This window comes from Podarcis tiliguerta, assembly GCF_965153285.1.
Source record: "Podarcis tiliguerta genome assembly, chromosome: 10".
Lineage (NCBI taxonomy): Eukaryota > Metazoa > Chordata > Lepidosauria > Squamata > Lacertidae > Podarcis > Podarcis tiliguerta.
The window spans coordinates 60,842,344-61,129,885 of record NC_139543.1 but is presented as its reverse complement, the minus strand read 5'-3'; the positions used below and the strand labels follow the sequence as shown (position 1 = coordinate 61,129,885).

Genomic DNA, 287,542 nt, shown 5'->3' with positions numbered 1-287,542 from the left:
GATGTCACGCTGGCCACGTGACCCGGAAGTGTCTCCAGACAGCGCTGGCCCCCGGCCTCTTGAGTGAGATGGGCGCACAACCCTAGAGTCTGTCAAGACTGGCCCAAACGGGCAGGGGTACCTTTACCTTTACCTTTAACCCCCTTGCCAACTGCCCAATGAGAATGCAAATGTCTGGCCTGCACCATGTCAGGGTCTAACACTGGCAACTCTCATGACATGTTGTACAGTCATATCTCGGGTTGAATGCGCTTCAGGTTGAGCGCTTTCGGTTGCGCTCTGCAGCAACCTGGAATTAAAGGAGCGTGTTACTTCCAGGTTTTGCCGCTCATGCATGCACATATGCTCAAAATGACGTCATGCGCATGCGCAGAAGCGGCAAAACGTGACCCGCACACGCACAGACACGCCGTCACGTCTTACGTTTTATTCAGCATGCGAACGGGGCTACGGAATGGATCCCCTTCGCATCCCGAGGTACCACTGTAATGTAGATTAGATCCTTGCCTTATCACTGTGCTAAAGGTGTGGCTGATTTTCAACGGACAGCTGTCCATTCTGTGTTCTCATTCCTGCCACACCCACGAGACACAATCGGCAACTGCCTTGCAGTGGTCCTTCATTTATTTATTTTTGAAGGTGTTTTTTAAAAGTTTTGAATTTGTTTATTTATTTAAGAAAGGACACACACTTCACAAACATATGGAAAGGGAGGAAAGGAAAGAAGATAATACAACTGATTTAAAATACACACAAAATACAAATTTTGGTTGTTGCAATCACAGTCCGTGGAAAGAATTATTCTTGGCACTGGGAGTAAGAGTAGTGACTCCCCCCCCCTTTCCTAAATTTTATTTTATGTTATTACATATAACAATACAAATTTTTAAGAGATACAGAAATGAACAATGTTTGGCATCAAACAGTCCACAACTTTATGAGAATGATGCTGAGGGGATAAATGGTTTCGATTTGTGTTTGTGTTATTCTTTTCAATAATAATACCAATAAAGTTTTTTTTTTAAAAAAATCTTCTTTTATGAAAAACAAACAAACCACCCCTTAAGATGGACAGCGCATTCACCGGCCCCAGTCTGGCTAAGTACAACGCCAGTTCCCACCGAACAGAGACCTGCTGGTTTTCAGCAGTTGCGAGCCAGGGGCTTGAATACAGGGTCAACCACTTCCTACCTGGGTGAGCCTCGTTTTGTACATTTGCCATGCAAGGAGGGGAGAAAATTGAGATCAGCGCTCACAGTGTGCAACACACGGCCTTCTCGACTCTTTCCCCCATGAGCTACTTTCCCTAGCTCTCACTCAGCGCATGCCGGCATCATCCGAAGAGCAGGTGAAAGAGCTTCAGAGCGGGACAATTTACAACAGCAGGTGAAGATTGTAACGTCTCTGATCAAAGCAAGGTAGGCACTGCCTATCCCAGCAGCCTCTGCAGGTAGCTATCTATATTTATTAGGTCGTCGGGTGTTTGACACTGTGGGGAATGTTACGAGAATTACCTGCCTTGTTTATGCATGCTTGTCTTACAAAAGCCACACACGTACTTTGCAGGTTCTCTTGCTGAATTTTCAACGCGCCGCAACTGCATTTCTAAGTGCTGGTACCTTGTGGCCGCCTACAAAGGCAATTTGTTTCCTGACTGATTCTTTGCAGGGCCCCTTTTGCTGTCTCCCACTGGAGGTTGGTCCATTCAGGCAAAGGGGGCACTGTCCTGCCAATTTTAGTCTGCCCCCAACCAACCCCCACCTGTTTGCCTTCTTATCTATAGGCAGTCCAAGGGGTAGAACTGTTGCTCGTCAGGAATGCAGCAGCAGCAAGAAGGATGGGGACCAAAGTAGTCTTGGTTGGCACTGCCTGCCATTGGCTCTGGCGCCACCTACTGTTGGCTCCCAGCACTCCGCCCTACCAGTGACAACGGGCATCTGCCACCACTGCCCTTTCCACCTGCTTATATCTTATATCTTAATTACAGGCAACTCCCCATTTACACACACTGTATTTGTGTGTGCAATTCTAGTTTTTATCTGAGCCCTGCCAGGGAAAAAGACTGAGTGTAAATAAATAAAATAACAACAACTACAACAGCAATGCACATTTTTGCAAAGCAATTTCCCCCTATTTATTTAAGGATTTAATATACAGTGGTACCTCGGGTTAAGTACTTAATTCGTTCCGGAGGTCTGTTCTTAACCTGGAACTGTTCTTAATCTGAAGCACCACTTTAGCTAATGGGGCCTCCTGCTGCTGCCACACCGCCGGAGCACGATTTCTGTTCTCATCCTGGAACAAAGTTCTTATCCTGAAGCACTATTTCTGGGTTAGTGGAGTCTGTAACCTGAAGCGTCTGTAACCTGAAGTGTCTGTAACCCGAGGTACCACTGTACCACTTAATACTAAAACAGTCTCTAAGCAGTTTGCCATGTATTGCACTTTGTATGCTATTTTGCACTAATACGTGCATTTCTGTCCATACTTTACCCTAGTATATGTGCTCTATTATAAACATTACTTGGTTGGAGAGCTGCACTGAAAAATGAGTGGCAATTTCAAAGGCTGGCTGTGTTTGGCTCACTGATTGATTCAAAAGGTGCTTATAAGTGCTACCTGGGTTGAATTTCTCCCCCATCCATAGATTGCATTGCTTTTTTATTTTATTTTTAAATCTGTTTGTGCATTGTCCTGTAATTAAAAGAAAAATATAAATACATTCTGTAGACAAGGGCAGCTTGGACAAAAAATTCCTGCATTGGACTATGTAATGGTTCTAGGGGTTGCTCATGCGTAAGCTTGTCCCAACGCCTGGCTGGGTTGCCTGAGTGAACCTTTCCTGTCCGGGCAGCCACTCGCCCGTGACCATCTCAATCGCTGGCAGAATCCGTCAGTGGGCGTTTCTTAAACTTCTTCCAGCAAAGAAGTTCTTTGACGCCCAGTCTTCGCCTACTTTCCCTGCACGGAAGCCTTCTGCGCAAGGAGGGCGTGGGCAGCGGAGGACCCCTTCTCTCCCCGCTGGTCCCCGGCAAGGAGTCATGGGATCGCCTCGCCGATTCTCCCATCTCCTCCCCTTCTCCACTGGAGCTACGCTGATTCTCTCCCCCAGAAGATGGGCTGCCCCTCCCACTCCCGGGACGCTCTCTGGGATCCCTTCGGAGCTTGCTCTCTCCCTCGGACACTGATGGCAGTTCCCTGACAGACTAGATGACCCTCGTGGTCCCACCCAACTCTAGAATTCAATTATTCTAAATATTAATGAGATCCAGTCTGGTTTCTTACATAATGGTGTGTGTTTTTTAACCTGCTTGTCAGTTACTCACTTGACTCCAGTGGCAAGCCAAAGGGATGAAACTGTAGTCCATTTTCTTAATACAACTAAGGTTGTTTCAATTGAATTCCATGGAATTCAATGGAATTCAATTCCAACGGTCACACAACATTTCTAGGTTCAATATCACTGCGAATATTCTGAAGGTTCTCCGACCTTTTCATCAATGAAACAAAGTGAATCGCATGAGAACTGGGTCACTGGGTCAGAGAAAAGTGGAACTCTTACCTTTGCTAGCTCTGTTTCGTTCTGCCTTTGGAAAACACATGTGCACAGCACACCTTGGCTCAATATACATTCTAAATTTAAACAATATCTTCTCCAGGAAAGATAGCAGACCCAACGGAACACCTGGGAGCTTTTGAACTGGTTTAATTCTTCAGTGATTATACACTGGAGTCTCATCAGATTTTATCTCTGTCAGAGTACCTGGCTTCAGAATGGGATTTCCTCCCCCAACTCTACATCGCTCACTCATTTCATCCGCCCCGTAGCAATTACGGGTGGCACCATTTTTCTCCCCTTATCACCGCCTAGAGGCAAAAGATGCCATTACCCCTTGCGGAGAACCGTACTTAGAAAGAGGCAGTGACACAAATCAGTCGAAAGCAGCCAGGGTGCTGAGAAAGACACAAATGGAAGTTGGTTAGCAGGAAAAAAATATCCAAATCGGTGCCATGGCATTAAACTCTCTTTCACAGGTCCTCAGATTCGCATAGGACCCCTGCAGATATCATTTTTCGTCTATGTGCATTCATGATGATTTGTGGTCATGAAAGTATCCAGGCACAAGCCCACTTTTCCTACCGTTTGTGTCTACAAATGTTCTGGGGTGGACATACTGCTTTATTTCTAATCAGTGCATGTCCTTTGGCTTCCTGCTGAAATCCAGCCTCTTTTCATGCCAGAAATGTTCCCTTGTTGTCCTGCTTTTGTTGTGCTGCAAGAGTGCCCTTCAAGACAGCGATAACTTTGAGGAAACATCTCACAACAACTCAGAGCGGCATGCTGTGTGGACGCTCCAGGATAAACCCATCACTACTTAACTTTTATCGCTGCAATGGCAGGCACCAGAGACACGGAACAGAATCCAACCCATCCCTTGGAGCAAGTAGGTACCAGGCATAAAAAAGGTAAAGGATCCCCGGATGGTTAAGTCCAGTCAAAGGCAACTATGGGCTTGCGATGCTCATCTCGCTTTCAGGCCATGGGAGTCGCCGTTTGTCCACAGACAGCTTTCCGGGTCATGTGGCCAGCATGACTAAATCGCTTCTGGCACAACAGAACACTGTGACGAACCCAGAGCGCATGGAAACACCGTTTACCTTCCCGCCGCAGCGGTACCTATTTATCTACTTACACTGGTGTGCTTTTGAACTGCTAGATTGGCAGGAGCTGGGACAGAGCAACGGGAGCTCACTCCGCCGCAGGGATTCGAACTGCCAACCTTCCAATTGGCAAGCCCAAGAGGCTCAGAGGTTTAGACCACAGCGCCACCCACGTCCCAGGTACCAAGCATGGCAGGGCTAGGGCTGGAGCTGACTGATGACCAACTGCACATTTATGATAGGTGAGTTCTGAGTTGCCCCACATCTCCCAGATTCCCTCACCACGTGTACCCATAGCAAACCCTCCGGTGCCCACTGTCCTGATACGCAAGAAGCTTTTCCTCGAAAGAAGCTGGCAGATCATGAGCCTCTTAATCTCACGGTCACGGGTGACATGAAGGCTGGCAACATCAACTCCGCCATGTGGGAAGCCCTTGCAGACGACTGCAGTGCCTGGAGACAGACAGTCAGGTCATGTATCTGCTGCAGTGAGCAGAGGAGGAATGGCCGCTGGGAGGAGTGCAGAGAGAAGTCATGCCCTGGTGCAGCTGCAGCAGCACAACCGGACGCCTTCCTCTGCCCCAGCTTCAACAAAACATGTCTCTCCCGTATCTGTCTCTATAGCCACAGCAGGCGCTGCAAATCTCCAACAGTCTGTCTTCACCCCCAAAGGTGCATTCCTCTATTGTTTCCCAAAACAGACAGATACCAACACCTACCTCCGTTCCTCAAAGCAGCATGCCTCTGAATATCAGTTGTTGGCAATCACAGATGAACAGAGTGCTGTTTCTCTCAGGTTCCTGATTGCAGGCTTCGCAGAGGCATCTCTCTGTGAGAACAGGATGCTGGACTAGGTGGGTGATTGGCGTGATCCAACAGCTTCCTCTTATGTTCTTATTTTTATTTTCTTTCCTGAAAGAGACATATCACCATTAGCAGCTGCACATGAAGCAGCATGCTGGCCTTGCATTGGGTTTGGGAGCGGGGAAAACAGAATTTGGGGGAGGCGGCGTGCAGCAGCAATCAGACGTAGCCCACTGTCAATTCAGTCTCCCCATTGGCCTCTGCACGCTGAGATTGTCATGAGGCTAGACACAAATTAGTCCCATTGACGTGAATCCGATTGGTTGTGGATCAGGCAGTTTTACGGGCCATGAAAAGGAAATCTGAACTTTTGATGTGCCTATTATATTATGTCACACTTATCCCTCTTCACAACCCATTATCCATTAATAAATTCTATAGCATGGTTAGTTTCGCTCCTGACATCAAACTGAAAGTGTCAACTATTTTAACAAGTCCCTTTTATCTATTTGAACATCAAAAACATGCACATATTTTTCCTGATGTCTGAGCTGACAAGTAAATCTGTATCTTCAAGGAAAAATAGCATCTGACATAACATCTAGGGATTCCAACAGCAGTTTTTAACTTGATCCAAGCATGTGTCCAGAGTAGCACACATCACTGCTCTGCTGTCTCTCACTGTTCCGCTACTAATTTCGATGCATTCCCTATTCATATGCAACAGCTTCTGCCTGGAACTGGAAGCTTGGCTTTTGTTACCCTCTAAAATAACATTACACTTCCGCAATTGCACACAAGGGTCCGTATTACCGTAGCCAAATAGAATCGGAGATTTGTAGAGTTGGAAGGGGCCCCATGGGTCATCCAGTCCAAACTCCTGCAATGCAGTAATCTTTTGCCCAATGTGTGACTCGAACGCAGAACCCTGAAATGAAGAGTCTCGTGATCTACCGACTGAGTTATGCCAGACTTGAACTTTTTAAAAGCTCATTATGGCATTCTTTTCCTCAGCACCATCCAAGACCGCCCTTCCATTAGGCAATGAAGACTTGTCCGGTAGGGTAAATGGTTTCCTTGTCCCACTAACCTCAGTTTGTTCTCAGTCTCTCACTGCCTGCCTGCCTGCCTTGTTACTTACAAGCAGTCCAGGGGGCGGTCTTCTCTGTCAGCTTTTTCTTCCTCCTTGATCCAAGTTGCCTTTTGTAGAAGTCTGCAGGCAGGACAAAACTAGAATTTGTTGACTCTGTTTCTCATTGGCTCTGGCGCCACCTACTGTTGGCCTCCTTACCATCCACCCTACCCATCCCAAGCTCTTGGCTTGGGTCCTATCCTCTGGAACAGGAGAAAACACGCTTGCCTCATATTCCATGGAGATCCATCATATCATCTCATTCTCCTCTTTTCCAAGCTAAACATATCCAACTCCCTCAACCATTCTTCACAAGGCTTGGTTTTTGGACCAGATCATCTTAGTTGTGCTCCTCTGCATACGTTCAAACTTGTCAACAATCTTCTTAAATTGTGCTGCCCAGAATTGGACAAAGTGCTCCAGCTGTGGTCTGAACAAGGCAGCATAGAGCAGTACTATTACGTCCCTTGATCTGGACATTATACTTCTGTTGATGCAGCTTAGAATAGCATTAGCTTGCTTTTCTTTCTGCTACTACGCCACACGGTTGACTCGTGTTAAGCTTTTGGTTCCCCAAGACTGCCTAGATCATTTTCACATGTACTGCTGGCAAGCCAGGTGTCCCCCATTTTATATTTGTGCAACTGGTTCCTTTTGCCTAAGTGTCGAATCTGATATTTGACCCTATTGAAATTCATTCTGTTTGTTGGAACCTAGTTCCCCAATCTGTTAAGGTGACAAGAGTGAGACACTGTCAGCATAGAAGTCCTCTGCTCAGAGATTTGTTGTTGTTGTTGTTTAGTCATTTAGTCATGTCCGACTCTTTGTGACCCCATGGACCAGAGCACGCCAGGCACTTCTGTCTTCCACTGCCACCCACAGTTTGGTCAAACCCATGCTGGTAGCTTCGAGAACACTGTCCAACCATCTTGTCCTCTGTTGTCCCCTTCTCCTTGTGCCCTCAATCTTTCCCAACATCAGGGTCTTTTCCAGGGAGTCTTCTCTTCTCATGAGGTGGCCAAAGTATTGGAGCCTCAGCTTCAGGATCTGTCCTTCCAGTGAGCACTCAGGGCTGATTTTCTTCAGAATGGATAGGTTTGATCTTCTTGCAGTCCATGGGACTCTCAAGAGTCTCCTCCAGCACCATAATTCAAAAGCATCAATTCTTCGGCGATCAGCCTTCTTTATGGTCCAGCTCTCACTTCCATACATCACTACTGGGAAAACCATAGCTTTCACTATACGGGCCTTTGTTGGCAAGGTGATGTCTCTGCTTTTTAAGATGCTGTCTAGGTTTGTCATTGCTTTTCTCCCAAGAAGCAGGCGTCTTTTAATTTCGTGACTGCCATCACCATCTGCAATGACAGAGATTTGTAGTGGTTGCTGATTTGTTACCAGATCAAGTATTGTTATATAGAGCCCTTAACCAGTCCCCTTGTGGGATCGCCTTGTCTTATCTGTGACACCCAATTACTTCAGTCTGCAGAACTGGTACTGTTACAGGTGCTACATAATACTTGTTCCTCATGCCAAAAGATATTGGGCTTTTAGTGTGGCAGCACCTACACTTCAGAACTCCCTGCCCAGCGATATCAGGTAAATGCCTTCACTGTTCACCTTTCAACGCCTACTGAAAACATTTTTGTTTCGGCAAACCTATCCAAACACCTAGGTGCTGGTCTGCTTTAATCTATTTTTAGTCTACCGTTAGTTTTAATTACCCTTTAATGTTTTCACTACTTGTTTTTAACTGGTTTTTATTGACGATTTTAATATTTCTTGTAAACCACTTGGAGGTTTTATTACACTCAACCGTTACATAAATTTCAGTTAGATAAAATAAATAAATACCTAAGACCATCCTCCCTGCCCTCACCTGCAACTCAAACACTCAAAAACATCCTTGGCACCTTCAAGGAAAGAAGGAAGGCATGTTATCCCTCCCCAGGATAAGATGAAGCAAACCAGTCTTGCATTCAGATATTCTTTGCTGGAATTAAAAGAGTTGCAAATAGTAATTTTCTATGAAAATATCAACGGAGGTCTGGCCATTTGTCATGTGAGCTAAATTCCTTGATCCAAGAGGAAACAGAAAACGGTCTTGTCTGAGTCGGGTCGATTGTGTTCATTTTACAATGTACAAAGGTAACTCGATACAGAGGATGACCTTTCCTAACAGTGTGGGTGGGGAGTCTTCAATACCTGACATTCATTAACAGCAGGTAGCCTGGTGCTGTTTCTTAAGGCCGGCGGCAGTCCTATTGATGCACCTGCTAGCTTAAAATGCTGAATTTTCACTCTCGAGCTTCTGGGCTTAATGCTGCCCAGTGAAAAGGTAGCAGCTTCCCAAGCAACATTTAGCTTCATCTCTTGCATCAATGCCCTGCAAAGTTCCTTTTGCAGGATTGTGCCCATGCTCTGGCATGGAGCTGCCACCTTCACACAGGGGTTGCTGCAGCTTACCTGGGCAGGGTGGTGGCAAAGTCTGGGCCGTGTGGGAGCAACGGGAGCATGAAATCGGCTTCACCGGTGTGGCCAACAGCTCTGACTGCACTGCTCGGGACCCATGGGAGTTGTAGTCCAAAACATCAGGAGAGAGCACCAGGTTGAGGAAACTGTCCATGCAGTACTCTTGTGTCCATTTGATTGCAACAGACTTAAACCAGTGTTTTTCAAAGGGTTTGTAAACTTGATTCTCCTTCTACACTTATTGTGTAGTCCAAGATCTTAGGCAAGATGAGACCTCCTGATGCTGCTGAACTACAATTCATCAGCCCTAGTGGTCTTAGCCAGGGGTCGGCAAACTAAGGCCCACGGGCTGGATCAGGCCCAATTGCCTTCAGGATTTGGCCCGCAGACTGTCTGTGGATCGGTGTGGGGATTCTGTTCGTTCGGGCTGCGCCATATTTTCCTCTGAACCATTCCAATTTCCCCTCCCTCCTCCTGGCTTCTTCCCACCCAGCCTAGAGGAGGAAGGGAGCTGGCTGAGCGCCATTTTAAGCAGCCCCTCTCTGGAGCCCTTTTGCACCGCTTATCTTCCCTCTGCCGCTACCGCCACCCTGATGCTCCTGGAGTGGGCAAGCTCGCTCTGCCTACCCACGAGAAGCAAGTCCAACAATGCAATATCAATATAAACTCTTTATATAATCTATACGGAACATAGAACAATATGACCACTGCTCCTTAGTTATTGTTGTTATACATTTCCATTCACCATATAGATGGGTTTATGAAGCATTTCCGTATCCTGTGCTGAAGAAGAATTCTACAAAACAGTGGATATATCCGGAATCACTGTTCAATACGTCTGTTTTCGGACCACTTTGGCAGCATTGGACGTCATAAAACAAAGCTTTATGGCTTGTTTTCACCAGATAAGAATCTGACCTATTGCTTCTTTCAGAGACTTGCATAGTCTACAAAGACTTTCAGAGACTTACAGTGGTACCTCGGGTTACATACGCTTCAGGTTATATACGCTTCAGGTTACATATGCTTCAGGTTACAGACTCCACTAACCCAGAAATAGTACTTCAGGTTAAAAACTTTGCTTCAGGATGAGAACAGAAATTGTGCTCCGTCGGCGTGGCGGCAGCAGGAGGCCCCATTAGCTAAAGTGGTGCTTCAGGTTAAGAACACTTTCAGGTTAAAAACAGACCTCTGGAACGAATTAAGTACTTAACCCGAGGTACCACTGTATAAGACTTATGTTTATTTGGTTCTACGTTTTCAACAGAATCCATCAAGAATACATATTTTGTGACTTTCGGAGATTTATAAGATTTCTGTTTATTTTGTTTTGCAGAGAGTACATATTTCATATATTTCATATTGTTCTATGTTCCGTATAGATTATATAAAGAATTTATATTAATATTGATATTGCATTGTTGGACTTGGTCATCGTGTTGCCTTGGATATTGCTGATATTTGTTTGCAACACAGGGGTTTAATTGTTTGCTTACCCATGAGAAGCAGCAGCAGCGGTGGTGGTGGTGGCAGCCCCTGGGAAGGTAAGCGCAGCGGCTGGGGGGTGTGGGGTGTGGAGGAGGACTACTTGCCCCCCTCACCTTTTCTTCCAGCTCCCCCCCCCCCCACGGCTGCTTCTCTGGCCCACCACAAGGTGTGAGGGACAGTGCACTGGCCCACAGCTAATATTTTTTGCCAACCCCTGGTCTTAGCCAGTGGTGATGGGTGGATGGTGACATTTATTAACTCATGCTTCCCCAGCTGGTTTACAATCTAAAATGCAGAACTGAAAAATTAGGAGTTTGTTGTGGCACTATGGGTTAAACCACAGAGCCTAGGAGAGCCAGTGTGGTGTAGTGGTTAAGAGCGGTGGACTCGTAATCTGGTGAACCAGGTTTGCATCTCCACTCCTCCACATGCAGCTGCTGGGTGACCTTAGGCTAGTCACACTTCTTTGAAGTCTCTCAGCCCCACTCACCTCACAAAGTGTTTGTTGTGGGGGAGGAAGGGAAAGGAGAATGTTAGCAGCTTTGAGACTCCTTCGGGCAGTGATAAAGCAGGATATCAAATCCAAACTCCTCTTCTTCTTCTTCTTCTTCTTCTTCTAGGACTTGTCGATCAGAAGGTCGGCGGTTCGAATCCCCACGAGGGGGTGAGCTCCCATTGCTCTGTCCCAGCTCCTGCCAACCTAGCAGCTCAAAAGCACGTCAAAGTGCAAGTAGATAAATAGGTACCGCTCCAGCGGGAAGGTAAACGGTATTTCCGTGCGCTGCTCTGGTTCACCAGAAGTGGCTTAGTCATGCTGGCCACATGACCCGGAAGCTGTACGCAGGCTCCCTCGGCCAATAAAGCTCAGCCCTAAATTTATGTAGGTTGCAGGATGTTTGTGTGTTGGAGTGAGAGATCAGAAGAAAAAAGGATAGCAGGGAGAGTTTGAGGAAGGGTAAAGAGAGAGAAGGAAAAGGGGTGTGATGCCTATTCTTGCTCTAGCCATGCCAACCACTGGTTCTGGCTCCACCCTGTGCCAGCATGCGGCCCCTGATAGATTGTTACTGGGGGAATGTGGCCCTCGGAAGGAAAAAAGGTTCCACACCCATGATATACAGGTATCTTTGCTGAAGAAAAATGCTCAGAATAAAGTCAAAGGACCATTTCTTTGATCACTTTTCAAAGCTCAATTTTGACAGCTATCTATGAAAAGGTCCTTTACTTTGTATGTCTTCAATTACACACACACACACACACACACACACACACACACACACCTTTTGAACCTTACTGAAGAATGGAGGATCAATACTTGGGAGTGAGGTCTGGAGTTTTCCCAGTTTATGATTTAAACCTTAATGCTACCATAGCCTGTTGATTGCAACTCTCTTTAAACGATCCCATTTTACAAGATTGCAAATCCATTTCTTTCCCCTACTTGTTCCTTTAAGGTTAACTGTGCGCTTTGTTTGAGGACAGTCGCCACAAGTTTCCCGTCGGAGTGGATTTCCAATTCATATTCTCCAGACAGACTTCCCCTTCCTCCCCCTGAAGCTTTTAAAAACAACCCCATATTGATCCAATTCTTCCTTTGTTAAGAGACATTCGGCTGGGACTGTCAATATCAATGTGGGTTATATTGTCTGCCTCTCGCAAAAGCCCGATGCTTCCTTTGATTTTTGGCTAATGGCCAAGGTGCTTGTTCAGTGTCAATTATGTTAAAGTTAAATTTGTGAAGTCTGTCCTTGCCAGAATTGTCAATGCGCATTTTCCCCCTGAGGGGTGAGAACCGTCTATGTGACATTGTAGGATTTTAGCCTGGAGTTATTCCATGGTAGTTTGTCTGATTTAGTCTGTGCAGCCTTGTAGTAATCATCTGCAGGTACAGCCTCAATGAATATGTGAAGCAAAGGGTCAAGGCAACTGGGTCACCATGGCAGGGAAAACTGGGAGTGATCTCCAGAACTAGTGTCTTCATCCCATCTGAATGCCAGCTCTGCAAACTAGTGTCATGAGTTTGGAGGTGCCAGACTCCCCTAAATTCCTGGATCCCTTAAGTGTTAGAAACACGCTCTACATGAGGCTACCTTTGAAGGTGACTCGGAAACTACAATTAATCCGGAATGCGGCAGCTAGACTGGGGACTGGGAGTGGCCGCCGAGACCACATAACACCGGTCTTGAAAGACCCACATTAGCTCCCAGTACATTTCCGAGCACAATTCATAGTGTTGGTGCTGACCTTTAAAGCCCTAAATGGCCTCGGCCCAGTATACTTGAAGGAGCGTCTCCACCCCCATCGTCCAGCCCGGACGCTGAGATGCAGCACCAAGGGTTTCTGGCAGTTTCCTCGCTGCGAGAAGCAAAGTTACAGGGAAGAAGGCAGAGGGCCTTCTCCGTAGTGGCTCCCGCCCTGTGGAACGCCCTTCCATCAGATGTCAAAGGAATAAACAACTATCTGATGTTTAGAAGACATCTGAAGAAAGCCCTGTTAAGGGAAGTTTTTTAATGACTGATGTTTTAATGTATTTTTAATCTCCTGTTGGAAGCTGCCCAGAGTGGCTGGGGAGACCCAGCCAGATGGGCAGGGTTCAAGTAATAAATTGTTGTTGTTGTTTAGTCGTTTAGTCATGTCCGATTCTTCGTGACCCAGTGGACCAGAGCACGCCAGGCACTCCTGTCTTCCACTGCCTCCTGAAGTTTGGTCAAACTCATGCTGGTAGCTTCAAGAACTATTATTATTATTATTATTATTTCTTCAAGCCTCCTGAATCCCTGGATCCAGCAAGGGTTAAAAGCTAAGCCAGGCTAGCTTCCTCAGAAGGGTAATCACTTGGGAGATGAGCCATTAAGAAAACAAAGGAAAGGTAGTAAGCCAAGGAGAGGGGACTCTGTGCCAGACGACAGATGAATGGGGCCCCTCCTCTAGCTCTGAGATTGTTAGAAGAACAAAAGCCAGAGCTTAGAGTTTTACAATTTGCTGTAATGTGACTTGCAGATAAAAGGTTGCAGGCTGTTAAAGGCAGCAAGCTTGGAAGAGGGGGCAGAGCATGATATTTGAATCCAAGGCTGCAGCGATGAGAGAAACATGACCCTCCATCATAGGCTGAAGTTGTCTATATGATTCTACCAAGCATAATTTCAACCTGCATAATTTCAACCCTACATGAAGGCAGCCCAGTTGAAATTGTGCAAGTCAAATCCAAGCAAGCTTAAAAGGTGTTGCAGGCGCTGGACTCTCTTGGGTTACCCAGCTTGTAAAGAGCTTTAAAGCCCTCTGCCTTGATGGGGTGGGGGCAGGTTTGCTCAGAGCGCCATCCAGAGGTGGAAGGAAGAGACAGCCTCAACCAGAGAAGAATGGCAAACCAAGTTGATGGACTGTGCCAAAATGGCAAAACTATAAATAAGTGAGTAAGCAGTGAAAGATGGGAAGAACTTGCTGACTTAATTAACAAATTGGAATACAAAAAGGGAGGTGGGAGGAGGTCGAGGAAATAAGTTATCGAAGGAAGGAATTTTGAAAAATGGAAGTGTTTTCTTTTTTAAATGTTTTTGTTTTTTGCTTTTTTCTCTTGTTGGTGGGGTGGAGGGGTGGTGGTTTTATGTATTGTTAATTTTTGTTTTTGTTTTTCTTCTTATTTTATTGTATACTGTCTCTTTCAATTTTTTTGTATTTTTGAAAATTGGAATAAATATTATTTGGGGGAAAAAACAAAATGGCAAAACTAACTGGGAAGCTCCGAAATCAAGAAGACAAGAAATTTTTAAAAGAATGGGAAATGTTTATAATGTATATACAAAATCATTGTAAACAGGTCAAAACATTAGCTGGATTTTAAATACACAGAAAGTATAGATAACTTAGGAAGATGGAAAATTGGAGTATTACTGATATGCAGTTGAAAAATAGAATCAAAGGGACCCATGGAAGGGATGAAGCAAAGTTCTTAACCTGAGGTACTAATTCTGGGTTAGCAGAGTCTGTAACCTGAAGAGTCTGTAACCCGAGGTATCACTGTATTTGGCTTTTGTACTGTTTTATGTTGTATGTTTATATTTTTGAAAATCAATAGAAAAAGATTCTTTAAAAACAAAAGCAGAGTGCCAGCTCTGGGCCGCTCGAGCAAGATCTCATGTGGCTATCCAAGTTTCCATAAGATCTCATGTCAGCATTCCTAGCCTCCCAGAGCTCATGAGTCAAGCGGGCCTTGCAAGTAAGACATGAAGCTGTAAAGTGTTTTCTGTGCCAGGTCCACTTGGGTTAAGTAAAGGTAAAGGTACCCCTGCCCGTACGGGCCAGTCTTGACAGACTCTAGGGTTGTGCGCTCATCTCACTCTAGAGGCCGGGAGCCAGCGCTGTCCGCAGACACTTCCGGGTCACGTGGCCAGCGTGACAAGCTGCATCTGGAGAGCCAGCGCAGCACACGGAACACCGTTTACCTTCCCGCTGGTAAGCGGTCCCTATTTATCTACTTGCACCCGAAGGTGCTTTCGAACTGCTAGGTTGGCAGGCGCTGGGACCGAACGACGGGAGCGCACCCCGCCATGGGGATTCGAACCGCCGACCTTTCGATCGGCAAGTCCTAGGTGCTGAGGCTTTAACCCACAGCGCCACCCGCGTCCCTCCACTTGGGTTACCCAGCACAAAAAGAGCTTTTAAGCTCTCCGTCTGGGAGTGCAGGGGGTTCTCTCTCTTTCCACCACCTCACCAACTAGACATAGAGTGGCTCCGAGGGTTTGAGTATACATGGTTTTTGTGTATGCGGGGAACCCTTCAAACTGAACCCCATGTAAGATGATAGAGTTGGAAGGCACCACAAGGGAGAGGACGTTACAAAACAAATCGACCCCCGCCTGTTAACAAGAAATAGTATTTCTCCGAGGTCAATGAAGTACTCCCTAAACAGCAGAATGAAATGGGAAGATTACATTTTGGCCCACAGAATGAGACCCTTGCTATGTCGACAACTGACGCCCACACAAAGCTTTAAATAAATTTATTTTCTGGTGGTACACTCAGTGCCAGTTGAATGGGTCTCCATAGCCTCAGTTTTGACATTGTAGAACTCAGCAGGGAGAAGAGGGAAAGCCATCGCTCGGTGGTAGAGCACCTGCTTCGCATGCAGAAGGCCCCAAATTTAACCTCCAGGTAGTGCTGAGAAAGAACCTTGCCTAAAATCCTGGAGATCCACTCGACAATACTGAGTTAGATGGGCCAATGACCTGACTCAGTGTAAGGTACCTTCCTATGTTCCTAGAATGGAACCTAGACTTAGCTGGCTCTGCCTGTCATTGGCTCTAGCGCCACCTACTGTTGGTCCTCCTGCCTTCTGCCCAGGCAGTCCCAATAGGCACCATCTGCTATGGCACACAGACACCATGTTCACCTCTCAAGGAAGCTCTGTCTGTGAAGAGCTGTTTCAGACAAGCACCTACGTGATAACTGCAGCCCTTACAATGATAAACTTGCCTACGTGAGTCCATTCTTCCCCCACTGCTGTCCTAATACTCTTCAATGGGAGACAAATTGTTTAAATCCAAATGCTTATTATTACCCAGTATATGGATAGGGATGCTTGTAATGTTATTTGTTCAAGAACTTTTATTGCACAGCATTTCGATTGCACCTGTCAGTGCAATTTTTATTTTATTTTATTTTTTTGCAAGCACTTCCCACTAACAACAACATCAGCTTTTATTGGCTTAAATGAGTAATTTTTCAGCTGTTGAGTTAAAATCAAGAGGAGAATCAATATGGGCATCTCTGTAATTGAAAACCAGTGGGTGATAATTCGGTGCTGAAAACAAGATAATAAGAACAGAGATGAAACACCATCAGGGGAAAGGGAGAAAAGATTATGAATACAATCTCAATTAAATATCAATTATTAGCAATGCTTGATAAAGAAATGTGCATGTTTCATTTTTCCAGTCGCATGTATTTCCTCCCTTTCCAGTTCTGTTCTGCCAGATGTTACCCAATGAAAAAACCACCGATGTCACTGATGTAACAGATGGAGACAAAATCAAATCTGGATTGATACTAATGCTGAAGGCTGAAGTAGGAATTCCCTGTTCCTTGACTTTTTAGGGCATATTTACCTTCCTTTCCCTCAGTGGAGAACATAACAGTTGGGTTTTTACTGTGAAAACAGTGCAGGTGATAGGGTTAACTACATACACCAGGGGTACCTCTAGACTACAACTCCTATAATCCCTAACCATCAGCCATGCTTGCTGGGGCTGATGGGAGTTGGAGTCCAACAACATCTGGATTGCATCCCTCCTAAATACACACACACAGAGAGAGAAGAGAGAGAGAGAGAGAGAGAGAGAGAGAGAGAGAGAGAGAGAGAGAGAGAGAGAGAGAAATGCCCGACAGGACTATTAGGATCAGTTCAAGACATTTTGTAGCCTGAGGCAAAGGATAGCATGACAAACACAAACATTCCATGAACACTGAATGGCATTTAGGGACATAGGAAGCTGTCTTACACTGAATCAGACCATTGGTCCATCTAACCCTGTTCCTGATGTACATCTTTAGTCACCCCTTCTTCTCTGGTGGCGAGGAGGGTGCTATTTTGTGGTTCACCTCAGGTGTATTGTGCTCGCCCTGCCACTACTGACGCCACAACTCATTCACCACCTGAAGCACCTGCTTCACTTTGCCTCATGGTAGGGCTGTCCCTGGAGACTTTTAAACTCATTTTTTTTAAAAAAGCAGGAATTCTGAACATGAGATCCCCAATGTTAGTTGGGGGACCCTTACAGAGGCAGACCACAGCCAGTTTAAGGCCACAGACTGCATCATTTGATTTTGTGTTCCATTACATAATGGGAAAGAGCTTAACACCTGACATTTGACTCCTAACACAGAGATAAGAAAGCACCTTGTTTCTCCTCTGGGGACCAGCTTGCCACGCTCTCTGCTGTTGCCACAGAAGTCGCAGGTCATACAGGCACTTCAGGAAAACATCTGTGCAGCTCAGTTAGGGAGTGAGGTGTTAGAATCCCTGCTCCATGATTGCAGTCATGGGATTTTTGTCTTTCACATGACGGTATGTGTTTTGACTCCACAGAGTGGGAAGTGACGGAGACAGGATGTTTGCGTTTCTGTGTTCCGTGAAGTGGGACTATTGTCCTTTGTTCTTTTTCTCTCTGCTGTCTGATGCTAGAGAGAGAGGGAGCCATGTTGCAGTGCTCCGTGTGTGTTTATATGTAAATAAAGTAGATTAGCCAAAATGCTGAGTTGCTGAGGTCTGTTACGCATGATGCGCAAACTCTGTGGATCCCTCAGTGTGCCGGTGTCGGTTGGCATTGGTCGCTGTGATGTACGGGAAGAAAGCTTTTGAAGCTCCTGAACGATTGACCAGGAGGGAGAGAACATGCCAGTCGGGCATGTGTCTCTGCCAGAGTCCTACTCGAGTGTAGGCTGAGCTCCTGACATGAGGTGGGCTTTAGTCCAAATCTAGTACCCATCACTGGTGCAGTTTTTTATCAGCAGTGCCTCCTATTCACTGAGAGGCCACTGTAGAGGCAGCGGCGGAGCAAGCCGATCGGGCGCCTGGCGCGGTGCACATGACCTGCAATGCACCCAGGGGCAGGGCCAGCCACCCATGGGGTGGGGTGGGGCCAGCCGGGGCAGGACGCTCCGCAGGGCCTCCTTCCACTCAGCCGCCCTACAGCTGAGGGGGAGGCGGCGGGCGGACCGTTAGGGGCAGCGTGGAGCCTGCGGGTGCCCAAGCCGCCATGTCACTCCCAGGAGAGATGCATGGCTCGTTGTGCTGCAGGCCCTGCAATGAGTGCCGCCAGGCATTTTGTCACCCCCTCAGTGGTAACACCTGGGGTGGACTGCCCCCCCCCTTTCCTCCATCCCTATGTAGAGGCAGAACTGGATGGGCTGCTGAGGAAGAGGCAGTTCCAGATTCCAAGGAACGATGCTACTGAAAACAGTATCAAAGCATCACTGATTTGGGTGCAGGCAAAATCCTGCCCCCTTCCAGAGCCCAGCCCCATCTGCTGCCCTAGCAAGCATTCTGCTGCTGGATGGGTTTAGCAATCCAGGTCTCTACAATAAACAAAAAAAAATTGTGGGAAATGTGGCATTGATAAAATAATAAAAAAGGACCATTAACGCTTACTTTAAGACCCACTTCTTAATTGGCAGGTTTTAAAACCAATTTTGCTATTATTTAAATACTCAATTTTCATCATTCTGTCTGTGTGGTTCTTAATAAGCCTACACTATTTACTTATTTTTTTCACATGATGACATGCAAAGTCCCCATAAGGTGACTTTATGAAGCTCATTCTGAAGTGTTCCATTCTCTTGGAGGATATTTACATAGATGTTTATCATTGGGCTACTTTAAAATAAAAAAAGTCTGTCTAATTATAAGCAGACAAAAGTTTTTATTACGGGTTTAATTCTGAAATGCAAATGGACCATTGTGAAAGTGCATGTTGAAATTTTAATTTGCGCTTTTTATTTGTGTCGGTGGATTAGCAAACTGTCCTGCGTCGAAATTAATTATAGGGAGAGAGACATAAAACTGGCTGCAAGATAACAGTGCTTTAAGCATGCCCGCATGCCGGAATCGCTCAGAGGTCTCCACCGAAAGTTTACATTTGACCTACACATCGCAGTGGTTGTAAATAAATGCTTCCCTACTGCATCGAGATCTACAACGAATGTCTTCTGCAGATGATACATATCCTATTTAATGTTGCCTACTGTTACCAGGGCTGTGATAGCCTTAATATTGTATGCTCACAGCAAGGTGGCAATTAGTGTTTGGATTTAGAGGAAGGAGGGGATAATATGATTTCATGCAGGAACATCTCTTCTTTAATACTGTTGCTGGGCATAAAACGACAGGCAGTTCTCCATCCAACAAGATATATGAACCATCACATTTTGTGGTTTCAAAATCAGAATCCCACCAGGACCAAGGGGGCTCCCAAAGGTCTTCTACAGTTTTTGTGCCGAATTCTGTAAAAAAAATAATAAAACCTCAAAAAAGAGAGATGTTCAGATTGCAGAAATTGTTCATGTAAGAAACTTCCTTACATCAGTCCACCTCCATATACCGTATATATTCCAAGTCCGGCTTAGGGCTTGCCAATCAGAAGCTCGGCGGTTCAAATCCCCACGACGGGGTGAGCTCCCGTTGCTCGGTCCCTTCTCCTGCCAACCTAGCAGTTCAAAAGCACGTCAAAGTGCAAGTAGATAAATAGGTACCGCTTCGGCGGGAAGGTAAACGGTGTTTCCGTGCGCTGCTCTGGTTCGCCAGAAGCGGCTTAGTCATGCTGGCCACATGACCCGGAAGCTGTAAGCCGGCTCCCTCGGCCAGTAAAGCGAGATGAGCGCCGCAACCCCCAAGTTGTCCGCAACTGGACCTAATGGTAAGGGGTTCCTTTACCTTTACCTACTCTTGAATTATGGGGTGAGACTTTCACATTCTCAGTTTGGCTTGTGCTTTTAACAAAACACCCGCTGCCGCCCAATCAGTGCCAGATTTACGTATAAGCTAATCAAGCTATAGTTTAGGGCCCCACTCTCTTGGGGGACCCAAAAAAATTTAAAGCAAAAAAACCTGGATGTACAGTTCCAAAATATAAGATAAAAAAACAAATAAAATAAAACCTACATACAGCAACAGTGTTTTGTGTTGTGTAGGCTCCTATGATGTAAGCAATGGGCCCCGCCTGCTAGCCTGCTCCCTAAAATATCACCGGTTTGCTCATTTCTATATATAGGGTGCCTACATTCTGCATGGACTGGTTGCATGGCAACATGAGCAAATGGCTTTACATACCTATTAGGGCCATAAATTACCACATACAGTAGCATATATTCAACACAAAAAACAGCGACCATTTGTTGTTGACAAAGGACAGCTGGACATATAAAGGGCCCCATTACCTTCAGTAGCTCAGGGCATCATCAAACCTAAATCCGGCCCTGTCCCCAAGGAATGTGCTGGATTCAGGCACCAGGCCCGTTTGGCAGACCAACTCTGCGTTACAAAGATGTCTGCAAACGTGACACGAAGGCCGGCAACATCAAGGAATCCCTTGCAGATGACCGCACTGCCTGGCAGTGGACAGGTTGTGTATTCATAGCAGTGACCAGCGGCAGAAGGACCACTGGGAGGAGTGTTGAGCGAGGAAACACCATCGTACACCTGCAGCAGCACAACCAGACACTTTCGTCTGTGGAGAACCCAATGGATTTTTGCTCTGATTCAGGGCAGAAGAGTGGGTTTCCCCTGGGGAAACCGCAGGACAAGCAGAAGTCTGGATGAGCCCTTCATTGCAAAGCAGTGGGGCATGGCTATTAGGACTCAAAATGGAGGCCCAGGCTCAGGAGAAATTCAGCAAAGCTATGCTGGGACCCACTGGCAAACAGAAGGGGAAGAAATGGAGGCAGTGAGATATTTTACTTTCTTGGGCTCCATGATCACTGCAGATGGTGACAGCAGCCATGAAATTAAAAGACCCCTGCTTCTTGGGAGAAAAGCAATGACAAACCTAGACAGCATCTTTAAAAGTAGAGATATCACCTTGCCAACAAAGGTCCGTATAGAAAAGCTATGGTTTTCCCAGTAGTGATGTGAGAGCTGGACCATAAAGAAGGCTGATTGCCAAATAATTGATGCTTTTGAATTCTGGTGCTGGAGGAGACTCCATGCTGGAGAAGACTCCCATGGACTGCAAGAAGATCAAACCTATCCATTCTTAAGAAACTCAGCCCTGAGTGCTCACTGGAAGGACAGATCCTGAAGCTGAGGCTCCAAGACTTTGGCCACCTCATGAGAAGAGAAGACTTCCTGGAAAAGACCCTGATGTTGGGAAAGATGGAGGGCACAAGGAGAAGGGGACAACAGAGGACCAGACGGTTGGATAGTGTTCTCGAAGCTACCAGCATGAGTTTGAACAAACTGCGGGAGGCAATGGAATACAGAAGTGCCTGGCGTGTTCTGGTCCATGGGGTCACGAAGAGTCGGACACGACTAAACAACAACAACAACAACACCAATGCTGGGACGCCAGCAGGAAACCTAGAAATATGAACAGAGGAAGTAAGAACCGCTTGGAGGTTTTACTTACAATTAAGCAGTGTACAAACTCCATTGGATAAATAAAATAAAAACGTCCCGTGGGCTTTCCCTTGAGGCATTTGGCTGGCTTTTGTGAGAATGAGATACTGGACTATGGTGGGCCTTCTGATCTTCTTGCGTTCTCAACAAATATATTTTATTTTCTCGCTAATAGCTGCAGGCTGTCACTTAGGGAAAGCAATTCATAGTACCAGTTTGTCATTTATCATCATCATCATCATCATATTTTATGTATAAAGCGTCTGGAATTACTAGGTGATGCACAATACATTTGAAAAAGACAATTCCCCCTACCCGGAGGCCACAGTCTAAAATCAACTGATGTACTAGGTAGGATACGGGGAAAGAATAGGGGAAGGAGAGGGACCATTTCCCACCTTGATTGGTGTTGAATTAACTGCTGCCTTTTGATAAAACAGAAGAGAGTGCATGTGCCATTTCCCATTGTTTTCTTGAATGCCTTTTCTACATCTCCTGTTATTTGTGCTCCTCTGAATAGATCCATGTCCTTTCATTTCACTCGTCATTCACTTCATTCTTTCTCGAAATATTTTCAGCCGCCTTTGTCTGGCCTCTTCCTTAGTTGTCCTTGAGATGGCATCATCTAAACCTCAAAATAATGTTTCACTGGTGAGCCATCACCCATAGAATCCCAAAATCAATGAACTGCAGAGTTGAAAGGACTCCAAAGGACATCTAGCCCATCCCCCACAATGCAGGAACCACAGTTAAAGAATCCTCATCAGGTGGCCATCAAACTCAGATATTTGAAAATGGCAGATGGTGACAGCAGTCACGAAATTAAAAGATGCCTGCTTCTTGGGTGAAAAGCAATGACAAACCTAGACAGCATCTTAAAAAGCAGAGACATCACCTTGCCAACAAAGGTCCGTATAGTTAAAGCTATGGTGGTGGTGTATGGAAGTGAGAGCTGGACCATAAAGAAGGCTGATCGCTGAAGAATTGATGTTTTTGAATTCTGGTGCTGGAGGAGACTCTTGAGAGTCCCATGGACTGAAAGAAGATTAAACCTATCCATTCTGAAGGAAATCAAGCCCTGAGTGCTCACTGGAAGGACAGATCCTGGAGCTGAGACTCTAATACTTTGGCCACCTCATGAGAAGAGAAGACTCCCTAGAAAAGACCCTGATGTTGGGAAAGATTGAAGGCACAAGAAGAAGGGGACGACAGAGGATGAGATAGTTGGACAGTGTTCTCGAAGCGACCAGCATGAGTTTGACCAAACTGCAGGAGGCAGTGGAAGACAGGAGTGCCTGGCGTGCTCTGGTCCATGGGGTCACAAAGAGTCGGACACGACTAAACAACAACAAATCATATCACCTCTCAGTCTCCTCTTCTCCAGGTTAAACTCACCCAGCTCCCTCAACCATTGCTCATAAGGCTTGGTTTCCAGACCCTTTATCACATTGATCAGCCTCCTCTACATTCGTACAACTGAACTAATAAACTTAAAGTTAAATAGAAAGAAATATCTGCAGAAGGAGGAAGTCAGATTGGCTTTGAACTCTTAAGGAGTAAATATGTATTGCATTAAGAGTCATCTGGCTGGCATGACCATCACATGATGGCTTTGATGGGGACAGGATCAGAATCTGTTGGATTGAAAAGGGACCCTTTGATCCTGCACCTAAACAAAAGGAGGTGCTTGACTAGCTCAGGGCAAAAAATGAGGAATGAACACCCTGAGTTTCATGGTCTTGTTAATGGATTTAAGGCGAGACATTTCAGTTGCTGTAGAGAGGAAGCCAGCTTTTGGAAAGATATACATACATGGCAACCAGCTAAGCTTTTCAGCAAAGCACATGTGCTCTGTTTAGCTTTGGTGTTGCTGTGAATTCACACAAATTCCAAACCTTCCTTTTAGAGGGGGACACAGATGTTTTCGCAATACTCAGTACCTGTATTTGACATTGAATGACAGCCACACAAAGCAAAGGTAGCCATGTTGGCTCCTAAAAGCAAACATTTGGCCATTTGTGAGGGTTGACAAGTAATGGTATTTAGCATTCGACAGTGTTTGAGGGATGACATGCAATGGCAATTAGCATGCAACAGCTGGAGGGGTGCTTTTTTAAAAAAGCAAAAATTTCATCAATTGGTTATTCAGGATGGGAGCAGGCAGCTTCATTCAGCATCCCCACTCCTTCTCTGCCAGGCAGCTGATATGGGATTTCAGCTTTTTTTAAAAAAAAAAGCTATGTTGGATCAGAGCCCAGAGCTTCATGTTGCAAAACAGAAATAACAGATTTTTAAAGATGCACACTTGTTTAAAATGAAAGGGGAAAAGCAATCCATAAGCTGAATTGGACACTGATTGATCATATTCCCAGATTTCTGCCAGAAAGTGTCCTAAACTAATCTACTCCTTAAGTCCCTTATCATAGCATCATAGTAAAATGTCCCTCCAGCTTCATATCTAAGCCAGAAAATCTGGACCTAATGCTAAACTCAACAAAACTTGATATTTTAACTGTGCTATTTTAACACACACAAAAACATAGACTGGGAATAAATAGAGATCTCCTATTTGGGACTTGGGATTTTATCACAATAGTGAATATTTATCAAGAAAGATTTATGATTTCCAAAAGAAACATTATTTCCCCCCCTTGACCCCTAGAGCATCTCTGAACTTGCATTCAGTTACATGCATACAAAATATCAAGTCTACAAAAATGAGAGGCTAAAGCACCATTTGGAATGCCTGCTGAGCAATATTTGCTTTTTAACACAGTTGACATATGAAAAGTTGCTGAATGGGATTTTGTCTGCTTGGTAATGTCAGACCTTAAGGAAGCTATCAAAAGTTGCATATATAGGATTTTTTTTTCAAAAGGATGGAAAAATGCTCAAGCATGTAAGCTCATGCAGAGGACCCTTTTGTTGGGAGTAGTTGGAGACAAGACACAAAGAAAGCCCCTCTCATTCTTTGGGTGCACGGTGTGTGCCTGTCTTATCTAGGGCAATCTTATCATAGGAAGTGAATGGCCAGTTTTCCGGTTTTTAATCTACGGTGCAAAATGGATGAGGATTGCAACACTTTCAGAAGACAGTCTTTAAAAAAAAGGGAGTGAAAGCAAAGTGATCTCAGTGAATAAGTGAACCAGTGATAAGATTGCCTGTGTAAATATTCCTTAGTGGGGCAAATACTCATGGAACAGGTGGCTTTCATTTGGAAGTGTACAGAGAAATAGTTTGAGCGTGACAGTCTTCACTAGGCTGACTCTTCCCCGGCTCTTGGCTCCCCTCCTCTCCAGCTTCTACTTCTGCCCCCGATTCTGGACTGCTCTCTGCCACAGCCTCTTCTTGCTCACCAAACCCTGTTGCCTCTTCCTCTTCTGGCAGCTCCTCCTCCCAGTCTTCTCCCTCTGACCACACATCATTGCCCCACCACCAATCCTCTGTCTCTAAACCTTCTTCCCTTGAGGGTTCCCCAGCTGATGCCTTGCCCTACTCCTCTGCATCCAGCCAGTCCATGATATCGGGTTTGAAACAGTCTGAAACTCTGCTAGTCATGTCAGCATCGCCCTTGAGCCAGTGCCACCAACTGGACTCATCCACTTCAGCCCCGACTGGGCTAGGCGAGCTGGGTTGCACTTCCAGAAGACCACCTTCCTCACAGGAACAGGTCTAAGTGCTGTGGACTCACAACTCAGAGCTGTGAGCACCGCAAATCACTCCAACAAGAAGACAGTCGTTGTACAGCAGAGTATAGCAGAGCATAAATCACTTGGACGACAGTGCTGAAGAATATCTTCTTTTATTCACTAACAGCTACTGTACTATACAAACTATATACAAATGGAGATGCTAGAGTGCACTGAGCGTTACAGCTGCTTTCTGCAGCGACCTTATCTACACAGAGATAACACTCAGTCTTTTTCTCTCCCTGACTGACTCACTCACTGACTGACTCACTGACTCTCTCACTGACTGACTCACTCACTGACCGACTCACTCTCTCTTTGATGTGGTGCTGGAGCAGAATATGTAGATATCAGAACACGCCTCCTCCTCTCTGCAGAATCAGCAGACTGCTCAGGAGATTCTTGGGTATGGGAGGGGTGAAATCTCCTCAAGTCAGCCCTTCCCAGTACATTATCGGCTTACATAGATGTCAATGTCTCTCACCTCACCAGTAATTTATTGTTAAGGAATGTCTTTTGGTGAGCATAGGGTTGCCATATTTCAAGAGGTAAAAGCCCGGACACAAAAAGTTGTTGAGCTTCTTTTAGGGCAATTGCCCAATTGCCCGTCCACCACCGCCCACACCAGAGCCCAGGCTACCCAGGCTGAAATATACTTGGAGTCGAGTGTGGATTTCATGCTCTTTATTCAGCTCATGGTAACAATGAATGGAACTTTCCCCCAAAACGTCTATATATACATTATTTACACAATGGGCCCTGCGTGATTGGCTAATTCCGGGCTTCTCCTGTAGGCCAATCAGGTTGCAGATTCACTTCCTCCAGAAGCCTGACTGGCTGCTCCTGTAGGCCAATCAGGTTGTGGATTCACTTCCTCCAGAAGCCTGATTGGCTGTTCCTGCAGGCCAATCAGGTCGCTGATTCACTTCCACCTGGAGCTGGATTGGGTGGCTCCTGTGGATCAATCAGACTGCTGCATTCTGGATCCTATTGTTCTAGGATTCAGCTCAGTACATAACACAGGTCAACGCCAGAATCAGAGCCAACCGCACACAAAAAGTTAAAAACACACACACAAAAACCAAAATCTAGGACATTTGCTTTAAAATGTGAAATCCGCCCCCGCTCCAAATGGGCATATAGGACCCTCAAAATTCCTGGACATATAGCAACCCTAGGTGGGCAACAAATCCAGGATTGTCTCTTTATTTCCTTGGTGTGGGGGGTCTTTTGTTTTCATGTGGACCACGTTTCAAAAACATTCCACTCTGTGGGCCGCCATTGCTGTGGGGAACGAGTAAAAGGTTGCCCCTTCGCAGCATCAGAAGGAGCGCTTTGTGTTCCTCCTCTACTGCTGCCTGTTCAAAAGGGGACGGTAATGAACGCGACGCACAGAACAAGACACAAAAACAAGTTCGTCCGGTTTGATCTCCTCGTCTACAACGGTGGTCAGCGGCAGACATGTTGGAAGAGATGGGAATGATACGCTTAATTGTCTTCTGCTTTTGAGAGAGAAAACTTTCCCTCCTGACCCTGCTCAACGCGTATGCCCTGCCCTGAAGCGCGATGGCAGCTTCTGCGCTTTATACCGTCGGTGTCCTTGGCGATTGTCACCGCAGGTGGAGCTTTGTTCTTTTGTTTTTGCAGGTTTGTCCCCACCTCACAGAAACGTTTAATCCTTTTATTTTCAACTTGCCAAACAATTTGCCTCCGTGGTGTCTCGCAGCGGCATGGCAAGTTCTCGGCTATGTTAATTGTTCCCGTTCCCTGCAATCTGAGCAGAGCGGGGAAGATTTAAGCGAACAAAAAATATTGAAAGGGGAGGGAGGTTTGTGAAAGAAAGAAAACTTAATGGCTGGGACAAAGTTGGGGGGGTAGCATCCAGTCAAAAGAAGCATTTACGTGTATTGCTTTTGATGGGAAAGAAGGCCCAAAGCTCAGTGGAAGAACATTCGCTTTGCCCGCAAAAGTTTCCAGGTTCAATTCCCTAGGTAGGGCTGGGAATTGAATTGAATTTTATTATTACGGTCAGAGACCATTTCCGGCTCACTTACAATATCAGGAAAATCATAAAACACAACAGGAATACATTGATAGGGGTGGGAAATGTCTGTGTCTCAAATCTTGGAGAGCTGCTGCTAGACAGACCAATGGTCTGACTCCATAAAAGGCACCTTCCTATGTTCCTGGAGTAAGGATAGAACCAGCGAACGCAGGAGGGGAACCCAAGGAACATCTAGTCCACCCCCTGCAGTGCAGGAAGCACAGCTCAGGTATGGATGAGGCATAAGTACAGCCACGGAACTATTTCTCAGTTCCATTAGTGTGAAGAGGAAAACCCTGCACTTTGCTCTCTAATAACAGTAAGGGTAAAGGAACCCCTGACCATTAGGTCCAGTCAAGGCTGACTCTGGGGTTGCGGCGCTCATCTCACTTTATTGGCCGAGGGAGCCGGCGTACAGCTTCTGGGTCATGGGGCCAGCATGACTAAGCCGCTTCTGGCAAACCAGAGCAGCACACGGAAACGCCGTTTACCTTCCCGCCGGAGCGGTACCTATTTATCTACTTGCACTTTGAGGTGCTTTCGAACTGCTAGGTTGGCAGGAGCAGGGACCGAGCAATGGGAGCACACCCCGTCGCGGGGATTTGAACCGCCAACCTTCTGATCGGCAAATCCTAGGCTCTGTGGTTTAACCCACAGCACCACCCGCGTCCCCTCTAATAACAGTAGTAAAGGTAAAAAGGTAAAGGACCCCTGGACAGTTAAGTCCAGTCAAAGGCGACTATGGGGTTGTGGCGCTCATCTCGCTTTTCAGGCTGAGGGAGCCAGCATTTGTCCACAGCGACATGTGACCAAATGTGCAGGCAATAATCTTAAACCAACTGCACTTTTTAAAAGTTTTTTAAAAAAGGAAACAAACTCTCTGCAACGAACACAAAAGTGTGATCTACCAACTTGCTTTAACTGAGATTCCTGCATTTCAATGGGTTGCACTAGATGACCCTAGGAACCCCTTCATAAGTCTATTACATTGAGCAGGGAAAAGTAGATTGAATCTTCCTGGCCTCTGTGTAAATTAGCCCTGGCTATTTATTTCCCCTTTAATTTGCCAGCTTTAAAATTTAAACCCTGTTTCCTCCCCCAGCCGTGCGCACACTTCCCTCCTCCAACCCCCCCTTTTTTGCTGTTAAAGAATAATATCAATCGTTTAGGGGCAACTTAAGAAACTGCACATCTTTCAAATGGTCTTTGAAAGGGAACATCTAAGACATTCCAAAGGGAAAGGGTTAATGAGTATCTGACACCTCCATTTTTCTAGTCTGCTTTCAAAAGCCTTGTCATCACCAGACTCTGTCTGTCTGTCTGTCTGTCTGTCTGTCTCTCTCTCTCTCTCTCTCTCTCACACACACACACACACACACACACTCCTGAGTAATGGCTGAGGGTTTCTTGAGCATACAAGACCAAACAATGCTGTGGAACCTATTAAAAAAAAACAGCATTGCAACATAACCACGAAAGCTGCTTTAAGGTTCTTTCCATTGAATTAGGAATAATATCTATTTTTTTTTTTTTTAAGTTTTAGCACAGATTCCCATTATTCAAAGAGCCTCTTGCTCTAAATCCCAGAGGTTATCTTCTTTTGGCATACGAACAACTCACAAGCACATTAAAGCCAGCAGCTTAGAAGTGACATAAACAGGGCTCCCTTCCCTCCGAAACACCCCACACAAGATAAAAGGCTAAGCTTTAAAGAACTTTATATTTATAGATAAATGTTTCCACAGAAATCATTACAGTGGAAGTTGCTGGCGTCAGCAATCCTTTTGGATCTGGGGAAGAAAAGAACAGAAAGAGGCTTATATTCAAATGAGCAGGAATCAGAGATTCAGCCTGCTACCTGCAAAGTGAAGAAGGGAAAGACCTCAGTCTCAAGAATCATTGAATTGTAGTAGAGTTGGAAGAGACCCTCAGATTCATCCAGTCCAACCCTTCAATGCAGAAATCGTTGGCCCAACGTGGGGCTCAAACCTAAAACCCTGAGATTAAGAGCCTCAAAACTGACTCTCAAAACGAGAGGGAGACATGATTCATGGTCCCCCTGTCACTTACCTATAACGTCCCCCACCCAGTGGCGTAGCGTGGGGGTGCAGGGGTGGCCGGCCACACCGGGCGCAACATCTGGGGGGGGCGCTCGCACTCGCAGCTCTCTGCCCCTACCTGGCTCACTCACTCTCTCTCACTGCAGTGATGGCTGTGCGAATCCGATCCAAGCCGCCGGGTCGCCGCCCGCTGTGGAGGGGAGGGTGCCAGGCGTGCGGTGCGATGCGAAGAGAGAGCGAGGGACTATCTGGGGGAGGGACAGTGCAGCGGGGGGGGGGGCAAATTACTTGCCTTGCCCCGGGTGCTGACAACCCACGCTACGCCGCTGCCCCCACCTACAACTTTTCTCCATCAATTCACTGAGGGAAAATTAAGGGGTATTCCCTGAGGTGCATTCATGTATGAAGTCCACCTGCTGATTTGTGGTGCATTTTGTACTTGTTTTACGAATCCAAATTTATCAGCAGGGCCTATAAGACAGAGCTATTCCGCCTGGCTTTCAATTTGAACTTAGCCTGATCTTTTATTCCTCTTGCTTCCCTCCCCTTTTTATGATTACCCGCTCTGGAATCCCACAGCTAATTCTCCCCTGGTCTCCTCGCTGGCCCAAATAAGACTAATTTAGCCAGCTAGCCTTGGTGATCATCTAATGTTTATTGGATGGATTTCCCCCCTAAATTGATTTTAGAATTCTGAATTTATTGTTACGCACATTTTATACTGTATTTTATGCTTTTTTTTTGTTGCATCAATTAAGTGTTTTAAATTTGTTGTCAGCCGCTCTGAGCCCGGTTTTCTGAACCGGGAAGGGCGGGGTATAAATAAAATTATCATTATCATCATTATCATTATCATTATCATCATTATTATCATTATTATTTATTGTTGATTTTCTGCTGTTCGCCACCATGACCTTTCCTTTTCTGTTTTACGAAACTCCGAAGGGTCATCACACGAAGCAAGCTTGTTTTCTCCTTGCTCCAGAGGGTAGGATGCAAACCAACAGATCCAAATGGGAGCAAAGGAGATTCTGGCTAAACTTTAGTGAAAGCTTTCTGGCGGTAAGAGCTTTTCCACAGCGGAACTACCAGAAGCTGCTATGTTAACATCACAAATAACTTTATGATGCATCACAAATGACGCCATCGTCTGAAACAGTATCCCTCTGAATGGCAGTTGCTGGGAATCGCAAGCAGAAAGACTGCTGTTGCACTCAGCTCCTGGTGTGAGGACAAGATGTTACTCTAGTTACAACAGGGCCTTTTCTGTGGCAGTCCCTAAGCTGTGGAAGTACCACCCCAAGGACACGGTCTAGCAGCTTCATCATACAGCTTCTGGTGAATGCTGAAGATGCATCTTTTTACCCTGACTTTTCACACTTCAGCTGTATATATTTAGAACCCACCTTATTTCTGTAACTATAAGGTGCTTAAAGCTGATTTTAATACAGTATGCCCACAACTTACGGGGGTTAAGTTTCGGGAATCTCACCTATAACCAAAATTGCTAACAGTCAAAAGACATAGGGCTCAATTAGGGCTTTTTTTTCAACCAGAACTCAGTTCTGGCACCTCTCATGTGGGAGCCATTGCCATGCTAAGGTGAGTTCCAGCCCCTCTTTTTCTAGAAAAATAGCACTGTCCCTTTTCCTACCTCTTTTTATTTTTATTTTCTTGCCAAGTGCCTAAAGCCAAATGCACACAAGTTAAATGCCTGTAAGTTGTGGGCTTGCTGTTGTTATATGAAAACTAAGAATGGCCCAGACAGGTAAGGATAATGCAGTCAGCAAGCATTATAAGGTATCTTGGCAAACAGGCGACAAGCCACTCTCTCAAATTTCTGTTGTAGACCGCCTCTTTCTGTGACGCATGTTTGATGCTTTTGGGCGGTCTTTGGTTAAGGGGTTGGGCAATTCCTAAAGACTTTAAAAGCTGTTGCACACCTTTGTTCTGGGTCCCCACCACCTTGCAGCAAAAAATAAAGGTCTGCCTTACTTTCCTACTGCTGGTTCCTGTCTCCACTCCATTCTTCTCTGACCAATATTGGGGAACACCAAATCCCTTGATGGGGAGTTGGACTGTAAAAGTCAACCCCAAATTTTCATATAACACCGTATTGTGTTGTAATGTTGTGTTTTTGTTGTGTACTGAAGTTCTCACCCTGGGCCAGCAGGGGGATACTGTAAATAGTTTTCACTCAGGTCCACATATGCAAATAAGGGATTGAAAGTGACATTCAGTGATTGGATAGTTACAGAAAGTGGTTACTGTTGAGTTCTAGTGGAGCTCTATATAAGCAGGCTGGCTGAACCCTTCAGTTCAGTTCTGTTCTGGCCTGTGAATAAACAAGAGCTGTTTGAAGAATCGATGTGTCATCTGATATGTTCACCCACATCTTAACAGTTTTAATGTTTCAACTTGCCCTGGGACCTTAGGGTGAAGGGAACGTCATCAACTGAATCATCTTCATTAGAAACTCCCCTCAGTTTCAAAAGCCAAGATTGCAGGTTCAATCCCCGAATGGGACAGCTGAATATTCCTGCATTGAGGGGGGTTGGACTAGATGATCCTCAGGGCTATGAAAATCAGTCTGCCCTGTGGTGTAAGCAAGTGGTCTGTGAACCCAAGGCCAAAGCCCCCACCAGGCTTGGAGATTTTAATGCGATGCTGTTGTTTTGCTTCCTAGCTGAGATGCTCTTCAAAAGCAAGGGGTGGGGAGGAGATGGCAGACCGTGTGCTATTATAGTCCTGGCCTAAGGAAGCCATGACAAATAGCTACGTACGATGAATATTCACATCTCAGCGGTAATTTCTCTTTCCCTTATAAAAACAAAAGCCTTTTTTTCTGAAGCGAAATGGGCCACGTTTCCACCGATATACAAATGTTTCCATTATAACCAGTCACTGTCAGCACCTCTTTTCAAAAGAGAAAGCCCCGCTTGTTTCTTTTGGCGCGGGCCATTTTTACACTCGCAAAAGACGGCTCTGAGGGGAAGCTGAATAGCCAATTTAACTCTGTGTGTGTGTGTGTATTTTTAAACGAGCGCTTTGGAAAGGCATCGCCAGTTGTCTGGCCGCTACACAAGCTACTGAAGTCTGACACTTTCGCTGGACGGAGCGGAGGCTCCAATAAATAATGAAACTCCCCCCTTTTTGGCACGGGGAGATGTTTGTGTTAACACCTAGCCGAGCAGAGGGGAACTGGATGGGCAAAGGTGGCGTTTTGGACTTCAAAGAGGTTGCCCCTGGCAGGGACTGAACACTGGGAGAGGGCTTGGCAGGCGCTTCTGGAACAATGGAGGCCATTGGCTGCATCCCGGCTCCCTGGAATGTTGTTAGGAGTGCGTGGGATTTGCTGCGGTTCAGAGGTGTTGCCATGGCACGTTAACGGCTATGTTAAACAGTCAGGGATGCAGAGGAACACAGAGGCCATTCTGATTCGCTTGTGCATTCATACAGGTGAGGACAGTGCTGTTAACATCGCTTCTGAGTTGGGTGAGGAGAAAAAGTCTCTGTGCAGAGTGTTCTTTGCCATGGGGGGCGGGACACACGTCTGAAATTCCACAGCGTCAGAAGGGTCAGTTTCCAAAGAAAGCAGGCGGCTCGACAGAACAGAGGAAACTGCCGTATACCAAGGCAGCCCATTCGTGCAACCAGCTCAGTATTGTCCAGTCTGACTGTTGCAGGAGTGTTCTGGCCAGTAATCACATGGTTCAAAGATGGAGTTAAGACTATTAGCAAAAACATGACCTCCACAGACTCCACAAACGGCCCAGTATACCTGAAGGAGCGTCCCACCCCCATCACTGAGGTCCAGTTCCGAGGGCCTTCTGGAGGTTCCCTCACTGCGAGAAGTGAGGTTACAGGGAACCAGGCAGAGGGCCTTCTCAGTGGTGGCGCCTGCCCTGTGGAACTCCTTCCTGTCAGGTGTCAAGGAAATAAACAACTATCTGACTTTTAGAAGACATCTGAAGGCAGCCCTGCTGAGGGAAGTTTTTAATGTTTGATGTTTTATTGTGTTTTTAATATCCTGCTGGAAGCCCAGAGTGACTGGGGAGGCCCAACCACATGGGTGGGGTATAAGTAATAAATTATTATTATTAGTTGAATGTCAGGCCTAATGAGCAGAACACCTCATTCCCGGTGGTCTTCCTCCATGAAAATCAGTTGCTGAGACAGAAAGTCCCTGCCTCCTCACCAGGGCTTTTTCCTAGCAATCAGAGACAGCACAGGTGTGCCAGCCAACCTCTCCCCTGTCCCTTTCATGCCTCTTCTGGTTCTGTGAGACAAGCAGGGAGAGGATTTTGTCACAGCAGAAGGGGGCAACACCTGTGCCTCTTCATCAGCCTGACTCATCTCTTCCTCTTGGGCTCCCGCTTCAGCTTCTGCCTCCGATTCTGCATTTCTCTCTGCCACAGACTCTTGTAGCTCACTAAGCCCTGTTACCTACTGAAATGTCCCTATAGATCCACCATTTGCTTTGTAAAGGAGTTTTCAATGAAGATGGGGAAGAAATTGGTTTCAGTTTGCATTTAAAGGTGAGCATACCAAATTCACATTTTGCAAAACAATATGTGAACCGAACGTCAGCCTCCCTCAAAATTTGCACTGCTCTGACTTTTGCAATTCAGTTCTATAGTCAAGTGATGGACACAAGCATGGATATACTGGAGCCAAATGTCCAGAAAAATGCATATATTTCCAAAAATTGTATACAGTAATGCATTATATTGGGGAAGATTGCTTTGCAGAAATGTGAATATTAGGCAAAAATTATTCAAAAATGCTGGTGAATTTTCACTTTTTTCATTTTTAAAAATTGTCTAATTGTTGTGGAAACGCGGAGATCTGAATAAAAGACTGGGGTGCGAAATGAAGACAACCAAAATTTACATATTCCCTTCCTTAAAGCGGGGTTCGCTTTCTCTGGATTGTGCCCCCCAAAAAGCCTTTTCAAGTATTTTTATTTTACTAAAGCAGCTAATGTTCATCAAAAGTGAAGTTAAGTGAAAACGCACACACACACATTTATGGGAGGCGTAAAGTGGACTGTGTCACCTACCCCGAAATTTACCCACATGTGTAAATATCAAGAGCCAGCTAATTCCTTCCTTTCCCTCTGGCACCTCTTTCTCCCACGCAGTTTAATCTGAGTCAGCTGCAATGACCAGTGCCAGCTTGTCAACTCACTGGCACCGTTTCCCTTCTGGCACTCCCAGGCAAGCGAAGCAGATGCATTGTTTATCATCGGTGTGCTGTCCATTCCAGGAGAAGCTGCCCAGAGGCCTCCTCTCTTTCTGCAAACAGGAGTTGTCACTGAAAAAGTCACACACACACACACACACACACACACACACCTCTGCTGCATTGAGGCAAGTCCTGGAGGCTTTAATAGACTTTGTCATCTCGATTCCCTCCCCTACGCACACATCAGTGCATTGCTTTTGAGAGTTTCGTAATTAGGAATGACACTCCATACAGTGTGAAATCCGCATGCCCTTCTCTCCATCATATTCCTTGGACACAGCAGCAATGTGACCATCCACCCAGTGGCGTAGCGTGGGGGGTGCAGGGGGGGCCGGCCGCACCGGGCGCAACATCTGGGGGTTAGGGTTAGGGGGCGCAAATCCACGGGTTAGGGGGCGCAAATTACTTGCCTTGCCCCGGGTGCTGACAACCCACGCTACGCCACTGCATCCACCCACGGTTAGGAGCAGTGTTGCAAGGTTTTGGCATTTCTCCATGAAAGTAGGAAAGGAAGAGGGATGCCTGAAGGTGCTAAGGAACAATTGGTGCCCGCGATGAAAAATAGGTGCTCTAATTGAAAAATAGATGCACGAGGATCTTGCAATGCTGTTGAGCAAAGGCGCCCGTGATCACGGAAACCGTAGCAAAGAGAAATCCATTTCACATTTAGGGATTTTTCTACTCCTCTCACAAACAAACCTACCGTGCAATGAGATGCCTATCTAATGCCAGTTTCAGCATTATGCTTATTTATGACACTGGAGTCGATGATAAGTAGCAGATCTCAGCCATGAAAATAGATGGGGCTAAACTGAGAATGGTTTTATGTGGCGATCTTCCAGCAGGTGATCAGGGTTGAGGAATCAAGAAAAACAAATGGGAGGACACCAGTCCCAGGGAAGAGATCTCCAGGTACATAGGAAAAACTTTTACCCCTCTTCAAAGGCACTTTTGAATATATTTCTCACTAGGGAAATGTGTGGTGTTTTACTATGTTTTATATATGCTGTAAGCTGCCCAGAGTGGCTGAAAAACCCAGCCAGATGGGTGGAGTATAAATAATAAAATTATTATTATAGGAATAAGGGAGAAATCCAACAGCGTTCACAGCAGAGTTCTATCTGAAATATTCACTGATTTCCTTATATATGGGTTTTCATAGGAATGGGGCTGAAATTTGATTCAGTTTGCATTTAAAGGTGAGCCCGCCTAATTTGCAATTTCCAAAACAATGCAAGAACCAAAATATAGCCGTCCTACAAATTTTCCACTTCTCTGAATTTTGCAATGCAGCTATCTAGCTAACTAATGCGTCCATAAATGTATACGCATTGTCATTACGTGTGCATGAAAATGCCTGTATTAGTGAAGATAATATACAAAACTGTTATAGTATGAGAAATTGCATTGCAAAACTGTGTATGTTGGGCAAAATTGCATTTTAAAAAAAGCATTGAAAGGCAAATGAAAGCAAACAAGAGGGTGTTGGTTCTTTTTATCAGAGGGAGATTCTGGAGCACTGGCTCTGGCTGGTAGTTCTACAAAGTTAAAACATAGTTTACTAAGTTAACTAATATAGGTAGCACTATTTTTGGAAGCTGAACGTCCGACAGGGCTTCCACGACTTCTGACTCGCTGCAGGAGCTTCCTGAAGCCAATCAGAAGCCGCAATTTGGTTTTCGAACGTTTTGGAAGTTGAACGGACTTCCAGAATGGATTCCGTTCGACTTCCAAGGTGCAATTGTATACCATTGGACGATCTGCCCAAGTTTTTCCTGCATCACCCTTTGAAGGAAGTATATCTGAACCACCTAGAACGTCAGTTTTTTCCTTTTCTTCTTTTTCCTCCACAGAGCCTTAAAACTACCCCCATTGTCAAAACTAAATTGGTTGATTTCTGATGGAATGTAGTTGTTCCATAAGCTGTATATGCTTTAATATTCTGGACGTGATGTGTACATTTGAAGAAAGCACACTGAGCTTGTCCCTCACTCCTCCCCACCCCCCTTTTAGAAGTGCTTTGGGATACAAAGAGCTACAGAGAACAGCCCAGTAGCTCTGAAAGGGTCCATTGTCTCCCATCTTGTTTGGATAGGAAATGGTTGCTTTTTAGGTCTCCAAGTGGGAATACAAAACTATGCTCACCTCATCAAAGGTGCCCATTCGCATGAAAAGATTCAGATTCCATAATTCACATGGGAGAGCTGGGGGAGAGAATTCTCCAACAAATGAATCATTTTAAAGACTCCATAAATATTGTACCTTAGGCCAGTGTTCCCCAAACTTCAGACAGCTAAGGTATGCTTTTCCCCTCCAACCCTTTCCAGAGTTAAAACTGGAGGCATGCTTCACCATTGTGTCCCCCAAAAAAGGGTTTACTTGTAGAGCACGTAAGAATGTGTGTTGTACATCTTCGAGAGAGTGCATCATCTGCCTTCCTGTATGAATCCCTGAGCTGCAAGGAGGCAAGGCCAGAATGGTAACTCATGGAGAGAAGCAGCAAGCTGCCTCTTCTGAATGGAGATGCTATAACTTGTATGATTTGTATGCTGTTTTGTGCTTTTTTATTTATTTAATAAATTTTATTGAGGTTTATGGGGGGGGGGAATCAAAACTTATTATCTCCCCCCCCCCTTTTAAATCCAAACTAAGACTTTGTTCTAAATACAATAAAAACATAAAAAGTGGCGACGGGGGGGGGGATAGAAAAAGAATTTAAAAAAATTATTATATAATAATAATAATAATAATAATAATAATAATAATAATAATAATTTATACCCCGCGCAGCCAGATGGGCAACTCCCAACAGAATATTAAAAATACGTTAAAACATCAAACAATAAAAGATTCCCCAAACAGGGCTGCCTTCAGATTTCTTTTAGAAGATAGTCGAATACAATCATACTTCAGGCTACAGATGCTTCAGGTTGTGTTTTTTCAGGTTACGGACCTGCCGAAACCCGGAAGTACTGGAATGGGTTACTTCTGGTGCTTGTGCATGCGCAGAAGCACTAAATCACGCTTTGCGAATGCGCAGAAGCGCCGGATCGCAACCCGTGTGTGCGCAGACGCGCTGCTGCGGGTTGTGAACGCTGCGGGTTGCGAACGTGCATCCTGCACAGATCACGTTCGCAACCCGAACGTCCATTGTAGTTATTTATTTCCTTGACATCTGATAGGAGGGCGTTCCACAGGGTGGGTACCACTACCGAGAAGGCCCTCTGCTTGGTTCCCTGTAATCACACTTCTCGCAGTGAGAAAGACAGAGAGAGCCATGTGATATCTCTGCTTGAATCCAAAGCGGTGGCTATGGGAAAAACGAGACCCTTTCGGGATCTTAATGCTGTGAACCCCTCTACTGTAGGCTCAGGTTCCATATAACTGTAAAGAAACCATATATCCTAAAGACACCACAGTCTCCTCTGTGCCTCATTCCAAAAAGAAACTCAAAGCTTGGGCACGTGCCTGAACCCCTGGAATTTCACACCGCTTGGAGATTGGAGTGGCGTCCAACAATGCCTTAGTCAAGTTACCTTGAAAAAGTTCAACCACCACTTGAGAACAAAAGAGCACAAAATGAGTACAGTGGAAAAATAAGAATGCCTCCACTTGCCCCTTGAAAACGCGTCACAATCGTTCTTCAGAAGAAGGAGCAAAAGGAAACCTTTCTCCGTTTGACAACAATGGAAACAGAAGATAGATTTATGCTTCGTGCTGGCTAGAACAATGAGCGTCCTTGCAACAGAACCAATTAGCAGAGTCACTTTCTTGAAGTGAGAGCCATCCAAGATAACAACCGGAGCAATAATATTATCATCATCATTATTATAATTTCTTATACTGCTCTACATCTGCAGGTCTCTGAACGGTTCACAACATAAAAGCAAAAAAATAAAAACACAAAATACATAATAAAAACAAAAATAAAGACAAGAACCACCCAATAATCCCCTCCCAGCTCATTTTAAAAGGGCACAGCATGTCAGTCAGCCCAAGGCCTGGTTAAAGAGGAACATTTTTGCCTGGCGCCTAAAGGTGTATAAAGAAGGAGTCAGCCAAACCTCCCTGGGGAGAGCATGTCACCAATGGGGAGCCACTGCAGAAAAGGCCCTGTTCTCGTGTTGCCAACCTCCGGACCTCTCATGGAAGAGGCTCACAAAGAAGGGCATCAGAAGATGATCTCAGGGTCTGGGTAGGCTCATGTGAGGTATTGAGCTCCTGAGTCGTTTAAGGCTTTATAGATCAAAAACAACACTTTGAGCAAGCAACAAACTGTCTCTACATACTTGTTGTCACGGTCTGGTTCACGGGCGATTGAAGGCACGGCTGGGGACATCGGGACCGGGGTGGGAGCAGGAACGGGAGTCCAGAAGCCAGGAGTCAGAAAGCCAAGAGTCCAAGGGTCAGAGAGCCAGGAGTCCAGAAGCCAAGGGTCCGAGGATCAGGAAGCAAGAAGTCAAACACAGCAAGGCAGGGAACGTGTTGCTGTGGCAAAGAGCCAAAGGGAAAATTCTGATCTTATATCCCTTCCTGGCTCTTGCCACCAGGTGCTGTGAGTTACCAATCGGCCTCACCTGTGAGGCCGCGCCTTGCCTCTTCAGAAAAAAAACTTAGGAAGGCCCCACTCCTGCGAAGCCCTACCGGTCACAGGGCCTGGCTCCTACACGCACACTTGACAAGGCCCTCTCTGCCTGGTTCTCTGTAACTTCGCTTCTTGCAGTGAGGGAACCGCCAAAAGGCCCTCAGAGTTGGACCTCAGTGTCCGGGCTAAACAATTGGGGTGAAAACAGTCCTTCAGGTATACTGGGCTGAGGCCGTTTAGGACTTTAAAGGTCAGCACCAACACTTTGAACTGTGCACAAACTATTTAGTGTGTCAGATGTCAAGGGGATAAATAACTATACAACTTTTAGAAGACATCTGAAGGCAGCCCTGCATAGGGAAGTTTGATGTTTTATTATGTTTTTATCATTTGTTGGAAGCCGCCCAGAGTGCCTGACTGGGCAGCCCAGTCAGATGGGTAGGGTACAAATAATAAAATTATTATTATTTAATAATAATACACTTGTTTATGAAACATTACACTTGTTTATGAAAATACTATCTAAGTCTCTACAACATCTAGCTGCTGCAGATGTAACAGGGACAAGGCTTCTTTAAAACATATGTTCGTACAATGTCTTACACTTGTAACTTTTTGGCAGAGGGTAATAGAGACGATCAATGTAAGTGTACGGGAAAATCATAAATTTGCAGAGGAAAATATCCTTTTGAATTATATACCCAATACATGGAACCTGACAAAGGGACAATATGAATGGACTCTCTGCACCCAATCTACGCCAAAAGATAGGTATTGATGAACTGGAAAAATAAAAATGCAGTTCCCTTCAATGAACAGATAAAAGAAATGTATAAACTCACAAAACAGTCATGCACAAACATAGACTTGTAATGGACAAATTTAGCAATATTTGGAATTCATTTTTTTAAACGCTGAATTGGGTTAAGTTTAGATTAACTACAATAACCTGGAATGTTTATAAGGTGTGTTGTTGTTTTTTAACATGGGTGTTTTCTCCCCCTCCCCCATTTTATTTTACCTTGTGCACCAATACTTTTGATTTTTAAACATAGGAAAAAAGTAGTAGTAGTAGTAGTTAGTAATAACATTGAAACAGCACAGTACTGTTGAGAGCCAGTGTGGTGTAGTGGTTAAGAGCAGTAGTCTCGTAATCTGGGGAACCGGGTTCGTGTCTCCGCTCCTCCACATGCAGCTGCTGGGTGACCTTGGGCTAGTCACGCTTCTCTGAAGTCTCTCAGCCCCACTCACCTCACAGAGTGTTTGTTGTGGGGGAGGAAGGGAAAGGAGAATGTTAGCCACTTTGAGACTCCTGAAGGGGAGTGAAAGGCGGGATATCAAATCCAAACTCTACTGTTGCTCTGCACTACTATGGAAGCGGCTACACATTTAAGGTAGCATGAAATTTCAAGGTGAGCGTGGATGTCTTTGCTTAGATATAACATTTGAGGGGTCTTGAATAAAGTTTCCTATAACTGTGACATTTCTTAGCAGGGCAGTTGGAGGGTATGCAATGTTACCTTTAATATTCTGTGTGATGCTGCTGCAGCAGCTTAACTCATCCTAGAACAGCTCGGTGACATTGGAAATCTAAGGCATGGCTGTGGGAGATCTCCAGCACTCCAGCTCCCATCAGCCCTAGCCAGAATGGCCAATGGTCAGGGATGATGGGAGTTGTAGTCCGGCAGCATCACCCGGCTCTGAAGAATAATCCAGTGAAGGGCTGCAAAACGTTCACCCACAGAGAGTGACCATCTTGATCAGGCAATGGCTTTTTTGGGGGGGAAACACATTAGTATCCTGCTCGAACGCTTCAAGGTTAAACCTTGGCTTTGAAAACAAATTCCACAGCAGAATCTTGGCTCAAATTAAAGCCCTGAAAATGGCCCAAGGCCTCTCTCCAAACTGCATGATGCTTAAAAAAATAAAATACAGTCTAGGCCGTAGATGAAGCTTCTTTAATGGTTCCACTGTATACAATTATCTAGTCTCCAGCAGCATCCCTAAAGCAGATGTAATTAGGGATCTTCGGAGCCAAGCTGTGCATGGTCTTAATTACAGAACCAACATGGGATACTTATTTGTTCCAACAGTTTAAAAGAGAAGAGAAGAGAAGAGAAAATAATCTTTGGGGACACATCTAATTGAACAGAAAAGTTATTTTTACACGCGGCTTGACTCGAGAAGCACGCAGCTGGTGGGGCTGCCTCGAAACGCAATGTTGGGCCTGCCGTTTGGGCGGCAGCTTCAGGGTTTGTTTCCCAAAACAAAGAGGGAGGTCTGACGCGAACCAACCTGAGGGACATGTAGGGACGTCTGGCAAAGAGTTGCGGCATCGAGTGCTCCTGCTCACAGGGCCAGTTCTGGGCTCCACCTTTTAAGAAGGATGTTGACAAGGTGGAATGTTGGCAGAGGAGGGCAACCAAGATGATCAAGGGTCTGGAAACTAAGCTTTATGAGGAACAGTTGAAGGAGCTGGTATGTTTAGCCTAGAGAAAAGGAGACTGGGAGGAGATATGATAGCCATCTTCAAATATCTTCAGGGCTGTCACACGGAAGATGGAGCAAGCTTGTTTTTTCTCCTCTTCTGGAGGGTAGGACACGAACCAATGGCTTCAAGTCACAAGAAACTTATTGGCACTTACTGTTTGACTGTGGAACAGTCTCCCTCGGGAGGTTGTGGACTCTCCTTCCTTGGGGGGGTTTGTGCTGGGCCCGGGGGTAACCCTTGAAACCCAGGCCAGGATCAGTCCAGAATTTGGAGGTTCTGCTAAGAGTCAGTCCGACAGGGCCAAGGCAGGAAACCAGGCATGGCAAGGACAGGTGCAGTATCTAGCATACAGCAATATTGCTCCCGCAACCTGGCGTGGGGTCCGTCAGCCTTTTACCTTTGTCGGGGGTAACAGCCGGTCCTGATCCCCCGGCGACTCACCTCCCCATTTCGCCCAAAGGTGAGCACTCCTCCTGCGAGTACTCAGGTCTCTCCTTCTCTCAGACCTTAGTTTCTGCAGCTTGGGAGATGTCGGTAGGTTACTAGACCCAGGGGCTGCCTCAGCCTCCCATGATCCAACTGGTGGTGGGGCAGCTGTAAGTGATGGCCCAGCTGAAGGCAACGAGGTAATCCCCGCATCTGGAGCCAGGGCAGGCTCAGGCCCCTGACTCGGCCCAGCTGGTGTTTGTTGCAAGGGCACCTGTGCAGACCAGGAATCTTCAGGATCAAGCCCCAGACTTGGTTCAGATGATGCCGGAGGCAAAGGATCCGGTGCAGATTGAGACACCTCTGGTTCCGAGTCTGAACCCAAGTCGCAGGCCATCACATTTTTAAGCAGAGGTTGGATGGCCATCTGTCATGGATGCTTTAGTTGAAATTCCTGCTTTGCAAGGACTAGATGTCCTTTGAAGTCCCTTCCAACTCTATGATACTACGGTTCTAATTTAACCAAAATACCTTTTGAATTCCCAAGTCATGTTATGATTTTTAAAGCACTCCCCATTTGGGGAATTTGAAAGTTGAAAAGTTCAACGCAAGCAGTGATGCTTCTGGATATCAGTTCCTCAAGAGGGGAGAATGGTCTTGAGCTTGAATCCAGTTTACAGGCTTCCCATAGGCATCTGGTTGGCCAAGGTGGGAGCAGAACACTGGACTAGATGGGCCATTGGCCTGATCCAGCAAAACTCTTCTAATGTTCTTATATTCTTGACGTAGTCATTTTGTATATCCGCCACAATAGTCATTGAGAGGTCCCTCCGTGAATTTGACGCGCAGCGTAAATTAACAATGCAGAGTTTTTAAGTGAAAGAATAAGAGCTTTACTGAGTTAAAATAAACTTCTTCATAAACAACATGGTTCCAGACAGTTTGACTGAGATTACATACTGACTCTGCTCACAACTGAGGCAGACTGAAAGCTTACCGAGAACACAGAGAAAATGGCTGCTACTTATAAGGAGAATGAGTCACATGTCAGAGTGACTCAACAGTTAGTAGTTAGGCCTGAATAACTTTAGTAGGCCCAAATGATTGTGCAGTCCCAGCATTTGCTTTGCTGCTTCTGCTCTCATGTGTCTTTGTCACATGACAGAATTAAGGGGGCAGTTCACAGTTCACGCGGGTGGCGCTGTGGGTTAAAGCCTCAGTGCCTAGGGCTTGCTGATCAAGAGGTCGGCGGTTCGAATCCCCGCGGCCGGGTGCGCTCCCGTTGTTCGGTCCCAGCGCCTGCCAACCTAGCAGTTCGAAAGCACTCTCGGGTGCAAGTAGATAAATAGGGACCGCTTACTAGCAGGAAGGTAAACGGCATTTCTGTGTGTGGCTCTGGCTCGCCAGAGCAGCGATGCCACGCTGGCCACGTGACCTGGAAGTGTCTTCGGACAGCGCTGGCCCCCGGCCTCTTTGAGTGAGATGGGCGCACAACCCTAGAGTCTGTCAAGACTGGCCCGTACGGGCAGGGGTACCTTTACCTTTACCATTCACAGTTCATTCACTGTGCCCATATTCAGACTGAGAGATTAGGGGCTGAAATAGAGCTTGAAAGACCTTTGTGCGTACACAGACCACAACCCTTGAAACTTAATTTGGTCAATTGGTTCCCTTGCTCCAGAAATTAAATGAAGGGCAGGATCCAAAGATTTGGACATCCAAGCTCTCTATGCGCCCACAGGGGCATTGCGCTAGTTCTCAAATAGCACAACAACCTGCTTTTGAAACCCAGGATGCTTGCCAAACCATTTTGTGATATGGCATGGTGGAATATATAGTGTTACCCAAGTTGTGTGCCACCCCAACTCTCTGCAAGATCCCAGGAGGTTCCAGGCACTCACCCAGGGTCTGTGTTCCTTTGGAGAATTGAAACACACACGGAGACTGTCGTAGCCTTAAGAAAAATGGTTTATTCACCTATTTACACTTTCAGTCTGCATGGAGGGAATCCAGATCTTACAGCATGGTCATTTCAATAGGAGCTCGTTCACCACAGCAGTGTAGCCAGCCTTCAGCCAACCTGCCTAAAATGGATCCCAAACTTCTTCTCACCTCTTCTTCTTCCCAGAACCCCTTGCTAAAAACCAACAACTTTATTTTCCTGTCAGTTCAAACACCCCCCCCCCCATTCCCTTGGCAACATCTGTCTTCCCAGGCCAAAGGAGTCCTCTCAGGTGGACCATCGACTCCTTTTGTCATGTAAACAGATCTGCTCTTCACTAAGGCAGCCAGGCTGGTTTGCATAAGGCAGCCAGGCTGGTTTGCATAAGCCAGCCCTGAGATTCCTTGTTTGGCACAATTCTGCAACTTGTTGTTTAGTCGTGTCCGACTCTTTGTGACCCCATGGACCAGAGCACGCCAGGCACTCCTGTCTTCCACTGCCTCCCACAGTTTGGTCAAACTCATGTTGATAGCTTCGAGAACACTGTCCAACCATCTCGTCCTCTGTCCTCCCCTTCTCCTTGTGCCCCCAATCTTTCCCAATATCAGGGTCTTTTCCAGGGAGTCTTCTCTTCTCAGGAGGTGGCCAAAGTATTGGAGTCTCAGCTTTAGGATCTGTCCTTCCAGTGAGCACTCAGGGCTAATTTCCTTCAGAATGGAGAGGTTTGATCTACTTTCACCCATATCCCAATTAATCAAAAGCCTACCATTTATTAATTTCTAGGGTTCAGGGGGTCCTCCCAATCTACAACGACCACAACAAAACTTTTTGGGGGGAAATTGTCCAAAGTTGTTACATTTTTTTGGGGGGGGGGAGGAGATTGCCCACAGTTAAGGTTTTTGGGGGAGAGATTGCCCAGAGTTATTGAGCTTCTTTCTTTTTTGGGAGGGGGGGTCACCGGTGCCAATCGCTCTACAGCCTGCACGCCAATGCAAATCACATGCAAATCTGCAGCCACCAATCATCTGCAGGCTCGCCGCATAAACCACACCTGCACACTCGACGCAAGCACAGCCGATTGCACACAAACCTTGCCACTGCCGTAAATAGACAGCCCAATTGCCGCAGCTGCAGCCAATCGTCAGCAGGCCTGGCTGCAGCAACCAATCACACGCCCAGTCACCGCTGCCAATCTCCTGCTGGCTGCTGCCTTCAATCGCCTGTCCCCCCTCTGCTATCCGTGGATAAGACGGCCCACAATTTCCCCCTATTACTTCTAAGGAAAAATATCATCTTATACATGGGGAAGTATGGTATATGTATGGAAGACGCTGTTGAGACATGGTGAAAGGATCCGTCTACATACCAGCTTCTATATATCAATTTTTGTTCCCTGTCCCATAATAATATGTATGTGTAATTAACTGAGATGATATTTGCAAAGTGTTTTGAATGCTTTCAAGTACTCCAGAAATGCTAAACAGCATTGTTATTTAGTGGCTTGGGTGTGATGGACCTGCTGCACGGAATTCAATATTTCTTCTTGTTTGCTTGGAAGTGCAGATGTTTTAAGTCTTCCTCGAGTACAGAGATGGCTAGTTAGGCTGGCCAAGCCAAGAGGCCTTCGGTCAATTTGCAGCGTACATTATGGGAAATCTATTTACCGGTGCAATCATCTTCAGAGGAACCTTTCCAAAGGCACCCAGAGAAACGAGCCCCGTCGCAGTGCAATGCAACCGCCGTCACCATTCCAGGAGTTCCCTTGGATCCCATCACGCTCCGAAGTTAAATAACAACAGCAATTACATAGCACTTTCCGTTCTCAAAGTCCTGTACAAACAGTAATTAAGCGCTGCAGCTGCATTTTAACAAGGCCTGGATAATTTCGTGACAGATAGCGGGGATTGGAAAGGCTGCAACGTGGGAGTTTCCTCACGCTGCTGGGTGAACCGCTGCAATGAGCTCTTGAATCAGACTCCTCTTTCCCTTCAGAGAAACGGGGGCTTTTCCAGCAATAGGCCAGATCAGAAGCCACAGGGAAGTGAAGGAGCAAATTTCAACGGGAACCGAGAGTGTTTAGCTATGTGTCCAGACTGTTGTTGCTCCCTTGCTCGGCTGTTTCGTACATGCCTATGTGCCCTTCCCTACTTCCCCAAGAGGCGAGGAGTCTTCAGTCACATTTCCGCACCACAATTTATTTATTTTTAAGTCCTTGTGAAAATTCACTTGCATTTCCCCTAGCAGATGTACATTTCCTACATGGTTTAGCAAAGAAATTTCCCCATCTCTAATGTATAAGAAGAATCTATTGGATCATTCCGACGGCCCAGCACCCTGTTCGTAGAAGTTCGTGGAAGAACTCGGTTACATTCATAGAATTGTAGAGTTGGAAGGGACCGCAAGGGTCATCTAGTCCAACCTCCCTTTTGCCCAACATGGGTCTCGAACCCAGGACCTTGAGATTAAGAGTCTCATCTCTACCGACTGAGCTATCCTGAGTTCTCACAGATGTCTCTGGGCCTGAGCACAAGAGCACTCTCATCTCCTATGGATTCTAGCAGCTAGTACCAAGAAGCATTACTGATTTCGGCTATGGAGGCAGAACATAATATCCATGGCTGATAGGCATCGATAGCCCCCTCCTCCATGAATTTGTCTAATCGTCTTTCGAAGCTGGTGGTCATCATTGCCTCCCTTGGGAGCGAGTTCCCTAGTTTAAACAATGCATTGAATGAAGAAGTCCTTTTAAAAATCTGAACCAAAGTTTCCAAACTGGTGCACGAAGCAATGTAGATGCACAAGGTTTTGCTCCCGGGTAAAACGTCGGCTTTGCTCCGCTCTCCTAGCCAGCACACAGAGCTGGAGAATCTGCTCTGAATTTCTGACAAAGAGTTCTTTATTGACAAGGAATCCTCACTGGCCTACTGTGTACGAGGCTCTGAAGATTGCTGGTGGAAATATTTTGTGTTTACCTTTCGACAGCCTATATATGGAGCAAAAGGGCTTGACTAAAAGCCCTCTCTTCTTCCCCGTATAATGGCATTTTTTGTGCCTGCTGTTCTGAATGCCTAGTGTGTGTGAGATTTCATAGAGAGCTTATGCCCTACCGTATTCTCAGAGTGTAAGCACGGCTGTCTTAGAGCAACACCTTCTGGAGGTGGAATGGTACTAAAAACAGCTGCACCGAGGTACTTAGCAGGGGTAGCACTGGCTCCGTCTCAGAGAAAAGGAGGGGGAACTTGGGGCCAAATTTACCCCACATTCCAGACTGCAACATTATGTTGTAGATCCCATTTCGTCAGACAGGTTCCGCGAAATGGGTCCTTCGCTTCCGACATCACTTCCCATTTCTCTCTTTCTGTGTGTGTGTCTAAATAACATTTGCATTTAAAGAGGTTCAAAGATCTGGAGTTTGATCCATCAGGAAGGCCACTTGAGGCGTTCCGAAAGCCACAGAAGGGCTCCTGACAGCTTCTCAGTTCAACGCTCGGGCACTTAACCACCCGGAGAAGGGGGTGGTAGGCCAGGCAACAGCAGCTGTGGCCCTGCTCCCTGCACGCGTGTCATTTCTAAAGGAAACAAATTGTGGTTGAAAAGTTCATTTCCACGGCATAAGCTTAAGTCATGTAGCGATAAGCTTTACATAGTGGCATCCCTTTTCACAGTGCCAAGAGGTATCTCTGCACATCTTTAGTCATAGCCATGGCCTTCCATAGGGACGCGGGTGGCGCTGTGGGTTAAACCACAGAGCTGAGGACTTGCCGATCAGAAGGTCGGCGGTTCGAATCCCTGCGACGGGGTGAGCTCCCATTGCTTGGTCCCTGCTCCTGCCAACCTAGCAGTTCGAAAGCATGTCAAAGTGCAAGTAGATAAATAGGTACCGCTCCGGTGGGAAGGTAAACAATGTTTCCATGCACTGCTCTGGTTCGCCAGAAATAGCTTATAAAGCGAGATGAGCGCCGCAACCTCAGAGTTGGCCATGACTGGACCTAATAGTCAGGGTGTTCCTTTACCTTTATGGCCTTCCATAAACATATATGTGCATATGAAATTGCCACCTATATTGGAACAATTCCCATATAAGGAAAGGTTAGAACATTTGGGACTTCTTAGTTCCTAGAAATGGCTGCTCAGGGAGGGATGGCACGACAGGCATGTATAAAAATTATACCTAGTGTGAAGAAAGCAGATTGAGAAAAACTTTTCTCCCCCTCTTGCAGTACTCGAACGGGGGTCAAGTGAGGGGTGTAGCAGACAAAACGAAGCACTTAGGCACACAGCGCACAGCTAAACTTTGGGATTCATTCTCCTGTGAGGTGTAAAACCCTAATTAAATGTTAGCTCTGCCCCCCAATTGCTTTGGGGCTGGATTTGGGGCTGTGCATAGCTCTACCTATTACTGTCTCCAAGCAGTGGGTCTCCATCATGACAACTTCATCTCGGTAGCGTTACAGCCCTAATAAATTTAGGGTTAGCAACCGGGAGAGGGCACTCTTTGTGGTACCCCAAGATACACAATCCCCCCCCCCGAAAGGTGTGCCTGGCACCTTCATTTCACAACTTTTGACACATGCCAAAGGCGTGCCAATTTGCCCTGGCATATGACACCTGACATGTAAGACTCCCAATTCTTAGAGTAGCTTAACCATCAGTCAGAGGCAGTTTTAGGGTAGTGTGACCAGTTTGGCTTCACTGGGTGCCATGCTGCGGCGGGCGCAAATGGCGAGGGATGCCAAATTTTAGTACAGTGGTACCTTGGTTTACAGGGACACGGGTGGCGCTGTGGGTTAAACCACAGAGCCTAGGACTTGCTGATCAGAAGGTCGGCGGTTCGAATCCCTGCAACGGCGTGAGCTCCCGTTGCTCGGTCCCTGGCTCCTGCCAACCTAGCAGTTCGAAAGCATGTCAAAGTGCAAGTAGATAAATAGGTACTGCTCTGGCGGGAAGGTAAACTGCGTTTCTGTATGCTGCTCTGGTTCGCCAGAAGCGGCTTAGTCATGCTGGCCACATGACCCGGAAGCTGTATGCCGGCTCCCTCAGCCAATAAAGCGAGATGAGCGCCGCAACCCCAGAGTTGGCCACGACTGGACCTAATGGTCAGGGGTCCCTTTACCTTTACCTTGGTTTACAACCATAATCTGTTCCGGAGGTCCATTTGTAAACCGAAACAGGTTGAAACCCAAGGCGCGCTTTCGCCAATGGGGCCTCCCAAAAAAATTTGTTCATATTAATAATAAAGATTGTAATCAAAAAAAAAAAAGTTGCAAACCGGGACACGCACTTCCGGGTTTGACGTGTTTGTAATCCAAAACGTATGCAAACCAAGACGTATGCAAACCAAGGTACCACTGTATTTGGTTCTTGCTTTTTTCCTTTCTTTTTGCTTGCCCAGAGACCATCTAAAGTTGCCACTGCAGCCGTTTTTGAACAACAGTTTGTAATACCCAGACTCCGTTTTCCGGGGCTGGCTTTTGCTTTTAAAAGACTCACCGTGTGTTTCTACAGCAAACTCCTCCAGCTGGTTGAAATGACTTGCTTTTACTGAGGCTCTCCCTTGATCAGCCCTCCTCTATTGCTGGACCAACAAGAAACCCGTATTTATTGGCCCCCACATAATAATAATAATCCCAATGACCTGCTAGCAGTGGAAACGTGGGAGCTAAGCGCCATCTACTGTTTCGTTACTGAAACAGCTGCCAGTGGTTTGTGATCGTAACAGGGAGCTATTCACCCTCCCAGGCTAAGACTGGCCATGCAGGTTGGGGCTGATGGGAGTTGTAGTTCAATGCACCTCACTAACTCAATGGGACTTACTTCTGGATATATGTGCATGCTGAAAGGAAAAGACAGAGTCAGTGGAAATCAAGTGAGGCTTACCTTGTGTTGACGGGAGACTAGGATTTGTTGTCATTGCAGTGCAGTTAGTATCTAAGACTCTCAACAACTTGGGATCGGTTTACCCATGATGAGCGAAAGATCCCTGCATTGCAGGGGATTGGATGAGATGATCCTTGTGGTCCTTTGCAACTCCATGATTCTATGATTCTACCTAAGAGATCACCTTCCCCCGTACACACCAACTCAACCACTTCAAACTGCAGAACCGGTACTGTTACAGGTGCCACACAATAGCTGCTCCACCTCAATCTTTCAGTATGGCAGCACTATGCAACTCCCTGCCTATTGATTTCAGGCAGGCTCATTCACTGTACTCTTTTTGGCACCTGTGGCAAGCATCTTTGTTTAGACAAGCCTGCTCAGATGTTTAGAACTCTAATGCAAGTTGTCATCTGTGTTTAGTTTCTTTGGAGTGGAATGAGGGCGTGGGCCAGACCCCCTGTGCTAAAACTATTGTTTTAACAGGGGGTTGAGTTTTAACTCAGGTGGGTGTTGTCTCGGGGGGAGGGGGGAGGTTGTTTAAAATTGTTTTTAATTGTTATATGTTAATTTGGATTTTTGTATTTGTGGGCTGGGGGATGGGTTATGAGCTTTTGTTGGAGAGTGCATTTTTTCTTAGTTCATATTGTTAATTTTTTAAACTATTTTTATTATGTATTTTGTGCTTTCATATTGTGTCTTTGTGTTGTGAACTGTCCTGAGACTTATGGGTATAGGACGGTATGCAAATTTAATAATACTAATACCTTATGGTTGATTTTGATATATATTTTTTGAACATTTTAAATTACCACGGGGCAGGTAAGAGTAGAAGCTTAAAGCTCCCATTGTTCCTTAAATCTAGCAAGGTACATCTTCCCAGGGATATCTGGGAATTATAGTTCCATGAGGGGAATAGGGCTGTCAAGGGTCCGAAAGCATAAATCAAATATTTGACCTTAGCACTGTGGAACTAGCAAAAGACTCATGGGCAAGCAATGCAGCTAAGAGCTCTTTTCTAGGAGCCCACATACAACGGTACCTCAGAAGTAGAACGTAATCCGTCCTGGAAGGACGTTTGACTTCCAAAACTTTTGATTTCCAAGGCGCGGCTTCTGATTGGCTCTTGCAATTGGAAAAGCAATCAGAAGCTGCTTGTCTCCAGCGCCGGATGTTCGGCTTCTGAAAAGCTTTCGAAAACCGGAACACTTACTTCGTTCGGGAGCCAAAACCTTTGGCAACGGAGACAATAGAAAACCGAGTTTTGACTGTATTCACACATTTGCAGTGTCAAAGTTTGGATTTGTGTAATATGAAAACCAGGCCAATATGTCACTTGAAAGGGAAAGGGAAAATTTGCCAGGGCGAGTTTATATCTGTGGTAAAGAGCCACAAGTCATTGTGCCCACGGATATCTGTGTGGCTGCCATCTGATTGCTGTGGACAAGGCAGGCTTACAGTACGAGCAAGATGGTTCAAGATCAGGAACTTTGGTATTTCTTCTGCAGCTCAAGTACAGGAAGTCATATTAACCTACAGAAACTGGAACAAGCACAGGCTACAAAGCTGAGTATAATGTGCCCTGATTGGACAAAGTTTTGGGGAGAAATCCCTTAGGAAGGGGGATTACAAAATGGGAACAAATTATTCAAGTCCCTCTTTGACTCCTTTCCCCCCATCAGTTAAACTATATTTTTCTTTCTCGGTGTTTTTAGTTCTTAATTTGACTGTGTCTCATTTTGTTGCTGCTCTTAGTTTAGCTATTGCAATGTTTTCAATGTGTTTTATTGTAGTTTTTTATTTTTAAAAAATCTCCATGGGGGAGGAAATCATCTCACATTACAGCTCTTAATTCTTCTTTAATGGACACAACCCAGCAAATAGTAGCAACTAAAGGTGAAACGGAATGCAACGTGGAAACGCCATGATTTGCTAACAGGAACTGAGAGGATTTAAGTCAGGGAAGCAGAAAGATGGACAGAGTTAAGCCCAGATTTTAAACAAAGAAAAAGATAGCACTTTGGCCTCATCCAAATGAAATCAATGGAATGGGTCTTAATTCCATCATTTTCAACAGCATGTGCAGCCCATTCCTATGCATTTTTACCCGTAAGAAAATGTTGCTGTGCTCAGTGGTGCTCACTACCAAGCAGGTGAGCATAATCCTTGACTCTGACTTTTTTTTTAAAAAAAGCCGGCCTTTCAATTTACAATGAGACCCCCCATTTCCTATCAATTTACCCTTCCTCCAATTCAAAGATGAAGAGAAGTTAAAGTGTAACCCTATTTAAAGGTAAAGGGACCCCTGACCATTAGGTCCAGTTGTGACCAGAGCAGTGCATGGAAACGCCGTTTACCTTCCCGCTGGAGTGGTACCTATTTATCTACTTGCACTTTGACGTGCTTTTGAACTGCTATGTTGGCAGGAGCTGGGACTGAGCAACGGGAGCTCACCCCATCGCGGGGATTCGAACCGCAACCTTCTGATCAGCTAGGCTCTGGTTTAATCCACAGCGCCACTCACGTCCTGACAGGTACCCTATTTAGCTAGGTACAATAAGTTCACAATATGTTCTTGGCACTACAGCTCCCATCATCCTTGAGTCCAGCAACATCCGGAGTGTCACAGGCTCCCCATCACTGTTATAAGATAGCGGTCCACACCTTTTTAGTGCAAGCTGTTCCCTGGGACCTGTCCAAGGTTCTGAAGGGTCTCTTTTGGGTTGCTCTCACTTTCCAAACTTGGATACTTGTAAGAACCTATGAAGAATCCTGCTGGCTGAGAGCAAAGGCCCCGCCTAGTTAAGCATCCTGTTCTCACAGTGGTCGACCAGATGATTACGAGAAGCCCACAAGGACATCCTTCCTTCTATGGTGGAAGCAGAACATAACCGTTGTTGCTGTCAACCATTGATGGCCCTCTTGTCCATGAAGGTATCTAATCCTTTTTTAAAGCTATTCAGGTTGGAGGCCATCACTACCTTTTGTGGAATTCCATACCTTTCCTTTCTCCATCCTGAACCTTCCAACATTCAGCTTCAGTAGATGACCCTACATTCTAGTATCATGAGAGAGGACTTTTCTCTAGACACCCACCACAATGCAACTTATTCATCTTTTCTCTGAACTACTGCTTGGAGGAACTGAAGTAAGTGTTGTCCTGAGGCCACGTGGGGAATTAACATGGCAGCTCCAATGGGAAGTTTGGGAAGCTTTTAAATGGTGACATAATTTAAAAATAATAATTATATTATTTTTACATAATAATAAAATACATAATAAAAAATAATAATTATATTATTTTTACATCACCCATCTGGCTGGGCTGCCCCAGCCACTCAGGGCAGCTTCCATACAACACTGGTCCTGAAACACCTACATTGGCTCCCAGTACGTTTCTGAGAACAATTCAAAGTGTTGGTGCTGACCTTTAAAGCCCTAAACGGCCTCGACCCAGTATACCTGAAGGAGCGTCTCCACCCCCATTATTCAGATCGAACACTGAGGTCCAGCTCCAAGGGCCTTCTGGCAGTTCCCTCACTGTGAGATGTGAGGTTACAGGGAACCAGGAGGAGGGCCTTCTCGGTGGTGGCACCTGCCCTGTGAAACGCCTTCCCATCAGATGTCAAGGAAATAAACAACTATCTGATTTTTGGAAGACATCTGAAGGCAGCCCTGTTTAGGGACGTTTTTAATGTTTGATGTTTTATTGTGTTTTTAATATTCTGTTGGGAGCCACCCAGTGGCTGGGGAAACCCAGCTAGATGGACAGGGAATGAATGAATGAATGAATGAATGAATAAATAAATAAATAAATAAATAAAATTATCATTATTATGCTGACCTTTAAAGCCCTAAACGGCCTCGGTCCAGTATACCTGAAGGAGCGTCTCCACCCCCATCGTTCTGCCCGGACACTGAGGTCCAGCTCCGAGGGCCTTCTGGCGGTTCCCTCACTGCGAGAGGCCAAGTTACAGGGAACCAGGCAGAGGGCCTTCTCGGTAGTGGCACCCGCCCTGTGGAACGCCCTCCCATCAGATGTCAAAGCGATAAACAACTACCTGACATTCAGAAGACATCTGAAGGCAGCCCTGTTCAGGGAAGTTTTTAATATGTGACATTTTAGTGTATTTTTCATCTTTGTTGGAAGCCGCCCAGAGTGGCTGGGGAAACCCAGCCAGATGGGCGGGGTACAAATAAATTATTATTATTGTTATTATTATTATTATTATTATTCCAACACAAAAGTGCCTGCTACCGGTACTCATGGGAGAGGGGGCACATATAGGTCTGGCTCACTGGACATCCCATTGCTGAGGGCTCACTCAACCCTGGAGCCACCTCCGCTAGCACTTAATTCTCTTGCATAAATTGGGAACATAGGAAGCTGCCTTACATCACTGATCCATCTAGCTCTGTATCATCTCTCCAGGGTCCCAGACAGGAGACATTCCCAGTTCTATCTGGAGATGCAGGGAATGGAACTTGGCATCTTCTGTACAGTATATACCTTCTGTATATGCAAAGCAGCTGATCTGCGGCCTTCCCCTTGCTGGGCCTTGGTGTAGGGTTTCATATGCTGAAAAGTGCTTTTAGAAAGTATTAATATCCTACAATAATACACCGTAAATAACAAGCACATATTCTGCAATATTAAGGTCACGCCAAGCCACAAAACAGGTGTCCGTTAAACTGCTTTATTGGAGAGAGAACAACGCTGCATAATTACAGATATTATTTGGAAAGTGCAAGCAGCACTGTGTGTTTCTGTTGCCAGCGAAACACAATTATTACAGCTTTTTTAGACGTACAAATATAAAAGGGTTTCTCTCCGTGCCAGATGGTTTGTGCGCAACGACCCTGTTAGGAATATTTAATTGTACTTCTCCAAAACTTTTAAAAAGAAGAATGAGGTAGAGTTTCCTTTCCTTTACCCAACCATTTCTCTCAACCATCTGCTTCTTTATGGTTCTTATAGGTTTCGTTTCTTTGTAAAAACACTCCGTTAACTTAAACATTTATAAAAGCAGGGACCTTTCTAAAGAGCTGGGTTCCTCTGTCGGCTTTTCTTCTTCGGGATGCCAAGAATGTCTGCGCTGTACTGGCAAGCGGAAAAAACGAAATGAACACTTCTCAAAAACTTTGGGGATTTGTGGCATTGGTAGTCCATCGTTTCATCTCTGATGCAGCAGGAAATAAGAGCTGTGTGGTACCCAAATCAGTCTAGATGAAGGTGGACAACCTGTGGCCTGAAGGGAAGGGCTGTATCTCAGTGGTAGAGCATCCATTCCTGGCATCTTCAGGTAGGTTCAATCCCTGGCATCTACAGGTAGGGCTGGGAGAGCATTGTCTGAAATCCTGGATGGCTACTTCCCATCAGTGTAGACAACATTGACCCAGATGGATCAATGGCAAGTTCTGATGTTCCTAAATTGACACAGGTGGCAAGGGAAGGAGGTAACAGAGAGGAGAGAGTTGGACGGTCCTTTACCACTCTAGGTTCTGACCACTAACTCTGGTAGCTGTGTACCACCAGCATGCAACCCTCAACAGAAACACCCTTTCCCACTTTAAAACTAAATAGAATTCCTCATTATGTCCAGACTTGAGGGAACTATGGTTAGTTCAAGCAAGCAAATCAGAAAACAACCCTGACTTGTTCGCTATCCAGCTTTGAAGATGAACCAGAATTTCTCTCACATGGATGGAAGAAGGAACTCTGGTTATTTTAAAGCAGAAGTAGATGCTTCTGATCACCCAGAGGAGATAGCAGGGGTCGTCCTAAGCCTGGGGCTTCTGAATGTAGAATTAAAACCATGGTTTACAGCTTAGCTGCTAGGTGGAGATCACATGTATAAGATCCCAGGTTGGATCCGTGGCATTTCTGAGTAGGGCTGGCCAAGACCACACCTGAAACCTTGGAGATCACTGGATTCAGGGCCGACACTATCAAGCCAACGTCCTAAATTATATCCGGAGCAGCTATATGTAGCTGCTGCCCTCTGGCATAATCTTAAGGTAGGGATAGCCAACATGATACCATCCAGATGTTGTGGATTACAACTCCCATTAGCCCCCACCAATGGTCAGAGTTGAAGGGCATTGGTGGTCCACAACATCTGGAAAGCACCACATTGGGATACTCCTGTCTTCCTGATGCTGTTTTGTACTAATTTGTTGGACCCAAACCTACAGAAGAGGAAGAAGAAAGAAGAACAGAGCAGGGAAAAAGGACATACACAAACAAAACTGGAATTGATCATCATTGTTTAAATTCCCACCACTTGCAAATCACACACACACGTGAGAGGGCTGAATCACATTTGATCAACCCAATTAAACATTAAATAATTGCAGCCAATTATGCAAATATCACACAACAATATTAATTTGTTGATTCCTTCTTTGAACAGCCCCAAACATTTCTAATGTTAGCCTATCTTATGTGTTAAACGACCAATTAGCACAACCATAACTAAGCGATGAAGAATGGGTAATTGCCTAGTTATGATGTACCATCCCCCTTGCTATGTTAATCCACCACAATTAAACAAATAGTGCACAAGGGAAGAAAAGACGCACAGATGTTCTTTTACAATCCATTATTAGCTTGGGGAATTGTGTAGCTTCTGCCTAAGCAGGAAGACGGAGTAGGAACGCGGGACAATGGGGCCTAGTATCTCAGTGTTGTCATTTATGTGGAAATAGATTTATTTGAGGAATTAGTATCTGAAAACCCAGTGCACTTCAAGCTATAGAAGAGTGCTGAGAAGAAGAAATGGGAAGGACGGCATTGGCTCAGTAGTGGCGCATCTACTTTTCATTCAGAAGGTCCCAGGTTTAATCCCCATCATCGCCAGGTAGGACTAGGAGAGAACCCCTTTCCTGAAACCCTGGAGAGCTTCTGCCCATCTGTGTAGACAATCTTGAGCTAGATAGAGCTGTCCGACAAGGCCAATTTCTATGTTCTAATGGTCTCCAGAAATTCACCAGGTTACTTCTGGAGTATAATAATAATACAAATTTATAATCTGCTCACCTGGCTGTGTTTCCCCAGCCACCATCTGATGCGAGGGCATTCCACAGGGCGGGTGCCACTACCAAGAAGGCCCTCTGCTTGGTTCCCTGTAACCTCACTTCTCGCAGTGAGGGAACTGCCAGAAGACCCTCAGAGCTGGACCTCAGTGTCGGGGCTGAACGATGGGCGTGGAGATGCTCCTTCAGGTATACTGGGCCGAGGCCGTTTAGGGCTTTAAAGGTCAGCGCCAACACTTTGAATTGTGCTTGGAAACTTACTGGGAGCCAATGTATGAAAACTGGGGGGGGGGGGGGCTTTTGCTGAATGTTCTCCACATGAGGAATAGCATTTTTCAAGAGTTCAGAAGAAGCTCAGAGATCAAAATAGAGAATCGTTTGCTGAGAAATGTCAGTCCGCTTAAGGGTGAATGAAACCCTCCTCTCAGTTCATATTGGTGGATGAACGAAACCATGGAGGAAGACTAGGAAGAGGGGTGCAAGCCCATTGTTTTCTTCAGCAATATTAAAATTATACTAAACTTTCTTAGTATTGCGTCTTCAGCTGCCACCTCCTCCCCCCAAAAAATTGTAGATGGTGATGTATTGCCAAATATCCACTAGCAAAGGAAGGCTTGAAATTCTCTGAACAGTTTGGGGCAAACTCAAAAGGAGAAAACTGGCAAAAACGTGTCAGAAATTTCCAATCAGAGAAATTTCAAATCAGCCCTGCTAATGCATTTCCTCCCCATGAAAGGCCCATACCAGTGTGGTAGTGCTCACCTGACTTTCTGGCAACCCAGTCACTGCTACAGAGTGGGAGGGAGAGGGCAGAAGGTGGCAGAGAGGTTGGTGCGGTGCGAAGCCAATCCAGCTCTCCTGCTGATGCGTTTGCACCATGCAGCCTTACCTGCCATTGGGTTTCCATCTCCTTCCCAGTAAAAACAGTGACTCACCTGTGTCAGGAGGTCGCACGAGCACCATTGCCCCAATACACCATCCACTACTGAACATAACTCAGCAATAGAGCATACTTTCCATGCAGAATGCTTCCTGTTCAATCCTTGGCCATTCCAATTAAGAAGAGTGCAGGTTGCAAGATTGCGTGAGACCTCTGGTTAAGACCTTGCAGAGCTGCTTCCAGTCTAGGGAGATAGCACTCAGCTGATCTGCCTGGACCCTTCTCAGCTTGCACGAAAGGACAACTTGGATACCCAAAAAAATTGCAGGACCCTGCATTGATCTCTACACAAGTTGCAATACTGGAAGATCAGAGTTCTAAACCCCAAAGCATAGCTGTCATTTCCCCCTTTTTAAAAGGGAAATTCCCTTATTCTGAATAGGATTCCTCGCAAGAAAAGGGGAAAGTTGACAGCTATCCCTCAAAGTGATTTGACACATATAGGTTCCCTGCTTCATATGTTACTGGTGGAGAGTGAGTGGTGCTACCTGGGAATTTTTAGAAACCAAAAAGATGCAATTTTTTAATGGAGAGTGTAATTGGTAAGTTTGGACCTGCCACACCAAAAATCAGGTGAAGTCACATTTTGGTCCACTATCTTGATTCAAAATGGCACCCGGCACCCAATAATCAGTGAAGTCTGTCACCCAATCTCGGGAACCCTTGTACTGAGTTTGGTGGAAATATGTTAACAGGTGACCCAACCTATGCTGAAAAATGGGCAAAGTTATGTGACAGTCATATTCCGGTCCAGCATCTTGAATCAAAAAGGCACCAGGTGTGCAAAGATTGACAAAGGCTGCCGCGTCCACCTTGGGAAACCTCATGATGAGTTTGGCAACAATATCCTGAGAGGTGAACAAACTTATGGCAAAAAATAGGAGTAGTGCCAGACTAGGAACCAAAATAAAGGGACCGCTGACCATTAGGTACAGTTGTGACCGACTCTGGGGTTGTGGCGCTCATCTCGCTTTACTGGCCGAGGAAGCCGGCGTACAGCTTCCGGGTCATGTGGCCAGCATGACTAAGCCGCTTCTGGCGAACCAGAGCTGCACAAAGAAACGCCGTTTACCTTTCCGCCGGAGCGGTACCTATTTATCTACTTGCACTTTGACGTGCTTTCAAACTGCTAGGTTGGCAGGAACAGGGACTGAAAAATGGGAGCTCACCCCATTGCGAGGATTCGAACCGCCGACCTTCTGATTGGCAAGCCCTAGGCTCTGTGGTTTAACCCACAGCGCCACCCACGTCCCTAGGAACCAAAATACCAGGGTTCAAATCCCCACTAAGTAAAGAAGCTTGCAGAATGACATTGGGCCAGTCACACACATTCAGCCTACCTTGAAGGGTTGATGAGAGGATAAACTGGAAGGATGGAACCAAGTATGAGACTCTGAGCTCCTTAGAAGAAAGGCAGCGCTAAATGGAATGAATGCATTATTATCCCTTGAAAATAGTTAGATATAATTCAAGACAATGGGATTCCAGTTATATTAATCTCCTGCTTTACAAAGATCTTGCACATCTTTCTGCTGTGACTCATGTGACAGATTTGTTTTCTTTTATTGTTCACGCTTTCGTGGAAACACTGAAAATACAGACAAAAGAAGGTATAGCTTTTGTTTTATTTTTTTTATAGGATTGTCACGCAATATCAAAATACTCTGCTGGTTTGAGTGTGATCTGATAAACCTCTTTTACATTGAAGAAAAGACCATTTAAAAACCAGGACCCTTCATCAATCACAGTCTAGAAAAACAACAACGGAAAACCTCGTACAGATTTTTTTAAAAAGCCGATTAACACAGATGATTCCAAGATATTCTAAACACTCCTGTAGCTACAAGGCTAAGACACAGCAGTGCACTCTGGTTAGACGCTGTGGGCAAGAGAGCAAAGAGGTCAGTATCGCACGTGTATGCACACAAAACTTCAGGAGCGTGTTCAGCAGTTTCCCTGCATGGGTACGCCAACTGCTTGTTTTTAAGAGTAGCTTGGGAAAGCTGAAGAGGCAACAGACGAGAGGCCTTGGGTGCATGCCTGAGAATTGTGTCTAACGTCCTGGTTATGTTCAATACAGAGCTGTTATACTAGACAAATAGCTGTGTTATCTTCGCGATAACTGAGCAAAACTAGCTTTTAGTGGGTACAAAGGCTGCGTCTGATGACAGACACAGGTTTCTCGTGAGAGCTTCTCTTGCAAAGCTTCCCTGCGAGTTTATTAGTGTTGTTCTCAATGAAAATGCACATTATTATATATTTAATAATAATATAATGTAGCGAACACATAACAGACTTTGATTCTTTTCTCCATATATTTTGATTTTCAAAAACCTGCATGCAGTGAAGATGGACGATGCAGATTATTAAATAAATTGTTCTATATTTCTTTAGTGTAGCTGGAATACTGACTGATATGACATGCTTTTTTTTTAATACCCCTTCCCCTCCTAGTGAATATCTATTTATGACAATATATTGTATTAATTTATAAGCTTGAGGGTTGGAGAGGACAAAAAGAGAGAAAATCCACATTATAGAATCATAGAATCATAGAGTTGGAAGAGACCACAAGGGCCATCGAGTCCAACCCCCTGCCAAGCAGGAAACACCATCAGAGCACTCCTGACATATGGTTGTCAAGCCTCTGCTTAAAGACCTCCAAAGAAGGAGACTCCACCACACTCCTTGGCAGCAAATTCCACTGTCGAACAGCTCTTACTGTCAGGAAGTTCTTCCTAATGTTTAGGTGGAATCTTCTTTCTTGTAGTTTAGATCCATTGCTCCGTGTCCGCTTCTCTGGAGCAGCAGAAAACAACCTTTCTCCCTCCTCTTTGTGACATCCTTTTATATATTTGAGTTATATATTATATATTATAGTTAGAACTATTATGGATCTTTAGATTAAAATGTAATTCTCAAGGAGTAGTTCTGGGCTGTTCAATGCTATGTCTCTGCTTTTCAGTAGTAAGAATTTTATCTGATTAGCCATAGGCCATAAGGCAGATAAAAGAAGATGAGAGTTAAGCCACAAATTTGGCTCTCTATTTGTATTAAATACAGAACCACGCATGGTAATGTGATTTTCCTTGTTTAACTGCGAAAAGCATACAAACTCATTTGATGTAACAACATTCTTCCTGTGGCTAAACTCAAGACAGATATTTTTTCCCCCAAATAGATCTTTATACAGAGGAACCTGGGTGATACAGTGAACAATGTCCTCTACAGCTATTCTACAAAATGCACAGAAACATTCTTCTAATGTTAATTTATTATTGGGGGCCATTCTGAAAGGCAGAGGACATAACACTGAACCTGCAAGCCATCATCCAGGATAAGAAGAAGAAGAAGAGTTTGGATTTGATATCCCGCCTTTCACTCCCTTTAAGGAGTCTCAAAGCGGCTAACATTCTCCTTTCCCTTCCTCCCCCACAACAAACACTCTGTGAGGTGAGTGGGGCTGAGAGACTTCAGAGAAGTGTGACTGGCCCAAGGTCACCCAGCAGCTGCATGTGGAGGAGCGGGGAATCGAACCCAGTTCACCAGATTACGAGACTACCGCTCTTAACCACTACACCACACTGGCTCTCAAGCCATTCTATTTCCCGTCTCCCTCTGGCTTTCCATCCCTTTCTCTCCCCACAAGTCAGTCAGTACTCTAGGGCCATCTGACCACCCTCAGTCCTAGCTGTGCTGTTTTGGGTCCCCACCCCTAGGTTTTCCATCTTTCTGCAACCCTTGGAGATCTCTGAAGCCTGCTGATACCTCCTCCCTTGAGCTCGGGTGGCGCCATTTTGGCAACATACGTTAAAGGCACTCGCCTCTGAACTCTGGAAATAGAGGTGACGATGAAGCAAAATTCTGAAACAACGAAGGGGAAAAAAAAACTTCTGACAACAAGCACAACCGCACAATATGAAAGGGTGCAACAACAAAGCATTAAGGTAATTCAAGGCACTCCATAATTGTTTTAAAAGTAGATAGGGAGGAGCAATGGTCAGAAACCAAAGATGATGTATCATGAGATTAGTTCATTGTGCTTGCTTGCTTCTAATGACAAGTGCTGTGCAAAGCCCACTGGCAGGCAGGAGGAAATGAAAGGCAAGGCTAATCTCTCCTCCTGCCACTTCTGTGGAATGTGTTAAGTGGCCCAACTCTAAGCCACATTTTCATAAAAAATCTAGTATAACAGGAGTGCACTGAAGGTGTCTTTCGCCTTCTTACCAGGTAACAATTCATCCTCTTCATAAACCTCCCCTGTTTGGTACTTCTTTTATTTTGATTTCTTATTATTACAGCAGTTTACACTATTCCTTCCGTCACCCTTGGAGGAGAGCTGGATACAGAAACAATTGCATCTAACACAACACATTTTATCAACATCAGTGTGGTGCTCCACAACCATTCTGGCAAAAATCAATGGTTTCTGTCTCCCGTGAACCTGAGATTGGCTCGGTTTTTTTTATCTCTTCTGGGCACAAGTTCATACCAGCGTAGCTAAACCACTGTCTCTCGGGATAAGAGCACCCCTTTCTCCTTCCCACAAAGTAGCCAACTTCCTTTCCCTTCCAAAGTATTTAAAGTGGGCATGTCTCCTACATACTCGCCAGAAGTGGCTAATGTGGTGGGATGGAACTGCAAGGCTAGCTTCTGGGCAGAGGAGTCGCTGATGCTTATCAGGAGAGAGGGGTGAGGTGGCCAGGAAGCCAGGCCTCACGAGAAAGCCAAGCTGCACCAGCTGGTAAATACTTGGGAGAAAGTCTCTAAAATCCAGCTGGGAGGAGCCATTTGAAGCATTCACGAACCAGTAAGCAAGAGTTCACAATTCTTGTTCAAGAGGGCTTCTCAACACTGGCAAAATCCCAGGTTTGCATGTCCGGCTTGCCTCAGGTAAACAGCATTTCCTTCAGGCTCACATCCCAAGTGGAGCATTTTGTAAGCGTGATGGATTTCTGTGAGAGAACGCATCTTGGACTGGAGCTACACATTCAGTGGTACACAGTGGGAGTGTGTGTCTCTGGGGGCACAAACCGCGCCACATTACCCTTGCAAAGCAGCAGAGAAGATGACCCAGAAGAGAACAATGGGCAATGATTGTTGCTTCCAGCCCCTTGCAATCCCCTCTCCTCTTGCCAGCTGCCTTTCCCCAGAAAAGCAGTCCAGGGAGAAGAGACTGCAGAGGAAGAAGAGTGCTTGAGCAAAGGGTTAAGCCCCCGAACCTCGTCCGCATCTTCTCCACTGCAAATTACTTCCCGTCCTGCCACTTTGCAGGGGAATATGCAGCGTCAACCACGGTTCTCAGATCCCATTTCTGCCCAATATGTGAAACAGCAGAGTTTTGGTCTTGGTTTGCGAGGCCGAATGCGGACACGCTCTTCTCTAGTCAAAAGGCACTCTACAGTTATGATAGTGGCCTTGTTCAAGTTATTCCTCTGCTCAACATTGAAATTCCTGGTGCGCCCCATCAAATGCTGCGGCCATTGGTCAAACAAGAAAGGAACTGGGGACCCTCCACCCCAGTGGTTAGGAATACTTGGAATAAAACTGAACAATGATCAGAGCACAATACACACTCAGGTGTCAAGAAGAAGAAATACACTGTGCTACATCTACCACAGATGGCACAAGAGCTTGTGCTTAACATGTGTATTTTAAAGAGAACACGGTCTGGCACTATCAACTTCAACTGGTCTTCAATAAAGTGGCTTTTAAAAAGACCCAAAAACCTTGCAGATAGAAAAACAGATAGGAAAAAAAACCCTCTCCAGAAATAGGTAGTCCCTTGCTCACCAACGCAGAGCAAAGTCAAACAAAATATTTTGTTCTCTGTTTGAGTGGCCCTGGGCCTCCCTGGATTTGCACTTTTGCAGGGAAAGGTTAATGTATGCAAACTTATCACCACAGCTACAACAGGACATTTTTACTTTAATTGAGATGCCAGGGGGTCAGAGAGTCCCACTGCAGTCATGGGAATAGCAGCTCACTGTTACCTAGGAGTTGTAACTAGCAGCTGAACAACCTAATCCACTTATGGGGTTTTACTTACAAACTGATTTAAACTTCTTTTAAAAGCACTTGGTTTAGTGCTGCTCGAACCGTATCACTTCAGGCTGCAAGCTCTGAATGCTCCCTGGCATTTTAAAAAAGAACAACTCCTGGACAAAAAGCTAGCATGTCAGGGAGATGTCTGTGCTAGAACTCTTCTCACTTTTGGGTGGTGCTAGACTGTTCAGGTAACTGCTGACACTGGGTGGGATTTAAGCAAGCCGTCTCCCTGCCACCACCTGTATTCCAAAGTGGTACAGTCCAGGGCATACTGTGTCCTGTGCTTTTGCTGAATATTTTAGGTGGTGATAAGACCAGAAAGGGGAGAGATACAGGGCATATTTCTAGGTGTTTATCAAATCACCAGTTAGAGGTAGGCTCTGTTAAAAAAGTGGCAGAGTTTAAAAGTTTTCCAAAATTTCACCCTTACCCTTTATAGGAAAATATACATATACATATATATATACTTATTAGGCTGCAGTCCTATGTACACTTACCAGGTATAGGATTGCAAAGTTTAGTTTCCAAAGCACTGCATTAGTGCAAAGTTCTCTGTACTATTTTATTGGCTATCTTACCTGCACCATTCAGTTGCTGCCCTGTGAAACTATGCTAATGTTAACTCAACAGATAACCGGACGGCATAATTTGAGCACCCCTAACACTGTAATAAGTAACTGATTTGGCAAGAGATGTCTTAAAGCTAACTCAGGGAGGGGTGAGAAAGGAGGTGAAAAATCTCATTTTTCAGATGGAAAATTCATTGAAGAGTGCAGGGAAAAAAGCAACCAAAGCTATTAGGGGCAACTCTACGAGGCAGTTTGCTGCAGACTCGGTGCTGCTAGCTACATGATTTCATCCTCACTGTCCCATATTGTTTTCCCGTTTAATCCTCACTGAAAGTTTGCATGGGAAAAGCCCAACAAAAACGGTAAATGTGGATTGCGTTTGGATCGGGGTGAGCGGTGAGATGGAAGGGCATTTTAATGAGGATGTCATTGTGTGTGGAGGTTGCACAAAGCTTGCATCACTGAGCAGCGCTGAGTGCGCCATGCACATTCCACATTTCGGTGGAAGCATCCAAATTTCAGAGCCGTGAACATACGGACAGTACTGGAGAGATGCAGGAGAAGGAGAAGCTGAGAGGGGTGCAAAATGAGAGGAAGGGGTGGTGTGAACCTTTTTTCTTCCAGTCTCCTGCATCTCCCAGCTCTAAAAGGCCCATTAGATGTTAGAGATGAGGGCAGCATGGTCTCAATCAGGATGGTCAGAAAGCAGACCGGGATCTACAAGTGTTTGTGTCTGCCATTTGTTCTAAGAGAGGCAGGAACCAAATGGCTTTGCATTCTAAACTAGAATCCCTGACCTGTGGTAGATCAGATTTGGCTCATAGGGTATAGAAGATAGTGAGCTGCTGAGCCACCATTGTGCATCTGCCCCTACGTTGCAACGACCTCAGGTCAGTGGACCTTGCGGTTCAAGTTTGGAGACTTTCCAACATGTCAGGATGCCTGAGAGAGCGCCTTGTTGGCTCTTCCAGTTGACTACGGCTGTAGTCAGATGAGCAGCTTCCCTCTTCAACTTGGCTGGCCTTGGCAGTGTTACAGGTGAGGAGGGGAGCCAGATGGTGGAATGAATTATGGGACTCCGCAGCCACTTGCTTCCGGGGACAAGCTGCTGCAGAAACTACAAAGAAGTGGAACGCCCAAAGGGATTTTAATGTTTGTTGGGCTGTGTGACAGCCACATTATCTGGTAACTGGCTCAAAATGTAATGGATGGGGAAGCCATTGCACAGTGGAACCTTGCTCCACCCAACGGTTTAGTTCTGCACAATACTTCACAGAGCTGGCCCAAGACATTTTGCTGCCTGAGGTGAAGGGCAAGATCCTGCCCCCTTCCCTTGCAGGCAAACTGTCGGCTGAATGTGACTTAGAATCATAGAATCATAGAGTTGGAAGAGACCACAAGGGTCATCGAGTCCAACCCCCTGCCAAGCAGGAAACACCATCAGAGCACTCCTGACATATGGTTGTCAAGCCTCTGCTTAAAGACCTCCAAAGAAGGAGACTCCACCACACTCCTTGGCAGCAAATTCCACTGTCGAACAGCTCTTACTGTCAGGAAGTTCTTCCTAATGTTTAGGTGGAATCTTCTTTCTTGTAGTTTGTATCCATTGCTCCGTGTCCGCTTCTCTGGAGCAGCAGAAAACAACCTTTCTCCCTCCTCTATGTGACATCCTTTTATATATTTGAACATGGCTATCATATCACCCCTTAACCTCCTCTTCTCCAGGCTAAACATGCCCAGCTCCCTTAGCCGATCCTCATAAGGCATTGTTTCCAGGCCTTTGACCATTTTGGTTGCCCTCCTCTGTACACGTTCTAGTTTGTCAGTGTCCTTCTTGAACTGTGGTGCCCAGAACTGGACACAGTACTCCAGGTGAGGTCTGACCAGAGCAGAATACAGTGGCACTATAACTTCCCTTGATCTAGATGCTATACTCCTATTGATGCAGCCCAGAATTGCATTGGCTTTTTTAGCTGCCGCGTCACACTGTTGGCTCATGTTAAGTTTGTGGTCAACCAAGACTCCTAGATCCTTTTCACATGTACTGCTCTCAAGCCAGGTGTCACCCATCTTGTATTTGTGCCTCTCATTTTTTTTGCCCAAGTGCAATACTTTACATTTCTCCCTGTTAAAATTCATCTTGTTTGTTTTGGCCCAGTTCTCTAATCTGTCAAGGTCGTTTTGAAGTGTGATCCTGTCTTCTGGGGTGTTAGCCACCCCTCCCAGTTTGGTGTCATCTGCAAATTTGATCAGGATGCCCTTGAGTCCATCATCCAAGTCGTTGATAAAGATGTTGAATAAGACCGGGCCCAAGACAGAACCCTGTGGCACCCCACTAGTCACTCTTCTCCAGGATGAAGAGGAACCATTGATGAGCACCCTTTGGGTCCGGTCAGTCAGCCAGTTACAAATCCACTGAGTGGTAGCATAGTCAAGACCGCATTTTACCAGCTTCTTTACAAGAATATCATGGGGCACCTTGTCAAATGCCTTGCTGAAATCAAGGTAGACTACATCCACTGCGTTCCCTTCATCTACCAGGCTTGTAATTCTGTCAAAAAATGAGATCAGGTTAGTCTGACATGACTTATTTTTCAGAAATCCATGCTGACTATTGGTGATCACAGCATTCCTTTCTAGGTGCTCACAGATTGTTTGCTTAATGATCTGCTCCAGAATCTTCCCTGGTATTGATGTTAGACTGACTGGGCGGTAATTATTTGGGTCCTCTCTTTTCCCCTTTTTGAAAATAGGGACAACATTTGCCCTCCTCCAGTCTGCCGGGACTTCCCCTGTTCTCCATGAATTCTCAAAGATGACTGCCAGTGGTTCTGAGATCACATCTGCCAGTTCTTTTAATACTCTTGGATGCAGTTCATCTGGCCCTGGAGACTTGAATACATCTAAACTAGCCAAGTATTCTTGTACTATCTCCTTAGTTATTCTGGGCTGTGTTTCCTCTGCTGAATCATTTGCTCCAAATTCTTCAGGTCGGGCATTGTTTTCTTTATCGGAGAAGACTGAGGCAAAGAAGGCATTGAGGAGTTCAGCCCTTTCTGTGTCCCCTGTTTGCATTTCACCATCTTCTCCTCTGAGTGACCCCACTGTTTCTTTGTTCTTCCTTTTGCTACGAACATACCCATAGAAGCCTTTTTTGTTGCTTTTAACCTCTCTAGCAAGCCTGAGTTCATTCTGTGCTTTAGCTTTTCTGACTTTGTGTCTACACGTGCTGGCTATTTGTTTGAATTCCTCTTTGGTGGTTTCCCCCCTTTTCCATTTTTTGTACACATCCTTTTTTAATCTTAACTCAGTTAAAAGTTCTTTAGATAGCCACCCTGGCTTCTTTAGGCACCTTCCATGTTTCCGTCTCATTGGTATTGCCTGAAGTTGTGCTTTTACTATCTCCCTCTTAACAAACTCCCAGCCATCATGAACTCCCTTTCCTTTTAGTATTACTGTCCATGGGATCTCACCCAGCACTTCCCTAAGTTTTATGAAGTCGGCTTTCTTAAAGTCAAGAAATTGAGTCCTAGTATGCTTGGCTGCTCCTTTCCGTTGTATAGTAAACTTCAGAAGAGCATGATCACTTGCGCCTAATGATCCTTCCACTTCTACCCCATTAACCAGGTCATCGACATTGGTTAGGACCAGATCTAAAATGGCTGTTCCTCTTGTTGCTTCTCCCACTTTCTGGACAATGAAGTTGTCTGCAAGGCCAGTGAGGAATCTGTTTGACCTTATGCTCTTGGCTGAGTTTGACATCCAACAAATATCTGGGTAATTGAAGTCCCCCATTACTACTATCTCCCTTCCTTTTGCATGCTTGGCCATCTGTTCCAGGAAGGCATCATCTATGTCCTCCGTTTGGCTTGGGGATCTATAGTAAACTCCCACAATGAGGTCACTATTATTCTTCTCTCCCTTAATTTTGACCCAAATGCTCTCACTTTGGCTTTGAGGTTCTAAATCTTGGATCTCTTCACAGGTATACACATCCCTGACATATAACGCCACTCCTCCTCCTTTCTTGTCTGGTCTGTTTCTCTGAAATAGATTGTATCCCTCCATTTTTACATTCCAATCGTGGGACTTATCCCACCAGGTTTCAGTGATGCCTATTATGTCATATTTAGTTTGCTGTACCAAGAGCTCAAGCTCATCTTGTTTATTTCCCATGCTTTGTGCATTAGTGTACAGACATTGAAGTCCATTAGTCATTCCCCCGTGTCTCTTATTTAAGGATTTTTTCCTCCCACCACTAGGTCTGCTTGCTGTTTGCTCCATTTGGTCTATGACATTTGGATGATCATCTTCATCAATTAATAGACTCCTACCTTCAGGAGCACTGTCTCCCTCCCCCGCATTAGTCAGTTTAAAGCCCTCCTGATGAGGTTTCTTAGTTTTTTGGCAAAAACATTCCTCCCAACCGTTGTGAGGTGCAGCCCATCGCTTGCCAGAAGTCCATCCTCAAGGAACTGCAGTCCGTGATCTAAGAATCCAAACCGTTCCTGTTTACACCATTTGCGAAGCCAGCTGTTTACTTCCACTATTTTCCTCTCTCTCCCTGGGCCCCGTCGTTCAACTGGGAGGACAGATGAGATGACGATTTGTGCATTTAATTGCTTCAATTTCCTGCCCAGAGCCTCGTAGTCTCTTTTGATCTTCTGGAGGCTATTGCTTGCAGTGTCATTGGTTCCCACATGAACCAAGAGGAAGGGGTATTTGTCAGTGGGTTTTATGATTCCTTGCAGTCGTTCAGTTACATCTTGGATCTTGGCCCCGGGGAGACAGCACACTTCCCGAGACATTTTGTCAGGCCCACAGATCACTGCTTCTGTTCCCCTCAGTAAGGAATCCCCTATCACCACTACACGCCTTCTCTTAGGTTTGGTCAGGGTTCTTCCGTGAGCGGTCCGTTCCAAGGTCGCCTGCACATTCCCTGAGGACTGAGTTTTCTGCTCATCTTCATATACGTGATCGACTGTAATGAGGGAGAGATCCTCAAATGGAGTCTGCTCTTCGTCTTCCATGCTAGGGGAGAGGACCTCAAAGCGATTGTGTATTTCTAGACAATCAGAGAGAACCCTGGGCCTCCTACTTCTTTGAGTCACGTTTCTCCACATATCGGGCTCCTGTGTTGGTGAACTAGCCGCCTCCTCAGGGGAGTCCCCTGTCTCCTCCTTGGTGGAGACGGTGTGCTCTGTTGCTTCCAAGAAGAGCTCCAGCTCTCTAATTCTTTGGAGCGTAGCTACACGTTCCTCCAGTTGCTGGACTTTGTCTTTTAGGAGGGCAATCAACATGCAATTGCTGCACGTAAAGCTGCCTGCAACCTTTGGCAAGATGGCAAACATTGCGCAGGAACCGCAGGCGACTGCAGCTGTTCCCTCCCCCTCCATCTTGAGAATGTGTCGTTGGGCTTGAGAGTAGCTCCCCTAAATCTAAAAGATGGTTCAAACTGCGCGCGCCGATAGGCGCGCGCCGCTGCCCTGCAAACACTGATAAGCTCCTCCCACAGCTAATCACCTGCCTCAACAGAAACCCTGCCCTACTTCCCTACTAGTAAGGAAACTGCACACAAAGACAACAGGCTAGCTTAGCATGCACAGCTCTGCCCTCTAGCACTTTGCCAGTACCTGCAGCTTGAGGCAGCTGCCTCAAGATGCCTAACGGTAGGGCCGGTGTCGATGACTGTGGAAATCACTTTCAGTGAGGGAGGAAAAAAAGAGGTCATCTGAATCCACTCAAGGCATGGTGTCATTGGGCACCGCAGAAAAATCTGATCCTATCCTTTCTTAGAAGGATCCACAGCTATGAGGCATGGCTTTGGTGACCAACACAAAGAAGTAGGAAACATACTAAAGGAGATCCCACTGAGTCCAGGGGAAATGTTTCACAACACCCCACCCCCCAAAATGAAGGCAAGATACATCTCTATCTTGAAGATCAATGTTGTGATCTTCCAAGGCTGGAAACAAAGAGAAGACTTTCTCTGAGTAATTTGGCAATTGGGTTGCATGGAACAGCCTAGTCTGTGCTTTAGAAGTTAAGTAAAGTCGTATTTGGCTTGCACTGAAGAGCAGTTGAAGAACATTTTTGATTAAAAACACACCTGTCGACTGTACCAGGGACACAAGCGAAACAAAGCAAACCGTTCGGGGGGGGGGGGAGAGTCTATTGCTTACACTAGCACCTCTACCAGAAGACAGGTTTCTACTCTAGAGCAAAAAATCACAGTAGAAAAATCAAAAACGGTTTGTGTTCACACTCCCTGTCACGTGGAAATAATCACCCTCCCAGCCCAGGGACAAAGTGATAAACACACAGACTACTCTACACGGAGCTACGGTAAAACTGGTCATCGCTCAGGTGGTACTTCAGCCTGCCTTGTGATGTGGACCGAAGGTCTGGGCCTTCGCCGCTCTTCCCCGCTCACGACACGATGACCGCCCACTCGCTGTCTTCCCTTCCGTACTGAAACAGAAGTAAGGAGAGTTATAAGCATCAGCACGGCACAAGGGTTAAGTAGAGAGGGTCCCCAAACAGCAGGAAAACCACAGCCAATGGGACACCTCAGTAGCGTTAAGAGGCAACGAAGGTAATTAATACAACATGATTCAACAGTGGCACATAAGGAACACGTGAAACAGACTCATGTTAAGCACACAGAACAGGTTCACAGCGCAGCCAAGCTCCTAACAACCGCCACTACTAAACAGACTGAAAATGCAAAATATAAATACCGTATTTTTTGCTCTATAAGACTCACTTTTTCCCTCCTAAAAACTAAGGGGAGATGTGTGTGCGTCTTATGGAGCGAATGCAGGCTGTGCAGCTATCCCAGAAGCCAGAACAGGAAGAGGGATTGCTGCTTTCAATGCGCAGAGATCGCTCTTGCTGTTCTGGCTTCTGAGATTCAGAATTTTTTTTTTCTTGTTTTCCGCCTCCAAAAACTAGGTGCGTCTTGTGGTCTGGTGCGTCTTATAGAGTGAAAAATACGGTAAATTGTGGAACTGAATCTAAGAATAACATATGGTGGAGTTGTTGAGGAGATCTCTGGATTTTATCTTGTTTCGTTGCTTCATGGGAGAAACAACAACGTGGAAATGATGGTTGGTAGTTGATCGTAACCCTCTGGGCTGCTTAAGTGCCTCTTTTAAAAAAACACCACCACCACACATATGTTGTGTGATGCGAATGGTCAAGAGGAACTTAACCAGCAGGACTGGTCCAAATGGGGTTTGTTCTTCCACAGAAGCTTTTGACACAGAAGTCAAAGTTAAGACGCAAAATGGGGATGCTGCTTGTATAGCCAGGTTCAAATACCCACCAGTGCATGGCTTGTATCCTGGAAACTGACATTAGAGGCTATTAAAAACTCTGGGCATTGGTGGCTATTGAAGGCGTTAGGGGTGACGACGATTGTAGAAGCTCTCTGCCAGCCAGCTTGTTGCCTGGTTGAGCTCAGGGAAGAAAATACCACCCCTCCAAAGAAAAAAATGTGTTGGCAAGCACCGGGCGCTTAGAACACTGTTTGGGTTTTTGCTTGCGTGTTCACTATCATGTTTAAATGTGGCCCTAATCTTGGAACAGAGACAAGGAACCTATTGCCCCCCAGAGGTTGTTAAGACGCCAGCTCCAAACAGCCCCAGTGGACAGTGATCACAGCAGGAAGTGACCTCTCCAGAACACGGAACGACTCTTTTCTTATTTATTTTTTGGCTGAGATCTCCTGGGTGACGCAGACGCCATTATGCTGTTGAATGCGCATGCATACTCCATCTGTTTCCCTCCCAGCGACCCACCCCTTCTGCACAGCCCCGGGCACTGACAACCCATGCTACGTCACTGACCTCAAAAGACCATACCCTTTCAGAAAAGGGGAGGGGAGGAGAGAACACTTTGTTTGAAGGAATGTTTATATCAAAATCTTTCTGCACACGGAGAGCTGTCACTCCCCGTGCAAGGAAAGCGATCACATCAGGAAAGAGACCTCCTACCATGCCATCTCTCTCACATGGTAGTTTTCCACATGCGGATGATGAATGAACCCTTAAAATGAAGAATCTTCCCAAATACACATTCTGAGATGGTGTATTTGTGCAAGAAGACTGCACCACGTTGCAAACAGCATAGCTGAATCCGCTCCGTGGATATTGCTGGACCTAACTTCCACATATTGCAACTGGGATGTCAGACATGAAAGGAACTACTCAGCCATCCCTCCCTTGCATTGTTAACGTAGAAAATAAACAAAACTCTTACTTGGATATCACTCAGCTGGTTCAAGAAACGAGTAGCTAGTTGAGGTCCGTTTTCCATGGTTGGAATGTGCAAATGCTATGGGGGAAAGAGAGACTTGTGAGTAGACGCTGGCCGACGCATGCACGCGATCCGTCCTCTCCTGCTGATATAAGGGGGAGGGTGTAGCTGGAGGAGGCAGAGAGAGGCTCTATGTATGACTGACAGCAGTTGACCTTGAAGGCAGGAGGACTCTGCAGGAGTGTGTACCAAACACACAAACCATCCCTGAAGAGGGAACCGATTGCAAGGCACGTGGGGAATTTATTGGTAAGAGGCAGGAAGTTAACTCCATAAACAAGGGGACATACCGTATTTTTCGCCCTATAGGACGCACTTTTCCCCCTCCAAAAATGAAGGGGAAATGTGTGTGCGTCCTATGGGGCGAATGCAGGCTTTCGCTGAAGCCTGGAGAGCGAGAGGGGTCGATGCACACCGACCCCTCTCGCTCTCCAGGCTTCAGGAGAGCCGCAGCGCCAGCCCCACAAGGTCGGGGGACAGCGGGGAGGCGGAACGCTGCCATCCGCTGTCCCCGGACCTGGTCTGCAGGCGGGAGGTGGGGAGAAGAGCGCTTATCCCCACTGCCAGCCCCGCAAGCTCCGGGGACAGCTGGGAGGCGCAGGGCGTCTTCCCGCTGTCCCCGGACCTGGTCTGCAGGCGGGCGGCAGGGAGAAGAGCGCTTCTCCCCTCTGCCGGCCCCACAAGCACCTGGGGGGGGGGGGAATTCCTTTATTTTCCCCCCAAAAAACTTGGTGCGTCCTATGGGCCGGTGCGTCCTATGGGGCGAAAAATACGGTAATTGTGAGAGGTTTTGCAACTAAAAGGGGATGGATAGTGCCAGGGTTGCAGGTTCAATCCCCTGCATATTCTTGCATTGCAGGGGGTTGGACGAGAAGATCCTCAAGATCCCTTCCAACTCTATGATTCTATGTTCTAAAACCAGAAAACCAAGACAAAACCAAGACCGTCCTGGATGAAGGCAGGAAACGGACTGGCGTTTAGGACAAGTAAGCCATGCCTGTCGTGAATTCTTTGCGGCGCTTTAGCAGAAATGCTCAGAGTTCCAGGTTCTTCAGTGCAGTACAGTGGTACCTCGGGTTACATACGCTTCAGGTTACAGACGCCGTTAACCCAGAAATAGTACCTTGGGTTAAGAACTTTGCTTCAGGATGAGAACAGCATGAGATCCTTCTGGACCGTCTAGAGGGGCTGGGAGCTGGGGGCACTGTTATACAGTGGTTTCGCTCCTTCCTCCTGGGCCGTGTTCAGAAAGTGGTGGTGGGGGATGAGTGTTCAGACCCCTGGGCCCTCACTTGTGGGGTGCCTCAGGGTTCCGTCCTCTCCCCCATGCTTTTTAACATCTATATGAAGCCGCTGGGAGAGATCATCAGGGGGTTTGGACTGGGTGTCCATCAATAGGTAGATGATACCCAGCTCTACCTCTCTTTCAAATCAGAACCAGTGAAGGCGGTGAAGGTCCTGTGTGAGTGCCTGGAGGCGGTTGGAGGATGGATGGTGGCTAATGGATTGAAGTTGAATCCTGACAAGACAGAAGTACTGTTTTTGGGGGACAGGGAGCGGGCTGGTGTGGAGGACTCCCTGGTCCTGAATAGGGTAACTGTGCTCCTGAAGGACCAGGTGTGCAGCCTGGGAGTCATTTTGGACTCACAACTGTCCATGGAGGCGCAGGTCAATTCTGTATCCAGGGCAGCTGTCTACCAACTCCACCTGGTACGCAGGCTGAGACCCTACCTGCCCGCGGACTGTCTCGCCAGAGTGGTGCATGCTCTAGTTATCTCCCGCTTGGACTACTGCAATGCGCTCTACGTGGGGCTACCTTTGAAGGTGACACGGAAACTACAACTAATCCAGAATGCGGCAGCTAGACTGGTGACTGCGGGCTGCCGCCGAGACCACATAACACTAGTCTTGAAAAACCTACACTGGCTCCCAGTACGTTTCCAAGCACAATTCAAAGTGCTGGTGTTGGCCTTTAAAGCCCTAAACGGCCTCGGCCCAGTATACCTGAAGGAGCATCTCCACCCCCATCGTTCCGCCCGGACGCTGAGGTCCAGCGCCGAGGGCCTTCTGGCAGTTCCCTCATTGCGAGAAGCAAAGCTACAGTGAACCAGGCAGAGGGCCTTCTCGGTAGTGGCGCCCGCTCTGTGGAACGCCCTCCCATCAGATGTCAAAGCGATAAATAACTACCTGACATTCAGAAGACATCTGAAGGCAGCCCTGTTCAGGGAAGTTTTTAATCTGTGATATTTTAGTGTATTTTTGGTTTCTATGGAAGCCGCCCAGAGTGGCTGGGGAAACCCAGCCAGATGGGCGGGGTACAAATATATTATTATTATTATTATTATTATTATTATTATTATTATTATTATTATTATTTAGCTAAAGTGGTGCTTCAGGTTAAGAACAGTTTCAGGTTAAGAACGGACCTCCAGAACGAATTAAGTTCTTAACCCGAGGTACCACTGTATATTTATTGTGAGCTATATACACAAATATCTACAGGCTATAATACACGAGCAGTTCATACAGTCAAACAGAGTACCTGGCTGCACCTTAAAGCAAATAACTCTCTCTCTCTGACCACACTCCTCTACACCACCCCTTATTGCTGGACAGGTTTCCCTTTTAAACCGATGACAGCCAGTCAACTGACAGCACATTGCTGCTGAATCTTTCTGACCCAGAACTTCCATAGAAAGCATTGCAGTTACATCAGCTAGCAAACTCAAGCCAGCAGACTTACTATCTCACACAGCATTCTGTGAATCCGGCAATGCCTACTTCCTTGACTTGAAGGTGCATTTCCTGCATTTGGACAGCAGGTGGAACCACAGCCCATGCAAAGGTCTGTACTCCAGGGAGAATTTTTCGGATAGCGACAGACTTGTTTATTTATTTATTCATCTATCGGATTTATATGCCACCTTTCTTCCAAGGTGCCCAAGGAGGTTTGTTCGTTTATTTATTTAAATTATCAACACAAGCAAAAGGTAATCTGAGTGTTAAGAAGCTGAGGAAACCAGCTTGCTGGCATGGGACAACTTCGAAAACATCCCTAGGGCTGACTTCCTGATAACCCTCAGTGCAACATGTGTCAAAAGTTACATAGCTTTGCCACAGCAAGAAGAATAGCGTCGTTTTTGGCAGAAGACGAACTGCAGCTGTGTGGAAGCAGTGCTGCGTGCCACATGTAGAGGGCTGAACAGATCATGGGATCCTAAGATTGTAGAGTTGAAAGGGACCATGGGGGTGATCTAGTCCAATGCGGGAATCGTAAACGATGCCTTCTTAACACCCCTACTGGTCAGCGAGATTCTAAGTTAGGAAACAGGGCCTCCCTTCTGAGCTGTTAACAGTGTTTAACTAGAGTTCTTCCAAAGTTCCATAAGGAAGCTGATTTGAGAGCTAGATGGTGAAAAGTGAAATATAAGACCAACTACAATTCCTTTACGGATCTCCTTGGGAAATCCCTGACACATGGTCAACAATCCTGCTTTGCGAAGCTGAAAAAGAGCGCTCGCCCTCACCTCGCCAAGGTATAATATTGTAGAAATGGGGCACACAACGCAAGCCGTCCCAGCACCAAACATCTCCTTCACTCGATTTTCCTTCAAAGCAGCTATCAGGTCGCTCATGGTGACGTATCGCTCTGACACCTTGAATTCTCCCTGTGACAAGGTAGAAAGGGGAGGAGCCAAAGAAAGCGTTACTAAATTATGAAGATCCATTTCCGTTGCTTAAAAAGCGAATAGCTTACTTATAGAAACACGGCACAGTGCCTCCAAATGGGCGCTTAATTAATTCCTTATCAAGATGAGAAAGCGCCCATGAAATCTTACAGGCCAGCTTGATAGGGATTGTGGTGTTTGGTTGCTCGCTGGAAGCAAGAGTGCAATGCAGTCTTCCTTCTGCTCACCAAACGGATCACAGCCTATAGCTTGAGCAGCAGCTCGGAAGATGTTCCCTGAGTTTGCAGAACGGCTCAGAACAGAGGTCACCACATTTGCAAACTGGAAAAAAAGTGTTGTAGGTACCACGGACATGCTGCAATTGCACACACATGCACACACACCGATTCCCCTCGTTCCCTCCGGCATCCAGACTTGAAAAAATGTCTTTTTGCTCCCCACCCCCACCCCACCCTAAGCCTAAAGCAGGGGGTGATCTTCCTGGAAATTGTAGCTGGGGAGGCAAGAGTTAAGCTTCCCAAGCGTGATTTCAGTGCCGGAGGCTTGGGGGAATGGGAGCCTGGCTTAAGAGACTAACAGCTACTACTAGCCACTACTTTGTGGCTTAGGGCCCTTGTATTTACGGGACTTGTATCTGGGACGCGGGTGGCGCTGTGGGTTAAAGCCTCAGTGCCTAGGGCTTGCCGATCGAAAGGTCGGCGGTTCGAATCCCCGCGGCGGGGTGCGCTCCCGCTGTTCGGTCCCAGCGCCTGCCAACCTAGCAGTTCGAAAGCACCCCTGGGTGCAAGTAGATAAATAGGGACCGCTTACTAGCGGGAAGGTAAACGGCATTTCCGTGTGCGGCTCTGGCTCGCCAGAGCAGCGATGTCATGCTGGCCACGTGACCCGGAAGTGTCTTCGGACAGCGCTGGCTCTTGGCCTCTTTGAGTGAGATGGGCGCACAACCCTAGAGTCTGTCAAGACTGGCCCATACGGTCAGGGGTACCTTTACCTTTTTATTTACGGGACTGCCTCTCCTGGTCTGCCCCGCACAGGACCTTAAGGTCCATGAATAATCATAGTTTAGAGGTCCCAGGCCCTAAGGAAGTCAGATTATCCTCCACCAGGGCCAGGGCCTTCTCAGTGATGGCTCCGACCTGGTGGAATGCTCTGTCCCATGAGACCAGGGCCCTGCAGGATTTAACCTCCTTCTGCAGGGCTTGTAAGACAGAGCTATTCAGCCTGGCTTTCAATTTGAACTTAGCCTGATGTTTTATTCCCCTTCCTTCCCCCTCCTCCCCTTCTTATGAAGATTACCCGCTCTGGGTTCCCACAGCTAATTCTCCCCTGGTCTCCTCGCTGGCTCAAATAGGACTAATTTAGCCAGCTAGCCCTGGTGATCATCTAATGTTTATTGGATGGATTTCCCCCCTAAATTGATTTTTGAATTCTGAATTTATTGTTATTCACGTTTTATACTGTATTTTATGCTGTTTTTTTGTTTTCATCAATTAAGTGTTATAAATTTGTTGTTAACTGCCCTGAGCCCAGTTTTCTGAACTGGGAAGGGCAGGGTATAAATAAAAAAATATTATAATATCATTACTATTATTAGATAGATGTCAAAACCTGGAAGCAAAAGACACAGTGGGCACCTACCCACTTGCTCGCCAAATCCAAAATGCTCTGTCTTGTCACGCCAGGAAGAATGATGCCGTCTAGGGGTGGGGTCGCCAGCTCATCTTCTGTCAATACAAAACACGGTAGATCAGCATTGAAAGAAACTAGTGCCCAGACGTGACTGGATAGCTCAGTTAGAGTGTGGTGCTAATAACGCCAAGGTTACAGGTTCGATACCTGTCTGGGACAGCTGCGTATTCCTGCGTTGCAAAGGGTTGGGCTAGATCCTCAGGGTCCTTTCCAACTCTATACTGAGGTGTGTGTGTGTGTGTGTGTGTGTGTGTGTTGTTGTTGTTGTTGTTGTTAAAAAAATGACAATGGAATAAGACATTGGGAAGGATGAAACATTTTGACTTCTGGTATGGATGGGTGATACCATGAAATCCTTGGTTTGTCAGGCAGAATCTGACCCCAATCTACCTTTCTCCTAGATTTCTGAGGGTTTGTTATTGTTATTTAATAAATTTGTATACCGCAACTTCACCCGCAGATCTCAGGATGGTTCATAACATAAAATACAACACAAAAACACAGGTGTTGGGAAAGATGGAGGGCACACGGAGAAGGGGACGACAGAGGATGAGATGGTTGGACAGTGTTCTCGAAGCTACCAGCATGAGTTTGACCAAACTGCAGGAGGCAGTGGAAGACAGGAGTGCCTGGCGTGCTCTGGTCCATGAAGAGTCAGACATGACTAAACGACTAAACAACAACAGAAGCAGGAGTCGCATCCATTGCTCTGCCCATTTATACACCTGGCCCCACCTGCTGACATGCCCCCCCCCCCAAGTTGTGCATGAAGCGAATGCCGCCCTCCAGAAGAAAAAGAATATTTCCCGCCGCTGTTTTAGGCCACCTGATTTCTGCGCTGTCCCCTCCAGAGCAGTGCTTATCTGCACAATGGTGAATTTTAATCAGGACTTGGTGAAAATGCAGCCCACAGCTTCGCTTGCAAGGAAAAAGAAAGACGTTTCCAACTCCGTAAGCGATAAAACGAGACTCTGCACTTTAATGTTCTTCCTCTTGAATCTGACATCGGTGATCTGTCCTTTAATGAAAGATAAGTGAGCTTCTTATTTAGCCAAAGCTTGTAGATTGGCTTTCAAGTCGCTTCGTTGTCCTGATTCTCTGCATGATTGCCTGAACAAATTGCACGATAAAGGAAGTTGGTGGAAGCTTTTGATCTGGGAACCACAGGGTGGAAACAAGGTCCCTACCTAGCAAATCTTCCTTGGCCAAGAAAACTTAATAGCGGCATCAACGCTGGCTTGGTCATGTTGGTAGAATGGAAGATGGCAGGATCCTCAAGGACATGCTCTATGGCAGCATTTCTCAACCTGTGGGTCCCCAGATGATGTTGAACTACAACTCCCATCACCCCTAGCTAGCAAGACCAGAGCTCAGGGATGATGGGAGTTGTAGTCCAACATCTGGGGGACCACAGGTTGAGAAAGGCTGCTCTATGGGGAGCTGGCTTCAGGCACCAGGCCCGTTGGCAGACCAACTCGGTTTTACAAAGATGTCTGCAGAAGTGACATGAAGGCCAGCAACATCAAGGAATCCCTTTCAGACGACCGCAGTGCCTGGAGACAGACACACAAAAAACGAGGTACTACTTCCAGGTTAGCGGAGTCTGTAACCTGAAGCGTCTGCAACTGAAGCGTCCGTAACCTGAGGTACCACTGTAATCAGATTGTTATTACAAAAGAAAAAACCTCTATGGAAAATCGAGTTCTAAAATTTCCTGCTCTCTGGCGCCATCTTGTGTTGCATGTTTATAGCGCATTCAAATCTCTGTTTCCTTACTAACGTAGCTGAGTCCTTAGTTTCTACACACACACATATGACCTCTCTCTGTACTCAAAGACTATAGGTTTCCTATCTGCGGTGCATCCTCTCTCTTGAGAAAAAGAGGACCTGGCTAGCTTGCCTCCTTTGCTTGATGCTCACACTGAGATCCCCTGCTTTGCCATGCAGCCAAAGCTGCAAACGAGCTTTCAAGGGGCTTGTGCTATTTCGATGCCTCGCCAGGCCAGCTGCCAGAGAGCGGGGAGCCCGTGAACCGTTAAAAACCCCCTTTGATAGGCAAATTCTCACTGACTGAGCAAACCATGCCCACCAGCCTAGCTCTGACTAGAGCAACATCTGCTTCCTTTGGTACCAGCCCGAGAAGGTGGCAATGTGTGTCAGCTGCTGAGCCAAAGAGCGCTCGGTTTTCCTGTGATCTGCAGCCAAACCCATTCCCCATATGGCTTCGTTCCCTCGTCACTGCTAAAATGTGGGCAGCAGCCGTTCACACCCCACATGTGCTTTGGGAAGCCAAAGGCGTTTGGTTTCACTTTTGCCAGTACAAGCAACTCTGCACTGAAACCCCCCAAAACCTTTATTCAGGCTCAAAGGAAAACGGCACAGGGGAGAATTAAGAATTTTTAACTTATTGTGCTTGCTGCGGCTGGTGAGCGCTAATAGTTCAAAGCGTCAGGAGTCCAACAGAATAGGGACGGCTGACCTACAGTGGTACCTCAGGATACATACGCTTCAGGTTACATACGCTTCAGGTTGCAGACTCCACTAACCCAGAAATAGTGCTTCAGGTTAAGAACTTTGCTTCAGGATGAGAGCAGAAATCGTGCTTCGGCGGCATGGTGGCAGCAGGAGGTCCCATTAGCTAAAGTGGTGCTTCAGGTTAAGAACAGCTTCAGGTTAAGAACGGACCTCCGGAACGAATTAAGTACTTAACCCGAGGTACCACTGTATACTAATACTGCTGCTCTCCTAAAATATTCCTGAAACTGCTCTGCTTCAGAGGAAACTTCATGGCCCAAACAGGCACTTGAGGCTCAAGGGCCAGGCAGCCATTTTATTTGCCACAACTAGGCCTGTCAGGGCTGAGGGAAAACATATGGTGTTGGTTAAACATGGCTGGCCACTGTACCTCCATCTTCATTTCGCCAGTACAGGAAGAGATTCATGGTCCCGACTTCCGTAATCTGATGGTCGTCTCCGTACAGCCAGAGAACCTGCTGGCAGCCTAATTCCATGGCTTCCCGCTGGGCATAGATAGAGGAGCCGTAGTTCCTTTTGGAAACAAGAGGGAAACGGGCAGGATAAGGTCAGGGCCCTTTTTCAGCCAGAATTCACTAGAACTCAGTTCCGGCACCTCTGAGGTAGGCACCATTGCCATTATAAAACAACAGGGGAGGCCTTCATGCCACAGTAGTTAAGATTAGGTTCGTTAAAGTTGCATATCGCTTCCCACTAAAAAGTGATTTGCAAGCAAGCAAAGAAACACAAAATTACAAAAACTGGTTTGACAATATAATATACGGTAATCCCACAATTCACGAGGGGCTTATGGTTTGGGAACTGAAGCCAAAACCATGTATATTCAAAAGCCACTGGGTTCAATGGCATGTGTGACTGCTCAAGTCATTTTTCCCAGGACTCCCTCCCCTTTTAAATTTTAAACATATTTTTCTGCCATGCTCATAAAACTGAATGCGCACAAGTTAAATGTGCTTACTGTACTATCATTGCTGCTGCCCCAAATCCCAACAAAATAAACATGTCTTTGCCAGTGCTGAAACAATTACTAGGTTGAGGTCCTTGTTCCCAGAGTAGTTTAAGATTAAACCCGTCTTCCCATACTCAGCCCGGATATTGACAACCTTGTAACTGGAGTGGAGAGGAACCTGGGACCTCTTGCATGCTCTGCGACCAAGCTATGGCCCCTCTTCTCCTGCCTAAACTTAAGAAAATGGAATCTAGGACCTGGAGGAATCGCTTCCTCATATCAGATTCACAGTTGCGAATTTCAGGAATGGCCAAGCCACTTTTCCCAGGACAAAAACTTCCTGTGTGCTCTAACAAGCAAGCTGTGCTGGCTAAATCAACAGCTGGGCCATCCTATAGCCCAGTTCTTCTGGCTGGAGCAACAGGCTGCTGTCAGGCATACTGCCAGCCGTGCCTCTGAAGCTATAAAATGCATTCCCGAAATGCCTGCATTTTGCTAGACGGCCACAGATGCCTTTGCCCTGAGCCAAGGAAGAGAGAGAGAGAGCATTTGCAGCCAGGCTTGTCCCCTCAACTTGGCAGAAGCTTGCTGATTCCGATGAAAGCAAAGTGTGTCGTTCCAGGGATGTCACCAGCTTCCGGGGAACAATGCCGCCAAGCCATTACACGGCTGCTTCTCAGAGTTCCCGTACCCTGGGACGGACCGCACAAAGGACGCCTGCCAGCTGCAAGATCAGCTTGTGATTAATGTGAACCGAGAAAATAGGCGGCCCATTTTGAGCCTAGGTCCTACCCGATAAGAACAGAGTTCCCAATTATGGCATGGCACACAAACAGACCCTGAACAAACCAGTCCTGTTATGACCTGACTCAGATCTGGAGACCCTGTCCTGAACCCCTAACCCCCACTTTGACTCGTAGGTTCAGGCTGGCTAGACCAGGTGTTGGGTGAACCACACTAATGAGCTCATTGTGAAATTAATAATAAAAATGCACTTATGTTTTCATTTAGTGTGTGCAAAGCACTTCACTTCCCAGTAATTCTTACAATGAAAGATGATGTTGTGGTCCTTTTGTTACAGTTAGGAAATCTTTTATTTGCCAAAAGAAATGGCTAATATAGGGGATACTAGCAGGATTTTTGTTCTGGGGGGTTGTGGAGGATTAATACAAAAACCATGGAGTGGCTTGCCCCATAAGTAGGGAGAATCCTGCGGTTGGGACTGTGCACTGCTGCCAACTGCAATGTTTTCAGAGCAGTTGGGGGTGCCTGCAAGGCACAATAACTATGGAAGAAGAAGCCATGGTTCACCGGTATAACCCATGTTTTGCATGCAAAAGGTGTTTGCCCATCTCCAGGAGATCAGATAGCAGGTGATGTGGAGGAGCTCTGCCCACGCCCTAGGACAGCCACCGCCCATCAGGCCAGACACTTCAGAGCTAGACGGATGGAACAATAATCTATCCCTTTGAAAATGCATGCAGCTTGGAGCTCAAAAACTGGTTTTGGCCAACAGCAGTATACTGTGTCCCAGAGGATTCTGGGACATGTTTTTGATGCACTCTCAGATAAGCAGCTTGCTTAGCACGTGATTTCCAGCATAGTCCGCATGTCGTGAACTGAGGCTAGCGATGTCCTGGTCCCAACGCTGACATCTCCTCCGACTCTCTGGTGACGAGAGCTGGGAAATATCTCTGCCCAAGAAACGCAGAGAGCTGCAACCATCCGGAATGGACAATGAAGGGCTAGGTGGGCCAATGGCATGAACCCAAATGATCCACCCGCCATTTTGAAAATGAGAATCCAATGCTCTCATGCCTACAAGGAAGAAGTCAGGAACACTGAGCATTAGCGTCACATGGGTGTTACTTCATCAGGATGATCTTACCCTCCCAGCTTGCAGTCCCCAGTTCCTCCTTTCCAGGCTCGGACATATTTTGGATCTGCCCATAAGGCTATGGGGTTGAAGCTGCCGCTCGAAAAGTACGGGCCCACAGGACTCAGTATGACGTAGAGGAGGGCTTTCGACGGCTTCTTGACTCCAAGGGATGGCTGAATAGTGGAAAGAGAGGCGACGTTAAGAGCATAAGGAGGGACCTACTGGATCAAACCAGAAGCCCTGTCTCTTCTCAGCAGTGAAACAGAGGATTATGGGAAACCCGCCAGCAAACAGCAACAGCATTCTCTTGCATGGGATTCCCTGCAGCCGTTTTTCAGAGGCAAACTGCTCTATACTGGGGGTAATCCTCTACAACCATCATGACTATAGCAGCCACTGATACCCTTTACTTTCATGAATGTATCAAACTCCCTTTTTAAAATGACCCCCCCCCCATGCAAAATTTGGTTCTTCGGTGCCCATTCGGTTGAACAGTGGGTTCACTTCTAGTTCACACCGTAATTTTTTCTTTAAAAGAAGAGGTTCTGAGATAGCTCTGTTGGTAGAGCATGAGGCTCTCAATTTCTGGGTAGTGGGTTCGAGCCCCACATTGGGCAAAATATTCCTGCATTGCAGGGGGTTGGACTAGATGGCACTTGTGGTCCCTTCCAACTCTAGAGTCTAGAGAGCCTGATAGGAATGAAAAGGGCCAAAAATGAAGTAGGATGAGACCCAAACAATCCCTGATTGATTGATCTCAGGTATCCTGGATGGCAGGCATGGCTCCCTTAGCTTAAGATTCTGGATGGTGAAGGTTCCTTGCAGCCGACTTCCAAACCCATCCTTCCAATAGCAGTTTGATCTGCAGCAGTGAGCAAATGACAATCAAAACTTAGCTCTTTGCCACTGAAGAGGAAGCCACTATTAAAGGAGGAAGGAGCAGGTCAGGCTTGGGGAGGGAGAGAACCAGTTTATAATTGCCTCTGGTTTACGTACTACTGCTACATGTTCCATATTGATTTAAAATCATAGAATCATAGAATCATAGAGTTGGAAGAGACCACAAGGGCCATCGAGTCCAACCCCCTGCCAAGCAGGAAACACCATCAGAGCACTCCTGACATATGGTTGTCAAGCCTCTGCTTAAAGACCTCCAATGAAGGAGACTCCACCACACTCCTTGGCAGCAAATTCCACTGTTGAACAGCTCTTACTGTCAGGAAGTTCTTCCTAATCGGCTCACCTTCCATACCGATTTAAAATCATATGGTTTGTGAAAGGAGGGGACATATTGGTTTGCTTTTGTTCTTATTTTAATTAAGCATTTTGCATTTTTTTATAGTGAAATTTTATGTTGTGAACCACCCCAAGATCTGCGGGTGCAGGGCAACGTACAAATGCAATAATAAAAATAAATAATAATAATAATAATAATAATAATAATAATAATAATAATAATAATAGAGCACTTCCTATGCAACAGAAGGGGACACATATTCTGCAATGCCACAGCTGAGCAACCAAACAGAAGGGAACCTAGGGCTCCTTCTGGAGAATATGAATCTTCAAATGAAAAAGAATGGACAAGTTCAAGCTGAGCAATGAAATGAGAAAAAATTTCCACTAGGTGGCACTATGGTTATCTCTAAATACAGAGGCTGCAACTTTACAAAAGAGAACATCTCTTCTCCACAATGATTTTCCTACAATAGTGCCATTTCAGCTACAGGAAAGAGCATGTACATTTTATTCTGTTTTTAGTGTTCTGTTGGGAGCCACCCAGAGTGGCTAGGGAAACCAAGCCAAATGGATGGGGTATAAATAATAATAATAATAATAATAATAATAATAATAATTATTATTATTATTATTATTATTATTATTATTATTATTATTATTACCACCTCTTCCTTTACATGGAGAGATCCATGAAGGCGTTTTTGTGTGAAGTAGGACTTATTCATTCACATAGGGCACATTAGGATTTCTCTGCCGGCAACCGCAAGTTGCAAGGTTAAAAGCAGAACCTTGCTCTTGCACAGAAATCCTCTATGCTCAAACAATGCACAGACATTATGCCTACCCAGGACAACAGAAAACACCAGCACATGTTGAGTGCTCTTTAGGTCATACAAAGGATCTGTGCACGTGAGCTTGAGCTGTTAACTTCCATTCAAACACACAACGCCTGCTTCTAGGTGCATCAAGTGAGGACTGGGCTACAAATGCAACAGCGAAGAGGAGGCAGAATTCAGGAGGTGACGGGATAGACTGTCTCAGAATGCAGGTGGCGATAGATGAACGTTTGCAGGGTTTTCCTTTTTTTAATGACACAGCAAGAAATAGGCTGGATTGAATGAATGTTAGAAGGATGTTGGATTGAGGTTAAGGGGTTTTTAGTAATAATGTTTGAAAGAATATGCAAAAATGGAATGTTAACAGGTGGAAAGTTAAAGCTAAAATATATTAAGATCAAGATTAAGATAAAGGTGAAGAGGGAAAGTATTTGCTGAATAAATAAATTGAATTGGAATACAAAGAGGGGAGGTGTGGGGAGGTCCGAGAAACAAGCAAATGCAAGATATGTTATGAAAGACTGAACTGTTTTTAATTGCTTTTTATTTTTTGTATTTTGTATTTTTCTTTTTTCTTTTTGTGAAAATCTTAATAAAATATTATTATTTAAAAAAAAAGAAATAGGCTGGATTGAATATTCCTTTTTGATGTGCTCTCCCCCCCCCCTTTTCTAAAAAAAATGCACAGATTTATTTTCACAGGAGGGGAAATTCTGAGAACCGCTCCCCAAACCCTGCAGTTTTAATGTGGGACAACTCATTCTGCCGCCTCTGGATTCTGCTGCCATGTTCAGACCAGGCCTCAGTTAGCAAAAATGCCCAGTGCAAAAATGAAGAAAAACAAAGAACAAGGTTAGTTTTCCCACAAACCTCTGTCCCAATTAACGTAGGGCGAATGTACAAGCTAGCGGCGGTCGAGTACGGCACCCACTCCTTCTCGACTTCCACGAGTTTCCGGATGCACTCCAAAAGCTCTTCTTTGTCAAATCCCTGAAAGCAAAAGCAGGAGAAGGCAGCACTTAGAATAACCTTAACTTGGTTGGGAGCACACTTCAGCCGCGACGTTTAATTAGCCTATTAAGCCAGAGGCCGTGACGTTCCAACTCCCGTTAGTGAATGAGACGCCAGGGGAGGTCATATGATTCTAAACACCCAACAAACAAAACAGTTTAATTGATTTCATAGCAATTGTGCAACACATCTCTAAAGCACGAGTTTGGGCTGGACATTTTAAATGCCTGCAGGGGTTTTTTGGGGGAGGAGGGTACGGGGAAGGTTCTTTGAGTCTCACATTTCTCCTTTATTACGGATTTTCCCCTTCCCAAGCAAGAGGTGTATTAAAGCAGGCATCCCCAAACTCAGCCCTCCAGCTGTTTTGGGACTACAACTCCCACCATCCCTAGCTAACAGGACCAGTGGTCCTGAAGTGTTGCCATTCTGGAGCCTCAGACTCTTAATCTCAGGTTTGTGGGTTTGAGCCACGCACTGGGCAAAAGATTCCTGAATCGAATGGGGTTGGACTAGTTCAGGCATTTCGAAAGTCCGTTTGGGGGGCCTAATTCAGCCCCCCGGCTGGTTTAATCAGGCCCCTGTGGCAGTTTATTTCCTGGGGTGAAATCCCCCCAAAAGCTCAACAACTTGGGTCGGCCTTCACACATGTTCACTTCATCAGAGGCGGTTGGAGGATGGATAGCGTGTCTGGAGCTGGTTGGAGGATGGATGGCGGCTAACAGATTGAGGTTGAATCCTGACAAGACAGAAGTACTGTTTTGGGGGGACAGGAGGTGGGCAGGTGTGGAGGACTCCCTGGTCCTGAATTGGGTAACTGTGCCCCTGAAGGACCAGGTGCACAGCCTGGGAGTCATTCTGGACTCACAGCTGTCTATGGATGCGCAGGTCAATTCCGCGTCCAGGCCAGCCGTCTACCAGCTCCATTTGGTACACAGGCTGAGACCCTACCTGCCCGCGGACTGTCTCGCCAGGGTGGTGCATGCTCTAGTTATCTCCCGCTGCAATGCGCTCTATGTGGGGCTACCTTTGAAGGTGACCCGGAAACTACAACTAATCCAGAATGCGGCATCTAGACTGGTGACTGGGAGCAGCCGCTGAGACCATATAACACCGGTCTTGAAGACCTGCACTGGCTCCCAGTATGTTTCCAAGCACAATTCAAAGTGTTGGTACTGACCTTTAAAGCCCTAAACGGCCTCGGTCCAGTATACCTGAAGGAGTGTCTCCACCTCCATCATTCTGCCTGGACAGAGGTCCAACTCCGAGGGCCTTCTGGCGGTTCCCTCACTGCGAGAAGCCAAGTTACAGGGAACCAGGCAGAGGGCCTTCTCGGTAGTGGCACCCGCCCTGTGGAACGCCCTCCCATTTAGAAGACATCTGAAGGCAGCCCTGTTTAGGGAAGCTTTTCATGTTTAATAGGTTATTGTATTTGGGTGTTCTGTTGGAAGCCGCCCAGAGTGGCTGGGGAAGCCCAGCCAGATGGGCAGAGTATAAATAATAAGTTATTATTATTGTTTTGGGCACCCCTGGACAAGATGATTCTCATAGTCCCTTCTACCTCTACAATTATATGACCTTATATTGGTCGCATAAGAGCTCGTTCAACATTTTGTGAATACAGATAAACAGCTCCGTGTAACCCAAGATCTTGCATCGTCTCTCACTGATTCCATCTCTTAGGAATCTCCTTGGCAGAAACACTGCTTTCGATCTTGGAAAGGATTTACAAGTCGGGATGAAAACACTGTCCGAAGTCATGACTGGCAGAATCCGAGACCAGGGAGAAGAGTCGATGGAAGAAGATTGGGAAAAATTTAAAGTATATTTACAGAAATACTGCAAAATTAATGAATGTTAGAAGAATACTGGAATGAAGTTATATGGTTTTAGCAGAAATGTGATAAAGAATTAAGCAAAAACTGATTGTTAATGGGCTAAAGTGGAAAATTTAAAGTTAGATTAGGTTAAGACAAATTATAGAACAAAAAATTGAGAAAGAGGGAAGGGATTTGCTGAATTAGCTAATTTGAACTAGAATACAAAAAAGGGAGGTGTGAGGAAGTCGAGGAAACAAGTAAATGAAAGATAATGATATGGAATTTGGATGTGTTTTCTTTTTTCTTTTTATTATGCTGTTTTGATGTATTGTTCTTTTTTCTTTTTTTCTTATTTTTGATGTATTGTTTGTTAAATTTTTCATTGTTTCTGTTTTCTTTTACACTTTTTTTTCTGTAACTAAAAAACTTTTAACAAATATCTTTAAAAAAAAAACCTGTCCAAAGTCACAGCGGGGGAAAGAGCAGGGGGAAGAAAAGTAAATGCTTGCATTACGCACTGGCAAAGTCGCCCGCAGAGCTGACCGCAGCATCCTGTCCATGTTGAGTCCCGGACGGAACAAGCGGATTTTGCCATCTACCCCTCGGTACGCCTTCATGCCTTCGAACAGCTAAAGGAACCAAGAAGGGAGGAATTGGAGAAGTTGAGCGGAAACGGCAGACAGCGATTAATATCGCACACACATGAACATGCACACACACAGGTAAAATAAAATACTGCAATAATCAACGCATGTGCATTCCAAATGAAATCATTGATAGCTTTACATGTTCAGAATGTTCACGTTAAATAAAAACTGAGCAACTTCTGCATCATTCCACACATGAGGTTTGCTGCCTCTTTATCCACCTCTCACATTAGAAAAGAACTATCTAATACATTATTAAAGGGCTGCAAAAATGTACCCGACTTTTTTTGGGAGGGGCGCGGACTTTCCAGTACTGGCACCCTGATGGATATTCTGTTCCCTCTAGGGCTGTGAGCTTCAACTGGTTGATCATTAGACAGTCACATGGTTAACCTGTCAATTTTCAATCAGTGCCTGCCGATTTTTAAACAGTGGGGCTGCTAAGTTATATATACAAAAAAGCCTTGTCCCGCACCCTCCTTAAGTGTTTTTGCCTTGCTGGAATTTGCCTAGCTGAGTTGTGACAGTGCCTCCTGTTTGGCTGGAAGGAGGAGGGAATGTGTAAGAACCTCTGGTTTTTGCGAAGCTGGAATGTAGTCAAAGGTAAAATTCGCATCCATTGCTCCCTTCAGTTTTGCCTTTGTCCACCCCTACATTTGCCCCTGCAACCTCTCTGGAATATTACCCTCAAGGGAATGTGTGCCCCTAACCCGCTGTCGAAAAGGTTTCCCTGCCTCATGCCATCCCATAATGAAATCAGGATTTCAAACTATGGATTGTGCAAGCAGTTTTGCCATGGAAAAAGTAAGCCAGGAAAGAAAATGGGAGAATGAAAGGGCAGGAGGACTGAAGTTTGTACACACATTTATGTTATGACTGAACTAAATATTGTGATTTTATCCTGTGAACCTCCCTGAGACCTGCGGGTATAGGGTGGCATATATATTTTAATAATAATAATAATAATAATAATAATAATAATAATAATAATAATTCTAGTTTGGTTCTCGTATGTTTGTGATATGGGAAGAAAACAGCAAATATAGACTGTCATTTTTAGCAGCAAATGGCAGGTTTTCAGAGCGATCCTTGCTGCGTTAACTGAGAAGTAAGTCCCACTGTGTTACAGGGACTGAACACTTAATATATTATATGTTTAGAAGTGCAGCTTTTGCTTATTGGAGTAACAAGTTCTCGTAAACCTTTTCATATCTCAGCTTCAAAACACCAACGTATCTTTGCCTTTTTTAAAAGCACCAGTTTCATATCTATCCTAGCAATCACGACAGCGAGAAACGTATTTTATTTGGTAAGAAACGAAAGCTGGCATATCTCAAAGCCGCGCCCCAATCTACAGGGAGATAAGCTAAACTTTCAAGTGGAGAGCAGCTAGTACTAGGATTGTCTTGGTGTCCCTAGTCTGAAACACTGCTTGCCTAAATTCTTACACAGACCCAGAGAGCAGAACAGCTATCTTATTTTATTTTACCCTAGATGCACTGTTACGGAAGATGCCCTAGACTGCCTATTATTATTATTATTATTATTATTATTATTATTATTATTAATATCTTTTGCTAAAATATTTCGCAGAGTTTGGAGGCAAACCAAGAGTGAAATCATTGCACAAGGACAAAAAGACCTTGCCAATGCCTTTTCTTGTCTGTTCCTGGAAGGATGGGAAACATCTCAAAAATCCCGCAGTGCCCAAGTCAGCCTTTTCAGTAGCTAAGAGGAAAAACCAGTGGGGAGTTCCGGGCAGGATGACTAAACTGAAAACAGCAGAGAGAGGGATTTTTCCACCGCAACAAAATCAGAGCTGGGCATGGGAGCTGGTGAAGTGTCCTGGCTAGGTCATAGAAGTCCCACAAACAAATCTCACTTCAGATTGGAACAGCCTGAACCTTTCCTTAGATTACGAGTTGTACATGTGAAAAGGATCTAGGGGTCTTAGTGGACCACATGCTTAACATGAGTCCACAGTGCGACGCAGCAGCAAAAAACCCCCAGCTAATGCTATTCTAAGCTGCATCAATGGAAGTATAGTGTCCAGGTCAAGGGAAATAATAGAACCACTCTATTCTGCCTTGATGAGAACACACCTGTAGTACCGTGTCCAGTTCTGGCCACCACAATTTAAGAAGGATGCTGACAAGCTGCAATGTGTGCAGATGAGGACAACCAAGATGATTAAGGCTTTGGAAACCAAGCTTTATGGGGAACAGTTGAGTGGGGTATGTTTAGCCTGGAAAAGAGGAGACTGAGAGGAGATATGATAACCATCTTCAGAGATCTAAAGGACTGTGCCATGGGGGATGGAGCAAACTCATTTTCTCCTGCTCCAGGGGCTAGGACTTCCATTTGAAGGCACCTTCTATTGAAGGGCTGCCTGGTCCACCGCCAGTTTAAAGATAAAGAACTATAAGATGGAAGACCAGCATGGGCCCTTGAGGTTGTCCATCAACAAGTAGCACATAATAATAATAATAATAATAATAATAATAATAATAGTTATTGGCCAGCTGACTGAGCAAGCCACACAGTCAGCTAAGCACAGCTTTCCACAACTATGGTAAAATGTATTGTGTTTCTGGTTTTGTTCTGTTTTTCTCTAGAAGAGGAAGACTGAGAGGAGATATAGCTGAAGGACTGTCACACGGAAGATGGAGCAAGCTTTTTTCCTGTTGCTCCAGAGTGTAGGACCCAAACCAATGGTTTCAAGTTACAAGGAAGGAGATTCCGACTAAACTTCAGGAAGAACTTTCTGACTGTAAGAACTGTTTGACAGTGGAACAGACTCCCACAAGAGGTGGTGGACTCTACCTTCATTGGGGTTTTTTAAAGAGGTAAGTTGACCATCTGCCAGGGATTCTATTATTATTATTATTATTATTATTATTATTATTATTATTATTATTTCTATACAGCCCTTCTTCATCTGGGAATTACAAGGTGGTTTACAGTACACAAACACAAAAATACATAACGTAGTAGTAAACAAAAACAGTAACCCCCCTCCCAATTATTTTTTTTAAAGGGCATAGATTGTTTAATGAGTCAAAGGCTTGGGAGAAGAGAAATATTTTTGCCTGGCACACAAAGATAAGTAAGGAAGACATCAGGTGAGTCTCCCTGGGAAAAGCATTCCACAAATGAGGAGCTGTTCTCATGTTGCCACCAGTTCATATGGGTGGAGGCCTTGCAGGGGTTGGACTAGATGACCCGTGGGGTCCCTTCTGAGTCAACAATTCTGTGCATCTATTTCAACCAGAGTAACTATTCCTAAATTATGATCATCAGTAGATTTCTTCACCACAAAAGTCCCAGGGTGGATTACAACTTGTGAAAATTCTTACCAAAATCTTTTTTTAAAAAAAGGAGGGGTTACAACAATTTAAAAGATACAATATTAAAAAATAAGTTAAAATGAGTTAGCATCAAAATAATAAGGTGCATCCTCAAAATCTCTCTCTCTCTCCCTCTCTGAGGTGTCAGAGGTTAGAGAGGACCGTCCCTGATCTTAACACCTGAGAGGGTCTGCAAGTGCAGGTTGTCTTTTGAAGCGCCACATTTCCTTTGTTTTGGAAATCTGCAAGCGCCCTGCCTATCTGCAAGCCACCCATTCCATCTTTTTTTTTTGGGGGGGGGGGGGTGGATAACAAACAGAAATCCCCAAGGAAAGCTGTCATTTTGTTATCAGACAAACCAGTTTGTGCAGACCCTGCTCCTGCGGAAACTAAGCAAGTGGCCTTCTTAGTTATGACACCTGGATCAGGCCAGCCCTGCTATTGGGCAGAGTGAGGGGCTGCCCCAAGCAGCTGATTTGGGTACCATTAAAGAGGAGCAACTTGCTATTCAATATACAGTGGTACCTGGGTTTACGAACTTAATCCGTACCGGAAGTCCGTTCTTAAACCGAAACCGTTCTTAAACCGAGCCGCGCTTTCCCTAATGAGGCCTCCCACCGCCAGTGCCCTTCGACTGTTTGGATTGTGTTCTTAGACCGAGGTAAAGTTTGCAAACTGGGACAATATTTCCAGTTTTGTGGAGTTCATAAACCGAATCATTCTTAAACCGAGGTACCACTGTATAATGTTTCTACTGTCTGGGAAGGACAGAGTCGCCTGTGGGATTTTCTGCCTCAGCTGCCAAAATAACTTGACAGGCCTCGAGTATTATGTACCTTGATTTATTTGCGGGTGGGGTTTTTTTTAGGGGGGTGTGCCATTTAGTGCTGTGTCTCAGGTCAGCACTGACCCCTGTTGCGGAATAATCTCTCTGGGAACACCTATCCTGCTCCATCGGTGGGGCTATTCTCACGTTACATTGGACCTAGGGACAAACTGCCCCCTACACATCTCGAGTGTAGCGTTTGTGTGTATCCTGTTTGCACAGCTCAGCTATTGTTTACACAGGTACACCGGATGCACAGCCACTGAACGTTACACGTGAAGGTATAGTATTTGTGTACAGCTGAACCATTTGTGTACACAGATACATCCGTAATGTGTGAACAACTCTAATGTTAGCTTTTAGGTTCCCAGTGAAGACAAGCTTATTCTTCCAGGTTTTTCATATTCTAATGCCGCTCTTTCATACTGTTTATTCACTTTGTTTTTAGTAGGTTAGAAACGCTTTTAAAATAAAAATACCATTAAGAAGATACCCCTGGTGTATCTCTCAAACAGCCCAATGGGGAGGTGACAGTCTTTAAAGTGTTACATTAGGCCAAAGCCTGTTACGATGCTAGCTTATAAACAGCTACTTGCATAGTTGCCTAGGCAACCGGCCAGAAAAGCTCGGAGTTATTACTTTAATTTTACACAGGGCACGCATGTTTACTTGGAAGTCCCCCCACTCAGGTCCTATTCAGGCATTCTTTCCTAAGTCTGTGGGCTAAAAGTGGGGAGGGGATTTGGGCAAAAAATGCAAATCCCATCTCACCATCCCTGGGCATGCCAGCCCCATGTTCTAAGCGAGGGTCCGAAACAGGATTTTCAATGCACAGAAACTGCCTTCAGACCTTCACTTTCAATTTCCAGTCTCCCATCCCCCTCCCCTTAATTTTTAGTTAGGGGTAAAAGCGAATCCGTGGGGTATGATATTGGTGCAAAAAAGTATGTTGTGAAGAAAGTAGATAGAGACAAGGTTTTAGATAAAAGGTAAAGAACCGCTGGACGGTTAAGTCCACTCAAAGGCGACTATGGGGTTGCGGCTCAACGGGAGCTCACCCCATTGCGGGGATTCGAACCGCCTACCTTCTGATCAGCAGGCCCAAGAGGCTCAGTTGTTTAGACCACAGAGTCGTTGCTCTGTCCCAGCTCCTGCCAACCTAAGAGTTCGAAAGTATGCCAGTGCAAGTACATAAATAGGTACCCCTGTGGCGAGAAGGTAAACAGTGTTTCCGTGAGCTCTGGCACTCGTCCCGGTCCTCCGTGCGCCAGTAGCAGTTTAGTCATGCTGGTCACAGGACATGGAAAGCTGTCTGTGGACAAACGCCGGCTCCCTCGGCCTGAAAGTGAGATGAGTGCCGCAACCCCATAGTCGCCTTTGACTGGACTTAACCATCCAACGGTCCTTTGCCTTTTTTACCTTTAAGGTTTTAAACACACACACCCCCTTCAATCCCTCTTGCATAATACTAGAGGCTGTGGCTACCCAATGAAGGACAGACAAAACGAAGTGGTTCTTCATGCAGCCGACAGTTAAAATGCATGGAATTTACTCCCACGAGGTGCAACGACGGCCACCAACGTGGACGGCTTTAAAAAGGGATCGGACAAATTCATGGAGGCTACTAGCCATGCCGGCTATGCTCTCCTGTCTCCATGGTTCCGGGCATAAATGCTTCTGAATTTCAACTGCTGGAAGCCACAGGAGAGGAGATCTCAGATCCTGCTTGCAGGTTTGACGCTAGACCTTTGGCCTCACACAGCAGGGGTCTTCTTATGGGGCACCAGCACTGTTGGGGGTGGGGTTTGTGTCCATGCCCCATCCCCACTTTGGGCCCGTGTGCTTATGCCTGAATAGGACTTTACTCATCACATATGAAAAGCAGACTAGTTGGACCTGTCAGATGCACCAAACACCTCCTAAAAATCAGTTGTTCACCAAGGTCTAAGTGGATGGTTGTGTGGCTTATCCTGTTCAATTGCTGACTTTCCTATAATACATGATGGGGTTTTTCCTGCATTTTGATTGTATTCTGATCTTTATTTCTATTATCTGATTGTACTGCATTGGTTTGAATAAAGGTCACTGCTAAAATACACCCCTAAAATGGTTTCTCCTATCTAAAAGAGCACCATTACAGTGATACCTTGGTTTACAACCGTAATCCGTCCCGGAGGTCCAGTTGTAAACCAAAACAGGTTGTAACCCAGGGCGCACTTTCGCCAATGGGGCCTCCCCCCCCAAAAAAGGTTGTAATAATTTAAAAAATGGGTTGTAATCCAAAAAAATGGACACACACTTCAGGGTTTGACATGGTTGTAATCCAAAACGGTTGCAAACCAAGGTACCACTGTATAGGCTGCACTCAGGTTTCATGGAAGCCAGACGCAGGGATAAAGAGTTTACTGGATTTTGATTTTAAATGCTTAAGCGTTTTTACCTCCCCCCCCCCAAAAAAAATACCTCCTTAAGCGGTACATCTATTTTCTAAATGAAGACAATATCGGAAAGGCTAGTTTAGGCTCATTCTTGATGGCGGCATCCATACATTCATTCACACACACAAACAAACAGTAATAATCTGACATCTGCTGTGCGTCTGCAACACACGAGCTAGACCACGTAGCCTGCAGAGCCAGGATTATCATGGGCGGGGGGGGGGGGGTCACGGATCACAAGAAATGCAGAGAGACGTGGGTGGGGTGAGATGGGGGGGAGGAATGCCAAAAGCATCATTGTCATGTTGTGTTATACCCACTGTATATTCATTGAGCCATAGCATTTGGAGCAGTTTCGCCTCTGTCAGTCCTCTTGGCTAGAGGAAACATGGTGCAACAAAGGTAAAAGGGGGAAAATAAAAATAAAAATAAAAAATAGGGGGGAAAATATGTATATATTAAAAAGAGCATATTGGTTATTAGCAATGAAGATTTGAGAAACAGCGTATTACACCAATAACGCTACGGCGAGCGAGACAAACATCCAGGATCCCACCGTGGCTCCTTGCTCCTCATAAAAACAGGGGAGTTATTATCGACCCGGCAACCTCCAGAACTTTTGGGTTCCAACTTCCACCAGCCCCAACTGCATGGCCGACAATCAGAGGTGATGGGAGCTTTAATACAAAACATTTGGAGGGCACTAGGTTGGGGAAAACTGCCTGACTGCATCCAGATCTCCTCAGTCTAAAAAATTCCTCCCACCCCCCAAAAAATAACCCCCACAGAGTTCTTCTTTGGGAGGCAAGAGGTTAAAATGTTTAATTAAAAACAAAAATGGATTTAAAAAATAGAGAGAGCCCAGTACTGTCTTCCTGAGAGCTTAGAAGTTTTTCAGGGGAAAGGGTTTGGGGCCACATTCTCTTCCCCATCTAAATCTTTGGAAAGCATGGAAGTTCAGCAATGCCAGAACAAATGTACATTTTTAAACGTGTCCAAGAGGGAGAGGACTTTACGGCCATATTTTCTCCACATGCTCCTTGGCAGCGTAAATGTGCACTTGCTGAGGCTCTGACACCAATGGTGGCATAACATGTTCAGTCTCGTTGGACATTTGGTGCCTTAACCATGAACCATCCTGGCTTCTGGTAGTTACCAGTTCTTTTTGCTGCAGAAAGCTTCAAGTTCTACAACTGTGCTGCACCACTATAAATTACTTAATTGTCCAGCAGAACGACTGGCGTAGCTTGTTTTGCTTGCAAAATCGAGGGGCTGATTAGCAAACGCAATCAGTTGCCTTTTGCAGTATCAAATGATGAGTTGTGTGTGCAAATGAATCAGCATGGGCCAGACATCACAGACAATACTTCCATAGTGTCTGTGTTTGAACATCACAAATAAACCAGAGTTTATCATGATGCAAATGAGCCAATGCGAGCCTTCCATGTTCCCCCTTCTCATCTGGTATGGCTCATAAGGAGACTGGAAACTTTTGCTTCTGTTTCATCATCATCATCATTATTATTATTACCATTATTATGCAACCCAAACTGTGGATATAGTCTTAATTTGGAATAACTGAAGTTGGCCAACTTCACAAACTATGGCTTGAAGTTGGTTTGTTTCCGACAAACCATAGTTAAGCTAACCATAGATGGTTGAGTTCAGGCAACACAGCAAGCCACCGTTAATCAAAACGGAAATGAAATCTTCTAAATTTATCCTGCCCGTGCTGGGGAGAAGGCGAGTACAAGTCTGATGATTTGGCAATCTCATTCCCATCATGATAAACCAATGGCTTATTGTGATATCAAAATGTGCAGTCATAATCTAAAGTGCAATACTTTTCGCGGCAGTCAGTTCATTCATTCAGCTGCAAGTCATTCATTTTTTTAATAATGTACATACAGGTCTGAACCTCCCTTAATACGTCTGCTTATTTATTTCACAGCATGCATTCTTAAAACCCCAACATGCAGCACGGCTAGGAATGTAACCAGATGCATCGTGTGTCTTGGAGGCGTTCACCATTTTGAGTATATCTCCAGAATAAATCTTATTTTATGCCTGCTTCAAAAAAAAACTTAGCTCAACTGCAGGAACAGTGGGCAGGGATGATGGGAAACGTGGGCAAGGCATGCCTGTTAGAATTCCTGCTCCATGATTGCAGTCATGGGATTGTTGTCTATCACATGACGGTATATGTTTTGACTCCACAGAGTGGGAAGTGATGGAGCCAGGATGTTTGTGTTACTGGGTTCTGTGAAGTGGGACTATTGTCCTTTGTTCTTTTTCTTTTTGCTGTCTGAAAGAGGCAGCCATGTTGCAGTGCTTTGTGTTTCTATGTAAATAAAGTAGATTAGCCAAAATGCTGAGTTGCTGAGGTCTGTCAAGAAAGCTGCGAAGACTCTGCAGATCCCTAAGTGTGCCGATGTCTGTTGGCATTGGTCGCTGTGATGTTCGGGCAGAAGAAAGCTTTTGAAGCTCCCGAATGAAAGACCAGGAGGGAGGGAACATGCCAGTTGGTCATGTATCTCTGCCAGGGTCCTACTCAAGAGTAGGATGAACTCCTGACATGGGGCATGGGGTGGCTATTGCTACCAAATTAGAGAAGACAAGAGTTAACCCTAGAAATGTGGGTTTGTTCCACTGCCTTATGGTTGAGCAGTGTTCTCATCTGGCTGGCTATTCTTGACATGACTGAGCCGTCTTTTCAGCTGCAAAGAACTGGCGGCTCCCAATCCCACCAAGAAAAATGGAGGGTGGGGGCTTGGTACTTCACAACAGCTGTTCTCCACCATGGCCCCCCTCCCAACTTTCACTGTGGCACTACACAAATGTTTAAAAATGGCAGAAGTAAACTGCTACGGTCTTAAACAGTCGTCACAAATAAAATGAATGGTGCTAGGGGCACACCCCCAGGCTTCTGACAGAGTAAACATGAGTTTCTGAAATCCTACTGAGTCGGTTCTCAATAGCCTGCGTTGAGATCGTTGGTCTTCAACTGGAGGGTTGGGACTCACTGCAAGGTAATACCTCAATTGAGTCAGAACAGTAGAAGTGCTACCATAAATATATGGAAAGTTGAAGAAGTGGGTCCTCAAATGTATGTTTAGACCAAAAGGTTGAAGGTTTTTGAGCTAAACTACATGTTTTGCAGAAGGGCACAGGTGCCTCCCCATAAGAGAATTCCTGTCGAGATATGACAGAGGCCCACTATCTACACTATCATCATCATCATCATCATCATCATCATCATCATCATCATTTTATTTATGATTTTCAGTTTTATACATTTCAATAATTTTACAATCATTTCAACATTTTAAAACTTGACTTCCTTCCCCCTCTTTCTCTTATTTTTAATATTTTCTGCATATCCAAATTAACTTAATTTACTCATTTATTCATCTACTTTAAAAATATCCCCTTATAAAACTGCAGGTTATTACAATAATCCTGCCAGTGTTCTTATCCATTTACAGTTTATTTGTAAATATAGTGGTGCCTCACAAGACAAAAAGAATCCGTTCCGTGAGTCTCTTCGTCTAGTGGTTTTTTCGTCTTGCGAGGCAAGCCCATTAGCGGATTAGCGCTATTAGCGGTTTAGCGGCTATTAGCGGCTATTAAAGGCTTAAGGGATTAGCGGATTAGCTGCTAAAAGGCTATTAGCAGTTTAGTGCCTTAGAAAAAGGGGGTGGGGAGCGGGGAAAAAAACCCAGGAATCACAAGACATTTTCGTCTTGCAAAGCAAGCCCATAGAGAAATTCGTCCTGCGAAGCACCTCCAAAACGGAAAACCCTTTCGTCTAGCAGGTTTTCCGTCTTGCGAGGCATTCGTCTTGCGGGGCACCACTGTATTCAATAAACCATTTCCATTCCTTTATAAAAAGTTTGTTGTCTTGATTTCCCCCCACCCCGGTAAGTTTTGCCATTTCTGCATATTTCATAAGTTTTTCTATCCATTCTTCTTTTGCTGGGACTTCTTCTTTTCATTTTTGGGCAAGTAACATTCTTGCCACTGTAGTCACACACTTGAATAAATTTATATACAGTTTGGGTTGTTCTGTCCCTTAATTCCCCAAAGGACGGCTTCTGGGTTTTGTTTTGTTTTGACAAACGTTATTTTAAACATCTTTTTCAATTCATTATATATCATTTCCCATCATTTCCTATCTACACTTTCCTGAAACAGTCGAAGATATTTTTGTTCCAACAGGCTTTTTTCAGCTGGATAAATGGATATTTATCATGAGTGTCCACTTGTTAGGGTTTTTGTCTTGTTTTAAATATATCTGTTTTGCATTTTTAACTGTTTCTAATTCTTTTACGTGTAAATCACTTTGGGTGATTAATAAATCAATTGTAGCAATAATAATAATAATAATAATAATAATAATAATATCATCGGTGGCTAACGTTAAAGCTTTCGAAAACTAGCAAAATGATGTAATCCTGTGGACATGTCCCTGTCTTGACGCAAATGGCAGCCAATGAAATGGGGGTGGGGAAATAGATCATCATACATTTCCTCCTAACTATATGTTGCTGGAAAAATGGGGTCAGCAATGTTGCCATCTCTCCCTCTCTGCATTCCTCTCCCTCCATATCCGATTATTCTAGAGCTACCCTCAGTAATAACAACGGAGTAGATTTTGGCACCTTGCGTTTTATCACTGAAACATAGGTGAAAACATTTTATAAAGCACAAGAAGAAATATTCTGTTTCAAAATAAACCCACACTCAAAACCAAAATCCATAGTTGGGGGGGGGGAGGGTAATGCTTATTAGACCGAATATCATAAAATAGTGAGCAAAGGGTGTGGGTTTTTTTAATATAAAAAAAGTTTTTCGAAAGTGTTCATCGATCTGGCTGTTAAGCAAAGCAGGGGATAGATATGAGGGAGGGAAGGAGAGAGAGAGAGAGAGAGAGAGAGAGAGAGAGAGAGAGAGAGAAGCAAGCTTGGTGTTACAAACCCCACCTGCATTATACAGTGGACATGTGCGGGAGGCACGTTCGCAACCCGCAAGTGCGGTGCTTCTGTGCAAAGCGCAATTTAGCGCTTCTGCGCATGCGCCGAAACCCAGAAGTAACCCGTTCCGGTACTTCCGGTTTCGGCACGGTGCGCAACCCTAAATCGCGCAACCGAAAGCGTCTGTAACCTGAGGTATGACTGTACATGTAAAGCAGTAGTTCTGCATGTAAACCGTCATTAGTTTCTAAGTGTGCTGAGAGTTGTTAGGCAACCCCTGCTCCTGTTTCAGACCTACAATTCCCATAATAGTTTAACGACCAATGCCGCTTCCCAGTGACCTGTGGCTCTGAGAGGGGAGCAGGGGTCTCCGAACAAATCTCAGCACCCTTAACACACTAACACTTCCCACGACTCTTTGCGGGAAGCCAGGATGGCTTAAAGTGGCATTATACTGTTTCGCTGCTTCTCATACTGTCGCTGTACTCACTTCTACGGCGTAGTGAAGAGCAGAGATGGAGGGGTGCAGCGAGAGGTTTTCCAGAGGTTTGATGTGAGGCTTCTCCCAGCCGGAAGCCAGCGACCATTCGATGAAGAGCATGTTGTCGGTGAAGACAGTCCCAAACACCAGGCCTTTCGGGTCTGGCTTCTCTTTGAAAGTTGCAGACGGGGTGATGATTAGATCAGCAGCCTGGGCAGACGAAAACAACAGCAGCACATGAAAACACACGTAAAGCTATATTGATGGTGTCCAGCTGAAATTATCCCGAGACTAGATTTCAAAGATGGCACAGCAAGAAACTAAGTGTGTTTTGGTTTGGGGGCCAGTGGCGTAGCGTGGGTTGTCAGCACCCGGGGCAAGGCAAGTAATTTGCGCCCCCTAACCGGGGGCAAGGCAAGTAATTTGTGCCCCCCCCGCTGCACTGTCCCTCCCCCAGATAGTCCCTCTCTCTCTCTCCGCACCGCACCGCACGCCTGGCACCCTCCCCTCCACAGTGGGCGGCCACCTGGCGGCTCGGATCGGATTCGCACAGCCAGCACTGCAGTGAGAGAGTGAGTGAGCCAGGTAGGGGCAGAGAGCTGCGAGTGTGAGCGCGCGCCCCCCCAGATGTTGCGCCCGGTACGGCCGGCCCCCCCTGCACCCCCCCACGCTACGCCACTGTTGGGGGCTTGCCCACACGGCCTGTTTATTTAGCAGTTAGACAGGTCTGCTTGTACAAAAATTTCTTCTTTGGCGATCACTCACAGCAATTTAAAACAGGAGCTCACAGCCACTCGCCATGGGAAGCCATCAGCAATGCTGGCAGATTCTGCGAGGGCATGTAGACCCTGTCCATTGGCCAGGGATATTAAGTGCTGACACTGGTCCTTTCAACCAGTGTTGGTGCTGACCTTTAAAGCCCTAAACGGCCTCGGTCCTATACAGTGGTAACTCGGGTTAAGAACTTAATTCATTCTGGAGGTCCGTTCTTCACCTGAAACTGTTCTTAACCTGAGGTACCACTTTAGCTAATGGGGCCTCCCGCTGCCGCCGCGCCACCGGAGCACGATTTCTGTTCTCATCCTGAAGCAAAGTTCTTAACCCAAGGTTCTATTTCTGGGTTAGCGGAGTCTGTAACCTGAAGCATTTGTAACCTGAAGCGTCTGTAAACCGAAGTACCACTGTATACCTGAAGAAACATCTCCACCCTCATCGTTCAGCCCAGACACTGAGATCCAGCACTGAGACCCTTCTGGCGGTTCCCTCATTGCGAGAAGTGAGGGTACAGGGAACCTGGCAGAGGGCCTTCTTGGTAGTGGCGCCCGCCCTGTGGAACGCCCTCTCATCAGATGTCAAAGAAATAAACAACTGCCTGACTTTTAGAAGACATCTGCAGGCATCCCTGTTTAGGGAAGTTTTTAATATTTAATGCTGTATTGTTTTTAACACATGATTGGGAGCCGCCCAGAGTGGCTGGGGAAACTCAGCCAGATGGGCAGGGTATAAATAAATTATTATTATTATTATTATTATTATTATTATTATTATTATTATTACCAGAGATTTTGATTTTTGGAAAACAAGAAAATGCCACTGCAATCACATGGCACACACTGCCCTAAGTAAGCACAGGACTGCAAGCTGAAAAACAGAATTAACATTCATCCTGCACCAAGACACGTGCACCAAAAAAACCCACAAGAGAATAGGGTGGAAAACCGCAGGTTCATTTCCTCAATGCAAAACGTCTGCATTGAGGAAATGTTAATGCTGACTTGTCAGAATGTAAAACTGGCACTGAAGTCTTCTATGTAGGCAGGCGGGAAAAGCTCTGCATGAAATGCTGTCCTTAGAGAACCAGCAGTGGCTGCAAAAGGACAAAAGCGGCTGTGTGATTCTGCTGGCATTCAGAGCCACCATGTGGGGAGCCTGGTCTTTGTGGGGAGCCTCGGCAGGTGGCAACTTGGGAGGCTCAGAAAGCAAACGCAATGGGACAATACGTACATATGCAACAGCTATTTTAGTTTGTCGGTGTCTGTATCTAATCTGCGGGGGGGGGGGGCGCAGACTGGGGAAAGGCAACAGCTCAGCAGTAGAGAATCTGCCCTGCATGCAGAGGGTTCCAGGTTCAATCCCCAGCATTTCTAGATTTGGTGGGGAGAAGCTGTTGTCTTAAATTGTGGAGATCTACTACACGGGTGGTGCTGTGGTCTAAACCACAGAGCCTAGGGCTTGCCAATCAGAAGGTTGGCGGTTCGAATCCCTGCGAGGGGGTGAGCTCCCGTTGCTCGGTCCCAGCTCCTGCCAACCTAGCAGTTCGAAAACACATCAAAGTGCAAGTAGATAAATAGGTACCGCTCTGGCGGGAAGGTAAACGGCGTTTCCATGCCTGTGCTGGTTCGCCAGAAGCAGCTTAGTCATGCTGGCCACATCACCTGGAAGCTGTCTGTGGACAAATGCCGGCTCCCTCAGCCAGTAAAGCGAGATGAGCGCTGCAACCCCAGAGTCGTCCGCGACTGGACTTAAGTGCCAGGGGTCCCTTTACCTTTTACTTAAAAACATGGGGTGGTAGTCAGCGCTAGGCATATTGACTTACCTTTTACCTTGTGCTCTCTAAGCACAGGACTGCACTATCCAGGTCTGTGCCCGAGTGCTATCATCATCATCATCATTTACACTAGTGGACAAAATTGTGGAAACCTTTTGGGAAAAGTGTGTTTCTGAGCTTTGATGGCTCATGACACCACTTTTTTTTTTTTGTAATACTGTAAAATTATATATCAATCAAAACATAATTTAATGAAGAATGTAATGCAACAAAATTTGTTCAATTATCTGCATTCTATCAAAAGTTATAGCCAAATAACCAGAAAAAAGGAAGCACAACTTGCTTAGGTGGATATGCAGTAGCATTCCTTCATTTGAATGTAGCCAATGAGCATGTGTGTTTAGAGAGCCAATCAGGTGTTATGAGCCATCAAACCTCGGAAATACACTTTCCCCAAAAGGTTTCCACAATTTTGGCCGCTAGTGTATTAACCGATCCTTACTGCTGAATTGGGGCAAACAGCAATTCAGATTTTCTACAGGATGCTCCGATTCAGTGATGAGGAGTTGGCTTCCATGGGGAAAGTGTGGGGTGGAGGAAGAGAAAAAGTGCTCAGACATAGACCTGGGAAGCCCAGGTCTGTGCCTAGAAATGTAGAAGAAGGGGAAGAATGGATGAGCCTTCAGACCCATTGAAAATAATGGACATGACCAACTTGGGCCAATTAATTTCAGGGGGAGGTGTTCAATGGACTTTTTCTGCCCCTGTGCTCTCTCTTAGATCTACTCTGAGGGCTGTTTCCCTGGGGGCAGTTTTAGGAGGGTACTGGGTAAGGACAGGGACAGGGGCAAGGAGTTCCATTGCACAAATGGAAATCCTTGTGCAAACTAAACAAGTGCACTGGATACTGCCTTCTGGGGTTTACATATCCTCAGTGAGTCGAATTTCTGTGCCCAGCATAAAATTCTGTGGGTTGCATTCCACCGTTTACTCAGAATATTCCTACACTGAAACCAATGCAAATGGGTAACTAAGAGGTGTTAATTTCGGTGGGCCTACTTTTGAGAAAAAGCTAAGCTGAATGTAGCCCCACGTGTACACATTACTATCCCAGCAGCCTGCATGCGCTAATAAAGAAAGAAAGAAAAGAAGAAAGAAAGAAAGAAAATGGCGTGCGCACAAAACGTTTGCCTGATGTTAGTCATTTGGTAACATGAGCAGGCGCAGCAAAACTGAAGTACATTGTACCCTGAAGGGAAGCCCCTTGAGGGTGACCACAAACACCTGCGGAGGCTTATAATTTGTGGTTTTCCACTTAATCCGGAACTGTAACAGTTTTCTTATACGGTACTGTCGGAAGCCGCTGCCACAATTCAGGCAATTTTCCTCTGACTGCCAGAGGAAAGAGAAGAAAGCATTGGAGGCCGGTCTGTTAGGGCATTTGGAGAACAACACCCCCCCCCCCCCGGCCTTGCTCCCCGCCTCAATTTGCCTACAGTGGTACCTCAGGTTAAGAACTTAATTCGTTCTGGAGGTCCATTCTTAAGCTGAAACTGTTCTTAACCTGAGGTACCACTTTAGCTAATGGGGCCTCCCACTGCCGCGCTGCCACCGCGCAATTTCTGTTCTCATCCTGAAGCAAAGTTCTTAACCCGAGGTACTATTTCTGGGTTAGCGGAGTCTGTAACCTGAAGTGCCTTTAACCTGAAGCGTCTGTAACCCGAGGTACCACTGTATTTACAACCAGTCTAGGGGGTAACACTCACTACCTGGCAGTTAACCAGGAGTGGTACTTAATTTGTTCCGGAGGTCCGTTCTTAACCTGAAACTGTTCTTAACTTGAAGCATCACTTTAGCTAATGGGGCCTCCTGCTGCCACCGCACGATTTCTGTTCTCATCCTGAAGCAAAGTTCTTAACCCAAGGTAGTATTTCTGGGTTAGCAGAGTCTGTAACCTGAAGTGTATGTAACCTGAGGTACCACTGTAGTTCCTAAGGTGCCCACACACAGCTTCTGGTGTCCCCTCCCCGAGTCACCATATTTCAAAAAGTGAAAGTCCAGACAGTTGTTAAACGTTTTTGTGAAATCTTTAAAAAAAAAAGAAAAAAGCTTTAGCTATTATTAATGAAAATCTACACTACCGACATGGGCTGCTATATATCTGGATTTTCACAGACATCTAAGCGATTTCCATCCAGACACTGATTACGAGGGATGAATAGAGCCTATGTCTGGGGAAATCTGGATGTATGGCAACGCCCCCCCCCTCCCCAGGCTTGTGGTCTGAGCTGGACTCCTGGAGCAGCAGAGCAACCACGTCTCCACCCAAATTTAGATACTCCCACATGCAAGCAACCTGCAGCTTCTCCTACATGGAAGTTGCCACCGTTCCTCAGGGTGGATAAAAATCAATGATTTTTCAAAATCAGATTTTTATTATTATTATTTAAATCGGATTTTTAAAATAAGATGCTTTTGGAGGGAAAACCTTTCCAAAGATAGTTTTCTATTTAAGTTACATTATAGTCCAAAGGCTATTCATTAGGAAATAAGGATTTGTTTTGAGTTTTTCATGTGTCCTAAAACTCAAGCTAAGGTGGGTTTCTTTAATAGTTTAACCACATCAGTTAACAAACATGGATACATACGCTATAATGTTACTGTTTCAGTTAAATAAATTGTTTTAATTGTTATTCAGGAAATGATTGTTTTTCTCCTTCCAATAATGTCCAAATATAAACAGTTCACTTATTAAACCTCACAATAATTTCATAATTATCTGTAACAGAATAACTAAATCAGTAATTTTTGATGTAGCTGTAAAAAGTAATCTGAAAAGTTATTATTCCAAAAATGAAACCTTCATCTGGTTGTAAATATTAAGATTATACCAGCAAGAATGAGTCTTTCGGGGGGGGGGGGGGAGATTTAAATCAAGTCTTACTGACTAGTGATTTAAATTGTGATTTCAATCAATTTGATTTAAATCAAATCCACCCTGCCATTCCTGCTTCTTCAAGCCCCTCCTGGTCCCTCCTCCTCTTGTGACGCATCCTGCACCTCCGGTCTCCGACTGCTCCATCTCTTCCCTTTCGTCCATTCCTGGCTCCTGCTTCGCGGGTGGCACAAAACCCCATAGATCGCTGACCGTTTCCCCTCAATCAGCCCCTGCCCCCTTCCTGTCTTTGCTGCACACTCGTCGCAGCCCTGCCAGTTCCGGACAATCAGGATGCGTTCCCCCCAAATGACCGTGCACCTTGAGCAAAAAAAAAAAAATATAGGAAGCATGCAATCGTTGTTCTGTATTTTTAATCGCAGATACGTTTCCAGAGCTTAGTAGGGCATTGGTGAGTGTTTGGGGGAAGATCAACAGTCATTCCCAGACTTGGCTCTAAGCTGCGAGGAATCTTTATGCTACCACATCGCTTGGAACGACAAGCTCTCGAAGGCAGATGCTGTACGATGAGCCAAAACATGTCTGTAGCTGGAGTCTGCGCTCCGACCAAGTTAAGTAACAGAACCATAAGGCATGGCAGTGCTTACTGCTAAGACTTTAGTGTGACCTGGCTTTTTCTTCTTCTTTTTTTAAGGGCTTGTTCCTGCAGGGCCATCTGCTCCATCTATTGGCCTGCTTATCTCTCCCTCCGCCTTCCCCCACCCTCCAGCTCCCTTTCATTCAGGCAGATGGAAGACAGAGAGATGGGCCTTTTGAGGAAAGGTTGAAGGAGTCGGATGTGTTGAGCATGAAGATAGGACTGCGATATCTCCAAATATCTAAGGAGTCTGAAGATGGAGCAAGCTTGTTTTCTGCTGCTCCAGAGGGCAGGAACTGAAATATTTGATTCCAATTACAGTGGTACCTCAGGTTAAGAGCTTAATTCGTCCCGGAGGTCCGTGCTTAACCTGAAACTGTTCTTAAACTGAGGTACCACTTTAGCTAATGGGGCCTCCCACTGCCGCCGCATGATTTCTGTTCTCATCCTGAAGCAAAGTTCTTAACCCGAGGTTCTATTTCTGGGTTAGCAGAATCTGTAACCTGAAGCATCTGTAACCTGAAGCGTCTGTAACCTGAGGTACCACTGTACAAGGAAGGAGATTCCATCTCGATAGAATCATGGAATTGCAGAGTTGAAAGGGACTAAAACGTAGGAAGGACTTTCTGATGGTAAGAGCTGTTCAAAAGTGGAAGGGACTGCCTTAGAAGGTGGTTCACTCTCCTTCATTGGAGGAGGTTGGGTGGGTTATCTATCAGGGATTTTTTAGCCATGGTTCCTGCATTGCAGGGGCTTGGACTAGATTACCCTTGAGATGACCATCCCAACAATTCTATGATTCCATGTCCAGCAAAGAAACAGGGATTCTGGCTCCTGTAGAGCAGGGTTGGCCAACTCCCAAGAGACTGCGATCTACTCACAGAATTAAAAACTGACAGTGATCTACCGCCTTTTGGGGGGTTCACTTCAAAGTTGTTGAGCTTTTCTTAGGAAGGAGGAAAGCCCCGTTTTTTGTGAGTTAAAGGCAAAGTTGTTGAGCTTTTTTTATAATAATAATAATTTATTATTTATACCCCGCCCATCTGGCTGGGTTTCCCCAGCCACTCTGGGCACCTTCCAACTGAATATTAAAAACAGTACAGCATCAGACATTAAAAACTTCCCTAAAGAGGGCTGCCTTCAGTTGTCTTTTAAAAGTAAAATAGTTGTTTATTGCTTTGACATCTGCTGGGAGGGCGTTCCACAGGGCAGGCGCCACTACCAAGAAGGCCCTCTGCCTGGTTCCCTGTAACCTTACTTCTTGCAATGAGGGAACCGCCAGAAGGCCGTTGGAGCTGGACCTCAGTGTCCGGGCTGAACGATGGGGGTGGAGACGCTCCTTCAGGTATACAGGACCGAGGCCGTTTAGAGAGGAACAGCCACTCACCAACAGATCAGTATACTCCGTCTTCCATTCTGCAGATTGCGGGCCAAGGGGGCGGGGCAGGATTCTAATTTAACAACGGAAAGGGACCCAGCCATAGACCGCGATCCACCAAAATCTCCCGGGGATCTAACAGTAGATCACAATTGACCTGTTGCACATCCCTGCTGTACAGCATTTCAGAATGTCAATGCTGGACTTCACGGACTCAGTAGGCATAAAGGAAACAATCTATACTCCACCTAAACACAGACTTCAATGCAAAGAAATGCTGCCTTCCTCCATACACAACACTCCTTTAAATGGTTCCACATATGTTTTTTTTTGGGGGGGGGGAGATGCAGAGGGAAATCACTAACCCTCAATTATTATGGTTTGGAACTTTGGAGCCAAGCTACAATAAATGAATAAAACAGCTAAAGAGCATGAGACTCTTAACCTCAGGGTTGTGGTTTGAGCCCCACGCTGGGCGAAAGATAACCGCATTGCAGGGGGTTGGATGAGATTACCCTCATGGTCCCTTCCAACATTATAATTCTATGATTGTAGCATAGGCGCAATACCACAAGGATGGGAAACTTGGGGTCCAGAGGCCGGATGTGGCCCTCCAGGTCTCTCTGTCTGGCCCTTAGACCTTCACTGGCACTGTGTGGCACTCAACTCCTTTTGCCTGGGATGTGTCCTGGATTTCTGATAACGCCTCTTCCATATTTAGATGGGGGACAGAAATGGGTGTGTGATTGTGTGTAGACGCTAGCCGGCTGGAGAAAGGTAACATTTGCATCTGTTGCTCCACCCACTTTTGCCTTTGACCCCGCCCACCTCTGGTGTGCGGTCCCCAGAAGGCTATGCAGCCCTTGTCTCTCTACCCCCAACAATACTGATTAAGAGTCCTCTGTGCTACTTTATTCTGGCTCTATTTTTCCATTTTATGTTTGTTCCTGGACGAATCTAATAGGAAACAGACCACACACAGACACGCAACGATCATGTGCAACGCAGTGACCTTGGATCCATATCAAGTCCGATTCCAAGAAAACGTAAGCAGTTTCAGCAAAAACACAGTGCCCATCAAGACAACAGGAAGGGAGATTACTGTGGAAAAAAAAAACTGCCTGTTCATATCTCTTGTGTGTCTGTGAAAACCAGCTCATTCATGCTTTTTAGAGCGAGCTTTCGTAAGAACATATTAACTTGTGCCAGGGTAATTTTCCTTTCCCACCCAAGGTACTCTGAAAAGCACACAGCCTTCTTCACAGTAGTATTCCTGTCATAAAGATACTCCCAATTACGGCAGGATTTTATTCCTTTCTTACACATTTAGACCATTCAACAGACCCACTGGCTCCCCAAGCCTCTTTATGACAAAATTATAACTGATGCCTTCAGAGAAACAATTTAAAATCTGAAACGGAGTCACCAAAGCTTTTTTTAAAAGCCACAGTAAGCAAGAGCGTAGATAAAATCTGCAAGGTTTAGACAAGGTTCACTGCAAATATTACAAAGCAGATGCTAACATGAGCCATATTCAGACTGTACTCAGAGACTGTCAGATATTTGATGAAGGCCTTTTTTAAAAAAAAAAAATCCAGCTCGTTTTTGAATTTGGGATGCTGAGTGCTTCCAGACTAAAGTTTATTATGGGATGGGGTCTCCTTGTGCATGTGATATTTTTGTGGCATCCACACTATGTCGTTATTGTGAGAATAAAGGTAAAGGGACCCCTGACCATTAGGTCCAGTCATGGCCGACTCTGGGGTTGCGGCGCTCATCTCGCTTTATTGGCCGAGGGAGCCGGTGTACAGCTTCCGGGTCATGTGGCCAGCATGACTAAGCCACTTCTGGTGAACCAGAGCAGCGCATGGAAACGCCGTTTACCTTCCTGCCAGAGCAGTACCTATTTATCTACTTGCACTTTGACGTGCTTTTGAACTGCTAAGTTGGCAGGAGCAGGGACCGAGCAACGGGAGCTCACCCCGTCGCAGGGATTCGAACCGCCATTCTTCTGGTTGGAAAGTCCTAGGCTCAGTGGTTTAACCCACAGCACCACCTGCGTCCCTATCGTAAGAATACCAGTCTGCATTTCCTCCCCATTTAATCCAGATTCACCCTTTCACCAGGGCAGGGGGTGGAGGAAATCAGCAAAAAGCAAAACTGAAAAAGCCCTGGTGCTAACAACTTGTTTGTAATATCTCAAAAACTCATTTGCAAGTAAAGTCACTATCTGGGACTCCTTCTCTATTTTGCACTTAAAATTAAATTGAGGTTTGAGGAAGATGGCAGACTTGATGCCTCTTGTTGACGGTCTGTTGTCAGAGATAATTATGTGGTGCTTAATGATAGCCAGGCCATAAATCCTGGCTATCACATTCTCTCTTAGAAAACGGAGAGAACAGCAGTTTAATCTCCGATGCCCGGAAAAAGCTGCTTTTCATGCTGGGAGACCAGTAAGTTTCAAGGGACCCAACCGGGAGGTGAGTGACATAGAGCATGAGTGACATAGACCAAAATCGTGCCCAAACACCACATAATAGTTCTGAGGGTCAGTCCTTAGGGCATAAGGTCAGCAAAACCTCCCTTTTTAAAATTACTTTTCAGGCTGTTATCCCTTTTTAAAATTACTTTTCAGGCAGTTATGAATTACGACTGAGGTGACTCATCTGTCGATTGAAATTTACACCTGGAATGTTAGCTGGCTGCCGGCTTAAGACGAGGCGATCATTAAAAGGCTGAAAGCAAAACAAAATTTGCCAAAAGGAAATCAAAAATTAAAATCACACACAACACAGCCTGGAAGGATACAAAGACACAGCTCAACTCCAAAGGGATAATAAGGTGCAATGAGGGCTCTGCAGGACTCCTGTTTAAGGTTCCACATCCCCTTCCAAGATACTCCATTATAGTGGTACCTTGGTTCTCAAACTTAATCCGTTCCAAAAGTCCACTCCAAAATCAAATAGTTCCAAAACCAAGGCACACTTTCTCATAGAAAGTAATGCAAAATGGATTAATCCATTCCAGACTTTTAAAAACAACCCCTAAAACAGTAATTTAACATGAATTTTACTATCTAACGAGGCCATTGATCCATAAAATGAAAGCAATAAACAATGTACTGCAGTCACACAATCAATCAGTAGCTGAACAGGGTTCCACACAGTCACACAAAAAAGAGAGCCACCAAAACACAAAATAAATAGCAAAAACAGACAGACCTTAGCATAACACTCAAAATGGAAGTGTGGAAATCAAAGCAGAAGTGTGGCACTCAAACTGGAAGCGTAACACTCAAAACAGAGAACGTTTTGACTTCCAAAAAAAGTTCGCAAACCGGAACACTTACTTCCAGGTTTGCAGTGTTTGGGTTCCAAGTTGTTTGAGTACCAAGGTTTTTGAGAACCACTGTATACCCGCTTCCAAGTTTTCGCTCACAACAATCTGTCAGGATTCTTTGGAAGCTGTTTTCTTCACCCCTAAAAAGATCTGAAGTTTAATTGCTCCAGGAGATGCCGCCTTCATGTCACCCACCCCAAGACTGCAATGTTTACACATGTCCACAGCACTACAGGCTGACTCCATCTGCGTGCATCTTAAGGACAATGCTTTGCACAGAGCAAAGAACTGCCACAGGCACTCCTGGATTAGCAAACGACATACCTTGAAAGATTCGATCGCATGCTTTGTGGCTGCCTCCATACATCCAGTGGCGCAGTCATTTTGACAACCCTGCAAGAAACAAAAAGGCAACATGGTTTTGAAGAATGTAAGCATACGTTCTAGGGACTCAAAAATGGGGAAACGAAGTCAATTACCGCTTTGGGCAAGACTACCTGAGGGCTACAGTTTTCGCAGCTTGCCAGTGTACAAGACATATTGTTCTGTGCCTTCGACTCTTTCTGACTCACAAGAGGATTGGCTAAATCCTACTTTGTGCCCAGCGCTAGGGACCCTGAGACCCCGAGGAACAACAGCACAATTGTTTCAAAATTAAAACCTGGACTTGGCAGCAGCCTGCAATTCTATCTGTTCAATCAATCATCCATCCATTTATTTATTTATTGACCTTTTTTAATGACCCCGCCCCGGCCCTTTCTCTGGGATGAAAAATCACAACCGAATGCTAGTTACATTTCAAAGTGCAGCCCTGCACTCCTGACAGCAGCCTAGAACAGCAACTTGCAATTAGGGACAGGAAAGACATTTGATGCAGCTCCCAGTTAAAGGACAACCGACCTATTCCACACTTTCCAAAGCAATCTGCAGATTTAAAACACAGTGCTTGCCTCTGAATTCCCACTTGTGCAATTTTGCAATGCAGCTCTTCAGGGAAGGAGTGTACACATAAACTAGGGTAAAGTGTGCAAAAGAAGACATATATTAATGGGGAGGAGATTGAACTGGACAGAAAGGGCAAAGCTGACAGCGAAATTAAGAGATCCAAACGATGAAGAATCGAGGCCTTCCGTGGACTATTTTTTGAAAAATATTACAGTCAAATGAAATCAGGGGCAGGATTTGAGATCAACGCGGCAGAAGGACAATAACATAATTGAAACAGAAAAAACTTTGTGCAATAGATAAAGATATAATGTCGTAGAAAATGTTTTGAGTAAATGGGGGTGGGAAGTCAATACATGAAATAATGTAACTATTTGATGCAAAGATTGTTGTGAAAATGTTTGAAAAAACTGATAAAAAAGTATACGGCAAAGAATTAAATTAATGAATTGCAAACAGATGTGTAAATCTGGAGAACTGAAGGTAAGACTAAGGGACGCTGGTGGCACTGTGGGTTAAACCACAGAGCCTAGGACTTGCTGATCAGAAGGTTGGCGGTTCGAATCCCCTTGATGGGTGAGCTCCCATTGCTCAGTCCCTACTCCTGCCAACCTAGCAGTTCGAAAGCATGTCAAAGTGGCAGTAGATAAATAGGTACTGCTCCGGTGGGAAGGTAAACAGCGTTTCCGTGCGCTGCTCTGGTTTGCCAGAAGCAGCTTAGTCATGCTGGCCACATGACCCGGAAGCTGTACGCCAGCTCCCTTGGCCAATAAAGCAAGATGAGCGCCGCAACCCCAGAGCCGGTCACGACTGGACCTAATGGTCAGGGGACCCTTTAGCTTTACCCTTTACCTTTACCTGCAAGAAAACCAGTGACTTAGCAATTCTCTCTTTCTTTTCCTAAGGATGGAGTGAATGTAACTCTGTTAACAGAACCTGCTTAGTATCTGCAGGTGTTTCTAAAATCCTGTGTGCATTTACTCGCACTAACAGGATTGTCACGATTTGCATATTGCCTTTCAGGTCAACTCCAGGTCAGGATGATTCAGAGGTGAGGAACTCAGCAACTGGAGTCTCCTGAAGGATCCAGCTGTCCATCAATCTTCCTTTGATATTCTATGCCATTCCTGGGTGACAAACAACCTTTCAAATGCAGCAGGAGATTAGGCAGCTTGGCAAAATGCCTGCAAGCAGAGTCCTCTGCAATGCAACAGATAATACAGATCTTACCCCTCTTTAAGCCCCAAAGGAAAGGGAAGGCAGCATCAGGGTGTGCCCAGCAATCTCACCCCCCCCTCCCTGTTTGTGCAGAAAGCAAAGAAGAAAAAGCTTCACCTGGGAATCTTAAATATGGTTGGTGTGCTGTATAGGGCTTAGTGGCTCACTAAAACTGCCAGGGCTTGTTTCAGCCTAAGTTTCCGGGGAAAGACCTTTGCATGTCGAGGACACATCATTTTTGTTTTGGTTTTTGGCATAATTTTGGCCACAATTACAATAAGTGAGTGGTTGCTTAGGCATTGGTTAGCGACAGTCTGTTCCCACTTGGAGGTAGGAACAGAACTGACAACCACACCTGCGCGGAAGTCAGTAAGGGTAAGCAATTTTGGTGAGAGGAAAACCTGGGTGCCAGGCTCACACCTCTCCCCAAATGCTGCCAGGGGCTCTTGTGTGACCCTAGCCCTTTGTCAGGGATGTGGACAAAAGCATGGCGAGCCCCTGCATTCCTTTAACGGAATACCTTTGCAGCAGCAGCATTGGAGGGGCAGGCACAGCCAACCTCATCCCCGCCACCAACCCAAAAATTAACCAATGCCTAACTGCAACTTGAGGGATGCGGGTGGCACTGTGGGTAAAAGCCTCAGCGCCTAGGACTTGCCGATCGAAAGGTCGGCGGTTCGAATCCCCGCGGCGGGGTGCGCTCCCGTCACTCGGTCCCAGTGCCTGCCAACCTAGCAGTTCGAAAGCACCCTTAAGTGCAAGTAGATAAATAGGTATCGCTCTGGCGGGAAGGTAAACAGCGTTCCGTGTGCTGCGCTGGCTCGCCAGATGCAGCTTGTCACGCTGGCCATGTGACCCGGAATGTCTGCGGGCAGCGCTGGCTCCCGGCCTCTAGAGTGAGATGAGCGCACAACCCTAGAGTCTGTCAAGACTGGCCCGTACAGGCAGGGGTACCTTTACCTTTACCTTTAACCGCAACTTACCAGTTGTGACGATTTGCTACGCAGTAGGCAAAACCCAAATGGCATCAGCCAAATGGTAAAATTCCTACCAGTCCCCTGCTCCAAAGCAAACGACCCCATGACAGGCATAGCAAGGTGAGCGCAAACAAACCCTAAATAAAGGGAGGGTAGGCGGGTGACCCGATGCGCGCAGCGAAAAGAAGACACTCAACTCTGCACACAGGGACCTATATAGCACTTCCATCAATCAAATAATAATGCAACCATCCATTTTCCCCAGCAACATTGGAGGTGCCCAATCAAATCCGTGGCCATCCAAACTAACCCGCCCAGCAACAGGGGTGTCATGGTTGCTCCCACCGCAACACGTGCTCTCCATGAAGGAGAACCCGCTTTGCCAGACAGCATGGCAGAATGTGCCCCATTGTGAAGGTGTCAGCTGGACACTGGTCTTCCAAAAAGCTCATCTGCAATGGTGCGAGTGATCGCCTTCAGAACAGTAGGAACAGTCCAGTCTGACCATCCTGCTCCGTCAACCACAACGTTCTTATTAACTAAGACAAAGGATGTTTGCAAAGGGCTCAGTTGCGGGACCTACATTGGCTCCTAGTACGTTTCTGAGCACAATTCAAAGTGTTGGCGCTGACCTTTAAAGCCCTGAACAGCCTCAGCCCAGTATACCTGAAGGAGCGTCTCCACCCTCATCGTTCACTGAGGTCCAGCCCCAAGGGCCTTCTGGCAGTTCCCTCACTGCTAGAAGCGAGGTTACAGGGAACCAGGCAGAGGGCCTTCTCGGTAGTGGCACCCGCCCTGTGGAACACCCTCCCAGCAGATATCAAGGAAATAAACAACTGTCTGACTTTTAGAAGACATCTTGAAGGCAGCCCTGTTTAGGGAAGTTTTTAACGTTTGATGTTTTATCGTGTTTTAATATTCTGTTGGAAGCTGCACAGAGTGGCTGGGGAAACCCAGCCAGATGGACGGGGTATGAATACATTTCTTATTCTTTTTCTTCTTCTTCGCAACGGAGAACCTTCCAACTTCCACCCATCGCTTCTAAAACTAGAAGGCTCAGACCATGGGCAGTTCCTCTGCCTATGAACCTGGATCGCCGCTGCTAGCTTGAATAGACAAAACTGGTGTAGCCCAGAGCTTGCCAAACTTCCTGGGCCAATGAGCCCCCCGGCAAACCAGAGAAATTGTCGTGGGCACCACACACATGGACTGCAACCAAGCACACGCTACAATATACGTATTCTATTGGCTACAACAGGATGCCATGAAGCCTAATTGCAGCAGCGGGAGTGGCAGAAAAGAACATCCTATCACACGGGTGTCAAACACAAGGCCCGCGGGCCGAATCCGGCCCGCCAGACCTCGTCATGTGGCCCGTGTAGTCTGGTCTATATATATATCTGTGAGGGAAGCTTGGGCTGCGGTGCGCGCGCAGGGCGCCTCGGGTCCCTTCTGCGCAGGGGCAGGCGCAGGCCTCCCCCTCCTCCAGCTACCTAGCTGAGACTTATTTGACACGGCGAGGGCGGGGTTGGATATGGGAGGCCGCTGCTGCTGCTCGCAACTTCTTTTCGGGCTCGCCGGGGTGAAATAAGTCCTGGCGGGAGTGCAGCGCGCCTGCGCGAGGTGGAACGCGGAGAAGGGCAGAGCCGGCTTCGCGTGCGTTGGAGAGAGGGAGACCGAGAGCGCGCTTGTGTTTCGGGAGCGCGCCCTGTGAATACTCGGGGCGGCGTGCTTTTGCTTTGCTTTTCTTTATTTATTTCTTTAGGCGCGTTTCCGCGCTGCCCAATGAACAGCATCCTCCGCCTCTGGGGATTCGTGATTCAAAAGCAAATTCGATACGCAAGTGCATGTTTTGTAAATAACGTCAGGCGCGGCTTCCGCAGGGTGTGCGTTGCAAAAATTTATATATGGGGGGAAAGCTGATAAGGAATTGGTTTATTTTTTAGGGTATTTACACATCATGCAATTTTTCCCTCAATGTTATTACAGGGTCCGGCCATCAGTTCCCACCCTCCTCAAAGGTTTAGGGTAGGTAGCAAAGGGGGGGAAATCCAAACAAATGCTCGATTAAAAATTGGGGAATGAGAAAAATTAAAACCTGCACATCTTGTGTAACTTAAACACCAAGCCAAGCAGGAAACAATTTTTATGTTCATATATGTATTCAAATGAAATCAAGGTGTAGTGTTCCATGAGCCAGAAGCTTTGCATTACTTAATCCAGCTGTTAAAGGTGTCATGGGCTTTGAAGACACTCGAACTCGAACCAGCCCTTTGAGGGTGACCAAACTGCTGATGCGGCCCCCGGTGAATTTGAGTTTGACACCCCTGTCCTATCAGAACCAAGGGAAGTCCCCGAGAGTGCATGTGAGCCTATGGGTGCCATGTTGGAGACCCCTCCTATAGGTAGACAAACAATATGATTGGGTAAAAGGCACCACCTCCTGGCGGTGGAGCAATAAAACTGCTAGCACATTTGCAAAGCTAAGCAGGGTCTAGTATGGTTTCATATTGGATGGGGGACTGCATGTTGAGATTCCTGCAGTGCAGGGGTCAGCAAACTTTTTCAGCAGGGGGCCAGTCCACTGTCCCTCAGACCTTGTGGGGGGCTGGACTATATTATTTGGGGGGGATGAACGAATTCCTAGGCCCCACAAATAACCCAGAGATGCATTTTAAATAAAAGCACACATTCTACTCATGTAAAAACACCAGGCAGGCCCCACAAATAACGCAGAGATGGATTTTAAATAAAAGGGCACATTCTACTCATGTAAAAACATGCTGATTCCCGGACCATCCGCTGGCTGGATTTAGAAGACGATTGGGCCGGATCCGGCCCCCCGGGCCTTAGTTTGCTTACCCATGATATAAGGCATCTTTTTATGCTCCTGGAAGAAGGGCAAAAGTCGGAGGGAAGTAAGTGCACATTATTCACGGTGAAACCAGGATTCCCACTTGCTTCATTGTAGATGAAAATTAAATCACAACAGTGGCTGTTTTCACATCCACACATCCATGTTTTGACACAGATACACATTTTATTGTCAGAAAACAAATGTGCAGCTTTTGTGCCACATTATAGCAGGCCGGATTTAGAAGGTGATTTGGCCAGATCCGCCCCCCCCCCCCCGGCCTTAGTTTGCCTACCCCTGGACTAGAGGAGCCTGGGGGTCTATGATTCATATGTCTGCAGTAGCAAAATGGGAGCCCTTGGTCAATGGCCCCAGCCCAGCTATTCCCCCCCCACACACAAGTCAAGGAGCCCACAGGCAATCCAGAGGTCCATCACCTGTGCAAACAAATGCTAATTGCATGGATGGCACATTTAATTAAAATGCAAAATACAAGGAAGTAGAGCTTTTGCTTTTGCAATGTTGCCTTCAAAGCTGGAGATTTTTAAAGCAGCATTCGTGCTGCCGTTTGCAATACAACATCCTTTTAAAAATTACTACAAACAGCAAGCTGTAGAGGAGCCATTTAAATATATATATATTTAAAAATAGAATTAATAGTGTTACTTCAGCCAGGAAGCGACGAAGAAGATTACTTGCAAAGCAATAACGGTACCCACTGGGGAGTTTGGTTTTTTTTCCTTTTCTTAAAGAAATAAATAATCCGCTGCTATTTCATCAAGCAGAGAAAGTGATGCCGCTGAACGGCTGAGTCACTCAACTCTATTTTTAACACCAGCTGAAAAGGCTTGCAACTCCTCGTGACCTTTCTGAAAAAGGATCTGAAGAAGCCCAGGACTACATCCAGGTTACTGCAAAGCTAGACCCAGATGAATATCCTCCACATAGAATGGGTGCAAAAAGAAATATTCCGGGGTGGGGGGGGATCCCAAACTGTGCAGTAAACCGATGGTGTTTGCTGTGAGATGCTGATTCAAGAGATCTATTTCCCCCTCACCTCACCCCAGGGCTTGACTCTTGGGTGGAAAATGATGTCACTTGGGATCGAACACCTACCTCACAGGGTTGGCGTGAGGATGAAATGAGGAGGGAGGAAACTGGGTATGCCACCTTGAATAAACACAGCAAAGGTGCTTTGAAGTTGAGAGAAAAGGTGAGGAGGATAGACGTTTATGGCATGGGGAAAGTAGATGGCGATAAAAGCTTGTCTCCCTTTCTCATAATATCAGAATTTGAGGACATTCAAAGAAGCTGAATGTCAGAAAATTCAGGAAGATAAAAGAATATCCTTCCTCATGCAGAGCAGTTAAACTACGGAACTCCCTCCCACAGGAAGCAATGATGGCAAACAACCTAAAGGTAAATGTAAAGGGACCCCTGACTGTTAGGTCCAGTTGTGACCGACTCTGGGTTGCAGCGCTCATCTCGCTTTATTGGCCGAGGGAGCCAGCTTCCGGGTCATGTGGCCAGCATGACTAAGCCGCTTCTGGCGAACCAGAGCAGCGCACGGAAACGCCGTTCAACTTCCCGCCAGAGTGGTACCTATTTATCTACTTGCACTTTGACGTGCTTTCGAACTGCTAGGTTGGCAGGAGCAGGGACCGAGCAACGGGAGCTCACCCCGTCGTGGGGATTCGAACCGCCGACCTTCTGATCGGCAAGTCCTAGGCTCTGTGGTCAACAACCTAGATGGCTTTAAAAGAGGATTAGACAGATTCACAAAGGAGAGAGAACTATGGATGGCTATTAGATGCTGGAAACCTAGAGGAGCAGCAATAAAAGTGCGAGCACCTTTGCAAAGCTAAGCAGGGGCCAGTATGGTTTCAAATCGGATGGGGGACCGCGTGTTGAGATTTGGGCTAGGTGACCGCTGGGGTCCTGGGGTCCCTTGCAACTCCGGAATTCTACGTTTCTATGAAAAACCACGTCACAATTTCTTCCATCTCTCCCTACCTCAGCCCGTTTAATTAACAACGTCAAGAATGGATTACAGAATTATGCAAGCCCTAAATCTTTACAAGCAGCCTCAGCAGTTATTCAGCATAGCAATTAAGTTAAGCAGACGAGGCCAGCCAAGAAAGTGTTGCCTGAGAGGAAATTAATATTGTTGTGAGGGGTTGTTGTTTTTAGGGGCGGGTGGGCGGCATTTAGGCTGTAAGGTGCCTGAGTCCCTTTAAATCCATTGGACCCAGCAAGGGTTAAAATCGAATGGGGGATTCCATTGTCAATTGGACAAGCAAGGGTCTAAGCATGACCATTGGTCTGATAAAAGAAGCTGCTCTGTGCTGGAGGGGAGTGGCTGGACCCAGTCTCTCACCTGGTTGGCACTAAGGAAGACAAAAGCCAGAGAGATGGGTGGGTGAGCTAGGCTAGAGGCCAGCAGAAGGCAGAGAGGGAGAGCCATGCTTGATTTCTGCTAGAATCCAAGGCTGTGGCTATGGGAGAAGCCCAACCTTCTTGGGTGTTAATGCTGTCAGCCCCTCCAGTGTAGGCTCAGGTTTTTTAAATGTGTGGCGCTGTGGGTTAAACCACAGAGCCTAGGATTGCTGATCAGAAGGTCAGTGGTTTGAATCCCCGCGACAGGGTGAGCTCCCGGTCCCTGCTCCTGCCAACTAGCAGTTCAAAATCACGAAGTGCAAGTAGATAAATAGGTACCACTCCGGTAGGAAGGTAAACAGTGTTTCTGTGTGCTGCTCTTGTTCGCCTGAAGCGGCTTAGTCATGCTGGCCACATGACCCGGAAGCTGTACGCCGGCTCCCTCAGCCAATAAAGCGAGATGAGCGCCACAACCCCAGAGTTGGCCATGACTGGACCTCATGGTCAGGGGTCCCTTTACCTTTACTAAATAAACCATATATCCTAAAGACACACAACAATCTCCGCTGCCCCCCTCATTCCGAGGAACCTGAACCCTGCGCAAGAGCCTGGTGGAACCCCTGGAATCTCGCACCGCTTGGAGATTGGGGTGGCATGCAACAATATGTACATTGCTTGTTATCTGCAAGTTGGAAGGAGGTGTGCAATTAGTGCAAGAATTTGTTTATTTTATCTAAAATTTAATTTTTTGGGGGGGAGGGAATGCCCTTTATCCAAAAATGGAATCGAAGGCAGTATACAAGGAAATTTAAAAAAGCAAATGAGTTATGAAAACCAAGCCAACAGTTATGGATAAAGCAATTTAACCAGTTAAAAAATACCATACTCTTAAAATGCCTGGGCAAATACAGTAAATCCAATACTGAAAAGGATGCGGTGTCAGCACCAAGCCAAAATGGCAGATAGACATTCTGTTTCGGCGACTGCAACCTTGGTTTAAGGAGCCATTTGGCACTAACTTATAATATCTGAGTTTCTAATACTGGACTCCTCAGGGGACTTTGCACAGCAGCTTTAGGGCAGAGGTTAAAAAGCCACAAACCAGTGGCTCAGAATTCCTGTGGTCCTGGAAATCAGATGATCACAAATCCCAGGCCACTGCCTGGTTAAATGCAGTATCCAGAGCAGCCAGCCTGCCCTGATTCCTTGCTGGTTTTTGGAGGACCCAGGAGCTTAGGTCAGGGATGTTGCCTTGGATGCACAGATGCAAAGCAGTTGCTGTTTTTACTTGGAATTCCAGCACTGTGTGGCAAAGACAGTGTCTCCTGCCCAATGTCTCCTGCTGAACACTTGGGTCATGGGGCCTGTTTTCTGAAAACTCGTGCATTGGTTGTCCTCCTTTGGCATCAGCATCATTTGCTTTGGAATTGCTGGGGCAAGTCGGTGGCGGCAGTGGCAGAGAGAGCGAAGTGGCCCAACGAGACATTTCCACTCTTCTGAACCGGAGAACAGAGCCTCTAAGTGTCTCTTTTGTTGACCTGCTTGTCAGACCCGGCATTAATCCATTTGCTTAACAACTGCATTGTTTGCCAGTGTGACAACAGGGGCAAAAACAGCAACTATATTAAAGCTGCTCCCTGCATCCTGTTGGCCTATAAATCTCACTTCCTATATGCAGATAATTCTCTCTTTGTACCACAGAGCGATAAACAAGACACGCTCCTCCTCTCTGAACAATTCAGAACAAGAAACAAAAAGGCAATAAGGACCAGGAGTCTTTTGTTGACACTAAGAGTGAACTCAGGTACAAGCTGCCTCTGAACATGCACACGTGTTTGTGCAAAAGGATGCACACTTCTTGACTTGTGAAGCTCAGGCACACAGACAGCACACTTGTTGAATGTTTGTTGTTGTTTAGTTGTGTCCGACTCTTGGTGACCCCATGGACCAGAGCACGCTAGGCACTCCTGTCTTCCACTGCCTCCTGCAGTTTGGTCAAACTCATGCTGGTAGCTTCGAGAACACTGTCCAGCCATCTCATCCTCTGTCAACCCCTTCTCCTTGTGCCATCCATCTTTCCCAACATCAGGGTCTTTTCCAGGGAGTCTTCTCTTCTCACGAGGTGGCCAAAGTCTTGGAGCCTCAGCTTCAGGATTTGTCCTTCCAGTGAGCACTCAGGGCTGATTTCCTTCAGAATGGAGAGGTTTGATCTTCTTGCAGTCCATGGGACTCTCAAGAGTCTCCTCCAGCACCATAATTCAAAAGCATCAATTATTCGGCGATCAGCCTACTTTATGGTCCCGCTCTCACTTCCATACATCACTACTGGGAGTTGAATGTTACATGGGAACAACAGCCCATAGGAACATAAGGACACTGTCTTATTCTGAGGTTGGGGAGAGGAAGGGAGAAGAGAGGAAACAAGATTAATGTAGAGAGGAGATGGTTGTCGATGGCTACTAGCCATGACAGCTATGCTCTGCATCCATGGCTGGAGACAGAAATGCTTCTCAGTACCAACTGCTGGAAGTCACAAGAGGTGAGAGGGCTCTTGAGATCAGATCTTGCTTGTGAGCTTTCAACAGCCATCTGGATGGATGCTGTGTGAACAGGATGCTAGACTGGACGAGCAACTGGCCTGACCTAGTGGATTTTTCTTACGTTCTTGTGACTCCACCAGAACTGGTAGGGAGGAATTACCGTACTTCTGCAGCGTCCTTCTGCCTCTGAGCATGTTGACATGACCCCTTATTCATCGGCTGCCCTGTTTGGGCAACAATTATGTCGTCACTTAATCGGCTGAGTTTGCTATTAGAAGGAAAGATACGATCGACAATAACAACAAATGCAATGTTCGGAGCAGCTATCAGGGCAGATCTCCACCTTCCCTCCGTAAAGATTTGGGTTTATATTTAAAGATAACAAAACAGTCGAAGATGCAGGCCCAGTCCTACCACCATTAAAATTCCAGGGCAGCAAAACGTCTTGTACCCAGGAGTATTGTTTGCAATACACCTGTCAGAGGCAGGTGAGGGACGGGTTTATGATCATTCCAGGCTGGGTAGCTCATGCAACCAGCCAAGCACGCTAATCCATGGAGCGTGAAGTCAAACAAGAATGGCTGTGCAGAGATGCCGAGAGCCCGTCTTCGCGGACCAGACTGCTGTGTTTATTCTGCTAGAATGATCCTTCCAAAAAGAGTTAAATTTTTATTGCTGTGGGAGAGGAGGTCATAAACAGAATGGCCTGGCTGCATTTATGTCTGCAATAACCCAACAGGAAGTTTGACGGGGTAGCTACTCCCTGCTCTGCCCTAGCACTAAAAGGGCCCCTGTTACAAATGCATCTCTGCTCACAGAGAGCAAGTGTGTTTTGAAATAGGATAGGGCTAACTTCAGCCTCTCAAGTAAACAAACCTAGAATCGTGGTGCACCAATGTGTTTTAGGAAGGCAATAAACCCTATGCATGTTTCCTTGGGAGTTGTGTTCAGTGGGGCTTAGCTGCAGGTGAAAGCAGTGTTTGAAATTCGCCAGGCACATTTTGCACCTGGCTTTCGGCTGCTTGCAACCAAATGAAGATGACCGGGTGCCAGGATGCTGCCTGATGTCTCCACCATCTGGAAGTGCATGCCTGGTGATCCTTGGATCTTGACTGCTTTCACACGCAAGCAACTCATCCTGTAGAATTCTAACCATAATATTTCATCTGCACAATCAGAATGAATTTCAGGAACCAAAACGTTGTACTGAAAAAGACGGCTTTCAAGCTGTCTGGCCCCAAAATGGCAACTAACCCTGGTTTAAGGAGCCATTTGGTGCCTAGCATATATGCCTGAGTTTCTAACACTGGTTCAAGTGGGGCTTAGTTGCAGGTGAAATTTCCTAAGCAACCATGTTTGGCCCATCTCCCTTTCATAGTTAAGGGACAATTTGTTCTGTAATGCTCAGGGCCTTGGTGGATCAGACTGAATTCAGCAAACAAGAACAGGAGCAACCAGTGGAAACTCCTTCAGCAATTTCCCTACCCTTCCACTGCCTTGCTAAGCATGACTCAGTACTCAAGTCTGGGTGAGTTTTCTACAAGCTGCATCTATGGGGTTCACTGGAAAAATAATTCCTATCCGCCTGACTCACATGGTGAAATGTACCCTGGGCACCAATGGAGAAGTGTTCTAAATCAGGGGTGGGCAATCTGAGGCCTGTGATCCCATTTCATTTGAGCTTTGACCCCATGTGGGTGACAAGGAGGGGGGAATCACACCCGCCTCTAGCTCTGCCCCTACCCAGTTTCAGCTCCAGACCCACCTGCCATGCGGCCCCTGACAGATCATTCCAAGGCAATGTGGCCCTGGCAGAAAAAAGGTCACCCTGAATCATCAGGTGCTTACTGGGGTTTCCCCCTTCAAATATCACACCCCACAGCAGAAAAAGACTCAGCCCTGGCAGACCAGGCAACCATCTTATACCCACAGCGCTATTTGATCTTGCATTTAAATTCTGTGTACAAACAGCAAGCATCAAAGGAAGGCAGCTCTGAGATTCTAGAACGTAGGGCATCAAATGCAGAAAGACACGGATGCGCTAAGATTTTTTTAAATCAGATAAGGCGAGCTAGTGAAAACCTTTGATTATCCCCAAACTCTGTTTTCGCTGGATTGATGTGGGAAAGGAGAGGGAGAGGCACTTATCTTTCAGATAAGCAAAGCCAGCGCGTTTTCATTTTCAGCCGCATATGGCAATATTTGCCAAAGTCCTTCTAATGGAGGAAAGTCAATTTAACCTCTAATAAAATAATGGCTTATTTAAGAGGATGAGCGCCCTGCGTTTTACTCCATCGCCTGGTTTCTTAATGGATACTTCTGCGAGACAAAGCAATTAATTCCAAGGAAACTGGGACTTGCTGGTCCTTGTATAACTGAGACAGGATTCTTGGATTTGCAAGGGCAGAGACTCAGCTGGGGTAGTGAAGTAAATAAGACAACTGCTATCATTTCTGAGTAAGCAGTCATAATAAGAGAGAAACTGACTGCAATTTGACAGGCATGGCCTTAGCTTGTCATTTTTCATAATTGTGTGATTGTTTCATATTGTCAGGAGGGTTCCAAATTTATTTTGTCAGCACCTCTGAATTTCTGGATGAGAGCAACGATGCTTAGCATTCATACAGCAGTTTTCCGAAGGCTCGGAGCCCTTTGATATACGCTGGGTGCTTTCAGACGAAACACTAAACCATGGTTTAGTGCTATGTCAACAATTCTAGCCTCCAGACGGATTTTCATGCTCCTCCTCCTCTTAAGTGCCCAGCAGGACTTCAGAAGCGTTTGCTTTTCGCTGATGGACAAACAACAGCTAACACAAAACGACCTTCCCCATCTTGATGCTCTACAAATGTTCTGGACTACAACTCCCATGAGTTGTAGTTGCCAACCAAAGCATCTGTGCCTCATGTATGCAGAGGCAGCCATGGTTTTGAGACTCACGTCTCCAATGGTGGACTTTAAGGTTCAAGCACACACACAAAATCAAGTACAGTACATTTCCACAATCTCCCCCACCTGTCCAAAAACCTAGCGTCTATTCTGCTGAAAATCCATTTGTGTACCTTGCATTTCATGCAACCCTGCATTAATAAGGAGAAACACGTGAAGTACAGCAATTGAGCTTATGGACACAGATCAGGGCTGGGGGATCCTGTGGTTCTCTAAATAGAATACTATAATCGTTGGAAGGTACCCTGGCGGTCATCTAGCCCAACCCTCTGCAGTGCAGGAATCTTTTGCCCACTGTGGGGCTCGAACCCACAACCCTGAGATTAAGAGTCCCATGCTGTACCAGCTGAGCTATCCCAAATGTTGTTGGACTCCAGCTCCCATCAGCCCCTATCAGCATGGTTAATGGTCAAGAATGATGGGAACTGGAGTCCAACAACACAACCTCTCCGTCCCTGATATAGATAGCTGGTAGCATTTGGTGCCAGGGAATTAAGGTCTAGAACCCAGCATTCAGCAATACATTAAAAGCAAACTTCTCTTGGTATGATGTTCTCCCCAAAACTTCCAGAGGGAGGGCATTCTACATGGCTGCTTCAAATAGCAACGGCAAAAATGGGAGTAAAAGGTAAAGGTACCCCTGACAGTTAGATCCAGTCGCGGACGACTCTGGAGTTGAGGTGCTCATCTCGCTCTATAGACCGAGGGAGCCAGCGTTTGTCCACAGACAACTTCCGGGTCATGTGGCCAGCATGACTAAGCCACGTTTTGTAAAACCAGAGCAGCGCATGGGAACGCCGTTTACCTTCCCGCTGGAGCAGTACAGTGGTACCTCTGGTTACGTACTTAATTCGTTCTGGAGGTCCGTTCTTAACCTGAAACTGCTCTTAACCTGAAGCACCACTTTAGCTAATGGGGCCTCCCGCTGCCACCACGCCACTGGAGCACGATTTCTGTTCTCATCCTGAAGCAAAGTTCTTAACCCGAGGTACTATTTCTGGGTTAGCGGAGTCTGTAACCTGAAACGTATGTAACCTGAAGCGTATGTAACCCGAGGTACCACTGTAGCTATTTATCTACTTGCACTTTGACGTGCTTTCGAACTGCTAGGTGGGCAGGAGCTGGGACCGAGCAATGGGAGCTCGCCCTGACGCGGGGATTCGAACCGCCGACCTTCTGATCGACAAGCCCAAGGCTCAGTGGTTTAAACCACAGCGCCACCCGCTTCCTAAAAATGGGAGTACTTTGCAGCAAAAATGGCAATCTCTCCCCCAAACACTTTCACACAGCTTTTCTTATCCCGTTATCTCGTTGGCAGGACATTCCATCACAGGTAACCCAAAGTGACTTCTGCGTCGTTTAAAACTATTTCTTGGTACTGTTGGCACTGCACCCTGTTGTGACCGTACCAAAGTTGGTATTGCCACGACAAACACTAACTAATGATTCTCGCTTTCGATGACTTGCAGAGATTAAAAGCTGAGCTTGTTAGGACCGGCTATACCTGGGCATACCTACATCCATTGGGTTGCTGGCAAGAATGATTGCACCTTGTGAATTTCCATTGTTTTCATTCAGAGCGGAATCACAGATTATGTGCAGCCCCACGATTCTTCCAGGATAATTTTTAGAAATGTAAAAACGCAACGCAGATGCAATTTTAAGTGGAAAGACGGTGAGCCGTATACGAGGAAGCTTTTGCTCCCGTGGAATAACTTCCCCTCTCTCCAAATATGTTCTAAGGTAAAGGTAAAGGTACCCCTGCCCTTACGGGCCAGTCTTGACAGACTCTAGGGTTGTGCGCCCATCTCACTCAAGAGGCCGGGGGCCAGCGCTGTCCGGAGACACTTCCGGGTCACGTGGCCAGCGTGACAAAGCTGCTCTGGCGAACCGGCACCAGAGCAGCACACGGAACACAGTTTACCTTCCCGCTATAAGCGGTACCTATTTATCTACTTGCACTTTTTAGGGGTGCTTTCGAACTGCTAGGTGGGCAGGAGCTGGGACCGAACAACGGGAGCGCACCCCGCCGCGGGGATTCGAACCGCCGACCTTTCGATCGACAAGCCCTAGGTGCTGAGGCTTTTACCCACAGTGCCACCCACGTCCTAGGGGTTCTTTTTTGGGTGGTGAGGAAAGCATACTGGGTGCAGGCAAGGAGAGGAAGCTGAATTGTACAGGCAGAAGTCCTTTTGCTCGCACAACGACCCTGTGAGGGGAATCAATCCAACTGAGAAGAGACAGCTGGGGGAAAACAGTTTCTTCTTAATCATCCTTAATCAGTTTACTAAACAATATTTCTGCCCTAGCGCCTTTAATTATTATTTTTTTAAATCCTAGGCAGCTTGTACGATATTAACAAAAAACTAGAGAATAATAACTGGTCTGTAGAAAGGACTTTATGGTCTGAAAACAGAGACGCTGTGTCTCTGTAACCCAAGAAAATACTTAATAAAAACATTTTAAAAAGAGAGGGAAAAACAGCATGCAGTACAACTCCTGAGATGAATGCAAAATACAGGAAGTGGGTGGGAATAATTGCTAAAAAATGACACCAACGAAAAGCTGCTTTTTGTCTCCACTGGGGAAAAGATACTGGGGCTGGAATCTTTTCCTCGGGTAAATGCAGTAGGAGGTGGTACTGCTCAGTGGAGAAAATCAATGGAAGAGGAAAGAGTTTAGAAGCCTCCGTCTCTGTGGGAATCTTCCAAAGTGTAAGGGCATCAGGAGGGTCTTGCTGGAACGTATCAGAAAAGCTCATGTAGTTCAGCATGCTGTTCAGCTGAGGCAGAACACCACCTCAACCTCCATGAATTATAGCAAAAAACGAAGAATCACATAACATGCACTTCTGCCCTCATGGATGGATATGGGACCTCTGCCTTCTGAGCAGATGCTGATTAATGTTAACTTTTAAGCTGATACGGAGGGGGGGGGGACATGTCTTCTTCACCTCCTTCTTCGCTACAATATATCCATTTATTTCCAATTGTCAATGACAAAAGGGACTAAAATCTATAAAATTCATAGAAAATCAACGTGCCAATTTGCTCAATTTCTCTAGGACTCCATGACACCTTCCCTGTCCTCCATAATCCCTCAAGCAAGTGATCCTGTCAAATCACTCTGCCAAGCCTTTCCTCTGGGCAATGCCAGGTGGCAGACTATGCATACATGGACCATTGTCTTCTCATCACCGGTACTCAGGATGTGCTTATCTGCGCATATCTCCAGCTCTGCATATTCCCCCCTCCCTCCTCCATATGTTAATCCTGTGTAACCCAACCTCTTCTTAATATATTCATGATGTAATCTGTGTAACCCAACCTCTTCTTAATGTATTCATGATGTAACTGGGATGTATTTTGCACTGTATTCTGGGACATGGAGGGAAGTTTCAAAAGTTCATGTCACCCCATTCTCGCTGTTCAATCTCGCCTTGAACCTGTTGCGCAATAAACATGGATCCTCTGCAGTTTGCTCCCGTCTCCGGCTGAACTCATTTTCCTCCGCAGGGACCCGCGGACTTAGTCCGACGAGCTGGGTGGGCTGGGTGGCAGAGCAGGCTCGCACCCAGATTTTACCATAACAAAGCTCACTTTGCAAATTGATTTATTCACAAAAATGTCCCATGTACGGTCCAGCCATCCGCTTCACAATCTCATTTCACACAACTGACAAAGTTGAGCCTTAGTCTACACACTGTTGTTTCCTCTGCAAACTTATGATAATACTTTTATTTCTCCTGCTGGTTTGCGCAGCTTTCAATGTGCGTTATTTTACTTCCTTCAGAAATGTTTTCTTTTGAAATGTTTCTAAGATAATTTTGCTGTGCTAAATGTGCATTCTGTAGTTGTGACCTCTGTCACGTTTTATTTTGATAATATTTTGGTTTCCAGTTAACTATGTTGCTTTGAATGTATACTGCATATTTGACTTTCCGTTGTTTTATTCTGGATTGTTTTATTTGATGTCTTAATGTGGGTGGAAAACAGGCTTTGAGATTCGTTTCCCTAAAAATATATAAAGCGGTATAAAAATGAATGAAATAAAATAAAATACATTTATGCCAAGGGGTTTCCTATTCCTTTGACTGGTAGAGATTAACAGAGCTATTCTTTGGGAGCAATTTCTTCCATTCCCCATTTGCAGTGGATGAGGATCCTTTTAAAATATTGGAGGATTTTTGACTTTCAGATAACAAGTTCTCATAAACGGCCAATCAGGGAGTAAGCTTGATCTGGTCTGGACCGCTTCAGATTCAATCACATCATGACCAAATGCTCTTTGAAGCAAACAACTATTTCCAGTGCTTGTTTTTGGTAAAAATAAAAGGAGGTGCCAGCATTCGTATCTTGATAAAAAGTGCCGCGGATGCCAGCACAAACTGGATGCCAAGGGCAGCTAAAAAGAGATGTGATGGTTCTCCCTGCAAAAAAACAACCTTGCCTTCCCCTCTGTATTTCCATGCATCTAGAAAGCTAGCTGTTATGCAGCCACCTCTCTGATACACAAAGTTTTCTATGTGTGTGAACATTATTGGGCTCCCCCCCCCCCCTGTTCCAATAAATGGAACATTCCATCATGCAAGCACCTACGGCAATCTGTAATGGTACAAGTCCAGTCCTTTGGTTAGTTAGCACATCACCTTGACACATCAACTGAGCCTGAGGAAGACTGCAGTGCCCAAATAATATATACCAGCAATAGGCAACGCGGTGCCCTCGAGATGTTGCCAGGCTCCAAACTCCCATCAGCCCAAGCCAGCCTGGTCAATGCATAAGAGAAACCAGGGTCCAATAATATTTGGGCAGCACCAAGCTGGCTACCCCTGAATATATACTAATAAAAGTAAAGGTAAAGGGACCCTTGACCATTAGGTCCAGTCGTGGCCGACTCTGGGGTTGGGGCGTTCATCTCGCTTTACTGGCCGAGGGAGCCGGCGTACAGCTTCCGGCTCATGTGGCCAGCATGACTAAGCCACTTCTGGCGAACCAGAGCAGTGCACGGAAATGCCGTTTACCTTCCCGCCAGAGCGGTACCTATCTATCTACTTGCACTTTGACGTGCTTTCGAACTGCTAGGTTGGCAGGAGCAGGGACCGAGCAATGGGAGTTCGCCCCGTCGCAGGGATTTGAACCGCCAACCTTCTGATCGGCAAGTCCTAGGCTCTGTGGTTTAACCCACATAACTCCCAAATCTCCGGGGAGCCAAGAAGCACTGTCCAACCACCAAGGGGTTCGGGCACTGTGTTAGCAGGCCTAGGGAGCCCCTAAGTTCCGCAGAAATGGCAACAAATAAAGAAAGCGAAGATAGGGAGACCCAAACAACTGAAGGGAGAGTCGTAGTTTAGAGCCAGAACATTTGCCTTGCATGCAGAAGGTCCACGTTCAATCCCCAGCACAGCCAAATAGACCCAGGAGAGACACACCTGCCTGACACCCCAGAGGGCTGCTGCCAGTCAGTGCAGGCCACTGCTCTACCGATCAACGCTGCCTGATCCAAGGTGTGCTGAAACAGGAGCAGTACTGCCATGCAAATCTATGGGGGAAGAGTAAGAAATGGGTCCCCAAACACACTTTTGGGTTAAAAGGTTGATGATACCTGGCGCAGACAATACCGAGCCAGATGGGCCCATGGCCTGACTCTGTATAGGACAGGTTGCTAAATCCTATGAACAAGGTCAAAGGCCTGGAAACGATGCCTTATGAGGAACGGCTAAGGGAGCTGGGCATGTTTAGCCTGGAGAAGAGGAGGTTAAGGGGTGATATGATAGCCATGTTCAAATATATGAAGGGATGTCACATGGAGGAGGGAGAAAGGTTGTTTTCTGCTGCTCCAGAGAAGCGGACACGGAGCAATGGATCCAAACTACAAGAAAGAAGGTTCCACCTAAACATTAGGAAGAACTTCCTGACAGTAAGAGCTGTTCGACAGTGGAATTTGCTGCCAAGGAGTGTGGTGGAGTCTTCTTCTTTGGAGGTCTTTAAGCAGAGGCTTGACAACCATATGTCAGGAGTGCTCTGATGGTGTTTCCTGCTTGGCAGGGGGTTGGACTCGATGGCCCTTGTGGTCTCTTCCAACTCTATGATTCTATGATTCTATAGGACTGAGGATGCTAACCAACTGCGGAAGGAGTGCCCGGGGGGGGGGGATGGAATGGAATAGTCTGGAAGAGGGCATGGCCGGCTTGAGCCCTGAACAGGAGTACTCCACACGGCAACATTCTGCTGCAGATCCGATTGGTCACTTCCATACTTTGCATATGCGACGCTGCACGGTGGCCAGCCTTGCCCTAGCCTTTGGCAGCAGCCTGGCAGGCTGAAATCCAACAGGCGAAGCTTTTTCCCCTGGATCTGAGAAGTTTGGGAGGAAAAGCTTCAGCGACTTATTAATGCCTCTTGACCCGCTGTTAACGGCAGAGGAGCACAGCCCTTAAGAAAAAGAAGGTGGCAACCTTTATTTTCTAGCTTGTGTGGCTGTCATCAGATGACAGAAAGGATCCCAAAGTGAGTTTGGCCCAGGAGCTAGCTTTCTGGCTACAAGTCCCAGCTTGCCAGGGGACACGCAGCTCAAAGTTGCAGTGACACTTATGTGAATACAGACCCTTTCTCTCGTCTCTTACATGCAGGCTCACCCCCCCCCCAATACTTCCTGGGGTTCAGCTGTTCACCAGGGTATAAAGTTACTGCCTCCTCCCGCCCCACCCCAAATACCCACAAGCCATCCTGGAAGTTTAAAAGGTGCACATTAGCGCTTTAGATGAGAATTTCTTCCCCTTTCCTTCAACACAGCAGAGGAAATGTGTGAAAGGAAACAGGATCTGGAGCACATCTGTTACAGAAGCTCGGTTGCAGGAGAAGATTGAGTTGGGGGAGGCGGGAGAAAAGCGAAATACGCAACTTGCAGGCTCTCACGTCTGCGGAGTGGACAGCTCACATCTTCCCATTTACACGGAGGGTGCCCGTCAACAACCAGTGACTCTCCCGTTCCCCGATGACCTGATTCGGAGCATGCAAATTGACTGCAGAGCTAAGATCTATAAATAAACTCCGGGGGCCCCACAAATCGCAGCATCCGACACAAATGCGTATCTATCACACACGCAAACAAACTAAATCACACACATATATACAATATAGCTCTTTCCAGAATAAGCCACAAAAATAAACCCTGGAACCCTCCAGTCCGAATTAGTCATTGCATTGCCTGTTGTTTTTCTGCCGCTGTATTTGGAGGGGGAAGCCACTGAACGTGCAAGATGCCTGGGGGGGAAAAAACCGAATAAATGCAATTCGGGGTTTTAACCCTCAAAGTCCCGCCACTTTTTTTTTTTTTTAGGAACCTTCAAAATCTTAACGAACTAATGCAAAAAAAAAAAAAGCATTCCTATAAATAAATTGCGGGTGGCTCCCCCGTTTCCTCAGAGCCTATACATTTTTCAGCACTGGCCCATATGGATACGACTGGGGAGCAAAGAAGCGCAATTGGAACCGGATCATCGGCCCAGAAGCTGCAATCGCTCTCTGCCTCCGAAGCCCGAAACGCGTGAGCTGGCTCCCGTGTGTGCGTTTGCAAACGTGGCCGGGGCTCCTAGACGCGCATCTCCCACCCTCCCGCAAAAGCAAAAGATGCAAAAGCAGCTGCTGCTGCTGCTGCGCACGATCGCTTCCTCCAAATCTTACCTTCATTGCGCTGGAGAAATGCAGCCCAATCCCCAAAATTTAAAGGTGGGCAGAGGAAAAGGTGGACGGCTTGCAGAGACGTGTGTGCGCTGGGGGGGGGGGTGCTTCTTTCCTCCTGGCGTCTCCAAAAGATGCCGCTCCCGAAGCAGAGCTCTGCAAAAAAAAATAAAAAAAAATAGCCCAGCAAAGCGAGCGCCGGCGGGACACGTTGCAGCTCCGGCTTGCAAGCGAGAGTTTCTCCGGCAGCGGGCGGCGACGGCGGCTTTTTTCTACCCGCGCCGATTGCATCACAGGCAGGAAACGGCGCTTCCCGCAGCCGCCGCCAGGGGGCAGAAGAAGGGGAGGAGGAGCGGCAGATCCCGGCGGCGGCGCCGTCATCCCGGTTCTCCATCCGTGCATCTATATCCCCATCCTTGGAGGAAGGCGCAAGTCCAGCGCTTGCAAGGGACCAGGACGTGCGTCCTCGCGACCGCTTGCGCTTGCTTCTCCTCCCGGCTCTATCTATGCATGCACTGCCCTAGGCAGCCGGTTCGGGGGGCGGGCATGCTTTTGATTAAGCATCTGAAGGCAGCCCTGTTTAGGGAAGCTTTTAACATTTGGTGAATTATTTAATATTATTTAATTTAATATCTAATATTTTGCTGGAAACCGCCCAGAGTGGCTGGGGAAACCCAGCCAGACGGGCAGGGTATTAATAAATTATTATTATTATTATTATGCCATTGTTTATTATTATTATTATTGGGATGCAGGTAGCACTGTGGGTTAAACCACAGAGCCTAGGACTTGCCGATCAGAAGGTTGGCGGTTCAAATCCCCGCGACGGGGTGAGCTCCCGTTGCTCAGTCTCTGCTCTTGCCAACCTAGCAGTTCGAAAGCACGTCAGAGTGCAAGTAGATAAATAGGTACCGCTCTGGCGGGAAGGTAAACGGCGTTTCCGTGCTCTGCTCTGGTTCACCAGAAGCGGCTTAGTCATGCTGGCCACATGACCCGGAAGCTGAGGGCCGGCTCCCTCGGCCAATAAAGTGAGATGAGCGCCACAACCCCAGAGTCGGCCACGAATGGACCTAATAGTCAGGGGTCCCTTTACCTTTTACCTTGGGTTACAAACACTTCGGGTTACAGACTCTGCTAACCCGGAAGTAGTACCTCAGGTTAAGAACTTTGCTTCAGGATGAGAACAGAAATTGGCCGGCGGCGGCGGCAGTGGGAGGCCCCATTAGCTAAAGTGGGACCTCAGGTTAAGAAGTTTCAGGTTAAGAACGGACCTCCGGAATGAATTAAGTTCGTAACCAGAGGTACCACTGTATTATTAGCAAGGGCAGGGGTGCAATTGCAAATCAAGGAGTTTCTAAGGAGGGAGGCTTCTTGGTGGTGGCTCCCGCCATGATCTGTCAGGAATGCTTCCATGGAGATTCCTGCAGTGCAGGGGGGTTGGACTAGATGACCCTCGGGACTCTTTCAGCTCTACAATTCTATGATTCCACAATTCTAGCATTCTATGGCTATGTGTCACTACTCTCCTCCAGTTTTTTTGGGGTTCTCTTAATGTAAAAATGACTTTGGGTCACCCCTTTTCTGAACCTTTCGCCAGCTGCGCAACATCCTTTTCTGGGGTGAGGTGACACAGATATTCCCCAGGGCTGTCGCACCATCAATTTGTACAATGGCATTATCGGTAGATTTACCTTCTGTTCCTTTCCTAATGACCCCTAACCCCTAGGAATTAGATTTGCCTTCATCACAGCCGCTACACACTGAGCCAAGATCTGCACATAGACTGCCTCTAAAAATGGAGGTTCTGTTTAGCCAACATGGCTAACAGCCATTAACAGTGCTATCTTCCACCATCCCCTTTCTTTCTGATTCAAGTCTTCCCAGGCACAAGAGAAAAGTGACAGCAGATTTGGGGTAACCCCAATATTTTCAGATGCAAAAAATATATAGTAAACATAATAAACTGTACAGCAATAGTAGGGAAGCTTTAAGGGACACGGGTGGCGCTGTGGGTTAAACCACAGAGCCTAGGACTTGCCGATCAGAAGGTCAGTGGTTCGAATCCCCGCGATGGGGTGAGCTCCCGTTGCCCCGTCCCTGCTCCTGCCAACCTAGCAGTTCGAAAGCACGTCAGAGTGCAAGTAGATAAATAGGTACCACTCTGGCGGGAAGGTAAATGGCATTTCTGGGCGCTGCTCTGGCTCGCCAGAAGCGGCTTAGTCATGCTGGCCATATGACCTGGAAGCTGAACGCCGGCTCCCTCAGCCAATAAAGCAAGATGAGCGCCGCAACCCCAGAGTCAGTCACGACTGAACCTAATGGTCAAGAGTCCCTTTACCCCTTTACCTTAGGGAAGCTTTGGCCCTCCGGTTAATGCTCCTGTCTAGCCCAGCGCCATACTTCATGCAACATTCAGAGGGCCAAAGGTTTCCCACCCTGGTTTTTAGGGGGTATAAAAATGCAGCAACGAAACCGCTAGCACATTTGCAAAGCTAAGTAGGGTCTGGCATGCTTTCAAATGGGTTGGGGGAACCGTGTGTTGAGATTCCTACGTTACAGGGTGGGGTAATATACTGTAATTTTTGCTGTATAAGACTCACTTTTTCCCTCCTAAAAAGTAAGGGGAAATGTGTGTGCGTCTTATGGAGCGAATGCAGGCTGCGCAACTATCCCAGAAGCCAGAACAGCAAGAGGGATTGCTGGTTTCACTGTGCAGCGATCCCTCTTGGTGTTCTGGCTTCTGAGATTCAGAATATTTTTTTTCTTGTTTTCCTCCTCCAAAAACTAGGTGCATCTTGTGGTCTGGTGCGTCTTATAGAGCGAAAAATACGGTACTTTCTACCTCTACAAAGTCTCCTTCCTGATCAAGTCACTACCAGTTCAGAACCATGGGCATGTATATGAAATTTAGATTTTTGCCCCCCCCCCAAAAAAAAACCCCATGCATCCAATTACACTTCTTACATTGAATTGCATTCACCAGTTTACCACCCAATCACTGAGTTTAGAGAGATCTTTTTGGAGATCAGTTTTGTTTTAATAATCCTGAACATTCAGCAAACTCAGCTACCTCATGGCTCCCCTTCTAAACCGTAGTAATTTATGAATAAGTTAAAAAGCCCAGGTCCCTATACCAGTCTTTTGTGGGAACCCCACTTTCTACAACCCTCCATTGGGATAACTATGAATTTATTCCTACTCTCTACTTTGTGTTGCCGATCCACAAAAGCACCTCTCCTTTCATTCCGTGACAGCTAAGCTTACTCAGGAGTCTTGGGCATTGTACTTTGTCAAAAGCTTTTTGAACACCGGCATCATAATACCTCCTCCTTATTTCACAGTGGTGCCATTTGAGTTCTGATGCTGTTGGTCCTCACTCCCCGAGTTGCTTTTGGAGGCAGACATTCATGTATGCATGTATTATACTTTTTATTGAATTTGTGTAACTTTTCTTTTCCCAGACGTTTTCCTTTTGTTTTCAGCTGGAAATTGTTTCCTTGTTTTACGCTGATGCACCTCCAGTTGTCTTTATCCTTTTTATTTTTATTGAAATTACACTGCTTCTTAAAATGATTGTACTAATTGCTTTTTAATGCTTCGTGTATACCACTTCCAAGAGATCAGGTGAGCTGGAAGAGAGGGTTGCAAGTTTTTTAAAATAAAAATGAATTCAAAACCAGGCACAGCTCCAAAATGTCTCATCTGAATTCTGGACCGCTGCTGCATTTGAACTGGTGCAAAATGCCATTTTGGCTGATCTGCGCAACAGCTGCTTGCAGCTTTGAACTCATCATCATAGCAATTCATTCTCTCTCTCTCTCTCTCTCTCTCTTTGGGAGGGGAGGGTGAATAGGCTGTAGCCCTTACAGCACAGAAAGCCAACATGCAAGTTAAGTCTTTGCAAGATCAGAAGGTAGAGTGTGAGGGTTGCCATGGAAATGCTCAAATAATAACCAGCAGTGAATGATGATGCTAGAATCCATTTGCCAACCAGCTTTCGCAAGGCTTTTAATAAAAAACAATCTAGAATCAACTTGCTAGGGACGTTGGACGGGGGCTCAGTTCACAAGACACCCGCGTCCAGACCCCAGTGCTAGTTCCAGGGCATCCTTTCAGGGGATACAGGTTAAATTCATTGCAAAGTTCAAGAAGTTTACTCCTAGGCACATTCAAGGTTAGATGGCAAAACATCCTTATACAGTAGTACCTTGGGTTAAGAACTTAATTCGTTCTGGAGGTCCGTTCTTAACCTGAAACTGTTCTTAACCAGAGGTACCACTTTAGCTAATGGGGCCTCCTGGTGCCGCCACACACAATTTCTGTTCTCATCCTGAAGCAAAGTTCTTAACCTGAGGTACTATTTCTGGGTTAGTGGAGTCTGTAACCTGAAGCGTCTGTAACCTGAAACGTCTGTAACCCGAGGTACCACTGTATTTTAACAGTCCTTGTGGCGGTTGTGTCTCCGGACCAAAGTAATGCCTTTAGGAACATAAAGCTCTGTGGGATCATATCAAATGCTCCATCTAATGCGGCATTTGCCAACCAGATGCTTCCAAGAAGCCCACAAGCAAGGCTTGAAGGGAATTGTTTAGACTTGAGATAAACTACCTCTGAACCTGGAGGTTCTGTTTAGTCAACATAGTTAACAGCTATTAAGAGGGCTATCTTCCACCATCCCCTTTCTTTCTGATTCAAGTCTTCCCAGGCACAAAAGGAAAGTATCAGCAAACTCAGGATAATCCCAGGACTTCATAACATTTAGAGCAGCGGTGAAGAAACTCTGGCCCTCCAGATATTGCTGAACTCCTGTCCACCACATCGTCAGGGATGAGTTCATGTAGCATCCGGAGGTACAAAGGTTCCTTGACCCTTAGAGGGTAAAAAAAGGCCAAAGTAGGAAGCAGTCTAGGGAGACTAGAAGGGGCAAGGAATGCACACAGATACAAAAAGGGTGCAGACAAGTATCCAGTTGTCTGGATAGGTCATTTCCAGGTTTATACTGAGGAGACCTATTTAGATATCGCCAGAGACAAAAGTGAGAGCTGTCCAAAGAAAGCAAAGGAGAAATCCAAGATTTTAATGTAGCTAGGAATAGATACAAGTATGCCCACACAAACACACCCGAAATTGGAGAAGGCACCCCACTACAAACAGGTCATGCTCAGTGGGCACAAAATGCTAACTGTTGGGAGGAAACGCGGAGAGAGATAGAATGGAGTGGCTGGAAGCCTGAACAGCAGTCCATCACTGCAACCTTTTGCTGCAGGTAAAGGTAAAGGTAAAGGGACCCCTGACCATTAGGTCCAGTCGTGACCGACTCTGGGGTTGCGGCGCTCATCTCACTTTATTGGCCGAGGGAGCCAGCATACAGCTTCTGGGTCATGTGGCCAGCATGACTAAGCCGCTTCTGGCGAACCGGAGCAGCGCACGGAAATGCCGTTTACCTTCCTGCCGGAGCGGTACCTATTTATCTACTTGCACTTTGTGCTTTCGAACTGCTAGGTTGGCAGGAGCAGGGACCGAGCAACGGGAGCTCACCCCGTCATGGGGATTCGAACCGCCGACCTTCTGATCAGCAAGTCCTAGGCTCTGTGGTTTAACCCACAGTGCCACGTATTAATTTGTCTCAGATCCCTCTAAAACTTACCTAAGCCTGCAAGTAGCCACCCACCAGAGCTGGTGGCAGCAAATCACATAACCATTTGTGTGTTACTTCTTACATTTACATACCATTTTCTTCCAAAGAGCTCCAGGTGGGGCACATGGTTCTTCTCCATTTCATCCTCACAACAACCCTGTGAGGTAGGTTAGGCTGAGACAGGGTGACTGGCCGAAGGTCACCCAGTGAGCTTCATGGCCGGGTGGGGATTCGAACCCTGGCCTCCCAGATCCTAGTCCAGCATTCTAACCATTATGCCAGAGCTCCTTCCTTTTTATGTGTCCTGGGTAACCCGCAAGAAGAAATATCCATCCGTCTGTAGCATGTACGTAATTTGATGTTACAAGCCTCTTATCGTGTTCCCCCTCCCACACACAAACTCACCTGTTTGCTGTTGCAGGTTAGGAAGGATTCAACTTTAGCGGACACGGAGCAATGGATCCAAACTACAAGAAAGAAGATTCCACCTAAACATTAGGAAGAACTTCCTGACAGTAAGAGCTGTTTGACAGTGGAATTTGCTGCCAAGGAGTGTGGTGGAGTCTCCATCTTTGGAGGTCTTTAAGCAGAGGCTTGACAACCATATGTCAGGAGTGCTCTGATGGTGTTTCCTGCTTGGCAGAGGGTTGGACTCGATGGCCCTTGTGGTCTCTTCCAACTCTATGATTCTATTCTATCCTATGATTCTAACTCTCTCTGCATTAAGGTACAATACATTTCGGTAGGTATGATTACAGCGTAGTTCTCTTTCATGTTTGTGCACGCTATTGACCTCCTCACCTATTTTCAAAGCGGTCTCACCACAAAACTCAGTAGGTATGTTTACAACTGGGCTTCAAAATAATGAGACCCCCCCAGACAACAGATTCTTTTTTTTTTTTTTTTTTCCCAGTGCAAAATCATAACAAAAATTACAAACATCAGACAACAGATTCTTAAGGCAGCTGCATGCGTGCCAAAACTCTCTTTTGTCTACTTCAGGGATGGCCTGAAAGTCGATATGAAATGAAATGCTACTTTGGGTTTGATTTGTTGCGCAGCAAATGCTTCCTGTCGGCCTTGCCAGCCGCCAGCAAATCTGCATCAGTTCAAGAGCTGCTTTAGGAAACCTAATAAATGATCCTGAGGCAGCTGCCACAGTAGCAGGAGGGTCTCTTGTAGAGGGGACACCCCCCCCCCCCAAAGACAGCTTTACTATTAGGAAAGACAAATGGAAGAGTATGTCTGGCTGCTTTTAGATAAGCTCTTTGCAGGATCATTGACCAGATTAATCCTGCCTATTCGAAAAACCACATCTTATTTCTAGGGCACTAGTGCCAAAACTGCTGTAGACAAACAAGTCCAAAATTGAAAATTTAGTGAAATATGCTTGTGTGGTTTCTGAAATGCAGGTTTTTTCCCCTTCTTTTTCCTTTTTAAAGGGACATGGATGTTAATGAAGCAAGCTTGCCAAGTCTTTTTGGAGACACTCCTAGAAACATATGCAACTTCCAATCCTGTCTACTCATGCACCACGGCAATGATTATTTTTCTTAGCTCCTTAAAAACTTTTTTTAAGTCTTCCCTCAAAATTTCAGGAAGAAACGCTACTGTGTGCTGCCGTAAGCTAAGAAGAGTGACTAGCCCAATGTCAATCACCCAGTGAGATTTGTGGCTTTGTATGGATTTCAATCTGAGCCTGCCTGGTCCAAACCTGTAACACTAACCACTATATGGCACTACCTCTCAGCTAACAGGCAGCAATCAGGAGGAGACACTTCCCCATGTGAGTTGTCTCCATGCTGGGATATACTTTATCCAGTGCTTTTTCTCTGGGGGGACGCAGGGGGACGCATACCCCTAAACATTTTGTGAATCTAAGTTTGGCCTCACTGAGGGGCAGTATTTCAGTATGAGTAGGAAAATCAGAGTACCCCTAAACATTTTTTTAGAAAAAAGCACTGACTTTATCTAAGAGATGGTGAATGTGTGTCCCTTCAGATGCTTTGTTTTAAAAAAAAAACATTTCAGGTATTTATATACTGCTTAATATTCAGAATTTCTAAGCAGTGTGCATAATGTATTAGATAATCATGCAAAGAACAATTAAAATGCAACATAGGAACAGAAAACTATCTTAAAATGCCTTTGCTCCATCTAATTTCAGTTGGGAGTGAGTTCCCATCTATTATCAGCCCCAGCTAGCATGGTGAATGGTTAGGGATGCTGGGAGCTGAAGTCTAACAACCCCTTGAGGGGCAAAGGTTAGCCACCTGTGCTTTATTCTGTTTAACTTCTGAAACTTGATCCAAGAACTTCACAGCCTGACCAAAGTGACCAGAGATGTACAACATCAGCCCCTGTGATTGGCAAGAAGCACAGTGTCTTGATAGACACATTCTTCAAGTTGTTTCTCAAAAGTGTCTGGGTAGCAGTGCTAATCCCATTAATTTCTCATTAATGTGATGGAAAATGGGTTATAATTTTCAATCTCAAAAGAAAAACCCCCACATACCTTGGGGGAACAGAGAAACAAAACTGCTCAGGTAGGTAAAGTCTTTTTTATAACAACAACAACAAAACAACAGCATTTAAGGAGTAAGATTTAAAAGAGGACACCACTGCCGATTAATAGAAAAAGTACCCATTTATTCAAGGTATGACAAGTGTATTTACAGTATTTTTTTCCCTAGGACAAGATTCTCATGTGTTTCTTAAAGCAGCAATAAAGAATTACATTTAAATGTGAGAAAATGTATTTTGTTGTTACAGATTGTTTTTTCTGCGAAAGAGTACAACACATCCAGCCCAATCCAATGCATGTCATACTTGAGAGTAAGCCCCACGGAGTTCAGTGTGCTTACTCCCAAGTAAAAGACATAGGATAGTGGCCTTAAGGCTAAGGAGTCGTTCTGACCTCTATCATAATACCAACTTTGCACAAATTAATTTTGACCTCTATCATAATACCAACATCACAAAATATATATATTTTGTATCTGCCAAGGAACATTACCTTGGAAATTGCAGGTGTTATGCTCTGCTCACAACTCAACTCTCCTACCAATTACAAGTCAAAGCCTTGAGAAGCTTCAGGATGTTGCCCCAATATAGATCTTCGGAATCCTCTGAACTCAGAAGGGAGCTAACTTTTGAAGAACTTTCTATTTCGCTGAAGGGCAGTGAGAGAGGTACTACCCATTCTTAAAGTCTTGCAACAATTTTTGTGTGCAGAAGTAATCTGCATGCCTTTCTAATCATACAGGGCTGTAGGAAGTCAAAACAAGAACTGTACTGGGTGTTTGTGTGTCTTGACCACTTCTGCCCTTGCTGTCTGTTTAAAGAGGCGCTTAAAGATTAATGCAACACTCGCCACAAAACGGCAGGATTTCTACCTATTCGGGCCATTTTAAGAAGTCAATTGTCTTCGCTTTTACTTTCTAGAGGACTACAGTGCTACCGCCGTTCACTATTTAGCAACATAGGTCCGTCCTGCTTGCAAGGAAACCAGAAACCAGAGCCATGAGAACATGACATGGGCATGATTAATCTAAGGGTGCATTTAGACAGTATTTCTCTATGAGATTGTACCCAGTAGGACCAGTTTCCTCCTGTTCCCCTAACTACAGGAAGAAAGGAGGGAAATTTGGCATTTATCTGAACGTAGGAGCTCCCTAACTTGGTAATACCTGGCTGAATCAGGAGCATAGATGGTTCTCCTCTGTTCATTTAGTTCCTACTCATCATAAGTGAGGGGCAAGGAAGAGAACACAGAAATATGTGACCTGCTCCAGAACTCTTCCTAGGCAGAATCCCAAAGTCAAAGCAACATCTGAACAGGCCCCTATTACAACTCTAGGAATGATGTGTGAATTGCTCAGTTGCTCCAAAGCTTAAGCATATCCCTTGGAGCCCCAAATATGGGTTAATGGATTTCAGATACAGGAATGACTCATGAATGCACTCCTGTACAGTTAAACCTGCATGTGGGGATTATCAAGCATATGCCAGAGGTGTTCTGCTTAAACAGTAGTGCATACACAGCACCAGGAAAAAAGTTTGAGCTGCAAAACCTTATTTCATGAGCGTGTCCCATTTGATTCAACAGGATTTGCATTTTTATTTTTTTCAGAATTGCAGCTGGAACCCGGGAACCATTTTTTTTTCCAGGCAGCAACATCTGTCACAGTGAGATTGATATGGGGGTACACAAATGGCTTCAGGACTGAAGAAAACCAATTTCAGCGCTTTTTGGCAAAAAACAAAACACTATTGCATTTCCTAAGAGACAGTTTTCTTTCCTCAAGAGGAAACCAGCAAAATGGGGAAGCTCATGCAAAGTTTGCTCTTTCAACTAGAAGCATCAATTACTTTTTCAAAGGTTTTTTTTATAAAAAACTGGCTTACCACAACTAAAAATGTCTATTTAAATAATCACTCATTCAGTTAAAATGGCTACTTCTGACAGGCATTAACAGACAAGAGTGGTTTATACCGGTGTTTCAAAATCAGTTTGCATCAACAGAAATGCTCACGCAAGTCAGATGATAGATCTTGATGGGGGCTTATATGCAGCTTTGCCTACAAACACCAGTTTGAACTAGGTATTTGTACAAGAGCCACAATCAGACATTCCACAGACGTGGTGGGAAGCAGAAATAGCTGTGCTTCCTTTCCGTTACATGTCTGCATCTTCTTCGGAGCAATGGGGACATAGCAAGTTCTGTCCCAGTGTAAGTCAATTCACACTTCCATACTGGCCACTTCGGTGGAATGCCTGAAGTGGCCTAGAAACTCTTCAGGTGCTGAAATATGCATCCTTCCTAAATGCTGGGATAGGAAAAAATTAAGCCACAGCAATAAAAAATGGCCTTGAGATGTGGCACTTGATCAATGCTGCTACAATACAATTCTCCAAGACTTCCTCCCAGCATACTTAATATTTTTTTACTTAGTTTTCCGAAAAAGTTATTTACATAATAAATTAGCTTTGTAACATGCTCTCCTAAAACAAGGATAGGATGCCCAAATCTTAGTGCCTTTACGGCATAACCCGGTGCTTTGCCAATGTACAAAACAGGATATTACATGCTGCAGGATGTTACGCTGGCTGCAGACAAGAGAGGAGGAATATTCAGGAATGGAGTGTCTTTTCAGAGGTTCAGCTAGCTGAGCAGGTCCGAGTTCATAAAATGTGCTGAGCACCTTAAAACAAGTCATTTCAGGAGCTAAACATGATGCACGCAAAACGTATTCAGTAAGAAAGGGTTCTATCCTTTTTGTGATAAATAGATGTAACATGTATCAAGGAGAACCAGTCAAAAAGGAGTGTAAAATTGGTTCCCATAATCCCTGCCAAACTAAATGGATATTAAAACCAAGAGTGGTTTAAGACTGACGTTTAGTACAAAAAATCATTAGTTTTTGCATATTCCAAAAGGTAAATACACACCTAATCAGAATTTACCTTTGGCTTTAAACATTTTCCTACAAAGCAGTATTTCAGCCACACATTTACATGGTTTATACGACATGTTTGTGCAGTGGAATCCTCTGCTATCGCACACAGTTAAAGACGACAATCCATCTTAAAACACACTGCGCATCATGCTTATGGGAACTCTTGCTTTCAGCAGAAGAAAAAATGTAGGAAGGGGTGATTTACCTTCTTTCAAGAGAGGGGAGGAGTTTGGCAGGAAGAAAGAGAGAAGGGTGACTCCTGTTTGCTCTGCTACACCTTCAAAAGTAGGAGGTAAAAGTTACAGGCACTGTTAGTTCCATGGGGGAAGTTGCTGCATTTAGCTCATATCCCAAAAGCATTAAGTAGTCTTGAACAGTTTTAATACCATGGGTTTTCCCATGACTTTTTCTTCAGTTCAATTCACAGAATTCCTGGTGCTTAAAGTCCTGGCTGCACACTTGCTCTTTGCTAAAAATGTATTTTGCAGACTATGGTGTAAATTAAAAACTTACGTCAAGACCGTTACAAACTTTGCCTCTGTACACAAGAGAATCTTTGTGCTGATCTTTTCTTCAGAAGGACCTTATAAATAATATAAGTTTAGAACCAGTCTTCGGCACACTTGCCATTATACCATGCTGTTGCTTTCTCCAACTTTATCTACAAGCTGCCAGGAAAAGAGAGAAAGGGGGTGGGAGCAGAGGAGAGAGAGAGTAATTAAGGTGCAAACTACTTCAAACAACATGTAGGCATTGCTGAGTTTTTAAGTAGATGGCCAGGTGTGATCATATTTAAATAGTACGCACCAAAGTCTCACGAGAGACCTTGTAATGCATTGCAACAGTGTTTAGGCGTGGTATGTTTTTATGTTGACACAGAGCAACATGAAGATGCAACAGAATGGGGAAAAAAATCCGAAAGAAATGCAAATATAAAAAACTGTTAGCTCAATAACCCAAAGAAAAAATAAAAACATCAGCCATTCATGCATTAATAGACTGAATATGATATTTTCAACTAACCATTACTGGGGACTGTCTCCTGAGCCTACGCAGGCTTTGAAGAAAACATCAACAATTAACTTTTCAATAAGGATTTAACTCCATGAAAACCGATTTATAAATGATATTCGTAAAGACCGAGAATGAGAAAGATGTAAAGCCAGATTATCAAGGGACTGAACACAACAATGGTTAAATAGATGTAAACATGAGGAAAAAATCCATCTATATTAATTAGGCTTTTGTATCAACCCTACAAATTACGGCATGGCAAGGAAGTGTTTAGGGTGGGGATGCTGAGACTACTGCGTCAGCATAAGCTAGATGCACAAGCTATGAAAGGGCACACTACCAGGCAGAGATAGGACATCATGGAGCAGAGATAGAATTGCTTCTGCCCCACCCTAAACCCATTGTGGCCACAATGAAGTCAGAAGTCACTGTGCAATCTCATACACCTAACGTTTAGCACTGTCAGTTTATAGTGAGTTGTCTATGATCAAATTCCAGCCACTGGGCTTATGATACCACATATGTTCAAGCATGCATAATGCAAAAACAAAAGCCGGCCATTACAGGCACAAACAAATACGGCAGCACCCACAAGGAGGACACCATGTTTGTTTACATGAATGGGCCTTTTAAAAAAGTATGTGCTATAACATAATGAACATCATGGCCAAAACAGGGGCTGAGTGGCTGGCAGGAGCAGTCAGTGAGCCACAGAGATGATGGTCCTCAACAGCTTCTCAGGAGATGGGCCTGCTCTCTTCCTTTAATTCAACATTGAGCTGCCTAAACATTGAACAACACAACTATGGTGTCTGCTCAGTTTTAATGTGGTGTACACATAAAACTAGCTTTCAAAATTCAGTTATCAGTATTAAAACTACTGGATCCAAATTTGAAGTGTCCATGAATACAGCAGTTATTATGAAGATTTGGCTAATACTGTGTTGCATTTGGTACGGAACCAGCATAATTTAAAATTCCACTCATATATTTAGGTACAGAGTCACATATGCTACACATTCAGGTATGTGATAGCTCATATGTTGAATACATGTCTTCGCACAAAATAACAAGGCAATACACCTCCCACTGCCCCAGATTCTTTTAAAAGAGGTGTTCAACTTTTTAAAAATTAATAATAATAATAATAATAATAATAATAATAATAATAATAGATGCTCTTCAGGACATTAATTAAAATATTTTAAGATATTTGCACAATCAAAATATTAAAAAGCCAATTATTGTATCTCTGCTGCATTTCACCTCCTACAGTCTACAGATGAAGTGGGCTGGCAAACAGGACAAACAACTTAGGAACTTTAGAGCAGGGATCCCAAAGCTTATGTGAATTAGTTTTAATACTTACTGAGCTAATGCCAGGTAAATTCAAGAGATAACCAAGGACCGGCACTCTTCTAATAAAACCAACCACCACAGGGAAAAAGCCCCTTTAAATAAAGAAAGTGTCACAGGTTAGATATGGCAGCATTACAACCCAAACTGCTCATGTTTTGTACCAAAAAATGCACTCTCTCTCATACGGCATTTGCTCCTCCACCCTTTCTGGGTAAGTAATATACTCTTAACAAAATCCCTATACATTTCAGGCAACTTCAAATGTCAATAGACTTCCTATATGGAAACAGCTTCTTATAGGAAAATGAATGAAAGCCATATATAGATGGCATAAATATACGGTAATTTTGCAGCAAGTATACCTGCATATACTGTACACAAGTAACCAAACAAACCCCTGTGTTGCAAAGAGAACGTCAGCAATGTCTAGGCAACACAATGGCCATGTACATACACAATAGACAATCTTTTATAGAATTCCTTCAAACCATAACAAGTCCAAAATGAAATCTTAGTCTCAAAGTCTCTGAAAGTCTTTAAATGAAGCGAGGTACCAGACTTTGTACAATGAAAGACAAGCTGTAAATCTTTGTGTATTCAGCAAATATGATGTCCAACACTGAACAGTGATTCCAGATATAGACTACTATATCTGTAGCTAAAGAAGAATGTTTATGTGAGAAATAAGTTATGTGCAAGAATCCAATTCAAATACAACTTTCTAGGTTCTTTTCCTTTATATGGAAAAGCAATTGCTGTGTAAAGAGCATGAGAGGTAAAATATCAAATCAAGTAGAGTAAGATTAATAACTGGTAGGAATCCTAAGGCAAACCTATGCAGTAGTTGGCATTTACCAAGCTCCTGGTTAACAAGCCAGTTTCAAACCCTGTTTCCAATTCCTGCTGAAAAGGAAATTCTGGTTACAATTGCACCGGTGTCAATGCAAAACTGTTAAGACTGGATAGTGAATTTTGAAGGGACAGGGACAATTTCCTCAAGTGTTCTGCTTGATGAATCTCTCTCTCTCTCTCACTCACTCTCTCACACACACACACACACACACACACACACACCGTGTCATGTACAAAACTATTTTTTCCATTGTCTGTCAAAAGCACTCGACATTAGAAAAAATAATTACTGCCCCAAACAAAAGCCAAGACCAGCAAAGAAATCTTACCTGAATAAGAGGAAGAAGCCATAAATTTCAAGGACCATTCCTATCAAGGGCCAGCCAATAAGAACTATAAGTACACCACCCAGAAAGAAGCCTGTGGCTTTCACTTTGTGTTTCTGGAAGAAGAATCTGAATGTCCTTTCTAAACCAATCACAAAAGCCAGGCCAGCTACGAATAAAACCTACAAAAAAATAATTTCATAATGACTAAAAAAGTATTTGAGCACACCTTCAGAAATTTTAAAGGGGGCAATACACTATATTTTACTAAAAGTAGATCTGTTGAAATTAATGACCCTGACTTAGTCATATTCATTTCAATTTTTCAATGGGTTTATGTTGAGTAATACTTAGTTGAATTCCACCCTGGGTGGAACATAAAAAAAAAACCAGATGTCCAAAACCAGAATGCAGTTTCTTGTTACCACTATGACACTAATTAACTCTGGAAGGAAACATGAATGTGTCAAAGGGATTTTTCACAATGCTGGCACAATACAAAAGCAGACTTCATTGCAGAAAATAAATTAATTTGTAAGCACTTAATGTGAGTAGTAGTAGCAGCATGACTTTAAGAACAATTTGTACTGGAAAATGGGCATTACAGTGGGAAAAAAAGTTTGTGATTTAATCAAGCAGGGGGGAAAACTGATGCACCTGGACTTCATCAAGGCGTCCAGCCTAGTCCCAAACAAAGGTACTGTAAGCTTACAAAACAACTAAGGGTGGTAATTAACTATGTTGAAACATGGTAGTAAGAAGTGTAACAATAAAGTAATGATAGTCTAACTGGATCAAAGGATCTACTGCCATTCTGCAGGGTCAGTCCTGGTACCATATTTTGAAGCCCAAATTACTGGCCAGGTTCTGGAATAGCAGAAATCCATATTGAATAGGGAGTTCTAATCAGTTTGATCAATCCTGTATTTATCACAACAAAATACACACTTTTATTGTGAGCAAATCCTGGTGATAAAGAATGAAAGCTAGAAATCAAAGACTTATCTAGAAATGAGTTTCTGGCATATGGGAGCTACACCAACTGCCAAGTGGAAACAAGCCTTTTAACAATAGATACTTTTAATTCACTACCTCTAGCTATTTGTAGAAATTAAATATTTACAGGAGTAATTAATGTGGCTAACTCATTAGGCTGGTGCTTAAGGCTCCATAACCTAATGTTCTACTCAATTACACTGAGATAAATGAAGCCTCTTGGTGTTGCTGCTCCTGGGTGCTGATCTGTGACGGGGCCTTCTTTATAACAGTAACCCGCTTATGGAATGCCCTTCTTTGTGAAGTGTGCCTGTCCCTCTCATTCATTTTTAGGCAGCATTTTAAAACGTTATTGTTCATCAAAGTGTTTGGTGGTTGAAAGTAATTCTTTTCTACAGACTTAGACAATATTAGTTCTGAGGATGTTTGGTTTGCTTTTAGATGCTTTAAACATTTAGAATTGTTAGATACCACCCAGGGTACAAAGCTGCTTACTGTTCAACATTTTTCACTTTGCTGTGGAGAGGAAAGGCATCAACCAAGCTACAACACCATCCTCAACTATACATGGTCAAGGTGATCCTATGATTCTCTAGTCTGCCCTAGACGAGGTGTTCCTCAAGATTTAACTCCGCCCCCCCCGCCAAGGTTATCCATCCCACTACACTGTACAGTAGTGCCTCACAAGACGAAAAGAATCCGTTCCGGGAGTCTCTTTGTCTAGCGGTTTTTTCGTCTTGCGAAGCAAGCCCATTAGCAGATTAGCAGATTAGCGCTATTAGCGGTTTAGCGGCTATTAGCGGCTATTAAAGGCTTAAGGGATTAGCGGATTAGCTGCTAAAAGGCTATTAGCAGCTTAGTGCCATAGAAAAAGGGGGTGGGGAGCGAAACCCCCCCCCCCAGGAATCGCAAGACATTTTCGTCTTGCGAAGCAAGCCCATAGAGAAATTCGTCCTGCGAAGCACCTCCAAAACGGAAAACCCTTTCGTCTAGCGGGTTTTCCGTCTTGCGAGGCATTCATCTTGCGGGGCACCACTGTATATTCAGAGAGAAGCACATTCACAATTCATGTAAATATCACTCATGCAAAATATCACTTACATTCCCAATAGCCAAAAGTGCTTTGTCAAAAAATAGGATCATTCCAAAGAAAAGGAAAAACACTCCAAAACCTGTGAGACCCATTCCAATTTCTGCAATAAAAAAGGAGAGAGTTAGTATTATGTAGCCCCCACCCAAAGCACATAATTAAAATACACATAATTAAAACCAGCTCTCCCCCACAGCTGCACATGACATTTGCCCTCTTTCAGGCAGGAAACATGCAATGATGCAGGGAGCTGCTTCATAACGTAAGAGTTTTCTTGCTGGATCTAAGGGTCCATCAAGTACAGTGGTACCTCGGGTTAAATACTTAATTCATTCCGGAGGTACGTTCTTAACCGAAACTGTTCTTAACCTGAAGCACCACTTTAGCTAATGGGGCCTCCTGCTGCTGCCGTGCTGCCAAAGCATGATTTCTGTTCTCATCCTGAAGCAAAGTTCTTAACCTGAGGTACTATTTCTGGGTTAGCAGAGTCTGTAACCTGACGCGTATATAACCTGAAGCATATGTAACCCGTATCAACAACTGGGCTCATCCAGACTTCCTTTTGTGCAATGTATCTAGGCACAGCTCTGTTTTAAAGCTCTGTGTCTGAGTGCTTTTGCTTTTTTAGCCCTGGTGCTTTCCCCATGAAAATCCACTCTTTACCGCTGAATACACAAAAGAAAAAGTACTCGGATGCTGAACTTCAAAGTAAGAATTTGTGCCTAGAAAGCGCAGGGCAAAAGGTAAGTGTAGATGAGCAAACACACTGGGTTAGAGATTCAGCTGCAATCATACTTTTTCCTTATGTTTTCTGCTTCACACCCACAACACCATTAATTTGTTTGATAACTGTATTATGATCTCTTCAGGAGAGTAACCAGGATGCAGTTTATACATGATTGAAGTAAAAACAGATCATCCAGTGCATTCTCTTTCAAAATAGAATTGGCAATATCTTGTTTAAAGAAAAAGTGCCATGTCTTCTCTTCTCTCTCAAAGCCCTGCTAAATGCACAATACTACTAGTAAGCATGGCTTGGAAAAAGGACAGGACACCTGCTAGTCACAGGACTGCATATGTATGTACACAATTAACAGATATAATTTATCCGGTTTACTTTCACACAAACCTATCTGATTAAAGAGGAGATAAGTTTAGTGGCTAAGTTTGAACCATTAATTTGAGAAGCTTGTTTCAAACTGCTGCTTTTTCTGGAAACAAAAAGGCTGCACTATTAGGGACACTGGCAACAAGTAGAAGGGATTTTTTTCCAGAGGATTAGTGTCAAGTGTATTTATGTACCTGCCCACAGCAAAATGGAAACAGTCCTTATTGAATAAGCTGAATAACTTATAAGTATCAGTTTCACCAGAAAGCTAAATCTCCGTTTAAAAGAAATTGGATTTCATTTTCAGCCAGAGATTATTTTTGCAAGTTTCATTCAGTCCAAGTACTCTACAGAATAAATTCAAAGCCTCTGCAGTCACTATCTCTTCTAAACAGCTGTACAATGACACTGTCAAGAACTAGGTTTTTAAAAATTATTAATGAATTGCTTTAAGAATCACAACAAAAATGAGATGGATCATGTCTTCTGTCTTGGAAAAGTTATGAACAGCTCTTAACAGAGGGTCTGGACCAATACTCTAAGAAAAAATTAAAACTATTTTGATTTTTCCAATCAAAAAATCTAAATGGAAAAAATATGCTCTGCAAATAGAAGTCTGACTTCTTAACACATGATGTATGAGTTAAAACAGACATAGTTCAAACAGTTCAAACAAGATCTATGATAAATTTTGTATTCAACGATTACCATCTTTTTCCTTATTTCCTTATTTGAAGTTTAAAATAAGGGGCCGTCTTATACACAGATAGTGCATGGTGCATTTTCTTAATTTTAGATTAAAAAAATTAGGGGTCATCTTATACATGGGGGCGTCTTATACACAGAAAAATATGGTATATTTTCTTAAGGAGTTCTCAGTTGATCAATATATTACACAAAACAGTAGTGTTCAAATCATGCAATAAAGGTAAGCAAGCCCCTGACGAAACCTGTAAGTCCGAACCCAAAGTACCCAAAATTTTAGTCAAATCACAGTTCCGCTGAAAGCTGAAAACAGTATTTAAGGGAGTAATCATAAATGGTAAGGGATGCAAACCTTCTCTGACCCATGTATTAGAGCAATGCAGAAAGATAGGTTTTTGAGGTGTAGCCCTCTGAAACCCCAAAATTTAAATTAAAAAGCAAAACCCTCTGTGATCCCATGATGCCAGAAGGTTTTATTTCTGCCTCCCCACCCCCATGACTTATTTTTTTTTTAAAAAAAGCATTGTTTACCGACTGCAGCCATAAAGTCTCCTGTTCCTAAACTCTTAATGCCAAAAGTGTTTCCGTCCTCCAAATTGTGTTCATTTTAATAATAAGTAAATGACCACACCCACTTTTACACTTCAGCTTGAGGATTAGCTGTGGGTCAGTATGGCCATTGGCCCAAAAAAGGTCAGCCACCCCTGAGCTAGGCAGTGCTTTGAGGATATTATTTTTCTATGCAGCAATAGTACACACACTATTCCACCATTCTTTGCTATCCACAAATAGCCAACTACAATTAAAATTAAGCTTCAACATTTTCATCTTTGAGGATCACCCCATCCTTAGTGGCATCAACCAACTAGTGTTCTACAAGAAACCTAAATTACCGCTGTACCACAAAAAGCAATCCAATGCTTATAATCTTCCCTCAGGCAAAAAGCCAACATTTAAATACTGTATTAGGAAAATGATCATGTTTTTGTGCATTGTTATGAGAATATACAAATGCTTCTGAACACTCCTTTAGTTCTCACATGACTATGCAAGATATTTGTGCAGAAATGAAGCATACATAGATGCCTCAATGGCAATTGTGCATAATTTTAAATCTTGGCTTTAACTGGCACAACAAAGCAGTTGCTAGCTTGGGCTTTCATATTTATGAAATCGCTCCTTTCAACATGTCTCAACTGTGTCATTGCATCACAAGTCTTACCACTTTCACATTAATAGTGTACGCCTCCTAATTATGCAACATCTATGAGTAATAATGGGCTAGATTTATTTTAGAATAAAGCATCAACCAATGCAGTACTAGTTTGTTCAACTGAGAGAATCACACACTGCACAGAAAAGCTTGCTCCTCTGAAGTTTTTCAAACTCTGGGCAGTGTAAAATATATGTCTACAGTGGTACCTCAGGTTACAGACTCTGCTAACCCAAAAATATTACCTCGGGTTAAGAACTTTGCTTCAGATTGAGAACAGAAATCGTGCCGCGGCGGTGCAGCAGCAGCAGGAGGCCCCATTAGCTAAAGTGGTGCTTCAGGTTAAGAAGAGTTTCAGGTTAAGAACAGACCTCCAGAACAAATTAAGTTCTTAACCTGAGGTACCACTGTACTCAGAAACACACCCCATTTAGTTCAGTAGGGGTTACTCCCAAGTCAGGGTCTACTGAAGTACAGCCAAATAAACCTATACCAATCATTCTACTTGGGAATGGCCTTGGAGAAAATTCAAAAGTATGGTGAATAGGTGACTACAGCAGTTTCATTGGAAACTATGATGAAATATTCTAAAGATCTCTTCCCTAGTACAGTGGTACCTCGGGTTAAGTACTTAATTCATTCTGGAGGTCCATTCTTAACCTGAAGCATCACTTTAGCTAATGGTGCCTCCCGCTGCCACCAGAGCACAATTTCTCTTCCTTAAGCAAAGTTCTTAACCTGAGGTACTATTTCTGGGTTAGCGGAGTCTGTAACCTGAAGCGTATGTAACCTGAAGTGTATGTAACCTGAAGCGTTTGTAACCTGAGATACCACTGTATGTGTCAGAGAATGTAATGTTGGAAAGGACCCCAAGGTTCAAAACAATTAAAAACTTTATCAGGAATATGTATATCCCACTCTGAGTTGTTAGTATTTTTATAGCTTTGATGTTTTTTATTCTAACAGACCTGAACCTCTGCTGTCACAATACTAAAGCTTGATCACTAACTTGGGAAGACCAGGGTTATTACTGTCCTCTGGGCAAATGAATTTCCACAAACTTCACACATGAGAAATTGCCCATTCTGTTAATCTTGACAATCCATACTGCATTACAACTCCCAAACTGCATTGCATTTTGTCAGAGTAGACTTCCAAACCACAACTATGCTCCAGGCAGACATTCCTAAAACTCCCAACTTCTTACACTCCTCTGCCCCGTCATTCTACCTTCCCCAAAGCATTCTATGCCACATCCCTGCCCTAAAGATTTTTCTCCAAAGGCATTTAACTTCTAAATGAATGTGGCATTCGCTCACATTCTTATCAACTGAACTTTCTCTTTCTTTTCTCACTTAGTTCAATTTACCATTTTCCAGCTACCTGAATGTGTACAATATATTGAGATGTTTATTGTTCCAAAACAAAAATAGTAAAATACAGCAAGAAGTTACTTTCTCAAGCTTCCTTTTTTTAAAAAAATGTTGTTGCTGCCATTTTTGTAGGGACATCCATTGGCACCCTGTATTTAAGCACTAGCTTGGCAGTCACAGGTGACAAGGAACTTCATGCAGGTGAGCGAGAAGGCTGGCAGGGAATGGTCAGAGGACTCCATCCCTCCCAAGTGCTCAGTTTAAAAACTAAACTAAGCAGGCTGGAAACAGGAGAGAAGCAATGGGCATTTCTCCCATCATGGAACCCGACCTGGCATACATGGGGCTCCCAGGCAGCCTAAGCACCGAGCAGACCCAGATCTGCTTAGCTTCAGGTCATCCCCTGGGCTGATAATCTTAGGGAGCATCATGACAGTGTGGTGCAGCGGTTACAGAGTGCTGGACTAGGACCTGGAAGACCAGTGTTCAAATCCCCCACTCAGTCATGAAGATCACTGTGTGTGATGCTGGGCCAGTCACTCGCTCTCAACCTAACCTACCTCACAGGGCTCTTGTGAGGCTAAGGTGGGCTGAGGAACTACATAGGCTACCTTGAGCTCCTTGTAGGAAAGGTGGGATATAAATGCCATTAATAACCACAGAATCCTACGATTGTAAAGGGACCCCCAAAGATCTTCTAGTCTTTGCAATGCAGGAATAGGCAGGTGGCCCATTTGGGTGATAGGCAACTAACAAATCTATTAATAAAAATAATAACTGTATGTCTAACAAACCCACCCACCACAAATCAGCACCACACTCTAACCATCTGAGCTAACTGGCGTGACCTACTGTATAATAGCAGTAAGAGCACAGTAATTCAAAGCTGCTTATTCCACAAGCCCAAACACATGTCCTATCGCTATCTTTAAACAGCATCCTTACTTGCATGGCTGCTCTATTCCCCAAACCTAAAAATATTAAGTTACATTTCTCTGTCTCTGTCTCTCTCAGGAACAGAAGCAATGTTTGCTCAAAACGTGTCGAGGAGAGGGGCGTCCCCCCCCCCACTCCTGAACTCGCCCTACCCAAGTGGCCCTAGTAATAGTACAGTAATGGCACTAATGGTGGGCGACTCATTGGCTGAAGGGTCTCCCCAGCCCCCTCCTCCCCGGCCCGTGACATAACTCTGCGCCCGTCCCCCTCAAAGCCAACGGTAACTCTTCCTTCCCCTCCCCCCGCCCCCCTCCACACACCCCTTCACCCACTCTGAGTGTCCGTGAGGGAAATCATGGCGACGGCGGGAGCAGCGCGGAGTGCGCGCTGACAGGACTCTTAGCGGGAGCCGCCGGCGGAAGAGCGAGCGGACGAACGGAGCCGCCTCAGTAGCAAAGCAGCGGTAGCAGCAGCCGCCACGTCTTCCGGAAACACGCAGCCCCGCCTCGCCTCGCTTCCCTCAGCTCAGGCTGCCGGACCCTCCCGGCTGCCGCTCCTGCCGCCGTCGCCGCCAACGAACCAAAGCGCCGTCCCATTGGGCAGGGAGCGCTGAGCCAATCAGCGCCCGGCTTATTCCTATCTCCCCGCCCCCCGCCACCTCAGAGCCACCGAGATGAGGATGACGACGGCAACGGAGGAGTACTGAGAGCGCGCGCGTGGCAGCGGCTAAGAGTGGAAAGGGGCGGAGCGGGGCCGCCTCAGGCCAATCCGGAGAGAGCGCGGCTCGCCGGCGATTGGGTTGGCTGCGTCGGAAGTGGGCGTTCGAGAAAGGAGGTAGTGGGAGGGGCGAAGGGGGAAGCCGGCAGGAGCTTCCGGAAAGGAGAGCATTCAGTGTCTTGAGGAGAAGGAGAGAGGGAGGAGCACGGGATGTTCGTCTCCTAGGTAGGTAGGGTGGCGGGAGTCGCTGGGAAGGGGCTTGTCCTTATGGGTGGAGTGGTCTGAGGGGAGGGCGGAGCACCTGCTCTGCCAGTGGAAGGCAGCTTCCTATGTTTCTAGCCTGGTGTTTTGTTTCTCTTCCCTTTCCATCCCCTTTCGCTTTCCATGGAATTGCAGGGTTGGAAGGCACCATGAGGGCCATCTAGTCCAGGGGGTAATTTTTGCCCAATGTGGGACTTGAACTCACGACCCTGAAATTAAGAGTCTCCTGCTCTACGGACTGAGCTATCGGTGTGCCTCGTGCCTCTTCTAATGTTGTTGTTTTTTAAAAAATAATAATAGTAATTTTTATTAGTTTTCAATTACATTCCAATAATAGCCTCATTATAACAATACCAATTTAATGCTGTATTGTTTTTAACACTCGATTGGGAGCCGCCCAGAGTGGCTGGGGAAACTCGGCCAGATGGGCGGGGTATAAATAATAAATTATTATTATCACAATACCAAATTATCGTGTCTCTTCTATTGTTAAGCCTGTGGACGTGGGTTGCTTCTGTGTACTGGTGATACACAAGCCGCTTTAGGAGATGTTAGCTGGGCCTAAAGTGTTCCCTCCCATTGTAAAGAGGGGTAGAGGGAAGAAAGTGGAAAGAAACTCAGCCCAGTCCAGGAATTCGGAGGGCACCAGTTTAGCAAAGGCTGATCCAGCAGGACAATTGATTCAAAACTGCCTGCGGGGATATGTTGGAAAACCTGGTGCTGGAAAGACTTTTGGTTTCATGAGTGGTGAGTTCTTATTAGGAAAGTATTTCACGTATAGCAGGGATGGGGATCCTGTGCCTCCTCTGATGTTTTTGCACTCCAACTCCCATCATCCCTAACATGTTCGTGCTCTGGTGGGTGTGGTGCCCCCCTTGACAGTTGCCTGATGTCACCTGTCAATCATGTGGCATCCCTGTCCCTGCAAACTCTGCTTTTTTGCCCAGGCAGCTTAAAATCAAAACACACTGAGGAGTAACAAATCTTTTACGGGATGTTGTTGTTGTTGTTTAGTCGTTTAGTCATGTCCGACTCTTCGTGACCCCATGGACCAGAGAACGCCAGGCACTTCTGTCTTCCACTGCCTCCCACAGTTTGGTCAAACTCATGTTGGTAGCTTCGAGAACACCATCCAACCATCTCGTCCTCTGTCGTCCCCTTCTCCTTGTGCCCTCCATCTTTCCCAACATCAGGGTCTTTTCCAGGGAGTCTTCTCTTCTCATCAGGTGGCCAAAGTATTGGAGCCTCAGCTTCAGGATCTGTCCTTCCAGTGAGCACTCAGGGCTGATTTCCTTCAGAATGGATAGGTTTGATCTTCTTGCAGTCCATGGGACTCTCAAGAGTCTCCTCCAGCACCATAATTCAAAAGCATCAATTCTTCGGTGATCAGCCTTCTTTATGGTCCAGCTTTCACTTCCATACATCACTACTGGGAAAACCATAGCTTTTACTATACGGACCTTTGTTGGCAAGGTGATGTCTCTACTTTTTAAGATGCTGTCTAGGTTTGTCATTGCTTTTCTCCCAAGAAGCAGACATCTTTTAATTTCATGGCTGCTGTCACCATCTGCGGTGATCATGCAGCCCAAGAAAGTAAAATCTCTCACTGCCTCCATTTCTTCCCCTTCTATTTGCCAGGAGGTGATGGGACCAGTGGCCATGATCTTCGTTTTTTTTGATGTTGAGCTTCAGACCATATTTTGCGCTCTGCTCTTTCACCCTCAATAAAAGGTTCTTTAATTCCTCCTCACTTTCTGCCATCAAGGTTGTGTCATCTGCATATCTGAGGTTGTTGATATTTCTAACTGTAGCTTCTTGTCCTACATAGAGATTTCTCAGGAGACAGATGAGGTGATCAGGCACTCCCATTTCTTTAAGAACTTGCCATAGTTTGCTGTGGTCGACACAGTCAAAGGCTTTTGCATAGTCAATGAAGCAGAAGTAGATGTCTTTCTGGAACTCTCTAGCTTTCTCCATAGTCCAGCGCATGTTTGCAATTTGGTCTCTGGTTCCTCTGCCTCTTCTAAATCCAGCTTGCACTTCTGGGAGTTCTCGGTCCACATACTGCTTGAGCCTACCTTGTAGAATTTTAAGCATAACCTTGCTAGCGTGTGAAATGAGTGCAATTGTGCGGTAGTTGGAGCATTCTTTGGCACTGCCCTTCTTTGGGATTGGGATGTAGACTGATTTTCTCCAATCCTCTGGCCACTGCTGAGTTTTCCAAACTTGCTGGCATATTGAGTGTAACACCTTAACAGCATCATCTTTTAAAATTTTAAATAGTTCAGCTGGAATACCATCACTTCCACTGGCCTTGTAATTTGCAGTGCTTTCTAAGGCCCATTTGACTTCACTCTCCAGGATGTCTGGCTCAAGGTCAGCAACCACACTACCTGGGGTGTACGAGCCATCCATATCTTTCTGGTATAATAAGAGTATTCTTGCCACCTCTTCTTGATGTCTTCTGCTTCTGTTAGGTCCTTACCACTTTTGTCCTTTATTATGGTAATCTTTGTACGAAATGTTCCTTTCATATCTCCAATTTTCTTGAACAGATCTCTGGTTCTTCCCATTCTGTTGTTTTCCTCTATTTCTTTGCATTGCTCATTTAAGAAGGCCTTCTTGTCTCTCCTTGCTATTTTTTGGAAATCTGCATTCAATTTCCTGTATCTTACACTATCTCCCTTGCATTTTGCTTGCCTTCTCTCCCCCGCTATTTGTAAGGCCTCGTTGGACAGCCACTTTGCTTTCTTGCATTTCTTTTTCATTGGGATGGTTTTCATTGCTGCCTCCTGTATAATGTTGCGAGCCTCCATCCATAGTTCTTCAGGCACTCTGTCCAGCAAATCTAAATCCTTAAACCTGTTCCTCACTTCCACTGTGTATTCATAAGGGATTTGGTTTAGATTGTATCTTATCGGCCCAGTGGTTTTTCCTACTTTCTTCAGTTTAAGCTTGAATTTTGCTATAAGAAGCTGATGATCTGAGCCACAGTCAGCTCCAGGTCTTGTTTTTGCTGACTGTATAGAGCTTCTCCATCTTTGGCTGCAGAGAATATAATCAATCTGATTTTGATGTTCCCCATCTGGTGATGTCCATGTGTAGAGTCGTCTCTTGTGTTGTTGGAAAAGCGTGTTTGTGATGACCAGCTTGTTCTCTTGACAAAACTCTATTAGTCTTACGGGATAAGTTTCTCTATATAAATAATAATAAATAACTTATAAAATAAATAGTACAACAGGAAGTTTTATGCAGTCGAAGATGTAGTAAAATACATAGCAATGTAACATGAATAATGTACTGAATAACAAATTTATTAGTCTCTAAGATGTAGCAAGACACTCTTGTTCTTTTGTGTAAGAGGACAAGTCGTACATAAAACAAGTTAGTTAAAAAAATCCTTGCTTAACTACAGGTGTCTATGTGGATATATGTGATGCCCTCTAGTGGCTAAAATATATTCCATAAAGATAAGACAATTTTATATCTGTGGGCTAAGCAAATCCAAGTATAAATGGGCAAAAATAGTCGAAAGCAAAAATCTGCAAAAGGCACCTTGAAGGCATTTTGTCCCTGAGCTCAGGGCAATATCAATTTTGCTCGTAATAAATTAAATTATGAGTGACTGGCCCTAGATCATGAGCAATATAATCCGATGCATGTTGATACTCTGAGTTTAATGGGGCTGTACTCCAAGATTAGCATACATGGCATTGCAGACTCAATGGGTGAGTGGCAATTTGAACATGAACCTATCCCATGCCCACATAAGAAAATGTTACTATAGTCCATAGAAATGGGAGGTGGACAATAATGACATATTGAGTGTGGTTCCATATTGGAGTGGGATCTTAGCTTGGCTCTTTCTAGTACAGATGGAAGTGTTTAAAGGCTCCCAAAGAGATTTATATGCTGCTAATGAACACAGAGTTTCTGCAATAGAAGCTATTCTGCTTGCCTGCCGGCTTTCATAAAATTAATAATATGCTTTCAAAATTACCTTTACAGAAAGAAATTATTAGAAAATTGCTTTGGTCAATATTTCACCAAGTGAGGTGCCTTTCTAACTTTGAAGATGACAACAACACTGTCAGGTAACCAGATCTTTGGCTACAGTTTATTTGTTCCATTAGCAACAAACCTATGTTGTTCCTCTGATTTCCTCCCCCATTTATTTTCTGGATAAAACTTGTGTGCATGGGCCATTTTGCTTGTTGTTCTGGCTGTATAACAAATTACTTGAATACGAAGGCAGTGCTTGGGGTACCTGGTAGTTTGGGATAAAGAGCTGGGCATGGAAGTTTCATAAGAGCTCAGGAGTTCAGCCCCATGAAGCATTATTCTCTTCAAAGGAAACCAGCATATAGGAAGAAGGGGTGGGTGAGAGGGGCCACCAGCCAAAGAAGATACCCTCTCCTGATTTAGAGTAAGGTTTAAATAAGAGTTCCTAATAGGAAGAGTAAAAAGGCTCTGCTAAACTCCTTTTGAGTCCTAGGGTGGGCTAATGTGGCCTAGCACAAGGGAACAAACATATGTTTGCATGGCAATCTTTCTACCTTAGTGCTGGAAGAGGAATTGGCATCTGTTGACAGTGAACTGCAGGCTCTGGAGATCCAGGTACAAGAACTTCTTGAACATCAGCAGGAGCTCATTCAGAAAAAGACAGTGCTAAAGAAGAAGATAAAACAGTTTTCTGACACAGAGAGCGGGAGCAGCAAAGATATTGAACCAGCAGCGGAAGACTGGAACAAGGAAGGTCAGCACTTACTATTTTTAAATCCTTGGGCTTTCACGAAAACTGTTGTCGAACAGTTCAAAACATTACTGCTGCTTACTGTTAAAATAGCATGAGATGTGACTTTGCAGCAAGGCCGTTTCTTGTAGCTTATTTTGAAGGGGTGTGTGTGTAAAGATGTTTTTCATTATTATTATTTTTTAAATGAGCATCTGTTAAATGAGATAAAAGCATTAAGGTTGGCACGGCTGCCGAATAAATATTATACAGATAGCATGACTTCATCTTCCATTGCTTCACTTAAGTTTGCAAATTCTTTCCCAGTACACCTACCTACCATAATTTAGTTTGGCCCACAAATGGCCAATGGAAAGCCTTCCACTCAGCCATGCTCTTGGCTTTTAGCAGGTCTCTTCATATTGGATGGTGGTTACACTGACATACTGGTAGATGTATGTCTCCTGTATTTTCCCTCCACTTCCCAAGAAAGGTTTCGCTTGCTGGTCTTAGGGTTCCTAGTATTCACCCCCAAATGAGCATTTGAATTGCAAGGGGAAGACAGAAATCAGATCCCGGGTAACTCAGGCTGCATTCCTACACACACTTACCTGGGAGTAAGTCACATTGAACTCAGTGGGACTAACTTCTGAGTAGACATAGGTTCATTTGTTGTTCACCACAGACCCATGTACACTCATGCAGGCAACACTTACAATTTAGGGGATTAAAGTCAACTTGGAAGACAATGTTTACTATTACACCTTGGTAGCGGGAGGGAATCCCTTAATGCTTTCTGTGTTCGAATGAACTCCAGTGTTGTTTTTAAATGTACGGCTGCTGTTTCATTTTCACAGATTTTTCATGGTCTGCAAACGTCAGAGATGCATTACAAAACAACTTTAAGCTTCGAAAATTTAGGCCTTTGCAATTGGAAACAATCAATGTTACAATGGGCGGAAGGGATGTTTTCCTTGTCATGCCTACTGGAGGGGGAAAGAGTCTGTGTTACCAGCTGCCAGCAGTATGTTCTGACGGTATGTACTTGTACTTATAAGCAAAATGATATTAGTTAAAGCTGTTCAACTTGGGCCATAACTCGTTGGTTATACAGGGCTACAGGAGGAGGGGTGAATTTGCAAGAGCAAACCATGGTTAAGGCAGTTTTCCTACCTCTCTTGTCCTATTTGCTTTCCAAGGTGACTAGTCCTGCAAATGACGTCCTTTGAGGCTGAGGGCTTAGCTTTTCAAGCTAAATTGTGGTTTTGCTGTATATTTGTAACAGATAACAGATCGTGTTTAGCACTAATCGTGGCCTCAATATGACTGAAGCTAGACATATCTGCCATTAGAAGTGTGTGTGAAGAATCCTGCTATTTGACATGTGCTGAAACAGAACTTTTCCAGTGCCTTGAGATGAGGGGTTATTTTTCATTTCAGGCTTCACACTTGTGATTTGCCCTCTGATCTCACTAATGGAAGACCAGCTAATGATGTTAGAGCAGCTGGAAGTTTCTGCAACTTTACTAAACGCTTCAAGCAGCAAGGTATGGCTGGCTGCCCAGCAAGGTGGATGGCTGCCAAACATGGGCATCAGTCTTTGGCATCTGAGAGAAATGCTGACATGCTTACCTCATATATTAAAAGCTGCGGCCACAAGTCACTGATGTCCCTTCTGCTTATTCGTATGCCTTGTTCAAGTTGCATGTGAAAGGGCAAAAAAATTCTCCGAAATAGAATATTCATGAAAACCCTCTCTAGAATGTTGATATTGAAGGGGTTCACCTGTTCTTTTGTTCTTTTGATATTGAAGGTTCACCTGTTCTTTTGTACACAGTCTCGGTGGGGTTGGGTTCCGTGCTTAATTTCTAGAATGGGATTTGCTGTCCTGGAAAGGTTAACTTTTGACTTAGAATGCGACTTGCTGCCCCCAGGATCCCAGGTATATGGAGCCATGTGATAGGAACTCATTGAGACGAGAAGGGCATTCTGCCTGTCTGCACTAAAGCTTTACAATCTGGATTGGCTATAGCTAGACTACGTATGAATCTTAGATAAACCTCCTTTAAGGCGTCATTCTGATTAGAGCAGGTCAGCCCAGGAATGAGAGCCAGTGGGGACAGAATTGAACTTGAGGCTAGGAGTATTTGATTAAGTTGCATGGTTCAAAAATCTTTTTAAAATATAAAAACCCTATATTTATCATTTGATGCACCATGGCCACAGGTGGTTTTTGAACCTCAGTTTGACAAACGACTGGTGCTTAGATAGACGCATGATGCATGTATACCCAGTTTTGTGGGTTTTGATAAGGCAGAACCGGAAGTTGTTTGCATTACATTTTCTGAAAATTCATAGACAAGCATTCCACATGTTCCTCAGCTGATGAAATTGATCATAGCTTGGGAACATACAGTTTTCACCTTCATACTATGAACAAGTCAGGAGCTTTCTTGATGACTGTAAGGCAGTGAACTTTACTTAAAGCTAGGTTACTTGCTCTGAGTGTTTATGAAAGGTTTTCCTGCCCTTAGCAGAGGTTGTCTGCTGAGATGGGATTCTAGATTTACATATTTGTAGAATTTGTATCCTACCCTTCGTTGCCAAGTGATCTCTGCGTGGGTTGCAACAATAAAAACACACCATAAAATACACCAGTAAGCTTTAAAACCAAATAAGCAGCGTATCTCTGTGCAATTCACATTGTCTGTTCTTCCTTGGTGCAAACAAAGTGCAGGACTGATACAAGTCTTTGAGTTGGCAAGAGAAGTTATCTTATCACTTTGCAGGGGGTACTTAAGAAAGGAAACTGTTGTTTTGACTTTTCTTAAGGTCTTGTTTAAATGGAATGAGGATTTGCCATGGCTGTCACTCAGCTTCTTTAATACTGGCATATGTTGCCATCTTGTTCTTGCTTCTCCTGGCACAATTCCGTAAAGCAGCCCTCCTCCTTCCGACTCAGGCTGATTTGACCCATAAATAGCAGAGTTGTTAGGTGCCCCTAAAGTTTTGTGATGAAATAATAATAATTTCTATACCGCCTTTCATCCGAGGCTAACAGGGCAGTTTACAATATAAAAACACAAAAATATGTAATATAGTAACAAACAAAAACAACACCCCGCAGTTTAAATGGCCACAGATTTTTATAATTAGGCAAAGGCCTGGGAGATTAGAGAAGCGGTTGTTGGTTGTTACGCTGCGTTGCCATTTTGATGTCCCTGGTATGTGTGCCAAACACCCTTTTTTTCTTCCCAAATAGGAACACGTGAAGTGGGTTCATGCTGAAATGCTGTCCCGCAGTTCGCAGCTGAAACTCATTTACGTGACCCCAGAGAAGATTGCGAAAAGCAAGATGTTTATGTCAAAGCTGGAAAAAGCTTACCAAGCAGGAAGGCTTACGCGCATTGCAGTGGATGAGGTTCACTGCTGCAGCCAGTGGGGACACGACTTCAGGCCTGGTATGTCTGTCTAGAAGGAATTTCATCTTACCAGGAAGAGCTTTGACTCTTCTCCACTAGAAACTATTAAGCCTCATTGCTCTTCTCACTTCATTTTTTTAGTTGCATTTATCAGTTCCATGTGGCCAAGGTTCTTTCTCCCTCCCTGGACCACATCTGTCACACTGCTGCAGTATCCTGCCACATGGAAATATTGGGGGGGGGGACTGCTTTTAAAAAGTGTTGTGTTTTTTTTTTAAAGGGTGATCGATTTCTGCAGTGTTGAGATTTGCCTAGTTCATAACTGCAAAATTATTTTGTCACTTACAAGTAGCTTAAGCAGAGCTAGACCGATTATAGTGGCAGCCAATATTAGGGGTTTTATTTATATAATCTTTAAAATATTCCTGCTTTTTTGTCTTCCACTTCTGTTCAGATTACAAGCTGCTTGGTATCTTAAAGCGGCAGTTTCCTAATGCTCCATTGATTGGGTTGACAGCGACGGCAACAAGCCACGTTCTGCATGATGCTCAGAAAATTCTTTGCGTTCAGAAGTGCATCACTTTCACGGCATCATTTAATCGGCCCAACCTATATTATGAGGTATCCCTGTTGAGTGTGTTCTTGCCTTTGGGAAGATAGCCTTTTCTAGAAATATTTGAGAAGCTCGCTAAGAAACCAAACATGGCTGTGTAGAATTTAAGCTAGTTTCATCACATTCATAGAAAGTTTGAGTTGTAACTCCACCATTCTTGTACTGGAGGGAGTCATGAATTCTGGACAATTTCGCACTAGACTATCTTATTTATAAACTTTCATTGTTACAGTTGCTTGCTTTTGTTGTAAGTCATGTTGGGCACATTCATGCTTTTCTACAAAACTTACCAATTCAATTTCTTAAATACTACTGTAATGTTGGGAATCAAAAGGCAGAGTCTGGAATGATGTGTTGCTTTTCAGAAGTGTATATAAATATGGATCTGGGTGCATTGTAGCAAAATAACTCAGTCATACCCGCATAGTCTGAGTATAATATGGAAATATGCAGATTTGCCCAGATCACTTCTTTGCTTCCAAGACCAGATGAGCTAAGAACTTGGACTTCCGAGTTGAGACCTTCTTTAAAAAAGAAAACAAGGGGTTTGGGGCGTGATGCACTGTAGACCATTGGTGGGGAGATGTGGCTGCCTGGATATTGCTCCCATCATCCCAGGACATTGGTCATGCTGACAAGGGTGGCTGGGAAATGGGATTTGATGTTTGCAGAACACTGAGTTAAGGTGGCCTCAACCAATCATAGCAGGGAATGTTTCTATTCCAAAATGTATACAAGGCTAAAATCACTTAGCAGTTTTCTGAAGAGATGAAAAATTTAATTTGTATATGTGTGCTATTGAATGCCTGTTTCTCAAAATATGCATTTTAGGTTCGACAAAAGCCATCAGCTGCTCAGAATTTCATTGAGGACATAGTTAAACTCATCAACGGAAGATACAAAGGCCTTTCAGGTGAACTTTGTAATGAAAATGAGTGCTGACTTCTTAAAGCACGATAGCATCTGTAGGAGACCACCCCTTGTAAGGTAGCGCTCCCAAGTCTTCCCAAGCCCTGCTTATGTACTGCATAGCTTGGAGCCCATTTGTTGATTTCATCGGTGTAAAATTATTTTGATACAGGAATTATCTACTGCTTTTCCCAGAAGGATGCTGAACAGGTTACTATGAATTTACAGAAGCTGGGGATTAAGGCAGGTGCCTACCATGCCAACATGGAACCCAAAGATAAGAGCAGAGTTCACAAGCGATGGTCTGCCAACGACATTCAGGTGAGCCGTGCAAGAACTCCATCACTTCCTCCATTCAACTTGCATCCCTCATGTCCTGATGATCCTCATTGCCTTTGTCTTTCAGGTGGTAGTGGCCACTGTTGCCTTTGGAATGGGAATCGACAAACCAGACGTGAGGTTTGTAATACACCATTCAATGAGCAAATCCATGGAGAACTATTACCAAGAGAGCGGGCGGGCAGGTATGTTCAACAGAGATGAGATTCTAGGTAGATGTATGTACTCTCATGTACCTATGCTTCTGATGGGGAGAAAGCAAAATCTGCTTCTTAATATTTCCTTCTAGGTCGGGATGACCAGAAAGCCGACTGCATCTTATATTACGGTTTTGGGGACATATTCAGAATCAGCACAATGGTGGTGATGGAAAACGTAGGGCAACAGAAATTGTACGACATGGTTTCATATTGCCACAACATGAGCAGGCAAGTGGTTTTGTCTGAGGTTGGCCTTTTTTTGTTTTAAGCTACTTTTTTCTCTTGAGTTTACTATAAAATGCAGTGTTGGCCAGGATGTTGAAGTTAGTATCCGAAAATACCAAGCCTCCAAATATATTATTTACTGTGATTTTTTTTTAAGGAAAGCAGGGTTGTGCAGTTGGTCTTGGGGTCTCCTTTTGCCCTGCGAGGTATCCTATGCTCTTTTGCTGTCTGCCAGTATATTGATATTTATATATATATATTTTAAAATTCTCAGTGGTCCAACAAAGTCTAAGTGGTTGCAGAAGAAATAACTTTTGCTATTTAATGTTTTGTGCTACTAGACTATGCTGCCCTGGGTAGGAAGAGCAGGATATAAATTTAATAAATGAAATGTTAATTTTATCTCTGTTTTGTTTTTGTTTTAAAAAACCCAAAAGTTAAATGCCAAGCACCATGTTTTCCCAGGTCAGCAAGGTCAAGCCCAGACCTATAGATGCCTGCCGCTGAGACTGGCTCCTTATTTCCAAAAACATGGTATTAAGAGTGCCAATGCTACATTTGCATCAGAACTGCCAGTATTTTGAAAAAAGCCAAACTCGATAGCAAGGAAACCTAATTTTTCCAGGGTGATGGGTTTCTTCAATTCAGAAAATACCCACCATGTTCACTTTTCATATTTTAGTAGCTGCAGAAATATTTCAGACATTTAAAAGAAATGACCACAGGCTTGCATGGGTTGTATCTATGTGTCCATTTACACTGTTGTTTCTCTCTGTAATCCCATATTAAGGGCTGTGCACAGAAAATTGGAATCTACTTCTCTTCTGTCAAGTAGTCTCTCTCTACTCAGAAATCTATATATTTCAAGTGCATGCTTAATGTCTGTAGTGAATTAAATTGCTGAAAGGCAGTGAGTACCAGAGAAATTAAGCTCCTATTCAAATTAATAGACTTTAATTTCAGTGAGACTTGTTTATCCCACATTCTTCCATCCATTCGGTTATTGAATACACCACATGTCTTACTTGCAATGTTTACTCTGCCAATTGTCTTATAGCCTTTCCATAGGAGCCACATGCGTTGGGTTGCATCCTAACCCCAGGTATTTGTACTTGCAGATGTCGCCGAGTTCTCATAGCACATCACTTTGACGAGGCCTGGGACTCCGCCAACTGCAACAAAATGTGTGATAACTGCTGCCGAGAAGAGTGTAAGTGAAAAAGATTTCAAACCAGGAAGGTTTGAAATAAACCAGACTGGCTCCCTCTTAGTGCAGCTCACCCTCAAGTGCGTTGCAAGGATTTGTGTTCTCCTGCGCCAGCTGCGCTGAGGAAGGCAATCGCTTTCTTGAGCATAAGCTACCCATGACTGGCTGTTGTTGCAGAACAGCAAGTGCCGTTTTCTTCAGCTGCATTGGTTTGCTTCAGACCACACCCACATGGGTGGGACTTAGTGTTCACACCAAGGAACAACTTGTACAGCTCTGTTATTAACTTACCTTTAACATGCATGCCAATGTTGGTTGGCCCAAGGAAGGCAAGTGTACAATGCTGAAGAGAGCCACATTCTTTCTACAGCCGTACCTTGGTTCTTGAACGCCTTGGTACTTGGAAGTTTTGGCTCCCAAACGCTGCAAACCTGGAAGTAAGTGTTCCGGTTTGCGAACGTTTTTCGGAAGCCGAACGTCCGACGCGGCTTCCGCTTGACTGCAGGAAGATCCTGCAGCCAATCGGAAGCTGTGCCTTGGTTTTCGAACTGTTTCAGGAGTCAAACGGACTCCTGGAATGGATTAAGTTCGAGAACCAAGGTTCCACTGTAATGCCCATGCTTTTTGTTTCCTTTAGCTTGGCTTCACCATTCACTGAGAAAGCTTTGCTAATGGCAGTAGGTACTCACATCCTCCAGCTATGGATTGAGAGGTTCAAAGCTAGAGATTTTTCATATGTGGAAGCCTGCCTGGGATAGGTTGAATTTGATGCCTGTTTTGGTCCCTCTAGTTCCTGCAGCTAACATTTTGTGTTTTTTTCCCATCTCTCCCCCCACCTGGTGACGCACAGCATTTGAGAAGATGGATGTGACAGGGCACTGCCGGGATCTTGTCAATATTTTAAAGCAAGTGGACCAAATGAGAGAGAAATTCACTCCTCTGAAGCTGATTGATGCCTGGTTAGGGAAGGGTTTGTCAAAACTGGGAGTAGATGTTGTTTCTCCCAAGCTTCCCCGTGATACACTGGAGAGAATTGTTGCCCATTTGATACTGCAGCAGTACCTGAAGTAAGTATTGAAACAGGAAGCCTATTTACATACCTCCATGCCTTGTATAACACCCTCCCCACCCCCGGAATTTTATTACAGCTAACCTGTGGCCCTATAGGTTTCGTTGGGCTCCAACACCCACCGGTCCTAACCGACATAGCCAATTGCTAGGAATGGCAGGATTTGTAGTTCCAGCAACATCTGGTGGAGCAAAGCTTAGCCCGCTCTGTTCTGTTAGCTCAATGTTAACTGTGCAAATTCACAGGAAAATATTTTATGGGGCACTAGGCTTAGCAATAGACCCCCAAATATAGTGGATGCTCCCCCATTCCAAAGCCAAAGATCCATAAAACATGAGCCTCATTTTTGCCGTGTTTCAGTCAAGTATTCCTTTTTTTAAAAAACTGCTCTACCTCTCCCCTTTCCATACACAAAGGCTTAATTTCTTTCAGGGAAGACTTCAGCTTCACAGCATTTGCTACAATATCCTACGTGAAGATAGGACCCAGAGCTGATCTTCTGAGAAACAAGACTCATGTTATCACGATGCCAGTGGTAATGAGCAAAAACAGTATTGCTAAGGTATCTATCATTATTATTATTATTATTATTATTATTATTATTATTACTGGTTTAATACTGTAAAAGACCCTGATGTTGGGAAAGATGGAGGGCACAAGGAGAAGGGGATGACAGAGGATGAGATGGTTAGACAGTGTTCTCGAAGCTACAAACATGAATCTGACCAAACTGCGGGTGGCAGTGGAAGACAGGAGTGCCTGGCGTGCTCTGGTCCATGGGGTCACGAAGAGTCGGACACGACTGAACGACTAAACAACAACAATACTGTGTTAGGCATCTGTTAACAGTAGCTTTGTCTTTACATGCTCATTCCCTTTTCTGATTTTCATGGGAACTTGTTTCATGTGTATTAGCAAGTGACGCAAATCACAGAGAGACAAATTAGAGCTTTAAAAGCTTTCTGTCCAAAATAATTCTGAGCAGGCAGGACACTATTTTTGTTAATGCTGACCGCCCTCCATGCAAGAGGGGTCAAACTATAGTTGAATGCTCCACAATAAAAAATAGGGTTTGTTGCTATGGCTGAAATTTTTCTTTAAGCAGTGACATTATGGACTTTACACGGTCTGTTTTGTTGTTGTTCTTTGTTGTTGTTTTGTACACCCACCTAGATCACTGTACTCTTTCCACTCACCCTTTGTTGGGCTTACTTGTGTGTGCTCTGTGCAGATAACTGTGAGTGCACTACATGAATGAGCAGTATAGTTGCTGTGAAACTATGTGGTGTCCACACTCCAATGTGACACTGCTCACAGAGCCCTGTTCTACCAAAGCGGAGCCATCAGGAGAAATAGGAGAAGCAGCAGGAGACAATAGGTGGCAGACAGGTAGAGCTTCATCAGTGCTAGGATGCCTGAAGACAAGGGAGATTAATAGCAGGGCTCTCAGGATGTCCCCGATGTCCAAGGGCAGATGGCCTTGCCGACCCCACCCCAAATTAGCCGCTCCTGCAAAATTTCAAAATCTAGTTTGAAGTCAGAGAGCATGCATGCTAACAAAAATTGTTTTGATTGTCAGGTCAAATCTCCATTATGCAACCTAGGAAGCTCATCCGGAAAGAAACCGAACGTTGCACGTAAAAAAAGGGGAAGTGAACCTAAACCGCCTCATTCAGAGAAACACATCCAAGCAAAAAAGATTAAAATGGAAGAGGAAGAGGATGACGACGATGACGACTTGCTGTTCATCGATGATTCCTAGAGTGTTTTGTTTGTATGTTACTTTTCAACTTCAGAATAAATTGGGAGCTGCAAGAAATGCCAAGCAGGCTGGAGAAGAGCAGGATTTGCCCCCAAGGCTGCTAGGCCCTCACTCATCACATCGCCAGGCTTCTGGCATTGTGCTGGTTTTTCTAGGTCTCCCTTATCCTAGCCCTTGTTTTGGATTATAACGCAAGCATGATGGCTGGCTGGGCAGGGAGGCAATGGGTAGGACTCTTGCTTTCCACCAGAAATATAAGGCAATATGACTTTGTTCTTAAAATCCATCATGTAACCTTCTTAAACTGCCTTGAATATCTTGTTCTGGGTCGTAATGTAAATACACATTCACCACAATTTATGGAATTTGTAAGGACTAATAAGATATTGCATGACTTTGCATACTCAAAAATGTTGTGTGTATATATGCTATGTATTAAAATGTTTTTTGTCCCACGAAGTTAGCCCTGCCTCTCCTGCTGTGATATGTGTGGACCAGCTTGATGGTTGGAGTGCCCACCTTAAAATAGTGGTTTTGTTATTCACTGCCACAATGTGGAGTGGGGAGAGAGACAAGAGAAGATTTGCCTGCATATGACATATGTGCAGACATGTCCAAAGTCTGTTTCGGGGACCTAATGGCAGTTCCGGCCCCTGTGGCAGTTTATTTCCTGGGATAAAATCCTAAAAAACCCTCAACAACTTCAATCCTTTAAAAAAAAAAAAAAGCTGAATAACTTCAAAAGGTTAACAACTTTGGTCAGCCCTCACGGCCCTTCACTTCATCAAATCTGGCCCTCTTTGAAAAAAGTTTGGACACCAATGAGTCATATGTTGTTTGTATAGCTATGGAACCCCCAAGTTTCACTGCACTCTTCAGCGCTAGCTAAAAACATTCTCGTTCAGGCAAGGGTACCATGATACTTAGAAAACTAAGGTAATTAGAATTGTCTTAGTATTTTAACTTTTGTATGTCTTAAAGTATGGTTGTGATTTTATTTTTTTACTGTTTTATCCTTTGTGAACTGCTTTGAATTTTTACAATCAAGTGGTGTATAATTTTTCTGAATAAGCCCATCAGCAGCTGGAGCATGATAGTGCTGTAGGTTAAACCACAGAGCCTAGGACTTGCCGATCAGAAGGTCGGCGGTTTGAATCCCCGCGACGGGGTGAGCTCCCATTGCTCGGTCCCTGCTCCTGCCAACGTAGCAGTTCAAAAGCACGTCAAAGTGCAAGTAGATAAATAGGCACCACCCCGGTGGGAAGGTAAACAGCGTTTCCGTGCGCTGCTCTGGTTCGCCAGAAGCGGTTTAGTCATGCTGGCCACATGACCCAGAAGCTGTACGCTGGCTCCCTCGGCCAATAAAGCAAGATGAGCGCCGCAACCCCAGAGTCGGCCACGACGACCTGATGGTCAGGGGTCCCTTTACCTTTAATTCAAAAGCAGGGAATTGGTACCTGCAAGGGCATAAATGTCTCTGCCATGCCCCGTTTGTCAATTCTAGTGCTATGTTTTTGGCCACAGTGAACTGAATGAACCTTGGGCTGTTTCCAGAGGCAGCTATATTGTAAAACCTGGTGACAAACTGTAATAGAGGCAAAGTGCATAGTGGGAACCTAACTACTTCCAATGAAGCAGAACAGTTACTCTTTTTAAAGTGACCTTCATTGGGTAGCTTCTTCTCCCAAGCAAGGTTACTTGACCAACCCAGAACACTACAGTGCAATTCAAGTTATGGGAAGATTTTATTTTTTCAAAATAAAAATACATTTTAAATTGTCATCCCAGCATTACCCAGGTCCTGAAATTTTATTTTGAAAGCTGACGAATCAACAGGTTCTCTCACTTACCATTTACATATCCTAGAACTCTACTGAGCAGACCCTGAGGAACCCTCCTCACAGACCTATGTTTAGTTCTGTATCACTGGCTGCAGTGTTCCAGTATTCATGCCTCCCAGGGGGTAGGGATAAAGCCCATCTGTGTATAAGTGAAAGTGGCCTCCAGCATAGTTAGAAAAATAATTTAAAGAAGCAAATAGATAATCACAATCCAAAGTTTCAGCACTTCCAAACTTTTTTTTTTTTTTTGGGTGGGGAGAAAGAGAGAAATTAGCACTGCTGTTTTTTTAAAAAGCATTTCAGAATGCTAAACTTTGGTAAAATTATGCGTATAATTTTTAAACTGCAAATAATTTAATCTTTTATTTTAACATCTGTTTATATAAACTGCTTTTGCATGCTGCAAGTAAAATACAAAACATTCAATATGTAAGTCCCGCTGAACCTTATATTGCACAAGAGGTGGCTTAACCTTATCAGGTTGAACCTTACGATGCCTCATCTTAAGTCTGTACTAGATAATACACTTCCCCACAGTTCAGTGCTTGAATGTTGGTAGACCATGTTTAGCAGCAAAGCCTGAAAACACCCACAACCATGGTTTTTAAGGAAATTACAATCATCTATCCTTAAGTGTGTAGTCTGCCTAGGGGAACCTAATCTCTTTTTTTATTTTTAAAAAAGTCGTCACGGACACTTTTTTATGTTCAGTCAAAGTAATCCTCTATGTCTATCCTCGGATCCAAAAGATCTTCCCCATAGCGTGACAGATCCATTTGGTTGAGAATCAGGTTTTCAAAGGTTTCTTCTAGGTCTGTTTCTCCAATCAATACTGCTCCCAGCATGCGCCCATTCTGCATCACGACTTTGACGTACTCCTGCCCTTTAGTGCACCTGAGCATCAGTTCATGGTCTGAGCCCAAGCCTTGCGCGTTATACTTTCCCAGCAGCACCACCTGGGGGAATGGGAAAAAAATAAGTTGTAGTCTTGAGAGTCCAAGTAGTGCAGAAGAGAGCCCTCTGCCTTAATCTAGTTACTCTAGTACTGACTTGCTTTGGGTCTGCCTTGAGAGTAGCCTCTACATCTTTTACAAAGGAAGCTCCATGTGGTGAAATTAGGTTTTAGCTACATAAATGCACTCTTGAGATTTGCTATCATGAGGACTGGAGTTGTGCAAATTTCCCAAGTGAGACAGTGATACAGCACCCACAAATCATGGCCTACCTATGGAAATCTAAACCTACTTCTATTGAAGATATTAGTAGGGCAATTTACAATCATACCTGCAGTAAATAATTGCAATGATTTTGGAAATGGAAGAATCTGGATTACAGTGTTTGAGGCAAGCTGTATGAAGACACTTCAAGGGTAATAACTGGTAGAGACTACTCTGCATTTATGAATTCCTAAACATGGTAAGTTCTGTGCTAACCAGACACTGCTGCTTATGGATGGATTTCCTTGAGCTAAGTTACTCATTTTGTAGGATCATATACTGCACTGACAGAAAGCAGTCTCTGGACATCTTGCAGACCAGTATTTTACTCTGAAACAGTGTGTGCTACATGGCGCTGTGGGTTAAACCACAGAACCTAGGACTTGCAGATCAGAAGGTCGGAGGTTCGAATCCCCGTGACGGGGTGAGCTCCCATTGCTCGGTCCCAGCTCCTGCCAGCCTAGCAGTTCAAAAGCACGTCAAAGTGCAAGTAGATAAATAGGTACCGCTCCAGTGGGAAGGTAAACAGCGTTTCCGTGTGCTGCTCTGGTTCGCCAGAAGCGGCTTAGTCATGCTGGCCACATGACCCAGAAGCTGTACGGCGGCTCCCTCGGCCAATAAAGCGAGATGAGCGCTGCAACCCCAGAGTCGGTCACGACTGAACCTAATGGTCAGGGGTCGCTTTACCTTTACCTTTACATGCTGGGTGGGGGGGAAGTAAGCCAGTTAGTGTGCTGCTCATCAGTGCAGAGAGAAAGCTAGGTGTGGTAGCATTCTGCAGAATTAAAATGGAATCCCTTGCAATCAAGCCATTCCAAAACAGTGAATCATTGCAGTCGTTTATACACAGTTCATTACCTTGTAATTGAAAAACTTTGTCACATGAGCAAAGAGTTCAAAGCAAAAGTCCATGTCTGTAGGTTCCCCTAAAGTATCAGCAGCCATACATTTTGCAGCATACCATCCCATCTGCCTAGCCTGGGTCCAAAGCCTCATCTGAAAAAAAGAAGGATCTGGGAATCAATGCACCGAGATTGCAAGCAAGCGTTTTAGAACAATGAGCATGTTTCCCTGGAGCCCAATCTCAAGTGCTCAGCTTATCAGAGAGCTACTATAAAGTATGGCCCTTGCTAAAAACATGGGAAGCATTGATAGTTACCCTTATATGTGGGATCCACAAAAAAAACAAAAACCATCACTGCCTGAAGTGATCCTGTTTGTCATGCCTTTCCCAGGATATTCAAATAAATAATCATCCTATTCCTCTTCACTTCCAATTTTCCAGCCCCAAGGACACATGGAAGATGAATGAAGATTGTAGATTGGCAGACAACAGATGGCTGGAATAGGAGTTTCTGCAGGTGGCTGTAGAAGCCGCTACAACAAATTGCTGCTACAGTCACCAGGAGACTTCTGGCAGCTTGAGATACTTTATTTAGTATCCTCTGCAAACTGGGGCAAAGTCCTTTGGCCGGCTGTGGATTTGGCCACCAATTCCTCCCCTAAATTTGATACTTAGGGGATCGAGGTGGGTCGGGACTGCTGATTCTCTTAGATTTATCAGCAGCCTTTGATATGGTCGATCATGGTCTTTTAGACCACCGCCTCACTGATGTGGGGATACAGGGCATAGCCCATAAATGGCTGTGCTCTTTTATCTCTGGTCTCAGAGATAAAAGAGCACAGAGGATGGCACTTTAAAGCCCTTCACGGCCTAGGACCCTCGTACCTACGAGACCGCCTCTCCTGGTATGCCCCACGGAGGACCTTATGGTAACACCCTAGAGGTCCCAGGCCCTAAGGAAGTTAGATTAGCCTCAACCAGAGCCAGGGCCTTCTCAACACTGGCTCCGGCCTGGTGGAACGCTTTGCCTCATGAGACCACGGTCCTGCAGGATCTGATTTCTTTCCGCAGGGCCTGTAAGACAGAATTGTTCCACCTGGCCTTTGGCTTAGAATCAGTTTGATTCCCTCCCCCTCTTTCTTTTTCCTTTCTCTTCCTTTGAAGAGATTGCACCCTAATGTTTTAATGTTGTATCTTAATCTTTTAAATTGTATTTTAATCAACTTGTTTTTATTATTGGTTGTTAGCCGCCCTGAGCCCAGTCTTGGCTGGGGAGGGAGGGGTATAAATCTAAATTTATTAATAATAATATTTAAGGCAGGTGTTCATTCCCTTCTGTTCTGTCATTTAACTGAACTGCCAGATGTACAATGTGTTTAGGACAACAGAAGAAAGCCCAGGCTAATTATATACCGGTAATACACTGATGGGATTAAATTACCCTGAGGAAATCTCGTTAAAGCTACACAGGGATCACCATCTATATTTGCCTTACCTGCTGCCAAACTGGACTAGGCTCCCATGACGTAGTACAGATGTCCCCTGCCGCATAGATATCTGGTAGAGAAGTGTGCATGTATTTGTCCACTGTCAGACCCCCATCTTCACCTAGAACAAACTAAACATTTAAGAGGTAAATGCAGATTTCTGCAAAATGGTGGGTGGCTGGAAGACAAAACTTTGCTGGTCTTAATAAGAACTGAGGTTGGGGGCTCGTATGTGTCTTTTAAGGGTATTGTTATGAAGAAGCCACACCCTTTGGCCCATCCCAATTTAGCTATCGGTATCCCAGTCCTTAGAGCTGCCGCGCTTGGAAAGATCTCAAGTCTCTGGCCGCACATCCTGTCCAGTCATGGACTCTTGAGACAAAGATTAAATGTAAGGTATTGCTTGTGTTTAGAATAGATTTATGAAAGATTTAGAGAACTTATTGATTAGAATATTTGTATGTGATTGTATGGGGAAAATACGGAATAACAGATACAATTTTGCTTCAAATGTATATAGGAAGTGCAGCGTAAGCGATGGAAGCCAATCAATGAAATTTTATTATTGAGATCTTTGTAGAATAAATTTGGAAGAAATTCTTCCAATTTTTCTTCTTCTTTTTCTCCTTATTTTTTCTTTTTCTTTTCTTCCTTTTTCCTTTTTGTTCTTTTTTTATATATGTGTGCTTATCTGAAATATATATGTATGTATGTATTTGCAGTATTTTCCTTGTATTTTGTAATAATTATGTTAAATAAATTTATTTTTAAAAAGGACTCTTAACTGCCCCAAATATTCAGACCGCAGTTTGACAAACAAGAGGCAGGGCTTACTAGCGCCCACACTGCAGGAAAGACACAGAACTTCGAGTCTAAAGGTGGTGCTACAAGCAAAGATTTCCCCAACGCAGACTCCCAGAATGAGGGGGTTTGTTAAGTTCCACATGCTGCCCTCTGGGTCTCAGTTGGCAGAGCACAAGACTCTTAATCTCAGGGTCATGGCTTCAACCTCTACATTAGACAAGAGAGTCCTGTATTGTGTGGGGTTGGACTAGATGACCCTTGGTCCCTTCCAACTCTATAAGTCTATGATCCCACAGGACTCTACTCAAGCCAGAGCCCTCACCAGCCCTATTTCATACCCTTCTTGAATGTTCTGGCCTGGCTGGAATGTGTCCTTCAACTCTGATAATGCCTCTAGCTTGCCAGAGGCTACAAATTGGGTGTGCAAGTGTGCAGAGAATCTAACTTATGGTAAAGGTAACGGGTAAAGGGACCCCTGATCATTAGGTCCCATCGTGACCGACTCTGGGGTTGGGGCGCTCATCTCGCTCTATTCGCCGAGAGAGCTGGTGTACAGCTTCCAGATCATGTGGCGAGCATGACTAAGCCACTTCTGGTGAACCAGGGCAGCGCACGGAAACGCCGTTTACCTTCCTGCCGGAGCGGTACCTATTTATCTACTTGCACTTTGACGTGCTTTTGAACTGCTAGGTTGGCAGGAGCAGGGACTGAGCAATGGGAGCTCACCCCGTCACGGGGATTAGAACTGCCGACCTTCTGATCGGCAAGTCATAGGCTCAGTGGTTTAACCCACAGCGCCACCCGCATCCCTTTAACCTATGGTACAAAAATAAAGAGGTTTTTTCTGTTGCTCAACCCAATTCTGGCATGTGGCCCTCAGACGACTTTCCAGAAGGGAATGTGGCCCTTGGGTGTGGAAAGATTCCCCTCTCTGTTACACTGATATTCCGTACTAGGAAATGGGTGCTAGTAATGGAGCTAAAAGGAAAACACAGCAAGCCAGACTCTACAAGATATGGGGATCCTCTTAAACTGCATAGCATTTCATTCATTCGGTTCAAATTAAGGTACCCATAAACGGCATACTGCACAGCTCAATATCTCAGGGGACTTACCCACCCCAAATTTTATATTAATAGTACTTTAAATGGGTTGGCCCTTTTTGTATCCTTAAAAGCCTTGTATAGAAAAACAATTTCATATTCTCAATGTTAATCCTTACATTATTGCCGTCAAGGAACGGCTGGACATTTGGAACAACCCCGGTCGCACTGACAATGAAGTCGCAGCCATATATCTTCCCGCTGGTCAACTCGACATACACCGGCCACCTCTCTGGAAGAATGGAAGTTCAGGCATGTGAACACACACAGACCAGGTTATGTGGATTAGGCACAGAATCAGAAGTTTCCAGGTGTTAAGATTCAATTTGTTCCTCCACTAGGATTGCCCTGGATTGCAAGCAGGGGGAGCTATCTTCTAGTGGCCCCCTAGAGCCTCCTTAAGATGATATACCGTATTTTTCGCCCTATAGGACGCACCTTTCCCCCTCCAAAAATGAAGGGGAAATGTGTGTGCGTCCTATGGGGCGAATGCAGGCTTCAGGAAGCTATCCGCAAGCCTTGCGAGCAGCAGCCTGTAGCCCGAAGCCCGGAGCGCGCCCCAGAGCACGCCCTGTGCTTCGCGCAGATGTCCACAAGCCTTGCGAGCCTGGCGGGAGTTCCCGCGACCTTGCAAGGCTTGCGGGCAGCAGCCTGCAGCCCGAAGCATGGGGCACTTGGGAGAGCGACAGTTGGACACCAGGGATGAGGAACCTCTTTCACCCTGAGGGTCATGCACCTGCCAGGTGGGGCCAAGCACAAATGGGAGAGGAGTTTGTAAGCCATGCTTTCATTCTGCAAATAAGACCCTGAGCTGTCCTGCACTCTCTCTCTCTCTATATATATAATTATTAAATATATATATTATCTCAAGGAAGATAGATAGATGATAGATACAATTAAATTAAATTTTCTGTTTTACAATTTAAAATATTCATTTTACATCCTTAAGATATCAGTGACCTCCCTTCTTCTCTGTCCATGGTTCATTTTACATATCATAAATCCCTGCATAATTTACAAAAAAATATACCAGTCAGTATTCCATTACTGAATCCATCAAAACTTATTTACACTGTTGAATTTATCTTGCTGCTGCCAGCGTTTTCAGCTGTAAACAATTATTTTCCATATATTCAATAAACGTTTTCCAATCTTCTCTAAACATATGTTCTTCATGTTCTCTTATTCTATATGTTAAGTCTGCGAGTTGTGCATATTTTGTCAACTTGAGTTGCCATTCTTCTTTGGTTGGGACCTCGCTCGTTTTCCATTTCTGGGCTAACAAAACACGGGCCGCAGTAGTTGCATACATTTTTTAAAAAAGTCTTGCACTCTTCTTGACACACTGTTTACCTTCATCCATTTCTGCATTCCTCTCGTCTGGCTGAACTCTGGGGAAAGCCAGAGACACCTTCTCTGACTGCTGGAACTCTTCCCGGAGATAGATCTTCTTCACTTCGCAAAGGCTTTCAATGTGAACTTTGTGGGACAGCTGAAAGATAACAAGTAATTCCATTTGATAACACCATTCCTACTTAAGTTATGTGCGACTCCTACAGTGTGAGCCTTAACAAACTCATTTGTTTTGTGCCAAATTTTATTAACGTTTTTGATGCTCTACTTTCTGGTCAATTCAGCTTGCTGCAAACTTTCAAGTGATTTTTATGGTGTGATCTGGCACGGTATTAGTTACAAGCTTCTATTCTGAAAACTTTCTTGGCGTATTGCAGGGGTCTGCAACCTTTAAGACAAAAAGAGCCACTTGGACCCGTTTCCGAAGAAAAAAAAACTGGGAGCCGCAAAACTCGTCATTATAAAAATTATAAAATTATAAAACTTTTTTTTATTATTTCTTTGTTTGACCCCTCAGAATTACTCCTCCTCATAGAAATAAACGTTAAATTAACAAGTTACCTTTGTGTGTGTGTGTGTTCTTCACTCCCCTTCAAAACAGTGACCAGCCTACATGCCCCTTTCAATGCAGTGACCAGCGTACATGCCCCTTACAATGTAGCGGGCGGGAAGGTGACGTCGGGGCGGTGCGTGACTAACGCACGCACCGCCCCCATGTGACGTCACAGCCAGTACAGCGCCCGCCACAGTGGGGAGTGTCGGGGCACACAATGCGCCTCCTCCCCTCGCTAGTATCCGCCCCGGAGCCGCGGCAAAGGTGTAAAACAGCCACATGCGGCTCCGGAGCTGTGGGTTGCAGACCCCTGGCGTATTGGATTTAAAAGTTGTCTTCTTAATGTTACTTATTACCCACTATGTAGGAAAACTGCCTCATGAGGGCTATGCCCTAAAAGTCACTCTGCAAATCCCTAAGAAAGTACTAAATAATTAAGAGGTCTGGATAAACTTCTCTGTGGCTCCTGTCCAAAAATGTATCTCCGTTGAGTCCTGGTTGATCGTGCCTCTAAATCAAGGAGGGAGCCTAGGAAGCAGACTCCCCTCTTCAGACATAATTGACCAAGGTATAGATAGCCAGCAGGAATGAAGCAGTAGGGCCAGGGTCTCACTGCCTCCCAGTGACGATTGCTTTTTAAAATACAGTGGTGCCCCGCAAGACGAATGCCTCGCAAGACGGAAAACCCGCTAGACGAAAGGGTTTTCCGTTTTGGAGGTGCTTCGCAAAACGAATCTGCTATGGGCTTGCTTCGCAAGACGAAAATGTCTTGTGAGTTCCTGCGATTTTTTTTCACTCCCCACCCCCTTTTTCTAAGGCACTAAGCTGCTAATAGCCTTTTAGCAGCTAATCCGCTAATCCCTTAAGCCTTTAATAGCCACTAATAGCCGCTAAACCGCTAATAGCGCTAATCCGCTAATGGGGTTGCTTCGCAAGACAAAAAAACCGCTAGACGAAGAGACTCGCGGAACGGATTCTTTTCGTCTTGCGAGGCACCACTGTATATAGTTTTATTAATTTCCAATATATAACAATTACAAAAAAGAGGCAAAATCTAGTTCATCTTGCCAAAGTCCAATCTGTGAATTTGGTAGTTGCCATTCTTCAGAGTTATCAGTAAAGTATTCTATTTTACCTTTATAACAAAGGTCAGATTGCCCTTCTTTAAAATGAGTAAGAAGCCCATACTTGGGGTGCATTCTGCATGTTGACTTGTAATGTATCTCATTTCTGTAAACACCCTCGGCCAGAAGGGCTTTATATTAAGCTCCTGATTGTTAATGGGGCACAGGGGAACACCCGAAGGGGGCTTAGGAGAAGCAGCCATACCTCTTTTGCTCCCTTAAGACATAAGCCTTCGTGCCAGTCAGGGCCTAAGGCGCTGCCAATTTCCCCAGGGTTTGCTGCAGCACTTTGTTCTATCTCACTTCCTGGGGGACAAGGAAGAAAGAGATAAGGACATATGCTATAGAGGAAGTACAGGCAGCCTATATATTTTCTGGGTACAAAGACAATACGGCCTCTCTTCAGCCGGGCAGGGTTAATAATAATAATAATAATAATAATAATAATTTTATGTATATACCACCCATTTGACTGGGTTGCCCCAGATGAGGTCTTTACAAGGTCCTTCTTCTGTGCAAGGTCCTTCTGTACTTCTGTTTTTTAAAAAATATTTTTATTAGCAATTTCAGCATAACGGATTATCAAACCGTATAATCGCATACATTATTTCCCCCCTTTCCTTCCCTCTCTTCCTCCCCCCCCCCACCAGAGACTTCCCTCAGGTCCTCTCTCTGATTTCTCAGCACATTTTATTCTCTGCATGTTATAAAATTGTACGTATCCTTACATTATCTTTCTAACATGACAAGGAGTCCAGTTCATTTTGTTGTCTTTTTAGATAATTTGTAAAAAGCTCCCATTCTCCCTTAAAGTCACAGTTGTCCTTGCCCCGCAATTTATATGTCAATTTAGCCAACTCTGCATAGCTCATCAATTTTTCTTGCCATTGTTCTTTCGTTGGGATTGCCTCATTCTTCCATCCTTGTGCTATCAAGACTTGCCGCTGTTGTATCATACATAAATAATTTTTTTGTTTTCCTTGGCAGGTCTTGTCCTACAATTCCAGGTCCTTTTTACTTCTTATTTAGTCATGCTGGCCACATGACCTGGAAAGCTGTCTGTGGACAAACGCTGGCTCCCTCGGCCTAAAAGTGAGATGAGCGCTGCAACCCCATAGTCGCCTCTGACTGGACTTAACCGTCCAGGGATCCTTTACCTTCACTTATTACGAGTGCAACCCAACTTCCCACCCTGTTCTTGCAGCAGCTATTCTCACTCCACAAACTCAGCCCCAACACTACCTCATCTCTTACAGTTTGCAAATATTTGAAGTGTGCAGGGTTGGGCCGATGCAACGGTTTTCATACAATATAAGCCAATATACAAGCAAGAGCCACTTTATAATGCCCGAGATGCTCTACACTACCTGGTATTCCTTAAAAAAAATAAAAATATTTATTTCATTTTTCACAAATACAAAAAAATTAAAAAACAAAATACAATGGAATAGAAAAGAAAAAAAGATTTTTAAAAAACAGAATAGAAAAAAAGACAAAATAGAACAAAAAATACATAGGAGAACCCCCACCCCACCCCACCAATAAAAAAACTGCAAAGAACAAAGACATTTAAAAAAGAAAACACTTCCATTTTTCAAAATTCCATCCTTCTGTAACTTATTTCCTCGACCTCCTCCCACCTCCCTTTTTGTATTCCAATTATTAATTAGATAAGCAAATTATTTCCATCTTTTCACTGTTTACTCACTTATTTATCTTTATCCTTTTAAACCTTATCCTCCCATCAACCATCTAAAAAATTATCTATACTCCAATCTAATAAAGAGAGAAAAGAAAAAACCCTTAAGTCTTACACCCTTAAATCCTAATGTCCCAAATCCTTATCATATTTCCACTAAAGTCCAATAAGTTCCTTCCACCATCTCCCCACATTCCTTAATTATGCAATTTAATACTAAATGCTGTTTTAGACAATTCCCAATTTTTCCCCACCATCTCTTCCCCCTTACAGTACCTGGTATTTCACCTGCCGTCGTATATTTTGTTCTTTTACAAGCGATCGGAGGCTCCGGTTTCACGGCACTCAGCTTTGGGATCAGGAACTCAGCAGCTCCTGCATCAAAGAAAGTATTCCCAATCGCTTTGTCTTTGATGGCCCAGATGACTTCGCAACCTTCGATTTCGTACCTAAAAAGAGTTTTGTTATTATTTTTAAGCTATTTTGTTTCTGGTGTGTTACTGTAATTAAGGGGGGGGGGTTAAAAAAGAAAAGAAAAAAGTTTCAAAAGCAACCTGGTTTACATGTCATTATTTTTCACATGAACAAGCAGTGGCTAGTGATTACTCCTGAAATCACAGGTATTTTGCTCCTCCTCCACTGCTGCTACGTTGCTAGGAAATAAGTCACGGCCTGGATTGGTGTGTCATCCAAACCTGGCCTCCAAATTTGTTTCTCTCCATACAAACTATAAAATTCTAAGCCAAGAGAAACCCTAGCTTCCACTCGTGGTTTGTTTTGGAGAGGGACAAGCCACGAAGCCGGTGTTTGGACAAGTGAAAAAACACCCCAAAGACCATGGCTTGTTTCCTTGCAGGAACAGGCATGGAGCAAAGTGGCCATGATTTCAGCACTGCTACTTCACATTAAATCATAGTTCATTTTAACTACGGTTTAATGTGACGTGCAAACCTGGCAAATTTTTAAAAAAATAACTGTTACGTTCTCACACTGCATTCAGCGTTCCAAAAAGGCATGGATGTACAATAGCAGCACAAATTAGATCTATAGCTAAGATAGTAGTAGTAGCAGTAATAGTAGTAGTAGTAGTAGTAATAATAATAATAACAACAACAACAACAACAACAATCTATTATTTATACCCTGCCCATCTGGCTCTGTTTCCCCAGCCACTCTGGGCGGCTCCCAGCAGAATAATAAAAATAATAAAGCTCTTAGCTTCACTTATTCTTCAAAAGAAGGAAGATTTACGTACACTAATTCCAGGGCAATTCCACCATTTCCCACAATGGTTATTCTTTTTGCTCTTGCCAGATGTTTCTGAAATTCCTGCACTTGACACAGAGACAGACAGAGAGATCATTATAGTAACATAAGAAGCTGCCTTCTACTGAGTGATGCAGTTGGCCTGTCAAGCTCAGGATCATCAACCTTGACTGGGAGTGACTCTCCAGGGTTATGAACTACAGCCTCTTCTGGTCCCACAGGAGTTGCCAGGAACTGAACCCAGGACATACTACGTACAAAGTAGATGCTGTACCATTGAACTGTGGCCCTTCCTCTGTTATTGCAACAGAGCTGACCCCATTTGACCCCAAAACAAACCAAATTTAATTACCAGTTAAAACAAAGAGGGAGGGGCACTACTCGGCTCCCTATTTGGGGGCAATATAGCTCTCTGCTTTTAAAATCTGAGCTCCCTTCCACTCCCCTGCAAGACTATATAGCTGAATAAAAGCAGACCTATCTATCTATCTGCACTACAAGTATGTGCAAAATCTTCTTTTCTCTCTCTTGTGGTTGTCTTTCTTTCCACATTTTACATTTCTTTCCAATATTTCTGTTCCGTTAAGCAATGCTGCAGAACTCCCCTGCTTAGAAACGCCTGTCAGAGGTGTTCCCTTTTGACTTTTCGGAAGCTAGAGGAAACCCTCTCTCTTTTCCTGTGTTTCTGGGAGAATGACCCTGGCACACTCTTTGTGCTGCATGGTTATTTCTGGCTTAGACCTCACCAAATTTATAAATCTATGTCTGCGTCGGAGACTGCTGAAAGCACCCAACAAGCATTACCGCTGCGCTGTCTGTATCGCGGATTCCCAACACGAAGGGGTTTCTTTCAGTAATCAGCTTTGGCCTTGCTCCAGCACACAGACAAAGTTTTTCGTAGACATACTCCTGACCGGCTTCCGTGATTATTTTCTGCAACCATGTTATAAAATGGAAAAGAAAGAAGAGAAGGACATCTTTGAAGGGTCCAGTACAGCATGCCATTGATCCTTTTTTTTAAAAAAAACCATAGACTCATAGAATTGTACAGTTGGAAGGACCCAAGTTTCGCCATCCTCACTCTACATTAATTCAGAGTCATGGGTTCGAACCCCAGGTTGAGCAAAAGATTTACGCATTGCAGGAGGTTGAACTAGAAGACCCTTGTGGTCCCTTCCAACTCTACAGTTCTATGATGGGGCGGTTTCACATTGAAACAAGGAAGAACTGCCCCTGTCCTGTGCAGATCGGCTTCAATGCTTGTTGAGCTTAAGCAACAGAAACATTTGCGCACAGGAGAATGGAATGAGAGAAGCTAGGAAAAAAGAACCGGAAGCACATTTCCCACCTGTTCTCCAAAGAGCTCCAGAAAGAACAGTGAGAACTTCCTGCCTGCGACACCTTGCACCATTCCCCCTCTTGTAGTTCACCAGCAATCCCTCCAAAGCTACTTCTTCAGTAGGAAGTCTGCAAGCTAGCCGGCTTCCAATGCAGCTGGATGAGCAGACCCTTAAGATTTAGGCTGTCAATTCACACAGAGGAACACAAATAGGAAAACCTTCCTCTGGGTGGCAGTGTAGGATGTTCTCCAAAGCACTCTGCTATGCTCCTGGCTCCTAAGAGCTGGTTTGATGCAATAAAGTGGATCCCCTCCTCTCACTCAGACATCACTTGGGTATTAAAATTCAACAAGCGCTGTCTGGCATATCAACTGCTTCGCCAATATCTGCTCCCGACAACAGCAGTTTCTCACACCGCATCAAAGACCTGCTCTGGAAACCCCACCTTCAATTTCCTGGCCTGGGGCAGGGGTGGGCCTTGCCCCAATGTGCATGCATTAGTTTCTGCCACAACCAGGTTAATGTCTGCATGAAAAGTCAGCTCCCGTCTCATCTTTATGTTGTAAATCAGTGCATGTGTAAGTCCCACTGACAGGGCTATGTCCTAGTAGATTAGAATCACCTGACTCTACCGGTGCAGGAATATCTGGAGGTGACCGTGTTGGTCACCTAGTCTACAACATGAGACTTGATTTTTCATATCAAGACAGCTCCGCTCTCATCCTGGAAAGGGAAAGCCATTGTGTCCAGTTCTGGGCACCACAGTTCAAGAAGGACACTGACAAACTGGAACGTGTCCAGAGGAGGGCAACCAAAATGGTCAAAGGCCTGGAAACGATGCCTTATGAGGAACGGCTAAGGGAGCTGGGCATGTTTAGCCTGGAGAAGAGGAGGTTAAGGGGTGATATGATAGCCATGTTCAAATATATAAAAGGATGTCACATAGAGGAGGGAGAAAGGTTGTTTTCTGCTGCTCCAGAGAAGCGGACACGGAGCAATGGATCCAAACTACAAGAAAGAAGATTCCACCTAAACATTACAAAGAACTTCCTGACAGTAAGAGCTGTTCGACAGTGGAATTTGCTGCCAAGGAGTGTGGTGGAGTCTCCTTCTTTGGAGGCCTTTAAGCAGAGACTTGACAACCATATGTCAGGAGTGCTCTGATGGTGTTTCCTGCTTGGCAGGGGGTTGGACTCGATGGCCCTTGTGGTCTCTTCCAACTCTATGATTCTATGATTCTATGATTTCTCATTCCAGAAAAAGACAAAAGGATGAAGGGTCCTCTTACATGTTCTTCACTCTTCAGCTGTTTTACTCCAGACTGAATAACCTTAATGTTAGGGTAGCGCTTTTCTAAGATGCTGCTTGCTTGTTCTTCAACATCAAATTCTTCTAAAGTCCTGGAAACCTGTCAAAAACAAACAAACACAAAAAAATCTTTCAGGTGCAAGTCAACTTCCTAACCAAAATCTACTGATGCACAAATACTTCAAAGAACCCCTCAGGTTCTTGTCAACCCTAAAGGCAACCTTCATAGATGACACTCCCTCAGGTCTGGTTCGAAAACACACACACACACACACACACACACACTACCCAATAGCTGGACCAACAAGCTGCAACTGCAGTGGGATGCTGCTACTGATTACATGTTAACTGGGGAAATACAGGCTTTCCCAGTCCTAGATATTTGCAGGGACCTGCAAACAGCAGCAATAGCTGCAACGAAGAACACACACAAAAACATCCTTAAAGCCAATCTCATCCAGCATCCAGGGACCAACCAGCTCTTAATGGGAAGCCTGCAAGCAGGACGAAGTGCAACAATACTCTCCTCACCTGTGGTTCCCAACAATAGATATTAGAAGCATACTGCCTCCGACAATGAAAAGAGAACATAGCCATCATGGCTAGTGGCCAATGATAACTTTGTTCTCCATGGATTTGCCTTTGAAAGTGGTCCAAGTTGGTGGCCACTGGAACATCCAATGGGAGCAAATTTCCTACAGCTCATCTATGTGCCATGCAAAGAAGTACTTTCTTTGAATGGCCCTAAATCCTAGTATTAAAAGTGGGCACTACTACAGGAAAACTGGGCCTGCAGTGGCCATTGAAACAGGGTTACAACAGCAGAGTAGATTACTTCACCTTACCCCAAATCCCCAAGAAGCAATTAGTTCTGTCTCACCTGCTTGAAGTTCGTTACTGCTTTTATAAGAGGAGATGCGGTGACTAATAAAATATCATCAGAAGGAAACTCTGTAGCCAGCTGTTCAAAGGGGTAGAAAATATCAGAAGTTATTTTTAAAAGGAGCAACTCACACCTACATTCTTCCAAACAGACAATTATTTAAATTCATCTACCCCCCCTCCCCCAAATAACTGGTATTAGCATCCTACCTCTGAAACAGAGGTCCTATTTAGACACAGTGGGAAGTTTTTAGCTTTCTTACTGTTCAAGGAAAAAGCCTATGTTAAATCATGCTCTGCCATTAATTGGAACATGGCAGATCTTGTCCTAGGGACGGGGAATAGGTAGACTGCTGCTTAATCAAAGTTACACTAAAATGCTTGATTTATGCGTTGTTGCTTTTAATGGGGAACCGTGGGAAGCCACCTCGGAAGCTACGCACCGCATATCCATCTTCTCATTATACGTCTATGAAACAACCAGGAAGTTTCCGTAGGGAAAGGGCGTGGAAAGGAAAAGGCCAGAGGGCGCATGCGCAAATACGCAAGGTACTTCAGCCGCTCAGCAAACGTTGCTCCAGAAGGCGCATGCGCAGAGACCGCGTATATGGTTTCTGAGGCGCAGGGACAGTACGTTACCCGCTCAGCGCACGTCACTCCGGCAATGCCACCTCCCACCACAACGAAGCGGCTCCGCCGGGCAGCGAATTGGGGCGACTGGGCTGCCATAGCCGCGTCTCGGGCCTGCGAGGCTCCGGCCTCCTCCTCGTCTGGGCGACTCTTCACCTGCTTCGTTGGTGTAGCCTGGCTACGGGTCGCCGCGAGGCTCCTAAAACTTCCGTTTGGCGTTTCCCGCTTGAGGAGGCGTGACCAGAAGAACAGATACGACTCTCTGCTGCCCCCTATGGGCCATGCGTTTATATTACAACTAAAGGAGCGCAGAAGATTTATGGCTTGAAGCCAAAGGGAGATTTAAGGAACTGGACTTATTTATTTATTGACTTTGGAAGCCGAGCTTTGCATTGGATACGAAAATTGTCGCCAAGAGGAAAGCGTGGTTCTGAGCATAGGCTGAGTGCTGCAGATTTTATTTTTATTTTGCAATATATTGCTCACCTTTTTCTCCCAAGGAGATCAAAGTGGTGCTGGTGGTTCTCATTTAAAGGTAAAGGTACCCCTGCCCTTACGGGCCAGTCTTGACAGACTCTAGGGTTGTGCGCCCATCTCACTCAAAGAGGCCATGGGCCAGCGCTGTCCGAAGACACTTCCGGGTCACGTGGCCAGCGTGACATCGCAGCTCTGGCGAGCCAGAGCCGCACGCGGAAACGCCGTTTACCTTCCCGCCAGTAAGCGGTCCCTATTTATCTACTGGCACCCGGAGGTGCTTTCAAACTGCTAGGTTGGCAGGCGCTGGGACCGAACAGCGGGAGCGCACCCCGCCGCGGGGATTCGAACCGCCGACCTTTCGATCGGCAAGCCCTAGGCACTGAGGCTTTAACCCACAGCGCCACCCGCGTCCCCGGTTCTCATTTAATCCCCCACAATAACCCCGGTTTAGGCTGAGAGGCAGTGATTGTCCCAATGTCACTCAGTGGGTTGCATGGCTGAGTGGGGATTGGAACCCTGATTTCCCAAAGATTGATTAAGGGTTCTTCAGTTGCATGATGGCAAAATGTGCCAGAATCCTAAAGGGCAGGATGTGTTTGCATTCCCTTCTGCTGACGTTCACATGATTAGATCATGGGTAGGCAAACTAAGGCCCGGGGGCTGGATCCGGCCCAATCGCCTTCTAAATGGGGCCCGTGGACGGTCCAGGAATCAGCGTATAATGTGTCCTTTTATTTAAAACGCATCTCTGGATTATTTGTGCGGCCTGCCTGGTGTTTTTACATGACTAGAATGTGTGCTTTTATTTAAAATGCATCTCTGGGTTATTTGTGGGGCATAGAAATTCGTTCATTCCCCCCTCCCCCCCCAAATATTGTCTGGCCCCCCACAAGGTCTGAGGGACAGTGGACCGGCCCCCAGCTGAAAAAGTTTGCTGACTTCTGGATTAGATGAACCTTAGCAAATGCAGCCCAGAGTTCCTACCCCCACATTGCAGGGAAATAGATGTTGGAAAGACTGGCTTACATCAACCCTGCATTGTATATCAATTGGTTTTTTATCTCCTCGCTGCAGTTTCAGGGGGTAGATGGTCACATCCTATATTCATGATTTCCACATATCAAGAGGCAGGCTGAGATTGATAGCATTGCTTGCCTTGCATTTTCCCGCAAATGGGAAAACAGTACAAATTATCAGACTCATCCTCAGGATATCCTAGATCAAACTCTGCAAACCTGACACTCTAACCATTATGCAATTGGGCCCAAAGCTGCTTGGAAGGCAGAAGTCTGTCAGGGACAGCGTCTCATTTCATTTAACAGGAGAAGCTGCACTTTGAAGAATGTTCCCCTTCATTTATCTATTGGCAAGAGGATGCTGGAGTAAAATATTTAGATATGTACAATGGCGTTTAGTGTTAGTTGGGAAAGAAAAATAGGTAAATAAAAAATATAATTCCCTGTATGCCAAGATCCAGGTTTGGTGAGAGAAACCCCGTAAAGATTTAAAACAACAAGACATGCATTATTCCAAACAGACCACAAGTCTCTAAAGAAAACTTGCCCAGTAGAGGCAGAAGTTTTTACTTTTCAGAGGTGGGCGAGTGGAAAACAATATCAGGAAATGAGTTATGGCCCTGGAAGCGACAGCTGTTAGTCATAAATGGCTTTCCCTTTGTTTTCTATTATTTAAAGAGCAAGTTTGCTTTCCAGGGCTGAATGTAATTTCCCAATCCAAGAAACTGCTAGACAGTTCAGCCATAAACTAAATATTACTCTTCTACACCTGCAGCCCTTGCTGCCAACACAAACGACCTGACCTGAATGATACAAGAAATTGGACAGGCATGCATTGTAAGAGATGAAATATATCTCTGAAGTTTTTCTCATCAACATAGGACAGTCAAAAGAAATTTCATTCAAGGGCAAATTGATGCATTTCAGTCCTCTCTCATAGTGAGTTGTTTGTGGTTCTGTCAAGTTTGGGCAAAAATAGCCTAAGTCAGACCTCCTTGGACAAAGCGGTTACAAGGTGGGCTTCACTGAAAATGGACCCTTCAGACTTTTGCAAGGGCTGAATCTGGTCTGCAAATATGAAAGCCAAATGCACCTTTGTGCATAGAAAGGCAGACAAAAAATAAGTAGGCATTTTAGTCTGACAGCAGCAATCGGCCAGGTTTTTCTCTCTTGTCTTTTTCTGTTTTGCCATATGTTTCAGCAGTAGCTCTCTTCCATAGCAAGCACACAAGTTCCAGATGCACAGGGGGTCTTCCTTGCCTCGCACCTCATGAAAACTTCTGCAGAGGGGAAGTTTGCCGTGACAATAGAACAGTAGTATTGAAAATGGCCTGTAGCCATTATACCTGAAGGAGCACCTCCACCCCCATCGTTCTGCCCAGACACTGAGATCCAGCTCTGAGGACCTTCTGGCGGTTCCCTCACTGCGAGAAGTGAGGTTATAGGCAACCAGGCAGAGGGCCTTCTCGGTAGTGGCGCCCTTTCTGTGGAACGCCCTCTCATCAGATGTCAAAGAAATAAACAACTATCTGACCTTTAGAAGACACCTGAAAACAGCCCTGTTTAGGAGATTTTTTAATGTTTGATCTTTTATCGTGTTTTTAATGTTCTGTTGGGAACCGCCCAGAGTGACTGGGGAAACCCAGCCAGATGGGTGGGGTATAAATAATAAATTATTATTATTATTAGTCTTCCAGCTTTGGGCTTCTCAGGACAGGCCATGTAAGTATTTCTAATGCAGTTCCTCTCCCCCACCCATTGATTCAGATACCAACAATTAAAAACAATGGGCTTTCTCACATACAGCCCTCTTGTCTCAGAAGGAAAGCAATGCCCAACCAGGTGAAAACAGAATAAATGAGGGAGGGAGGGAACTGCAGCCCAGTATAGGACAAGAGGTGGTATGGGAACACCTAGCTACTTTAAATTACGGTAATTCAAATCTCCAGGGCCTGAAGAGATGCACCCAAAGGTACTTACCTGAGCCTGCAGATGTAATCGTAGAGGCTCTGTTTATAATCTTTGAGAATTGTTGGAGAACAGGTGAGGTCCCCACAGACTGGAGGCTACCAGCTGTTGTCCCCATCCTAAAAGGTGTGGGGACGGAGAAGACCCAGGTAGCTACGAACTAGTCAGCTTGACATCAATAACCAGGAAAGGTCCTAGAACAGATAATTCATCGGTTGGTCTGTGAGCACTTAGAAAAGGATGTTGTGATTACCAAGACCAAGCATGGGTTTCTCAAGAACAAGTCATGCCAGACAAATTTCATTTCTTTTTTTGATAGAGTTACAAGCTTGGTGGATCAGGGAGGTGCTGTGGACATAGCGTATCTTGATTTCAGTAAGGCTTTTGACAAAGTCCCCCATGATATTCTTGAAGAGAAGCTGGTAAAATGTTGCTTGAACGAGGTAACTGTCAGGTGAATTTGTAACTGGTTGAATGGCCGAACCATTAGTACTCACTAATGGTTCCTCATCCTGTGACTTGGACAAAGCAATTGAGGGGATGCTCATCAAATTTGCAGATGACACACAAACTGGGAGGGTTAGCTAATGTTTCAGAACACAGAACCGGGTTTCAAAATAACCGCAACAAATTAGAGAACTGGGCGCAAATTAAGAATAAACTTTTCAGTTCTAAATTTAGGTATGTATTATCAAGTTTGGGAAAACCCAACTCGCTTTCTTTCTGAATACATGTAGTACAAAATTTAAAAGGTGTCTCACTGCAATAAAATGCAATTCAGTCTTGCGTTTGTAGGATGGATACAATTCATATTCCCAAAATGAATAAACAATGATCTGGCTTGGTTCTGCGCCCCATGAAACTCTGAAAGTTGGGGGGGGGTGCAAACAGCTTCTCCACTCCTCATTTAAGGTTCTCTGGTTCCTCATCCCTGGTCTTAAGTGCCCCAATTCCACCAAGCACCCTGTGTTCTTTTAAGTGCTTTTTGCCCAATAAAGAATTCTGAAGAATCAGAAGCATTGCAGTATTGGGTGACATTTTCCTTGGTCCTACTAAAGCGGGGCAGCAAACATTGTTCCCTCCATGTGTTGCTGGACTCCAATGCCCATGAGCCACAGCCAGCATGGCCAATAATCCGGTGTGATGGGAGTTGTATTCCACATCAACTACCAAAGGGATTACCCACCAGTATGTTTCCTTTTTGTTCCTTTCTTGCCTGAAGAAGCAGCGCTGTTGTTGTTGTGGCGGCTGCCCGTCTTCTCTCCAGTTCCTTAATTAATTCCCTGCCTGCTCCTGTGCAATCTTGAAACTGTCAGTGTTCAAAGGGAATCTCCCCCTGATATTTTTAAGCACGAAATCCCTGGCACCCTGGAGCGCCTTTGCCATTCTTGTTTGCAATTTCCTTTTTGTTTTTATCTGCCCTGCCACCGCCACCAATTCTCGGCCCTTTCACCGGAGACATTCCGAAGCAGAGATGACATCATCTATCATGTTGTGAGGAGGCGGCTCTTGACAGTTCTATTTTGCTCTTTGTTATCAAACTGCACCGATGTCACTTGGCATTACTTGTTTCTGTCTGGGGAAACTCAAATTGGTTCTGCCAGCAAAATTTGCAATACATGGACTTGGTCATTGCTCTTTCCCGGGTGCTCGTCTCCAGTTGCCAAGTGGGTGTTGTAGGTTGACCAACACCGCTATCTTCTGTATGCCTACTCAGAAGTAAGCAGCACTGAGTTCATTCAGACTTGCTGCCAAGTATGAATGTCTAGGATCGTGGCCTAAGCTGCAACAGATCAAAAGCAAAGAAGCTATGGTACAAATATACCAACATGATGTTTCTGCCTTGGAAAATGTTTCCTTTCATTGGGAAGAAAACTCCTTTTATTTGTTCTATTTTTGATAGCCATTCAATTGGAACATTCTCCAAAATATAAAAGTGAAGTAGTATCATCAATTTATAAAGGTAAAGGTACCCCTGCCCGTATGGGCCAGTCTTGACAGACTCTAGGGTTGTGCGCCCACCTCACTCAAGAGGCCGGGGGCCAGCGCTGTCCGGAGACACTTCCGGGTCACGTGGCCAGCGTGACATCGCTGCTCTGGCGAGCCAGAGCCGCACATGGAAGCGCCGTTTACCTTCCCGCTAGTAAGCGGTCCCTATTTATCTACTTGCCCCCGGGGGTGCTTTCGAACTGCTAGGTTGGCAGGCGCTGGGACCGAGCAACGGGAGCGCACCCCGCCGTGGGGATTCGAACCGCCGACCTTTCGATCGGCAAGTCCTAGGCGCTGAGGCTTTTACCCACAGCGCCACCCGCGTCCCTCATCAATTTATATGATACAGCAAAAACTAATCTGTATAAATCTGTGTCCTTCAAAGGTCAGCACTGGACCCCTCTAAGGTCTGAGCCATAGGCAGCTGCCTAGTTGGCTCTGACTGTTTCCATCAGTAGCTATTCCATTTGGCTGCACCCAGGGAAAGGTGAGACAATGACCCACCTTGTTGGCTTAGCTGCTATCTACTGCCACATAGCTTCCCTCAGAACTGTCTGTCCATGTCATTGCCATTCAACCCAGTTGCATCAGAGGAAGCCCAGGAAGTTAGATAGCTGGGGTGGGGCCACATCCTTAGCTTGGCTGGACCAACTCTCCTCCTCCCAGAACTGTCTCATGCAGTGAGCGTTCCAACTGGTCACTGTATAACTGTTATGGGGACAGTGCAAAGGAGTCAGAATCCACCTCTCCTTGCCCTCTCTCTTCCTTCTCCCTTTGGTATCAGGTCTTGTGAGCCATTATTTTAAAATGTAAACCATCTTTTAGTGCTTTGCTGGAAAGTTGGAATGTGTGTTGTGAATAAGTAACTAATCGTTCAACTTGGAAAAGGCTCCACAAGGAGGAGAGTTAAGAACTCAAATGAACTACCATCTGTGGTGGAGTTATGGTCCACCATGCTCTGTGTTCAGTCATTTTGGCAAGCCTTATCCATTCACCTAAATAAACGTGTAAGGGGAATCTGCTGGTTCCCCTTGCCCACACTGCGTTAAGGATCACGTTAGGAGAATCTGCTTGCTCAGACTGCATTAAGAATGTTTCAAGAATATTTGTGTTGGAAAAGCTCAGCCTCGAGCTAGCCTGATAGAAAGTTGGCACCCTGTTAGAATCATAGAATCATAGAGTTGGAAGAGACCACAAGGGTCATCGAGTCCAACCCCCTGCCAAGCAGGAAACACCATCAGAGCACTCCTGATGAATAAACGTGTAAGTTTTTCTTGCTGAATCTGGCATCCAGCTCTGATAATTGCAGGCATGCTTTTTCTTGGAGAATGTGACTTAATTTCAATGTGTGTGTAAAGCTAAGCCAAGGGAATACCTCTATAGCCACCTGTAATTTCAAGCTCTGTGGACTCCACTTTTGTGAGTTCCTCAGTGGCTGCTTTTCTGACTAAGTAAAGCCACCTCAAACATCACAATGGCGTGTTTATTGAAGAAATCACTATGTCCGAAAATTTGGGTTGTCATACAATAAGTGAAAATCCAGACACAAAAGTTGAGCTTGGGGGGGGGAGTTAAACTCTTTTATTGGGGGGGAAGCTTTGTTGTTGTTGTTTAGTCATATCTTCGTGACCCCATGGACCAGAGCACGCCAGGCACTCCTGTCTTCCACTGCCTCCCGCAGTTTGGTCAAACTCATGTTCGTAGCTTCGAGAACACTGTCCAACTATCTCGTCCTCTGTCATCCCCTTCTCCTTGTGCCCTCAATCGTTCCCAACATCAGGGTCTTTTCTGGGGAGTCTTCTCTTCGCATGAGGTGGCCAAAGTATTGGAGCCTCAGCTTCAGGATCTGTCCTTCCAGTGAGCACTCAGGGCTGATTTCCTTCAGAATGGATAGGTTTGATCTTCTTGCAGTCCATGGGACTCTCAAGAGTCTCCTCCAGCACCATAATTCAAAAGCATCAATTCTTTGGTGATCAGCCTTCTTTATGCTCCAGCTCTCACTTCCATACATCACTACTGGGAAATCCATAGGTTTAACTATACAGGCCTTTGTCGGCAAGGCGATGTTTCTGCTTTTTAAGATGCTGTCTAGGTTTGCCATCGCCTTTCTCCCAAGGAACAGGCGTCTTTTAATTTCGTGACTGCTGTCACCATCTGCAGTGGTCATGGAGCCCAAGAAAGTAAAATCTGTCACTGCCTCCATTTCTTCCCCTTCTATTTGCCAGGAGGTGATGGGACCAGTGGCCATAATCTAGGTTTTTTTGATGTTGAGCTTCAGACCATATTTTGCGTTCTCCTCTTTCACCCTCATCAAGAGGTTCTTTAATTCCTCCTCACTTTCTGCCATCAAGGTTGTGTCATTTGCATATCTGAGGTTGTTATTTCTTCCGGCAATCTTAATTCCGGCTTGGGATTCATCCAGCCCAGCCTTTCACATGATGAGTTCTACATATAAGTTAAATAAACAGGGAGACAATATACAGCCTTGCCGTACTCCTTTCCCAATTTTGAACCAATCAGTTGTTCCATATCCAGTTCTAACTGTAGCTTCTTGTCCCACATAGAGATTTCTCAGGAGACAGATGAGGTGATCAGGCACTCCTGTTTCTCTAAGAACTTGCCATAGTTTGCTGTGATCGACACAATCAAAGGCTTTCGCGTAGTCAATAAAACAGAAGTAGAAGCTTTTTTTAGCTTTGCCCAAAGTTGTTGAGCTACTTTACATGAAATTCGCCAAAATCAACACTACCAACATGGACTGCCATACGTCTGGATTTTTAAAGTAAAAAAAAAATTATACATGTTTTCTTTGGCATTTCTTTTGCATGAAATTGTTGGTTAATTTGTCCTAATTTACATTGTGCAGCGCAGAGCTCTCAATCGCTAAAACTGCTGAGCTAATGGAATGAGCTTGGGAAATAGTAGAATGTAAGTAATTTTGAATTCTTAAGGGTGTTGAGCAATCATTTGATAAAAAATGTCTTTATGTTTAGAAGTGTGACCCTCAAACCACCAGTAATTAGCTGGCAAGGTGTGGTGGGAAACTGATAATGAAAGAGAATTAGGCTACAAAGCAACATCATTGATGGAAGGAAACTCTTTAAAAACTAAGCTGTTTTCAGTTATGGCTGAGGTATATTTTGCACCAGACTTAGTTGTATTTTCTACATCTCCTTTACCTTTAAAACTAACTGAATGAGCTACATCATTTGCATGAAGTTGAGGGTCCAGCCTTTCCCTTCGTTTTTGACTTTCACTAGTTGTAGCCTCTGTAGCATCTGTTTCTTCCAGTGTCTCTGATGCTTCACGAACCTAATGAATAGGTTTTTTAAAAGACAAATAAGCTATCTTTCTGTTTTTCTTCATGCTTTTGTATTGCTCTCTTTTTCCACTTTCCACTTCCTGATGATAATGATGTTTACTGATATGCATGAAATCACTTTTGGGAACAACGCACATAACAGTCAAAATAAACCACACTCTACGTCACAAAACAAAGAAATAAGAATGAATTGTCAACTGGCTCAACTCTCACCTTCCTATTCAACCTGGTCTAATTTCATGCTTGCTGAAATACCCTTGGTAATTTCTCTCTGCTTGTCCAGACACTTATCAGAACAACCACAAGCAAGTTCTGGAAAGCTCGGGAAAAGAATACACTAGTGCTGTAAAGCACATTGTCTTGCAACATGATATCACAGATGTCATCAGGGAGTAGGAGAAATGAAGTGTGGAAACAATACAGCAAACGAAAATATCAGAATTCAACAGTGGCAATAGATTGTCATCTACATGCAGCCGCTGGGAGAGATCATCGGGGTTTGGGCTGGGTGTTCATCAGTATGTGGATGATACCCAGCTTTACCTCTCTTTCAAATCAGAACCAGTGAAGGTCCTGTGTGAGTGCCTGGAGGCGGTTGGAGGATGGATGGCGGCTAACAGATTGAGGTTGAATCCTGACAAGACAGAAGTACTGTTTTTGGGGAACAAGAGGCGGGCAGGTGAGGAGGACTCCCTGGTCCTGAATGGGGTAACTGTGCCCCTGAAGGACCAGGTACGCAGTCTGAGAATCATTCTGGACTCACAGCTGTCCATGGAGGCACAGGTCAATTCTGTGTCCAGGGCACCTCCCACCAAATGTCCTCCCACCAGATGTCAAAGAAATAAAGAACTATCTGACTTTTAGACTTCCCTGTTTAGGGAAGCTTTTTAATATTTGATGAATTATTGTATTTTAATATTCTGTTGGAAGCCGCCCAGAGTGGCTGGGGAAACCTAGCAAGATGGGCGGGGTATAAATAAATAAATAATGTTTCAAAGGTATCTTCTCGGTTGACAATATATACAGTGGTACCTCAGGTTACATACGCTTCAGGTTACAGACTCCGCTAATCCAGAAATAATACCTTGGGTTAGTAACTTTGCTTCAGGTTGAGAACAGAAATCGTGCTCCGGTAGCACGGCAACAGTTTCAGGTTAAGTACGGACCTCCAGAACGAATTAAGTACTTAACCTGAGGTACCCCTGTACTAATAACTCAGAGGAGCGTCAACCACACAGGCCTCTACTTCTTCACATACCTATAAATTCACCACTGGCTACCATCTTTCTCAAATGCTTTGCTTGTCTAGTACTTCTGCCTTGGGTTGAGTATCTAATCATGCTTCTAGATTATGGGGTAGGGAACCTAACTTGGACTCCATATCCTATCAGTCCCCAGCCAGTATGGCCAGTGGTCAGAGATGATGGGAGTCCAATAACCTTTGGAGACCCACTGGTTCACTGGTCTAGATGATGAATTTGGACATTCTCCTATACCCTTTGCCTCTCTGGTTAAGTCACTCATGCCTAATCTCCACTGCTCTCTGACATCAAGGGCAGCAGAATTGCAAGATGGTGCCAAGCTTCCGAGGCATTTGTGAACATCTGCTTAATAGCGTGGAACTATCAGAAGCAGTTTCCTGACATGCCGCATGCGTTACATGAAAAGGTCAGCTTGCTGTTAACCTTGTGGGGAAATTTGCAAAAAATAATAATAAACAAAAATAAACCCATACAAGTCCTCAACATTTCAAATTGAGATTTCGTTTGGCAGGATGACAGCAAGCTTAACATTTCCATACTTCTGCATTTTGTTATTGTAATATACCCTTATGGAAATTCCATTTTTCTTCTCTTGACTCGATGGGGCCCTCCAACATCTTTTAAAAAGCACACAGCCAATTTCAGTTTAAATGCTTGAATTAAGTTTGCCCCATTTTTTTCAGTTATCTCACAATTTATGCCCAACCCTTTTAAAATAAAAAATTGCCAAGATGGCTTACATAACAAAACGATAAAATCATTTAAAATTATAATTCTAAAGAGGGAGAATATATAAAAAGCACAGCAGCATAACAACATACAGTGGTACCTTGGGTTAAGGACTTAATTCATTCTGGAGGTCCTTTCTTAACCTGAAACTGCTCTTAACCTGAGGTACCACTTTAGCTAATGGGGCCTCCCACAGCCGCCGCGCGATTTCTCTTCTCATCCTGAAGCAAAGCTCTTAACCTGAGGTACTATTTCTGGGTTATCGGCATCTGTAACCTGAATCGTCTGTAACCCAAGGTACCACTGTATACAAGAGCCATCAGGACATTTGGGGTTTGTTTGTTTTTTAAATACAGTGTGAAATAAAAATGACTTAAAAACAGGCTGGGAGGTGTGTGTGTGATTGGCACATCTCTTTTGGAAAGAGTTCAACAGTTAATAACATAGGAAGGGGAGTGCTGGATCAGACCAAAGGCCCATCTTGTTCAGCATCCTGTTCTCCCAGTGGCCAACAAGTTGCCCACAAGAAGCCTACAACCAAGAACTGAATTCAACAACACTATCCAGAGGTGACTTAGGCTCCCTTGTGCCCTTGGCAAGGAGACATACCAGCGCCACCTTTGTCCCTTGTACCCTTGGCAGGGAGCGGTATTGGGGCCAACCGTCCCTTGCCCCCTTGCCAGAAGAGTCTGTGTGCCTCGCTTGACCTCCAAGAGCAGCAAAAAAGCAGCCCAGGGAGTACATGAATGGGCAGGTGGACTCCTAGCCACTTTCAGCCACAGTGAAAAGACGTAATTTTTGTGCCTCCCCCCGCCCCCTGCTTGTGTCCTTGGTGGGGAGCCAACCTGGCCAGCTCCCTAGGTACATTCCTGACATAGTCCCCACTTGTAATTCTCTGTATCTGGTATACCATCCTGATTCTTCAACTCCCCAAATCTTCCCCGCCATCGTCAGGAGCCAACCATCCCCTCCATGACATCGCCTCAGGACTCATGACAATTACCACCAATAAGGTCTTTTCTCTGATACTCACCTATTTGGCCTTTACAGTCAATGAAATTCAATGAATGTAACATTGAATCCAGTTGGGACTACCTGTGTTCAATTGCTAATTAAGAAATTTTAGTGACATGAGGAGGTGTGTATCAAATGTTGTTGTTAGCAGCTCTGAACCCGGCTTCGGCTGGGGAGGGCTGGACATAAATAAAATATTATTATTATTATTATTATTATTATTATTATTATTATTATTAATTTAGGCCCTCGTACCTACGGGACTGCCTCTCCTGGTATGTCCCACAGAGAAACTTACGGTCTTCAAATAAAAACATCTTGAAGTTCCCAGGCCACAGAGAGGTTAGGCTGGCCTCAACTAGAGCCAGGGCTTTTTCGGCTGTGGCCCCGATCTGGTGGAACGCTCTGTCACAAGAGACTAGGGCCCTGTGGGACTTGACATCTTTCCGCAGGGCCTGCAAGACAGAGCTGTTCCACCAGGCCTTTGGCCAAGGCACAGCCTGACTCCCTCCCTCAGCAATCTTCGCGGAGCTGTGGCCCAATGGTTGCCAGTGGCTTGATTTGAATTAATTTTATAATGAATGATTTTAGAGTGTTGTGTTGTGTTGTGTTGTACTTTTGTACTGTTTTATTGTTGTTAGCCGCCCTGAGCCCGGCTTCGGCTGGGGAGGGCGGGATATAAATAAAATTTATTATTATTATTATTATTACTCAGAGTACACCCATTAAATTAATGGACATGCCAAACTTAGATTCATTACTTTCAGTGGGTCTGCTCTGAGTAATCTTTATCTATATATCAAATCAGCAAAGTCCTGGGTAAGAAAACTACAGTGACAGCTGCATTCTCCCTCTGGTTGGGTCACTTTGCTGATAGGAATTAACCTCTACTGAGAGACTGCCCTTATACTCTGCTAACTGTTTCTCAGAGAAACTTGATGCAATGCCCATAGCTGGCCACCAGTAATGCCATCAAATCTGATTCTTCTAGCACCATCCAAACTCTTCTAGATTGGTTTGTCCTTCCTTTGGCAAAGATGCAAGGCCAATTAATTTCTGTCCATTCACTTACCGGCTCAGTATGTTCTCCGATCAAATATACCATGAATACTGAAGTTCAAAGGTCATGTACTGAGATAATTGTTTCATTCCCCCCCCTTTCCTCAAGAAATACCATAGTAACCTGATGTCGTATTAGGTTTGTCGATGGCAATTTTCGCTCAAATAATCGGTCACAGTGACCATAGCCCATTATTCTTTTTCGTCACTAAAGACTTGGTTGGTACATTAAAAAATCGCCACCTCTAGCAAATGGAACACTAGTCCAGAGCTTCCCAGCGATGTGTGAAGTTCAGCTCATTTGAAAAATCGGGAGCTGCATTAAGCCTCCCAGATGAAGGGGCTTAAGGGGAAGGAGAAAATCCCATTAATGAGTAATGGGATGTATCATGTAATGAGTGGGTGCATAAGCCATGAGCAAGCCAAATTGTTTAATTCACGATGTTGAAGTTTCTTGCTTTACAAAGTAAATAACTATGCAATTTCCAATGATGACTAATTGAATAAAACAAAATGAGACTGATACCTTTAGGCTCATTTCTGATTCAGACATAATTTGTAGTGATTTATGACAGCATCTACTTACCCATCTTTAACTACATCATACCCTGCCATGATAGGTCTGCATCTCTAGGAGCATATTGGCAATGGCACAATCTCTCAAGAGAGGCTCCTATTTTATTATTAAACTGGAACGTCCTGGCTGCTTAGAGAAGCATTTGTCAGGGAGCTATGATTCCCTTCCATTCAGCATCATCCAGGTGAGATGCTTTTAATTAATTCTCAGCTGATACCTGACTCCTCACCTGACCCTTAGCAGTTTTTCAGGTAATGACATTAGCATTAAATGAGTGAACATATGTCATCAGCCAAACAGAAGTCTAACTTAAAGTGCTTTTGTGTTGAGCTGTCTCTTAGAATAGAATCATAGAATCATAGAGTTGGAAGAGACCACAAGGGCCATCGAGTCCAACCCCCTGCCAAGCAGGAAACACCATCAGAGCACTCCTGACATATGGTTGTCAAGCCTCTGCTTAAAGACCTCTAAAGAAGGAGACTCCACCACACTCCTTGGCAGCAAATTCCACTGTCGAACAGCTCTAACTGTCAGGAAGTTCTTCCTAATGTTTAGGTGGAATCTTCTTTCTTGTAGTTTGGATCCATTGCTCCGTGTCCGCTTCTCTGGAGCAGCAGAAAACAACCTTTCTCCCTCCTCTATGTGACATCCTTTTATATATTTGAACATGGCTATCATATCCCCCCTTAACCTCCTCTTCTCCAGGCTAAACATGCCCAGCTCCCTTAGCCGTTCCTCATAAGGCATCGTTTCCAGGCCTTTGACCATTTTGGTTGCCCTCCTCTAGACACGTTCCAGTTTGTCAGTGTCCTTCTTGAACTGTGGTGCCCAGAACTGGACACAGTACTCCAGGTGAGGTCTGACCAGAGCAGAATACAGTGGCACTATAACTTCCCTTGATCTAGATGCTATACTCCTATTGATGCAGCCCAGAATTGCATTGGCTTTTTTAGCTGCCGCGTCACACTGTTGGCTCATGTCAAGTTTGTGGTCAACCAAGACTCCTAGATCCTTTTCACATGTACTGCTCTCAAGCCAGGTGTCACCCATCTTGTATTTGTGCCTCTCATTTTTTTTGCCCAAGTGCAATACTTTACATTTCTCCCTGTTAAAATTCATCTTGTTTGTTTTGGCCCAGTTCTCTAGTCTGTCAAGGTCGTTTTGAAGTGTGATCCTGTCCTCTGGGGTGTTAGCCACCCCTCCCAGTTTGGTGTCATCTGCAAATTTGATCAGGATGCCCTTGAGTCCATCATCCAAGTCGTTGATAAAGATGTTGAATAAGACCGGGCCCAAGACAGAACCCTGTGGCACCCCACTAGTCACTCTTCTCCAGGATGAAGAGGAACCATTGATGAGCACCCTTTGGGTCCGGTCAGTCAGCCAGTTACAAATCCACTGAGTGGTAGCATAGTCAAGACCGCATTTTACCAGCTTCTTTACAAGAATATCATGGGGCACCTTGTCAAATGCCTTGCTGAAATCAAGGTAGGCTACATCCACTGCGTTCCCTTCATCTACCAGGCTTGTAATTCTGTCAAAAAACGAGATCAGGTTAGTCTGACATGACTTATTTTTCAGAAATCCATGCTGACTATTGGTGATCACAGCATTCCTTTCTAGGTGCTCACAGATTGTTTGCTTGATGATCTGCTCCAGAATCTTCCCTGGTATTGATGTCAGACTGACTGGGCGGTAATTATTTGGGTCCTCTCTTTTCCCCTTTTTGAAAATAGGGACAACATTTACCCTCCTCCAGTCTGCTGGGACTTCGCCTGTTCTCCAGGAATTCTCAAAGATGATTGCCAGTGGTTCTGAGATCACATCTGCCAGTTCTTTTAATACTCTTGGATGCAGTTCATCTGGCCCTGGAGACTTGAATACATCTAAACTAGCCAAGTATTCTTGTACTGTCTCCTTAGTTATTCTGGGCTGTGTTTTCTCTACTGAATCATTTGCTCCAAATTCTTCAGGTCGGGCATTGTTTTCTTTATCGGAGAAGACTGAGGCAAAGAAGGCATTGAGGAGTTCAGCCCTTTCTGTGTCCCCTGTTTGCATTTCACCATCTTCTCCTCTGAGTGACCCCACTGTTTCTTTGTTCTTCCTTTTGCTACGAACATACCCATAAAAGCCTTTTTTGTTGCTTTTAACCTCTCTAGCAAGCCTGAGTTCATTCTGTGCTTTAGCTTTTCTGACTTTGTGTCTACACGTGCTGGCTATTTGTTTGAATTCCTCTTTGGTGGTTTCCCCCCTTTTCCATTTTTTGTACACATCCTTTTTTAATCTTAACTCAGTTAAAAGTTCTTTAGATAGCCACCCTGGCTTCTTTAGGCACCTTCCATGTTTCCGTCTCATTGGTATTGCCTGAAGTTGTGCTTTTACTATCTCCCTCTTAACAAACTCCCAGCCATCATGAACTCCCTTTCCTTTTAGTATTACTGTCCATGGGATCTCACCCAGCACTTCCCTAAGTTTTATGAAGTTGGCTTTCTTAAAGTCAAGAAATTGAGTCCTAGTATGCTTGGCTGCTCCTTTCCGTTGTATAGTAAACTTCAGAAGAGCATGATCACTTGCGCCTAATGATCCTTCCACTTCTACCCCATTAACCAGGTCATCGACATTGGTTAGGACCAGATCTAAAATGGCTGTTCCTCTTGTTGCTTCTCCCACTTTCTGGACAATGAAGTTGTCTGCAAGGCCAGTGTGGAATCTGTTTGACCTTATGCTCTTTCCCCAGCTTCTTATTGTTCTGTCTTCTTGAAGACCACCAGAATGGTGTGCTTCCATCATAGCTGTCAGCCGTCCCTTATTTGGTGGGAAAGTCCCTTATCCCAGTGCTGTGTCCTGCTGCTGTCCCTTATTGATGATATCCCTTAAATTTCCCGGGTTTCAAAGGAAGCAGCTCCTCTCCCTCCCTCCCTGCCGGCCAGGGAGGAGGGAGGCTCCAACTGTGTTGCTTGGCTGCATTACTCACCGAATAAGGAGTCTAAGAATAACTTGGGGGTGGAGCTTGCATGCCTTCTACCGATCAAATCGGCCGCGTTGCCTGGGGACTCGCCTTTGCTCAGCGCTTCCCAGCAGAGAGGTAACAGTGGTTTTCCTTGCTGCAACCCCTTTGCTGGTTTGCTGCGCTGTGGGAACCACCACTTGAGGCTTTGTTTGGCTGCTGGCTGGGCTTTCTGCCTTTGGCTCGGAGGGGCTCAGAAGTTGAGCATACCTGTGCTCCGAAAGTCCCTTATTTTGGCTGCTGATCCCTTATTTTTGAGGCCGCTGGTCCCTTATTTTCAAATCTGTAAGTTGACAGCTATGGCTTCCATGGTCTGTCTTGCAATGCCAAATGTGATGCCACACTTGGCATCGGCCTTTGTGTGTCATCAGAGTTTAAACCAAGGCACTGTTTTAGGCTGCCATAGCCTTTTATGCCTGGGAGGAGATGGGTGGCTAGTCAGCAGTTGGTAAGGAGAGGGCGAGGTCCCAGAAAAGAAACAATCTCCAGCCACACCTTCCCAAACACACTCCCAGCCAGGTAAAAACAACCCGTTGTGATGGAAGGGGTGTGGAGAGTTGGGTACCATTTCTCACATGTTGTGTCCCTGTGCAAAAAATGGGGTATTTTGTGGCACCTGTAGCAGGGTCAGCTCCACAGATTGAAGTCATTGTGTGGACATATATGGGGCGAGGTGTTCTCCTAGGTGAACTCTGCAGGAAAAAATAGCCGCTGCCTCCATATCATCTGCAATAGAATATGGTCCTGAGGTAAGAATTGGAAATACCGTATTTTTCACTCTATAGGACGCACTTTTCCCCCTCCAAAAATTAAGGGGAAGTGTGTGTGCGTTCTATGGAGCGAATGCAGGCTCCTTGGCTTCAGTGATAGCAACGCGAAGCCTCCGAAGCGCAGAGGGAGCGCTCCCTCCACGCTTCAGAGGCTTCGCGTTGCTTTCGCTGAAGCCTGGAGAGCGAGAGGAGTCGGTGCACACCGACCCCTCTCGCTCTCCAGGTTTCAGGGACAGCCACCTGAAGCCTTTGGAGCACAGTGGGAACTCATGCTGCACTCCGAAGGCTTTGGGTTCCTTTTGCTGAAGCCGGGAGAGCAAGACTCTCCTGGATTCAGCAGAGAGGGAGAGCTGCGCAGCGCCCCTTCAGTGAAGCGGGAGGAGAAATGGAAGGGGCTCCGTTTCTCCTGCTGCTTCGCTGAAGGGGCACTGAGCAGAGAGGGGGAGAATTCCCCCCCCCCCGTTCTCCCCCTCCTATGGTCCGGTGTGTCCTATGGTCCAGTGTGTCCTATAGAGCGAAAAATACGGTAATTGCTTTCCCTCACGGCGGATGTAATTGGTAGAACAACTCTCCCTTTCAAGCATGTCAGTGAGAGAAGAAGCAGACACAGGGAGAGGACAGTTAACAGCAGAAAGCAGAGAGGAAGGGGAGAGCAGCTGTAATCTGAGCTCTGACCAAAGGGACAGACAGTTGTGTGAGAACTACGATAGTGGGCAAGACGTTGGAATGCAGGAAATACGCTCTGCCAAATCTCGTGGGATTTCAGAAGTGGCAGAGAGGCGCAAAAGATACAGGAAGAGAAGGTGGGGGCTTCCGTGCTGGGGAAGGGGGAGGAGCTCAGTCCGGGCAACTCCATCTTCTGGGGAGGACAATGAGTAGATAAGCTCTGTCTTAGTTTGTTGTTTTAGCAATAAATCTGAAATAATTAACAGCCAGAGTCGTCTTGCATTTGTGGGAGAGAGCAAGCCGTAACAAAGCATCGTATTTCCACATCAGTGTGGCACAGTTTCTAACTATGACACCAGAGGCAGAAGATTGACTAAATCCAAGGGCTGGCATGAGATGAGAGTACTCACAGAAGAGGTGGCAAATATGTCACTCCAAGGCACATGTAAAGGGGACCTCGGGATCCTGGAGCTGTCCAAAGTGCTGATCTGAAAAAACGTGGCCCTGAACCTCTATAGTGCTGAAGTTTCTAGTGTGACCTGGAATGAATTGAGCAGTATGTTTACACCACAGAAAATTACAGGAAGAAGCAAATAAAGCTGCCATATACCTAGTCCAACTATTGGTCTATCTCATTACAGTGGTACTTCAGGTTAAGAACTTAATTCGTTCTGGTGGTCCGTTCTTAACCTGAAACTGTTCTTAACCTGAGGTACCACTTTAGCTAATGGGGCCTCCCACTGCCGCCGTGCCGCTGCCGTGCGATTTCTGTTCTCATCCTGAAGCAAAGTTCTTAACCCAAGGTACTGCTTCTGGGCTAGCGGAGTCTGTAACCTGAAGCGTCTGTAACCTGAAGTTTCTGTAGCCTGAAATACCACTGTATCATATGCTGACCCACAGTGGGTCTACAGGAATTCAGACAGGAATCTTTCCTAGTCCTACCTACAGGTGCCAGGGATTGAACTGGCAACCCTTGGCATGCAGAGTGTGCCCTCTTACCACTGTGTTATGGCCCCTACCTCTAATTATACCATCAAATCACCATGTTGGGGAAAATGTATATTCCTATGTTCTTTTTTTATATGCCTGTTGTCTTTGTCCATGGAGTTTTCTTGGCAGGGATACTGGAGTGGCTTGCCGGTTCCTGCTCCAGGTGGATCACGTTTGGTCAAAACTCTCCATGATGACCTGTCCATCTTGGGTAGCCCTGCACAGCATAGTTCATAGCTTCTCTGAGTTACTCAAGCCCCTTCGCCAAGGCAAGGCACTGATCCATGAAGGGGGGCAGAAATGAAGGCAGTGAGAGATTTTACCTTCTTGGGCTCCATGATCACTGCAGATGGTGACAGCAGTCATGAAATTAAAAGACACCTGCTTCTTGGGAGGAAGGCAATGACAAACCTAGACAGCATCTTAAAAAGCAGAGACATCACATTGCCAACAAAGGTCCGTATAGTTAAAGCTATGGTTTTCCCAGTAGTGATGTATGGAAGTGAGAGCTGGACCATAAAGAAGGCTGATCGCCGAAGAATCGATGCTTTTGAATTATAGTGCTGGAGGAGACTCTTGAGAGTCCCATGGACTGCAAGAAGATCAAACGTATCCATTCTGAAGGAAATCAGCCCTGAGTGCTCACTGGAAGGACAGATCCTGAAGCTGAGGCTCCAATACTTTGGCCACCTCATGAGACGAGAAGACTCCCTGGAAAAGACCCTGATGTTGGGAAAGATGGAGGGCACAAGGAGAAGCGGACGACAGAGGCCGAGATGGTTGGACAGTGTTCTTGAAGCTACCAGCATGAGTTTGACCAAACTGCGGGAGGCAGTGGAAGACAGGAGTGCCTGGCGTGCTCTGGTCCATGGGGTCACGAAGAGTCGGACATGACTAAACGACTAAACAACATGTTCTTTTATTCTTTCTCCCTCTCCTCTCCTCTCCTTTTCATCCTTTTCCTTTTCTTTTCCGTCTTTTGCTCAACATCGCAGGTGAAGTTCTAAAGAATTGAAAAGCTTGTTCACCGTTTTGTGAGACTTTAGTTGCTCCCTATAAATATATTATATTATTGCTACATTTGGATTCCCCCACCCACTACAAAATCAATATATTTCTAAAAGCAAATTAATTCCAGCAGCTGTTATTAATTTCAGCAAGTATTGAAGTCAAAGAGTGATGGAGAAATGAGTGAAATTCTGGTTAGTTATCCGGCCTTCATCATCACAGGAAGTCCCCGTGTGATGTACCTATCTATATTGTTTCCCCTCCGCCCTAAAAAATGTGCAATTCCAGTGATGAAAATGCAGGGGGAGGGCAGAGAGAGGGGAGGAGAAGGAGAAGGAGGTGCTGCCAGGCTTATAAAGTCCTTCAGATCTGACAAGCATTTGCTTTCACCTTCATCATCTTACTGATTCGCAAGCATAGCATTAGTCAGAGCTATCCAATCTCGTCGCCCCTGCGGCAATGAAGGCACCGCAGAAATAAATCTAACACAATCGAGGCAGCTCTACATTTATGGGTATTCTTTTGGAACTCATTGGAATCTCCTTGGCTGATGCTGAATGCGCGTGGGACCTGCACAACTCAATAGGGCCACTGCGAAATAGGAAGTTTGCTTCCTTCCATCTCAATATGGGGCTGAGCATCAGGATAGGATGGGAGGCACGGGCCGTGATTCTAGAAAGGGGTGTCCAGATTCTCCTCTTCTCCCCCAGAAGCAAACTAGGCAGTCTAAGTGTCCCCTTTCAGCAAAAACCAAACCCTTTCCCCTTTTATCTCATGCATTGTGGGGTTGGACTAGATGACTGACTCTACAATTCTGTTTATTTGATTCCATAATTCCCTATGTATTAGATTGTAATGGTGAGGGCAGGGACTGTCATTGCTGACATAGTAAGTTGGTTTGGGTGCCTTTTTTTTTGGCTGAGAAGAAGGTTTTAAATGCTTAAAATCTGGGGTGCCTGACAAGGGTTATGCAAGGCACACAGACCCCAATTCAATTTGGGGGCCCAATTTAGCAATCTTGATTGGGCCCCAAACTGAACTGGGGAACTTGCACACTGTCCTAAGTTTTAATTAGGTCTTTTTTGTCTGAATTTGGTTTGGGGTGCCAACCCCTAGCTGGGCTATCCCCTAGTTCTGAGGGAACTGGTCTTACCTTCCCCATAACAATTTTTTTCTGGCCCCTCAAGATTTTGGTGGTGGGTGGTAAAAACAACAGAAAAAAAGAAGTTACAGGTAGGTTGGTCTGCTCTAGCCGAAACAAAATGAAAAAAAAATCCTTCCAGTAGAACCTTAGAGACCAACTAAGTTTGTTCTTGGTATGAGCTTTTGTGTGCATGCACACTTCTTCAGAAAAAATTAAAGCAGAAATAGCACAGCTGTGGGCAGAGACCAGCGCACTAGTGAAGGAGCAAACCACCCCCTCCTTGGCCACCAGAGAGTTCATTTTGTGAATGGAGAGCAGGGTGTCAATCCCTTTCCTCAGCTGATCTGAAGAGAGGAGGGGAGGCTGCCTACCTGTGTGCGACCTATGTGTGTCTGCATAGGAGTATGCCTGACTAATCAGCTGCACATTATTCTGCATGTTGATTTTAATATTGACATTGTTTAAATTGTTATACAGCTGCCTCGAGATTGAGGTTGTAGACAGTATAAAAATAGTTTCATAAAATAATAAATACAGTTATTAAAGGTTAAACCACTGGGAGTTAGAAACGCTTGCTGGTCTGCTGCAAAGCATCCCGGGTTTGGCCAGTAAATCCCAAAAGTGCCTTCTGTAAAGTGCATCCAAGCACAGGCGAATATATTTTCTGAATATTGTTACGCTGCTGGCCTGAGTTATTTGAAGCAAGAGAAATGAACCTCTTCTTTAAGCTTTCTGTCTTTTAGCATATTCCTGATTGCAAAGGGATTCTGTCTGGCAGATGCTTGACTCGGCAGCTGAGACAACACACAACTGAGGAGTGGGAACCAGAAGTGCTGGTAGACAGAGATGCTGAGAGCATCCCTCAAAAGTTAAAGGGTAGCACCTGACAGCATCTGCTCCAAGTCCTGATATGGAGGAGAAATAGGAAGGGCATTGGAGCAACAGAAGAGAAGGAATGATGAAGAAATAATAATAATAATAATAATGATGATGATGATAATAATACTAATAATGATGATAATAATAATAATAATAATAATAATAATAATAATAATAATAATAATAATAATATCTTTATTGTCATTGCCCCCTTCGGGGACAACGAAATTACTTGACTGCTCCATAAAAACACTAATTAAACAATATAGTAAAATACAGCAAGGGAGATTAGATGACTTTCAAAGTCCGGGCTTCCCATTCAGGGCCGAGATCGCTCTGGAGAAGAAGCTGTTCTTAAGACGGCTCGTTCTTGTCTTCATCGTCCTGTATCTCCGTCCCGACGGCAAGAGCTCGAAGAGACAGTGACCAGGATGCGATGGATCTTTTACTATGTCCAGTGCCTTCCTATGGCACCTTGTGGCATAAATGTGCTCTAAGGTGGAGAGTGGGCAGCCAACAATGCTCTCTGCTGCCTTAACAACTCTGCACAACCCCATCCTGTCCTGGGTAGTACAGCTTCCGTACCACACACATAAGCCATAAGTGAGCACGCTCTCAATGGCACAGTAATAGAAGGCAAGCAGCAGTTTCTGCGGAAGATGGTTTTTCCTTAGTATTCTCAAAAAGTACAGTCTCTACTGCGCCTTCTTCACAAGCCCCCTTGTGTTGACACTCCAGGACTAGTTCAGAGATTTAGAAGGGAAGGAGGAGAGGGAGACAAATTCATGGGATAGAGGGCTATTGATGGCTGCTACCTATGATGGCTATGGTCTGCCTCCACAGTTGGAGAATGCTCTTGTGCTCAAATTCTGCTCACTGGTTTCCCACAGGCATCTCGACTGGCCACTGAGAGAAGAGGATGGGCAATTCGCCCGAACCAGCAGGCTTTCCTTATGTCCATATATTTGTCTTAGGCAACGGAGGGAAAACAAGCTGAATTAGTGGATGTCTTTGGTGAGGACAACAAAGAGGGGAAACAGGAAGTACAATAGTATAGAATGGTCTGGGGCTCTCATTCCTAGAAAGGAAGGAGGCGAAAAGACAGACAGGAGAGGACACTGTACAAGAGGAGTAAGGAGAAAAATATCAGGGAAAACAGGAGAAAACATCAAAACATCAGAAGAGCTTGTGGGATCAGGCCAATGGCTTATCTAGCCAAGCACCCTGTTCTCACAGTGGCCAAACACATGCCTGTGGGAAGCTTTTCATGCCCCTTGAAAGACCCCTCTTCACAGATGGAAAGTTAGTCCAGCCCTAGTTTAACCTTGGAGAACATTGACTCTTTCCATCTTTGTACATATGAGAATCTTGCTGCTATGATACAGGCACGGTCTGCAATTTAAAGCTCTGTCCCTGAACAGCTTTTTCTTTTTTGCTCCAGAGCTTTCCCCACAAAAACCCAATCTTTAATCGGAGCAAATGTCAACCCACAGAAAAGCCAAATTCAGCTTTAAGGTGGATTTTCATAGGGAAAGCTTGAGTCACACACAAAAATGCTCGGAGACAGATTTTGTGACTGTATGAAAAGAGCAGGGCAAAGTGTAGATAAGCCCTTAATTTCTTGATTTTACTCTGTAGCCTTTATATTATTCAACTGTATGCAAGAATTGCTAGTCAGCCAAGTGAGGCCAGCAGGCACAAGCGACAGGGCCTTTTTAGTGGTTGCCCTGTTGATGTTGATGTTAATGATAATAACATTTGAATTTGGAAGCATTGCTGCCACCAACTGTAGATGCATAACATAGCCATCAGGACTTATTAGTAGACATGTGTAGAATTGCCCAGAGGTTTTGAGGACTCTTGAGGTCAGAGACAAAGCTGACAATGGCATCAACTGATGGTGTTATAGGAAGAGAAGAAGAAGAGTCCCGAGTTTGGTTCTCAGACTGGCCAACCAGATGCTCATGGGAAACCCACAAGCAGGACTGTGTTCTCCTTATTCACAATTCCCAGAAGCTGGTATTCAGAGGCGTATTGCTCCAAAGGTGGAGGTAGAACAAAGGCATGTGCTCTATGTGTCAAGTGGCTGCCAGCTCTGCACACCTCAAAACAATCAATGTCAAAAGAAAGTAGTGAGATTCTGGTGCAGACATTTATTGCTCTCTCTCTCTCTCCCACTAAAATATTACTCCGAATGGAAATTGAACTCTTCTCTTTAATTTGAGGATTCAAACAGGAACAGATCATGCAAAGCAGTTCAGCATTGTCCCACGATAGCGACGCAAACCTGCATGCGCGATGGAGATAATTTTCATATATTCTATTGTTAGAGCACCTTTAGCATGACAAAGGGAGAACAAAGTTGCACAACGATTAGCATTTTAAATGGTTTATCTTGCCCCGAGATTTGACTTCAGCCTTTTGTCGGCTTTTCAGATTAGCACAGCGCGTAATGACTTTTGTGAAGATGATCCTTCTGATTTGACTGGCGCACGAAATGTAATAATGCAGCGTTCCCGGGCTTGGAAGAACAGAGTTTCCTCCCCCCCCCCCCAAAGGAAGTGCAAAACCGGTTTGCAACTCAGAGGAATACTTTTAGCTTCAATCAGGGTTGCATCCCCCTTAACAGCAATCTTCCAGGGGCCACTTGCCGTTGGGGGTAGGGGTCAGAATCCAAAGGTGGGAAAAACAATGGGTACAAATCTTACCTTTGTACTGTTGGCTGCATTCCAGCAGCCACTCACAAATCAGAGGTTTTTGCATGCAAACACTCCTAGGTAAAGGTAAAGGGACTCCTGACCATTAGGTCCAGTCGTGACTGGCTCTGGGGTTGCGGTGCTCATATCGCTTTATTGGCCGAGGGAGCCGGCATACATCTTCCGGGTCATGTGGCCAGCATGACTAAGCCGCTTCTGGCGAACCAGAGCAGCGCACAGAAACGCCGTTTACCTTCCCGCCGGAGTGGTACCTATTTATCTACTTGCAATTTGAGGTGCTTTCGAACTGCTAGGTTGGCAGGAGCTGGGACCGAGCAACAGGAGCTCACCCCATCGTGGGGATTCGAACCGCTGACCTTCTGATCGGTAAGTCCTAGGCTCTGTGGTTTAACCCACAGTGCCACCTGCGCCCCATGCAAACACTCCTACTGTGTCTCTATTCAAGCAAAAAAGAAGTATTATCAGTTCCAGCCAGGTTACACGACTTGGAAGGGTACTGAGGAAGGCCAAAGAACCATAGAATCATAGAACTGTAGAATTGGAAGGGACCACAAGGGTCATTTAGTCCAACCCCCTGCAATGCATGGACCTTTTTGCCCAACATGGGGCTTGAACCCACGACCTTGAGATTAAAAGTCTCATGCTTTACTGACTGAGCTATTGAGGCCTGGAGAGGAGGTGTAGCTTGGTGAGGACCTGTGAGCCTGTTGAAGGGCTGCATCCATCCCCTAGACCCGAGGTTTTCCACCCCTGGCTTTGATGGAGGCCATTATTATTTGTGACAATTGATGCCAAAGGTCTAAGAGGGCTTTGAGCTAGGGCTCCGAAAGGTTTATTCTGGGATCTTTTTGCTGTGCCTGCTGGAGTAGCCAGTTCACGCATGACTTGTGTGTGTTTATTGTTATATTTGGATGGCTTTTGTTGGAAACCGTGGAATAGGCTCATTAAATAGATATATCCTTTTGACACAAGTGGGGCTTGCTTGCAGTGAGGGGTTGGCAAAGCGATTGGTAGGAGCAGGGCAGCAATAACTCACACGGTGGCAGTGAAGTTAACGGTTTATTCAAAGAAACAAAACAGCGCAGGAGATCAGGCCTCATGAGCACAGCAACTATTCCGGGTAGATCTTGCCCCAGTGAGGCAGTTGCAAGGACTGAAGGTTGAAAGTCAGAGACTTCCCACAGCTCTCTAAGTTTCCTTCTCCTGCAACGCCATCACAAGCAATCTGAGGCTTCCTTGCATTGCCTGTCTCTGCTCCTCTCCCTTCATACCACTTCTGGTTCTGGGGGACTAGGGAGGAGGGGAGCTGGTCACAGCAGGAAGGGGAGACCCCCTGGCTTCTTCAGCAGCCTGCCTTCACTCTGTCTCTTGAACCCTCCCTCTGCTTCTTCCCTCTACTCTGTACTGCTCTCTGCCACAGCCTCTTCCTCCTCACGAAACCCTGATGCCTCTTCAGCTTCTGACACCTCTTCCTCCCAGTCTGCTCCCTCTATTCCCTCTTGACCACTCATCCGAGGACCGAATAGAGATGTCTGAGGGGGGCATGTTCTGTTTCCAGACCCAAGTCTAGAGGCAGACTTAGGTGCTATGGTGTCCCGTGTGAGCCCAAAGGCGGGTAAGGAGGCACTTGGCTTTAGGAAGGAAGCGGGATGGCTTCAGGACGCTGTCAGAGCCTCCCTCCTTCTTCCCAAAGCCCAGCACCTCTCTTATCTGGCTTTCAGAGAGCACCCCCTTGGCTCAGCACCTGGTGCATGCACCTGATTCACACAACCCTAAATCCCCTCCTCCTCGCTGCCAGGGCTCTCCATCCCTGGTATATGGAGTGGCTTAAGGCACGTTCAACAGGTAAGACCATGATGTTAGGATTCTTTCCCCGTGCTGCAGTCATGGGATTGTTTTTATCACATGATGGTGTATGTTTTCATTCCACATTCCACAGGATGTTTGTATTACTGTGTTTCTGTGATGTAGGACGTTTGTCCTTTGTTCCCTCTTTCTGCTGTCTGATGCTGAAGAGGAAGGAGCTGAGTTACGATGCTCCGAGGGTGTATATGTAAATAAACGAAGTTTAGCCAAATGCTGTGCTACTGAGTCTGTACGCTGACTGCCTATACTCTGCTGATCCTGAAGTGTGCTGATGCCTCTAAGGCAGTTATGCCCAACAGGTTGATCGCGATCTACTGGTCAATCCCTGCGAGGTTTTGGTCAATGGCAGTCAGTCGCTGGACCCCTTCTGGCCCCACCCCTCGCCCCAGCCCGCCCTCCATTGTTGGAGAATGGAAGATGGAGTTTACAAACCCAGGCTGTCCCCCCCCCCCCAGCAATCCTTCGGTGACTTGCTGTTTCTCTTTGACCCCAAAATAGTGTAGAAATGCTGTGCCCCCCCAAGCTAAGCCTAAAAATGGGGCTCTTTCCCTCCCTAAAAGAAGCTCAACAACTTTGACCTGAACCCCAATAAAACGCGGTTTCCCCTCTCCCTATAAAAAGTTCAACAACTTTGACCTGAACCCAACTGGTAGATCACTGCCTATTTTTAATTTAGTGAGTAAATCGCAGTCTCTTGGAAGTTGGCCACCGCTGGTCTAAGGTATCAGTCGCTGTGATGTTCAGGCTGGAGAAAGATTTTGAATCTCCCGCATGAACAACCAGGAGGGAGAGAACATGCCAGTCGGGCATGTGTCTCTTCCAGACTCCTACTCGTGTGTAGGACCTCTTGACACATGGTTCCACTCAGATGGGGCTACAAGGACGTACACCTTGCATTTCGTCTTTTTTAAAATCGTTTTAATTTTTTTAAAAATGAAAGAAAGAGAAACGAGTGGCTGTCGCACTTTTACATTTCAGGTTTTGTGGCATGGGCGCGTGAGGTTTATTTTCTTTTGAAGGGAGGCGTTTCACAACCACATTGCAGGAGCGCTACGTGTTTCATCCTTCACACACACAGACATAGGCATGGCGAATCCATGAAAGTCACATACATCAGATACCACACAAAGAAAACAAGGCACTCTGAAGGATAGACAGGTATTCAATGACCAAAAGGGAGAGGGGTCATGTGGGCAGCCAAATCCGCAGGCTTCTTGCCCGAGCGGCAGCCTCGTTCAGACAAAGAGAACTTGGGTGGAGGACTTTGAAGGATCAGGCCCTCGTACATTAAAAAAACAAACAAACAGAGGGAGGGAGGGGGAATCCCTAAGGAGGACCGCGATCCTCGCCATCTTGCAACGTTAAAGCTGTAGATAGGTTGGAGGCTCTCTGTCTCTCTTGCCGTAGGTGTTGGACCCCACATTGGTCGGCGAATAGATCGCACCGATGGAGTTACTGGACCGGACCAAGAAGTCTGCCAGGCGCTGTGTCACGCACGTGGCAGTGTTGCACTTCCGTTTCTCTAGGCGGTGGCTGGGGACATTGAAAAGAAGAGACACACCACTGTGAAAACCTTGGGACAGGCACTCCTGCTGCCATGGCTGATTGCAACATTAAGCTGCTTCACTAGACCATAACTGGCCCTGAGACAATGAACGGTCGTAGATAAATCTAATAAATAAATAAGTGCATAAGAAGGGCCCTGCTGAATCAGGCTAATGGGTGGTCCAGCTTCCTGTTCTTCCAGTGGCCAACCAGAGATCAAGATCCCTCTCTCCTTTTGTGGTTTCTAGCAACTGGCCTTCAAAAGCATGGCTGCCCCCAGTTGTGGAGGTAGAACACATGATCATAGGTACGGCTATCAGTGGAACAGCTATCAGCTAGCTGTGATGGCTCTGCTCTGCTTCCATGACCAGAGGCAGTAATGCTTCTGAATCACCAATTGCTGGAATCATAGTACCGAAGGGTTGGCAGGGACCCCAAGAGTCATTCAGTCCTATCTTCTGCAACGTAGGAATCACAGCTAGTCAGCAGAGGTCATGGCTGGGGAGAAGGCATGGGGAAAGCCCCCAAGGGCCAGGTAGACAGTCTTCAAGGGCCACATCTGCCCCCATCCCCCAGCCTGAGGTTTCCTACCCCTGGTGTAGGATGTCAGCCTCCTCTTTATTTATTGAACTTTGCACATTGCGTTGTTTGACTCTGCTGTGTTGTGAAGTGACTTTGGACTCTCACACTTTCTTCATTAACCTAGAAATAGATTATCTCAGAAAGAAGTTCTCTGAACTGTCATGAACCTTATGTCTAAAACTCCTGGTAGAGGAAAAGGATCTAGAGAGCACGCTAAGGGTGGCCAAATTCTGTGCAACTGCCATAAAACTTAGGGAACAAGCTGTACTACCAAAATGATCAAGGTTTTAAATGACAATTTTAGGTTATATTTTAGTGATCAAGATTTAATGTATATTTTTATCTGCCACTATATCTGAATGGTCTCTGTACACCCAATTGCAATTCGATGTATTCCTGTTGTGTTTTACGATTTTCCTGATATTGTAAGTGAGCCAGAACTGGTCTGTGACCATAATAATAAAATTCATTCAACTGTCATGAACCTTCATGGCTAGAGCACTTGTTTTTGCTGACCTGGACGGCATGGGATAACCAACACATGATTCTACAAATTCTATCAAGAGATCTAACAATCAAGCAAGGTATCGTCCCTCTTTCCCTTGACATTTACATCTCCAGCTATTTGTACATCTAAATACTACAGAGATCCCCATCTATTAAAATCTATGTTTTGTTCAATGTTTTGTCGAAGTTGCAATCCTAATGGATAAAAGATTGCACCTTCTGTCTGACATAGAGATATATTGTTCCATGTTGAATTTGAAAAGTAAACTCATCTTGCAAACAACTATGATCCAAATCTTACATACTAAAGTTTATTCTCTGAGTGTGGATCTTTATGTAGCTGAAATCAGGGCTGGCCCATCTACTGTATATGGGCCTCTTACCAATCCGAACCAGTTAGGCATGGACTTAAGGGTTTTCCTTCTTCCTTTCTTTTCCAAAAAAAGTACAATTGCCTTTTCTTTCTGTTACGATCCCACATGAAGCAATTTTTGAAGATTGCTCCTAGTGGAACAAGAATGAAAAGATTCTTCTAGCTGTCAAAGAAGCACAAGAACAATAGACCTAGTAGATTGTAATCAGTCACACCAATCCTTGCAGGAACTTTCCAGAACTTTTCTTCTTAAAGCTGAATGAAGAGGTTAATAAATAACGAAGCGCAATGCATGAAGCCAATATCTTGGTTGCATTGAAACCACATAACGACATTGTACCTTGTTCCATATATAGGCTGATCTCACCGACAATCATGGATGCTTGAAAACGATTCTTCAAGCCATCCCTTCAGGAAATAGGTTTCAGCTCAGAGAGACAAGGGCTAGATTTTCTAAGGTGGGAAGACATGATGTTTCTCAGCCTGTGGTTTGCACTCCTATTTGTCTAGGGGGGTCACATGGCAGTGATAGGCAGGGCCAAAAGCAAATGTGGACTGAGGTGGAAATTCTGGCAGGGAAACTGGAGAAGCTGGAAAAACGTGGGCTGGATGAGGTTATTTTTAGTGGATATGTTAGGTTGGCTGACCGAACCCAGCTCATTAATGGTTCCTTGTCATCCTGGAAAAAGCGACAAGTGGGGCGCCACAAGGTTATGTCCTGGGTCCGTTGTTGTTCAACATATTTGGATACTCATCCAATTTGCAGGTGACACCAAATGCCACAGAAGAGAGAATCAGGATTCAAGATGACCTCAACAGATTGGAGAACTGGGCCCAAACTACAAAATGAATTTCAGTAGGGTTCTACACTTTGGCAGGAAGAAGCAGCTGAACAAATATAAGGCAGGGGACACCTGGCTTGCCAGTAGTACATGTGAAAATGATTAGGGGTCTTAACATGAGTCAACAGTGCAATGCAGCAGCAGCTAATGCTATTCTAGGCTGCATCAACAGAAGTATAATGCCCAGATCAAGGGAAGTACAGTGGTACCTCGGGTTACAGACGCTTCAGGTTACAGACTCTGCTAACCCAGAAATAGTACCTCAGTTAAGAACTTTGCTTCAGGATGAGAACAGAAATCGTGCGGTGGCAGTGGGAGGCCACATTAGCTAAAGTGGTAGTTCAGGTTAAGAACAGTTTCAGGTTAAGAACGGACCTCCATAACGAATTAAGTTCTTAACCCGAGGTACCCCTGTAATAGTACCGCTCTATGCTGCCTTGGTTAGAGCACACCTGGAATACTGTGTCCAATTCTGGGCGCCACAATTTAAGAAGGATGCTGACAAGCTGGAACATGTGCAGAGGAGGGCAACTAAGATAATCAAGGGTCTAGCCCTATGAGGAACGGTTGAAAGAGCTGGGTATATTTAGCCTGAGAGGAAATATAATAGCCATCTTCAAATACCTAAAGGGCTATCACATGGAGGATGCAGCAAGTTTGTTTTCTCCTGCTCCAGAGGCTAGGACTCAAACCAATGGCTTCAAGTTACAAGAAAGGAGATTCCAACTAAAGCATCAATGACAGATGACCACCCAACATCTGCTTGAAAACCTAAAGAATCATAGAATAATGTAATGTAGTAATATTGGTCAGGGTGAGGATATTCTGGCCCACATGAACATTTTGTGATATCATCTAATGGTCAGGAGGACATGGTTAAATCCTGTTTTGGCTACATGCACCTGTTCCCTTCTTTTGGCAGGGGATTCTGTTGAAAACTGTTTTCTGATCCAGAAGGGGTATGCATGCTAAAACGAAGGAGCGGGAACCCTCCATTTTAGCAGCACTTCTGACCTGATGCCACTGTGATGTCAGGTGATTGACAAGTGGGCGGCCTATCAGGCCAATCCACATAAAGATTTGGCCCATGGAGCCACAAATCACAGAGCCGACTTGATTCCAGCTTAGGTGTAGCTAACACATAGGCCGGCAACTTCCATCTTTGTTGGTTGGACCAAAGAACAGCTGGTGACTAGGGAAGACGTTGGAGGAAAATATTTTAGGGGGAGCAGTTGCCATTGAATGGAGCTCGTCTCTTTCTTCAGGAGTAGCTGATGGGAGCAAGATATTGTCATGCTAATCATTTTCATGATATCAGCAAGTTCTCTAAATAGCCTTTAAAAAGTGCGTCTGAAAGTTAACATTGAGTCATTGTTGCTGCTTAATGACTTAACTATACTATAATTATCTTTCTTTGAAGATACCATGAAGCTGCTGCTCAAATCGATTGAATGACACCTAAATGGGGGGTCTTTTGCGTGTAACTTACAAGGGTTATTAACATTCATACATTTACAGGGCATTTTGGAGAGAATTTATTCCCTTCCAATTCCCCTCCTTCTACCAGGCATAAAGCAACTGCTAAATGAATGACTCTGAGGACCAGCTAATCCAACCCCCTGCAATGTAGGAATCTCAGCTAAAGCATCCATGGCAGATGGCCACCCAGTATGGTGTAGTGGTTAAGAGCGGTGGACTCATAATCTGGTGAACCGGGTTCACTTCCTCGCTCCTCCACATGCAGCTGCTGGGTGACCTTGGGCCAGTGACACTTCTCTGAAGTCTCTCAGCCCCACTCACCTCACAGAGTGTTTGTTGTGGGGGAGGAAGGGAAAGGAGATTGTTAGCAGCTTTGAGACTCCTTAGGGTAGTGATAAACTGGGATATCAAATCCAAACTCTTCTTCTTCCAATGAAAGAGAATTCACCTTCCAGGTTAAGCATGCCCAGTTCCCTCAACCATTCCTCATAAGGCTTGGACACTAGACTTCTGCTGAAATCCAGTGATGCCTGCCTGTTTGCACAAGAACTCACACAAGTGGAAGCATGAGAAACGATACTGAATGAGACTGTTGTTCCATTGAGGTCAGAAGTGCCTAAACCAATTCGTGGCAGCACTCTTGGATTTCAGATGAGAGCCCTCCCTGGGGATGCTGGGGATTGAATCTGGGACGCAAGGCTGAGCTATGGTCCATTCCTAAGAGAGCAGTGCAATGCTTCTCACTATTCTGAGGACAGTTACAGGTGACTGGTCAGCCAACCCTTCACTACATCGGGCATCACGGTCCCTACTTGTAAAATCTGCACAGTGCATTCACTGCTTATGTCTCTCACATGAAGAGGGAATTGCAGCAAAGAATTTAAAGAGCACACCTCCATTCACAGCTACCTACATAGTTGTTGTTGTTTTAATTAGCATCTTCTGACAGGTATTCATCCCCCTACAGAAGGCATGGTCTGAGGCTGTGCACAGTTCCCTAACTAAAATTAGGAAACTAATTTAAAATTAGCTAGGCACTTAGGAAGCCTACCAAGGCCTGCTGCCCTTTATTATATTTTCATTTGTTTATATCCAGGTCCCCTTTAAAATTGCTCTTTTTATAGCTGTTTAATAAGACAGCATTTATGGTTCCTTAAATGAAAATGCTCCTGGAACTCACAAAGAGCACACAAACCCAGTAACTGTTTACATGGTTGTTATTTTTTAGGTTGTAAGGAACATTCACACATTACATTCGACGAATGCACAGTGTGTGTATGAAAATAGCACACTCGTACAGTAATTCACAAGTAACGTTCAATGACTGTACAGTCACCTGTGTGCAAATGAACAAGGGCTCGCTTTTTCACCCCAACACTTGTACGTGTGGAGTGACAGCTTATACCTGTGTGCAGTGTAATGTGTGAACAACCGTGTACATTTATCTGAGCAAGGAAGACTTAAAAACAAAAGTCTTATTTCCATGCCTGCTAACACTCTCTCCTGAAGATCTTTTTAGGATGGGAGGAAAGAAAAATCCTATGCAATAATCCTTTGAGAAATCAAAAAGCAGTAACTCCATGCAAAATGAAACCTTTGCAAAGTTTGAAAAGTCTCAAAAGTTTGAGTCATGCGTCTTTGTGGCTTTTCTGATATTTAATATACCCCCCAAAAATATGTCAAGCATTCCTCCTTTTTTTATTTCATTAAAATGGCCTTGGGGGTCAGTTTGATTCTAATTAAAGCAAATGGGAAATAATGAAATACTGCATACTCAAGGTATTAGAGATCTAAATAATCTTAATACTCTTAAATCTTCCCACTTGTTCGCCCCATAGCTATTTCTTATGGATTAGAGTAGTTAGGATAAATTGCTGACAGCCATTCAGTATTTGTATTTTTCTTTTCTACTTCCAAGAAAGTTTATGTTCAAGGAAAAAGGTGACCTCTACGAAATAACACTGGAGTTCATTGGACACCCCAGATCTATATCTATATCCTTGCTATATCAACAATAACACTTCATGCAATCTCATAATTAAATGAAATTGGCATCATTGTCAAGTTCACCACTTAAAAAATTAAAAAAATCCAAATTTGTGATCTATTCAATCTTACTACCTGATTGGTAAAGTGCTTTTTAGAAATAAATTCAAGGAGGGTTAAAATCTCAGGCAGCTATGAGAGACTTGTTAGCAGAACGTCTATAAAACAGAAGCACTGCCAAATATGCTAGCCAGTGGAATGAGCGAAAGTGCAGATTGCATCTGAAGGTGTGGAGCTGGAGAATATTGCAAACATTGTCTGGAGATATGAATATCCACAGGAACTTGAACAGAATCGCAATGCCTAGGCGAGCCTCAAATGCACTTCACAACACACTGTCCCTCTGCGTATCTTTTGCATCTGAATCAAAAGCAATCCAAACAAATCTGGTACCTTTTGGGCTTTATCGCTTCCTCACCGATCAGCGCACTGTTAATTCCCAAGAAGCCGCTACTTCGGGAGACGATGGGTAAGAGCCACTCTTGTCTGTTGGGAGTGCCATCGGATAAATCATCAGCCAAGGAGAGAAGTCTTTAAACAAGGATAAAAAGCAAAATTGCTCTTTCTTTTCACTCTTCTCCTCCTTCTCCTTCCCTTCCTCTTTATCTCCTGCCCTCCCTCTGCCTTCTGCAACTGATATGGCCAAAAACAACAACACCCAGACCCCCAAATCCACTACAAAAAAAATTAAAATCATTTGACTTCTTTTTAAAAAGCAGAATATGCTTAATGGTTACCGACCTGTCGACAGGCGTCGCTTCCAGGGAATTTAAAGTAATAGACAAAATGATGAAAAGGAAGGGTCCTTTGAGGCTGCACATCTCTCCTCCGGGTTCTTTCTGGGAGTGTTGGGGAAAGAAATCACACAAGACAAACTTCAGCCAGAAACATTCACTGAGCACTACAATTGCATCCACACTGAATATTCAGTCAGAACAGAAATAATAGCCCGAAGATCCCCGTTCCAATCTAAACGATTAGAAAACATCTCCTCTGTTTCCCCAGATGTTTTAACAGAATTCTGCCTTAATAATTTGCCATCAATCCCGGCAAAATTTCCAGTTTGCGTTACTTTAGAATCCACCCCTCTTTTCTATACTTTTTTTCTGATTTCGGTTTCCAAATAAGAACCCGGTTACCTGTCAGTGGCTGAGGAAGGAGCCGAGGAAATCTAGCAAATGCCAGTATTAGAAGCAATCGTGCAGGGAACAATCCCACACTTGCTTCTGGGTTACCTTTCCCCCCCACCTGCCTTGTTCGCAAGCGATACAAGCACTTATATACCCTTCATAGCTTTCTCAGCTCTGACATCAGGCAGGGGGAGAGAGAGAGAAGAGAGAGCGAGAGAGCTTCTGTCATTAACTTCTCTCCCTATAGATAAAAAGTGCCCCAATAATGAGCAGAGGCTGATGGGTCATCCCTCCATTTACACGTCGGTAAATCTTAGCCAAGCCAATTCGGGAAGCTCTTGTGAAGGGATGCTAATAACGCAAGGCATCGCGACATGAGAACCAACACCAGCATTTCGAGAAGAGGTCTAATAAGATGCAGAGAGTTGCTGTCCCCTTTGGGCGTTAACTGATGCTCAATAAGGCAACAAAACAGATTTTCTTTAAAAAAAGGAATTGTGAGGCAAGGAAGAGGAAATGAAATGCAGGGCTGAGAACTAATGAAATGCACATAGTTGGGGATTCTGTAAGAATTTGTTTATTATTATTTAGTAATAAAAGGCAGACCTTTTAACATCATAGTAATCCAAGTTTATGCACCAACCACTGGTGCTGAAGAAACAGAAATTGACCAATTCTATGAAGACTTACAACACCTTATAGAAATGACACCAAAGAAGGATGTTCTTCTCATTATAGGGGATTGAAATGCTAAAGTAGGGAGTCAAGAGATAAAAGGCACAACTGGCAAGTTTGGCCTTGGAGTTCAAAATGAAGCAGGGCAAAAGCTAATAGAGTTCTGTCATCACAAACACTCTTTTTCAACCTATCCATTCTGAAGGAAATCAGCCCTGAGTGCTCACTGGAAGGACAGATCGTGAAGCTGAGGCTCCAATACTTTGGCCACCTCATGAGAAGAGAAGACTCCCTGGAAAAGACCCTGATGTTGGGAAAGATGGAGGGCACAAGGAGAAGGGGACGACAGAGGACGAGATGGTTGGACAGTGTTCTCGAAGCTACAAACATGAGTCTGACCAAACTGCGGGAGGCAGTGGAAGACAGGAGTGCCTGGCATGCTCTGGTCCATGGGGTCACGAAGAGTCGGACACGACTAAACAACAACAACAACAACAAATTTGTAGACCGCCTGCCATCCGAGGATTGCAGGGCACTTCACAGCGTAAAAATGCAAAATGAGAGCAGAAAGTAAATAATGACACAAAACAGCAAAAGGGAACCAATAACTTCCCTCCCACAAACACTTTTAATGCCATAGATGGTTTAATTAACCAAAGGCCTGGGAGAAGAGGAATGTTTTTGCCTGGAGCCTAATGATATGTAATGAAGGCGCCTGGTGAGTTTTAATGGGGAGAGCATTCCATAAACGGGGAGCCACCACAGGAAAGGCCTGTACTCGTGCTGCCACCCTCTGCCCTCTCTTGGGGAAAGGCACACAAAGAAGGGCCTCAGGTGATGATTACAGGGTCCAGGTTGGCTCATATGGGGAGAAGTGGTGCTTGAGGTTCTTAAGAAAGGAAGAACTATCATTGTGTGTGTGTGTGTGTCTTTCATTCATCCATTAATCCATTTATCCATCTTTTCCCACTAAAATTGACTGCAGAAGCTGAGTGCCCACAACTTTGCAGCCAACACAGGGCAATTCAGAAATATGGGGAGGTTGGGGGTTCCTGCCTTAAAGGATCCTTCCACTTCGGGGAGAACAAAAAAAATACCCATTTAGGACTGAGCATGCTCCCTGGCCATGGAATGCTGAATGTCTGTTGTGCGTGGGAAACAGAAAACGGCATGCCCTGGTTGAAAGCCTGACTGCCTGGCTGGAACCTGAACAGGAAAACTCCACACAGAAATAATTTGGTGCAGATTGTGTATGTGTGCATGTCTGTGTGACAGACAGTACAGTGGTATCTCGGGTTAAGAACTTAATTCGTTCCGGAGGTCTGTTGTTAACCTGAAACTGTCCTTAACCTGAGGTACCACTTTAGCTAATGTGGCCTCCCGCTGCCGCCGCGCGATTTCTGTTCTCATCCTGAAGCAAAGTTCTTAACCCGAGGTACTATTTCTGGGTTAGCAGAGTCTGTCACCTGAAGCGTCTGTAACCTGAGGTACCACTGTATTGAAATGAATAATCAGAACTCTACAGTAAGACTGAATTGTTCTCTATGCATCTTGCAACCATGAAGTCAGATGGTTCACAGAGAGGGAAAAGTCTGAGTGCACTGTTAGTGTTAGTGCACCTGCAATTCCCTTATTCCAAATAGGATTCCTCGCAAGAAAGGGGGAAAGTTGACAGCTATGGTCAGCAGTCAGTTGGATGGGGTTGACTCTGCAGGGTTGTGTATGAACATAGGTGACTGTTTTGGATTTGGATGTTGGTGACAGGGGCTATTAACCTTTCCCCTCTATTCAGATGAGAACCATCCCTTTAAAAACTGACTGCTGCCCTACAGGACAAATAGCTTCAGTAAAGGTCACTCAGCTCCGGCCCTCCAAATGATGTTGGGCTACCACTCCCATCATCCCTGACCATAGACTACATCATCTGGGGCTGGTGAGAGTTGAAGCCCAGCAATATCTGGAGGGCTACCCAGGTTAGCGACCCCATAGCATTTGGATGTGGCGGTGCTCGTACTGGGGAAAACACAGAAAAATGTGTGAGGAAAGGGTTAACCTCCCTACCCCAGTTACATGGACCTGAATTTGAATTAGGCTGCTCATTCATTTATCTTTTAAAGTAGGAGCTGCAGCTGTATCTAGCTGCTTACCAAATACTCTTCGCATTATTCCTGCATGATCAGGAATAGGGTGATGGCTGTGCTCAGAGGCGAACCCCTTCTCCCTCTAAAAAATGTTCAGAGCAAAACTTATTGGGAAGAAATCTGGAGCAGAGGCTATTTGTGTCTGCCCCCCCCCCACTTTCAACCATCTGGATTCTTTTCCAAGCTTCCCTCCTTCAACACAAGCATGAACCTCTGAAAATGGCAGGGGGAAAACGAGAGAGGGGGACGATAACCTGCTTTTTTCATTAGGTACTCATCGGATGACGTTTGCTTGACAGTTCTGCTATGAATAGCGACATCCCCCCCCCCCAGTATTTGGGGAGCTGAGCCTAACCAAGAATCGAGATGTTCGTAATAGTTTTCTGCAAGGTGCAAAGTTGAGCACGCGAATAAACAAACGTGCAGCCGTTCATTGTGTAGGTGGGCTTACGGTGCCAAGAATGACTGGCTGTAGGAAGTTCCATTTATGGGCTGAGAGGAAGTTTTTGCAGTTTGAATGTAGGAAGGCAGAGTTTGGAGCTTGCTGGGGGGCGGGAAGTGGCTACTGTGTTTTTGACTGGCAGTGGCGCTGTGGGTTAAACCACAGAGCCTAGGACTTGCCGATCAGAAGGTCAGTGGCTTGAATTCCTGTGACGGGGTGAGCTCCTGTTGCTTGGTCCCTGCTCCTGCCAACCTTGCAGTTCGAAAGCATGTCAAACTGCAAGTAGATAGCTCGGTACCACTCCGGCGGGAAGGTAAACGGCGTTTCCGTGTGCTGCTCTGGTTCGCCAGAAGCGGCTTAGTCATGCTGGCCATATGAGCTGTACGCCGGCTCCCTCGGCCAATAAAGCGAGTTGAGCGCCACAACCCCAGAGTCGGTCACGACTGGACCTAATGGTCAGGGGTCCTTTTACCTTTACCTAGTTTTGATTTGATATCCTGCTTTATCACCACCCGAAGGAGTCTCAAAGTGGCTAACATTCTCCTTTCCCTTCCTCCCCCACAACAAGCACTCTGTGAGGTGAGTGGGGCTGAGAGACTTCAGAGAAATGTGACTAGCCCAAGGTCACCCAGCAGCTGCATGTGGAGGAGCGGAGACGCGAACCCGATTCCCCAGATTACGAATCTACCACTCTTAACCACTACACCACACTTGCTCTAGTGGACCTATCTGCCAGAATGCTTGATTCCTACTTGCTTAACCTATACATTTGCAAAGAAACAGTTCCAAAAAAGCAATCCTAAGTCTCTAGGATGTTCTAGTATTGTCTACCTGCCTGCTTCCCATCTTCTCAACTTAAAGGTAAAGGTAAAGGTACCCCTGCCCGTACGGGCTAGTCTTGACAGACTCTAGGGTTGTGCGCCCATCTCACTCAAGAGGCCAGGGGCCAGCGCTGTCTGGAGACACTTCCAGGTTATGTGGCCAGCGTGACATCGCTGCTCTGGCAAGCCAGAGCAGCACACGGAAACGCTGTTTACCTTCCCGCTAGTAAGCGGTCCCTATTTATCTACTTGCACCCGGGAGTGCTTTTGAACTGCTAGGTTGGCAGGCGCTGGGACTGAACAACGGGAGCGCACCCCGCCGCGGGGATTCGAACCGCCAGCCTTTTGATTGGCAAGCCCTAGGCGCTGAGGCTTTTACCCACAGCGCCACCCGCGTCCCCTCTTCTCAACTTAGACATTAGCAAATAACCAGCGCCAGTTAAAAAGGACTTGTTCCTATTGGCATGCATGTCCATATGTGCAATTGATCACACATTATGAAATCTTTAGATTTTTAGCATGGAAACCCAGAGTTGTCTGCGACTGGACCTAACAGTCAGGGGTACCTTTGCCTTTACCTATTTAAAGAGAGTAGTTTCGGTTCAATATACACCAGACAACATACACTGGTATACAGGGGAGTGCAATACTATATAACACTAAAAAAACCAAAACCAGACTGGAACTTAGAATACAAGAATAACCAGTTCTACGGCGGAGATGAAAATACTGATTAATTGTAGCCATTGTTACAGGATGAAAAGTGGCTGGTTAGGCTAATAATTCAAATCAGATTGGAAGCCTAGTTACAACGAGGGATGCGAGAGGTGGGGTCAATTCAGTTTGCACTTAAAGGCGAACTTGCATCATTCCAAAACAACACGAGGACCGAAACACTGTCAGCCCTTTGGAATTCATAGTCATCTGAATTTGGCAATGCAGATCTCCAGCCAAATAATTTCTACAAAAAAAGAAGAAGCATATACTAGGGTAACATGTGCATAAAAATTGAGACATTAGTGAAAACAACATTGTTGTTGTTGTTTAGTCATTTAGCCGTGTCCGACTCTTCGTGACCCCATGGACCAGAGCACGCCAGGCACTCCTGTCTTCCACTGCCTCCTGCAGTTCGGTCAAACTCATGCTGGTAGCTTCGAGAACACTGTCCAACCATCTCGGCCTCTGTCGTCCCCTTCTCCTTGTGCCCTCCATCTTTCCCAACATCAGGGTCTTTTCCAGGGAGTCTTCTCTTCTCATGAGGTGGCCAAAATATTGGAGTCTCAGCTTCAGGATCTGTCCTTCCAGTGAGCACTCGGGGCTGATTTCCTGAAGAATGGATAGTTTGATCTTCTTGCAGTCCATGGGACTCTCAAGCATCTCCTCCAGCACCATAATTCAAAAGCATCAATTCTTCGGCCATCAGCCTTCTTTATGGTCCAGCTCTCACTTCTTTATGGTCCAGCTCTCACATGCATTATATTAGGGGAAATTGCTTGCAAAAACGTGAGTGTTAGGTCAAAATGCCACAAAATTGCCATTAAAAGGTGTATAAATTAGGAGTGATCTGCGGCGTTTCCTGTGGCGTTTGTTTTTGGGTTTTTTGGCATTGCAAGCTCGTGTTTAAATGTAGAGATCTAAACTTAAGAGTGGGGAAATAAAAATGGAGGGAAACTGAAATTGACAGATTGACCCCATTCCTAATTGCAGCTGGGCCCGTTTGAGGTAAGAAGAACAACCTACCAAATATGGAGAAAGTGTAAAATATGTCAAGCAAATAAGAATAGAATGTTTGGCAGAAGGAAGGGAAGGGCAAAGAGACCCTGCTGCCAGCAGATATGTGGCTAAACCTGGAAACGGAAGATGCTGCCAGGATAGTGGCCATGGACACGATGTTTGCGTGCTTGCTATTTCCTGGCCACCTTTTGGCCCCACAAAATTATGGGGGGGGGGGGAGAGGGGGTTGCTCAGTGGCCCAACCATGGTGATCAACTAATTGCCGAAGCTTGCAGAGAGCCATGAGTTGAGCAACACATTGCAAGTGCTGCCAATCAACTTGAAATGTCCCAACCGAACCTCAGCTTGTTGGTTCACCATCCCGACTATCCCCAAGGCAGCCCTGTTTCCCTTTTGCAAACACTTTGAGTAAGAAAGGAGAAGCCTGATGGGACTCTCTCGCCTTCAAAGGACCTCTCCGCTGCCTGCTACCCCATCCACAGCTGCCATGGTGAGTTCTTTGCTCCTGGAGGGATGGAGTAGAAAGTAGAGGAGGCCTATGTCTTCTTCTATTGGCTGCCCAGTGGGGCATTATTGCTCAAGTTTTTGTAGCAGCCCTAGTGGGTCTCTGCCGCTTCTGATGCCCCCGATTTTAGCCAGTCATGTCTTCTTCCCTATAGCCTTCTAAAAATAGTTGAAACAACAAACACAACATCTAAAGGTATTTCTGGCCAACTACTTTCATTCAGGACAACACCCCTTTTTAAAAATAAAAATAAAATCCCCCTTGCATTGCTTAGAATCTAACTAGATACAATTGACAGTTTCTGCCCACGGAGAACATTGGTGCCCCACTTCAAGAAATGGAACCTGGTGGGTAACCAAATGGAAATGTTTTCGGGTTATATAAAGCATTGATTGATGAATCACATAGTTAATGGCATTTTCGGGAGAGGAAGAGGACTCGGGAGATGCAGTGATGCCTTTGAACTGTCAGTCAAGCTGCCACACATTTGTTCATGAAACATTTTAACGACACGCACTGCACCTTGTAACAGGGGATCAAGCAGACCCCATAACAGAGGCATGCAAAGATCCCTCAAGGACCTTCCATTAAAGGCCTTGTTTGCCTAAAACGGGTTCTTTTATTATTATTATTATTTTTACACTATGGAAAAAAAGAATCAAACTGAACGACAGAGCTGCTTTAGACAACCAGAACATTTGATGTTTCCTAACATTCTGAAATGGATGTTTTTGTAATAAGATGTCTTAACGAATTTGCCTCTAGACCAGGAGAGATCCACCTGCTTACATTTTTTAAAAAACCAACCAAACAGAAGCAGGAACAAATGAATGCACGGAGTTTCAGAAATAAGATGCTTGCGATGACCTTTGTTTTGGGAAGAACGGATGGAATAATATCATTCAGGGCTTTGAAGCTGGAAATAAGGGTGATCGCTTATATATTCTGTTGGCAGATTTAAGACAGATAAAAGAAGCTGTATTTTTCGCTCCATAAGACGCACCTGGCCATAAGACGCACGTAGTTTTTAGAGGAGGAAAGGGGCAAAGCCCCGTTTTTTGGGGGGGATCAGCTCACAGTTGTGCAGCTTCTTTTGCAAAGGGAAAAAGTCCTGTTTTTATGGGGTTCAACTCACAGCTCTGCAGCTTCTTTAGGAAAGGAAAGGGAGCCGTTTCTACAGTTTCCAGATAGATAACCTAATCAGCCAGTCACATGTCTCTGGGGAAATAAAAGACCTCCATCTGCAGAACATTCAACAATGGAGACCTGGGCAAGGGGGTGGGGCCGGAAAGGGAGCCAGCGATCGACCACACATTCGCTCCATAAGACGCACAGACATTTCCCCTTACTTTTTAGGAGGAAAAAAGTGTGTCTTATGGAGCGAAAATGGTATTTCGCACAGCACATAGTCAAGTTATGGAACTTGCTCCCCCAGGAGGCATTGATGACCATCAACTTGGATGGCTTTAAAAGAGAATTAGACATATTCATGGAGGAAAAGGCTACCAATGGCTACTAGACATGATGTCTATTCTCTGCCTCCATGGTCAGAGGCAAAGGCTTCCAAATACAGCCATACCTTGGATCCCAAATGTCTTGCGAGTTGAGCGTCTGGCCTCCCAAACGCCGCAAACCCGGAAGTGAGTGTTCCGGTTTGTGAACATTCTTTGGAACCTGAACATCCAACATGGCTTTTGCAGCTTCCAATTGGCTGCAGGAGCTTCCTGCAGCCAATCGGAAGCTGCACCTTGGTTTCTGAATGTTTTGGAAGGCGAACGGACTTACGGAACGGATTCCGTTCAACTTCCAAGGTACCACCGTACCAGATTTTGGGAACAGAATGCTGGACTATATGGGCCACTGGCCTGACCCAGAAGGCTATTCTCATGGAAGCAAGGATAGTTGATTAGATCATGGTGCTTATAATACCAAATGCACAGGTTCGGTCCCCAAATGGGACAGCTGCATATTGTTGCATTATAGGTGGTTATGGACTATGTTCTTAAGTCCTGTTTAGACAATCTAATTAGGAGAGCTGTCAGTATGTAGGAAGAGATATTCAGTTTCATTTGCATTTTAATGCAAGTTTTCGGGGGGGGGGATATGCAAAGCGAAATATAAGAAGCCTTCACACTTCTCTGAATTTTGCATTGTAGTTCTCCAACCAAACGGTGTGTACAAGAATGCATGTGTTAGGAGAAAGTGTGCATAAATGTATATATTTATGAAAATAACACGGGAAAATGCATTGTATTATGGGGAAATGCTGTGTATTGGGGGGAAACATAAAGTATGCAAATCTGCATGCAAAAATATGTATATCAGGAATACTGTGCAATAAAATGCTGGCAAAATTTCATGAAGACTTAAGAAAAATGCACAAGCCAATATAGAAAACTAAATTGATGATTGTGAAGATAGGAAAACGAGGAACTTGGAGAAACAAAAATTGATAGATTCACCCATCCTTAGGATTCCACATTCGACCTCTGGTTCACAGAAGCAGAGTGCCTTTAACAGCAGCCCAGGTAAAGCACAATGGCTGTGCGAGGTTTGGGACAGGAGGGAGGAAATTGTTTCAATTCATGTTTAAAGGCAAACCTACCTTATTTGCACAGTGTGAAACAATACACAAACTGAAACACAGCCTCCTTCAAATTTTGCGCTTCTCCACCTTTTGCAACGCAGCCTAGTAATGTGTGCAAAATGGCACAGGGTACTTATGAATTCATGTTACTGGCGAAAACCACAATGTAAAATTCATTGTATCAGGGGAAACCGCTTTGCAAAAAGGTCTCCGTTAGCCAGAATCACATACAAACACTTGTGTATTAGGGGATATTTTCACTAAAAATGCTGGTGAATTTTTGTGAAAGCGTTAAAAAAAATGCAGAAACTGAAGTGGAAACATAGAGCAGTGTTCCCCAACCTTGGGCCTCCAGCTGTTTTTGGACTACAATTCCCATCATCCTTGACCACTGGTCTTGCTAGTGAGGGATGATGGGAGTTGTAGTCCAAAAACAGCTGGCGGCCCAAGGTTGGGGAACACTGACATAGAGGACTGAACAATAGACCAGAAGAAAAAAAGAGAGAGAAACTGAGAGAAACCCAAATCGACAAATCTTCTTATTTGGGGCAGTGGACCCTTTGCTAATAAAATCCCGCTTCTGCAGGCATAAAATGCCATATCTGCAGACCGTAAGCCTCGGGTGAAGGGCAGTGTAGAAAATCAAAAAATAAATAAGATGTATGAAAGCAATTGCAAACATACATGTTCAAAGACTGGCAACAACTGAAGTATCAAATTCCATATCTGTGTTCTGCACCAGCCTTGGCCATTGATGAAAATTACAACCACTGCAAATTCCTAACTGCTAAGGACATTATGTATACAGGGGGCAGGTCAGGCTGGGTGATCAGGCATGCAGCTGTTTGCACTCAGGGAAATGCCCTCTGTAGGAGCACCTCTGTTAAAACCCTCCCTGTTTTGTTTAGGTTCTGTGTTTTTTTTCCTGGCATGCAACATGCTTGACAAACTTCACCTTTGACACCACTCATTGATGCCTTGTGTCAGCCTGTGGTTATGGCTGCCAGTTTTCCAACCAGTCACCAGAGCTGCGCTTAAACAGCCGCTCGATCTGCCAGCGGCACACATGCCCATCGCTACGAATCAAGACATGGTTCCAGGATTTTCTATCAGCTGCCACCCAACTCATGCTATTCAGGAAGTCAGTTAAATTTGTGTGTTTGTGAAAGTTCAGATAGCCAAGTTTGGTCCTGTGCCTTTTAACAGGTGGAAGGGGAGTTGGCTGGCTTGCCCTGCCCCCACAACTCCACCCCCAACCTTTGCACATTGAAACTGAAGCTCAGCAGTTATGCTAATGTCCCTTGAACCTGCTATTCCCCCTGGGAGGATAAGGCCATTGATTCCAACGGAAGCTATACTGGTGATTTACATTTATGAACTACCTGATACAATAAAAAGTCTTCAAATGACAAAATAGAATCCAATGCATAAATGCAATTTAAAACCATATTTTTTTAAAAAACGAATAATACTTAAAATGCTTAAAATGCTCATCCAACATCATATCAATAAGGGGAAGTCCTTATTTCCCATTTATGTAGGATCATAGAGTTTGACGGGACCTCAAATGTCATCTATTCCACCCCACTGCCAACGCAGGAAACCCATGATGTGTGAGAAGAAGATTGCTATGACCCAGATATCTGTTTATGTGCACTCGAAATGTATGAGTCAATTATAGCCAGTGGCACTGGTTTCCTTTAATTTCTGGACTGAATTGGGCCTATTTAGGTGGAACCAGGGTTTAACCAAGCATTTAACCAAGTTGGGAGGACAGCCTCAGATCACCCCAGCTCCGGACTGCCAGAAGGGGAAGAAGGAGAGACAGGCTGTAAGCTGGGCTGGGCTGTTTGCAAAAAGGCTTTTAAACAGCCTTGCACTGTGCTTTGGCAGAGTGGAGGACCATGCTTCACCAGCATGTTCCCTGCAGGGGTTGCACTGGTGAAGTAGTGGGGGGGGGGGAGACCCTGTGTCCCCTTCTTTCCCCACCCCCTCCTCTGTGTTTTAAAAACCCAAATAAAATGTGTGATTGGGAGACAGTGGAGGAAGAACTGCCCCCCCCCACTGAATTGATTCAGGGCCCAGTTGCAGGTCATATTAGCTGCAGATTAGCCCTAGTGAGGGCTGATCCAAAGTCCCAGACTGCACAGCCGTACTCCATACAATAAGGTAAAGGTAAAGGACCTCTGGACGGTTCAGTCCAGTCAAAGGTGACTATGGGGTTGTAGCGCTCATCTCGCTTTCAGGCCGAGGGAGCCGGCGTTTATCCACAAACAGCTTTCCAGGTCATGTGGCCAGCATGACTAAACTGCTTCTGGCACAACGGGACAGCATGACAGAAGCCACAGTGCACAGAAACGCTGTTTACCTTCCGGCCGCAGTGGTACCTAATTATCTTTTTAAAAAATAGTATTTTTATTAATTTTTCAAGAAGAGTAACAAAATATAATAAGAAACAAACAGTAACAAATGCAATAACATCCATAAACAAAGATAATTATACATAAAACCATATCAATTCCATAAAGTGGGATTCTCCGAATCCCCTGACTTCCCTCCCCCCCCCCATTCCTGGTTCCCTAAATTTCTTATCAACTGCATATCATTTCTACTCCAATCTTTTTCTAACCTCATATTTACTGTACTATTTCTAAAATTACAAGTGTTCTTAAAATCCTGCCAATGTATTTATCTGTCTGCAATACATTTGCAAAAACATAATAAATATTTCCCATTCTTTTAAAAATTTCTTGTCATCTTGATTTCTGAACATTCCAGTTAGTTTCGCCATTTCAGCATAATCCATTAACTTGGTTTGCCACTCTTCTTTAGTCGGGACTGCTGCTTCTTTCCATCTTTGGGCTAACAGAATTCGAATGTGGTATCTATTTATCTACTTGGACTGGTGTGCTTTCGAACTGCTAGGTTGGCAGGAGCTGGGATGGAGCAATGGGAGCTCACCCCATTGTGCGGATTCGAACTGTCGGCCTTCTGATCGGCAAGCCCAAGAGGCTCACTGATTTAGACCACTAAGCCAGATTGGCATTATTTACTCAGCTAGAGTGAAGCAAGTTAAAATGTGAGGCTGCAAATATTTGACAGAAGCCTATCATATAATGGCCGCCACATGCTAGTTAATTTTCAACACGCTGGGAAATAAAAGATCAAAGGCAAAATCAGGAAACATCATTCCACATGTTCCTAAACAGTCACAGCGGTAAGTGAATGACAGCATCTGTTTTACTAAAGATCTTGAGTGTGGGTTTGTTTTAATATTCAAGTGTGGTTGCTGACAGAGCAGGAAAAAGGGCCATCTCAGCTCTTCTGCCTTTGACTGTGTCACTTGGCATGCAGAAATCAGAAAGCGGTGCAGCTTGCCATGGTGTGGAGATGAACACGGTCGCTGCTAGATTTCTTCATGCCAAGGTGCTGTTGCAGGTTCTGTTACACAGTCTGGTTACAAACTTGGCAACCCTGTTTTTGAAGGGTTCCGTCTGCAGTGCAAAATGCACAGACTCCTGTGAGTTCTAAAATAAGTGATGTTTCTGCAGATTGATTCTCTTGCTCTAGGCAGGTTCAAGCTACACCAGGTAGCATTGCCAGGCCTAGGGCATGCCAAGCTGACTTCCTTGTTGCTTGTCTCGTTCCCTGTTGTCAACTTTTTCAGGTTGGTTCCATCCATCTGCTCAAAGTGGACTTGAATAGGGTGGAGGGGGGGGAAGAGGAGCCAGAAGGGCTTGAAATGCACCAAAATGGGGCAGGTTGGCAGAATATGGAGGGGGGGGGGGGAATCGTGACAAGCCCCCTATAGACCTAGCCCTGGTTTGAGAGCAGAAAGAGTAAGAGGTAATCAAATGGATTTCCTGTTAAATGGCAACATATGAAGGTGTACCTGATTAACTAAAAGCAGTGATCAATTTACGTGTGGTTTACCCATATTTGTTTTGGAAATTTTACAGATTTTATCTGTGTTTTAGTAGTGGTTATTTCACACACACAAAATAGTTTTGCAGATCACAGCTGTGTTTTATCTACAGTTTTATTGTGTACGTTGCTTATGAGAGGTCTTGATTAGGCAGCTTAGACAGTGGTACCTCGGGTTACATACGCTCCAGGTTACATACGCTTCAGGTTACAGACTCCGCTAACCCAGAAATAGTACCTTGGGTTAAGAACTTTGCTTCAGGATGAGAACAGAAATCGTGCTCCGGTGGCGCGGCGGCAGCAGGAGTCCCCATTAGCTAAAGTGGTACCTCAGGTTAAGAACAGTTTCAGGTTAAGTACGGACCTCCGGAACGAATTAAGTACTTAACCTGATGTACCACTGTATAGCTTTGCACATAAAACAGTGATAATGAGATTATGACAGTCTACTACATTTCCCTTCCCTTTCTTCTCTCTGTGGAGGGGTGGGGTGAGGCGAACATATTTGCCACACCCCACACCCCTAGAAGAAGAGGAGTGATTGGATCTTCCCATTTGCTTCGCTCACATGCCCAGACTTGTTTGATTGGACTCCTTGTTCTGGTTATGTTGACTGGCAGATCCTTCAGCTGTTCAGCAGTTCGAATCCCCGTGACGGTGTGAGCTCCCGTTGCTCTGTCGCAGCTCCTGCCATCCTAGCAATTTGAAACCATGCCAGTGCAAGTAGATAAATAGGTACCACTGCAGCAGGAGGGTAAATGGCATTTCTGTGCGCTCTGGTTTCCATCACGGTGTTCTGAAGCGGTTTAGTCATGCTGGCCACATGACCCAGAAAGCAGGCTCCCTTGGCCTGAAGAAAGATGAGCGCCACAACCCCATACTCACCTTTGATGGGACTTAACCATCCAGGATCCTTTACCTTTAAAAAAAAAACCTTTAATAAATATAACCTGTTTCCCCACATTCCTGTTGCCCTGCATCTTCTTTCGATGTGATAGCAATAGCTGTATTTAGATGGCGGGTGAAAATGTACGTCTTTGTCCAGGGTTTTTGGAACCTGAGGGCGTTGATGTGGGTTGGAGTTGAGACTTAGGGCTCAACTATACAGCTGCAAATATAACATTTTAAGCGTGCTTTAAGTGCATTATACAAATGTGATGCTAGATGGTGACAGTGAGCTAATGGCAAATTCAATATATAATTAAAAAAAAAAAATTAAGAAGCATTTAAAAAAATATATATGTCTAGACTCAGCCTTAGTGTTCCTGTTTGGTCATGGAGGGAAGGTTCTCTTTTATGTTTTGCATTACCGTTTATATTATACGTGGTGCTGTTAAGCTGCCATGCACTTTGAGCTGCAGGAAGGAGCAGGGGTAGAAAGACTCTGATAAAATAAATAAATATTACCACTAGGTAAAGGTAAAGGTACCCCTGCCCGTACGGGCCAGTCTTGACAGACTCTAGGGTTGTGCGCCCATCTCACTTAAGAGGCCGAGGGCCAGCGCTGTCCGGAGACACTTCCGGGTCACGTGGCCAGCGTGACATCGCTGCTCTGGCGAGCCAGAGCCGCACACGGAAACACCGTTTACCTTCCCGCTAGTAAGTGGTCCCTATTTATCTACTTGCACCCGGGAGTGCTTTCGAACTGCTAGGTTGGCAGGCGCTGGGACCGAACAACGGGAGCACACCCCGCTGCGGGGATTCGAACCGCCGACCTTTCGATCGGCGAGCCCTAGGCACTGAGGCTTTTACCCACAGCGCCACCCGTGTCCATATATATATATATATATATATATATATAAGCATTTTCACAGCATTTAAAAAATATATATGTCTAGACTCAGCCTTAGTGTTCCTGTTTGGTCATGGAGGGATGGTTCTCTTTTATGTTTTGCATTACTGTTTATATTATGCGTGGTGCTGTTAAGCTGCCATGCACTTTGAGCTGCAGGAAGGAGCAGGGGTAGAAAGACTCTGATAAAATAAATAAATATTACCACTAGCTAGCACCAATTTCTTTCTTTCCTTTCTGTTCATTATATTCATATTTTCCCCTTCTTAGCAAAGTTGCCCTGGGTATCAAACACAAAAAGGTGTATATTGGAGGGGGGGGGAGATAATATAATTTAAAATATTGTTATAAGGGGCTCAAAACACAGCTTTCCATAGTTATATAGTTTAAACAATCACACACAAACAGAAATTTTCCCAAGAGCTAATGCAGCTCCTTTAGCAGCCAAAGGTTGACACCTCCCCCCCTTGCTGTAGACTGAGGAAAACCTGCAAATAGGTTCCTTAACCTGGGAGACCACATTATGAGTTCTGCACAAAGGGGTCCAGTGGAGAATTCAGGTGCCCCCAGACTCGCAGTATTTTGCTGGAAAGATTCTGGGTCATCCTGGAACTTTAGGTTTGCCCAGTGGATTAAAGCTCTGCTGCAAAGTTCAGTAAACTTGCTTTGAAAAAAAGGGAAAGAAACTAACTTTTTGCCATTTGAAAAAGGGATGGGGAAATGCACTGCAAAGCGTGGGACTGATGAATGATTAACAAGAAGGTTTGTAAAAAAGAAAACTTGCAAGCAAATCAGGTTGAGTTCAGGATGCAGGGTGATGGCGCTGCAACTGCTCTGTAATCAAATCAGAATGAGCGCTCAGTAAAGACCAGACATAAGGTAAAAAGGTAAAGGACCCTAACATGGTTAAGTCCAATCAAAGGCGACTATGGGGTTGTGGCGCTCATCTCGCTTTCAGGCTGAGGGAGCCGGCGTTTTTCAACAGACAGCTTTCTGGGTCATGTGGCCAGCATGACTAAACTGCTTCTGACACAACAGAACACCGTGACAGAAATCAGAGTGCACGGAAACGCCGTTTGCCTTCCCGCCACAGTGGTACCTATTTATCTACTTGCACTGGTGTGTTTTTGCACTGCTAGGTTGGCAGGAGCTGGGACAGAGCAATAGGAGCTCATTCTTTCGCGGGGATTCAAACCGCCAACCTTCTGATCAGCAAGCCCAAGAGGCTCAGTGGTTTATTTTTTTTTTTTATATAATATTTTATTTTCCGCATTCAATAAACAAAAAAAAGAACAAATCGACAAACACATCAAAAGGAAAAAAGCAAAAGAAAAACAATACATACATTATACAAAAACATAAAGAAAAATAAAAACGGTAAGAATAAAAGAGTTAAAAAACAAATATTGTATCATTATATTCTTCAGCATTAACTTAGGTCTGCGACTTCCCCATGCCTTCCCACTCTGTATTCTAGGTCTTATATTCTGGTAGTAAACTCTTTCCCTCTGGCGTATCTTTGGTTCAGATTAATATTATTGTCTTATTTATCCTTACATTTCCCTATGTCTTATTAAATATACTTTCTTTAACATTGTCATTTTTATAATAACATTCTTTTACATTCAATCTGATAACCTCAAACGTTCGTAATTTTATAATGCTTCTGTAAATAGTCTTTAAATTTCCTCCAGTCTTCCTTCACCATCTCTTCTCCCTGGTCTCTGATTCTGCCGGTCATTTCTGCAAGTTCCATATAGTCGATGAGCTTCATTTGCCATTCTTCCAGCGTGGGTAGATCTTGCGTCTTCCAATATTGCGCGATGAGTATTCTTGCTGCTGTTGTAGCGTACATAAAAAAAGTTCTATCCTTCACTTGAACCTGTTGGTTTACCATACCCAGGAGAAAGGCTTCTGGGGTCTTTCTAAATGTGTATTTAAATATTTTTTTCAATTCATTATAAATCATTTCCCAGAAAACCTTAATCCTTGGGCACGTCCACCAAAGGTGAAAAAAGGTACCTTCTGCTTCTTTACATTTCCAGCATTTGTTATCAGGCATATGATACATTTTTGCAAGCTTGACTGGTGTCATGTACCACCTATATATCATTTTCATTATGTTCTCTCTTAAGGCATTACATGCCGTAAACTTTATTCCAGTGGTCCACAACCTTTCCCAGTCAGCAAACATTATGTTATGGCCAACGTCTTGAGCCCATTTAATCATAGCCGATTTCACTTCCTCATCCTGTGTGTTCCATTTCAGCAGCAAATTATACATTCTAGACAATATTTTTGTTTTAGGTTCTAATAGTTCTGTTTCCAATTTTGATTTTTCCACCTGGAAGCCAATTTTTCTGTCCATTTTAAATACCTCCATTATTTGATAATAATGAAGCCAATCTCGGACTTTACTTTTTAGTTTATCAAAACTCTGCAGTTTCAGTTTGTCACCATCCTGTTCTAAAATCTCCCAATACTTCGGCCAATTTGCCTCCATATTGAGTCTCTTTACTGCCTTAGCTTCCATTGAAGACAACCACCTTGGAGTTTTGTTTTCCAAAAGATCTTTATATCTAATCCAGACATTGAACAGTGCTTTTCTGACAATGTGAATTTTGAACATTCTATGCACTTTAACTTTGTCATACCATAGATATGCATGCCAGCCAAATGCATTATTGAACCCTTCTAAATCCAATATATCTGTGTTTTCAAGAAGTAGCCATTCCTTCAACCAGCAGAAAGCTGCTGCTTCATAATAGAGTTTTAGGTCTGGCAGGGCAAAGCCCCCTCTTTCTTTAACGTCTGTTAATATTTTAAATTTTATCCTTGGCTTTTTGCCCTGCCAGACAAATTTAGATAGATCTTTTTGCCACTTCTTGAAACAGTCAGTTTTATCAATAATCTGCAGTGTCTGAAACAAAAACAGCATTCTTGGCAATACATTCATCTTAATTACAGCAATGCGCCCCAGTAGTGAGAGTTTCAAGCTAGACCACGTATCTAGATCCTTTTTTATCTCCGTCCAGCACTTCTCATAGTTGTCTTTAAATAAGTTCCCATTTTTTGCTGTCATATTTATTCCCAAATATTTAACTTTCTTCACTACTGTTAAACCTGTTTCTTTCTGAAACCTTTCATTTTCAATTTCTGTCAGATTTTTTGTCAAAACCTTAGTTTTTGTTTTGTTTAATTTAAAGCCTGCCAATTGGCCAAATTCTTGAATCAGTTCTAAAACTTTTTTTCCACTAGATTCTGGCTCCTGCAACGTCAAAACCAGGTCATCTGCAAAAGCTCTTAATTTATATTGTTTAGCTCCGACCTGTATCCCTTTGACCAATTGGTCCTTTCTGATCGTATTCAGCAACACCTCCAGGGCCGATATAAAAAGTAGTGGGGAAATTGGGCACCCTTGTCGTGTTCCTTTTTCTATTCTGAACTCTTCTGTCAAAACATTATTTACTATTAATTTAGCTTTTTGTTCAGAATAGATTGCCCCTATACCATTTTCAAATTCTTGGCCTACCCCCATGCCTTGGAGATTCTTCTTCATAAAACTCCAAGAGATATTGTCAAAGGCTTTCTCCGCATCCACAAATATCAGCGCCGCTTTTGTATTTATATTTTCCTGTAAAAGTTCCAAAATATCAATTATATTTCTTACGTTCTCTGATAGATGTCTTCCTGGGAGAAAGCCTGCTTGATCTTTATGAATCTCCTCTGTTAGTACCTTCTTCAATCTTCTCGCCAAGATATCCGCAAATATTTTGTAATCCACATTTAACAATGATATAGGCCGGTAATTCCTAAGTTGATGTTTTTCAACGTCTGTCTTTGGTATAAGAGTCACAAAAGCTTCTTTCCACGATTCTGGAGCCTTTTTCCCCTGAAGTATTTCATTACATATTTCCTTTAGGGGTTGAGTTAGCCAGTCTTTCAATGATTTATAATATCTTGCAGTCAGCCCATCAGGTCCCGGAGCTTTGCCTAGTTGCATATTTTGGATGGCACTCTCTATCTCTTGTTCTGTTATCCTACTGCTCAGTTTAAGTTTGTTTTCTTGCGATATTTTTGGTAGCCCATTCACTTTCAAAAATTCTTCTATCTCTGTTTCTTTCTGTGGTTGTTGAGAGTAGAGCTTTTTAAAATATTTTTGAAAAGCACTCCTGATCTCGTTGGGATATTGCAACATTCTTCCTTCAACCTCCACACTTGTAATAGTGTTCATTTTTTGTCTCTTCTTTATTTGCCATGCCAATAACTTTCCACACTTATTTGCCGAATCAAATGTTCTTTGTCTCATCTGTTTAATTTTCCATTCAATCTCTTGGTTTATTAGTTGCATGTATTGTGCTTGATACAACTTTATCTCTCTTAATATTTCCTGTGATTTTGGGTTTGTTCTCAATCTCTTTTCACCTTCCTTGATCTTATCCAAAATCTTTTCTCTTTTTTCCTGTTGTAATCTTCTCTTGAGTGCATTTTGTTGGATCAAAAAACCTCTCATAACAGCCTTACTTGCGTCCCATATAATTCTTTTCTCCACCGTAGTGTTCAAATTTATTTCAAAATAATCTTTCAGAGTTTTCTGGGCTTTCTTCACAAATTCCGCATCTCTAAAAAGAGAGTCATTCATCCTCCATCTGAAGGATCCAGTTGGTTGTAAGTTCATTACCATCTTAATAGCGTTATGGTCGGAGCAAGTCTTTGGGCAGATTTCCACCTTATTTATCTTTGGGGCCAGTTCTCTAGTGGTCCAAATTTGGTCAATTCTAGTCCAAGTCTTTTGGGCTTCAGAAAAGAAGGTTCCCTCTCTTTCCAGGGGATGTTTCGTTCTCCAAATGTCAATCAAATCCAAGTTATCAGTCATTTCAAAAAAGGTTTTCGGTAGTCTCCCATCTTTGGTAACTACCTGTCTTTGTGCCTTATCCATATTCGTTGAGACTACTCCGTTCATATCTCCCATTAGAATCACATTGTACTCCATATAATCCAACAATGTCTCATGCAGTCTTTTAAAAAATTCTGATTTTCCTTCATTGGGCGCGTATACGCCCACCATCAAATATTTCTGTCCATGATACTGTATTTCAATAGCCAAGTATCTTCCTTGCTCATCTTTAAAGACAAATTTTGGCGCCAGGCCTTCTTTAGCATAAATTACAACTCCTCTTTTTTTAACTTTGTCCGATGAGATAAATTCTTGTCCCAACTTTTTGTTAATTAAAATTTTTCTGTGAAGCCTGATCACATGTGTTTCTTGCAAGCAAATCAAATCCACATGTTCTTTTTTTAATATGTGAAAAATGGATTTCCTCCTCCGAGAAATGTTCAAACCATTACAATTCCAACTCAAAAGCTGCAGAGACATGTTGTATTATTGTTATTCTGTTCCTCCCGTTGCTTCTGATAATTTGTCTTCTTCTGCTCCTGGTGGAGTCTTTCCATCCAAATTTAGATTTAGATTCAATATTGCCTCTGCTGTCTTCTTCCTTCTTTCCTCTAGTAGGTCTGCTGTCCCTTTCTGTAGGTCCTCCCCGCAGGCCTCCAAAAAACTGTCTCTGTCTTCCACTGACTTTATTTTAATCTTTCGTCCTTTGAAACTAAAGGAGAGTCCTTCTGGGAATTCCCACCTGAAGATGATATTATTTCTTCTCAGCAAGGTCACCAAGTCTTTATATCTGGCTCTGAGATCGAGCAAAAGTTTGGGGATGTCTTTAAAAATTTCAGCTCTCGATTGAGAAATTTCCAAAGGTTTGTGAAAATGTAGACCTAGGATCTTATCCCTCTCCTCCTTGGATCTTAATGTGATCAGACAATCTCTGGTTTTAATCTTTTTACTTGCTCTTCCCAGTCGGAAGGCACTCAAAAATTTTATTTCTTCCTTTTCTGGATCTAATTCCCAAAATTTCACAAACTCTTGTGACAGGTAGTCCCGCAGGCTCTCCTTCTCAATTTCAGGCAGACCTCTAATCCTGAGATTTGCCTCTCGTTCTTTCAAGTCCAATAGAGAAAACTTAACCTTGTAGTCCTCCAGCTGTCTGGTCATCGATGGTAATTTCTCCTCCGTGGCAGCTGCGACCTGTCGAGCTTCTTCTGCAATCTTTCGCGTTTTATCGGAGTCGCCCAATAATTTCTCTATTGCAGCTGTATTTTGCCGGATGCTCAGCGTATTTTGATCTATTTTTGAAGATGCATCTGCAATCCCTCTGTTCGTTTCTAACACCTGATTTTTGATTTCTGCAATCTCCTTCTTCGTCCCTGACACCTCAGCTGTAAGTTTATCAATGGCCCCTTGTAGTTTTGAAAAGCCAGAACTTATCAGTTCATCTGTACTAGACATTCCTTTCCCTTTCTGCTGTAAGGCAATGCCTCCTGTAGGGTCTAGAGAGCCTCTTCTTCCTGGAAGAAAGGATTTGCCCGATCTTGTTGTCTTTTCCTGATAACTCTGGTAACTCTCTTTCTCAGCCATAAGCCAAGCTTTCCCACGGTCAGACTGCAGCTGCAACTAGGCTTGTGGCACAAACAGACAGTCCGATAAGAAATTGCAGTAAGATATTACAGTGGAAAATTACCAATAGACTTGTAACGATGTCAGTGCCCACTAGGGGGACTCTAAGATTCCACGATCAGAAGAAACAAAATGTCCTTTGGTTTACAGTCAAGACCGAATTGTATCATCAATCCTTTTGGCGACAGTTTTATGGTTCTAACACCTTTATAACAGTTTTATAGCACCTTTAACTCTCATTAGTCAAGCGCCGTCCACTATCCCCTTTATGAGGCTAGTATCTTCAAATTCGACAGCTCAGGACCTGGGAGTCAGAGCGATGTTTTTGTTACCGCAGCCTCTTTCTCCGGGGGATTTAGTCTTTCCCAAAATACTCCCCCTCCTTCCAGTTCTTGGGAGGGGGGTTGCAATCCTTTCTATGGCTTCAGAATAGCTTTTTCAATCTCTTATTTTAGAATGTTAAAAGCATAGTCTTTACTTTCTACTATATACAAAGCGGAAGGCTGACTTCCTGTTTAGACCTTCCCGCCTCTGTTCCGATCATTCTTAAAGAAATTTAAAGTCCCGATTCTTTTCCAATTCAGGTTTTCCAAATTAAAGTCCTTCAAATTTACTGTAGTTTACTCACGATTATTCTGTTTTGTAATCCAAATTGTAACAAGAAGAGGTCGAACGCTTTTCTGATTGGCAGTGCGACGTCGCTCTGAGAAGGTAGCGATAGCCTCACAGCACCACGCCGGCCCCCCCTCCGTTCCCCGGGGCTATTTACGACCCGGAGACGATCTGGAGCTGCGCTTTCGGTGCCCGCTGAGTCCCACGGCCGTAGGCTTTCCCCGCCTGCGGTTTTATGGAGTTTCTGCGTCGTCGAAGCAGTAAAACCCCGTCCTTCTCAGAGCTCTTCCTCTGAGACATCAGAGGAAAGCAGCCATCTTCAGATCGCGTTCAGACCCGGAAGTGGAGGCTCAGTGGTTTAGACCACAGCACCACCCTCATCCAGACATAAGGCCTCTGTGGACTTGTGGTTGTTTTGAGGGTGTCTTCTGCAAAATGCCATTGACATCATAACAGCGCAGCAGTGGTGGATTTATAATGGACCGTCCATTCTGCTCTATTAGGTGTTCTGCGATGCTTCCCCAATTTTATTGCATTATTGCTGTCAGAAGGGAAGCTATAGCACAACCAAAGCGAAACAACGGAAAAACCTGGAACATTTGTGGTGGAACCGTTTTTAGGTTTTCAAAACAGGGGCGTAGTGTGGTGGTGCCTGAGGGTCATGCCCCTGGGTGCACAAATTTTGAGGGGATGTGAACCCGCGCCCCGAAGAAAGTGCCCCCAGTGCGGTGTGGCCCTGTGCTCTTCTCTGTCTGCCAAGGGCCACATTGACCAGTCAGATTCCCCCCTGTGTGGGCGGGCAAACGGTTCAGCTTGGCCCAGTTTTGCTCCAGTGGGGGTAAGGTTGCTCTGGCAGTGGCGACCCCCTGCCCAGTGCCTGCACACCTGCCCTGGGTGCCAGCAATGAATGCTATGCCACTGTTTCAGTAGGAAGCTGCAGGACATCATACCCCAGTCCGAAATTAAACAGCATGTATACAACAATTTTTAGTGGATGCAAACAGTGTTTTAGGGTTTTGTAAAGTTTATTATTATTTCATTTTATAATAAAACAGAAACAAGAGTTGTGAAAACTGTATTGAAAGCAAGATCGTGCATGTGCCCTGGTGCCATCATGAAAAGGATGCCTGGAGGAGTCCATAGTGGTGCCCACTCAGCTGCTGTTGGACTCCAACTCCCATCATCCCTGACAATTGGCCATGCTGGCTGGGGCTCATGGGAGTTGTAGTCCAACAGAAGCCACCATATTGGTTGCCCCTGGACTCCAACTGCTGTGCGAGCCTTATGCAAGCAAAGCAAAACAAATGCTCAGTTAAACAGTTCATCTGGAGGCACCAGTGCTCATTATCTCAGTTTCACTGTGTACATATTTTGCCTTTAATGAGCACATCAGTGCAACATTTAGGATCCTGTTAGGGGTTAATGGCAGTCGACTGGCCAGAACTCAAGGTAATCAAAGACCTGCAGGGATTAAAATTGTTTAGGGAATTACCCAGGACTCAAGTCTTTTTACAAGCTTAGCTGAAAAAGGAAGAGAGAGGAGAGGAGACATTCAGGTAGTGTGTGGTCCGATCCTGGTCTGAAATGGAAACGGAAGCCAAGATGAGTGATAGCATCAAGGTAGGCAATCCAAGGTTGTGCCTAGTTTATTGTCCGAAACGCACTTGCAAGAATAGAGAGGAGAGCTGTAAAAAGAGATATGACCATGTCTTGAAATGGGGCAGTTTTCTGGGTTATTTATTTTGGCTCAAGGTCCCCCTGTTTCTTGTTTCTTTCTCCCGCTCAGCAGGTCACTGCTGAATATAACAAAAGTTTCACTTAGACTTCTTCTAAGAAAGAAGTACATTCAGTCCTGTTCTTTCCCCCCGTTGTCTTGGTTTTGTGTCTCTCGTAAGAGATCCCTTCATTGCTCCACAACTGCAATGGCTTCATCCCAAAAGAAACTCCGATATGGGTTAGATTTGAGGAGAGAAGCCAATGGATTTGCCACTAACAGGATCAACGAGGTATGGATAGCAAATAAAGCCATAAAGATGCCACAAGACGGAAAGAGATGGGAGGGAAGATCAGAATTGTAAATGGGGAGAAAAGTCATCTAATGGGAATGTTAAAAATAAACGATCAGAGCTTTGGTTTGATGCAGAGATGGGAAGCTTGCTTGGCGCAGGGAATATATGACGTTACATTTATCTAGAAAGGACTAGAAGAGTCCTTTTTCAAGAAACATTTTAAAGACTGTTGGGATTTGCAAGATTCTAACACACACACACAAAGCCTTTAGGTTGCATGCCATCAAATCCTAGACTGTAGCATGTTTTGGGTTGTTGTTTTTTGTTTTAGTTTTTTTGCTGGCTCCCTTTGAACTAACAGATCAAGCGATTAAAAGAGTCACACTGTACAAGCATTCTGAAAATGCTGCTCCCTTTAGTGACCTGAAGAAACGTCCAAAATAATTGTGTAACCAGAAGTTCAGGGAAATAAAACACCTGACGTTCTTTTAAAGCATACCTTGGCACGGAGCTCGCAGGACTTTTGTGTATTGTATTTTCCAGCAAGCAGATTTTCATAACCGATGCTGCAATGGGGATGGTGTGTGTGTGGCGGGGGATTGGGGGCATGATATCTCTCCTGTGTTGCACCTAAAACTTTTCCTAAAGGAACAGCCAGCACTTCCAAATTGCAGCACTCTGTATATTTGAGGGCACATCGAGTTAACTAGCAAAATGCCGGTCATCATTTTTGTGTGTGTGCATGCGCATGTGTGTAAAGGGGGCTTGAACCTGCTGAGAGGCAAACTGCACACCTCTGCAAGGCATTGCCATAGAACCAGAGGATCACAGCACCATAGACAACTCTCTGCACATCAAGGACGGAGTTTGGTACTATGGCACCTTCTGCTTGTCCAGAATTTGGCTCCCCCCAGTCCTTGCACCCTGCCAGGCTTTGGGAAGGAGGTGTGAGGGCTTTGGCAGGGTCTTAGAGGCCACTGACCTCCTTCCCAATGCTGGGCAAGTATCACCTGGGCTTTGGGAAGGAGATGGGTGGACTCTAGGACCTTGACAGAGCCCTCACGCCTCCTCCCTGTAGCCAAGCAAATGCTTCGCAGGTGCCCTCTCTGCTCAGTGCTCAGTGTGGGCGAACTGGTTGTGCTGCCCTAAAATTACCTCTGTGCTCAGTGCGGGGCCTTCTATGCATGATGAAGGAATGGCACCTCTAATAAACAGCTGTTCAGACACCACTTAAATATCTTGAGTGAGAGCCTTGCCAAACAGCTCTTAGCATAGGACATTTTGCCTGATGTTCAACAAAAATCTGCTTCCTTTTACGGCTCCCACCTCCATTTGCCCTGCTGCTTTCCCTCCATGAAACTTGATCTTTAGTGTGGAATTGGAACAAACAGCAACCGGGTTTTCCCCCAGATTGCTGTTAGTTCTGATTTAGCGCTAAAGAATGGGTTTACCAGGGGATGGTGGCTGAGCAAAGGCAAAGCCACTTGACCCATGTATAGAAAGTGGGAGTCAATGGGGGAAAACCACTTTCTAGGTGTGGGACAAGCCAATAGTCCCCACCCATTGGGCCTAAGCTGGAAAATGTTGCCCACCCCAAGTGTACAGTGCAGATTTTTCAACTATGGCCAAACTGTTATGGTACATATGTAATATTCCCATTGGGGAGAACAGTGTTGCCCTGCTCTCTAAGCAGTTCCTGGGGCAGCTCTACACACTTGGGAAGAGAAAGTGCCAGTGGAAGCCAACACTGCCCTACCAATCTACGTAGCTGGGCAGGCTTGCCTAAACAGAAATAGTTTTAGCAGGTGCCAAAAAAGAGTACACCTACCTGTTGTCAGTTGGTGTTGTGGACTGGCTGGATGCAGAGGAGTGGTGGAAGGAACCAGCCAGGGAATCCCCCAAGGGACGAAAGCTCAGAGCCTGGAGATTGGTGGTTAGAGAGAGAAGAGTTGAAGAGTTTACAGGGTTTGGTGAGCAGGGAGAATCTGTGGCAGAGAGAAGTCCAGAATCAGAAGATGAAGCAGGAGAGGAGGGAAGCCAAGAGGCAGAGATGAGGCAGGCTGCTGAAGAAGCCAGGGTGTCACCCCCTTCTGCTGCGACAATCTACCCTCCCTGCCTCCAGTCTCCCAGAACCGGAAGAGGTATGAAGAGATCTGAGCAGAGACAGACAAGGTGAAGAAGTCTCAGGTTGCTTGGGAAGGACTTGGGGGAAGAGGAGACTTAAAGAGCTGTGGAAAGTGAGGTTCTTCAGTCCTCGCAACTGCCTCATTGAGGCAAGATCTACTGGGAGGATTTGCTATGCCCATTCGGCCTGAGCTGTTTTGTTTCTCTGAATAAAGAATTAACTTCATTGAGACCTTGTGAGCTATTGCTGTCCTGCTCCTGACTCCCGCCTTGACAGTTGGCAGGGAGTCCCAATGTGCAGGTGCTGCCACATGGAAATATTGATTCTTTACAAAGGCAGAGCAAGTATTACTTGGCAACTGCAACCAGCTCTGCAGATTGAAGCGGTCGAGTGGGTAAGGTAAACTGGTCCCGAGTTGCTAACAGCTTTACATACTGATAATAACACATTGAACAAGCAGCTTTCTCTCCTGCAAACCAGCAGACCTTCTCCCCAGAAACTGGCACTGCAGTCTCAAGTTGCCTTCAACCATCATCTCTCTTTCCTCCTCTCTCCTGTCTTTTCTAAAGTGGAAACTATTGTTTGACAAACCTAGACAGCATCTTAAAAAGCAGAGACATCACCTTGCCAACAAAGGTCCGTATAGTTAAAGCTATGGTTTTCCCAGTAGCGATGTATGGAAGTGAGAGCTCGACCATAAAGAAGGCTGATCGCCGAAGAATTGATGCTTTTGAATTATGGTGCTGGAGGAGACTCTTGAGAGTCCCATGGACTGCAAGAAGATCACACCTCTCCATTCTTAAGGAAATCAGCCCTGAGTGCTCACTGGAAGGACAGATCCTGAAACTGAGGCTCCAATATTTGGCCACCTCATGAGAAGAGAAGACTCCCTGGAAAAGACCCTGATGTTGGGAAAGATGGAGGGCACAAGGAGAAGGGGATGACAGAGGACGAGATGGTTGGACAGTGTTCTCGAAGCTACCAGCATGAGTTTGACCAAACTGCGGGAGGCAGTGGAAGACAGAAGTGCCTGGCGTGCTCTGGTCCATGGAGTCACGAAGAGTCGGACACGACTAAACGACTAAACAACAACAACAAAGTATGGGTCGTTAGGGTAACAAAGGAAGTGGCTTTGTGCCAGAGGTGTGTGTGAGAGAGAGCTGGGCTAGAAGCAGGATGCAGGCAGAAACCTGAGTGGAGGAGACATGCTTGATTTATGCTTGAATCCAAGACTGTGGCTATGGGAAAAGCAAGACCTTCTTGGGGCCTCAGGGGCTTCATAGGCTAAGGTTGTATATATGTGTAAATAAACTATATAGCCTAAAAACACTACCATCTCCCTCATTCCGGGGAAACCAAATTCCGGGTAAGTGCCTGGAAGCTCTGGAATTGTAAACTGGCTGGAGATTGGGATAGCATGCAACAATATTCTGGCAGGGTTTCAGACAGGGGGCACTGTCCATCGCTGAAGTTCCACTGGTGCAATAGCCTGATGGAATGCTCTCTTCATCATTTGCCCCTTCCACCCTTCCAAATCAGTTCCAGTTTCTGGGACCCTCTGAAGTAGTTTGTGGAAGCAGACAGCAGGAGGAGAGCAACTGGAGGTCTCCTTGGGCAAGCAAAACTCTGCCTTCACAGTGTTAGATGCAACCCAGCCTGACCTAGAGATGCTGGAGACCTTGAACTTGAGACCTTCTGCTATGAAGTTATTTGTTACCACCAGATTTCAAAGTGTCTGAATTATTGCACATCACTGAGGTGCATCTGGGGAATGTGGCACGCACAATGCAACATTCTTTCCCAACACATGCATCACGGTATCATGGCATTTTATGATCGGTTGTGATCTCATGTTGTTTGCTCATAATCTTGTTGTTTCAAACTAAGAAAACATTTTCTAAAATCATTGAATGAGGGCTCACAATGCTTTGAAGAATTATGAAACTACTAGAGTTGACTTATGAATGCGCTAGTTTTTGAGTGGCATCATTAATCAATGGGTTGTCGCTGATGCTAATGGCACTCAGAGTAGATCTATGGAAATAAATGGATATGGCCAACTTAGGTTCATTATTTTCAGTGGGTCTGCTTTGAGTAGTTGGATATAACCCAATGTGTTTTAGCTATATAACTCTATTTCCCTATATTGTCATATTCAGGAACAACAATTTGATTAGTTTACTCAAAGGATCATTTTACTCCATATGTGTCCACACAGTCACTTTGATCTGCAGAATTGGCACTTTCCCAAGTGAGGCCCTGAGGACTGACTGTCTTCCTTTGTAGCTTATAAAAGCAAACCAACATTGGTAGCTTCCCTTTTTACTACAATAAATAGTTCTGGTATGATTCCTTCTAGCTGGAAGAGAGTAGTAACAGTTGTGCCCATTTTTAAAAAGAGTCAAGCCAATGACCAAGGAAATTATAGACCTATCAGCTTGCTGTCAATTATGGGTATTTATGCATGAACCAAGATCAATAGTTTCTCTGTGTCCTACATACATCAGGTGTGCCTAGGAGCCCAATGCTATGCATGTTTTCAGACATCAGTCCTATTGATTTCACTGCAGATTATTTCCAGGTAGGTAAACTGAAAGCACCATGCATCCATAAGCAGTTTCTTGTATATGCAAGCTGTCTGACAGATGAGTCCCTGTTGCTTATCAAGAGGGAAGAGGTGGCAGGGAAGTCATCACAGTGCAAACACACTGGCGGGAGCATTGGATTGGCTTCAATGATGGGTTTGCACCTTGCTGACTTTCCTGCCACCTCATCCCACCCAGTAAACAATAGCTACCCACATGAAGGGAATGTAGATTATTAGCTGTCTACCCCACCACCCCATACGCAAGCTGTTTTTGCATACCACTCTATAGTATTTTTAAACTTAGTCTTGTTATGACCAGTACTCTTCTTTTCATTTTTTTCCTTTAAAAGGATGCTGGGACAGATACAAATAACCACAAGGAAGAATCCACAGCCAATTCAAAAAGCACAATGAAAGGAGCTAAGGAGCCATCTATATTCTGTATGAGCAAGCTGAAGGTAAGAAAAATGCTATGACTCTTTTGTTGCGGATGGATCTGCGCAGACCCCTTGAGAAAGTTGCCGAGCACCTAGGAAAGTTGGTTGACTTTCCTTTAAATCCTGTAAATTAATGAATACTGACTCCTGAGTTTCCGTCTCCTTTGCAAAGGAGAGATGCCCCTTGTGTAATTTACACACAAATGGTTGTGTGACCATTATCCAAATACCTGAGCACATAGAAATTGGAACCAACGGCATGTCAAAGGAGAGAAAAGCAGGCGCCTGTTATCTGTCCTCCTATCTCAATTAAATAGCATGAAGCAGAACAGTCAGTGTGGGCTAGATAATCCAAGAAAACTTGCAGTACTCAACTCAAGGATTCTAATTTAAGATACTCATTAACAATTCAAGAGCAAAGCAAGCAAGGAAAACGGTAATTGTATTAACATAAATCAAGCAGTATTTGCTAACCAGCCCTTACATTGGATAGGTAAAGGTAAAGGGACCCCTGACCATTAGGTCCAGTAGTGACCGAGTCTGGGGTTGCAGAGCTCATCTCGCTTTACTGGCCGAGGGAGCTGGCATACAGCTTCCGGGTCATGTGGCCAGCATGACTAAGCTGCTTCTGGCGAACCAGAGCAGCGCACGAAAACGCCATTTACCTTCCCGCCGGAGAGGTACCTATTTATCTGCTTGCACTTTGACGTGCTTTCGAACTGCTAGGTTGGCAGGAGCTGGGACCGAGCAATGGGAGCTCACCCCGTCGCAGGGATTCGAACCGCCGACCTTCTGATTGGCAAGCCTAAGAGGCTCAGTGGTTTAGACCACAGCGCCACCTGCGACCACCCACATACATTGGATAGACAAGGAGTGAGGAACTCTGTACAACCGAGGGCCACATTCTCTGATTGGTAACTTTCCCATGAGCCACATGCTGATTGTGGGCAGGGCCAGAGGCAAAAGTTGGTGGAACCTTGGCTGTGGTTCTTCTTACTTTATATGGTAGGCTGGTTCCTTTGGGACCAATGGGATGGAAGGCAGGGAATAGATGGAGCCTGAACCAATTGTAGATGGAGCCACCTCAACCTAGTGTTGCCTGCCTCCTTCACATGGGGCAAGAATGAAGCCAAGGAGAATGAAGTCAACTGGCAGTGCCATCCTCTAGGCCAGGCATAGGCAAACTCGGCCCTCCAGATGTTTTGGGACTACAATTCCCATCATACCTGACCACTGGTCCTGTTAGCTAGGGATCATGGGCGTTGTAGTCCCAAAACAACTGGAGGGCCGAGTTTGCCTGCCCTAGACTGGTTGTAAGTAAGACGGCAGGTAGGCACAGGCTGGATTTACTTCTATAGTATAATAGCTGGGCTTCTAACCATTTGTGTCCATAAGCCTTTTAGCTCATCTTTTAATCCCCCCCCCTTTTATCCTTTAATTTGTTTATATAAGATGAATATGCAAGGATTCGGCCATGGATATACGTTTTATATGCTTCCCATTCAAAAAAATTTGCGGAAGCTGTCACAGAATTAGAATCAAAGTGCAGGTTGGAGGAGGGCAGACAGAGGTTGGTGGGGCAGCAGCCCATTCGCCCAAATGGACCAGCCTCCACTCATGCAAAAAAAATAATAAAAAAAATAGAGCATCTGTAGGTTCCACATCTCCCCTTCTGCCACCTCGCCATCCTCCATCCTGGTAAGGAAGAGGCATCATCAGAGTTCAAGGACACATTCCAGCTAGGCAATTATACATGATGGTGCTCAGCAGGGCCGGTGAATGGTCTGGCCTGGAGAGAGGGGACAGAGGCTGAGTAGACTCAACAGCCAGACCTTCTGTATCAGCCACAAGCCATTCACAGACTCCTGCAAACATGCTCTGAATACTAGGTATACGAAGGGCATAGATTGCATGTATGGGTACAAGGCCACAATCTCACTCTATATTTAAAGCACCATGATGCCATTTCAACCAGACATGGCTTCCCCCAAAGAACGATAGGAGCTGTAGCTTGTTAAAGGTCCTGGCAGTTGCTAGGAGACCCCTATCCCCCCTGGTAGTTTAACAGTCAATCTGTCTTCCCAGGGTGTTCTGTGAATTGTAGCTCTGTGACAGGGAATAGGGGTGTCCTAACAGCTCCCAGAATTCTTTGGGCCGACCCAAGTCGTATCACCATGTTTTAAATGTATGGTGTGAATGTGGCCTTTGTGTGGGGTGGGGTGGAACCAGTGAGTGCAATTCTATCCCCACATTCCACATGTTTATTTCTACATGTGTGAACACCTGAGCAGGGCTCATGTCAGTCCTGCATTTAAGAATCGCCTCTGCATCTTTGGTTAATGCAACATCACAGCTGTTCCTTGGCTGTTGGCTCCATCTCTTTAATGCCAGGTGAGGCGAGTTTCTGAGAAAACCAGAGGAAGGAGCAAAGACCACAGTTTATCCAGTTTCCTTAAGGGCACCGCTTCTCGAGATTTAAGTGCTTGGCATCGACTCCGTAGGCATGGGATAAAGGAAGAGAACGACAGCCGACTGCGTTCTGGGTGTCAGGTTTATGGTCTGTCTGTGGTCCCAAGCAGAACTAATGGGATTAAGGCTTATCAGTACTGGATTTCCATGGCCTCTTTAAGTCTTGGGATTAAACATGACACTGTTGTTTCTCACTTTGTGTCAAGTAGATCCAGGGTCGTGTTAGGGAGGGCAGGAAAAGGGGAAATAATAACACACAGAGAAAGGGTCAATCAGACGTAGAGAGAAGAAGAGGTAATTTTGCATGCCCACATGGAAGGGGGCAATCACACACATGGGGAATGAAGCAATCACATACCAAGAAAGGGGCAATTTCACATACGCCTATGGAAATTGTTCACATGCACAGAGAAAAGGGCAATTAGATACACATGCACACTCACAGAGCTTGTCAACCGTCAGGAGCAAGTCAGAAATAAAGCCACTGCTGTCAGTGAAGTTATTCAAAGAAACCCTGTGATCACAGCAACTCTTCCCAGTAGGTCTTGCCCCAAGGAGACAGTTGCAAGAACTGAAGGGCCACACCTTCCCAGCACTCTTGAAGGCTCCTCTTCCTCAGACTTTGTTACCTTGTCTTTCTTCGCTCTGCTCTCTTCATTCCTCTTCTGGTCCTGGGAGACCAGGGAGGAGGTGAGCTGGTCACACCAGGAGGGGGAGATTCCCTGGCCTCTTCAGCAGTGTGCCTCCTCTCTGCCTCTTGACCCCCCTCTGATTCTGCCTCTGATTCTGAACTGCTCTCTGCCATAGCCTCTTCTTCCTCACTAAACCCTGTTGCCTCTTCAACTTCTAACACCTCCTCCTCCCAGTCTGCTCCCTCTTCTCCCTCTGGCCACTCATTGTCTGCCCCTGGCTCTAAGCCTTCTTCCCCTGAGGGTTCCCTAGCTGGTGCCTCCCGCCACTCCTTTGCATCCATCCAGCCCATGACATTGACCATCAAGATTTGCAAGTGTTGCAAGATTTGTGTGTACATGTGCCTAACCCCATTCCATTTGGCTACGATTGAATGGAGTCAAGAGATGGAGCATGTGAATATTCTTGCCCCTCTCCATACCTTTCCACCCTAAATTACAGAATAACATTTATGCCAGCCTTTCACCTTGCAATTTCAAGAGCTCGACAATCTTTGAAACCACCTAACATGGTCCTATTGTTGATTTAATGAGTTCTCCACATTCTCTTCTAGGTCTTTCTGGTGTCACTATCTTTTGCTTATCTCGCCAAGACCATGTCTGGGGCTTACATGAACAGCATGCTCACACAGATTGAACGGCGGTTCAACATCCCTGCCTCGTTGGTTGGTGTGATAAACGGAAGCTTTGAAATGGGTATGCAAGCGAAAAGGTTGATGAGAATTCAACCATAGCTTAACAGGCATGTCTAAATGCATAGAAAGACCAATCCAGGAATAGTGGACATGCTTTTTTCCTGGCCAGGTCCACATCCCTTCAGTTGTAACCTGTTGAGGGCCACATGCCTTTTATTGGCAGAATCAGAGCAATGCTAGGTGGAGCTAGAGACAAAAGTGTTCTGAACTATCTAGAATAAAGACCACTCTGCTTTTATCTTCGCCATGGCTACCTTGAATTCCCAAATTTACGCAAGCCTTTACAGAAGTAAACCCCATTGAGAATGATGGGGGGATCACTCTCAAAAGTATATGCAGGGTGTATAAAAAGATTAGTACAACAGACTAATAGAACTACTGTTCTAGAAAAGAAATGAGAGCTCACTTTAGTGAGCTACATGCTAGGACGGTGATGCTAGCAACTCAGAAAAGCCCAACCCTGAACTGAATTGAGACAATTTGGGATGAATCCAGATCAGGTTGAAGAAAGTCTGGATTGTTCTGGAGCAAGTTGGATTGACTAAAAATGATCCAGAGTGATTGGTAGCTCAAAACACTCTCTCTGAGAGCCAGACAGGTTGTCACCAAATTGTTACAAAGCGTGAGAATAATGCCTTATTAGGAGAACACTATTAACTCATTCAATGGCTAGTAGCCACGACTGCTATGTTTTTCATTCACAGTCAAAGTCAGTATGCTTCTGAATATGAATTGCTGGAAACTGCAGGAGGGGAAAGTGTGCTTGCACTCGGGTCCTGCTTGCACACAAGAAACAGAATCCCCACCCAAGATTGTGGAGGCAACTTCAAGGGGGGGGGGGGACATTGGATGAGGTGTTTAGGGCAGCCAAATAGCTTGGACTGACTGCCTTTGCCTAACTCTCCTACTGAGACTCATGGGACTGAAGAGTGAATAACTTTGGACGGGTGATAGTCTATGTTCTCCATTTCCACAGGCAACTTGCTGGTGATACCCTTTGTGAGCTACTTGGGATCAAAACTCCACAGACCACGCATGATCGCCATTGGTTGCATAGTTATGGGTTTCGGATGTTTTCTGATAGCGCTACCTCATTTCTTGATGGGAAGGTAAATCCCATTACTCATACTTCCGAGGTATACCTGTCTATGTGCTCCTGTTGGAACCTTGGGCTCTTCTCCTTGAAATAACATTGAATATGCAACCCCATCCCATGCACATCTGAACATCAAATTAAAGGGGAAGAATTAAGAAATAAATCTGCAGAAACAGTTAGTAAGGGGCCTCTCATTAATAAGATTTTAATTGTAATATCAGTGTTTTGATGCTGGAAGAGTTGTATGTACAGTGGTGCCCCGCAAGACGAATGCCTCGCAAGACGGAAAACCCGCTAGACGAAAGGGTTTTCCGTTTTGGAGGTGCTTCGCAAAACGAATTTGCTATGGGCTTGTTTCGCAAGACGAAAATGTCTTGCGAGTTTTTTCCCTCCCCCCCTTTTTCCCAAGCCGCTAAGCCGCTTAACAGCTGATCCACTAAGCCGCTTATCAGCTGATCCACTAAGCCACTTATCAGCTGATCCGCTAAGCCGCTAATAGCGCTAATCCGCTAATCTGCTAATGGGCTTGCTTCGCAAGACAAAAAAAACCGCAAGACGAAGAGACTCGCGGGACGGATTCTTTTCGTCTTGCGAGGCACCACTGTATATGTATAAAATCAGTGTAAACATTTAAGAAATACATTTGCAGATACGAGGTTTTTTTTTGGGGGGGGGAGTTGTATGCTTGTTGGTATCCGTCTCTCTTGAGAGCAATGGATTGCGCTCCCTGGGTTGAAGACAAACAGCTACGGAATCACAGCAGCTGCTGTGGTTGCAGAGACTGGTAACTCGCCACTGTTGCCTCCCATGTTGTTTTTGCTGCATTGGCAGCACAGAAGCAGTTTGATCATGGAAGCAGAGAGAATGAACAATGCCCTAGAACACAGCACATCACAAGAGAAAATACCGTATTGGCCTGAATATAAGCCGCACGTTTGTTTTTCCCCAAATTCCGACTGTAAAAAGTTAAAGTGCGGCTTATATTCAGAACCGAGCTCTACACGCACACCTTCCGGCCCTACCGCCCTGAACAGGGGACGGGGCAGCCAGCGCCGGCTTGGGGAGGTAGTTCCAGGAAGCAGGCTCATAGCATGTTCAGAACCAAGCACTAGTGCTGGCTTGGGGAGCAGAGCACCAGCCACCCCCCATTCAGGGCAGTAGTGCCGGGAGGTGGGCTGCACCCACAAATAAATCTTGAATTTTAAAGTTGCGGCTTATTGGTGGGTGCATCTTATATTCGGGCCAATACAGCATATGGAATGTTTGCACATAATACAGGGAGTTGCACAGGTGGTTTTGGAAGACTGATGCAAAAGCATGTGGAACGACCAACAGATCATTGCAGCCAACCATCCAAAGTGATCTTCTCAGTTATGGATCTTCTCAGTTTTGCACCCCTTCGATTTGGCACCCTATGGGGGTAACTGCCCATGCCATCCTAAATGCAGTGCTGGTTTTACCAGATAGGTGTCCTGGAAGATGGGCACCTGAACATAGCTGATCAGTAAATCCAGGGCTTTATTTTCTTAAAAAATATTTAGGTGGTCCTCTCATTTTGACTCAAGAAAACCACCATTTTATAGTTCAAATCGGGGAAAAATAAATACAGTAAATGGACAAAAGTACAAAGATTCACAAAATGTTTAGGGGTATGCGTCCCCCCGCGTCCCCCCAGAAAAAAGTACTGAGTAAATCTATATAAAAGGATGCTACTCTCATCACCCATAACTACTGATCTGTTTCTGTAATGTGTAGCCACAAGAACATTGGAATCTACCTTACACTCAGTCAGAACACTGGTCTATTTAGCTCAGTATTATCTATTCATGACTGGCAGAAACTCTCCAGGGTCTCAGACAGAGAATTTCTCCCTACCAGACCTGGAGACACAAGGGAATGAACCTGGGACCTTCTGCATGCAAAGCAAATGGTCTGCAAATGAGCCACACTCATTTCATGTGTACATTTTATTCTGACTCCACAGGTACCGCTATGAAAACTCTCTTTCTGTATCTGAAAATTCTTCAACCATAACTGTTTGCCTTGCAAATCATAGCCAGTTTTCCATGGCGACCGAACAACCCTCAGAAGGTGAGGTTCCTTCCTAGATTCAGTTCTCACTGACTTTCTTTCTACTGTACAGTGGAACCTCGGGTTAAGTACTTAATTCGTTCTGGAGGTCCTTATTTAACCTGAAACTGTTCTTAACCTGAAGCACCACTTTAGCTAATGGGGCCTCCTGCTGCTGCTGCGCCGCTGGAGCACGATTTCTGTTCTCATCCTGAAGCAAAGTTCTTAACCTGAAGCGCTATTTCTGGGTTAGCGGAGTCTGTAACCTGAAGCGTATGTAACCTGAAGCATATGTAACCTGAGGTACCACTGTATTACCTTTGTAGATGCCAGCTTTTGTCGTTTTTTTGTCGTGTTTTTGATGCCTACTCTACCTGTGTCTAGGGATGGCCAAATCTGAGACCCAGCGCCGAGGGCCTTCTGGCGGTTCCCTCATTGCGAGCAGCTCTGTTCTTAATATTTAATGCTGTATTGTTTTTAACACTCGATTGGGAGCTGCCCAGAGTGGCTGGAGAAACTCAGCCAGATGGGCGGGATATATTTATATATATTTATACCCCGCCCATTTGGGCTGGGTTTCCCCAGCCACTCCGGGTGGCTCCCAACAGAATATTAGAAACACGAGAAAACATCAAACATTAAAAACTTCCCTAAACAGGGCTGCCTTCAGTTGTCTTTTAAAAATAAGATAGCTGCTTATTGCCTTGACATCTGATGGGAGGGCATTCCACAGGGTGGGAGCCACCACTGAGAAGGCCCTCTGCATGGTTCCCTGTAACCTCACTTCTTGCAATGAGGGAAACTCCAGAAGGCCCTTGGCGCTGGATCTCAGTGTCCAGGCTGAACGATGGGGGTGGAGACGCTCCTTCAGGTATACAGGCAAGGGATGATACAGGCATGGAAGTCCAGCAACATTCTGGGAGGCCACAGGTTCTCTGCTTCTCCCCTAGCACAAAAGGAAATGGGGGAAGTAAAACAATATGCCACTCAATCAGCTGATTTAACTTCTGAATTCAGGGACAGGAACGAGTCACCTTGCCAGGAGCATCTGGTTACGGATGAATGGGGAGCATTAAAGTATTTCATTACCGGCAAAAATCCTCCATGGAGATTTTCCTTTCTTTCTTTTATGCCCAGAATGTCGAAAACAGGCTGGATCCTTGATGTGGGTTTTTGTGCTGGTGGGAAACATCATCCGGGGAGTTGGTGAAACTCCCATCGCTCCTTTGGGGATTTCGTATGTAGAGGATTTCGCAAGGACAGAAAACTCTCCTTTCTACATCGGTAAACCTGAAAAAGACCCATCCTCAGTATTGTGTGTTGGATTTAAAAATCAAACCAAGCTCTTATATACACTTGGACCACATGCACGGCATACATTTTAAGCACAAAGTTGATGCTTTAAGCAACCATAGCTTCCCCCAAAGAATTCTGGGAGCTGTGGTTTGTCAAGGATGCTGAGTGTTGTTAGGAGACCCCTATTCCTTTCACAGAGTTTCCAAAGGAGTTGAATCAATCCCTCTTCCAAGGAATTTCTGGGAACTGTAACTCTGTGAGGAGACCAGGGGTTGCCTAACAACTCCCAGCACCCTACAGTTCCCAGAATTATTTGGGTGAAACTTAAGGGACACGGGTGGCACTGTGGGTTAAACCACAGAGCCTAGAACTTGCCGATCAGAAGGTCGGCTGTTCGAATCCCCACAACGGGGTGAGCTCCAGTTGCTCGGTCCCTGCTCTTGCCAACCTAGCAGTTCGAAAGCACATCAAAGTGCAAGTAGATAAATAGGTACCGCTCTGGCGGGAAGGTACCGGTAAATGGCATTTCCGTGCACTGCTCTGGTTCGCCAGAAGCGGCTTAGTCATGCTGGCCAAGTGACCCGGAAGCTGTACGCCGGCTCCCTCAGCCAATAAAGATGAGCGCCACAACCCCAGAGTCAGTCACGACTGGACCTAATGGTCAGGGGTCCCTTTACCTTTACCTATGGCTGCTTAAAGTGGCATTAAAGAGCTTTATGGTGTGAATTGGTTTCTTCCATAGAGTCTTCCTCACTTTGGATCAAAAGGGAGACTACAAATGCCTTAGAAAAAGTACGTTTTGGGGGATGCTCATGGTGTGGTCCTCTGCATATTTATTCAGAAGGCAAATCCCACTCAGTGGAGGTTGATCATTTGGAACAAATGAAGATATACCTCTTTACCCTGGCTTTTAATGCTTGAGGTATATATTGCCATGACCCACCTTATTTTTATCGGTGTAAGTTGTGTTTTGGGACGCAGGTGGCGCTGTGGGTAAAACCGCAGCGCCTAGGACTTGCTGATCGCATGGTCGGCGGTTCGAATCCCCGCGGTGGGGTGCGCTCCCGTCGTTTGGTCCCAGCGCCTGCCAACCTAGCAGTTCGAAAGCACTCCCAGGTGCAAGTAGATAAATAGGGACCGCTTACCAGTGGGAAGGTAAACGGCGTTCCGTGTGCTGCGCTGGCTCGCCAGACGCAGCTTGTCACGCTGGCCACATGACCCGGAAGTGTCTGCGGACAGCGCTGGCTCCCAGCCTATAGAGTGAGATGAGCGCACAACCCTAGAGTCTGTCAAGACTGGTCCGTACGGGCAGGGGTACCTTTACCTTTTTAAGTTGTGTTTTAATGGTGTAACTTGTGCTGGGACCTCAAGGTGAACAGAGGGCAATAAATAAAGAATAAAGAATACATAAATGTTGGAGCCATGGATGGTGCTTTTCCACAGATGGTGTATACCACAGATTCTGTGTTGCTTCCATCTCCCAATAGCCAGCCAGCATTCTGTGCACGTTGAGCTGTTCTGGTTCCAGACTGAAATATACACAGAGTCAAGAGTGGATTTCATGCTCTTTATTCAGCTCGTAGTGGTGAGGAGGAATGGAAGTTCCCCCAGAATGTCTGCTTTATATACATTATTTACACAATGGGCCCCACGTGATTGGCTAATTCCGGGATTCACCTGTAGGCCAATCAGGTTGCGGATTCACTTTCACCTGGAGCTGGATTGGGTGGCTCCTGTGGACCAATCAGACTGCTGAATTCTGAATCCTATTGTTCTAAGACCAATCAGACTGCTGCATTTTGGATCCTATTGTTCTAGGACAAATCAGACTGCTGCATTCTGAATCCTATTGTTCTAGGGCCAATCAGACTGCTGCATTTTGGATCCTATTCAACTCAGTACATAACACAGACAAACTTTCAAGTTCCCCCCTTAAGATTGCTTTTGCACTTCTAACCTTTGGGTTCCTCCAAGCCTGCAGTTGCCTCCATTTTATGCTTTTGCTTTGTTTTTTTGACTATGTAAGGATAATGAGTTCACTTTTAATACAGATGATGATGTTGCATGGGGGTCTATGTTATGTTTCGGTGCTGGTTCACATTGCTATTCTAAAAAGCAGTCCTTGAGAGGCTGAGGACAGGAAGCCAAACAAATGTCTGGACAAGAAGCTGCGTGAAATATGACAATAACTTGTTTTTTATATATTCTTCTGCCTCTCCCTCTGCTGCTAGGCTGCCTGCAGATAGCAACTGTCTTGGGTCCTCTGTTTGGTCTACTGATAGGCTCCTATTGTGCCAAGCTGTATGTGGATGTTGGTTTTGTAGACCCAGGTAATGCAGTGGAAATGGTCAAAACCCATAAGGGCTACTCCTGTTACACGCTTCTTAGGGGTGGGATACCTGGATGGCATCCAGTTCGGGAGGGGCAAATCTGTCAATTTCAGATTCTCATTTTTAGGAAGTTCGATTCACCCCATTCTGCACACAATTGTTGTTGTTTTTAAGTTGCCTGAAAATTTGTGGACTTATAAAGATATGCATTGCTGATGCAATTTTGCCTGAAGTATGCATTTTTTTAAAAAAAGTTTTTATTTATACTTTTCAAATTTATACATTTCATTAATTTTACAATCATTTTAACATTTCAAAGTTTGACTTCCTTCCCCCTCTTTCTGCAGTTCCTTAAATTTATTTTTTAATATCTTCTGCATATCCAAATTCATTTAATTTGCTCATTTAATTATCTACTTTAAATATATACTCTTACGAAACTGCAGGTTATTAAAATAATCCTGCCAATGTTTTTTATCTGTTTGCAATTTATCTGTAAAGATTCAATAAACCATGTCTATTCTTTTATAAAAAGTTTGTTATCTTGATTTCTTATTCTTCCGGTAAGTTTCACCATTTCTACATATTACATAAGTTTTTGTATCCATTCTTCCTTTGCTGGGATTTCAGCTTCTTTCCATTTTTTGGGTGAGTAGCGTTCTTGCTGCTGTAGTAGCATACATAAATTTCTGTACAATTTAGGTAGTTTTGTCCTGTAATTCCCAAAAGGAAAGCTGCTTCTTCTTCTTTTACAAAGGTTATTTTGAACATCCTTTTCAATTCATTATATATAACGGAGTATGCATTTTTGCAAGAAAAAAAAAGTACATGCTTTTCGATTGGCAAATCGCAGTGCAAAATATGGGAAAGGGCGGATTTTGAAGGCGATCTGTATTTTGGTTTGCACATTGGTTTGGGAAGTGTGCATTTCCCCTTCATCCCTACATCCTTCCCCATTCTGCTTTGCTCCAAGCACTAGCCAGCAGAACCCAGTTTTTTGAATCTGGTTTCCAGATGTCCCAGGTCAAGGGGTTCAGCTGTAGGTATTTCATGCATCTATTTCAATTTTTTAAATATATGCAATTGTTCTAACCATATGCAATGGTTCTTAATTTTTTCATATATGGAACACCTTAACTGGTTTTACAGATGCAATAGTATTATTTCTGCTTTTATTATATTGCGAAACCGCTTTGAGATGCTTCATCCAGACCTGTGTGTCCTTGTGCTCTGGTCCAGGACAGCTACTAACCTCTGCTGTTTGAAACTTGTAGCATCTGCTCAAGTTTACCACTTATGCCTTAAAAAAAACCATAGGCTTGTAGCTTTGGAAGTAACCTCAAGGATCATCTAGTCCATGGGTAGGCAAACTAAGGCCCGGAGGCCGGATCTGGCCCAATTGATCTGGCCCACGGACAGTCTGGGAATCAGCATGTTTTTACATGAGCAGAATGTGTCCTTTTATTTAAAGTGCATCTCTGGGTTATTTGTGGGGCCTGCCTGGTGTTTTTACATGAGTAGAATATGTACTTTTATTTAAAATATATCTCTGGGTTATTTGTGGGGCATAGGAATTCGTTGTTGTTTTTTTTTCAAAATATAGTCTGGCTCCCCACAAGGTCTGAGGGACAGTGGACTGGCCCCCTGCTGAAAAAATTTGGTGACCCCTGATCTCAGTGGCATAGAGTGGGTTGTCAGCACCCGGGGCAAGGCAAGTAATTTGCGCCCCCTAACCCGGGGCAAGGCAAGTAATTTGTGTCCCCCCCCCGCTGCACTGTCCCTCCCCCAGATAGTCCCTCGCTCTCTCTCCGCACCGCACCGCACGCCTGGCACCCTCCCCTCCACAGTGGGCGGCGACCCGGCAGCTCGGATCGGATTTGCACAGCCAGCACTGCAGTGAGAGAGAGTGAGCCAGGTAGGGGCAGAGAGCTGCGAGTGCGAGTGCCCCCCCCCCAGATGTTGCGCCTGGTGCGGCCGGCCCCCCCTGCACCCCCACGCTACGCCACTGCCTGATCTAGTCTAACCCCCTGCAATGCAGGAATCTCAGCTAAAGCATCCATGACAGCTAGCTATGAATGCCATTCCTAACAAGTGTTTATAAAGGCATCTTTTTATTTCTTTCCAGAAACGCAGTGTTCACATTTGAAAGTAACCCTGCTTATTGCAATCAAACAAGCAAGAAGGGGAGAATCTACCACTGAGAATGATGGCTACCTTGGCGCTACTAATAAAGTCCTCTCCATTAATCTCTCTCTCCAGAGGATGTGACTTTGAGCCTCCTTGATGCTCGCTGGGTCGGGGCCTGGTGGCTGGGCGTCTTGATCTGTGCTGCCGTGAGCTTCATCGTCGCCCTCCCTTTCTGCTTCCTGCCCAAGTCTCTTCCGAAGGAAGGAGAGGAAAACAGTCCCGAGTTAAACACAAAGGGCAACAAAACTTTGCTACCAGCAGAAAATGCAGCTCATGCCAGCACAACAATTCGAGAAATTGCTAAAGGTGAACGGATTTTTTAAAAACCCCTTTCCCCGCCAATGTTTTGTAATACAGTCATACCTCGGGTTAAATGTGCTTCAGGTTGAGCATTTTCAGGTTACGCTCCGCGGCGACCTGGGAGTAACGGAATGCGTTACTTCCGGGTTTCGCCGCTTGCGCATTCGCAGATGCTCAAAATGACATCACACGCATGAGCGGAAGCAGCAAATCGTGACCCGTGCATGTGCAGACATGCGGACGCGGGTTGCGTTCGCTTCAGGATGTGAACGGGGCTCCGGAACAGATCCTGTTCGCATCCAGCGGTACCACTGTACTGTCGTACCTCCCCTTATGTATCCCTCTAGATACATAAATTTCGGGATGTAAACGCAGCAAACCCAGAAGTATTTTTCTGGGTTTCGCCGTGCATGCATGCGCAGAAGCGCTAAACTGTGCTGCGTGCCTGCACAGAAGCAGTCCTCTGGTTGCAAATTCCTCAGGATGTGGCCGGACCTGTGGAACGGATCCCGTTTGCAACCGGAGGTACCACTGTATAGTTTTATTATATATAAATTTGTAAATGTTATTCAAAACATACCATAATTAAAATGCACAATAAAACAATCCCATTATATATTATAACATTAATATATAAATGTCCATAATTAAGATTGCCCATAGAAAAATTCCACCAGCATCTTTTGTAAACAGCTTTGACAGAGCTGGCATCTGGGTACGTGCATATAGAAACCTAAAATGTATTTCAAAGAGCCCAGTCCTCCATTGTGGGTAAAATAATTGTCACAGGGCCTTCTCTGTTTGCCCTTGCCAAGGTTGGTGCGGACAGTGGCTCATGGGAGGAGGGGTCTTTCCGGTGGTGGCTCCCTGCTTATGGAATTCTCTCCCCAGGCAAGCACAGCTGGCCCCATCACTGTCCGCCTTTAGTCACCAGACAAAATCATTCAAATGTCTCTTGTTATTCCTTAATTTGTAAGTTTCTTTGAGACGCTTCAGTGTAAAAAGCAGTGAAATGTTACTACTACTACTGCTACTACTACTACTACTACTAGTACAGTGGTACCTCTGGTTATGTACTTAATTTGTTCCAGAGGTCCGTTCTTAACCTGAGACTGTTCTTAACCTGAAGCAACACTTTAGCTAATGGGGCCTCCTGCTGCTGCCACACCGCCGGAGCTCGATTTCTGTTCTCATCCTGAAGCAAAGTTCTTAACCCGGGGTATTAATTCTGGGTTAGCGGAGTCTTTAACCTGAAACGTATGTAACCTGAAGTGTCTGTAACCCGAGGTACCACTGTAATAGTAGTAGTAATAGTAGTAGTAGTAGTAGTAGTAGTAGTAATAATAATAATAATAATAATAATAATACAACTGAGACTAACTGTTCTGGTTCTTTGGTTTCTAGATTTCATCCCCTACCTGAAAAGTCTGGCTTACAATCCAGTTTACATGCTTTTTCTTTTGATCACTGTGATCCAGTTCAGCGCTTGGATTGGGATGATTACATTTATGCCAAAATATATGGAACAGCAGTATGGGATATCTGCGGCAGATGCCATCTTTTTCATAGGTAAAATGTGTGTGTGTGTATGTGAATGAATGAATAATAATAATAAATGTTTATTTTGAATGAAGGGCTGATTATGAACTTTATTTATTTAATATTACACTTATACCCTCCTTAATGAGTCCTACAACCATGAGCACACATGAATAGGAGGGGCCACATCTTGAAGGTAGGTTTGTTGTCCTTAAAACACTCATGGTTTAAAAAACCTGCTGTTTTGTGTTTTCTCTCTAGGTGTTTACAATTTACCAATTATATGTGCTGGTTATTTCTTTGGTGGCTTCATGATGAAGAAATTCAAGATAAGCACCTATAAAGCTGCCCACATTGGTTTTTGGAGTTCTATAGTGGAGTATCTCATCTACTTCTCTGCTTTTTTCATGGTCTGCAAGAATGCTAAGGTTGCTGGCTTAACCATGTCCTACGAAGGGTATGTTCTTGCTCTTACCCAAGCCTGATTTCCCCCTATTGGGTGGTGCTGATTAGATTGCATAAAGACAGGGATTTTGGCGGAACCTTGCATTCATCCCTGTTGAAATTAATGTTGTTAGTTTGGGCCCAGAACCCCAATTGTTTAAGATCATCTTGGATCCTGATTCTGTCTTCTGTGACATTAGCTACCTCTCCCAGTTTGGTGTCACCTGCAGATTGATGGACATCCTCTCAATTCCTTCATCCAAGTCATTTATAATAATAAATTTATACCCCACCTCTCTGGCTGGGCCTCCCCAGCCACTCTGGGTTGTTCCCAACAGAATATTAAAAACATGATAAAACATCAAACATTAAAAACCTTCCTAAACAGGGCTGCCTTCAGATGTCTTCTAAAAGTCAGATAGCTGTTTATTTCCTTCACATCTGATGGGAGGGCGTTCCACAGGGCAGGCGCCACCACTGAGAAGGCCCTTTGCGTGGTTCCCTGTAACCTCACTTCTCACAACGAGGGACCTGCCAGAAAGCCCTCAGAGCTGGGCCTCAGTGTCCGGGCTGAATGATGGAGGTGGAGACGCTCCTTCAGGTATACTGGGCCGAGGCTGTTACCTCATTCAATCCACATTTCACCAGCTTCCTTGCAAGAATATCATGGGGGACTTGGTCAAAAGCCTTGCTGAAATCAAGATACACTATGTCCACAGCATCCCCCTGATCCACCAAGCTTATAACTTTGTCAAACAAAGGAAATGATTCAGATTCAGGTATCTCTCCCAGCCCTACTTGGAGATGACAGGGATTAAAAACATAAGAAAGTAAGAATAGCCTGTTAGATCAGCATCAAGGCCAGCATCTGTTCTCACAGTGGCCAATCAGATCGCTGTATGAAGCCTGCAAATAGGATTCGAGCACAATAGCACACTTCCCGCTGGTGGCTTCCAGCAACTGCTATCTAGAACTGTTGTTGCCTCTGACTGTGGAAGCAGTGAGCATAGCCATCATTGCCAGTAGCCCTCGATAGCCGTCTCCGCCATGAATTTATCTAATCCTCTTTTAAAGGTTGGCAGTTTGAATCCCCACGACAGGGTGAGCTCCCGTTGCTCAGTCCCTGCTCCTGCCAACCTAGCAGTTCAAAAGCACGTCAAAGTGCAAGTAGATAAATAGGTACCACTACGGCGGGAAGGTAAACGGCGTTTCGGTGCGCTGCTCTGGTTCGCCAGAAGCAGCTTAGTCATGCTGGCCACATGACCTGGAAGCTGTACACCGGCTCCCTCGGCCAGTAAAGCGAGATGAGCGCCGCAACCCCAGAGTCATTCGCAACTGGACCTAACAGTCAGGGGTCCCTTTACCTTTACCTTTTAGGTTGGTGGGAGTGTTTAACTATGTGCTATGTGTGAAAGAGCACTTTCTTTTATCTGTCCTGAAACTTCCAAAATTTGCCCTCATTGGATGTCACCGAATTCTAGGGTTATGACAGAGGGAGATTCCCCCCCCCCTCTATCCACCTTTCCCCATGCTATGCATAATTTTATCTGCATAAACTTCACCCAAAGAATCCTGGCAACTGTAGTCTGTAAAAAGGTGCTGGGAACTAACTATACAATTCCCAGGATTCTTTGGGGTGGTGGTGGGGAAACCATATGCTTTAAATGTATGGTGTGTACGCAACGTCAGACAATCTACAAATAAACTCCTTTTGTGCTGGGTGGCTGCCGAGCTCTCCATCTCAAAGAGGGGGCTCTGGGTTTGTTTATTCATTTTTCTCATTGTTCGCAGGCTCTTTGCACACCTTTCTGGGTATTTTTCAGGCTCGAACAAGTCTCCTACATGGAAACAAACTTGTACGCGGACTGCAACCGCCATTGTGGCTGCTCCACTAAGGTGTGGGATCCTGTTTGCGGAGAAAACGGCATAGCGTACATTTCAGCATGTCTTGCAGGATGCGACATCTCAAATGGAACTGGGAAAAATACGGTAAGGCAGTTGTTCCAGGCAGCACAAAACTGTCCCCCATCTTTCTCTCTCTTTCTCTCTCTTTCTGATACCACCTTCTCGACATCTCCATCTGCACCCACTTTCCTCCCAATGGGCTGTTTGGGCAGGGAAAATAGCAATAGCAATAGCAATAGCAATAACTTATTATTTTTAGCCCGCCCATCTGGCTGGGTTTCCCCAGCCACCCTGGGCAGCTTTCGGCAAAATATTAAAATACAATAATTCATCAAATATTAAAAAGCTTCCCTAAACAGGGCTGCCTTCAGATGTCTTCTAAAAGTCAGATAGTTGTTTATTTCTTTGACATCTGGTGAGAGGGCATTCCACAGGGTAGGCACTGCTACCAAGAAGGCCCTCTGCCTGGTTCCCTGTAACCTCACTTCTTGCAGTGAGGGAACCACCAGAAGGCCCTCGGAGCTGGACCTCAGTGAAAGATGGGGGTGGAGATGCTCCTTCAGGTATACTGGGCTGAAGCTGTTTAGGGCTTTAAAGGTCAGCACCAACACTTTGAATTGTGCCCAGAAACATACTGGGAGCCAATGTAGGTCTTTCAAGACTGGCGTTATGTGGTCTTGGTGTCCACTCCCAGTCACCAGTCTAGCTGTCGCATTCTGGATTAGCTGTAGTTTCCGGATCACCTTCAAAGATAGCCCCACATAGAGCACATTGCAGTAGTCCAAGTGGGAGATAAGCAGAGCAAGCACCACTCTGGCAAGACAGACCATGGGCAGGAAGGTTCTCAGCCTGCATACCAGATGGAGCTGGTAGACAGCTGCCCTGGACACAGAATTGACCTGTGCCTCCATGGACAGCTGTGAGTCCAAAATGACTCCCAGGCTGTGCACCTGCTCCTTCAGGGGCACAGTTGCCCTATTTAATAGATCGCTTACAGAGGTCAAGCATGTGACCAAAAGGCCACGGCCTGCCCACCCTCTTCCTTAACTGATTTCGTCTTATGTTTTGGCAGGTATTTAGAAACTGCTCCTGCATTTCAGCTTTCGGAAATGACACAGCGGTCCTGGGCCAGTGCAACAGAGAGAACTGTGGGACAATGCTGCAGTACTTCTTGATTTTATCCTTAGTCTGTTGTCTAATTTATTCCTTCGGAGCCATGCCAGGTTACATGGTCCTCATAAGGTACTAACTGAAGGGAGGTGGGAATAGCAGGGTATATGGGAGACAGGCGAGTCCCATTTGGAACGTTGTTGACTCAGAACGGCGCATTTGTCTCCTCCTCAGAGTGTCGAAGTTTATATTTCATAGCAGATTTGGTCAGCTTAGTAAAACGATCTTTCTGCCTGCCTTCGGTTTTGGCGAATAATGCTCTGTGCAAAAGATGAGGATTTTCTGTGTGACAATGAGGAGCAAAAGCTGAAGTCCAGGTCTTCTGTGGGAAACAGCACACAGATGCCCTGACGTGTGGTCACGTTATTAATACACGTGCCGTTTGGAGCGTGGGATCACACTGTGCAGAAACAGCTCCCAAGCTTTCCCCATATAAACCATTCCAAACTTTCTGTTCATCCTCTGAGGCCTTTCTTTGTGTGCCTCCTGCATGAGAGGTCTCATGGCAACATGAGAACAGGGCCTTTTCTGTAGTGGCTTCTGTACTGGGATGCTCTCCCCAGGGAGGTCCACCTGGCACCTTCACTGTATATTTGTAGGAGCCAGACAAAAACGTTCCTCAAGCCTTTGGCTGATTTATATCCTACAGCCTTTTAAATGTGTCTGTGAGATGGGGAGGTTATTGTTTTGCTGTTTTGTTTTACTTATTTTCAGGATTCTTCCTGTATTTTATTATGTGAACCACCCTGTGACCATATGGCGAATAAACCAAAAATTAAAATAAAAGCAGTTGGGCAGGGGTAGGAAACTAGATTCAGTTGGGGGGCTGCATGCAGATGTTGCTAACCCTCCCTGAGGCCACTTTGACATATAGTTCTCATATGATTGTTGTTAAATAGTGGGTAGACATGGCAGACAACACAGCGATTTCTCCAAAGCAGCTCTTTATTTTGTAAGCTGGAACAGAACTGAACTGAACAGCAAACAGCTCAGCCGGCCTGCTTTTATAGGCAGCCGGCTGTCAACATTCTAGCAACAACAACCCAGTGTTTCCCGCCTAAAATAACTGACGTGGACCTGAGTGAAAACTATCTACAGTACCCCCTGCTGGCCCAGGGTGAGAACTTCAGTACATAACACCTGTAATTTCATATGATGCCATAGGACTGCAGTATCAGTTTGCAGCTGGAAAGAAAGAATCTTTTGGCTGCAAAATGTGTCCCTTGCTCACATACAATTAATGGAGCGTAAGAGTTAATTGTTTAACGCTGCAGTTCAACAGCAATGTGATGCAAAGCACCTTTTTCTCATTTATTGGCTTCATGGAAAATTCTCTTCTTCTCCAGGTCCCTAAAACCCGAGGAGAAGTCATTTGGCGTTGGTCTCCACTCCCTGGCAGAAAGAGTTTTTGGTAAGGTGCTGGCTACTTTAAATTGCACTTCAAAAAGAAGAGCAGGCACATCCAAAACATACACTTACAGCATTATTACATCACTTTAAACAACCATAGCTTCCCCCAAAGAATTCTGGGAGCTGTAGTTTATTAAGGGTACTGAGAGTTGTTAGGAGACCCCTGTTCTCCACACAGAACTACAATTCCCAGAGTGTTTGAGCAGTCAATTCCTCTTCCCAGGGAACTCTGGGAACTGTACCTCTGAGAGGCAAATATGGGCCTCCTAACAATTTTCAGCAGTCTTAACAAACTACAGCTCCCAGGATAGATGGATTTTAGGATATGGTAAGCCAACAAATTACGCAGAGATTACATTCCAGGGACCACTCCTAAAGCCAAAATTGCATCTAGTCTAGTCAAAACAATAGCAGGGGGAACTGCCAAAGTTTTTTCCCCCCTGGATGCCCAAAAATTTTGAATTTCTTTCTTTTTTGCTAAGCTCATAAAGCTGAATGCACACAAGTTAAATGTGCTTAAATTGCGGTCTTACTGTATATGGTTCTATTTACACATATATACAGTCTAGGCATAGGATGGAGAGGCTCACAGCATAAACATTTCAATGGATCTTGCCATAGGTTTAAAGCCAGCACAGAGCAAGACGTGTCTCTGTGTCTCCAGCTTCCAGCATCAGCCGAAACTCACACCCACATACAGCCCGTTGTTCTCCATACTATTCCATACTCCATACATTCACCTGGCATGGCATCCAGCCAGGTGAAATGGGAGCAGCACCACTCCTTTGTTTCCATGGCAACAGGGCAACTTCTTTGGACATGTAAAGGGCAGTACTCAGCTGGCCAACTTGGGCCGTTGTTTTTCAAAGCAACTTGTCTGACCAGTTCAATGGCCTCTTCTGCTAGATTGTTAACCTCCTTGATGCAGAATCACAGCCCTTGGCGTAACCCCACCCCCAAACCCACCCCCATCTGTTTACAAAAGCCCCACAAATGACCCTTCTTGTCTTCATGTCATATTCCATGTAGCTGGAATCCCATCACCTATTTATTTTGGAGCGATGATTGACACTACCTGTTTGAAATGGGGAACCAAGAGCTGCGGTGGTGAAGGAGCCTGCCGGATGTACGATTCTGACACATACAGGTATCGCTGGCAGATCCCTGTCTCTCTTGCTTTGCGCTACCTCTAGAATATTGTAGAGCAACTGGGAGGGCAGCCTACACAGTAGCCTCTAGGTCAGGCTTCCTCAACCGCGGCCCTCCAGATGTTTTTGGCCTACAACTCCCATGATCCCTACCTAGCAGGAGCAGTGGTCAGGGATGATGGGAACTGTAGACTCAAAACATCTGGAGGGCCAAGGTTGAAGAAGTCTGCTCTAGGTGTTGCTGCACTTACATCTCCCATCACCCCGACCTGTGGCCACGCTGGCTGGAATTGCCTCCAACAACATCTGGAGGGACACAGCTGCAAATGGATGCAGCTGATGCCTCTGGGTTCAGTCCAGTTTGTTCTGCAGCTGAGTGAGTGAGTGGATGGATGGAGGGGTGGGGAGCCTGTGGCCTTGCCCAGATTTTGATGGACTGCAACACCCAAATCCCTGACCATTCTAGGTCTGATGGGAGCTGTACGGGCACTGCATTGACTAGGTCTGCTCCAGAGCCTTGGAAGATACCTGTAATGGTTCTAGGGGTTGCTCGTGCGTAAGTTGCCGTTACTCCTGGCTAGGTTGCCTGGTTGAACCCTTTCTGTCTGGACAGCCTCAAGTTCCGTGGCTGCCTCAGTCGCTGGCAGAATCCGTCAGTGGGCGTTTCTTGAACCTCTTCCAGCATAGAAGCTGTTTGACGCCCAGTCTCCTCCTACTTTTCCTGCGCGGAAGTCTTCTGCGCAAAGTGGGTGTGGGCAGCGGAGTACTCATGCCCTCTCCGCTGGTCTCCGGCGAAGAGTCCTGGAGCCACCTCTCCGATTCCCCCATCTGCCCCCCTTCTCCATTGGTGTTACACTGATTTCCTTCCCCAGCGGATGGGCTGCCTCTCTCCCTACTGGGACCCTCTCCGCCATCCCTCTGGAGCCTCCTCTCCAGCTCCGATGACAATACCTAATCATTCTTTGGTACGGTGCCTTTTTGGGATATAAAGGAATCTGGAGTTCAGAACAAGCAGGGAGAGGAGAGGTCTTTGACCCTTTTCCTGCCCACTCCCCTTCTGCCACACCATACCACCAAAACAGCCTTGCCCACTTCACTTTTCAGGCTTCCAAAAGCCCCTCTAAAGTTGTAAAATGCTAGAATAGCAATGATTTGCAATATGAGCCTTAAAGGTTTTCTTTCAATACGTTTCCCACTCACTCTGGGTGCCACATAGGGGATTTCCCCCCCTTTAGCTCTAGACTGGAGGGGTGTTTCAGATTAACCTCTTTTTGTATTAAAAGCACACCCGAAGAGTGTGCAGGCAGCAGGGGGTAAGCCCTGCCTCCTGTCACTTTCCCTATCAACACCACTGTCCTCTCACAACTGTATTTGGCAACTGGGAGAAGGCATACTATGTTCATTCCGATGTACACACATAGTGCTCTTCCAGGGGACAAATGATTACCTTATGATGATTGCTAAATGCATGGCTGTGGGTGGGCGTGGTCAATGACAAACACAGAAATGGAGGTGTGGCTAGTAGACACAATCCTGCAGCACCTTCATATATGCTTTGGATGTGGGAGGGAGTTTGTCTGGAATTTCGCAGTGCGAGTGCTTCCGCAAGAGAGTTGTAGCAAATCAACAAGTTCTCTGGTGGCACCAGTGGCATGGAATGTTTTCCCCTTCTGAAATAAGAGAGGCTCCTTCAGCATTGGCATTCCACCGGCTCATGAAGATGCATCTGTTTAGACAAGCATCCCACCCAATCTCCCGACTTGAATCTCCTGTTTTAAGTGCTTCAGTTGTTGAACTGGTGAGTTGCTGCTGCTTCCTGGGAAGGGTGAGACAGCAGGGAGAGCGGCGTGGTGGATACGCCCCAACAAAAGCTCCCAATTGGCTCAGAAGGTGTGTTTGCACTGCACTAACCTCACTGGGACGCAGGTAGCGCTGTGGGTTAAACCACAGAGCCTAGGACTTGCCGATCAGAGGGTCGGCAGTTTGAATCCCTGCCATGGGGTGAGCTCCCATTGCTTGGTCCCTGCTCCTGCCAACCTAGCAGTTTGAAAGCACGTCAAAGTGCAAGTAGATAAATAGGTACTGATCTGGCGGGAAGGTAAACGACGTTTCCATGTGCTGCTCTAGTTCACCAGAAGTGGCTTAGTCATTCTGGCCACATGACCCGGAAGCTGTACGCCGGTTCCCTCGGCCAATAAAGCTAGATGAGCACCGCAACCCCAGAGTTGGCCACGACTGGACCTAATGGTCAGGGTTCCCTTTACCTTTAACCTCACTGCCCCCTTGCCCTTCTTCCTCCTCTGCCCAGTAAACAGCAGCAAATCACTACCAGGTGGTCAGTTGAGCATCCTCACTGCTGCTTCTGCCTGTTTTAATGGGCTTCTCCTTTCATTTTTGGCAAATTTTAATTGTGGATGTTTTGATGAAGTGCTTTTATTGTGAGTTTCAATTAGGTGCAGTTTCTTGTCATTGGCTTTACACTTGGAAACGGCTTTGAAGCTGCCACAGCCACTAAGTGGTGTATGTATCTTCTTTGGCGACCACTCGTAGCCGAGTAAGGTTGTCTTCCATGAACACGGTTTTAACAGTGAGTCCATAAGTGTCTGTGGAGGCCAATTCTGGACCCACACGTCCTTCCACAGTGGGGACATTGGTTCCCGGGCAGGAGTTGATCTCGGTGTGGATTTGCCAAGCGTGCCTTCCTCTTAGCACGTTTCTCTCTTGCTTTCTGAGTTTGAGTGTCTTCAAAGTCCATGGCACCTTTGGTAAAGGTGTATGTATAACAAATACATAACACACTGTTTCACACAAACACTGGCACATGCATAGAGGTGTGTATCTGTGTTCAGTGTAACACGCAAACAAGCCTTAGGTTACCAAGAAGGCCAATGAAAATAAGCTCCATCAGTGCATAGAGGCTACTTGATTCTCTATGGGAGAACTTCTGGAGCATGAGAACTTCTGGATATGGTGCTCTATGGCTGCTCTTTACTGATACTGTCCAAATTGCATTCCAGGCAGCTGTACCTGGGTGTGCCCTCAGCCCTCCGTGCCGTGTCCTACATCCCGTGTGTGCTTGTGCTCCTCATTTTAAGGAAACAGAACAAGACCTTGGTGCAGGAGGACAAAGAATTGGAAGCCAGAGAAGAGGAAAATGGGTCAGTAGAACAGAAGGATGCACCTGCAGCCCAGAACAGCACACATTTACATCAAGAGACAAGAGACTTGTAAAAAGCAGACTTTAAAGAGGACTGGTGGCTTTAAGGTTGTACGTCAAATGTAGGTCATTATCACTTTTCCAAGTCACCTCTAGAGATCTTTCCAGAATGCATATATTACATACAGCAGAGTATTGGGTGACTAGTGTGGCTCCTTCTTCATGACTAAAGTTGTAAGTACTGTGTGTTCTATACTATCATAGCTGAGCCTTTGGGTTTGTGCTTTTTTTGGGTGCGCACGTGTTTCTGTAATAAATGTTCCCACATATCATTTCAAGATTTCTACAAAATAACGGAAAGGAGAGAAGGGGCCATGGCAGCTTTCGTTCGCTCCAATTTTTCACTTAGGCTGGATCTAGAAACATCCAAAAAACGTTTCAGGAAAATGTGTTGTAAACCTCGTAATGGGAAATCACGTTGGCGAAAGACAGAACTCTACAGCGCCATTTGGTGTCACAGTGTTATAAGACGTTTAAAGCGCTTTTTCTTGACTAATGTAGCTGAGTCTTTAATACAGTGGTACCTCGGGTTAAGTACTTAATTCGTTCTGGAAGTCCGTTCTTAACCTGAAACTGTTCTTAACCTGAAGCACCATTTTAGCTAATGGGGCCTCCTGCTGCTGCCACACCGCCGGAGCACGATTTCTGTTCTCATCCTGAGGCAAAGTTCTTAACCCGAGGTACTATTTCTGGGTTAGCGGAGTCTGTAACCTGAAGCGTATGTAACCCAAGGTACCACTGTACATTTGTTGCTCTGTCCGCACTGTGCATTTTAAGCAGAATGATACCACTTTAACACAATCCTGGCTTCCTCCAAAGAATCCTGGGAACTGTGCTTTGTTTGGTTTTTTAAAAATAATTTTCACTAAGTTTTCAAATTTTACATTTCAAAATAGGCATCTTTCATTATACCCATGCATTCAATGACTTCCCTCCCTCCCCTTCCGAGATTCTATTGATTTGCTTACATATTTTTATATATCTGTCTTAATTCAATTCTCCCCTCTTACATCCCTTTTAAATAGGTTATACTGTTGAATTTACCTTAGTGCTGCCAGCGTTTTCGGAAACTGTGCTTTGTTGTTGTTGTTTTTTAAATAATTTTTATTAACCGGCCAATCAAATCACATCACATAAATTCCGAATTACAAAGCCGAATTTTAAATTTTGTTTTTAAACTGTGCTTGGTTAAGGGTGCTGAGAGTTATGAGGAGACCCCCGTGACTCTGCGAAGAGGATTTACTTGTTAAGCCACTCTGGGAATTGTAGCTCTGTGAGGGGAAGAAGGGTCCCCAATAACTCTCTCTTAGCACCCTTAACAAACTACAGTTCCCGGGATTCTTAGCTCCCCACTGCAATGTCTGTCTAAAGTGGTATAACAGTGTTTTCATGTACAGTGGTGCCCCGCAAGACGAATGCCTCGCAAGACGGAAAACCCGCAAGACGAAAGGGTTTTCCGTCTGCAGAGGCGCTTCGCAAGACGAATTTCCCTATGGGCTTGCTTCGCAAGACGAAAAATTACGGAAAAAATTGAATTTTTTTTTTGCTCCAAAACCCCTTATTCTGAATCGCTAAGCTGCTAAAAGCATTTTAGCAGCAAAACCGCTAATCCCCCCCCTAAAAAAGCCGTTTTTAGCCGTTTTTTAGCCAGTAGCGCTAATAGCGCTACTCCATCAATGGGCTTGCTTCGCAAGACAAAAAAACCGCAAGACGAAAAGACTCCCGGAACGGATTCTTTTCATCTTGCGAGGCACCACTGTATAGTGTAGATGGGACATTCATTCATGATGGATCTCAAGAGGGCATACAGAAGATTCCCAGGTGGTGGAGCCCCAGACCTGCTTGGCTTCAGGCAGGTTGCTGGCAACTGGCACAGTCAGAGGCAGGAGATGCTTAATGGAGCTTGGCTTTCAGCAAAGCTGATGGAATGAGCCCTGCTTTCAATCTCAGACCCTCCAAATGTCCCTATTTTCCAGGGACGTCCCTGATTTAGTGAAGCCGTCCATGTTTCTTATGCATTGTCCCACTGTCCCTTAGGATGTCCCTATTTTCATTGCAGAGATGTTGGAGGGTATGGCGTTATCTAACCCCGAGACCCCCAGGTATAGGGCGGTATATAAATTCAATAAATAATGATAACAACAACCCCCGAGCTGTCTGAAAGCAATCCTGTACAGTGAAGGTTTTTATAACTGTCTTATTATGGTTTTATATATGTTGGAATCTGCCCAGAGCGGCTGGGGCAACCCAATCAGATGTGTGGAGTATAAATAGTAAGGTTATCATTATGGAATGGGACGTCCCTATTTTCATTGGAGAAATGTTGGAGGGTATGCCATCTTTCCTACTGAGGCAGCCCGATGGAATGGTTGCATCCAGGTGAGAGGAAGCCTGATGGAGCTGGCCTGTCACACCAGAGCTGATGGAGGACACGGGTAGCTCTGTGGTCTAAAATACTGAGCCACTTGGGCTTGCCGATCAGAAGGTCGGCGGTTCGAATCCCCACGACGGAGTGAGCTCCCGTTGCTCTGTCCCAGCTCCTGCCAACCTAGCAGTTCGAAAGCATGCCAGTTCAAGCAGATAAATAGGTACCGTTGTGGCGGGAAGGTAAACAGCGTTTCTGTGCGCTCTGGCTTCCGTGATGGTGTCCCATTGCACCAGTAGCGGTTTATTCATGCTGGCCACATGACCCAGAAAGCTGTCTTTGGACAAACGCCAGTTCCCTCAGCCTGAAAGCGAGATGAGTGCCGCAACCCCATAGTTGCCTTTGACTGGGCTTAACCGTCCAGAGGTCCTTTACCTTACCTTTTACCTGATGGAGTGAGCTTGGCCTCCCAGCTCTCCAAATAATGCCAGGTGCTGACACCAGGCCTGCTTTCAACACGACAACAAGCATAGCACAGTGTCCTCACTCAAGAAATGCCAGGGGAGCCGTCCACCTCTTCCTAAGCAAGAGTTAAGAACCTCTTCAGCGTTTCTCTCAAGTTCCTCTCCTTGCGCCAAGGTAACTGGGGAAACCTGAAAGGCTACACTGCATTCAAGTCCCACAGTAGGGAGAAAACTAGAAGCCTTTGTTAGTTAATCAGTGGATTTGAATATCATCCTGTGCTCTCTCTCTCTCTCTCTCTTTCTCTCTCTCGTTGCTAAGTGTTTCCAGACCTACTTAACTTGCATTTTTCATATCTTAATGGCAGGGAGGAAATTCATTGACCTCCCCCCCCCCCCCCGGATCCAAGAGCATGAGACTCTTAACCTAAGGGTTGTGGGTTCGAGTCCTAGAGATTCGAGGCAAGAGATTCCTGCATTGCTGGGGGCTGGACTAGATTATCCTCGTGGTCCTTTCCAACTCTATGAATCTGTGCTATGCATCCAATAGCTATGGGAAGACAAGTGGGAGCTGCAACGCAGTGTTGCAGCACATCCCCACTTGTTTGGTGGAGTGTTCTTGTTCAGGGCTTCAGCTGTTCTGGTGTAGAAGCCTTGCCATGTTATTCAAGTCGCTTCAGAAGTTGGGAAAGGACAAATGATGCCTTCCCCCCCCTCTCACCCCCCTCCTCTCAGGGACTTCCCTTGCTCTGCTATATCCTGTAGGTATCCTGATTGGAATAACAGGCTTGATTAGAGACCTGCAAGTTAAACTGACAGCTCAGGCCTCTCACACACATCTGTTCTTTGCAGGAACATTTCCAAAGCGGAAGAGGGCAAGCACAAAGGACATGGGACAGCACCACCTAGTGGTAGACCGTAGGGATGGACAAATCTGTCAGTTTCAGCTTCTCGTTTTCCCTATTTTAAGAGCGTTTCACTGCGTTTCCACATCAGTTTTTTTTTTTTTTTAAAGCCCTCACAAAAAAATAATTTGTAGAATTTTAGTGTGCATTTTGTCTAATGCATACATTTTTAACAAGCAGTTCCCACTGATATACTCCTGGGTTTTTTTTGGGTTTTTTTGTTTGCTTGGCTATCATGCATTCTCCTCTAATTTACACATTTTCCCATGCCCCACCTCTCTCTGTTGGAGAACTGCATCACAAAATGCAGAGAAATGTGAATTTCAAAGGGTAGCTGTGATTTGGTTCACATTTTGTTTCTGAAAGTGCACTAAAATGCAAACCGAACCAAATTCCTTCCCCACACCTAGTTAGCACTCTTGCTTAGACAATATATAATAGCCATTACCATACATTATATATAGCCATTACAATACCATAGCTGCGGAAGGCTGCTAGACCCCCAAACCTGATAATCTCATAGCCATACAGTGGGGCCCCTAACAAAATTTTGGCAAGTGGGGAAGGGAAAATCGTTTCCCTTTTCTTTCATTCATTCCTCTTGAAACATCAGCATATGCAATGCAGGGAGGGAGAGTGTAATCTTGAGCAGAGGCACAGCCTATATTTAAAGCACACCTGTGTGACTTCCCTCAAAGAATGCCGGGAGCTGTAGTCCCCCCCCCCCGAACTACCATTCCCACAATTCTTTGAAGGAAGCCATGCACTTTAAATGTGCTTCCTATGACATGCAACCAGTGGCGTAGCGTGGGAGGTGCAGGGGGGGGGGGCCGGCTGCACCGGGCGCAACATCTGGGGGGGGGGCGCTCGCACTCGCAGCTCTCTGCCCCTACCTGGCTCACTCACTCTCTCTCACTGCAGTGCTGGCTGTGCGAATCCGATCCGAGCCGCCGGGTCGCCGCCCACTGTGGAGGGGAGGGTGCCAGGCGTGCGGTGTGGTGCGGAGAGAGAGCGAGGGACTATCTGGGGGAGGGACAGTGCAGCGGGGGGGGGGGGGCGCAAATTACTTGCCTTGCCCCGGGTGCTGACAACCCATGCTACGCCACTGCATGCAACCTCTCCAACTCTAATTCCACCACCCCTTTTAGGATACAGTGGTACCTCGGAAGTCGAATAGAATCCATTCCGGAAGTCCATTCGACTTCCAAAATGTTCGGAAACCAAGGCGTGAAAGCTCCTGCAGCCAATCGGAAGCCGAGTAAGCCACATCGGATGTTTAAGTTCCAAAGAACGTTTTCAAACCAGAACACTCACTTCCAGGTTTGTGGTGTTCAGGAGCCAAAACGTTCGACTTGCAAGGTGTTTGTGAACCAAGGTATGACTGTATTAAAAACAAGCAATCATAGCTTTGAGCGGGTCAATGCATAATAATAATAATAATAATAATAATAATAATAATTTATTATTTATACCCCGTCCATCTGGCTGGGTTTCCCCAGCCACTATGGGCGGCTTCCAACAAAGTATTAAAATACAGTAGTCTGTTAAACATTAAAAGCTTCCCTAAAGAGGGCTGCCTTCAGATGTTTTGGGACTACAATTCCCATCATCCCTGCCCACTGTTCCTGTTAGCTAGGGATGCATCTTGTCTCTTGCCCTTATCCTTTCCCCCCATCATCCTGTACACAAGAAAAGCTGCAGCAAAGTTCAGCTGCAGCAAAGTATTCTGGATACAAACTCCATTCTGGAGCAGGGCCCAGGGTTAGATGAGATGGCCCAAGCCCCGGGGGGGGGGGGGGTGGATTGCACACCTTTGTGCCACGGTGCAAAAAAGGCAGGGAGCTTCTCTCATTTGATCTGGCGGTGGCGCATCATGAACCGCCCTGAGACCTCTGGGTATAGGGCGGTATAAAAATCCAATAAATAATAATATTATACGTCATACACTTCTATGTTAGGAACATAGGAAGCTGTCTTCTACCAAGGCTGGCCATTGAGTCCATCTTCTATCTACCCTGAGAGGCAGTAGCTCTGAGAGGATACAGACGGGTGATTTTCCCAGCCCTACCCAAAGACGCACAGGGCTGGACCTTCTTCATGCTAAGCCAGGCACCCCCAAACTCAGCCCTCCAGATGTTTTCAGACTACAACTCCCAGCTAACAGGACCAGTGGTCAGGGATGATGGGAATTGTAGTCCCAAAACATCTGAAGGGCTGAGTTTGGGGATGCCTGTTAAGCATCTTTAAAAGCAGAGACATCACCTTGCCGACAAAGGTCCGAATAGTTAAAGCTATGGTTTTCCCAGTAGTGATGTATGGAAGTGAAAGCTGGACCATAAAGAAGGCTGATCGCCAAAGAATTGATGCTTTTGAATTATGGTGCTGGAGGAGACTCCTGAGAGTCCCACGGAGTGCAAGAAGATCATTCATTCTTAAGGAAATCAGCCCTGAGCACTCACTGGAAGGACAGATCCTGAAGCTGAGGCTCCAATACTTTGGCCACCTCATGAGAAGAGAAGACTTCCTGGAAAAGACCCTGATGTTGGGAAAGATGGAGGGCACAAGGAGAAGGGGACAACAGAGGGCAAGATGGTTGGACAGTGTTCTCGAAGCTACTTACATAAGTTTGACCAAGCTGCGGGAGGCAGTGGAAGACAGGAGTGCGTGGCGTACTCTGGTCCATGGGGTCACGAAGAGTCGGACACAACTAAACGACTAAGCAACAACAACATTAAGCTAAGGGCTTGGTAAGCTAACAGTTCCTCTTGTCCTCTTGCTTTCCTCCAGAGCTCTTTAGCGCTCTGTCGGAGCAAACAGCCACTTGGGTTTTTTCTCCGGACTGGTGTTTGCTCCAATATACCACTAAAGAGCAGGTTTTCCATGAGAAAAGAGCAGTGCAAGGAGAAAACCGCTCAGACCCATTACTTTCTATGCATGGGACAAACAGGTGCACAGATAAGCCCTAATGTTCTACTACTGAGCTGTGGCCATATCTTGCCATGAGTTCGAAAACTGCAAATGTAAAACAAAAAACAGAAAGTTGGCAAGAAAGGGATTCTAGAGATGGGTGGACAAAATGGAGAATTATGAAGAATCTGAACCTTGAGCAAAAAAAAAGAAAAAAGAAAAAAAAGGGGGGGGGAGGTAAAGGACCCCTGGATAGTTAAGTCCACTCAAAGGAGACTATGGAGTTGCAGCACTCATCTTGCTTTCAGGTCCAGGGAGCCGGTGCTTGTCTACAGACAGCTTTCCGGATCATGTGGCCAGCATGACTAAACTGCTTCTGGAGCAACGGGACACTGTGATGGAAACCAGACCTCACGGAAACACCATTTACCTTCCAGTCGCAGTGGTACCTATTTATCTACTTGCACTGGCATGCTTTCGAACTGCTATGTTGGAAGGAACTGGGACACAGCAAAGGGAGCTCACTCTGTTGCGGGGGTTCGAACCAGTGACCTTCTGATTTGCAAGCCCAAGAGGCTCAGTGGTTTAGACCACAGCGTCACCCGTGTCCCTAGAGCATAGAACCTGGAGCATGGAATGGGTCGCTGGCACCCAGGGGGGGACATGTTTTGTGCCCCCTGGATGGACTGGGCAGCAGTCAGGCTCTTTGCCGGCCAACGTCTAATCGAGGAAGTCTCTCCTTCCAAACTAGCCCTAACCCTGGAAATAAGGCAGAGAAACATGAAGCCAGGAGCACTCACTCTCCTGTCCTGGGCAACGCTAATAATAATAATAATAATAATAATAATAATAATAATAATAATAATGTATTATTTATACCCCGCCCATCTGGCTGGGCTTCCCCAGCCACTCTGGGCGGCTTCCAACAGAATATTAAAATACAATGACCAATTAAACATTAAAAGCTTCCCTAAACAGGGCTGCCTTCAGATGTCTTCTAAAAGTCTGCTAGTTGTTTTTTTCTTTGACATCTGGTCGGAGGGTGTTCCACAGGGCGGGCGCCACTACCAAGAAGGCCCTCTGCCTGCTTCCCTGTAACTTGGCTTCTCGCAGTGAGAGAATCACCAGAAGGCCCTCGGTGCTGGACCTCAGTGTCCGAGTAGAATGATGGGGGTGGAGATGCTCCTTCAGGTATACTGGACCCCCCAGGTATACAGGGGGGGCACCCTTGCCTTCCCGCTCTTGGCTGACCCAGGGGCAGTGTGTGCCTGGGCATCCCTTTGCTGGCCACAAGGAAGAGGAGGCAACGCTGCCCCAGCCCCAAAGGCCTGGCGTGGGCACAGTTTGCTTCCCTGTGGCTCCAGCCTCACTGAGGAAGCCCATCATGGGGGCATCTGGTTGTACCCCCTTGAAAATTTGCACCCAGGGCCATGGTCCCCTGCCCCCCCTACTATGCCACTGATCTGAACTCACATACTAGGAATCCATTTTAAAATATGAAATTTGTCTGATCACTGTTCCGTATCAAAGTTTAGACGCCGTTATTTAAATGAGCACAAATATACTGCCCATTTCATCCTGATGGATGGGGAAGCGGAACAATGCTGTTTGCAATGCATCTTTTCTATGGGCTCATTGTCCCGGCGCAGTTTTCTGGAAAGTTGGATCAACAGGTAGGACGGTTGCTACACACTGTTTACGGTTCGTGACCAAGCCTTGCCTCAGCAATACCGCTGACAGAGGCCGTTCCTCTAGCCAACTCCTGCCTTGTTGCTTTTAAAACTTCAGAACTTAAAACATTCAGATTTTAAACACCTGATGCTGGCTTCACATTTTCAGTTTGGTCCACATTTGTTTGGCAGTGATACTGATGAGGAGACAATTCACTGTTAACCATTAAACATCTGTGAAGGAACCTAGGCTTCTGTTTATCGGTCCCTTTCACTGACACTGTGCTGTGGGTTTAGCAGGGGATTAAACAGTAAGCACATCAGTTATGTCACTGGTTTAAATGAGTTGATAATTTAACACATTTCTGAGGTGAGGGTGGCAAATGTGGGTCTAATGCTACATGGGTTCAGATTCATGTGACTGAAGGTTTCTGAGGCTGCGCTAACACTTCTGTTTGCAGTGCACTCTCAGCCCTGGGATTTTATTTATACCAGTGAGAGCCAGTGTGGTGTAGTGGTTAAGAGCGGTAGACTCGTAATCTGGTGAACCAGGTTCGCTTCCCTACTCCTCCACATGCAGCTGCTGGGTGACCTTGGGCCAGTCACACTTCTCTGAAGTCTCTCAGCCTCACTCATCTCATAGAGTGTTTGTTGTGGGGGAGGAAGGGAAAGGAGAATGTTAGCCGCTTTGAGACTCCTTCGGGTAGTGATAAAGCGGGATATCAAATCCAAACTCTTAATCTGTGTTCACACTTCCAAAACTCATATGTATCCTTCACCTTGTTGTGAAATGCTTCTGTTTCATATCTTGTTTCGCAAACCAGTTTCACACCGATTAGCATCCCTAATTCATCTCTGCCAAGGTGTGAACATATTTGCATGAGGCAAATGCCTCCTGGTGTGTGCACAAACAGAAACTAATCGGTACGCATTCGTTTGATCTGTATTTTGATCATATTGTGTGCCAATCAATTCCCCTGGGTCTGAGAGTTTTTCTTGTTGTTCCATGGCTATGCTTTGCAAAAGAATCCAATCTCACTCCCTGAATTGAAGCTCGGTTAAGCAATACCTCTCTTTGGATTTTCTGCATATCTGGTAAGATCTGATCCAGCTGGTAAGATCAGCAGCTGTGGAACACAAATGGTACACAGTAACTGTTAAGTTGTGGGTGAACATATCAGACGACACAGCGATTCTTCAAACAGCTCTTCTTTATTCTGAGGCCAGAACTGAACTGAGCTGAAGGGCTCAGTCAGCCTGCTTATATAGAGCTCCAGTACCTTGTTACTGTAACAGTTTTCTAAAACTATCCAATCACTGAACATCACTTTCGATCCTTCATTTGCATACGAACTATCCAATCACTGAACGTCACTTTCGATCCTTCATTTGCATAACTATCTACAGTATCCCCCTGCTGGCCCAGGGTGAGAACTTCAGTACATAACAGTAACATCAAAAATTGCAAAAGCACAGTGGTACCTCAGGTTACAGACGCTTCAGGTTACAGACTCCGCTAACCCAGAAATAGTACCTCAGGTTAAGAACTTTGCTTCAGGATGAGAACAGAAATCATGCGGCGGCAGTGGGAGGCCCCATTAGCTAAAGTGGTACCTCAGGTTAAGAACAGTTTCAGGTTAAGAACGGACCTCCAAAATGAATTAAGTTCTTAACCCGAGGTACCACTGTATTAGAAAATTTTTGCAAACTCTATTTTTCCTGTATTATATAATACAGGCTATGCACATGACACAAAACGTTATACAGTTACATATACAAATATCGATCTATTGATTTCAGGGTGACCTTTTTTCAAAAGATTTGGAAATGGCAGTTCATTCCTTTGTTTTTAGGCAAAAGTTCATCTAACTCAGCTACAGGAACATGAGGTTGTAAAAAAAACAACCCAGTTATAAGCCCTTTTCTACACATGCCGCTCGCAAGCCCCCATGCAGGCAAGCAAGTCCAGATCCACTTCAAGGATACATTCCAGCCAGTAAATGACAGTCACAGAGAGGGTGAAGCAGGAGCAGTAAGGGGTATAGCTGAGGAGGGGACTTGGGGGGGGGGGCAGGAGATCTCCAGCACCAGATAGAAGGGCTTGGGAAGTTGCATTCACATCCCAGGTCTCAGTTTCCCAATCCATGGCTTACTATCCAACAGTGGCGTAGCGTGGGTTGTCAGCACCCGGGGCAAGGCAAGTAATTTGCGCCCCCCCCCGCTGCACTGTCCCTCCCCCAGATAGTCCCTCGCTCTCTCTCCGCACCGCACCGCACGCCTGGCACCCTCCCCTCCACAGTGGGCGGCGACCCGGGGCAAGGCAAGTAATTTGCACCACCCCGCTGCCCTGTCCCTCCCCCAGATAGTCCCTCACTCTCTCTCCGCACCGCACGCCTGGCACCCTCCCCTCCACAGTGGGCGGCGACCCGGCGGCTCGGATCGGATTCGCACACCCAGCACTGCAGTGAGAGAGAGTGAGTGAGCCAGGTAGGGGCAGAGAGTTGCGAGTGCGAGCGCGCCCCCCCCCCCGATGTTGCGCCCGGTGCGGCGGGCCCCCCCTGCACCCCCCACACTACGCCACTGCTATCCAAAACAGACACTGGGAAGTCACGAAAGAGGTCGGGGCTGTTTAAGTGTGCAAGAATGCTTCTATGCTTCTAGCCCAGAGATGGAAAGATGGAGAAGTACCAACCAGAGAAGAGTGGGAGACGAAACTGATGGAGTATGCAGAAATGGCAAGACTGACAGGAAAGATCAGAAACCAGGTAGACAAAGTATTCCTAAAAGATCGGAATAA

General features: G+C 45.2%; 6 protein-coding genes across 14 annotated transcripts; 2 read left to right on the top strand and 4 right to left on the bottom strand.

The window, feature by feature from the left end:
- Positions 1 to 62,436: 62,436 nt before the first annotated feature.
- BCAT1 (branched chain amino acid transaminase 1) lies at positions 62,437 to 133,920 on the bottom strand. 2 transcript variants are annotated; one of them, XR_014502652.1, is made up of 12 exons: positions 133,630 to 133,919; positions 112,410 to 112,478; positions 101,297 to 101,497; positions 89,094 to 89,204; positions 86,618 to 86,737; positions 83,682 to 83,845; positions 81,215 to 81,357; positions 78,259 to 78,344; positions 76,459 to 76,599; positions 72,875 to 72,949; positions 70,162 to 71,083; positions 62,437 to 65,973 (listed from the first exon to the last, which is right to left on the bottom strand). XR_014502652.1 is itself a non-coding variant. In XM_083402325.1 (12 exons), the coding sequence occupies exons 1-12, from the start codon at positions 133,633 to 133,635 to the stop codon at positions 71,042 to 71,044; spliced, it is 1,215 nt and encodes a 404-aa protein (XP_083258451.1). In that variant the 5' UTR covers positions 133,636 to 133,920; the 3' UTR covers positions 70,753 to 71,041. The 2 variants fall into 2 exon arrangements, 1 of the variants encoding a protein (XP_083258451.1); XM_083402325.1 differs by lacking the exon at positions 62,437 to 65,973 and adding an exon at positions 96,154 to 96,210 and having other exon boundaries at positions 70,753 to 71,083; positions 133,630 to 133,920.
- RECQL (RecQ like helicase) lies at positions 107,427 to 171,608 on the top strand. Of its 2 annotated transcripts, none has more exons than XM_083402049.1 (15): positions 107,427 to 107,437; positions 160,682 to 160,768; positions 161,236 to 161,430; positions 162,264 to 162,443; positions 162,847 to 162,953; positions 164,669 to 164,867; positions 165,283 to 165,449; positions 166,273 to 166,354; positions 166,523 to 166,671; positions 166,757 to 166,874; positions 166,979 to 167,117; positions 168,233 to 168,324; positions 169,172 to 169,388; positions 169,823 to 169,952; positions 170,970 to 171,608. In XM_083402049.1, exons 2-15 carry the CDS (start codon positions 160,750 to 160,752, stop codon positions 171,150 to 171,152), a joined length of 1,977 nt encoding a protein of 658 aa, XP_083258175.1. In that variant the 5' UTR covers positions 107,427 to 107,437; positions 160,682 to 160,749; the 3' UTR covers positions 171,153 to 171,608. The 2 variants fall into 2 exon arrangements, with proteins under 2 accessions (XP_083258175.1, XP_083258174.1); XM_083402048.1 differs by lacking the exon at positions 107,427 to 107,437 and adding an exon at positions 156,566 to 156,638 and having other exon boundaries at positions 160,683 to 160,768.
- GOLT1B (golgi transport 1B) lies at positions 141,893 to 156,287 on the bottom strand. 2 transcript variants are annotated; one of them, XR_014502665.1, is made up of 6 exons: positions 156,029 to 156,287; positions 150,373 to 150,464; positions 148,279 to 148,457; positions 147,108 to 147,189; positions 142,463 to 145,392; positions 141,893 to 142,424 (listed from the first exon to the last, which is right to left on the bottom strand). XR_014502665.1 is itself a non-coding variant. In XM_083402535.1 (5 exons), the coding sequence occupies exons 1-5, from the start codon at positions 156,051 to 156,053 to the stop codon at positions 145,354 to 145,356; spliced, it is 417 nt and encodes a 138-aa protein (XP_083258661.1). In that variant the 5' UTR covers positions 156,054 to 156,287; the 3' UTR covers positions 141,893 to 145,353. The 2 variants fall into 2 exon arrangements, 1 of the variants encoding a protein (XP_083258661.1); XM_083402535.1 differs by having other exon boundaries at positions 141,893 to 145,392.
- Positions 171,609 to 172,878: 1,270 nt separating the features above from the next.
- Positions 172,879 to 188,974, bottom strand: PYROXD1 (pyridine nucleotide-disulphide oxidoreductase domain 1). Of its 2 annotated transcripts, none has more exons than XM_083402220.1 (12): positions 188,613 to 188,974; positions 187,972 to 188,052; positions 187,072 to 187,191; positions 185,248 to 185,376; positions 184,433 to 184,506; positions 183,466 to 183,626; positions 181,684 to 181,784; positions 179,802 to 179,940; positions 178,568 to 178,680; positions 176,550 to 176,672; positions 175,069 to 175,206; positions 172,879 to 173,949 (listed from the first exon to the last, which is right to left on the bottom strand). In XM_083402220.1, the coding sequence occupies exons 1-12, from the start codon at positions 188,700 to 188,702 to the stop codon at positions 173,701 to 173,703; spliced, it is 1,518 nt and encodes a 505-aa protein (XP_083258346.1). In that variant the 5' UTR covers positions 188,703 to 188,974; the 3' UTR covers positions 172,879 to 173,700. The 2 variants fall into 2 exon arrangements, with proteins under 2 accessions (XP_083258346.1, XP_083258345.1); XM_083402219.1 differs by having other exon boundaries at positions 183,454 to 183,626; positions 188,613 to 188,969.
- Positions 188,975 to 215,956: 26,982 nt separating this feature from the next.
- Positions 215,957 to 223,663, bottom strand: IAPP (islet amyloid polypeptide). The gene is made up of 4 exons (XM_083402539.1): positions 223,566 to 223,663; positions 223,176 to 223,260; positions 222,828 to 222,965; positions 215,957 to 216,593 (listed from the first exon to the last, which is right to left on the bottom strand). The coding sequence occupies exons 2-4, from the start codon at positions 223,253 to 223,255 to the stop codon at positions 216,422 to 216,424; spliced, it is 390 nt and encodes a 129-aa protein (XP_083258665.1). The 5' UTR covers positions 223,256 to 223,260; positions 223,566 to 223,663; the 3' UTR covers positions 215,957 to 216,421.
- Positions 223,664 to 235,659: 11,996 nt separating this feature from the next.
- On the top strand, positions 235,660 to 278,582 carry SLCO1A2 (solute carrier organic anion transporter family member 1A2). Of its 5 annotated transcripts, none has more exons than XM_083402034.1 (17): positions 235,660 to 235,686; positions 252,386 to 252,493; positions 256,185 to 256,326; positions 257,302 to 257,434; positions 259,406 to 259,512; positions 260,629 to 260,775; positions 263,019 to 263,117; positions 265,377 to 265,610; positions 267,009 to 267,173; positions 267,405 to 267,600; positions 269,411 to 269,576; positions 270,565 to 270,734; positions 272,009 to 272,073; positions 273,102 to 273,219; positions 276,238 to 277,522; positions 277,631 to 277,820; positions 278,188 to 278,582. In XM_083402034.1, the coding sequence occupies exons 2-15, from the start codon at positions 252,446 to 252,448 to the stop codon at positions 276,449 to 276,451; spliced, it is 2,004 nt and encodes a 667-aa protein (XP_083258160.1). In that variant the 5' UTR covers positions 235,660 to 235,686; positions 252,386 to 252,445; the 3' UTR covers positions 276,452 to 277,522; positions 277,631 to 277,820; positions 278,188 to 278,582. The 5 variants fall into 5 exon arrangements, with proteins under 5 accessions (XP_083258160.1, XP_083258159.1, XP_083258158.1 ...); XM_083402033.1 differs by lacking the exon at positions 235,660 to 235,686 and adding an exon at positions 246,823 to 246,934; XM_083402032.1 differs by lacking the exon at positions 235,660 to 235,686 and adding an exon at positions 247,179 to 247,320.
- The last annotated feature ends 8,960 nt before the right edge of the window (positions 278,583 to 287,542 follow it).

Excerpts from the sequence above, each read along its gene's own strand:
- BCAT1 (XM_083402325.1), bottom strand. Across the intron at positions 101,498-112,409 it reads ATGCGATCGAATCTTTCAAG|GCTGCTGATCTAATCATCAC; the intron begins GTATGTCGTTTG and ends TCGTCTGCCCAG. Across the intron at positions 96,211-101,296 it reads CTCTTCACTACGCCGTAGAA|CCAAGAGGACTGACAGAGGC; the intron begins GTGAGTACAGCG and ends TGTTTCCTCTAG.
- GOLT1B (XM_083402535.1), bottom strand. The coding sequence starts at position 156,053 with ATGATTTCCCTCACGGACACTCAGA. Across the intron at positions 150,465-156,028 it reads TTCCCTCACGGACACTCAGA|AAATTGGAATGGGTCTCACA; the intron begins GTGGGTGAAGGG and ends TTTTTATTGCAG. Across the intron at positions 147,190-148,278 it reads GGCTTCTTCCTCTTATTCAG|GGGCTTTTTCCCTGTGGTGG; the intron begins GTAAGATTTCTT and ends CTTTATTTAAAG.
- RECQL (XM_083402049.1), top strand. Across the intron at positions 162,954-164,668 it reads TAAACGCTTCAAGCAGCAAG|GAACACGTGAAGTGGGTTCA; the intron begins GTATGGCTGGCT and ends CTTCCCAAATAG. Across the intron at positions 168,325-169,171 it reads TAACTGCTGCCGAGAAGAGT|CATTTGAGAAGATGGATGTG; the intron begins GTAAGTGAAAAA and ends GGTGACGCACAG.
- PYROXD1 (XM_083402219.1), bottom strand. The coding sequence starts at position 188,702 with ATGGCAGCCCAGTCGCCCCAATTCGCTGCCCGGCGGAGCCGCTTCGTT. Across the intron at positions 181,785-183,453 it reads GACGGCAGGTGAAATACCAG|GAAGTGAGATAGAACAAAGT; the intron begins GTACTGTAAGGG and ends CTTGTCCCCCAG. Across the intron at positions 175,207-176,549 it reads CTAGTCCAGTTTGGCAGCAG|ATGAGGCTTTGGACCCAGGC; the intron begins GTAAGGCAAATA and ends TCTTTTTTTCAG.
- IAPP (XM_083402539.1), bottom strand. The coding sequence starts at position 223,255 with ATGTGCAGCCTCAAAGGACCCTTCCTTTTCATCATTTTGTCTATTACT. Across the intron at positions 222,966-223,175 it reads GAAGCGACGCCTGTCGACAG|ACTTCTCTCCTTGGCTGATG; the intron begins GTCGGTAACCAT and ends CCTTGTTTAAAG. Across the intron at positions 216,594-222,827 it reads GAAGCGATAAAGCCCAAAAG|CCACCGCCTAGAGAAACGGA; the intron begins GTACCAGATTTG and ends CAATGTCCCCAG.
- SLCO1A2 (XM_083402032.1), top strand. The coding sequence starts at position 247,237 with ATGGCTTCATCCCAAAAGAAACTCCGATATGGGTTAGATTTGAGGAGA. Across the intron at positions 267,601-269,410 it reads TTAACCATGTCCTACGAAGG|GCTCGAACAAGTCTCCTACA; the intron begins GTATGTTCTTGC and ends GGTATTTTTCAG. Across the intron at positions 269,577-270,564 it reads ATGGAACTGGGAAAAATACG|GTATTTAGAAACTGCTCCTG; the intron begins GTAAGGCAGTTG and ends ATGTTTTGGCAG.